The 288,358-nt window shown below is 38.2% G+C and overlaps 3 protein-coding genes across 4 annotated transcripts; 2 read left to right on the top strand and 1 right to left on the bottom strand.

Moving 5' to 3' along the window:
* The first annotated feature begins 140,663 nt into the window (after positions 1 to 140,663).
* Positions 140,664 to 152,527, top strand: LOC150079233 (uncharacterized). The gene is made up of 3 exons (XM_090383613.1): positions 140,664 to 141,186; positions 146,651 to 146,762; positions 151,613 to 152,527. Exons 1-3 carry the CDS (start codon positions 140,920 to 140,922, stop codon positions 152,176 to 152,178), a joined length of 945 nt encoding a protein of 314 aa, XP_090239739.1. The 5' UTR covers positions 140,664 to 140,919; the 3' UTR covers positions 152,179 to 152,527.
* Positions 152,528 to 180,768: 28,241 nt separating this feature from the next.
* Positions 180,769 to 243,485, top strand: LOC150079232 (uncharacterized). Of its 2 annotated transcripts, none has more exons than XM_090382335.1 (6): positions 180,769 to 180,820; positions 191,350 to 191,539; positions 205,731 to 205,773; positions 219,498 to 219,552; positions 229,402 to 229,445; positions 242,787 to 243,485. In XM_090382335.1, exons 2-6 carry the CDS (start codon positions 191,361 to 191,363, stop codon positions 243,234 to 243,236), a joined length of 771 nt encoding a protein of 256 aa, XP_090238461.1. In that variant the 5' UTR covers positions 180,769 to 180,820; positions 191,350 to 191,360; the 3' UTR covers positions 243,237 to 243,485. The 2 variants fall into 2 exon arrangements, with proteins under 2 accessions (XP_090238461.1, XP_090238462.1); XM_090382336.1 differs by having other exon boundaries at positions 242,889 to 243,481.
* Positions 243,486 to 255,223: 11,738 nt separating this feature from the next.
* LOC150079231 (uncharacterized) lies at positions 255,224 to 286,773 on the bottom strand. Its single transcript, XM_090382531.1, has 3 exons — positions 286,669 to 286,773; positions 266,929 to 267,041; positions 255,224 to 255,920 (listed from the first exon to the last, which is right to left on the bottom strand). The coding sequence occupies exons 2-3, from the start codon at positions 267,026 to 267,028 to the stop codon at positions 255,307 to 255,309; spliced, it is 714 nt and encodes a 237-aa protein (XP_090238657.1). The 5' UTR covers positions 267,029 to 267,041; positions 286,669 to 286,773; the 3' UTR covers positions 255,224 to 255,306.
* Between the last annotated feature and the right edge of the window lie 1,585 nt (positions 286,774 to 288,358).

The following is a 288,358-nucleotide window of genomic DNA, read 5'->3' as shown; positions in this document are numbered from 1 at the left end:
CTATCTTTTTTAGTTTGAATGCTCATGACTACCGTTGGTTCTTTATTATGTTGTAATTTATTGTGATTTTGTTTTCAATGTTGTATTTGATTTAGACATGTTGATTGTCTCGGTTAACATTTAAATTTACATTTTGCTTGTTATGTTTATTTATTGTAGAGGGCAGCGGCCATGGCATACGTATGATTTGACTTTAGTTGGTTGGTTAATTTCTTTCTGTGTTCAGATTGGTTAGGAATATCCGTTGATATTTGGCTGGACAGTGGTCAATGACTGAAATATGATCCTTTTTGGAATTCATATGTTAATGTCTTCTTGAAGACGTAGTGATTGTGGTTTCTTGTCTTTTTTCTGTTTTTATTATGAAAGTGGCACACATTCTTTACTAGGTGCAAGGATGCAGCTTCTTGTGCAGAGTCATACATATGCACTCCTTATATTTTTCTTTTTTGATTTCATTTTACTTTGTATATTAGGCTATCTTGCTACTTGGGAAGCAGGTAAAAAACCTTTCCAAGTACAACTCCCAACTGTAGTATTAATTTGCTGAATTGGTTTAATTGTAATTGGTGTTTATTCTCCATAACACTCTTGGAGACAACCACATGTTTTATAATAAAATGTCACTTTATTGTTGAATAATGCCTCCCTCCCACCCCACTAAAGCTGAAAAATTAGATGAAACCCACTTGACTAGAGTAATGGCAATGAATTCTAACACTATTGCCAATCAGCTCTGAAACAGCTAACGTGGACACTGTTTCCATCCCTTTACTGCAAAAACCAAAAGAGAATGGTTTGGCTAGTGCATTTGAATTGAACTGAATTGAACTCAAAAGAGAATGGTTTGCCTAGTGCATTTTGAACCGAAAATTGGTGATTTTCCATCACTACCCAAAACAGTGAATATAAAATAACAAAGGCGCCTCCGTAGCCAGGTGGGAAGGAGCAGCAGTGCGTAGCACACGCTTCTTGATTAGACCGGGGTTTGAGCCTGTCACCACCAAATACGGAGGATGCGGAAAGGTCAGGGAATGACCACCGCATATCCCGGAGCAATATGGCCTTAGTTGCTAATGCTCCTAAAAACCAAATAACAACAACATAAAATAACAAATATTGACTATTTGTCTTCATCATCACTGTTTTCTTCTGTTAAAACTTTAAAAACTTATACTCAAGCTGCATAAAGTTGATTAATCCAGAAAATTAAGACTATAACAAATTAGTGTGCAGCAATTAATTAGAATAGCAAATCAAAACTTCCACACAAACACAGACTACACTGATTAACCCCTAAATCTAGGTTATTTGTATATATGCATAATTAACCACTTTCAAGAAGAGCATTTCAAACAGAGATGCCCAAACTAAAAGGCTGAGAACTAAGTTTCCCAATTACAATTCATGTAGTGTACAGTGTAATTTTGAATATCAAGATATTATCCAATTCTGAAAACTAGCCTGATGGAACTTTCATTGGCCAGTTTGAAAGAAAGAGAAACATTATTCCTCCCTCCCCATTAATAGTTCAAATATATATATATCAGTTGCAGCATGGTAAAGCATAGGAATCTAAACTTAATGCCATCAGTTGTTATTTTTAAAAACTGGCAAAGTCTAGCCAAACAATTAACAAAGCTAACTGATTCTTTGATGTTAAATGATTATGATATATTTTTTAACTGAAACCTGGATGAACCCTTCTGTACTAGATAACAAGTTTCCAGATTATAACTATAATATCTTGCATCGAAACAGGCTAAATAGAGGAGAGGGTGGAGTAGCAATCATTTGGTTCAAGCAATGGCATATTCAATAACATTTGAGGGTTTATTCGTACAAGTTAAAAATGTTCAATAGTAATCACTCTAGCCTACTTGTCTCCACCTATTACAAACAAATCTTTACATTATCTTGACAATACAATTGATCATATTACTCTGACTATGGCACCTCCATAGCCAGGTGGGAAGGAGCAGCAGTGCGTAGCACACACTTCTTGATTAGACTGGGGTTCGAGCCCATCACCACCAAATATGGAGGATGTGGAAAGGTCAGGGAATGACCACCGCATATCCCGGAGCAATATGGCCTTAGTTGCTAATGCTCCTAAAAAACCAAATAACAATACTCTGACTATAAAGATGACTAACACCATTACTATACCAGATATGGACAGTAATGGTGGTATTAGTAAAGAAAATCAATCTGGACAGCCTTCTAACTTTATTAATTTAAATTATGAAGTTATTATCTAACAAATTACAAGCCTCACTCAAAAATAACATTCCAGATTTTTTTTTTATTGTTTTCATATAGATATACAGATGTCAGATAGAATATTTGAAAACTTTAATTTAAGCAATTTTAATTTTATCAGTTAACAAAATAAAAATATATAAAATTAATATCAGTAAAAATTTGTACAAAGCAGATTTTCTACTTTGTCAGAATTTAAGGAAATCATTAATGAAACCTAACTGCATCTAATATGAGATACCCAAATTGGTTCAGTTATGAACTGAAGGGGGACATATCTAAAAGGTAAAGAACATCATGATTTTTAAAGAACAAATGACATATAATTTAAAAATAAGTTTACTGCATTGGGGAAACAAAGAAAAACAGTTATTAACTGTAGTAATCACAGTTATGCAGCACCATTATAGTTAACTGCTTCAAAGAAATATGTCATTCCCAGTAAACCATTATAGGTGTCCCCTGTTTAGCACTCAACTGGGGGAGTAAAAACAGTGTGCTAAGTAAATTGATATTAAGTGAGGGAGATTTATCCATAGGAAATAATTTTAACTGGTTGGTGTGATCATTGGTTTCAGCTGATCTTAAGTCGCCATTTCTTTATATCACAATATTAAATGTAGCAGTGACAATTTAAACCTTTAATTATGAACTTAAAATACATAAATTATGCAATAAAAAATAAATAATCACTCACACAGACACAAAGTGTATATATACAGTAATAATCCAGAACTAACTGAAAACCAAAACTAAATTGAAAGCAGAATTGCTGAGTATTGCTAAAGGCAACTGTATGTCAGGAAATGACAGTTCTTAAAGAGAAGTTTTATAAACAACACTTCAATAAACTTGAAAATCAGAACTCCAGAGAAGGCATTCCCTTTTCCATAACACCACAGGACTGTACAAAGTGTAAGATGAAGTGTAGGATGCATGAAATGCATACTTTTGTAATATGCAAGAAAATACGATGGTAATGGGTTAGAGTTCCATCTAGTAGTTGTGAGATGCCATTTATAGAGGAGGTTAATCATGCCTTTATGAAGCACACATTTTTCCAGCAATTGAACAAGCTATAACACTAAAAGAGACCTGTTTTCCTTTTTTTTTTGCATGGATTCTTAAAGACTAATTTAATCACTGATCTGAGTGTTTCTGGACTGTAAAATGTGCTGAATTTTAAAGAATTCACAATTTCACAGAATTTCCTGAAATAATACTAACCTACGATTCAAATAGGACTATTACAAAATAAGCTGATGAGTTTGGTCTAGGGGCTATGGATGATAAAACACCTTTAATCAAATTCAAACCATCTCAGATAAGCAAAACGTACGGTAGATTTGCCAGAAAAGAAACAAAAAACATCTTATCTGCTAATGCTACTTGCAAATGGCAACAAAAAGGATTGTGGGCAAAAACTGCATATAACTGATGAAAACACTTCATTAATAATTTTCACATTTCACTACATTTAAAAGTTTCTGTATTCTTGGACATCCATCTAAAATGGTCAGGTAAGAGGAGTTCACAATTATTATTATTATTTATTCATTCTATTTTATTTAATTTATTGATTTTTTTGACACTGCAAGGACAGATCATACTGTCATGTTCTGGGAGGATGGATGGGGGGGGGGAAGCAAGGGAGATCTAGTCTTGAGGGAAGGGGATAATAGTGTATGAAAATTGTTCTGTTTGCAGATAAACATGACCACAGAGGAGAAGGAACACCTAAAACAAATACTGTATATAAAAATGTAAAAAAGAATACCTCAAAGGCATCATCACTGAAGAGACTAGCATGGCAGGATCTGGTAAAAAAAAACCAAACAGACAGTAGCAACCCTTGGGACCAAATATATGTTCGTAAGAAACAAAACCTATCCACTTGAAATCTACATTAGTCAGCATAAAGGAAACAGTTACCTGGATGGAAAATACTCAACTCTGTTCTAAACAAACTAATGCATACAAATGACACCATACTGGACCTACCAGAGCATCATAACCTAATATAATTAATACTTTTCTATGAAAATACCCCCATCTACACCTTGGAAGAACTATTGACCACTATAGTTAAATTAGACCTAATAAATGTCTAGGCTTAGGCCAGCTTGAAAAGACATTCATAAAGAAAATTTCTGAAATCAAGCCTCAACTGCTGCTACTATTTTCAAATGTCCTACTGAAGGCACTTTCCCTGCCTTCTGGAAGACAGTCCTCAAAATTGTCCTTAAGTATGATAAGCACCTTACTGATGTCAAGGCCTATTATCCTACTGTCTTCTGGAAAACCTGAGCAAACTGCTGGAATGGCTGATTGCATTTAGGCCTACTAAGATGTTCACCTCTGACAGACAATTGGCTTCCTACCCAGTCAATGCAAGGATTTTCTCATTGAAGTCAAGCAGATTGAATCCTCAGACTACAAGTATGTCCTTGAAGTCTTCATTGATTTTGGGGTGCTTTTGATTCTCTTTGGTGTGAAAGCATCCTCAAAAGGCTTTAAAGTGCTGGATGCTCTAAACAACTATATTATCTTGTACACACTACTTCACTGACAGATTCACAATAGTAAGAGCCAAGCATCAAGCCATTAGAGATCTGTCTTTAGAGGTGTTCAGAAGGAAGGATCTTTACCAGGTCCACTTTTGGGAATTTAGTGTTTGATGGATGGTTACAAAAACAGTTTGATAACATCTACCAAATTACCTTCATGGACTACCTAGCCATCTCAGAGCCCAAGCATAATTAGAAAGAAATGCAAATCATGTTCTGGCAAAGCTTGCCACAAAATAAACTTGCCATCTCCCTCTCCAAGGCTAAATGATGCTCCTTGTAGGCAGACTACATCCAAATAGACTCCACCCATCAAATTAACTAACTCTCCATTTCATTACTTCCAGAAACTAAGCACCTGGACCTCACAATAGACAACAGATTTTTCCTTCTGTATCTAAAAGCAGCTAGAAAGTAAAATAAAAGAGTTCACTGGATTGCTCTTTCCAGTTTTGAGACAAAAATGAGGACTTTAAACCAGAGAACTTTTTAAACCAGAGAACTTTACAGATATTCTACACAACAGTTTTCATACCTGTGCTAATACATAGTCCTGGCACCTGGTTTAACAGAACAGTACTACAAATAATAACATTTCAAAACAAGCTACCTAAAATTCAAAAATCAATGATTCTCACTATCATTTGGATCAACAGAATCATATCTACCACAGCCATGCAAATAATCTCTGTATCCATGCCTTTGGATTTACAACTCAATATATATACAGGCCTATGCTACAATCTCATGAATAGATCTCTGCTATAAATCCTTAACATATTAATTGATGCATTAAGAATTTATACCGGGCAGAACTAAATCATAGAGAGAGTCAGATGCTGAAATGAGTTGATTGTGATCTGGTAGGAACATTGGACAACTTCCGCTAAAGGAATAGTCACCAATGCTTTTATTCCTAAAGATAATTTGGCTAAAGACAAAAATGTAAAACATTGTCTTTTCCTAATATCTTTCAGTTGCACTTCCTTACTGGAAACAGATTGTTAAATGCTAAACTGAAAGATTTTGATTTGTTGGAAACAGCAAACTGTCTCTGTGGAGACTGAAAGGATTAGTCACATGTATTATGCTACTGTGTATGTGTGATCTTTATTGCAATGTTAAGGTCACGGCTGTGGGCCAAGGGCTCACATGACAATGAAAAGAATAGAGTATATACCATTGTACAGTGGTCTGGAACTGGAGTTATGTTTATTTTTACCGACATATTAGGAGTTTAATAGTAAATATGAGTTGCTTATATTTACATTTAAAATAGTGAAATTAAAAAGATACCTAAATAGAGCAAACAATAAAACAAGACTATGCAGAAAAGATATACTAGATACATGCACATTATATAGCCTGCAATACTATGGTGCACTCTAACATTTCTAGCATCCCATTTCAGAAACATTTAGAAGTACGTAAACAGCACGACTTGACTAGTTTGGCTGTGGACACTGCATCGATAACACTTCCTTTCAGTAGTTATTTTCAATCACAAACTTGCTGAGGTCAGCATCAAGATTGTAGATCTGACATTTGAGAGGGGAGGAAACAGTCCTCTGGGTAAAAAATAGTATCCTGGAGTGAATCTTGGGCAGTCCCCAATGCTGGAAGAGGATTGGTTGGTTGGTTGTTGGAGGGTTTTTAGATGCATCAGCAACTTAGGCCATATTGTGCCATATATAATGCCTGTAAATTACATGATCTGTTTGCTGGAAGACAAACATGAGTTTCCAGGAGAAAAAAACCAAGCTACCCTGTCTGAGATAGACTAACTCATCCACATTCTCAAACACCAATAAAAATTCCTCATGTCATGAGGAACTCTCCAGCATATTAATCTCTGCACCATATGGATGGTACAGAAATTAATCCTATAACCATTTTTCACTGCAATGACTACCCTCTAGGAGTCAATAACTTTGGAAAGTTGTGGAAGTCCTATTGCATTTATTAAAACTGCTGTTCTTGTATTGAGGCAATATATTGGATTTCCAACTGGCCCACTCAAGTAACCAATATTCAAATGCTATGAAAGGTTTTTTTTTGTTGTTGATGCAATAGATGCCCATACTTTTGGAACATTCCTCAATAGTAGATAAACACTGGTTCTGATGCATTTTTTGATTCCAGGGTTTTTTTATGTAAGAGATTGTCTTCACAGGCAGCACAGTGGTTAAAACAACTGTTCTCCCTACATTGGGTGGAAAAGGCCCAGGTTTGAATCCCGTCAATGGTGTGGGGATTTTTTGCTGTGGCTGAGTAGTTAGGGCCAGCAAAGTTTTTCTCCCAAAAAAGAAAAAGCTGGAAGAAAGAAACCCAAACAAACCAACCAGAGAACACATGCATTTTACAGACAGAATACACACGGGTAGATAAGGTAATTCTCGGGTGGCCCTAATATGACAAAGCAAAAGAACAGTGATCCTGCAATAATCACTGATATTTTGTTATCTATGCAAACTTAGGGCTTGTGAGGTGAGTTTATTGAACTGACTGCTAAACCGCAGTTTTGGGGCAAATACCACATGCCCAAACCATGTGAAATGCAACTGAGATTTTCATATTAAATGATAGTGTGATCACTGCAGGATCAGGAAAAATATGTCAGTTTGGTCTTCAGGATTCACAATCAAGCCAAACTGCTGAAAAAAAAATGCAACTTTCAATAAACTGTTATTGACATTGCTTGTGGTCAAGAGGGACATGGGGGTAGCTAATAGGAGTTAAAATCTTAAGCTCATCTACGTAGGAGAGGATTTGTTAGTTCTTACGAATTAGTGGTACTATAATACACTGCTTGGAAAAATTATCAGAACACGTAGAAAACATGGTGTAGCTTGTGTTGGATAAAATTTGGTATGGTGGTGTACCATAGAATAATGATGAAATAACAAGACAGTGGGAAACTTCCGACAGGTATAAGGGACATTTATAGGGATTGTATACAAATTAGAAAAACTTTCACATTACAGAAGTCAATACAAGATGCTTGAAAATGTGATCACAAGATATCAGTACGGTGTATGATCCTCTCCAATGGATAAACGGGCCTGACTGTGGTGAATCATGTTCAATATAAGGGTGTCCAAAAGTTTCTGTAGCAACAGATCTCATTCTTCCACTAGCGCAGACTCACCAAGTGACTGAGCAGTTGGGGCTGTTGGCATGCAATGTGGTGCCCAAAGGCATCCCACAGATATTCAATCAGATGTCTGGTGTTCGTGCTGGCAATGGCAGTTGTTAGATATCTTCAGTTTCAAGACGTTCCTCTGCTGCTTGAGCTCTATGTGCAGTGGCATTGTCGTGCATGAAAAGAAAATCTGGGCCAACTGCATCCCTAAAAAAGTTGCACATAGGGTTCAAGGATCTGTTCGGTACCTCTGCGCAGTTACGGTCATCATCATCATCAGCCATTTTCAATCCACTGCAGGATGAAGGCCTCTCCAGCAACTTTCCAGTTCCTTCTGTTTTGTGCAATGGCCATCCATTTACTACCCACAAACTTGTGAATTTCATCTGTCCATCTACGTTGTTGTCTTCCAGGTTTTCTCTTAGCTCCTCTTGGGTACCATTCTGTTATTTTCTTAGTCCATCTGTCATGTCTTCGAGCTATGTGTCCTGCCCAAGACCATTTTAGTTCTTTAGTGTTGATAAGAATGTCCTTTACTTGAGTTTGCTGCCTAATCCATGTGTTTCTCTTCTTGTCTAACAGTCTGATTCCCAATATAATTCGTTCCAATCTTCGCTGTGTAGTTCTCAGCTTCTCTTCCATTCTTTTGGTGAGTGCCCAAGTTTCACTTCCATAAGTCATGGTGGGGAGTATACATTGGTTCATTATTTTACGTTTCAGACAAACTGGGATATTGCTCCTCAGTATGTGACTATATTTTCTGAATGCCATCCATCTAAAATTTATTCTTCTCTTGCCTTCCATCCATTTATCATTATTACAGCTAATGACTTGTCCCAGATAAGTATATGACTCCACCTTCTCAATTACTGCTCCTTAAATCAAATCGTAAATGGTTTAGGTACTCTCCATTCACATTGACTCCTTTCTGCGACCAGTCTAATCTTCTGAAAGCTTCCTCAAGAGCAGCAGTAAACAACTTCGGAGATATTGTGTCTCCTTGTTGAACTCCTTTCTCAATTTTAAATTTATTACTGTCTTTGTTTAGTCTAATAAAGTAGGTGGCATTCTCATATATTTTCTTCAAAATCATAATATATGGGGTATCTATGCCTTGCCTTTCCAGTGTATGGAGTCAAATGCCTTTTCATAATCCAAAAATGCCAGGCATAATGGTGTTTTTTTTTTTTTTATATATATTCATTTGCCTTCTCCATTAGCTGTGACATTACATGAAGGTAATCCATAGTTGAGAATCCTGTCCTAAAACCGGCTTGCTCTTTCAGTTGATTCTCATCAAGTATTCTTTCTAATCTGTTAGTAATGACCCTTGTGAACAACTTGTAGATGTGGGATAACAAGCTAATTGGTCTATAATTTCCAATTTCTGATTTATCTCCTTTCTTATGCAGCAAAATTATGACTGCGTTATTCCACTCCTTAGGTGCCACACCTTTTCTAATGTATTTTGTGAAGAGTCTTGCCAGTTTTTGTGTTATGTCTCTTCCTCCCAATTTTAACAACTACAGTAACTTCATCTTCCCCCAGAGCTTTCTGATTCTTCATTTTTTTCAACGCATGTTCTACCTCATCAGGAAGGATATCAGGTATATTGTATGTGTTACTAATTTGCAATCCATCTTCCCCACTGCTGGCATCATTCCCTCGCTCCTTGTATAACTCTTTATAGTAGTCTTCTGCTATTTGAATTATGCCTTCTCTGCTATTCATAGGTACACTATCGCTGTTCTTCAGTTTCAGTATTATTTGTCTTTCTGTATTACTTCTCATGACTGCTAATTTAAATCCTTTGTTTTCCCTTAATGCTTGTTCTACTTTTCTTGTGTTAAATTTTCTTATGTCCTCTCTGTGTCTCTTTCTAATGGCTTTGCATAACTCAGTATACTCAATTTTCTCCCTGTCAGTGTTTTTCTTGCTCTTCATTTGTCATCTTCAGTTCACCATGACAAGTGTTTCTTGATTGATTTTTTCTTCTTTAAATTTCTTTTTACCTATAGGTTTCTTGGGCTTTATCACTTTCAGAAAGTTGTAATATTCCTCGTCAATATCTTGGTCCTGAGCCATCTGGAAAAGCTCAATCTTGTTCTTAAGTTCCAGCACATACTGCTTTTTCTCCTCTTCTGTTATCTCGAAAAACCTTTGTATTATTTACTTGAGTCAGTTTTTTTCCTTTCTTTTCTTACATCTATATAAAGTGTGCATCTTGCCATTCTGTGATAACATCATTCATGATATATCTTCTGTTAGTGAGGATGAAGTCGATTTCATTAGTTGTTAATCCATTTGGGCTCTTCCATGTCCACTTTCTGCTCATCTACTTAGGAGAGGATTTGTTCACCCTTTTCTTGAAAAAAGTGTTCATTACTGACATTCCTATAGATTCTGCAAATTCCACAAGTCTTTCACCTCTTTCATTTCTTCCACCAATTCCAAAATTTCCTATAGTTCCCCTTTCTGTGCTGTTTTGTCTCTTTCCAACCTTAGCATTGAAGTCCCCCATGATGATGATAGTGTAGTGAGTTTTCCGTTCATCTAGAAGACTCTCAATTTCGGTGTACACTTCTTCAACCTTTTCATCATCATGGCTCGATGTTGGTGCATAAATCGTTATAACCTTTAGCTTATTATACCTCTTAGAAATCCTGAGTAGTAGTCTTGACACCCTTAGTGAAGTACTTTTGAATTCCAAAATATTGTTTTTTATATCTTTATGGACCAGAAAGCCAACTCCACTTTCACTCCTTTCACCGTTTTCATTGGTATACAGCAGATTTCCACTTGATAAACTTATAAGCGATTCATTTCTTCTTCTTGTTTCAGCCAAGCCAATGATATTCTAATTTACATTTTCTAATTCCTTTTCCAGCTCTATGTACAGTGACATTGTCGTGCATGAAAAGAAAATCTGGGCCAACCGCACCCCTAAAAAAGTTGCACATAGGGTTCAAGGACTGTTCGTGCTACCTCTGCACAGTTACGGTACCTCTATCAAAAAAATTAAAAGCGGTGCGATCACTGATCATTATTCCGCCTCACACCAGGCAGATTGTGAAAAATCGTACTGTCCCTTTCTCTGATGATGAGGGGATGCTACAGCATTCCTCGTCTCTAAATGAAATAACATCTAGAATCTGTTTGAAGGCTAAAACGGGACTCTTCACAGAACAGAACTGTACACCTTTGTCAAGGCTCCAAGTCACATGTTCATGGAACCAGTTTTGACGAGCTCTGCAGTGCTTTGGGGTTAATGGGATTCAAAGTATGATTGTAACAATGACAGTAACCAGAGTTCGCCCTATATTGTAGAGCAGATATCATCTTTTAAAGGCACAAAAGGTGATACTTTTGTATACTTTGGCACTGATGATATTAAGATTAGGAGACCCGGTGGAGTTACTTAAGCAATACAGGTCAGTGTTGAAAAAAAGCCGTGAGTTAGGGTTGAATTTGAAAGTGTCTGCAATTCTGCCCAGACACAATAGGAAGGAGTATATGATGAGAGCCTTGTCGATCAATTTGGCCCTGTAGAGATTGTGCAAGGCTCGAGGGGTAGAATTTTTCTCAGCCTGGTCTGTGCTAGTTAATAGGAGAGACTGCTTCTACAGGGATGGGATACACTTAAATAGAAAGGGTGCAAGAATATTTGCTGATGTTATTGAGACAGTGTTAGGTGGATCAAAAAACTGCTAACTTAGGGTGGGATACACGGACTAATAGACTAACAGTAGCCACTGGCAGAGGTGAAAGTGATTCTTGCACTGCTTCTAGTGGAATGAGCAGCAGCCTGGAAAATAAGGTGTGGGGGATTTCAGAGACTGCTGGGAGTCACTGTGGAACAAGTAAATACATGGGCTGTGTTAGGGTAGCTAAGAATAGGAACAGGTGCATGTATAACTCTGTGTACACCAATGTTAGGAGTTTGGCAAATAAATTTGATGAATTTGAGGCGTTGGTCAAAACATCAAAGGCAGATATTGTTGGGATATCAGAGACATGGTGTCACACAGACATAAGCAGTGCAGAATTGGAATTTGGGGAGTACAATGTGTACAGGAAGGATAAACAATAAAGGAAGGGCAGAGGGGTTATACTATTAGTTAAGAAACACATAAAATCCAAGAAAGTACAGCTAGTTGACATGGGTGGAACAGAGCAGTGTTGAGTCAGTTTGGAGTGACATAAGCACTGGGAAAGCAAAATTGAAAGTAGGAGTGTGTTATAGGCCTAATGACTCTAATGAGTATAATAAACAACTGTACAGAGAAATAGAGTGGGCCAGTAAATCAGAGTGCCTTTAATGGGAGATTTTAATTTCCCAGATAGATTGGAATTTGTGAGTTGGTCACTCACACACTAGCAAGGCTTTTGTGGATTTATTGGAGGATTGTTTTCTACAGCAGTATGTTCGGGAGGCAACTAAAGGGAGTAATACTCTTGATATGGTTATCAGTAGTGATTCTTCAATGCATTAAGAATCTGCAGATAAAGAAACCACTAGGTGGCAGCAATCACAGTGTGCTGAAGTGGGATCTACTCAAAGAGGTAACTACCATAAGGGGAAAAAGAAAGGGTAAAGGTGACTATGGTAATCTGAGAAAGTATATAAATTCTATATGGTGGGACCAACTGATGATGTCAAAATGGGAAGTATTCAATGAATTAATCTTGGAAGCTACTAGATTTTCATACCAATTAAGAAATATTGTTCAAGGTTTAGATCTAAATGGATGTCAGATGAACTAATGAGACATGTGGCAGAGAAGAAAAATGCATGGGATACATATAAATTAACAGGTGACACGGAAGCCTATTATAGATATAAGCTGGTCTGTAACCAAGTCACAAAGGAGATTAAGCAGGCAAAGGCAGATTATGAGAAATCTTTGGCAAAGGATGCAAAGAAAAACAGCAAAGGGTTCTTTACTTATGTAAACTCAAGAAGGAAGGGAATGAATCAAATTGGTCCATTTGAGATATCAATGGTTCAACTGATGTAGCTAACAAACTAAATGAGTATTTTACATCTACATTCACACATGGGGAGTTATTCAGGGAGGGGAATGCCAGAGGTGTATTAAACTCTGGAAATGAGGTAGATGATTTTGTAATAACTGAGAGCAAAGTGGAGAAGAAATTGTTGAAGATAAACATAAGAAAGGCATCTAGGGTGCATGGGATCTATCCAATTATATTAAAAGAGGCAGCAAAGGAAGTAAGCAAACCCTTAGCCATAATTATGAGAGCTTCCTTGGACTCAGGGGAGGTACCCATGGACTGGAGATATGAAAATGTGACCCCCATTTGGTGGTCACGGGCTCGAACCCGTGACCACCAAATACGGAGGATGCGGAAAGGTCAGGGAATGACTACTGCATATCCCCGGAGCAATATGGCCTTAGTTGCTAATGCTCCAAATAACAACAACAACAACAACAAATAATATTCAATTACTATCATCAAGGTAATTGAACAAATTGCACAGCATCATACCAGCACTGACAATCGTTTAATTGCACTAAACCCAAGCTCACCACCCTGAGCCCAAGCTTCTGATATCACTTGCCAATAATTCCTGTAGCAAATGAACATAGAACTTGTAACAATAGACCACAATTAGGTTCATCATAAAAATGTTGAGTTCAACCAGATACCCAATGCCCGGCCATCAAGGGAATAAAAACAATTCTCATTGACTATATACAGCTTAAGTAAGATACAACCCAACATTTATACAAATAGTATCTTACAACCAATAATAAACAAATTTTAACCAATATGAGAATCGAAGAATGTTTCCAATTTACCTAGTGAGCTGACGATACAATGTTTCCCTCAAAAAAGAGCTAGTTAACTTTTACATAAAGTTCCGATAGTGTCACTACTGGTCCAGTATAAAGAACAAAATCAAATGTATCGCAGTCAGTAAGAAACTGTGATCAGAGAGAACATTGTAACAAATTATGTAGATGTTACAATACAAGAGCTTAATTGGTCTACAGAATGTTTCGGTTCGTCACAGTTCAGGTAGTGCTTGTAGACTAAAACCATTTACCGTCAACTCGAAAGAACATCAAAGGCTTAAATCGGTTCACTCAAAAGATCTAGCCCAGAAGCAGTTCAAAACATTCACAAAGTGGTAATCCATTTGTAGCTGTTAACATGCACCAAGGTCTTTAAGTTATACAAGTCAGTTTCCTAAAACTGACAAACTGAAACCTTCTGTTGACCAATTATTGTTGGTTGACATATAAGCTCTTGTATTGTAACATCTACATAATTTGTTACAATGTTCTCTCTGATCACAGTTTCTTACTGACTGCGAGTCACTTTCCTAGGTTTAGGCCTAAATGGATGTCAGATGAACTAATGAGACATATGGCAGAGAAGAAAAATGCATGGGATACATATAAATTAACATGTGACACAAGCCTATGATAGATATAAGCTGGTCTGAAACCAAGTTACAAAGGAGGTTAGGCAGACGAAGGCAGATTATGAGAAATCTTTGTCAAAGGATGCAAAGAAAAACAGCAAAGAGTTCTTTACTTATGTAAACTCTAGAAGGAAGGGGATGAATCAGATTGGTCCACTTGATATCGATGGTTCAACCGTTGATGATCCTGCTCAGGTAGCTAACAAACTAAATGAATATTCTGCATCGACATTCACACACGAGGAGTTATTCAGCAAGGGGAAAGCCAGAGGTGCATTCAACTCTGGCAGTAAGATAGATAATCTTGTAATAACTGAGAGTAAAGTGGAGGAGAAATTGTTGAAGATAAACACAAGAAAGGCACCTGGGATGGATGGGATCTATCCAGTTATATTAAAGGAGGCAGCAAAGGAAGTAAACAAACCCTTAGCCATAATTATGAGAGCTTCCTTGGACTCAGGGGAGGTACCCATGAACTGGAGATGTGCAAATGTGACCCCAATTCACAAAGGAGGATCAAAGGCTGACACAAGTAATTATAGACCTGTGAGTTTAACTTCTGTTCCAGGAAAATTAATGGAGGCACTGATTAAAGAAGCAGTGCATGATCATCTAGACAAGACTTCAGTTATAGCTTGGACACAGCATGGTTTTAGCATTAGCATTAGCAATAGTAGAGTCATTTGATGCAAGAAAGCAAGCTTATGCAGCATCAGCCAAAAAAAAAAAAAAAAAAAAAAAACCACTTCCACTTCACCCCTCTGTTCGTTCAAAATATCTGTCCAGCTGAGCCTTAAACTTATTTAGGCTATCAACTTCCACGACAAGGGATGGAAGTCTGTGCCACCAACCAACCACCTGCTGGCTAAAGGCAAATTTCCGCACGTCTATCTTACATCTGTCTTTCCTCAATTTGAATTTATGCCCTCTCAGGTGATTATTCTGAGCGAGAGGAAGATTCCCATCAGCATTGAGCATGCTCAAACCATTCAAGGCTTTATACACCTCTATCAGATCACCTCGCTGGTGCCTAGTCTCCAGACACTGTAATTTGCAAAACTTAAGCCTTTCTTCATAAGAGCACCCCTTTGTTCCATTCACTAATCTTGTTGCCCTTCTCTGTACTCGTTCCAGCAGCTCTACATCCTTCTTGAAATGAGGCCTCCAGACCTGTATACAGTACTCAAGGTGTGGTAGACCATTGTACAAGGGAATTATTATTATTATTATTATTATTAATATCCATATGATGCAAGGAAGCCTGAGGCTTATGCTGCACCAGGAAAAAAAAAAAAAAAAAAAAGTTCCCGAGTAACCCTGAGAGAGAGAGAGAGAGAGACAGAGAGAGAGAGAGAGTAAAAAGTAGAAGGGAATCACCAAGAAAGAGAAGAATGATGATATCCAGCTCAGGACCCTGGGTGTGCCAAGCCCATACTCACCACATGTGAGCCCCCGGGGTTAAATATACAAGGGAATAATCACCTCCTTATCCCTGCTAGAAAAATTCCTGTATATAATTGACAAGACACCATGAGCTACTCCTGCAGCCCGCCAGCACTGCTCAGAGAACTTCATATTTGCCTGCACAACCACCCCCACGTCCCTTTCATTCTCTACCACTGTCAGTGTAGTACCACAGAGTTGATACGTTGCTCTGGGGTTGCTGTTTCCCATGTGTAGGACTTTACATTTGTCAATGTTAAACTTCATTTGCCACCTCTCAGCCCATCTGCTCAACCTTTCCAGATCCTGTTGCAGCAGCATAGTGTCAGTAGTGTCCTTGACAACCCTGCCTACCTTTGTATCGTCTGCAAATTTCGACATTAAGCTTGATATACCCTCATCAATATCATTTATGAATACAGAAAACAATAATGGACCCAACACTGAGCCCTGAGGGACTCCACTAATAACATTAGTCCATGACGAGCAGTGTCCATTGATTACCACTCTCTGTCTTCTCCCCCTCAGCCACCCCTTTATCCACAGCAGCAATTTGCCTCCAATGCCACACTGCTCTAATTTGGGCAGCAGTCTTCCATGTGCAACAGTATCAAAAGCCTTTCCAAGATCCAAGTATATAATATCAAAGTTATTCCCTGCATCCAGTTCCTTTGTGACTGCATCATAGTATCCAATCAAATTGGTCAGGCAAGACTTCCCCTTAACAAAACCATGCTGTGTCCGAGCTATAGCTGAGGTCTTGTCTAAATGATCCTGCAGTGCTTCTTTAACTAGTGCCTCCATTAATTTTCCTGGAACAGAAGTTAAACTCACAGGTCTATAATTACTTGTGTCAGCCTTTGATCCTCCTTTGTGAATTGGGGTGACATTTGCACCTCTCCAGTCTGTGGGTACCTCCCCTGAGTCCAAGGAAGCTCTCATAATTATGGCTAAGGGTTTGCTTACTTCCTTTGCTGCCTCCTTTAATATAACTGGATAGATCCCATCCACCCCGGGTGCCTTTCTTGTGTTTATCTTCAACAATTTCTCCTCCACTTTACTCTCAGTTATTACAAGATTCTCTAGCTTACTGCTAGAGTTGAATACACCTCTGGCTTTCCCCTCGCTAAATAACTCCTCATGTGTGAATGTCGATGCAAAATATTCATTTAGTTTGTTAGCTACCTGAGCAGGATCATCAACAGTTGACCCATCGATATCAAGTGGACCAATCTGATTCATCCCCTTCCTTCTAGAGTTTACATAAGTAAAGAACTCTTTGCTGTTTTTCTTTGCATCCCTTGCCAAAGATTTCTCGTAATCTGCCTTTGCCTGCCTAACCTCCTTTGTAACTTGGTTACAGATCAACTTGTATCTATCATAGGCTTCTGTGTCATGTGTTAATTTGTATGTATCCCATGCATGTTTCTTCTCTGCCATATGCCTCATCAGTTCATCTGACATACATTTAGGCCTAAACCTTGAACAATATTTCTTAGTTGGTATGTATAGCCTAGTAGCTTCCAAGATAAGTTCTTTGAATGCTTCCCATTTTGCATTTGCTGTTGGTAACATCATCAGTTGGCCCCCATCAGTTGGTTAAGTTTTGTTAAGGGAAAGTCTTGCCTCACCAATTTGATTGGATACTATGATGCAGTCACAAAAGAACTGGATGCAGGGAATAACTTTGATATTATATATTTGGATCTTAGAAAAGCTTTTGATACTGTTGCACATGGAAGACTGCTGCACAAATTGGAGCAGTGTGGCACTGGAGGCAAATTGCTGCTATGGATAAAGGGATGGTTAAGTGGGAGAAGACAGAGAGTGGTAATCAATGGACACTGCTCATTGTTGACTAACGTTATTAGTGGAGTCCCTCAAAGTTCAGTGTTGGGTCCATTATTGTTTTCTGTATTTATAAATGATATTAATGATGGTATATCAAGCTTAATGTCCAAGTTTGCAGATGATACAAAGGTTGGCAGGGTAGTTAAGGACACTACTGATGCTATGCTGCTGCAAGAGGATCTGGAAAGGTTGAGCAGATGGGATGAGAGGTGGCAAATGAGGTTTAACATTGACAAATATAAAGTACTACATATGGGAAACAGCAACCCCAGAGCAACGTATCAACTCTGTGGTACTACACTGATAGTGGTAGAGAATGAAAAGGACCTGGGGGTAATTGTGCAGGCAGATATGAAGTTCTCTGGGCAGTGCTGGCGGGCTGCAGGAGTAGCTCATGGTGTCTTGTCAATGATATACAGGAATTTTTCTAGCAGGGATAAGGAGGTGATTATTCCCTTGTATAATTCCCTTGTACAATGGTCTACCACACCTTGAGTACTGTATACAGGTCTGGAGGCCTCATTTCAAGAAGGATGTAGAGCTGCTGAAATGAGTACAGAGAAGGGCAACAAGATTAGTGAATTGAACAAAGGGTTGCTCTTACGAAGAAAGGCTTAAATTGTGCAAATTACAGTGTCTGGAGACTAGGCACCGGCGAGGTGATCTGATAGAGGTGTATAAAGCTTTGAATGGTTTGAGCATGCTCAATGGGATTCTTCCTCTTGCTCAAAATAATTACCTGAGAGGGCATAAATTCAAATTGAGGAAAGGGAGATGTAGGATAGATGTGCGGAAATTTGCCTTTAGCCAGCTTGTAGTTGGTTGGTGGAACAGACTTCCATCCCTTGTTGTGGAAGTTGATAGTCTAAATAAATTTAAAGCTCAGCTGGACAGGTATTTCGAAATGGAAGTGGTTTTTTTTTTTTTTTTTTTTGGCTAATGCTACATAAGCTTGCTTTCTTGCATCATATGCCTATACTAATGCTAAATAACTAAATTAAACTTATACATCAAAGTCAGTTTCCTAAATAACAGGAGTTAATGGGATTCAGACCACTGGCTTCCTTGTGTAGAGTACACTTGAACAGAGTTTTTTTTTAACACAGTACAGTTGGAAATGGTTCACCTGTGACCACAGCATCCTCAAGAGACAGCTGATGGTAGGGCATTGTAGGGTTATGGTCTTGCTGTAGAGCCAGATAGCGGTCTGTTCTGGTTGACATGGCCTGTGGGCAACCTTGGGCAGCTCTTTTTGTAATGTTTCCTGTCTACTGAAACTGCTTTTATAGTGCCAAGACACAGGGCCAGCCCGAAAATTTGTGGGACCCTGTTTAAGAATTACTTGCAGGCCCTGGGATCCTGTGCAAAACTTATATGGGGTGTTTTTGTAATAGTATTTTTTTTTTATTTTTTATTTTTTCAAATTTTACAGTAACTAAGGAAAAAATAATTTTTTATTATAATGAACAAAAAACTTCAAAAAAAATTATCAGTGCACCTACGTAGTATAAAAACAGTTGACTGTGGTAAGGAATAAAAAAATATTACACATTTTACTATTTATAATATCACTTTAGTAAGTGAGACGATGCAATAATAATGACTTGTTATTCTTTATAATGATTTTTATATTTTACAAAACATCTAGTGAACGTTGGGTACTTGTGAACCTAATGGTCATATGCAGAGTATATTTAAACTCAAACCATTATGACAATTTTTGTAAAATAAAATTCTACTTACTTGTTATTTAACTTACCGCCAGAAGTTAAAAACATTGAGAATGAAGTATGAGAATGAAGTTTAATGGATTTGTTAAAGGGAGGTCTTCTCTGACCAATTTGATTGGATACTATGATGTGGTCACAAAGGAACTGAATGCCAAATATAATTTTGATATCATATACTTGGATTTCAGGAAAGCTTTTGATACTGTTGCACATGGAAGACTGCTGTACAAATTGGCAAAGTATGGCATTCAGGTTAAGTTGCTACAATGGATAAAGGGATAGTTGAGTGAGAGACGACAGAGAGAGTGGTGATCAATGGACACTGCTCTTCATGGACAAATGTTATTAGTGGAGTTTCCCAGAGTTCGGTGTTAGGTCCACTGTTGTTTTGTATATTATCGATGATACTGATGAAGGTATATTAGATTTAATGTCCAAGTTTGCAAATGATACAAAGGTTGACAGGGTTGTTAATGACAGTATACTACTCCAACTGAATCTAGATAAGTTGGGCAAATGGGCTGGTGGCAACTGAAGTTTAACATTGACAAATGCAAAGTACTGCATATGGGTAGCAATAATCAAATAGAAACATACCAACTGTGTGGTACTGAACTCAGGGAAGTGGAAAGTGAAAAAGACCTGGGGGTAATTGTGCAGTCAAATACGAAGTTCGCTGAGTAGTGCAGATGGACTGCCAGGGCAGTTCATGGAGTCTTGTCAATGATACATAGGAATTTTGCTAGCAGGCACAGGGAGGTGATTATTGCATTATACAAGGCAATGGTTAGGCCACACCTAGAGTACTGTGTACAAGCCTGGAGGCCTCATTTTAAAAAGGATGTAGAGTTGCTAGAATGAGTACAAAGAAGGGGAACCAAGGGTGCAATTTGCAGAACTTAAGAAATGATTAAGTTCTGCAAATTGCAATGCCTGTAGAGTAGGCACGTGTGAGGTGATCTGATTGAGGTGTATAAGGCCTTGAATGGGTTGAGCAAACTGAATGCTGATGGGATTCTTCCTCAGATTAAGAACCTGAGGGGCATAGTTTCAAATTGAGGAAAGACTGTTATAGAATAGATGTGCGGAAATTTGCCTTTAGCCAGCGGGCAGTTGATTGGTGGAGCAGATTTCCATCTTTTGTTGTGGAAGTTGATAGCCTAAATAATTTTAAGGCTGAGCTGGACAGGCATTTGGAACAAATGGGAGGGTTTTTTTTTTTTGGCTGCTGCTGCATAAGCTTGCTTTCTGGCATTGTTTGCCTCTACTAATGCTAATGTTCTACTAATGTTTGCCTCTACTAATGCTAATGTTCTACTAATGTTTGCCTCTACTAATGCTAATGCAAATGCTAATACGCTCTACCTCTAGCAATTTTCAAGTCATCTCTCTCTCCCGGTGACATGGTGAGGGGCAATCTTTGTATCTTCTTCATTGATGTGGGAATAATACACTCAGAGTAATTACTGAATTTGGATGACCTTGATGGGCAATGTTCACACAGATAACAGTCACTATTCAACTAAGCATTGACATCACTGGATGTCTGAAGACATCCAGAGGGATCTACAGCTATGCTGACTACAAGGCTTCAATAATGACAGAATACATGACAGATGCATGTCCATATGCCTCACTTCCTATTCAAAAACAACCCAGGAGTTCGATTGGACTGAGAGCAGAGAATTTGAAAGCTATTCAAGATAGGTGATAACTTCACTTTATTCTTCAAGCCACTCATGCACAGTGTGGGCCCGATAACATGCCGCATTGTCTTAGAAGATCGGGTTTCTGTCCGGGAAAAAAATCAACATGGCAAGGAGCACGTGGCCTCCTAAGGGCTGCCAGTAACACTAGGGTCACCCAGAATATTAATTCAACTACCTATGTGCATAATACATAGATATTATGCACATAATATCTATGTATTATGTGCATGAACTGAGTATGTTCTCTGGTCGATCTGTCTGTTTTGCTGAACGAAAAACCCAAATTTCTGGGGGGGGGGAGACCTTGCTATCTACACCTGAGACCAACTAACTCAGCCATGCAGTGAAAAAAGCCCATAAAAGTTACTTGTGTCACTGATGAGATTCGAACCTGGACCTTTTCCGCCCATTGTGGGAAGGACGGTGATGATGCCAGTGCTACCCGGCAGACCTCACCAGTGAAACTGTCCATACAAACCAGCAGTCTCCTAGTTCTTGCCAGCAAAACATGCCCCATAGTAAGCAACCAATGCCACCTTCTGGGATAGTGGGCACCGTGCACAATAGGTCCATAAACCCGTGTTGCTTCTGCCACGCACCAAGACGTCCATAAGCGTGTTGCACCAGGTGTCTGGACTTACCTGATCAGCACATTCGTTTCCAGTCGTTCGGTGTCCAACCAGCATATTCTTGACACCACAGCATTCGTCGTTGATGATTTTCAGACACTCTCTCCAACCTAAAGTAGGTTGGAGAGAGTGTGTCTCTTGAGTTGTCTGCTGTGAAACCCCATACGTCTGAGTGTGCAGCACATCGTCATTTGGGATATTACAATGCGATGTCAACTGTCATAGTGACCTGCCTTTCAGCCTGTACAACCTTCTGCACCCTTCGCTCACAACGAACATACACCTTGTGTAATCCATTACAGTCTATTGATTGCAGGTGGTTTAATCCATTCAACACCAATTCTTTGTGCACCATAACCACAATGAGCTGTAAGCAACCCGACAAGACGTGCCATTTCTGAGGCAATATTGCTACGCATACACTGTCTGTAAATTGCGTGTGTTTTGTAGTTGATTTTCTGTTTGCTGGACGAAAAACAAGAATTTCAAAGAGAAAAAACTCTGCTACTCTTGCCTGAGACCAACTAACTCAGCCACGTTGTGAAAAAGACCCATAAAAATTCCTCACGTGATCGATGAAATTCGAACTCATATCTTTTCCATCAGGTGGTGAGGGTGGCGATTCTACCAACTGTACTATCTATGAGGGCTACTTTGACTTGCATGACCATATGCAAAATATTTTTTTATGGGCTTTTTTTCACTCCGTGGATGAGTTAGTCGGTCTCAGGCATAGATAGCAAGATTTTCCCCCAAAAAAACTGGGGGTTTTTTGTCCAGCAAAACAGGCAAATCGACCAGAGAAAACATGCAATTTACAGACATAATACATACACTGTGCTGCCACTTTATTAGGTGCACCAAAAAGGAATGTATTTCTATCCACATTTATATCCACAGTTGTGGATATAAATGCAGCAGAACAACCTTTCTAGTATCAGTTAAGTGTACGAACCATTGCAAAATGGGAAAAAGGAGTGATCTAAACGGACTTTGAACGTGGCATGGTAGTAGGTGCAAGACAATGACAATGATTTTTTTTTGCTGCAGTGGCCCACTCAGTCCCTGGATCTCAATCATATTGAACATCTTTGGGATGAGCTGGAAAGGGCTGTTTGCTGCAGGCCTACACCTCCATCGAATCTCAAGGAACTGCATTGACACACTCATGTCTGCATGGTACTCCATTCCTGCACAACGTTTTCAGCATCTTGTTCAATCCAAGCCTAAACAAATTCAGGCTGTTTTGAAGGCTAAAGAAGGGGCTCAACACGCTACTAGGTAGGTGTACTTAATAAAGTGCCAGCAGGTATATAGGTATATCTTTATCGGCATATATAAATTATGGGTGGTCCTAATATAATAGTTTGAGCAGAGCCGGAAGTAAGGTGTGGCAAGTGGAGCACCAGGTGCAGCATTTTAAGGGCGCATCTGACCAGTTATATATTTTAAAATTGCTTCATTTTTGATTTAATTACAGTCGGTCCTGTGTTTAACGAACTTCTTTATAACAAATTTTTTGAATTCCTTTTTGGTAAATACATTTAAAAAAGTTACTGTACAATGAAGAAAATTTCCATATAACGAACGGATTACGACAGACTTAACTTTGTATGCTTTGTTTCCATCATCGGCCTTTAAGCAATTAGAAAGTGCAAATTAAGGGTTTAAGGGATTACCGTTCCGCAATGTAAGTGGAACGTAAGACGTACACAGCCAACTATCCCACATACCAAGAAGTCAATTGCTTTCTATAGCCAGTCAAAAGATTAAGGGGTATTCCTAACACGAATAATCATAGCTTCTAGTCAACTTGTGTTCTTTGCTTAAAATAAAAATTTTATTAAAAAGAAATACTGCATTATCTTTGTATGTGCTACTTATGATTCCAGAAATGTTTGTGATTTTGTGAGAGTGAAAAAAATTACAAATTCCAGATTTATAATCACTTACGGATTAAAAATATCAGGGAGGAACAGTGTTTTACAAATTTCGAAAATAACAGAAACTCCAATTACAAACTTCTATAAAGTATGGCCCATTTTGTGTCGTCACACCTCTGAGCTTTTTCGTTTGTCCCCCAGTGGTTAGCCCTGGAGGACAATTATTTTAATTGAATTTTTTTGCTTTGAAGGACCTTTCACAAGAAGCTATTGTTACAGGCAGGGTAAGAAAATAGGTTTGTCCTCCAGCGGTTAGCACTGGAGGACAAACAACTTTTCAAATATCTGTTGATATTTCAAAAGATATTTGAAAAATCATGTTTTATCAATTCTAAGAATATAAAAGCTGTAACCCCTTTACAACTTTTCCAATTCGTTCATGAGTATTGTCTAATAGAATCTTATCTAAATATATAAATAACGCTATGAATTTTTCTAAGGCCGCCGTAGCCTATTGGTCAGGCGCGCGGATGCATAAGTACACTTGCCTTGAGTGACCAGGGTTCAAGCACCGTGACTACTAAATACGGTGCTGTTTCTTGTATTCTATCTACCTTGTGAACTACTTTGATCGTCCCAGAGTATACACAGAAAATTTATTATCCTGCCTATAACAATAGCTTCTTGTAAAAGGTCCTTCAAAGCAAGAAAAATTCAATTAAAAATATGCAATCTTCATTGCATATTTTTAATTTATGTTATTATGTTAAAAGTACTATATTTCGCAATATTTTGTTTCTATTATTTTATACTAGATATATAAACATAAACTATCTGGTTTTCTAACTTCTTTGTAGTTATATGTACTTTCTTTGTAGTTTATATAGAATAAATTCTCTGTTGATATAAACGAATATTTGTAAATTTCTTTTTCTTTGATATTTTTGTTTTGTTATACTCATTGTATTATTTAAATTATTTTATTAATAAATATTAGGGGGCTTCGCCCTCTGCTCGCCAACCTCCGGGCACGCTTTTCTACATAAAATGTAGAGGTATGACAGAATAGGTCAAATCTTTTCTGTGTAAAAGACATACCTGTCAAAACGCACCGATCGATATCTAATCAGGAAATGATCTACGTAACTATTTAACTGTGCATTTGTAGTGAAGTAATTGCCCCTCCCACTTGTACCACGTGACCTGCAACCCTCTTCTCCCATTGGCTACCCAACCCCCACCACGCGGCATTTTCAAGGCGAATAATTACCACTATGTAGTTATTTATCAGCGTTTACATAGATCACTTAGGAAAAGGTCTTTTGCTTTGGGTTCCATAATGCATGAGGAATATTGTTGCATCCGAAAGAGCAGGGCAAAAATTTTTACAAACTATACAAATATTTAAAATATTTACAAAATACTAAACTGTTTACAAATATACAAACTATATCGGGTCCATTCATCAGCTGACATTACAATGCAACATCAAATGATGCCGGGGGGGGGGGGGTTCGTGTAGAGTCAGCTCTGCTATAACGCGCATTTTCGCAACGTGAATTTGGTCCAACGCGACTGATACTGTATATTAAGGAACAATGCGAGTATAACGCGATTTTCGTGTTGACTCATGCGCGATTTCATCTGCTAGTAACACCAGGTGAACGCAAAACCTGTCACGAAGTTGAACGTAGCGACCTGCTCAGCAATACATACAAGTTTACGAAGCTTAGTGTCAAATGTGTGACAGCTATATTTCCCATTTTATTATTATTATTATTATTATTATTACTATTATCTGTTTATTCCAGTAAAGGAAACCACTCCTTGACGACAAAGTGCCAGGAGGGTGCTAAGTACATATTAGGGTACGAGATACTACGTGCAGTGGGTTACATATACTGAACACGTAGTCTCGTCCCGAAATATTATATACAAATTTTATGTTTAATATATACAGTATTTACACATTAATGATTCTGTACATACATTATACAAATCATATATTTACAATTCACTAATAATTCCATATATAACTTACATATTTACATAACTGTTAGAGAAGGTATATTTTTCCAGTCAACAGCTTACCAAATTATTATTGTTCTTAAAGCAGAAAGTTTCTCTTTTACTCACAATTCTTTGGTACTTTGCAGCCGATTCATATTTCGGTAAGTCTGTATGAATTCTGAAAGATTTCTTTCCGGTATGCTGCATTCTCAGACAGTTTTTCGGCATCTATAAATAAATAAATAAATAAATAAATTTTCTGTTTATACTCCGGCACGACAACCAAGTCAGTAGAGTTTACAATAAATCGTCAATACAAATATTTATCGTATTTAGTAGTCACGGGCTTGAACCCCGGTCCACTCAAGGAACGCGTGCTAGGCACTCTCGCTCCTGACCACTGGGCTACGTCAGGCCTATGTGTAGTGAGTTAAATATTTTTGTTGCATTTGATGGGAAGAATCTTTGCAGGCTACTAAGATTGTTCAGGACTGGACGCAGTGGATTATTTACTTCTCCGCAACGTCTAGAAGTGGCACGCGGTTTGACTAGAATATTATCCAGGACTGGAGCATCTACTCTGCCTGTGAGCATTTGTGCGAGAGTGTGTATGTTCCTGTTAATTGTCCGCTGCATCCAGGATGTGATGTTAAGGTTTGAGTAGAGAATGGCCCTTGAGATAGTAAAAGGGTGGCCAGGAACTCTGTTAAGCCATCGCAAGAACCAGTACTCGATCCCAACGACGGACTTATAATGTGAATCTGGAGCTGAAGACCAGATTTGCGAGGCATACATTTCAATTGGCAGGACACACATTAAAATGTACTTGGTCGCTAGCTGAGGATCCCTAATTCCTACCAGTTCCTGTCTAGTAGCCCATAAAGCAGCGAATATTTCTGTCTTCATATGGGTGAAGTGTTGAGCAAAGGTGAGTCTGTCATCCCACTTAAGACCCAGGTCCATGTGAGAGTGCACTTTTTCCACACTAGAACCGTTCACAGAGATCGAGATGTCATTTTTATTCTGCTTGTAAGTTATGGTCATTTGGGCAGACTTCTGTGCATTAATACGGAGCCCGATGCAATCCAGGTAGCTCTCAAATTCTCTGCTATTTGCCATCTGGCAAATACCTTCTGCTGATTCATGGTCTTTGGAAGTGATGAAGAATTTTACATCGTCAGCATATGTTATAAAATTGTAGTACCGTGCAAGAAACGGCTCCAGGGCCGCCGCGAAGAGGGTAGCCGAAAGAACTTCCCCCCTGTGGCACTCCTCGCGAGATGGTAAAGCAATATTGCAGCTTTTGGTGCTTAACAGTAAGTTTTCTGTGGTCTAGCATGCTGCTTATTAGTTAATAAATTTCCTCTTACATTAAAATAATTCCTTAAAATCGCAATGAGCGCTGTAATTGAGACGTTGTCGTAGGCTGCGGAGATATACAAAAAAATATCAATTTGTTTTTTCTCATTTAGTGCTTTCTGCACGCGAAAAAGGGTTTCCAGTAAGTTTGTTATTGTTGATCTCCCCGAAATGACTGAGTGCAAATGTGGTGGTCTATGGCTGAAGCAGTGTTGATTGATGGTGGGAAGCAGTGCTTTTTCGAATACCTTCTGTAGGGTGCAACTAATAGAAATTGGTCTGTAATCCTTAGCCAATTTTGGGTTTTTAATTTTTGGTATTGGGGTTACAATGTAATTTTTACAAGCTTGCGGGAAAGCTCCTGACCTGATGATTTCCTGATAGACGTGAAGTAATAGATCTATTATAAATGGACTACTTATTTTAAGGATGAACATTGGAAATTTGTCTGGTCCAACAGTGGCCTTATTGGGCAGATCGTTGATTGCTTTCATTACGCTCTCTTTGGTGATTTGTATTTCATTCAATGGAGGTCTTGTTGGTTCCTCTCTTGTCGAATAGTTTCGCTTGTTTAAATCTTTCAGGAGGTCCAAAATTTTGTTACTATTTTCAGTATTCTCAATTTGATTCAGTCCAGGCAGGTTACCAAAAGTGTTATTAGCCCATTCCTTGAAAATGCATTCGGTCATATTCTCTGTGCTATTTCTATTGCTAGTAATTCTTTTTGCTCGTTTTAGGTTTTTTTTTTTTTTTTTTTTGTAGTTGTATTGGTCGAAGACACACTGTTGACATTCGCTGTATTCACAAGATAACACGTGATATTGTAAGCCAACTCATGTTTTCAGGAGCACATATTTTTCTGTTCGAACAGAAATTTCGTGAGGCGTGAGCACATTTCTGGAGGTCACTACCCTAAAACAATTTGCGGTTTCCGCTTTATTGGGCTTTTCTGTTAGTACAATCTAATTATAAACGGGTAGTAAACTCGATCTTATTGCATTTTCAATAATACCGATAACTGCAATTGTGTGGGGTTTTACGTTATGGTATTATGGTGAAATGTGTTTCCCCTTCACCGAAATCTTCAATCATGTAAAAAACAAATAAATTTTCAGAATTTTCTCTTCATTCCTATTTTTTACGCTTCGTAAACTTGTCTCACTTGTGCGTACCGTGTTCGTCGTTGCTGATTGTTTATCTTTTTTCATGTTTTAATTTCACAACCAAAAAAAAAAAAAAAAAAAAAAAAAGAATATCAGTGAACAGAAATATTAATCAAACTTTATATCTTGATAAGGTAAAAATGCTATATTTACTGTAATATTTATTTATTTGTTAGAAATTTAAGATGTTTAAACCTGTGTTAGCAATTTTATTTGGTTTTAACTTTTTTTTAGTAGTAAGAAATCCTACGCCTGGGGAAAAAGTGTTATAAGTATTATAAGTGTTAAAAGTGTTTTCCTTACCAGACTGAACATTTTTTTGAGTGCTCTGCCCCTATCCCTATATTCCCCATAAAACCCTGTTGTTTTTAACGCGCGAAATACCATAACGCAGAGATTTTTAGAAACACGTGTACCGCTTTATAGCAGAACTGAATGATTAGAGTCATTGCAGCATGTGCACGAGGTTGGTGAACGTTAAGGACGCATCTGTTTTTCAATGGAAGACAATAATGTGATTGTTTACCTGGGCATTGTAGTGATGTAACTTCCCCGCCCTCTTCTCCCATTGGCTCGAATAAATATCACTAGGAGGAAAACTTTTTTTAATGTATTGAGAGATATGCAAATCGCAGACCGTTGCAATAGTAATTTTTATAAATTCATAAAGTTTGCAGAGGCGTAGCAAGGGGTGCAAAGGGGAAATTTCCTCACAGGCGCCGAGCTTCAGGGGTGCAAACTGAAGGAATTATCTATCACAATCAAAAGCGCCAGGAAGACGTGTTGCCCCCGGGCGTCGACGACCCTAGTTACACTACCGAAAGATTATTATTATTAGCCATATGTGCAAGGAAGCCTGGGGCTGTTGTTATTTGGTTTTTAGGAGCATTAGCGACTAAGGCCATATTGCTCCGGGGATATGCGGTGGTCATTCCCTAACCTTTCCGCATCCTCCGTATTTGGTGGTCACGGGATCGAACCCCAGTCTAATCAAGAAGCGTGTGCTACGCACTGCTGCACCTGACTACGGAGGCGCCGAAGCCTGAGGCTTATGCTGCTGCTGCACTAGCCAAAAAAAAAAAAACATTCCCGAGTTACCCTGAGAGAGAGAGAATCAGAAATAGAAAGGAATCACCAAGAAAGAGAAGAATGATTATATCCAGCTCAGAACCCTGTGTGTGCCAAGCCAATACTCACCATATGTGAGCCCTTGGGGCTGCTTTATAACATATTTGCCCCAGGCGTAGGATTGCACCACCTATTGATGAACAATTTTTGACTTTTCCCACTTGGGGCAGAGCAGTACACCATGATTGCCCGACTCCTTGTGAAAGATATGGGAATCAAGAAGCAGCATACAATTGTGGCTACTCCCTGATTGCAAAGTGGCCAGTCATCCCAACACTTAACCACAAACTACATCATATTAGCCTGAATGGCCTAACTCAGCTCTGTATTAACACCGAAAAAAACGCCGGAGTTGAATGCGAATTACGATGCCGTCCTACATAGAACACTTAGACTTCGTGTTCTTGTATAAAATAAGCCCTTAACTGACTCTAATTACTTGAATACCTGTTTGCTTGCCTAAAGGGATTTTCACTGGAAACGGTCAGGGAGAGAAAAGCATAAACTTGAACCGATTACTGGAATCCTAATTAATGCATTCGTTTTAGTAACTGGGTCAGTACAGCGTGGTTCAAGAAATTCGGCTGCCACAGACCTTCACCCACTTCAATAGCGTTCATCAAAACTTTCTTTCTATCACACAGGAAGTGTACTTAACACAAGATACAAAAAATAAGATTTCCATATTGAAAAAAGTACTATAAATAAACTTCCAAGTATTGCATTCCCATGAACCCGGGGGGGGGGGGTAATTTTTATAATAAACAATGAGCAAAACTTTGATTGGAACTTCTCAAAAATTTATTTAACGCAAAATATTTTAGTAAATACCTAAATACTTGTATTATAATATAAGAAGAATCATTAAAAATTTCAAGGGGAGGAATAAACTTGGGGGAGTTACAGCCAACCTTTCTTCCATTTCTCCAGTGACGTCCTGTCTCGTGTTTGAATGAAAAAAATAATTGTAAATGTATCGATTTGAAATATATACAGGGTTGTTAAAATTAAAGTATCCCTATGTAGAGGGCTCTGGAGTGAGTTGTAAGGCTTGTACTGAAGAGAAATTTGGATAACAGGTGCAATAAAGAATGGGTTATAAAGAAAGAAAGGTGATAACAGGTGCAATAAAGAAGCAGCACACGCGTCTTGATTAGACCGGGGTTAGAGCCCGTGACCACCAAATACGGAGGATGCGGAAAGGTCAGGGAATGACCACTGCATATTCCCGGAGCAATATGGCCTTAGTTGCTAATGCTCCTAAAAAAAAACCAAATAACAATAACAATAAAGAATGCGCTCGCCATTTATTGGAAAAAAAATTTAGTTACAAAATTTGTCACTGTATGGCGCGTAACTATCTTAGTTACGATTATGCAAATAACTTAGGTTATTTGCATAATCGTAAATTATTGCCACAGCGCCACTACTCAGCTCTACTGTTAGCTCCAAACTCGCTTTGAACATTCAGTGCGTGACTGTTGGGGTTGGCCATGGTACATACGTAGTTGTGGCCTATCTCCCCGTGGTGTAGACAGACACTGGGCAGGCTTTCCAGGTGATCACCTGCCTGGTGACAAAACGGCCAGAAACAACTAAACAACACACACACACACACACACACACACACACACACACACTGTACGAACATAATATTACACACACTTCTGGCCTGTTACAGTGCTCTTTAACCATCACAGTGTACAAAGGCGGAGTTGAACTTTCGTTCAGGTACCGTCCTACATAAGATACTATACGTCTACTGTACTGTATAAAAGCAAAGCAGTCTCTTCAAATCATACAGTAGATGTTTGCCTGCACTACAACAGCAATGCCAACAACGTTGCAGGAAAAGGCGCTATTACTGAAGCTGTACTATCAGAACAGCAACAATGCAGCTGCGGCTATCAGAGAATTCCGGCGCCAGAAGCGCATAAGACGTGGACCTATGACTGTTTGTGCTGTCCGCAAAATCATTGAGAAATTTGAAGCGACAGGACATCTTGGTGTTCAACCAGGTAAGGGTCGAAAACGAGTGGACTCTTCTACTCGTGTTGAAGATCTGGCTATGGCTGTCGTGGATTTATCAAGTCAATCTCCATGCGGTAGCGCAAGTGTGCCAGCTGTTTCTCGTGAAGTGGACATGCCGTATTCCACTGTAAGGCTAGTAATGGGTCAGGTGTTGCGTTACTATCCTTACAAGATGCCCATGCTAAAGCATGGTGATGCAGATATTCGTTTCACATACGCACTTCAGTTTCTGGCACGAATGACAGTGGATATCACTTGGCCATGGAATATCCTTTGGAGTGATGAAGCCCACTTCTGCTAAAATGGACAAGTGAAAACCCTCGAGTTATCCAAGAGGTCCCTTTGCATTCTCCAAAAGTGACAGTGTGGTGTGGATTTACAGCCACATTCATGATTGGGCCATATTTTTTTGAACAGGTAACACCGACTGGATCCCGCACCTGTTCCGTCACTGGACAGCGATATTATGAAATGTTGGCAAATTTCGCAATAGTAGAGCTGCAACAATGTGGGTGACTTCAGGATACTATAATCATGCAAGATAGTGCGCCACCCCACATATTTAAGCCTGACGTAGCCGAGTGGTCAGGAGCTAGAGTGCATAGCATGCGTTCCTTGAGTGGACCGGGGTTCAAGCCCGTGACTACTAAATACGATAAATATTTGTATTGACGATTTATTGTAAACTCTACTGACTTGGTTGTCGTGCCGGAGTATAAACAGAAAATTTATCCACCGTTGTGTCCAAAGATTGCTAAGGCAACACATTACAGACGAATGTGTCATCAGCCGTTGTTTCGGACATCTTGGCCATCCCGATCACCGAACCTCACCCCATGCGACTTCTGGTTGTGGGGTTTCCTGAAGAACCAGGTGTATCGGGAAGGATGTCAAAGTCTGGCAGAATTGAAGGACAGCATTAGACGTCATGTGCTGGCTATTTCAGCTGACATGTTACGTCTGCTATAGCAAATGCTGTTCTTCGAATGGAAACTGTTGTTGACCAAAATGGAGGACACATTGACAAATTGTAGTGCTGTTCAAGCGCGATATATTGACAAATTTTGTAACTATTTTTTTTTTTCCCAATAAATGGCGAGCGCATTCTTTATTGTACCTGTTGTCCAAATTTCTCTTCCGTACGAGCCTTAGAACTCGCTCCAGAGCCCTCTACATGGGGATATTTTAATTTTAACAACCCTGTACTTGCTTAACTTTTAGCCCAATAAACCAAACCAACCAAAAGTTAATAAGTTTAAAAATTGTATTTCAAACAGTAATGATATCTTTGTACAGAATCCAGTTATCTACCTATATCTTAAAACTGAGATGTGATAGGAAATTTTTATGATTGATTTTAAATTCAATACATAACTTGACAGAAACGGCCATTCATTTGCTGGAAGTAAAAATCATGTTGGGTAGTGTTATGAGTCATTTCTCTTACGTTGCTTAGCCATCTTATTAAGACCATAAAGGTTTGAAGTATTGCAAGAATCTGTACAAATATGTATATCTAAAAGGTCACATGGTATGTGACGTAAGCGTCACACACATATGAAAGCACTAGTTCATTTCATATACCAAAAAAAAAAAAAAAAAAAAAAGCTCTATCCGTTATAAAAAATCACTTCGCAGCTATAGAGAGCTCTCACGAAAATCCAAATAGGAGGCAAATCGGACACAGAACATACAAAATATACAAACACAATTTAGTGGCGTCTTGGGCTCTATTTTCCTTGATGCAAAAAAAAAAAAAAAAAAAATGACAATCACAAAAACCCCGGCCTTTAAGCTTCCTATCATTATCCTATATTCCTATCCCACCTTTTGCAATTAGATAGCTAATTTCATCTCTAGCAACTCTAGTTATCTTTTCAGTGTTTTGTTTTTCTTTCTTTTTTTTAAACAGTGTTGCATGGAACGCCAGTTGAAAAATAGTCTTGTGGACAGGGGTGACTTAATGGAAAGACGGTAACCAACCATCTCAAGGTATCGGCTCTTGTTACTCAGTTTTTACGCCTACTTAGTCGTTTCTTCGATCAGTGTTACCTTTGGTCTTCTACTTCTTCAACACGTTGCCAACCGTTGACTTCGAAATGTTTAATTCCTAAGAAACAGCGTGCACAGAATTCTGTCTATATGAAATCCAACTAACATTCCTCGCTTAACCTGTTAATTCTTTCCGTTAGCTCGTCGTTTGGCTCACATATTTGAAATGAATTTCTGGCTATTCGCTTATCACATTTACAGGTCAAATATCTTTTTTTTTTTTTTTTTTTTTTGCAATTATACACAATTTCTTGCAAGAGGTGCTCCGTAACTTTTGATAAGTTAATGTGTAGAGTCGGTCGTCTTATATAGCGACCGCATTTTTACACCCTTTCATAGATCCAGACGGTCCTGCGGTGGCCACGGGCGCTGACCGTACTCAAGATCGCTGTCTCTTCGTATACAACGGTCGAAGCTGTCTTCATTCAAGGTTGTTGCCCTGACTCTTGAAACTTCCTCGAAAGTATGTGAAGAAGGCCACGATTAACACAGCTGTATAGTTACATTTGTTTGAGCCTCACCCTCAAGTCTTCCAATGGATCGTCATTGTAAGCATTTACACAGGTGGTTCATATCAGATATTCTTAATATGAATGAAACTCTCATGAGATTGGCTGGTCAGCGAACGAGGAAGCGTATTAGTATTGACAAACGATGCAAGGAAGCTAAACTTACAGATTAGCCTTAAAAAAAAAAAAAAACCCTACCCAAGTCACCTGTCCATCAACTTTAATAATATGTCAAATCCTTTATATTTTTTATTGAAACTATCCACTTCACAACACCAAATGGAAGTTTGTTGAAACGATCGGTTACTCTCTGGCTAAAAGAAAATTTTCGCACATTATTTGGCAACTATCCTTTTCTAATTTGAATATGTCGTGTGTGTGTGTGTGTGTGTGTGTGTGTGTGTCAGGCGAGGGCAGCATAGTTTCCCCCTCGAAAAGTCTTGGTTTTTCGTTCAGCAAACCAACCACGGAATACAATACATGATATTTACAGATATATTACATACAGCACAATATGGCAAAAGTTGCTGATACGCCTAAAATCCTACAACAACATCCTTTGTGTTTTCCGAGAAAAAGTAAGGACGCCATTTTCAGCCAATCTTAATTTATCCAGGTCTTGTTGAAGTAGCATATCCTGATTACTATCATTAACTACTGCACCCACTTTTGCATCATCAGCAAACTTAAACATTAAACTTGTCTTCATTAATATCGTTAATAAATATTAAAAACAATAAGGGAGCCACATTGAACCATGAGGGACTCCACTAATAACTGTAGTCCAAGAAGAGTAGTGGCCATTAATTGTGTGGTTGAGTGGCAGGAGAATGTCTCCTGCCACCCAACTATTCCCATAGCAGTAACGTGCCCTTGATGCCAAACTTCCCCAATTTGTACAGTAGTCTTACTTGTGGAACAGTATCAAAAGCCATACTGAAATCTAAGTATATGATGCAAAAATTATTTTTTGTATCCAGTTCCTTTGTTACTGCGTCATAGTAATTAATCATCAGACAGGATCTCCCCTTAACAAATTGTGATTGCCGTATAATTACATTCCTGTCAAAACGATCCTGAATTACTTCTTTAACCAGTGACTGCATTATTTTCCTTGAAACAGAAGTCAAGCTTACATTTTTCTAATTCTTCTCCTTTGTGAATAGGGAGATATTTTCAGGAGAGGTCCCTACGATGACGTCCCTAAACAATTATACGTTGCTGTTGGTAATTATGTATTGTTCTTGATGGGTAGTTTCTGAATAAATTTAAGAAAGAACTGGACAAATTATTAGAGAAGTTGGACAAGTGATGTGAAAAGCTTTTTTAATTTTATTATTATTTATTTTAGGCTGATATGCTGTATAAGCTTGCTTTCTTGCATTATTCGTCACTTGTAATACTAATATTAAACACTAATACATTAGTTGGTCCCACTGAAAAGAAATTAAAAACTGTTTAAGATCACTCACTTTAGTTTCCTTTATGAAAGCAAAATCTCTTCTCTCACCTTTTGCTTTTTGGCAGTTGTTATATATCTTAGAGTAAATCCTACATCATTTTAAAGTAAATCCACATCACTGTAACCACTACCGCCTAACTTTTGGGGTTGTGGTCATAATGATGATAAACAAATATCCAATAAATCTAGATAGCTTCTGTTACTGTGTGACTGACCAACCCACAAGTTCTAGTCAATATTTGTGAAGTTAAAATCACCAATGCTAAGGCATTTTGATTTATTTTCCACTGTATTTGTCTATATAGCTGTTCATTATACTCATGTCAGTCATTTGGTCTCTTACTCTCATTTTTGTTTTCTCAGTACAACTTCACACAAAACTGATTCACCGTTATCCTTTCAGCCCATGACAACTACCTTCGATCCTGTGCTTCTCGACAAAGAGTATGACTCCTCCGCCATTTTGTCCTGTCTGTCTTCTCTATACTCACTATATTCAATTTCTGCATTCCATATGTCAAAGTGGCACCATTTCTCTGAATCCCTGATGATGTCTGCATTTGATAACTTAGCGAATACTTCAAATTCATCGAAAAGGTTGCTTTCCAGCTGGATCTCTTATGAAGTGTCGCTAGTGAACGGGCTACATACTGAAGGATCAGGCCATGTTAACCAGCATGCGGTACTGACATCTGTGCCATCTTTTGGGTATGAATTATTAGTTTATTGTATCTATACAATATGTGGAAATCATGTTACAAAACAAGCGTGTTGCTTAAGTTTTGGAACTCCCAGTGTTTATTGCTACTATTGTTTTCTCTTTATCTAAAAAAAAAAACTTTTTTTTTTTCCTTTTGCTTCCGGCGATATTTTTCTTCTTATGGAATACTGTAAGTGTAGCTAGAAGGGGGATCCAGATTGTTTTTTCTAGGTTTCGATATAACGATAATAAATGAGATCGATAATATTTGAAAAGTAAGCTCGAATTTATCTAGAATTTTTAAAAAGCTTTTACATAATATACATAGAAAACGAACAGTTAAGATACAACTTAATATCAAAGAATACACAGCATTTGTTCCAATTTATTCAGGCTCGGGGATTGGATGATTTTCCCTTCTAAATTCGCCATTGAGTTAACAGCAAACGTTGGTAATCAGCTAAAGACACAATTGGCAGAAACCCACTGGAACGCCGTTCCGCTCTGTCAATTTTTCAAAATCTTATTTTTGAATATTAAATATATACAGGACATTATATACATAATAATCGAAAATTAGATTTTATTAGCGAGCTTTTCGTTTCGTAAAGGTTACTATTTTGACACCTGAGCTAGAAGTCTACTTAATAATTTAATTTCAAGTTATGACTGTGACGAAAATGTTTTTTTTTAATCTTTTTTTAATAAATTACTTCTCTTATTCACTGCAAATAAACAACAATGAGCGCACAACACAAGAAACTGGAGCCAATCTTACTTTGACACAATCTAGCCATCATTCGGTGATTTGTGCAGCAATGTTTCTTCAGTGTTCCAAAGCGCCACTGTGCGCATTGTTTATTTGTTATATGTAAGCAATGTAAACCAGTTTCAGAGTTTCATGTCGTCGTGCTTCGTTTAGGTGACTTACAAATGTCTACATTACATTTAATCATTTAAACATCGGTTATAAATACAAATCAGTAATAAGCAAAATAAATATAAATCAGTAATTTAAAAAAATACAAAAAAGGTATTTACTTTTCAGTGTTACTCTAGCAATGCCATGGCATTTTACAGCCAGCCGACACCGGCAGCTATACATAATAAATTAGAGAGATCTTCTTTTTCCAAAGTTTGTTGCTGTGGCAAGGACCCCAGCAATTAAAGACAGACTCCGATACACATACAAAACCTTTAGAAGGACACAAACATCAACACTGACTCTGTTACAGATGAGAAGGCTAGATGAGTTTCCTTTGATGAACAAAATCTTGTTAACTTAATGCTCCTTGGGCGTCATCAATGGGTATAGAAGGGACACTTCTCCCAGGGTATGAAAATGTTGATCCTATAAAAGCAAGGAGCTGCGCTCTGCCCCACCATCTCAGAGACATAATAAACCCATGAAAAGATCTGCTTTATAGGGGCAGTGCCACTGTAAATGCAGTGCAATGCAATGTTGCCACCGTACTCATGGCCTTAGGGTTGGAAGAAATATGCTAATGTACGGGTTTTTGCCAACCGGAAATTAGCGTAAAGGTGGCACCAAATTACCCACCAGAGTAGCTGGGGAGGGGAATTTGGTAACGTTCAAAACGAAACTGTCACTTTTTTGCTATGGGGAAAGTCTGAGTGATTAGGATTTTTTTTTTTTTTAGAAGGTGCATAGATAATCTACTCCCTCGCATCATTTAGCCACACAAATACTAACCACCTCTCTCTCTCTCTCTCTCTCTCTCTCTCTCTCTCTCTCAAGAAGGCAGGATCATTAAAGCTTTTGAGCTCCACTGTAAAACATCCAGTGGAAACCATGCATTACTGAAGCCCAGATTGTGGGCTTTCGCTTCTCACCGGACATTACTCATGCAGAAAAAGCTGAATACTATGCAGGCATCGTCAACAGTCATAGGGAAAATTAATTATTAGAGTTCAGCAAGACCCCGAAATATACTACTGCCACTATTGCTCTTCGGGACGTCTGCTGTCCTAGTTGCTACAAATTCACCAATCTAGATATCAAAATAATTTCTCTTCGTGCCTTGCAGGGGAAAGTTGTCTGTTGCATAGACTTCCATGACCTCAAAATGCTAGCTATCATACCGCGTTTCTGTGTTTGTTACGTATTTTTTTAATTGTATTTTAATGAGTTAATAAGTGTATTATTACCATAAAAGTCCAAATATTTGGGAAACTCCAGGAAGGTCGAAGTGCGAGGAGTGTGGCTGCAGAGTTCGGTATCGCCCATAGCATCGTCTCACGTGCGTGGGCGGAGGTACAGCTGTTCGAAAGACCAGTAGTGGTCTTTCGAACAGCTAAACAACAAGAAAAACAACACCCAATGATGACCGTTATATACTCCTACGTAGTCCAGTGGTCAGAAGCGGGAGTGCAGTAGCACACGCTCCTTGAGTAGACCGGGGTTCAAGCCCCTGACTGCTAAATACGGTCGATCTGCCAACCCGCACCGGACCAGCGTGGCAGATTATGGTCCATTTCCCTCAACGTGAATTGTTGAGGAGCCTTCCATCCTGCAGTGGGTTGATAATGGCTGCAGTTTACCTTTTAAGGCCTCCGTAGCCGAGTGGGCAGGAGCGGGAGTGCAGTAGCACACGCTCTTTGAGTAGACCGGGGTTCAAGCCCCTGACTGCTGAATACGGTCGATCTGCCAACCCGCACTGGACCAGCGTGGCAGATTATGGTCCATTTCCTTCAGCATGAATTGTTGAGGAGGCTTCCATCCTGCAGTGGGTTGATAATGGCTGCACTTTACTTTTTTTTTTACAAGGCAAGAGGGGACCGACACCAGACAGCAGGATCCATTGCAAACCAACTGCGCAGGAGCACACGACGCGGGATATCGCGGTGGACTGTTTGCCTGACGACCAATACGCTGTGTCCTTTTCACACCCGCCCATCAGAGACACCGTTACAGTGGCGCATCGAACACAAGGACTGGAGAGCAGCGCAGTGGGGTAAGATATTCTACTGATGAGAGTAGATTCAGTCTCAGCAGCGATTCTGGATGTCAGCTAATCTGGGGAGAGGTTGGCACACGATATCATCCCGCAAACATAACTGAAAGGGATCAATATGGCGGTCGAGATGTTCTCGTCTGGGGAGGCGTTATCTTGAATGGACGTACACAACTCCAGATACTGGAAGGCGGTACTGTAACCGGTGCACGCTGCTGTACTGAGGTAAACCTTCGCCATGTGCGTCTGTTCCGAAGTGCCATTGGCCCCGAGTTCGTGTTTATGGATGATAACGCCACACCCCATCGCACTGCAGCTGTTGATATGCTTTTGGAAAGTGAGAACATTGTTCGTATGGACTGGCCTGCTCGTTCCAGCGATCTAAATCCCATCGAACACATATGGGAAGCTCTGGGGAGACGCCTAGCGGCACGTCCACACCCACCAGAAAATGTTAACCAGCTGAAGATGGGCTGATAGAGGAATAGACGATGTTACCGCAAGAACTTATCAACAACATTGTTCTTAGTATGGACAGGCAGTACAAAGCCTGTATCGGCATTAGGGGTGATTAGGTGATGTGTTTTTGTTTTGTTTCGGTTGTTGTGTCGGTGTTGTTTTCTTCATTATTTCTGTACCTCACGAGGTTTCTTTGGTATGCTTTTCCCATATCCAGGCCACTCCTATGAGAAGCTACAAGTGAAAACCTGACTGGTCCTTAAGTTTGGCACACCAGTGTATGAACAGAATTACTCTTAGACAACAGAGAAAACAAAGTAAGTCACATTTATTATGGACTCAGATATTCTCACGCTAAATTGTTTCTTTTAAATAATACATCATCAAAAACATCAAGCATGATAATGACTAATATTACGCTTGTAAGCCAAATCGCGTTTATAGCAGTCAAGGCTATCAAAGGAAATGCTATCTGCATTGATGACGGAGAATAACTTGTACTTTAGGCTGAAGTCTGCAAAGGTTAATGTCGAACCTAAGGTCGAGGGCACAAAAACTTCCTCTATATGATATTATTACGGTTCGGTATTGAAAATCTAACAAAATCCCTTCCTTCAGAAAAAATATCATAACTCCCATTGCAAAAGCTTTCGCGTTGTGCTCTTCGGAATAAGTGAAATTTCAAAATTTACGTTGTTTGTACGGAAACAGAAGGAAAAACATTTACATATAGGAAATGCTAGAATCTAAGATAAAACGGCAACTACGCTGATGCTCAAAAGTTAAGGAACAAACATAACGGAATACATTTTTAAATATACATAAAAGTAGAACCAACTAAATAGCCCTCATTTATGAAACAACGTCTAAGCTGTCTTGTTTTAACTGTGCACAATCTGTAGCAACATTTAAATTGGGCAACCAGATAAAAGAAAGAGCCAATTTGAAACCTCTGTATTTCGCGTTTATCATTTGCACTATGGATTTTCAGATAGGCAGTCTTTGTGAAAGTGTTAAAGACAACGCTCGATGATTCTTTGAGGCGGAGAGTAACAGGGAGAATGGAGACTGGAAAAAGTCATGCCGAAGTGGCCAGGTTGGCTAAACGTGACTAACAGCATTCAAACAGAATGTGGAGCCAGAGTCAAAATGCACCAAACATGAAACTGGAACCAGTTTCAACTATATGAGAGCTTGAATTCAAGCGTACCGCTTATAAAACTTTGCCAGATGGGTTTCATGCAAAATGACTAGTTGTGTTCCCTTGATTCCTATATACGAAAGAGCCATTACAGACTGGTGCTAACAGCATGTCGACTGTACCCAGGAGCAATGGAAAGTGATACTCTTCACTGATGAGTCGAGATACAGTCGTTGATCGGATGCTAAACGATCTGAAGGAAAGGAGAACCAGATTACGGCCCGGTGACATCGCGGAAAGAGACACGTTTGGAGGTGCTGTGAACTAGAACCACTGTCGGTGACTGCACAGATCTCACTCGATTCTTGCGCAGAACAACTTTCATGGCTATAGGGTATTGCGCAGAACTCTCATAGGTGTAAGGAAAGTCTAGACCAATTTCTTCTGACAGAGAAATTGGTCTAAACTTTCTTTTAATTGACAATAATTATGTTTTCAGAGTTCTCCAATTGAGGTAGCACCGTCGGAACGAGAATATAGACCGTATGGAATGGCAAGACAGGTCTCCACACTTCAATCCAACAGAGCAGAGGTTCCCAAAGTTTCTCGGTTCACGGCGCACTTAGTGTCCGAGTAATTTTTTCACGGCGCCATTAGGCCAAAAGAAATACTTAACACAGTAGTTTTTGACCATTTAATAATCTGATTCTGTGTGTGTGTGGGTGTGTTAAAAATATATATGTTATATGATAGTTATTATAATAATATAATTATAAACAAAATTACAATTCATAATGCAAATTATATATACTTATATAAAATTTTATTCTTTATATAGGAGGTACTATGTAAATAAACATCAATTATAGATCACTACAAAATCAAAAACATACGGTACAGTAGATATCGTACACCTTTTTATAATAAAATAAATATATAAATTTAAAAAAAAATAAAAAATAATAAGTTTAAGTAACTTAATCCCAAATTACATGGTACCCCAAGAATGTTGTTGCGGCACCGCGGTTGAAAACCACTGCAAAAGAGCATGCCTCGGATGCTCTGTTGGATCTCTTGCCTAGTCCTACTAATGAGCACTTTGTTACTGCACAATTTTTTCTCATAATTATAGCGCCAAACAGCAGAACCAAAAGTCTTTGAATAAATTTGGGCGAGTCGGGAAATTTTTGATAAAGCACACAGATAGCATTAAAAATAAAATATAATTATGATTATATCATAAAACAGCGGTATATATACACTCAGTGATCGCTAAATTATGACCTAATACCGTGTTGAGCCACCATTTGCACAGATAACAGCCGCTATTCACCTAAGTACTGCCTCCACAAAATGTCTGAAGACGTCTATAGAGATCTGCAGCCATGCTGCCTACAAGACTTTCCACAGTGTTGAAACAGATGGTTGCTGCGTATCATATATATATATATATATCTTTATATATATATATCTTTATTGCAGGCAGTGATTGGTTACATGATTGCCTGATGCAATAATACCCACAACAGCGACAATGCTAGGGGTTTAACATTAAATAACTTATACAAGAAAAATTACTTAAAACATGTATTAGGACATAAAACGTATAATTACATATTTTACATATAAAATTAATATTAACATGTGAAATGAAGACACATGAAAAGACGATGACAGTCACTCGGTTGAAGACGAAAGCTGGTCCCTGATGATGCGTCTTCTGTACGGTTTGTCCTCTATGAACTTTTTTGTAGTCCACATCCATCTCCTGGACATTGTGGAGCACCTCCATGGGCAGGAATCTATCCCCTATTCTGAGCCTCCACGCCACAGCCTGCAGAGAGGGGAGGGCTCTTAAGGGTTTTGGTGTGATCCTCCAATTGCACATCTGCCAGAAATTTGGCGTATTGACTTCACCCGCTATCATTTTAATTGTCACAAGCAAGCGGAGGGCAAATATCCGTTTGGAGACTTTTCTGTAATTTAGAAGTTGGGTGATATCTGAAATATGTATAAGTGGTGGCAGTTTATGCTTGAAGAGGACCCACCGAATAAGCCAGTACTCATCAGATGCGATGGTTTTTAGCGTGGTTTTCGTTGCCGACGCCCAGATTTCTGACCCGTAGGTGATGACTCAGGAAGTGAAGGTCATACGCTTCACTTCCTGTTAGATAGCATAGCAAACAACCCAGAGGTGTTCAGTTGGATTGAAATCAGCCGAATTTGGAGGCCAATTAAGATGGGTGATATCATTCTTCACTGTGTTCCTCGAATCACTCGTGCACAGTGCGTGCCCGATGACACGGCGCATTATCGTCTTGGATTAAGGTTTTTTTGTTATTTGGAGCATTAGCAACTAAGGCCATATTGCTCCGGGGATATGCGATGGTTATTCCATGACCTTTCCGCATCCTCCGTATTTGGTGGTCACGGGCTCGAACCGCGGTCTAATCAAGAAGCGTGTGCTACGCACTGCTCCTCCTGCCCACCTGGCTACGGAGGCGCCTTATCGTCTTGGAAGATCCCGTTTCTGTCCGGGGAAAAAATTCAACATGGCAGGGTGCACATGGTCTCCTAAGAGCGTTAGACCTAACCAGTGAAACGTTGGTCCATACGCACCAGGAGTTCTAGTTCTTGCTAGCAAAACACGCCCCATATTAAGCAACCGTCACCATTTTCCTGGACAGTGGGCACCATGCAACGAACTCGAACTGTCCACGAACTCGTGCTGCTTGCGCCACACGAGTTCGTGGTGTCCGTCGGCGTGTTGCACCAGGTATTTGGATCCATCCGACCAGCACGCTCGTTTCCAGTCCTCCCGTGTCCAATCAGTGTTTTGTTAAAACCACAACATTCGCCGTCGACAATGATCGGCGGTGAGGGGAGAGCGTTTCTTGGGTCGTCCGATGTAGAACCCCCATATGTCTGATTGTGCGGCGAATCGTCATTTGAAGAAGAAGAAGAAGAAATCTTTATTGCGTACAAAATGCATATGCCGTACACAATACCCTTCACGGCTACAAGCCAGGGGTTTACAGTAAAGGTTAATACAAGGTAAAAGTCTAATATAAAGGTTACAAAGGCTAATACCGTGCAATAAACAAGGATGAGATAGGAGAAAAAATAATCTTATTACTAATTATACAAGTGTAATGAAATGAAAGCAAATGGAAAATTTACATATGAACGTATATACACAACAGCATGCTATCATGCTAATTTATCCTTCAGGGAGCAGTCCTCTTACAGTGTTGGAGTCATCTGAGCAGGCGCAGAAAGTTGGAGCAATGTAGTGAGGGATCCATGGGAGTGATGGACAGGTCCTTTGGAGCAGGTTCTAATGCCCTGTGACATGGTCCTGAGAAGGAAGTTGATGGAGTAAGTTCTGCCTGTATTTTTTATCCAATGCGAACTTGTAGAGGTCGCCATCCAAGGAATATACGTACTGCAGCATTTGCACGGGTATGAAGCGATCGGATAACTTTAACCGGTTTGGGGTGGCTTGGAGGACTGGATTGGCCCAAAGGCTTGGAACCGGGATCCTCCAACCGCAGTTGGCCCAGAAGTCTGGGTACGAAATAATGCCAACCATCATTTTTACAGAAAAGACGAGTCTTCTCTCATGGATAATGGCAGGAATAGCCAAAATTCGCCCGCAAAAATCCGTCTTAGATGCGTTGCAGCAGTGGAGGTCCAGACTTCTGCTCCATAAAGAATGACCGGATAGACACACGTCTTAATATACCTGCAACCAACGGCCTGGTCATGGACATGCATAAGTTGTGCTTATGCATCCACCGGAGTCGACAGAATTTTTTTTTGCAGGTGGTCTATGTGTGGTATAAAGGAGAGCTTCTGGTCAAAAATAACGCCCAGGTCGGTGTGTTGCTGCACAGCAGAAATCGGGGATCCTCTTATATTGGGTTGGGTTCCGTTTGAGCGAGAAAGTGAGCTGTTTCGACTTCTCAGGATTGATGTGAAGGCCGAAACCGGAGAGGAAGGCCTCGAGGTTCTGGATTTTATGTTCGATTACGACATTTGTGTAGTCGGCAGTGTCTCCGGGGTTGATAACAGTGAACAGCTTTATATCATCGGCGAAGGTGATAATATCAGTTCGGCCCGTCACGAAAGGCAGAAGAACGACTGAGAACAAAATACCAGAGAGGACCCCACCTTGTGGGACTCCAGTTGTAATATTTCTGGTGTAGCGTCGATTGGCATCGCGAACAATAATCGTCCTATTCTCAATCATTGACTGAATGAACCAGAGCACGTCTCCGCCAATGAAGTAATACTCACGTAATAGCCTTATCAACGCGTGAACGGATACAGAATCAAATGCTGCCTGGACGTCGATATAAGTAACGGTGATTTCCGAACCGTGCTCAAATGCTTCGAGGATCTTGGTAGTGGTACTGACTAGATTTGTAGCGGTGGATCTTGACCGGGTGGCATAGTGGATCTGCGGTGGCTGATGTGGCATTATTTGTGTGGTTAACGTTTTCAGAAGAGATTTCTCAAATAGCTTTAGTAGGCTTGATGCAGAAGAAATAGGACGGAAGTGACTGGGCTGAGAAGCAGAGCGTATTTTTGGCAGCGGTCTTACTAGATAGACATGCCACATAGGAGGGAAGAATTTTTGATGAAGGATTTTGTTGAATAATGACAGAATGGGATCAACAATAAATGTACTCAGGCATTTCAACATAAACTGAGGAATCCCGTCTGCGCCGGATGCGGCCGTAGGTGCTAAACTGTTTATTGCATCAATCAGTTGATATTTGGTAAGTTGAACTGAATTTAAGAGGTCGGTTGAAATCGGATTGATTGGTAATTCCATTGGTGTGATGGATTCTGGCTGAGCCGCAAACCTAGTTATGTGGTCGAGCCAACTGCTCAGATTGAGTGAGTGAATGGCGTCCTCTGATTTGCTTCTATGGAAGGGCTTCCCTTTATTTATGGTAGCCTCTAGGTGAAGTTTTATTGCCTCCCTCTTATTCCTAATGAAAAGAGCCCTGGCTCGGGAGAATGCCGTTCTGTCCGAGGGTGAGCCGGAGTTTTTCCACCGCTTGTGCATGTTCTGTTTGACGTGGAAGCTTTCAGAGACTTTTCGACTCCACCAGGCCCTTGAATGCTCTGTAATGGTTAGCTTCTTTGTTGCAGCATAGTGAGAGACAGTGGCTATCCATCTTGTCATTAGGTCAATTCCGAATTCAGGGTCGCATTCCTCAAGGACATCCCATGGAATTGCCTGGGCTGCATAAACACACCTTTCAGGATCAAGGTATTTGGGCGCTGTAATAGTTTTGGCTGTGACCTTCCTCCTGCCAGAAGTGATGGGTATTTCTGTTTGCACAGAGAGAATGATGGGGTTATGATCAGACTGTAGGTTGCTTGTCGGGTTTTGATTAGCCACACAATTTGCTGACGCGAACGCGAGGTCCAATGTGCTTTCACCCCTCGTGGGTGGTGTTCTCACCAGTTTAAGACCTAATATGTCTAAATGCTGACTCAGTCTTCTCTTGAGGCTCCCCAGGGTATTTGGGCGATTGAAATCCCCACACACGATATGCTTCAGTGATGAATGGAGATGGTTAATCAGCCAATTGAGGAGTTCATCAACTACTTGTGCGTCTGGAACTGGTGGGATATACACTGCGGCAATGTCGAGAGAAACGTTCTGGCTGTTGTTGCTTTTAGGTTTTAGTGTGACTAGAACTGCCTCGAAAGAATCGGACTGGCTCGATACTGAGTGGAGGATAGAAAATACCTGCTCATTGAACAAAATTGCTACTCCTCCTCCCCTGCGGTTTTCTCTAGACGTACACACCATCTGATATCCTGCAGGCCAAGTAGAAGAAAGTGTTTCTTCACTGGGATCAAGCCATGTTTCTGCAAAGCAAACTACATCCATTGAACTGGACAGCAAGAGCTCCTCAACTTCATTCAGTTTGTTCCTCATGGATCGCACATTTTGAATAGGAGTTGGAATGAAGCTGTTCTCCTGACCTTGACGAGGGATGTACACTGTCTGGTCCGTCTGTGACGCCTTGCTAGTTTTCGATGTGTTGAAACCATGACAGGGATCGTAAAATTCAGAGGTAGAGATGACGGAGATTTTGAGTAGTTTTCTATCACCGTTGAGAGTCTCTTTTCCGTAGGTGTGTTAAGGGCGAAATATGGAATTACCTTTTTGCTATGGCCAATCCCATATAGAGCAGCTCGGTTGTTAGTTGGGAATAGAAATACATCGTCTAGTCAGAGTCTGGACTGTTGTGGACGCCTCTCAGGGGTACTTGAGGGTATCGCTTCATTGCTGCTTCGTGTTTCATTTGGGATATTATTGTTGCATTCCCCATATTGTATTTCGAGTCACCTGTCGCACAGTGATCTGCCGTTGAGCCCGTACAACGCGCTGCACCCTTCGCTCACCACGAACGGAACGGCCACTTTGTGCAATCCTTTATAGTTCTGTCAACGGCAGGGGGTTTTACCCGTGTGACACCATTATTTGTGCACCTTAACCACAGCGGGCTGTGAGCAGCCGAAAAGACGTGCTGTTTTCCGATATGGAAGCACCCGACGCACGAACTCCCACAACTATGTCCTTTTGAAACTTTACAATTTCTACCCTCGTATCACTTTGACTTGCACGACTAGATTCAAATTATCACTACTCTAACATATGAAGCTATTCGGCTTTTTACACTACGATCTATGTTTCACAGTCCATTACTGACGGGGTGGTTATAATTCAGTGATCACTGAGTGTATGTGTGCGTATATATATATATATATATATATATATATATATATATATATATATATATATATATATCGGATACGGTAATTTCGGATATAGAACTTGAGTAATAAGTACTTTTTCGTTAATAATTTTATACTTTTAATATGGAAAATTTGGAGAAGCCATGATGAATCCTGCCTGTAAGTGCAACTTCATTTTAGAAGTTGATTGAGCGCAATTTTTTTTATCTTGCAGTTACAATTTAGGTGGGTCGCATTATAAATTATTTATTATATTTACCACAAACACTGCTGTATAAACATTGGGTTCCCTGAGGGCTCGTTGGGTTTTCGTCAGATTTTGTATGAGAGAGAAAGAGAGAATGATTTTAAGAACTTTTTTTGTTTGTTTTGTTTTTTTAATGACGGAGGCATGTAACATAAAATATGATTTGGGGTGAGAATTTTTTGAGAGATACTAACAATAATTTAATCGCCGATGAACTTCTTAATGTTTGCTATGAATTAATTATCCAAGTTTAAGCACTATCTAGAAATATACGCCAAACGATAAGCACACGATGTTTGCATCCAATGTTTCGGGGGGAAGGAATAATAGTTGCATGTCATATGGGAAAAATAACTTTGTTCGCCACTACTCTTCAAAAATTAAACATTCCTAAGTTGATAGTTGGCAACATGCTCAAAAAAGGAAAGTCTGGAAGTGACAGTGGATCTAATAAACGACCAGGCAGACATAACATACTGGCTTCAAGTTACCACATCTCGACATCAGATCCTCCCGCCCCCAGAGAGAATCTGAGTAGGTGCGAGTAATCACAGGCATTGAACTGCTTGCCACGAATTTACATGGAAGAGAGTAGCCTTGATAAAAAGTTCAAAAAAGTGATGCAAGGTACACCGACCCTGGAATGTAAAGCAAAGGAAATCTGTCCTGTGCAACGACAAATCACGGTGCACGCAGTTCAGGTCTCATGGATGTGTTTGAATATCGAGAATGCTTACTATTTCTGTGTGTTATCTCAAAAGTGATGAACGATAGATCAAGTTTCATGGCCTGCTGTTTTTCTGGTATGGACTAGGTCCTAAAAATCGCAGTGTATGGAACATGAGACCATTACTGATTCAGGGAGGATGATCACTTAAACAACAGTTTGGTGGCAAAGCGTTTTTCTGAGGATGCGAAGGTGTTAAAAATTATGTAAGTTGCTGATTACGATTGCAAGTGGTTACATCTTACGTGGGTTTTCGGAATTTCATAAAGCAATGTGACATGTTAATAAATGTTTGGCGATCGTGCGAAAATAAATGTTGTGTTCAGCCTATTTTCCTGCTGCTTCGTTTTCTGTTTTCACTTTGTAACTTACTCAATGATCTCCCTCTCCTCGTGCCTTACAAGGAACAAATCCTATTCCCCTACTGTTTATTGGTCGGTACCCGCAAACGGCACCGAAACTCTCACTTGGAAGGACACCATCAACACTATCTTGGACAATCTGCTTCCTTCTGATCGCCCAGAGGATGACTTGACTACTCATCAACAAATAAGACTGCTCAATAACTCCTACACTACTACTTCTGAATCTCAGCCATTCACGCAGCTGGAGGTGGACACAGCTGTCCTAAAAATTAACAACTCTGGTTGTCCGGGCCTCGACCTTCATGAGGGCATCTTTATCAAACAATTCCACAAGCTACGTCCAACGGTTCTTCCGACTCTATTCAACAAATGTCTGAATGAAAGCACATTCCCTGTTATCTGGAAGACAGCTCTTCTTAAACTAATTCCTAAACCTTCAAACACCCAAAGTGGCAAGTCCTTCCGTCCTATTGCTCTGTTATCGCATTTGGCCAAAACACTTGAAAGGCTGATTGCTATAAGACTCACTTCACTGTTCACGAACACCTCTCTTGTATCAGACGATCAATATGGTTTCCGAACTGGACGAGGAACTGAAGAAGCAGTCGTTGAATTCCTTTCTCGAGTTAGCTCTGCAAATACTAAATACGTTCTTGCTATTTTTGTTGATTTTTCTGCGGCGTTTGATCTGTTATGGTGGTCTAGTTTGTTTGCTCGCTTACGTGCGGCCGATTGTCCTCTTCCTCTCTATAACCTTTTAAAAAGTTATTTTGAAAACCGTACAGTTTCTGTTATTTCTGGATCTAACTCCATCTCCCGCTCTGTCACTAGGGGCTGCCCCCAAGGCTCTGTTCTTGGACCACTTGTCTGGAACATCGTTCTTGACGAATGGCTCCTTAAAACTATTCCTTATACTTCCAAACTGGCTTATGCAGACGATCTCACCCTGCTGATCCAGGGCAATTCCCGTGCCTCCCTTGAAAGTACTGCCAACCTAGTCATGTCAGATCTCTCTCAATGGTCAACCACAAATAAATTATCCATATCCTCCACGAAAACTAAAATGATGCTGGTTAAGGGTTCGCTTAATATTTCACGGCCACCTGTTGTAAAACTTCAAAACAAATCACTTTCCATGGTTTCTTCTCTAAAATTTCTTGGTCTGATCATTGATAGTAAACTTACGTTTACTAAACACTTGGAAGATCTCTCAGAGAAAGTCAAAAAACTTACCTTCTCACTTCTGCGTCTCTCTAAACAATCTTGGGGTCTCAATTCTCGTTCTTTACGATTATATTACAAAGCTGTGTTTCTACCAATTTGTTCCTATGGCGCGGCCGCCTGGTTCTGGCATGTTAAGAAGGTTTCAGTACGGACCAAACTTCACAGCATTCAACGTAAAATGCTTTTGGCAATGTGCAGGGCCTGTAGGACTGTGTCTACTGCTGCTTTGCAGGTCCTTAACGGCTGTCTGCCCCTCGATCTCTTTCTTATGTACAGAGGCCTGTGCTTCTACATTAGGCACGCTATCCCTGTCACCTTTCGTGGCATTACCATCGATGTCACTGTGGATCCCAAGGCAGAGAAAAGACGATGTTGGAATATTTTGATGCAGAGCTGGCAAGACAGATGGTCCGCTACCTCTAAGGGTCTTGTTACTTTAAAATTCATCCCTAACGTCACCTTTGCCGCGTTAGAGTCCACTCAGAAATGGTTTCATCCTGGTCTGTACACTCTCTACTTGCTCTCTGGTCATGGCTCCCTTAATGCGAAACTTGCAACTTTCAACCTTGCTGAATCACCTCTCTGTTCTTGTGGTGACCCAGAAGACTGGGAACATATTTTATACCACTGCCATCAGTACCTAGATCTTCGACAGAACCTTCTTCTCTCCACCAGTATCACTGTCCCTGGAAATGAGCCGGACTTCCTAAGGACCACAGAAAATTTCCAGTCCCTGCAAGAATTTGCTCGTCATGCTTTTGATCGCCGGAGATGCCTTCTCACTCAACTACGGAATACCTCCTAGACTTCCTAGTGGAGAACCCTGCTGGCACTGGCTTCTGGCCAGTGCGGGATCAGATATATATCTATACTTTTTCCCTCTCTTTTTTCTTTTCTCTTTTTATTTTTATTTATTTTTTTTTTTCTTTTCAATTTTATATTTTAATTATTTATTTATTTTTTTTATTAATTAATTTATTTAATTTTTCTACCAAAAATAGTTTTCTAATTTATTTATTTTTTTTATTAATTAATTAATTTAATTTTTTTCTACCAAAAATAGTTTTCTAATTTTTATTTATTTTTTTTCTATTAAAAATAGTTTTCTAATTTTTTAATTATTATTATTATTATTTTTTTTTTTTTTATTTATTTATTTATTTATTTATTTTATTTTATTTTATTTATTTTATTTTATTTATTTATTTTTTTTTTTTTTTTCTCACATTTTATTTGTATTTATTTACTTATTTATTTTTGCTGGTTCGCTGGGTTTGGGCTGCCCGATGGACAGATTTTATTATCTAGTTTTTATTATTTTCTTACATATAAGTACTTTATTATTATTACTTATTATTTTATTTTTTATTATTATTATTTTATTTTTTTATTTTTATTGTTTTTGCCCTGATACTAGGGCAGTAAGAGCTGGTAAACCAGAGCGCTTAGAGGGCGGTCGCAATACATGCGTAGTTGTGGCCTACCTCCCCGTGGTGTAGACGGACACTGGGCAGGCTTTCCAGGTGATCGCCTGCCTGGTGACAAAACGGCCAGAAACAACTAAACAACACACAACACACACACTGCACGAACATAATTTTACACACATTTCTGGCCTTTTACAGTGCTTTCTGTAATCATCACAGTGTACGAAGGCGGAGATGAATTGACGTTCAGGTGCCGTCCTACATAAGATACTATACATGTCTACATGTCTACATGTCCCTCTCCTCGTAAATATTGAAATTTGGGCATCCGCAAAATCTTTGCAGCGAATTTTGGCTTCTGAAGTGTACTTCACATAAACATCAGATCTATATAAAATTACATACAATCATAGCTTGCAACAGCTCTTGACTACCACAGGTTAAATGATAAATTGATAACACCCAATTGGTAGCAACCATTAAAATGCTTCATCAGTGATGCGAATTCTCCCAATGATGAATCACTGAATGGAAAAAAAGTACAACCAGCACTTCGAGCCAGCAAGCATCGATCTTAAACTCCCAAAAAGATTTCTCCACAACAAATGTTATCTTAAGCACAAACTATTGATACTGACTTCCACAGATTCGTAAATTATAAAGTCTAAAGGTGAGAGGTGCTCATACACCGCAACTAGGTACTTTAAAGGAACCATGGAACTTGCCCTTATCCCTGTAAATTAAGCCTTGATTTGTTTATATAACGCCCAGTACTTTTTTTCAACTTGTTTTTCATGTGATGCATGTTGATGATATTACCACTGTATTTTTCCAAGGCCATATATTTCGTTGTTAGCGCCTTTAAGTTTTCGTGTTGTGTCCTTTTATCTTATTCTCTCTACTGTATTTCTCTTTTTTTATTTTATTTTTACCTTTTATTATTTTCTTCTAATTTATGTTGTTGCGTTTCTAAAACTCCTAGCTAGCAGTCATGATGGGATATTGCAATAAAGATTTATTCACCATAACTTCACTGGCTACACAGTAGCATGGATGTGGCGCATGCGCAGTTCAGCTTACTTGAATGATGGCGAAATGTATTGGGAGTTTTGCATCCTGTTTGCATCCTAGGCCTGTATCGCCTGTTTCCAGTGGCGGATCCAGAAAAAAATGACAGTAGGGACACCATTTTTGACGGGGGGGGTCACCATTTTGTGCACTAGAATGGCGATGCCATTAGCATGAGTGTTGTCAACTGTAGTCAGTTGAAAACAGCAGAGCCACAATATAAAAATAGATAAAATCCTATGTTAACAATGAAAAAAAAAAAAAAAAAAAAAAAAGCTTTTTATAGCTTAAGGGAATTTAAACGAGTGGCGTATATTTTCCGAAAAACGACAGTGGGGCACGTGCCTCTACTCTGAATTCGCCACTGCCTGTTTCTACAACCAGCCTCGAAAATAAATACACGCTCCGTCTCGATACCTTTTGTACAGATCTTGTTGTATTTTAAAGGAAAATTTATATTACCGGATGAATTTTGGTAGACAATTCGCAGAAGAGAGAGACAGGGAGCACAGATACAAAATTCTGGGAAGTAATAGAAGGCTGGATCATTGTAATGAATTAACTGCTACCGTTTTCGAGTTGATGGGTTGATTCAGTTCAAAGCGGAATTGGATACGCACTTTTTTGGCGAAGAGAAAAGGCATTAATGATAGCTTTTTTTTTTTTTTTTATCGGATGCAGAAAAAGCCTACTTCCTTGCATCATTTATCCATTATAACACTAAAACTAGTATTATCAAATGCCTAAAAGACGCTAAGCACAAATTTATGGTTGCTCAGACACACCATTTTTTCGCTTAATTTCTTTTAAAGAACCTCTTTTAATGTAGGTGTACATTTTGCTGATTATTGGCTTTAAGTATCTCTGTCGGAATTCAAGGTTCATTTTCCAATAACATAGCTTTGACCTTTGGATTCAGTCTGGAAGCTGACCTCAAACTATAAGAAAATGCAAATCTGTACATTGCACGGAAATTACGAAAAACAATTCACACGTGCTGTTATTTCACGTGTGTGGTTGCAGTTATCTTGGTCTTGGCACTTCATCTTTCAACATCTTTTTGATGTTGCGTTCATCACTGTTTTTCATTAATAAACTGATAAAAGTGTCACTATCGTTTGATTTCCAGTCGGTACTGATACAAATCTGAGACACTGCGTTGGTAATTCATGACAGATTACCACTATAGGGAGATTAACAATCAATTTAAAAATTCTTCCCACAGCAAAAGGTCACGCTATCACTGTGTAGAGAAAAAATGACTTATTGAGTGGAAAGAAATTTTACAAGGAATGGAAGAATTCTTGTTATTTTAACCAAAACAACAAATGTCCTTTCGTTGCCATATACCAGTACATAGCTACACATGGTGTTTCTTAATTTCCTTACACAGTTAAGACAGCCTGGTACTTGGTCGAAGACAAGTTCTACTTATACTGCGGCATGATTATAAAGGTCATAGGAGTTTAAACTAATCATTTTGACAAGAATGAAATAATTATCATATTAAGCAGTTAATCTGTACATGGTTCCAGATGTGATCTACATGGTTCCAGATGTGATCTGGAACCATGGTCAACTCAAACGCGTGTGCTACCACACCCAAAACTGACCACTCGGCTACGTCATGTTCATATGGCCGCAGGTGTTCCCACTTTTCGTTACCTCAGTAACGAAAAGTTAGATGCACGACTATTAAACATAAATGGTAATATGGCATGTAAAAGGTATTTTTAAAAGGTGATTTAAAAAGTATTTTAATTACCTTTAAATCACAACATGTGTTGTAAAAACTATAAACGATTATAAGTAGTAACGTGATCAATAAAGAGTAGTAATAAACGTGGAATGATGTAATCGTTATTCTGAATGTTCTTGCTTCAATATGATTTATCTCATTCCATCAGAGACTGGAGGAATTTATCTCTTTAGTAATGGACGTAGTTAGCCGATCTCAGAAAGAAGGAGGAAAGTTTTTTTTTCATCGCGAACCATTCAGGGCTTTGCAGCCAGTAAAAAATTTAGATCGGCTCGTGAACATACACTTGGCATTATACACAATGCACTATATGAAATGTTACACTACAAACAAAAAAAAAAAAAACATTTAACCAATACTTCGTTTCAACTGTGATATTAGAAATGCATCCTACATCTTGTTGATTATAGAAGGGAAATCAGTAAGTAATGCAAAATTATTCACACACGCGGGTACATAAGGAGAGGGGGGGGATTTATGATGTACACTTTGCTAGTAATTGCTAGTACACTTTTTGTACTAGCAATTACCCATTAGCACATCTAATATCATTTCTCTGGTGTTTTTAGATTTCAAGATGGATGGAAAAGGTAACAGCCGTTTTCGGCAACGGTGTGTCATGGAGTTCTTCAAATCGGGTGATCAGTCGGTCATATCTATCCATCGAAAACTCCTGGCAGTCTATGGGAACCAGACAAATGATCGAAGTAATGTCCAGAGGTGACTCCAACGGTTTAGGGAAGATAATTTCGACGTCAAAGACAAACATCTGTCACAAACAGTGAAAACAAAGAACGCATTGATTAGCTCGTTCGAAATGACAGGGGCATAACCACTAGATAAGTGTGAAGTGATGGACGCTACCAAAATGTCAAAGGGAATTGTTTTGATCATCATCTACAGACTGGGGTATAGAAAAATCTGTTCTCCGTGAGTGCCTAAGTTGCTCACACGAGAGATGATGGCCGAGAGAGATGATGGCCGAGAGAAAAGCGATCTGTGAAGATCTTCTGGACAGATTCGGTGCTGGAGATCCTGGGTGCTTTAATGGGGTCGTCATATGTAGTGAAACATGACTCTTCCATTATGACCCACAAACCAAACGAAATAGGCAAACCCGACAACACCTGTAAAAAAAACCCCCAAAACTTTCCAAATCACGGGCCAAACTTATGGCCACCTTCTTCTGGGATCGAAATGGTGTCATTTTTATTGATTTCTTGGAAAGTGGTAAAATCATTAACGAGGAAAAATACCGCTTGTCCTGGAAAAGCTTAATCGAATTCTGAAAACCAAAAAACCTGAACTGAATCTGCAGGATATCGACTTTCAACAGGATAACGTAAGACTGCACGCAGCACTGATGACACTCTCAAAGATTGCCCAATGGAGTGAAGCATAATGCTTCACTCACCCTATATCCCTGACCTCGCTTCATCAGATTTTTTTTTTTTTTTTTTGGTAGACTGACGGCATGTCTGCGTGGTAAGGTGTTTGAGAGTGATATAGAACTCATTTCTGACATTAAACATTGGCGTAAACGTCAGCCTCCTGATTTTGACCAATGTGCATTCGCTGCCTGGAAAGAACGCTGGAGAAAATGCAGCGAGTGTGTGGGTCGTGGTGGTTCTTCCACTGAGTGATATTTTTATAAAGTTGAAAAAACTGTATTTTATGTATGTGAAGTATGGTCACAATATCTCTGATAATAAAGATGTTACAGCTTATAGTGCGTTACTTACTGACCCGCCCTTTTACGTTTGCTACCATTGCAAACATGCATCGATCGATTATAGATGAAGTTAAAAGAAATTCGATTGCGGTTCAATGGCTTAGGTCGAAAAATATAATAAAAATACCAGTATTTCTTAACCGCAATAGGCGGAAATTAAAGAAGACATTGTCATTCCGCCATCTGAATCGCTGAAGACTACATTATCATCATGATCATACCACAACATAGAAGAGATTATCTTGAAACCGATCCTAAATCTAAAGCTGAAAGGATATCCACTGAGGTTCAGTTAGCATCTGTTTTTGTGTAGAGGATAATCTGTGAATATGTACTGGACTTACCGGCTGTATACTTTACAGGAAGACGACCTATTGTAACAACTACGAGTTTAGTTCTTCCAATAAATTCCTCAGCAATATGCCACAACTCCATCCTTCCCCAGTTGACTGTTGGCAAAACAGCAATCTTCTTTCAAGAAAGGTGAAATTCTATTCCTAAAACCTTCTATTCATTTTCACATGGCCAAAAAAATTGCGTTATTAGGTACTTCGAGAATTTCCGTGTGTTCTCTGGTCGGTTTGTCTGTGTCACTGGACGAAAGACCCGAATTTCCAGGAGGAAAAACCTTGCTGTCCGCGAGCCCGACTAACTAGGTCACGAAGGGAAGAAAGCCCATAAAAAGTTCCTCGTGCCATTGACGGGATTCGAACCCGGGTCTTTTCCAGCCTGTGGTGTGTGTGTGTGTGTGTGTGTGTGTGTGTGTGTGTGTGTGTGTGTGTGTGTGTGTGTGTGTGTGTGTGTGTGTGTGTGTGTGTGTGTAATCGCTGGTGGCTCCTAGGCATTTGCCCATCTCCACCTTGTAGAGCGGGCCCAAAAAGTGTTGGCGCTCGTGTGTCAGCCTAATATTCTAGTTTGGGTCCACTATCACCTGTAGTGCTGAAATGCAAAAAATCCAGCACCCACCGGAGAGAGTGCAATACCGGTGGGCGCCAGCAATCTCGCTCCCAGGTTGCTCAAACATTGGAGCCACCAAAAAAAGAAAAGAAAAAAAGCTCTGTGTAAATTAACCTATTAATTATTATACTCAGAAATATTCTGATTTTTACCTTGCTTAAATTTATCTTTAAGATATTGCAAGGAAATTTAAATGTTAAAACTTTAACTATATACAAAAGCATTTAAAAGGATAGCCGGTGACAAGTAGTCATAATGAGACTACTGCCACAGGAAGCATGTTGATATTCGTCTCTTCTGCTCCAAGATACACAGCAATGAAATAAATCTTTACAATCTTCCACAAGAAGAGGCGTACTAGAAGTAGATGATAAAGTCAGTAGCATCAACAGGGAAACAACAACTGCAATGAGACTGTTTCTCTATAAAGCACTGATTGCCATGCAGTCGAATTCAGGAAAATTTGATCATAATTTAATGGTGATGATATTTTTTATGAACAGCCATAATGAGACTGTTGAAGCCCATTAATATTAGCTGGACCAAAGAGACATTGCTCAACGTGAAATATCAACTGGCAAGAGACCACTGCCACAGAAGAGCATAAATGATCCTTGTCATCCTCCCAATCAAAGGTACTCAACAATTATAAATCTTGCTTTACAATCTTCCACAGAAGATATGTACTGAATAAAGATGACAAAAACCTCAAGCATCAGGAATGAGGTCAACAGCCACAATGAGACTGTGCCTCTACAATACATAGTTTTACAATTCATCGCTTCCCATGCAGTCTAGGAAATCTTTTGTTCAGAAAATTAGGAGTAATGAAAGTTGCTCTGAACAGTCCCAATGAGACTGTCACGGCACGATTTATATTATCTAATCCAAAAGTGGCGTTTTTGAGCATGTAGTTTGAATTTTATATTGAGTTATGTGGTGTTGGATCAGTATGATATCTATTTCCAGAGTCCAGGAAGCAGGAGGTTACAATATTTTCCCCCCCCAAATATTCCAAGAAGGTCTTCCCTCCTAGTATTGATATATTTATTATTTACATTGTTTACTTGATATCTGCCTTATTTACAACAAGTGGTATTCCAACGAAACACAGTAGGCTATTTTGTTCATTAAAATGCAGCTCATGCAATTTGTACACCAATTTGATTTCAATTTAATTAAACAAGCTGATTTATAAGTTCAGTTCTCTTCTGAAAAACTGACTGCGAAGATCTGTAGGGCGGTAAAATTTTGTTCATCTAGAAGGATATGAACATTATCCACCGATAGGTTAGGGACCCTATTTATAAGACGTCGTCTCTGTTCCGAATACAGTGGACACATTAACAGACATGTTCCCAATCCTCGTCTTGACCACAAGTGCAGAACGGATCTGGCTCAAGCCCCATCTCATGGAGCTTAGCCCTGAGAGCATTAGCATTAGTAGAGGCACATGATGCAAGAAAGCAAGCTTATGCAACATCAGCCAAAAAAACTCTCCCATTTCACCCCTCCATTCGTTCCAAATACCTGTCCAGTCCAGCCTTAAATTTATTTAGGCTATCAACTTCCACAACAAAGGATGGAAGTCTGTTCCATCAACCAACTACTCGCTGGCTAAAGGCAAACTTCCGCACATCTATCCTACATCTGTCTTTCCTCAATTTGAATTTATGCCCTCTAAGGTGATTATTCTGAGCAAGAGGAAGAATCCCATCAGCATTGAGCATGCACAAACCATTTGAGGTGTATAAAGTCTTGAATGGTTTGAGCATGCTCAGTGCTGATGGGATTCTTCCTCTTGCTCAAAATAATCACCTGAAAGGGCATAAATTCAAATTGAGGAAAGACAGAACCGTGACCTGTTTGTAGGCCGCCGTAGCCTAGTGGTCAGACGCGCGGGTGCATAAGTACACGTGCCTTGAGTGACCGGGGTTCAAGCCCGTGACTGCTGAATACGGTGCTGTTTCTTGTATTCTGTGTATCTTGTAAACTCCTCTGACCATTTGTCGTCCCGGAGTATAAACAGAAAATTAATTTAATTTATTTATTAGTAAATATGCTGTAGTCATAGATGGTGCGAACCATGAACAGATTCCCGGAGAAGTCACTTGTTGAACTTTTTTGTTGCCAGTCCAGACCCCCCGTGGGGTGTCTGGGCATCCCCCTGGGGGGGGGGGTGATTATAACCACTGTGCTACACGCGAACACTGCCCACGCAAGAGCAGAAGAGATCTACAGGTACGTTTCAAACTTACTATGAGCTGATGGTCTCGTGTCTCCTGACACTAATTACAAGAACCTCACATTTGGTGTTTCTCGGGGCAACATTATTTGAAATTCTTGAAAATTTTCGGTTAGAATTATGCAATCTACTTGATTCGTGAGAGAATCATATATGCATTATGAAGTGGACTGGGGCACCAGCCGACTTTATTGATGTTATCTTCAGGAAAATGGAGCACCTTCATTGTATCTTGATACAATGCTGGTTGCATGCATTTCTCCAGGAATAGTAGTAGGACGTGACGTTTATGGTGTTCGTCTGCAAAAACGCATGACGAAAAATGATCCCATCCTATTCCCAAGCAATAAGCTTTAACATTCCCTGATTCCTCTATTTATTTTATTTTATTATTATTTATTTATTTTCATTATTATTTTTTTATTTTTATTTTTTGGAAGAGCAGAACTCGGCTGGCGCTGTTCGTTTCTTTAGAGTTTGAATTCTCGCTTGCTCAGGTTTAAACTAGCGCAATCCTGACAGCGCCAATCATCTTGCACGACAATGCAAGACGTCATATGGGTGGTACTGTGAAGATGTTCTTACAGCGGTGGCATACGATTTCCTAGCGCACCATTATTATTATTAAAATCCGTTTATTAAAATAGCAAGTGTTTGCTTTCACCCCTTATACATTCCTTTTACGGACATGTCTGTTTGATTTATTTGTTCTACAAGATGTAGAACCCATTCAGATTTCAACGCTTTTGGACAACACAGGACACACTACAAAAAGTAGATCGCTCCCAATCGTCAACAAATCGAGGTTGCTGTTAGCATTAGATGCCTCTCATACGCTTGGGATCGAACTGTACAGCATGCTAGAGATTATGTTGAAGGAATGTGTAACCGTCGAATATTTGTAAATAAAGTTCGTTTGTGATAACCGTATTGCCACTACTTTTAAAGAATTCTCGTATGTCGGCAACACCGGATTGCAATTTGTCTTAGAATACGATCCTTGAATAAAGTGAGTTCATGAAGAACACTGAGAGACATTGATGTTATTGCTCTAATGAAGAAGAAACGGTTTTAAAATTCTTTAGCAATAGGCTGAGGTGCCAATTCTCAGAGATAAAGAAATAAAAGCAGAAAATTTTCATGTTTCATTGAGAGAGAGAGAGGAGAAAAAATTACCACTCGGAACTTTCTACGTTTAGAGGGAGAGAGGAGCGGAATTTTATTGTTTATATTCAGGCGATTAAGAGTCACGACAGAGCTCTGATTTGAGATTCGGTTAGATTCATTGTTGTCTTTGGTTTTTGAATGTGTTGTTCAGTTTTTCCGAATTTTTTCACGTTGCGTTCCTTCAGTTTCTCGAAGGGTCGTATTTCGTGGTTTCTAATTCAGCTGTTCTGGAATGAATCCACGTAACATCTGTTGTCAGAACTGATATGATGTCGTACTGAGTAAACTAAACACTGATATGTGACGAAGGTGAAGGAAACTGCAGGAATTCTTAAAAGCCTCTTCAATCGGGGCTGCAGTTAGCTGATCCCAGACATAGGAATGCAGTTTTCCCCGTGAGTTATTTCGGAGTTTTCCGCCAGAAAATTAGCCTGTGAACACTTGTACAAACATAATAAATGAAAAACTGCAAGAACTCGCTTACTATGACTTGAGAAACCGATGCCTTAAAAATTCTGAAGAAGAAGAAGAAGAAAACAAATTATGCTCATCAAAGAGGATTTGTAAGTCTTCCTCTTTGGTTGGATTTTGATAATAATCTTCTTCGTGTACCAACGGGGGATTTTAATAAGTAACAGACAGAGCTATAGGGCTCAATACGGGGGATTGCATACGTCCATTCGTATACTTTATTGCAGGAGTGGCCAACTTAATTTGTAATGCGATCTACTTTTTTCCTTCAAAATGTGCCGCGATCTACCATCTCAAAAATTTCATTGCACAAATCGAGGGATGACTTTATATTTAAAATTCGTTGTGATCGACCGAAATTAAATCCTCGATCGACTCGTTGGCCACCCCTGCTTTATTGCATTCGATTCTTACGAACTATATTTGATTTCAAGCACTGCGTTGTAATACCCCCCTGCAATCTTATAGTATTTAAAGCAGTGACCACTTCAAATATTTGTTGTAATTTAAAAAGGCAAATAAACAAAAAAATTGCATTTGGTTCTCTGGCGATTTCATTGTATAATGTTTCAATAAATAAAAGCCTCAATTTATTTAGTCTGTCTAAAATTTGGGCACAAAATTACCTGGGTAACGAATGATAAACAGACTCATGTTCGCATGGATATACTGTATTTGTAATCAGCCGAGAAATAGGCGCTTTAATTAACAGTGTAACATAATTATAGAACATCCCCTATACTTTTGTATAAAAAGTGTCATGATTAATTCTATTGGCAGGCGTTAGTTATAATCTCATGAGCGAGAGGGGGAGAGAAATAAATAACGTACAATTACTGGAAATTTGATACTTGATACTGTTAATCAGGACGTATAAGGGAAGCTATCTGATAACTGTTACATAATGTTTGCTGAACGACTGTCTGGCAGATATCAAGAACCTGTTCTGTCCTGTTCTTTCTGATGCTTTGGCCTCTATGTACAGTAAACAGCGTCTACAAATCGCGCATAACTAAGATAGCTAATAAATATACATCTAAAAAATTAGAACAGTGATTTCCAGGCTTTTAGACAAGAGCTGCATTGAAGTTTCAGGTTAGGGAGCCAGCCATAATGAGTCTACAGGGTATGCTGGGATTGCACTGGAAAGGCTTGCCGTAATTCCATGCTGTTTTAATAAAATAAAAGTAATAACAACAATAATTCTCAGGGAAACTCGGATATTTCAGACAGTAAATCAGGAAACAGCAAAGATACGATATTACTGACATTATATGGCTCTTGTTGCTTCGGGGCTGGTTCTAAACAACACCCCCAGCCCCTTCAACAAAGTAAAGCAAGAAGTGTTAATTAAACTACTTTGATAAAGTGTTGTCGGTGACACGACGTAAAAGAACGGAAGTTATTATTATTATTAGCTGTATGGTGCAAGGAAGCTTTTGCTGCACCAGCAAAAAAAAAAAAATTCCCGATTTATCCAGAGAGAGAGTCAGAAGTAGAAGGGAATTACCAAAAAAGAGAAGAATGATGATATCCAGCTTAGGACCCTGGATGTGCCAAGCCCATACTCACCAGATGTGAGCCCCTGGGGTTGAAAGCACATTCCAAAAACCTGTCAAATAGGGAAATGTAGGTGCAGCAAAAATTGGCAGCAGAGAAAGATACTGAACAAATACTGTAATATTCATATACCCTAAGCAGCAGCCCGCCAAACATCTGTGTAATTTGTTCTAGCCACTCAACAAGAATGCTCTGGACCTGGGCTAATAGCGACCCACGGCCACTTCCGGCCCGCCAGGTTGTTTGAACTGGCCCGCTAATTAGTAGCTGAAGAGTATGGAAATTTCGGAAAAAATCCGTACAAGTAATCCGTACTGTAATATGAATTCGTTTCCATGGAAGTTATTTTGAATTTGTCGCCAATCTGAGAACAGCTAAGTTGTAATTACTGATATCACCGCTAGAGTGTAGCACTTCTCTGTCATGATGAAAGTCGCTCCCTGAGAGCTGACTGACATCTACGCAGTTTCAATACGGCTACTGTATTTTATTATTCACCGTAAATGTTTGAAATCCAATCATTTTTCAACACTATGTTGAAAAAATTTCAGTTTTTTTAAAGAGGAGCTCTTTAAAAAAACTGAAATTTTGTTTTAGAATTCCTGAATTTGTGTCATTTACACGGTAGCTGCTTTTAAAAATATTTCTTCATATAAATGAAACAAACGAATTACATCCTTTTTTTTTCTTCATCTTTAACAGATGGTGACACTGTTCTAGCAAGCCGTGACTGAGTTCGCGCGAAATGTAATTATAATTGTTTAATTTACGCACTTTACGCGAAGTGTCCAATTTACATACCTTTTTTATTCTTTTTTTTTTTTTATTGTTTTTATTCAATTTAATCGAAGTCTTTCCTTACACGAAGAAAAGTTGACAGTGAAAACCATCAGTAAAAACAGAACGGACAAATGACTTTTGTTTCATACTACTTAATAATTTAACCACGTGTTTATTCTGTAATGAGGTTCTGTCAGTTATTAAAGTATGTAATCTGAAAAGACACTGAAACCAACGATAACGATTTTCATGTAAAATTTCCTCCTCTACACTCAAAATCCAGATAACCTAAAAGCGTCATACAAGCAGGCCAACGTAAGCTCGCGTAGACTAAACTACATCACAGAAAAAATGTACGGAATCTTCTTTGAGAGTATCGTGGATTCTAGCTAAGAAAATGCTACCTTTCACTCGCACTGAGGGGATGAAACAATGCATATTAGAAACAGTAAAGGTACCAGAGGCGGGGAGAAGAAACAGTTAAAAAGTTTCAAAAGGTTCCTTTATCAAATGATTTGACTATACAGACACTGACGTGAACTCGCAAACAATATAGCTGATCAATTACTTGCTGAACTGTCTGAATTCAAATACTTTTCTTTAGCCATAGATGAAACTTCGGACTGCACAGTACAGCCCGGTTTGCAGTTTTCGCGAGATTCTTTAATGGTAATGTATTTGTTGGGACTAATGGCTCTACATGGGCGGATACTAGGAGAAATAATATGTAATGAAATTTTAAATTATTAAATTCTAAAGAGCTTAGAACTGAAGATACGCTTTCCATTACAACAGGTGGGCTTCAGCCATAATAGGTGAAAGCAGTGGGCTTGTTGGCAGGCTTAAAGAAACAAAACAGTCTATATCCTATCACTGTATTATACATACTGTGACACTGTGTTCAAAATTGAGTGAGAACTTTCACTTTTTCCTGACTGAAATAACCAAATTAGTTAATTTTCTGAAATCAAAATCAGCACTGTCACACAGGCAGCTAAAACAGTTTTTAAAAGATGTTGATGCTGAGTTTCCTGACCTGATTGCTTACAGCAACGTGAGATGGTTAAGTAGGAGAAGAATGCTGAAAAAGATATGGGATTTAAGAAGTGAAAATCTGAGTTTTTGCAGCAGATTGAAGACAGTGATAAAACTAAATATTTGCTGACATTTTCAGAGATATCCACCATCCTATCTAATTCCAATCTAACATTTTGATTGGTATTTTTTCTTATATTAATGATCTAAACATTTGTCTCCAAGGAAAAGGTAAAAACATCAGTGAACTCTATGTCTGTCTTAAGTTTCAAAAAGAAACTTGAACTTTTTATTTAAGATGTAAGAAGTAATAAATTTATTTTCCTCACCACTCTTAAGTATTTTCAAGATGAAGTAACGTTGGATTGCCATAATAGGATGAAGTAATAGGATTTCCGGGAAGCCCTTTACGATTTCAAAATCCATACTGTATACAAACTTAAACGTAGCTCCATGGATACAGATGGTCACCATGCGTAACATCAGCACTCTTGCACAACTTCTGACTGGGAGTTTAGATGCTCCACAAATTGATAATCTTGTGGTCAGGCCACGCCCTGGGACCCGGCTCTACTACCCTCATAGTCTCCGAAGCGCTCTACATCACACGGAGGGATTAAGGCGGATGTTTCCTGCCAATACTCTGGAGCTCTTCAGAGACTTCAAAATCGACCCGAACAGGTACTGCCATGACAAAGCCTACAGGAAGCTGATAGAAGCAGACTTGTATACTACACTACAAATTTAATGAAGAGGAGAGTGTACATTTCTGTGGAATTTGAACTCTTAATCATCTGTAATGAACGATTTTTGGGTCAAGTGACTGTTGTATTTTCTGATTTTCAATGTTGCCATCTAATTTGTTGTAGGATGTCTGTATTAGCCACCCTCCTAGATAATGTCTGTACAGGGGTGTTACATAAATAAACTGATAATAATAATAAAAAAATAATAACAAGTATGTATGAAACTGATATAATATTAGAATTCTTAAATAAACTGAAAAGTGAGTTTGAGCACAGAGTCAAAAATGTGGAAGGCAAACAGTGCGCTACGATTTGCTGCCAACCCTCTATCAGTAGAAATCATATCTGAATGGATGCAGGAAACAAAAGAATGGTTTGAAATAAATTAGGTTCAGGTTAAATTGGAAATGTGTGAATTTACAATAAAATCAAGGGTTACTGAATTATTTAAGTCTATTCAGTAGACAAAATTTTGTATAGTGCTGCACACTAATAACGAATATCCTGAAATCATAACAGTGGCTATAAAAATTATAAGAATGTTTGAATCAAATTGGATTTGGGAAAGTGCTTTTAGCTCATTACATTCAACAAGTCAAGATACAGGAACTCACTTACTGATGAAAATACAGAACACCTGCTGTGAATCGCACACACACAAACTATGAGCCTAACTACAAGGATATGATGAGGGACCGGAAGTGTTACTTTTCCCACTCACTAAAGATTGGCCTGCCAGAGATTCAACAGTCAAGGTTATTGGCCCTTTACTTGAGAAGCCTGGGCCTAGACTCACTACTACAAAGGACTCGACGAAAGTAAAAGACGGCCAGACATCCAATGTCATCAACCTTCCAATTTAACTTTTAACTTCTCTCAAAAGGAGTCAAAGAAAAGCTGCGGTTCCTCTTCAGGAATTATTCATTCATTCAAAAAAGGGGATAGATAGTCCCTTTTTCTGAATGAATGAATTCCGTATCTGAATAAACAGCAACCAGCCACCATTTCAGGAGCTACCTCTGACAACTAAGTATAAATTGAAGTTTGACTTTTCATGATTTAATAGAATCAATGCTGAGAAATATGAGAATGCTGTGAATAAAAAAGCTGAGAAAAATCTCAACATTTAATACGAGAAAATATGATGTTAAATTTGTAGATATGCCATATGTATGAATTGTGCTCAACTCCCTGTCAAATTCCAGGGACTCTGTGTCCCTGGAATTTACTTTCATACACTATGTTTTGAAAAGTAACATATAACAAAAGCTTGTAGTTTTCGTTTGTTGTTTTTTTTTTTTTTTGCTAAAGAAGCTAAACCTAGGTGTGTTGTGTCTGCCAACTGTGTGTATTTATGGTCGGTTTGACTGTTTTTCTGAATGCAAAACAAGGGTTTCCGGGGGGGGGGAATGAAAATTCGCCGAGATCAGATATTAAAAAAAAAAAAAAAAAAAAAAAAACGTCATAAAACTTTCTCCCTTTTTTGATGGGATTCGAACCGAGGCCTTTTCTACACTGAGTGGAAAGACATGATCATTGTTCTAGCCACGAGGATGCAACAAAAGCAACCCTCTACTTGTTTTGTTAGGTTAATTGATCGTAGGGCTTTAGGCGCATTAGCAATTTAGGCCTTATTGCTCAGTATATAATAATGAAAATGATTTGTAGTCGATTTGCTGTTTGCTGGACGAAAAATTCGAGTTTCTTTCCGGGAGAAAAAAAATCGATACTACCATCCCCTGAGACTATCTAACTCAGCGAAAAAAGGCCTTTTTGCGCTGAGTTAGATAAAAGGTCTTTCGCAGAGTTGAGACTATTAACTCTGCGAAAAAAGGCCTTTAAAAATTCCTCGCGTCACTGACGGTATTCGAACTCAAGACTTTTCAACGCGGTGCGGGGAGAACGGCAATTCTACCAAATGTGCTACCCATGAGTGCTGTGTTGTTAGATATGATCGTTAAACCATAAGTAGTTCGCACTTAGTGATTCATTTCGTTTCTTAGTCCCTTTTGGTATACAAATCAGATAACTGCACGCACTTCATCTGTTCATATTTCAAGAAGCGCAGCCTTTTTTTTTTTCAGATAATGTTAACAAAATGAACAGCGAGCTAAAATAAGAAAAGAAATGGGGAAAAAAAAAAAAAAACATTACATATGTGCTTTTATTCGTTCAATATTTCACTATTGTTAGAGATATCTTTCTTCCCAAAAATTAACTGTTACCTTACTTTCCAAATAGCCCTCGTATTACTTGGACTACCACCGATAGCAAGTTCTCAAAATAGTGACAGCGAGACTTTTCACTAACTAATCCAGAATCCCATCCATCATGAGTTACTATTCAGTCCAGTACAGTCGGTTTGCAAGTCCGTTTTAAAACTGTAGTCAAGAAATGTAAGACACTGAATCTTGGCCATGATGTCTATTACAATTTCAAACGTATTCTACTACGTATATATACATATATGATATGTTTTATGGACTAGAATATTGTTTTTGTAAAAAATCCTCGATCAGAAGGATCGAGAGCCAGCACGGGACCCAAGAAAAACAGCCTCACGTGGCAGCCTTTCTTTTCCAGTTTCTTCTTTCTACAACCTATGTTAAATTTCTCCGGAATCCATACATAACTCCGGTCCGAGTCAGTTTCTCCATCTCCATGAAGTCCTGGGTACTACCGTACTTAGGAATTGGCTACTCATCTACTTCGGCCCATCAGCAGTAAGGCTAAGGAAAGGAAGAAAAAGTCCCAAACTGTTTTGAATTATAAACACAGTTTACCCAATTCATTCCTCTATTACCTAAGGGATGCAGCGTGTCGCACAAGCTGGTGAAAATGGTCTACAACCTAATATTGCCTAGCACCACAGATTCATTTTTCTTTGTGGGTTATAGTACCTTTAATACCCTTTGCCAAATCCTGTACTTTTATTAGCTTGGGCCAGATCGACCAGACTTAGCAGAAATTGTGTACATATAGATTACAGGGAGTGATATTTAATATCAAATGCATCGACTCCAGTATCCAAAATCAAATGCAAGTGTTTACAAATAAATTGCAGTTTCCTTACATGAGGTGCAGTACAATTGACATTTAATGAGAAGATCACAATAACTGTTAATATAGGGTAGCATCCTATTTACAAACAAATGTAAACATCAGTTATACTTCTCATTAGAGAAATTTTTATTATTTTTGGCTGATGAAACTCGAAGCGACAGATTCACCCGAAAAATCATTACCACAGTGTGTGTGTGTGTGTGTGTGTGTGTGTGTGTGTGTGTGTGTGTGTGTGTGTGTGTGTGTGTGTGTGTGTGTGTCAGCAAGTCTGAATTCAACACTTCTTTAAAATACAGATAAATAACTTTCGATTCAACTTTCATTTATTTGAATATTACTGCATTATCATTACTCTAATATATACTTCGGGAAAGTGATTATTTTACGAGAGTTTTACCGCTATTGTCAGACTATATCATTTTTATCTGTTTCTCTTGCTTCCTCCTCTTTATCACTGTGAAGGAAGACAAATATGATTGAAGACATCATTAGCTGTGCATCCCATGGAATCGAGTTCACGTCTCAAATAACGTGGAATGAGGAAGTGCCTGGTACTAATAAAGGTAGGGAGAGCATTTTAACTAAGTGACACTAATGCAGAATCGAAGACTATAATGCTTTTTACTCGTTATTTACGAATATTATTGTACGTGCATGTCTGCAATAATATTCATTGCATGTGTAGATGTAAAATTATCCAAGAGACGACAGACAGGTCAACGACTGCGTTCCGCAAACAAGCTTGATATCTAAAAGCAAGAACGAGTGCAGTAGTTATTTGAGGTAAAGGACAATCTGGTAAACAAGTTTTCGACTTTCTGAAGGGTTAATGTTTTGATTGACAGCTGAAATGAAAGAAAAAAAAATTGGAACGAGAACTGGACTGGAAGTTGTACTTTGTAAAATTGTAAGTGAAGTTTCCTCTTCCTAATATTCGAAGCAACAGCATCAAAGCAACAGTCATTTAATTTTTACATTAGTCGTGAAAAATACTTCCAGGTATTTTTCACAAATGAAAGGCATACGGAATACTAATAGAAGGATATTCTTTCCAAATAATTCTATTTGAAAATAATATATCATGAACTGCTGGCAGTTACACCATATTAAAAAGAAAAAAAAAATTTTTTTTTTTTTTTTTTTTCAAAACAGAAGCATGTACCGAGAGTGGATAATACTATCAGCGGCCTTGACGATGACCCTACACGAAAACATATTTTCAGGGAGGTTCAATTTGATTTAAGTTGCGCGCTCCTAAAAGGAGAAACTATTGTAAATGGATAACGAAACTTGAATAATTAAAGAAAGGGAAAAAGACTATAAAGTGTTTAAGGGCAAAGGCATGCTACGAGGTAGAATGACTATCATGTAGGTTAGTGCAAATGCATCATTTTAACTTAACTATCTACCAAAGTAGTTGAATTAATTAATTAAATTAATTAATTACATTGGCATCGTTTTGGTTATATTTCATATTGAGAATGCCTTCACAACGAGTTGCCATGGTATTGTACTACCTCGAATAAATTTAACACTTCACCAGTGGAGAAGACTGTTATTTATTCTCGGCGGATACCACCACCCAGACGGCACCGTTTCAAAGCTTGTTGGCTTCTCTTGGTGGGTGGGCAGGTACCCTGGTGTTGCAATAGTGACAACCCAGTTATGAAGTATAACTTCACAATACTACACTATCACTACACACCATCAGGCATCTCTCATATTGTGAAGTTATACTTCATAACTGGGTTATCACTATTGCAACACCAGAGTACCTGCCCACCCACCGAAGAGAAGCCAACAAGCTTGGAAACGGTGCCGTCTGGGGGCCTGATGGCCACTGAGTTTCCTCGAATAGGTAGCAACAATCTTCTCTACTGGGGAAGCGTTGCCTATTCGAGGAATATATGAGCTTTGTGTGTGAGTCGAAGGAGCTGGGTTTCCTCGAATAAGTAACAACAGTCTTCTCTACTGGGGAAGCGTTGCCTATTCGAAGAATATATGAGCTTTGAGTGTGAGTTGAAGGAGCAACTGTCCCTTTCTTCCTTCTACGGCATTTCCTTCCTCTACCTCTCCTACTATCACCTTCCTACATCTTTATCTCTTTTCTAAGTCTAATAGGGATGGTATGAGGATAACCGAGAACTTTATCCCATACCATATTTCAAAACGGTGACGTCTGGGTGTTGGTATCCGCCGAGAATAAATAACAATAGTCTTCTCCACTGGTGAAGTGTTATTTATTCGAGGTAGTACAATACCATGGCAACTCGTTGTGAAGGCATTCACAATATGAGATATAACCAAAAAGATGCCAATGTAATTAATTAATTTAATTAATTAATTCAACTACTTTGGTAGATAGCTATTTTAAAATGATGCATTTGTACTAACCTAAAAGAAAGGGGAAAGTAATTGGAATTATGAAAGCAGAAGTTCAGTATTTCAATCCATGGTTTATACAATTCGTGGGGTCCTAAGTGAACACGTAAAAAGAAAGGATGTCGATGATGTATAATTCTCTCATAATAATGAGATTAAATACAGTGGGAGAGAAGACTGTCGCGCAGCACACTTGAACCCTCGCAGGTACCCTAGTGGTTATGATCACTGTCTTTCATCCTGTGTGAAAATGGCTTGTATTCGAATCACATCACGACAGGAAGAAATTTTTTAGGGCTTTTGTCACACCACCGCCAATTTAGTCGGTCTTGGTCAAAGATTGCACAGTTCGCCTCGAGCTCTCGTGGGTAGCACAGTTGGTATAATCACCGTCCACCCCACGCCGGGTGGAAAAGACCTGAATTCGAATCTCGTCAATGACGCGAGAAATATTTATGGGTATTTTTACACAACGTGGCTGAGTTAGTCGGTCTCAGGCGAGGACAGCATGATTTTTTTACCCGAAAACTTGGTTGGGTTTTTCGTCCAGCAAACAGCAAATCGACCACAGAACACACGCCATTTACAGACATATTACATAAGCTGCTGATGCGCCTAACACCCTACAACAAAGTTCCCCAAAAAATTCGGATTTTTCATCCAACAAAAAAGGCAAACCGATCTATAAATATGCCATTTACAGACACAACAGCAATTTGTGGCTGGGATTTTAATAATAAAAAAAAAAATAAATAAAAAAAAAATATATATATATATATATACAGGGTGTCTCAAAAATATTGGTACAAACATTTAGGGGAGGTAGGTAACATCTAAAGGAATGTGAATCGCATAGGAACCCATAACCGGAAACGTCACCGTAAGTCGGTACACGGCGCTGTTCACCAGTTCGGGAGAGGGAAAATTCTGATTTACTCATTCAAGCAGTAGTTGCCGCACGAAGAGCATGCATCGATATACGAACTGTGAGCTGGCAGACATGCACCTAGTGTATGGATTAGCAGAGGGCCCACACGATGTGCGCCCCCATGCGGCACAACATCGCTTCGCAATAAATGTGTGGGCAGGTATGGTCGGTGACTGCTTAGTCGGCCCATACCTGTTACCATCCCGCATGAACTCCGCTAAATATCGGATCTTTCTTGAACAAGTTCTATCAGGATTACTTGACGATGATGTTCCAGCAAATGTGAGACGCAACATTTGGTTTCAACATGACGGGGCGCCTGCCCATTACGGAAGGTGTGTTCGTGGCCATTTGAACAGGCGTTTTGGACGTCGATGGATTGCCGGTGGACCCGTTGCCTGGCCCCCACGCTCACCTGATTTATCGAGCCTTGATCGGTTTCTGTGGGGGGGCCCTCAAATCTATCGTGTATGAATCGCCTGTGGAGACGGAAATGGATCTCGTGGCGAGACTCGTCTGCGCTGCTGGTACTGTCAAAGAAACTCCAGGTGTGTTCGACCGTGTCCGCCAATCCATGCTGCGTCGGTGTGACGCATGCATCGCATCTCGTGATGGAACCTTCGAGCATCTGTTGTAACATCATGAAATGCATCCATCTCGTACTCCATTGTTAATATTATGTCAAATAAATGTTTGCCACTAACTGTCTTGTGTCATTTCTGCTTCTTGTGCCTCTGCTACTACTTTCCCGTGACGTTTCCGGTTATGGGTTCCTATGCGATTCACATTCCTTTAGATGTTACCTACCTCCCCTAAACGTTTGTACCAATATTTTTGAGATACCCTGTATATATAAACCGCCATTGTTGACCATATACAGAGAACTCGCAATAAAATGTGCAGAATACTGATCTCGAAAAAAGGAAGTCTCAAGAATGCGATTTGCAGTTGTCGTGGGGTCGCCTTTTCAAGGACACATTCTAAACACTGGGTACATTCCGGAGACAATTTCTAGAGACGTCTGGGAAACTTACTTTATCAGGTCAATCCTGAGGAACCTGATCTCCAGATATGGCAATAGACATTTTGTAAAACTTTCCTCATAGGGACAACCCTCCATTCTCAAGGAATCTACTGCCCCGTTTTTGGACCTTCGCTAGAAGTCCTATATCCTTGTTTATACTTCGGCATGACCACCAGGTCAGAGGAGTTTACAATAAATCATGAACACAATCGTTGTTCGTGTTGCAGTCATAAGCTTGACCAAGGTCCACTCAAAGAGCATGTGTTACTTGCACTGTCGCTCCTGACCATCAGTACGTCTTTTTAAGTGAGGCGTCCAGACCTGAATATAGTATTCCAAATGAGATCTCACCATAGTTTCACATCATACTTAGTTTCACATCATTACACGGTATTATACTGTACAACTCTAAAACTTATATGCTATATTTTGAACACATTAAAAGAATAAGTTTAACAGATATTCAATTATCAAGTGTAAGTGAAACTACTCGTACTGTAAGTTTACTAATGTAAAGTGCATATTTTGAATATATATGCATGGATGGCATGCCAAATTATTCTTTTTAAGAAGTAAGGATAAAAGTCTGACCAGAATTTTCCTTCTTCTTTTTCCTTATAGCATCTCTCTCAGTCCAAGGCTGAAATCGCCACTCCGTTCCATATTTCAGCCATCCCCTTCTGCATATTTCGTAGTCAGTTTCCTGCAATCACAGAGATGGTTCATGACTTTTGGTAGAACAGTGCATATATCTAGGGCACACAACCATTCACGTGGTGTCTAGACTCTGACTTGAACTTTGGCCTCTCGTAATTGGCGTAAATCGAAACAAAAACAGAAAATGCTGCATACAATTTAAAGATAGCTAATTGGATATATTACATCGGTGTATCCCCCCATCTCCAAATTCAGGAAATAACAGAGGAAGAAAAAAATTAATAAATAAAACAGGAGTCTGTCAGGCGCCACCGGAGATACGAAAGATATATTTTTTTTTTTTTTGCGAAATAAGAAATAAAAGCTTGGCACTGCTTTTTTCCCTCCCCAGATCTTTGCACTCGGACTGAAGCCCGTCACTTGCTCATCATTACTTTACGTGGTGCTTCTGACATGTGGAGTGAATATGTGCCTGCGCGCGCGCGGATTTTTGGGTACGATAATCGAAAACGCCTATTGTGACATATTTTTTTTGCCCAAGTTAGCAACTGCATTTAGCATTTCACAAATGTTCTGCGTCATGTGTGATAAATATATTTGGCTTCATGGAATTTTGTATCAAACTGTACAACAGGTACTGTACCTGGATGGTCTTGGAGCACAAAACATTCCCGCAGGGAGCTATATCTAAAGAAATAAAATTCTGTAAAATAAAAACGCCTGTTGATATTTTTATTTTTGGTGGTAATTAAGTAAAGGACTTTTAACCATGTATGCTCGAAGCATGCGTCAGCGGACGGGTCTGAACACCGATCGCTTTAACTCAGCTGATCTGCTCAGCCAGTGTCTCTTTTAGTACACAGCTCCATCTAAAAATGTCCTTGTTTATACTCCGGCACGACCACCAGGTCAATGGAGTTTACAATAAATCATCAATACAAACGTTAATCGTATTTAGCAGTCACTAAGCTGCTGTCGCTATCGAACGGTCGAGCCAGGGGCGCATTCAGGGGTGGGGCAAAGAGGGCGTATGCCCCCTTAACCAAAAATTTGAAATTAAAGAAAAAGAACGCAGGAGGCGTTCTAAAAAAAAAGCCTGGTCGCCATGCCCTCCCCCTTACAATGATACCTGGATCTGGTCGCTATTCCCCCCCCCCCTTAGGATGGTACCTGGTTATGCCACTGGGTAGAGCTACCGTCAAAATTTCCTCTATCCGCGAAGGTACAGGCTTAATATACAGTATTCGGCACTTTCTCTGGGTATTTTTCGAAAATAGGGGTGGGAACTAGCATTCTCTATGATGTTTATGATGCTTCACAATGATGGCACTGCAAGAAGAAGTTTTTTTTTTTGCCTTGACTATATGACTACTAAATACAGTGATGTTCTTTTATATTTCTGATACAGTGATGTTCTTGATGTCTTGCAACTCCCCTGACCTTATTTGGTTGTCCCGGCATATAACGAAAAAAATTATTTATTTATAATAATAATAATAATATTATTATTAATATCAATTTATTTCCAAAGTACGCTATGACTGCATACGAAACTATTAATAACACATTTTCATTCCAATTTATCTTCATGAAAGCAAAAACGAGGCAAAGACTAAAAACATTATGAACTATTTGAATGTTTTATTTGTTTTATGAACTACAGGAAACCCTTGATTAATGCGGTTTTGAACAATGCGGTTTTAATTAGTGCGAAAAATTTTTTTGATACTATCCCCTTAATATATGCGTTATCAAATTTGATTAGTGCGCTGTTTTTTTCTTGCGGTGCTTGGCAACTCACAACGGCGCCTAAAGCGGCAAATACGTGACACGCACTCACCAGGGTCTTCTAACTTAAATGAATGGGAATCGACTCCAAAATGCTCGACAGCAGCACCCCATACCACTCTGAAATTGAAATTTGCTCTGGTAACTCATATTCTTTTATTCTTTTATTATTAATATTAAACTTCTTTAATATTATGATATTAAAGAAGCAGTTGAGAACATACACAAATCGTGGGAAGAAATGACGAACAGCTGCATGAGAGCTGTCTGGCAGAATCTTTTGCCTGAATGCGCAAATGATTTTTGCGGTTTCATTAATCCTGTCAACAAAGTTATTGATGAAATTACTACAATTGGAAAAGACCTCGGCTTTGAGGAAGTAGATTCAGAAAACGTTAGAGAATTATTGGAATCGCATTCAAAAGACTTAAGTAACGACGATCTTGAAATTGAGCATCAACATGCATACGAGGAAGAAGACGAAAATGAAGCAGAAGAAAAGCAATTTGCTCCCAAAGAAATTTCATTCAAAAAACTTGAACTATTTAATACACTTTAAAAAGCAAAAGAACTCATACTAGAGATTGATCCAGATGCAGAGAGAAGCATGAACGTTCGTTGAGGGTTAGATAAGCAAATTGATTGTTATCGCAAAATCATGGAGGAAAGGAAGAAAGCCACCACTGTTCAATTGAAGTTAGATAAGTTTTTTTTGCAAAAAATAAAATTTAAATCATACTATCTTTTTTTTAAATTTATTCCTTAATAATTTAAGAACTATGCAGTGCATTATAGGTACGTATTGAGTAAGAAAAAATATATTTTTACAATTTCATAATTTTCAAGAATTCATTATAATTATTCCCATTGTTTCTTAAGTTTGATTAGTGCGGTTTTAATATGTGCGGTATATTTCAAGGATTCATTAACCGCACTAATCAAGGGTTTCCTGTATTTGAATTAGACTAGTATGGGTAAAATGCCCTTGGTGTTCTATCCGATTTCGCTCTCTCCCTTCTGCAGGTGAATGCTAACGCTTTTGGAGGTGACTTTACAGCCTTGGCAAGCTGCCAGAAATATGACGCACACCTTAAATATGAATAGAATAACTTGCAGTTAAAAATCAAAGTATTTATATCGTAAAACAGGGTACACGTTGGTAAATAAACAGTGTACAGGTTACAGCTTTTATTTCTAAGTTAGTGTACGAGTTCTATGAATAAGGAACTGCAATTCAAATAACTCGTGCATACGAAAACAAGATTATCGGTAACTAAAAACAGAGTATACACTACGAGAGAATCAAGGGGATAAATCCACCTCCTCTCCACCCGGGAATTTGGAAAGATTTTTTTTAAAATTTAATTATTATTATTATTTTTTTTTTTTTTAACATAAAAACCAGCACTAACTATTGTAAGGAAAATTTTTATCGCTTTTGTGCTGCGGAACTTTTGATAAATAGATTACTAGTACTGATGTATTAATTCATTCCTGCATAAATTTCCTAATAGAGTATAGTATTCGTATCTATCCTTGTGACCTTCTCCGCGAATCAAATTTCTGCATGCATGCCTGACTAAATACCTGTTATATATTCCATTATTACTAATGGATAGTGTATGCTAATACACTATCCATTAATAGTTAAGTGGATTTATTCTTTTTCAACCAACCAGGTGGAGCGTATTTGAAAGTAATATAAAGTAAAATACTAGATAAATGTCCACAGTAAGGAATCTAGCTTAAAAGTAGTAACATTTTGTATCTTCCGATTTTTCACAATATTCATTATGAACAATGAAAGACATCTGCATATTTGTGAAGAGTGTATGACAGTTGGAGCTACTCGTAAATTCCAGATATCCTGTATAACAGTATAGTGGTTTATTCACTTGTTTGGAGAGGTCTGGGTTCGACTCCCATAGAAGACTGGAGGAATTCTTTTAAGTCCTCTTTAATCGGAACTGTAGTAATGTTCTTTTCCTCATGCCGGAGTTATTCCAGGTGTTTCACCCCACGCAACTTACAGATTAGCTCGTGAAACACCTATCTGTACGGGTGTAATACACTATAAACCAGGGGATGGCCAAGCATACTGAAAGTGGCCAGTCTCTCGATTTGGGGGGGAGGGACAGGGAAGAAACAATGTAAAAAAACTGATTTTAAAAATCAGAAATGAGGATAGAAATATACAGCTTAAATTCTACTTTTATTGCCAGAAATCATGACAAGGTTTCAACGTGACGGCAACCTCCAGTTCATATTTACAACTTTTAGCATTAGTTCATTGCAAGTAACAAAGACAGTTAATCTGCTCCTTGTGGCATGATTAAGTATGGACGAACACTGGATTTAATTATATTAAATTTATTTTATAAATATAAAAAACTCTTGTTTTTTTTGTTTTTTGTTCTATTACAAGCACATTTAGCATAAAATTCCCTTACTTTGCTATCAAAAAGTGGCGCGGGGCGAGGATCAGTAAAGTATGGAAAGGGATTATTGATTCGATTCATATAACTTCTGGATCTGCCCGTGCAGTCATTTCCAACATAATATGTGGCACACTGCAAAAATATGACCAACCCTGCTATAAACATTATGATGTGAAGTATAATATGAATTGGTGCCCTATAGCTTGAGTATGCGCAAAAAAGAAAAAAAAAAAAAAAATCCAACGAATTTTTGGTCCAAATTCCATATGCCATCAGATGGTACTAGTTTAATTAATATATTGTTGAATAATTTAAATTTATTTCTTTAACTTGAATATTGTCCTTCTTAGCAAATGATCGGCACGATACATCGCCTGCTATTAGTTTGGACAGGTCTGGGTTCGATTCTTGGCTGTGACTGGAGGAATTCTTTAGGTCTCTTCAATTGGGGATGTAGTTAACCAATTTTCAAGCAGGAGGGGTGACTAGATTTTTTCCGGGTTTTTTAGCTCGCACAACACGCAAATCTGTCGGTGAATACACGCACACACTGTAAAGCCAAAGGGTACAGCCAATATTAGTATTAGTTACCCAATACGGGGGAGAGGATGCGAAGTGGGAGATGACTACAAAAGGAAGCGGTACCTGTAACTGCGGTTGTAGTAATCAGGTCATCGAATAACACGTTACATATACGTAGATTTATATGTAGAGCACTTTTTGTATTAGATCTCAAGGAGTGGGGGTAGCTTAGGTTTCCCCTATGCAAAACTTCTCCACAGAGGTACGTAATTGTTCCTCAGTAAAGAAAATGTGGATTCAACACTATCGCCAGTACTTTTCATGCTACGACTACTGCGTAATTAAAATAAACCAGTTTTATTTTTTCCTTTACTGTAAACAAGGCGCAAGTATGCTTCACTGCTGACAGAAAATAAATTCCAGAAATATTTTTGTTGTCAACAAGGGGCATAAATGAGCTTTAAGCGGGCCAGTGACCTGCTAAAATTGAAAATAACATGATCTGTCGAAACGATCTGATTTCTGCATTTCAGTGATGAGTAGACGTATTAACCAGTGTTACAAATCATTATAGCTACTAATTTCCATTTCAAGTAGTAGCATGACAGGTTCCGAAAATATTCAGAGATCTATCAAAGATATCTATCAAACATGCTAGCAAAATGGCGTGGTCTATATTGCAGTATAGGTCTGTTGTTGTTGTTGTTTGTTGGATTTATTGGTGCAAGGGCTACTAAGGCCATAATGCACCTATTTCAGTCTTATTTGGTACATGATTGTTATATTAAATAAAAGGATTCAGATCAGGTGATATTTGTTTATCAATTTGAGGAAGGTAAAAACATCATTAATATCTCGTCGGTCTCCAAGAATCTGTTGTAAGGTAAGTTTATTAGAGTAAGATAGATGTGAAGAGAAAGCTGTTTTTCGTTCTCTCAGATATAATGGGCATTCAATGATCAAGTGGTTTACTGTGAGTTGAGTTTGACAGTTGCTGCATAGTGGAGGGTCTTCCTGAGTGAGTAAATAACTATGAGTTAGGTGAGTATGTCCTATTCGAATTCTAGCAAGTACTACTTCTTCCTTTCTATTGCCCCTTAGGCTTGATAGCCACTTCTTGTGATCCTTTTTGATCTGAAAAAGCTTATTGTTTTTTTCTCCCTGCCAAATGGATAGCCATTTTTTTCTAACATTGGTATGTATGATGCATTTTAAATCTGTGTAAGGTATCTGCATGTCTGATTTTATGTTACTGGCGTTCTTGGCTGCAAGATCCGCTTGTTCGTTTCCTCTGATTCCAGAGTGCCCAGGTATCCAACAGAAAATTAATTTTTGCCTGTTTGCAAGAAGCTGCATTAACTTGGTTTGAATTTGTTGTAGAAACGGATGACTGGATGGAAATTTACACTGAAGAGCAGATACAGCACTTAAGGAATCGGTGTAGATAATAGTTTGCGGATATAATGACTGTTTTACATTGTCTAGCGCCATCAGGATAGCATACAGTTCTGCGGTGTAAATACTGTACTCCAAAGGAAGCTGCTGGGATATTGTAATGTTTGGTAGAACTGCAGCTGCTCCAACTTTACTATCTGTCTTGGAACCATCAGTGTAAATTTGGGTAAAACTAGAGAACTGAAAAGAGTGAGTTGCATGGATCTGCTGAAGACTGAAAGTTGGAAGTGCATTCTTTCCCCATTGTTGGAAGTGTTGGTCAACATTGGCCAAGGGTATTTGCCATGGTGGCATAGCCGTGCTATTAACTAAAGTAATGTCATTCATATTTAGTTCCCAGCACGTAGTTATGCTTTCTAATCTAATTCCACATGGTTTATTCTGCAAAGGTTTATTTTGGTACAAATTATGCCATTTTGGGGTGAATAAATACTGCTTTATTGGATGATGTGGGAAACTTTTGATTTTTGCTGCATAACTTAATAACAGAGCTTGCCGACGAAGAAATAGGGGTGGTTCATGTGCTTCCGTATAGAGACTCTGAACTGGCGATGTACGAAAAGCTCCCAGTGCAATTCGGAGGGCATTGTGATGTACTGGGTCGAGCCATTTTAATACACTTTCTCTAGCTGAGGCATATGCAGGTGACCCATAGTCTAGTTTGGATCTTATGAGCGACCGGTATAAGTGCAGCAGCATGTACCGATCTGCACCCCATGACATAGCGGAAATTGCCCTGAGGAGATTCAGCTTCTTTAGACAGGTTGTACGAATGTGTTTAATATGCTCTAAGAAACTAAGTTTTCTATCCAGAATTAGTCCAAGAAAGCTAATACTCTGATGAAAAGAAATTGGATGAGAATCAAGATGTAAATCGGGATCTGGATGTAAATTCCGTTTACGGCAAAAATGAATTGCTGTTGTTTTTTGTTTTGAAAGTCTGTATCCATTGTTTTTGGCCCACTGAACAAGCTTGTTAATTGTACCTTGAAGCTGCCTTTCAATGAAACGCATGTTTTGTGACTGGCTTGAGATTGCCAGATCGTCGGCATACAGATAAGTTTCAACTGTGTCGGGAATACATTTGGTAATGGAATTAATCCTGAGAGAAAAGAGCGTGGCACTAAGCACAGAACCTTGAGGGACCCCCTCTTCTTGCAGAAACGTTTGTGAGAGAGCAGAGTGAAAACGTACCTGAAAGGTCCTATTGCTCAAAAAGTTCTGAATAAATTTTGGAAGATGACCACGAATACCGGATTCATAGAGATCGTGAAGAATTCCATACCGCCAGGTTGTATCAAAAGCTTTTTCGATGTCAAGACATATCATCACTAGGTGTTCGTTCCTGAGAAATGCATTTCGGATATTTCCTTCAGCTTTGACCATAAGGTCAAGTGTTGATCTAGTTCTTCGAAATCCATATTGATTTTGGCTTAGAATGCATTCAGTCTCTAGGAACCATGTCAATCTGGCATTAATTATTTTTTCTAATGCTTTTCCTATACAACTAGTTAAGGCTATCGGTCTGTAATTTACTGGATCTGAATGGTCCTTTCCTGGTTTTGGGAAAGCTAGTACGATAGAATGACGCCAACTGGTAGGGTAGTAGTCCTCGCCAAAGATTCTATTATACAGTTTTAGCAGAGCAGAAAGGGATTCTTCACTCAAGTGATATAACATGGCATAGTACACTCCATCAGGGCCAGCAGCACTATTTTTGGATCTTGCAAGTGCGCTACGTAACTCTGCCATGGTAAGGGGTGCATTATATGGATGCTGTCGTGAAGTATTGAAATTGAGATTATGTTTTTCTGCTTGTATTTTATGTGCCTGGAAACTTGGCTCAAATGCGGTTACAGCGGAGATTTTTTCAAAGGTTTCACCTAATGTATTAGAAATATCGGGAGGATTGCAGATTTCTTTGCCTTTTAGATATATTATCGGAGTGGTTATAGGTGGATATTTTCCATTAATTCTTCGAACTTTATTCCAAACAGTTCTGATATTTGTGGTCCTGTTTATAGAGGAGGCATATTTAGACCATGTCTCTTTTTTGCTTATTCGTTGTATGTGACGAGATTTAGCTCTTGCTTTCTTGAACTGTATGAGGTTAGCTGTGGTTGGGTATTTACGAAATAAGTTCCAGTATCTATTCTTTTCTTTTTTCGCATTGGTACAGGCTTCATTCCACCATATTTTTGGGTGGGAGCGAGTTTTCATAGATGATCTGGGTATACTGGTTTCTGCAGCTGCTATCATTTGCTGAGTCATGTATGTTACGGCAGAGTCAATGGTGAGGGTCTCGATAGTCTGAATATCTAGATGTGCCAGCTCTTGATATTTCTTCCAGTTAGCTTTGTCGAATTTCCAAACAGTTTTTATCTCAGTTTGAGGAGGAGAGTTAGCCGATAGTGTGCATATTACTGGGAAGTGGTCACTATTTCGCAGGTTATCAGTGACCGTCCAATCAACCAGAGGAAGGAGGTTTGGCGAGCATATTGAAAGATCAATTGCAGAAGTTGACCTTGAGGAAAGATGCACGTACGTATGAGTCCCATTGTTTAATAATGTTAAGTTGTGCCTTTCAAGAAATTTTTCAATTAACTGACCTCTCTTATCAAGGTGCGAGGAACCCCATAGGGGGTGATGCCCATTCCAGTCACCCAAGATACAGAAAGGTGGTGGCAGCTGAGTAACTAAATCATTCAATTCTGCTAGAGAGTATGAACAGTTTGGCGAAAGGTATATAGAAACAACTGTTACTGCTATCTTAACCATAACTCTAGCAGCAATTGCTTCTAAAGTTGTTTGCAGTGGAACTGGTCTGAAAGGAGTTCTGGAGTTTACTAGCAATGCTACACCTCCATGTGCTGTATTAGAGTCATTCCTATCCTTTCTAAGCATTATATGATGTTTTATGCTCATAGTTATTTTAGGGGTCAAGTTTGTTTCCTGTAGACAAAGAACAGCAGGCTTATATTCGGTAATTAAGTCATAGACATCGTCTATGTTAGCTCTGAGTCCGCGACAATTCCATTGAATGATTTTGTGCATTATTGAGGATTATCGGTTGTGTCTGCTTGCTTACGGGATGTGGTCTGTTTGCGCCTGTCTAGTCTTTTTTCCCTTTTTGTGAAATTTGGTCTAGTGACGTCCATGTCCTCCTCTTCCGCATGAAGTTCAAGAAGTGGTTCATCTCGGTGTGAATTGCTATCTATGTCCATGGTATCAGTATTGGTTTTTTGATTATTTCTTTCAGAGCTTGTTTGATTAACTGGCTGCTGTACAGAATTTTTATCTGGCGGTATTGTCAATGGTGTGTTTACCGAATGAGTTGATTGCTGTTGGGTAGGCTGTTCTTTTGGTGTAGAGAGGACTGACCTGGCCCAATCAGAAATTGAGATGCTTGGCGGAACTGAACAATCTGTTTGTACTGTTATGGATCGCTGCTTTTTTACAACTGAAGAATAAGATGGCAATTTATTTGAAATTAAACAATGTCTTTTTGCTTCTTGGTATGGCACCTTGTGTTCTACTTTATACTTTTGTATATTCTTTTCAGTCTGCCACTGGATGCACTCCTTTGAAAATGCTGAATGATTCCCCTTACAGTTTGGGCAGCTTTGTATTTCATTGGGGCAGTCTGTGTGAACATGCTCTTTTGAACCACAGGAGGCACAGGTGGTTACACCCCTGCAGACTGCTTGTGAGTGTCCAAATTTTTGGCATTTAAAACACCGGACTGGGTTTGGAATATAAGGTCGAATTTTGCACCTTAAATATCCAGCTTTAACAGTTGTTGGTAAAATTGGTGTTTTAAATGTAAGAATGACCGTTCGGGTAGGAGTAAGAACCCCATCTTTCTTAATGACTATCCTTTTGGCATTTATTACATTTTGATCACCTAATTCCTGAACTATTTCCTCCTCAGATACGTTAAGGAGATCCCACTCGGCTATTACCCCTTTAGAGGAGTTTAAGGTGGCATGCGGGGTAACCTTTGTGGGAATTCCACCAAAAGTCGATATTTTTAATAGTTTTTCCGAGTGTTTATTCTCGTTCATCTCCACTAGAAGGTCTCCGGATTTTAATCTTCTAACCATTTTTGGTGGGCCCGCCACATTCTCAAGACATTTCTGTATTAAGAATGGGGAGAGCTTACTCAAAGGATTGTCAGTCAAAGAATGCAGTATCAAAAAAAGAGGAGCAGGGCTTTCTGTTCCTTCTTTTTTCTGCCGTTTTGCATTTCCTGCATTTAAGTCTTCTCTGTTTGAGAGATCTGGATCATGAGATCCATAAGTGGCATGTCTATTTATGTCCATCTTTGCTCCTTTTTGCCCCGGGAGAGTGTTTTTCTCCTCCCAGGTTTCCAGCCCCGCCACGTGGAGGCAGGAGCGGTGCCACCAGTGACCAAGCGGTTTAGAGGTTTAGTTAGGTTAGTACGGATTATATATATATATACACAAGGAAAGAAAGGTGTATTTCCTTTCTGGATTCTACTTCAAAGCTTTTAAGTAAAGAATCACTTAAGAAAAACAAGAAGAATAGTGACACTGGAAAATAAATATAACTAATCCGCTGTGAAAGAACGCTATGTATCGCACAAAATATCGCTTGGGCACTATCGCTTGGCACTCGGGGCCAGTATAGGTCTGCTGGCTAAATATAAGAGCTATATCACGTGAGTGCATTCGGATCTTAATAATCGCTAAAATTATCTTAAAAAGGTTAAAAAGGCTGGGCAGTATTAAAAATAGAATACTCACTTTAGTATTAACAACAGCTAGCTGACAAGCATTTGCTAAATCATTTATGATATCGTACTTATTTATTTTTATTTTTTTTTTATCTCAAATAAAAATTACCGAAATTTCATGCTTTCTTGGTTACGGTTTCGATGTACAGGCAAACCAAATTCAGAAAGTAATGTCCAATTAAAATATAACTAACATAAATGTAACTTTTTATGCAAAAGCATGGACTGCGGTGCAGAGTGGTAGAGTGTGTTTAGTGTCAAACGGCACCAGGGGTATCCCCCATCTACGCGTGCTACATTGTGGGTGTGAAACAGAACACTGTCAATGCCAGAGGTTTAAAAGCGTATGGATTTTGTATATGTGTCGTGTATCTTTGTTCCTCTGGTCATTTCGCCGCTGGGCCCCTAATGGGACCCAACATTGCCCCACTCCGCCCCATGGAGGCAGACCAGGTACACCTGTATCATAGTTATTTACTCTGGCAGGTCCTGCCACTCAATTTCCTGAGATTTCAGTGGTAAGGACCTAAAAGAAAAAACAACCCACTATAGATAGGGGTCAGCCAAAACAAAAGGAGTACTAGTTGGGCCATTTGATATTATTAAGTTTTTGGGTGTAGGGCTCAAGCAATTTGGAGTTGATTCGGACGCTAGTTGTAAGTTAGAAGACTGGGGGGGGGGAATTAGAGATACGGGGTCCATAGGGAACATGACCCCAAGTCAGTGGAGCAGGCCCATACCACACCAGAGTGAAAAAGAGGGGCAGCGAGGGGGGGGGGGGGTAGAGACTAGGGGTTACCTCCCTCTCCTGCCCGGGGAGTGGAGGCAAAGGACCACGCAAGGGAGCGTGGCTAGGAAGGCCTAATGGCAGCAGCTGAGCTGTGCTAGTGGTTGTGTCACTCCTGGGACGAACGAACGAAGGAGTTTTTCTCTCTCTCTCTCTCTCTCTCTCTCTCTCTCTCTCTCTCTCTCTCTCTCTCTCTCTCTCTGAGAGGACTGTCATATCCAGGAAGTTTCTTATTTTGATCTTCAATGGGTGGTGTTTGGGTGCCTAACCCATCTAGTACTGAAGACATACTGCGCAAACTCAGTAAAGGCGGCGTAACGCTGCTCGTCCATTATAATGAGGTGCTCACAATGCCGGGGATTATCTTGGATTTTAGTGGTAAACCTTAGCTGGAACGCGTCATATTCATGGCAATCATACATTACGTGATCCCACGTTTCCTCAGCCCCGCAGTGACACAGTGGATCATCTTCAATGCCTAAGGATGTTAGCTTCCCTTTAAAGGGTCCGTGGCCTGTCAAGAGAAATGTAGTATGGAGGCCTGGTGAGTACCAGGGAGGAGGCTTTGGACTGATGAGGTTCACAGAGGGAATGAACTTTTTGGTTATTAATCCTTTGTTGGTGGTGTCCCATGTCTCTTGCCAGGTCCTGTACATAATTTCAGAGATTCTCTACCTTTCCTGTTTGGGGTTGTTATCAAGGTTAAGAGTGATGTCTGCTGTTTCGGTGGGAATACTTTTCTTCAACTGTTGATACAATCCTCTTCTTATTACCTCTAGGTGTAGGGGTATTATGACTTCTCTATAAAGCAAGGGCGTCCTCACAGATTAGTAAGTACGGATAAGTCAGCTTCTACAAAGTGTTTGCAGCGCCTCGCTTGAAAACTTCGCGAAATATTATTATTATTATTATTATTAACTATATGGTGCAAGGAAGCCTGAGGCTTATGTTGCACCAGCCAAAAAAAAAAAAAAAAAAAAAAAATTCCCGAGTTACCCTAAGAGAGAGAGAGAGAGTCAAAAGGGAATCACCAAGAAAGAGAAGAATGATGATATCCAGCTCAGGACTCTGGGTGTGCCAAGTCCATACTCACCAGATGTGAGTATGGGCTTGGCCCCTGGGGTCATCTCTTTTATTATTATTATTATTATTATTATTATTAATATCCACATGATGCAAGGAAGCCTGGGGCTTATGCTGCACCAGGAAAAAAAAAAAAATTTCCCGAGTAACCCTGAGAGAGAGAGAGAGAGAGAGAGAGAGAGAGAGAGAGAGAGAGAGAGAGAGAGAGAGAGAGTCAAAAGTAGAAGGGAATCACCAAGAAAGAGAAGAATGATGATATCCAGCTCAGGACCCTGGGTGTGCCAAGCCCATACTCACCAGAGGGGCAGTCGTATATTTTGCAACTATGAATAAATTACATCGAGTATTTTCGAAAGAAGGGAGTAATATTTCTGGAACAGCTGGCTGACTGATGTGCTAGGAGTGATAGGTCGGATAAGTAGAAGAATAAGAAAAACAAACTACGCCGCGGCAGTCTACAGCAAACAGCCAATGCATCCTACGTGTAGAACGCATTGGCTATTCCACGCTGCTGAAACGTCCGTAGTGCGTTGCGACATCGTTGTTTGTGGCGCGCTGTAGTGGCTAAACGGTGAATTTCTGAATTGCGGGCTTCTTCTTATGAAAATTTCAGTAAGCTAACCTTAATATATTAACACTTGTCTACAGTTAGGTTACGGAAATTGGCTAAAATATGAAATGAAAATCAACTGAACTTGGCTAAATATGTGTAGCTGTCTGCGGCTCATTGCCGATTCATTCACCGTGTAGCCACAGCAAACCGCGCTGCGGCAATGCCCGTGACTACAGTACTAGTCGAAAGATCTATAACAGCCTATTTACTTAGGTAACCGGTGGCAGTGCTGAGATCGTTTCTGTACTACAATGGTCGCCTATTATGGAGTTTATTCTCTGTAGGGGTCCCCAACCTTTTTTGTTGGTTAGGGGTCAAAACGGAAAAAAGAGCTGAAGGTCGAGGGCCACAAGCACAGTTCCTTACCACTAATTACCAATGTTTATCAACTCGTTTTTTTATTTAAAATTTTTATTTTTTACATTTAATTAAAATAGGAAAAGCCAATGACTATTACCTGACACTAATAACATTGTTATTAATAATGATAATAGCGATAATGATACGAGCCAGTTAAGGAACTAGGGCGATGCAGCTGAGAAGTGCCCCAGCGCCCGTACTTTGTAGGAGAACTCGAAAGCAGGCCTGAACTGTGGAAAGATTTTATACTCGTAATAAAGATAATAACATATCTGAAAGTGTATTGCACACTCTTCAAGTAGCTAAATAGTAGCTTCAAGTAGCTGAAAAGAAAACTGACGCGAGCACAGGAACAATAGCGAGTAACAAGTTGATTTAGAGATATGTAATCCTTATACTGATAAGGATTACATATCTCTAAATCAACTTGTTACTCGCTATTGTTCCTGTGCTCGCGTCAGTTTTCTTTTCACAAAACAGATTTCTACACCAAAATACAAAACAGGTTTCTACACCAAACCTAAGAAATATCCTCAACTACTACTGCATCCAGTAATCTGCTATGAAATTAAGGGAAATATTTTTTGTTCCTGAATTTCTCAAAATTTTCTTTTATTTATATATACAGTATTTAATATCACATTTGAGGAGTATTATCGTATTATATTTTGATGTGGTACAAATTACGAATGGTGTTCTGTCTCAAAAGCTCGTTCATTAAGTCGATTGTTCGGAACGCATTTTGCCACAGTTGTCAGTTCCTGAGTAGACTGCAAAAGCCTTTAAAAAAAAAAAAATAAATACAGTGTATTTGTATTACGGTTTGCATATATATTCTAGTAATCTAGGAGGCCTCAAAATTGTGCTCAGACCCGGGTACCGAGTGTTTAAATTGGCTTTGATTTAATCAGCAATATAATTAAAATCAGAACAATTTAAACACAATTTTGATTGTTATTTGGTTTTTAGGAGCATTAGCAACTAAGACCATGCTCCGAGGATATGCGGTGGTCATTCCCTGACCTTTCCACATCCTCCGTATTTGGTGGTTACGGGCTCGAACCCCGGTCTAATCAAGAAGTGTGTACTACGCACTGCTGCTCCTGCCCACCTAGCTACGGAGGCGGCCCACAATTTTGAGGCCTCCTAGATTACTAGAATAAATATTCAAACCGTAATATAAATATTTATTAATTTATTTTATTTTATTTATTTATTTTTATTTTTTATTTATTTATTATTATTTTTATTTTTTTTTCTCTGGCTGAAATATTAACATTTACGACAGAAAACAGTAGAAATCAATGCTATTGCAGTTAACAAAACAAAACAAAGGAAGAAAAAAAAAAGAAAAGAAATATGTGCACTATTATTTTTTACAGAGGTGTTAATTTTCTCGAACGCGGGTAGACATTCCATCTCAGAGTCCTAAAAATTTATAACATGCCTGATTTTGTTAGAAGGCATGTTTATTGCTATTCCGGAACAACATTAACTTTACAAATGGAATTTTCTCACGTCAGACGAACTTTTCGTGTCCCATTGCCCACTGTTCTTGTTCCATCCCTACATAAAGCATCACAAGAAAACAATACAGAGAAACAGAATATTATTAGCAAAAACGGATATTTTCAAAAGTCAATGTGAGAATATAATTTACGACTTGTTAGTTTTGAGCTTGGAAAACGCATAACATTTAATAAAAAAAATTATATAGTCCACTCAGGATTTGTTCCCCATGAACAAATTATCAATCACTTTTTATCCTAAAATTCTGAAACGTTTGAGGTTTTCGAAAAGATTTTTGCGAAAAAGGCGCGAAATTGTAATTTTAGAAGTAAGTCACAACTATGTGCCTGCTCTCACTACGTTATTGGCGTTGCAGTTTCTGAATAAGAGACAAATCCTTCAGATGGAACATCCTCTCCGCTCTTCAGATTTTACATTTTCTCTTCAGGCTCCATCTGGCATTTTTCTTGGATATCTCAGTTTCGTTGAAAGGAATACATTTGGGACTTTTGGGTCATTAGCATCTAAGGCCATATTGCACTGTTTAAATTATATCTGTGAAAGTGTGTGTTCTGTGCTCACGAGTCGATTAGCACGTTGTGCGAGATAAAAAAAAAAACCTATAACAACTCACAGGGGGAACCCTAACTTTCCGCTTAAGATTACTGCAGCCCTAGTTCAAGAGGCCTTTAAGGATTTTTCCAGTTTCCTACTGAATAGATGGATAACAGGTGGCAAACCCACTCTGTCACCTCACGGAGGATGTCTTTGAAGGAAGGCTCACAGCGTATTCGTACTTGTCATTAAAACATCATCAGAAATGTTTTTTCTGCAAAAGTTTGATTTGCATATATAAAAATTGTTGTAGTTACTAATGACCTCTAGTAACTACTAGCAACCACTTACTAGCGTACAGGGAGTGGCAACAGATGAATAAACCAACACAAAAGTCATTCGCTTATTTTCTGTTACTATAAACACATTTCAGGCCAAAGTATAGCCGGACAATTCTTGTTTTATAGTGAGGTTGTCCAACCCGCGTCAGATTCCTTCACGTTAGTGAAGGAAGCTGCTACGTGGCCCGTGGCAGCTTGAAAACGATTAGCAAACTTGAATTTTGATTTGCTCGTCCTTGCTTTTTTTTTTTTTTTTTTTTCTGGTCTTTAAGAATTTCATCTTCTACTGTTTGCTCTTTCGATCATATTGAAATACTTACGTCTCATTTCCTCGTAGTATCTTTGTATCGACATCTCCCCTCCCCACAAGAGTGGCGTTAAAATTTGACGAATATTCTCTTTATATATCCTATTTGTTCTGCTCTCTTTTTGATTAGTCATTCCTCAATCAGTATAAACAAGCCCCCACGCTCTTTCAATATCTTTATAGCTTTCCGCTGTTGCCGGACGGCCAAATCGAAAACCGTTATGAACGATTTTTCTTATCCTTCAGAAAGCGTTCGAGTAGCACAAAACATATTTTGTGCCACTTGAAGACTCGTCCCTTCGATACTGCAGAGTCCCCATAAATTTCTTGTAACAGTTCGCAACTTTCAGTGAGCTTTCCTTAATTCAGGTTCATGTGTTGTTCCATAAATTTTTCAGATTTTTTTTCGTTTTTGAAGCAAAAACCGCTTTAATTATCTTTAATCAAAACCACAATTAACCACCGCAACAACAGATAAAGAAACACGAAACACAATGCAGCGACCGCTTCATTAATGGTCGTGACAGACAGCGCCTTATCGTGGCAATTCCTGGAAGTTTCCACTACAACGCATACATTGAGAACACTAAAAATGATATCAGTAAACGATTTCAGATATTGTTACAATCGTGATAGAAGAGAATGGCTTCATGTAGAGCTGCTCAAAGGAACTTCTTTGAAGTGGGCCAAAAGCAAATAACTGGTAAATTCAAGTTTAATTTACTTATAAAGTCATTCCTAGAATTTTCTAGCGACACCTCATATGATGCTTTTATACACAAACTTTGGCCTGCTTAATAGATACGTGAAAAATGATGCATTTGCACAGCTTGCACCTACAAGTAAAGAACCACTTTTTTTTTCTTATTTATTTTTATTGCTGGCTCACTAGTGTTTTGTCTAGCTGTTAATTAGTACTGTCTATTCGATGGGTTGCGAATAGAGTATTTCGCATTCGAATATTCAAGTCTGCAATACGAGATAAACATGTGATTCACTGTAATAGTGAGTGCTGTTTTTAGCAAATGTAACTAGCAGTAGAAGTTAAAAGGGTATAGCCACATGTGGCCGTGAGTATAAACCGAAGATTTATTTATTTTTAATTTACTCCTCTTTATAGCAGTGCCGAATAAATAACCTCGTCTAAACTTTTCTAGAGAGGCATGAAACGAGAAAATTTGTAAAAATCTGTTTTCATATTTTACAAAATTATGAAATGTCGTCATTCTATGTTTTTGTTATTACACGCATAAAATCGCATTAGCGTCTAGGGTCATATTAAAGTATGTGCTTGTTTGTTTGTTATTTGGCTTTTAGGAGCATTAGCAACTAAGGCCATATTGCTTCGGGGATATGCAGCGGTCATTCCCTGACCTTTCCGCATCCTCCGTATTTGATGGTCACGGGCTCGAACCCCGGTATAATCAAGAAGCGTGTGCTACGCACTGGTGCTCCTGGCTACTGAGGCGCCAAAGTATGTGTATTCATGGGCCAATTTACACGTGATATAGTCTGATAGATCCTAATCCTTCCTCCTGAGAGTTGCTAACTATAGCCCCAATTGAGGGAGGGGGATCTTTAAGAATACCTGTCCAACGGGATTCGGATTCAGACTTCTCCAAACGAATGCAAGTGATGAAACCACCATAGTCACTTTCGGCACACTACTAGAACGGAGGATGAAGACGAAAAGATATTTGTAAAAGGTAAGCACTGCGGATAAGGAAGGTATTCAAACCGAGAAGTTCACTTTCAGTACCGCAGAATTTCCTGACTATGTCCGCTGTGCGACCTTGAATAGACTAATAAATTTATGGTACATTTCTAGCATATTTTCATATTTCTAACCTTTTTTCGCGATGGTATGTTACATTAATGACTAGCATCACAAATAGAAACATAAACAAAAGATATTTACTAATAGTTAAGTCAAAGCTAAGTAATATTTGACAGGGGCTCTCAAAATAGTCCAAAATGAGCATTTGCAACCTTTACAACAGTTTTGGTAAACACGACAATTATGGTTGAAATGTTATCAGTAGCCCTCAATTTGCTTCAGTTTATCATTTTAAATGGAAAACAAAATGAAAAGTTCACCAGGTGCAAACTAATATCTAGCTGACCCGCATCTGGCCCTGATGACAGCAGCACACCGTCGAGAAATTGATCTTGGCAGCACACTGCCAAGATCGATTTCTGAAGATAATCAACTGATAGTTCGTGGTTCCAAACACGAATTATGGCTTCCTGAAGTTTACGAAGAGCCTTTGGTTTCTTTCTGGCAACTGCAGATTCCACACGATGCCAATAGTTCTCTATAGGATTCAGGTCCAGGCTGTTTCCTGCCCAGCTAACAGTTGTAATGGACCGTACTTCCAACCATTTTTTCACCTGTAACAAATGTAAACACATTACTGTTGAAGCTCTAATGCAGAAATGAAGCTAAAGTAACTACAGAAGTGCCTACTTACACTTTTCACCCGATCACAAAGAGCAGAGTCGTCCTGAAAGATGCAGTTACTTGGCAGGTTGAAATGGTCTCTAATGGTTGGAAGCAATTTGCCTTCCAATATAGCCAGGTATCCACTGGCATTTATGGAACCTTTTATAAACTGCAGGTGACCTACTCCGCGATACGAAATGTACCCCCATATGATATGGCTGGTAGGGAACTTCACTGTAGGCACCGTACAGATGGATGGTACTCTTCACCCCGTCTACGGCGAATCGTTTGTCTCCCATCAGAGCCATGCAGGTTGAATTTTTTCTCATCTGAAAAAATAACTGACTTCCACTGCTGCGGGGGTCCATTTGACATGCTCCTTACACCAAATTAATCGGGCCTTTTTCTTTTTTTCTGCGAGGAGGGGCTTCTTCTTAGGATGACGGGTTACAAGTCCATTTTTGAAGAGACATCTTCTGACTGTTACTGCACTTGCTACCACTCCTGTATGTTCTTCCCATTCTCTTTTCAGCTCAGACGAAGAAGCTTTACGGTTCTTAAGGCATATGCGCTTTAAAATGCGGTCCTGTTTTGGCGTAGAGACTCGTTTGCGTCCCGTTCTTTTTTTCCTATCAGCAGAACCAGTATTCTTGGGTTTGGAAAGAAATCTACTCACTGTCGACTGATTACAAGACACTCTATAAGCAATACGACGGGAAGAACATCCTTCCTCACGTACAGCAATAGCACTCTTTCTTCGTGGCGTCAACTGCATGTAACTCGCCATCACTGACACAAGAAAGGAATGACTGCAACTCTTGCAGAGCGTGTTTATACTGTATAGCTGAAAGTAACAGATGATGCAATATTACGTCATCACCTACGCGTGTCAATCTTATCTGATGCAATCTGTAAGAAATATTACCATATAGTTACGTTATTCGGACAACAATTACAATTTTAAGGGGTCATGCACTTTCTTTGAACACCAATGTATATATATATTTTTTTATGAAAACCCCAAACACGAAAAATATTAGAACGTGTAGTATGTACTTGAATGCGTTGAAGGTTAAGAAGATGAAAGAAAATACTAGTTGATATTAGACTTGAATTTCTATACATCGTTATTTTCAGAAAATACGTGTGAAGGGAGACTGTTCCAGAAAACGTGTTCCTGTATGTTCTGTGATTTTGAAGTCTGTCGGTAAAAGGTATGCTGACTGGTTGTGCCACGTGTTCGGACTGGTTTAGAAGAGACAGGGGGAATTATAGAAGCCAATTCAGAACAGTGCCCATGGAAGTATCTAATGAAAAGGAATGCAGCAGAAACAGAGTAGAGAGACTTTGTAAGAGATGGGTCATTAATTAACTCAACTGTCCTCTTTTGAATGGAGTCTAAAAGCCTGCGAGACGTTATGGGGGCACCGCTCCCAGATGTGGGAACAATAATTCATGGTAGGGCGGATTTGAGATCTGTATAGAGTGAGCAAATGTTTAGAAGAAAAATAACACCGAGAGCGAAAGAGAAAACCCAGTGTTTTAGATGCAGAGGAAGCAATATTTGTAATGTGCTTATGCCAAGAGAGAGATTAGAAGTCAGGGTAATTCCTAACAGAGATATGTGATCTTGTCTAGAAATCTGAGTGTCATCGAAGATAATCACAGAAGCAGAAGAATCCATTTTGCGAGATATAAGATAGGACTGAGTTTTAGAATGGTTGAAATCAACTAACTTATCTTTACCCCACTGAAGAATTACCTGGAAATCAGCATTTAACAAATTGGTAGTGGATATTCGAGAAGTTGAAGCTGTTTGTGCAGGGCAAAGTATCTGGAATGGAAGGTGTAATGTAATGTAATGAATGTATCATCAGCAAAAATATATATAGGATTTCCAGTCAATGAAAGGTCATTAACGTTCAAAAGGATCTCCTGAGAAAGCACACCAAGAGGATGTAAGGACAGCGTATGTTCCTGGACTCCCTGACGAAACCACCGAGCAGGGGCGGACTGTGGCCTAGGCAAATAGGCAACTGCCTAGGGCCCGTAATTTTTTGGAGCCCGTAAAACAGTTTTATTATACAATTTTCATTATTTTATTTTAAATAAATTTATAATGTTCCGCTTGTTTCGCGCTGATCAATCAAAGCATCTTTGCACGCCGAGCTATCTGGTGAATCATTGTGTATACCGCGCCTGACGCGGTATACACGGATTCACCAGATAGCGCTAGTCGCACATTGATTAGGTAGATTTAATTACTTAATCAATGCCTCTGCTGCACGTTGGTATGAACTATTTGATTTTAACTATTTGAAGCGGGACAGAATAGGATTAAATGAAGAGACAGCGAGAAACTCCGGACAGGTATAAGGGACGCGGTATACACGGATTCACTAGATAGCGCTAGTCGCACATTGATTAGGTAGATTTAATTACTTAATCAATGCCTCTGCTGCACGTTGGTATGAACTATTTGAAGCGGGACAGAATAGGATTAAATGAAGAGACAACGAGAAACTCCGGACAGGTATAAGGGATATTTATAGGGATTGTATAAGAATTACTAAAAAGGTCACATTACAGAAGTCGATACAAGATGCTCGAAAATATGGTCACATGACATCAGTACGTCCTATAATCTCCTCCAACTGCTAAACAGACCTGACAGCGGTGAACCATAATCAATATAAGGGTGTTTATAAGATTCTGTGGTAACAAATCCAATTCTTCCACCAGCGCAGACCTTAGCTCACCAAATGACTGATGAGTTGGCTGTCGGTGTACAATGCAACGCCCAAGGGCATCCAGAAGATATTCGATTGGATTTAAGTCTGGTATCTGTGCTGGCCACGGCAGCTGTTTGATACCTTCAGTTTCAAGATATTTTCCACCACTTGAGTTCTATGTGTAGTGGCATTATCGTGCACGAAAAGAAAATCTGGGCCAGTAAAACAGTTGCACATAAGGTTCGAGGATCTGTTCTCACCTCTGCACAATTACAATATCCCTATAAATAAAAAACATGAAGAGTGTAGCCGATGATTATTATTCCGCCTTACACAAGAACAGAACACCACTTATACTTTGAGTATCCCTTTCCCTGATGTTGGAGGGATGGTACCACATTCCTTGTTGTCTCTATATGAAATAACTTCTATAATCTGTATGTAGGTTAAGACGGAACTCAACGGAGAACAGAACTATACCACATTTGTCAGAGCTCTAAATCACATGTTCGTGACACCAGTTTCGACAAGGTGTGCGGTGGTTTCAGGTTAATGGGATCAAATCAAATTATTATATTAGGGAAGAAATAATGCTTCCATTATTTCTAATATACCCACATATGTATTTTGTCTGTAAATTGCGTGAAAAAATCAGGCTCCTTCGCCTTTTCTACTCGGTTGGGGGAGGACGGTGACGATACCATTGTGTTATCTGCGCAGACAGGTTAATGGGAACAAACCACTGTGTTTGTTCCTTGCGTAGAGTCCACTAGAATTGAGCCTTCTTAACACAGTCCGGTTGGAGATGTTTTTACCTGTAGCCGCAGATAGGGGGACGGCAAGGGAGGGAGGAAACATAAAACCCCCGTCTCCTCCCCTCCTGCCAGGGTTAGGTAATTAAAAGTGAATAGCGTAAGAGCGCCCTATTCAGATCGCCAAATGGCATTTGGCAGCAGAGTTGCGATCTGTCCGGTTGTCCAAGCCTGATCCTAGCAGGGATCAGACCAATTATAAGGTCATTCATGGAATAAATCTCGTCCATGCGGTCCGGTGTTTGGAGTCCGTCTGTGGTTTGTCAGTCCCGGAGTATCAATCTTGAGCAGGTTCCTTCGCTACCTTGGGTCAGGTCCTGTGAGTCCCTTATTATGCTAGTTCAGTCCCAAAGGAAAGTCTTGTATCTGGGTGAGAGCCAGTTTGGTTGTGTCCAAGGATGGTTAATTTTGTTGCGGTGTCTGTTCTTGATCCCTGTAGATGGCAATCAGTGTCCTACTTCTGGTGAACAGTTCCTGGGCGAATTTTGTCAACTCCTCAGTTTTGTCGTCAGGAGGCAGCAGAGATCCTCATAGTTTTCACAGTTGTACATTATGTGAGACCATGTTTCCACTTCCCCACAGACACAGCAGGGATCGTTCACTAATTTAAAACTGTTTAGTTCGGCATTCATGGCCCCATGACCTGTTAACAGATACATTGTGTACCAGGGTGAAACCATGATGGTACTTTTGGGTATAATCTTCCGACATTAGGCAGAAATTTCCTCGTTATCTCCCCTTTTATGGATTCTGACCACCTGTCCTGCCAGACCTGCTGCAGGTGGTCGGCGAGTTTTGTTTTCTATGTTTTCAAGTTTCCTGTAGGGTCAATGGAGTGGCCCAGGAAGGTGCAGGGAAGCCATTTGCGAGATGCTACATCATGGCACAACACACCACCTCAAAGTCAAGGGGGGGAGTGCTCCCGCCAGAACCTGTAGAGCATGTGTACTCACAGTGCAGCAGGCCCGTGCAATATAGAGGAGTAATGTCCACTGGATGGAGCCTAGCGTTCGTCTATTAACTGCGGTAGTTGCTTTCCGAAACCAGACGGGTTACGCGTAAGTTATGGCCGGTATAAATGTCGCTATGTAATACAGTCCCAAGGTGTGCCTCTTGAGTCCACAATCCCTTTTAGCTATTCTTGCGAAGAGGACAGAATATCTCCTGATTTTCTCCTGGATATGTCTAGAGTGTGGGTTGAAAGATTGGTTCCTGTCCAGTATGACTCCTAAGTATTCTCACTGAATAGTCTGATAGTTGTATTTTCTATTTTAATTTGCGATGGTCTACGGAGATTTAATGTTCCTTTCAGTAGCACTGAGGAGGTTTTTCCCCCAGAAACTGAGGTTTTTCGTCTAGCAAACAGACAAATCGACCATAGAACACATGCAATTAACAGACATAAGACACAGCACGATAGATCAATTTAGTTATTCGGGTGGCCTAAATATAATAGTTTAGTCTTGCAGAATTTGAATTGCTTGATTTGCCCGGGTTTCCATTGAAGTCGGTTGTCTGCGGCAACAGTCAGTATCAGGTCATCTGCGAATGCCTGGGAATGGAGTTCCCCTAGGTCGAAGGCCAGAAACTCATCCAATATCATACTCCAGAGGAAACAAACAGCAAAAATCAACCCCACTCTAGTTTCCACTCTTCCTGAAGAAAACATCCTAGAACAGATTCGTACATTGCGTATGCGTATGGTGGCCAAATCAAATAACAAGATCACCACAGACCTCCGTGGTGAGATTGTCAATACATGGACAAAGATGGAGACTATATTAATGAACACTCGTGAACAAGAAAAGGCCAAAGCTAAACTGAGGCTTTTCTCATGGATAGGACAAACCAAATGCCACAGCGTGCCCAATCCTACACAGACACGCTGAGGAAACCTGCCGATAAATCGGCAACCACTAATAAACAAATGACAACGAGGAAAGAAACCGTACTCCAGCAACCAAATCTTGTCATACTAAAGCCTGCTATAGATGACGCCTCCAAGACAATTAAAACAACTGTGATCACCAAGTTAAATGATGATCTGAAAACCACAAAGATTAAATCAATCCGCAAGACCAGAAACACCGGAGTAATTATAGAAACAGAGACACAGGAAGGGGCAGCCAAAAACCTCAGAAACCCAAGAATTCAGTTGCTGGAGCTAGTGGCTGAAACTCCAAGAAAAAAAGGCCTGTCGATAATCATTTTTGATGTCTTCAAAGAACTGACCCCGAATGAACTTAAAGAGGAGTTATACTATAGAAACTTACAGGAGGACCTTGCGGACGCGGAAATGGATCAACTAATAAATCCGAAATATAAAACAAGATCTAGGAATGGAAATGCCACCAACTGGGTGGTCGAGCTTGCCCCATCAGGATGGCAAAAAAACCAGTAACCAAAACAGAGTTTACATTCAATGGAGAAGCCACCGTTTTAAGGAGCATGTGGCTGTCCCCAAGTGTTTTAAGTGCTGCCGCTTCGGCCATACCACACACACACATGAACCCAGACTGAGCCAACCTGCGGGCACCGTGCCGAAAAAGGGCACAAATACAACAGATGCCCTAATAAATCTGCCGAGCCCGTCTGTGCGACTGCAAGGCACAGAAAATGCAACATGACCACTCAATCATTGATAATAAATGCCCTGTCTACCTAAAATACAAGAGCATACACCAGCCCGAACCGATTATGGGTACGCCGCATAAATGCTATAACATCAAGGAGCATTAAATGTTTACAAGTTAATGCGCAGCGGCTCGAGCGGTAGTAGACCAAATAAGGAAAAAAGCTGACGAAGAAAACATCCTAATACAAGAGCCCTATACGCATAATAAGGAAGTCAGGGGATACTCCCTAACTTACAAGATCGCTCAAGTGGATGGAGAGACCCCATGGGCTGCTGTAGCGGTGCGAAATCTTAATATTACGGTCATGAAAATCGTACGCTTTTGCTCGGTCTGGGTTGCATGTGTGCACCTCATTACACCTCTAGGAGTATTATATGTTGTCTCGCTGTATTGTAGGCCAGAGGAAGACATCTGACCTGCAACCAGATATACGCAGACAGTCCTTGCAGAACTTCCCAACGCAAAAATCGTCATCGGCGCTGATGTTAATTGCCGCTCCCAGCTGTGGCACAATGAGACTGAAGACCGGCGTGGGAATGGCCAGCGGCTGGAGGAATTCTTTGCAAATTCCACTCTCACCGTTATAAATCAACCAAGCAACCTTTTCCAGTACTCTTTGGGAGGCCACAATCGATGTGACTCTTGCAACCAGATCACTGGCACGATATCTCTCAAACTGGACGGTACATGACTCATGGACAACATTCGACCATCGGGCCATTACATTCCTGCTGAAACAGTCCATTGCTCGCTCACCAATAATTAGACAGATAATGCATAGATACGCCCTCGCCAAAGCGGACTGGAATCTCTTCAAGCAGGTGCTGGCCAACAACTCTCACAGGCTTCAAATAAGTGATTTCCAAGCACTAAATCCAAACCAACACACCGACGTGCTGTCACAGAAATTATCAAACTGGCCTGCAACATCTCCATCAAAAGGAAGAACCCCAAACCGGGTGCAGTCTCTTGGTGTGGCCCTGAGCTAGAAGCCCTAAGACGTGAAGTAAATCATAGACGAAAATCTTTCCAGCACGCTCGCAGATCATGGCCAGAGGTTGAGGTAGAAAATGTCAGGCAGCAGTACAGCGAAGTTCGGAACACCTACACTACATTAATTAGGCAGCGTAAACGAAAATCGTGGGAAGACCTTGTTTTTACTTTTGGCAACTCGGATCCCTGGGGGGGTAGTCTTTAAGGTAACCACCAACAAGCTCCCCAGAGGTGAAGTGATTCCATCCACAAAGAAGACCCCTCTTGGAACTATGACCACGAGTTGGCACGCATCGATAAATAACATACTTGATGTAATATTCAAACAGCCAGCTGCCCCGTCCACTCCGCAGCAAATACAACTGTGTGAAGACAACAAAAGTTACACTACGCAACAGAAGGAGCCCCCATTCACAGCCGAAGAACTTGTATCACAGCATCAAGACTGAGAGACAGAAAATCACCGGAACTAGACTTGCTAGAACCGGAAATTGTGAAAAAGGTGGCGGAGTACAATCCAGTACTTTTCCTTAATCTCTTTAACCATTGTCTCCAGCGTGGTTGGTTCCCAACAGACTGGAAAATGGCGAACATCAGATTAACTTTGAAAAATTCCAGCAAACTCCATGACCAACCAGATTCCTATAGACCCATCGCTCTCCTGTCAGAAATAAGCAAGTTGTTTGAGCATCTTCTAAGACAAAGAATAGAAACATATTACAATAATGCCAACTTACTCTTTCCAAATCAATATGGATTCAGAAAGGGTCGTTCCATTGTTGACGCCCTGGAGAACATGATTGAGGGTGCAAAGAGCACAGACAGGAAATATTTCTTAGCCATCTCAGTGGACTTTTCCAGGGCGTTTGACGCACTCTAGTGGCTAAGCGTCCTCGGCAGACTCCGTACAGCAAATCTCCCTAGCAACCTGTACCAATACAAAAAAATTATCTATCACAGCAGAGTATAACCGTCAGGACACTGTATAGCATTGTTATGCGCCAAATCTACAGAGGATGTCCCCAGGGTTCTGTCCTGGGGCCCCCTACTATGGAACATCGTACTTGATGAGTTCCTGAACATAGACCTGCAGAATGTCCAATCTCAAGCATATGCAGACGACTTAGTCCTTACCTTTGCCACTGATACTAGATCCCAACTGGAAGCCACAGCAAATAGAGCACTCGGCACTTTACAGGACTGGGTCTGGCACAACCACCTGGAAATCTCACCAGTAAAGACAAATTTCATCCTGCTTAAAGGCTCCCTGAACGAAGCGAGGCCACCACAAATCAAAATCCAAGGAAGAATTATCCGGTTAACAACTGAGAGGAGATACCTTGGAGTGATCGTGGATAGGAACCTATCTTTCACACCACACCTGAAATATCTACATACCAAGATTCGAAAATATACTGCACTAGTGGCAAGAATCGCACGTCGGGACTGGGAATTGAAGCGACGCGCTCTCACCCTCTTCGATAAGGCTATGTTAATACCCATAATCACCTATGCATCCGGTATCTGGTTTTCAAAGGCCACCACAGCAGTTAACAAGAGGAAGCTTGACTCGATTCAGCGCGTCATCCTGCTAACCATCACCAGGGCCTGCTGCACGGCCAGCACGCATCTGGGTGATCGCGAAAACCCAAAATGCCTCTGTGGTTCCCTCGAAAGTTGGGACCACCTGATGTACGAGTGCGAAATATATGAAGACTCGAGATGCCTCCTCCTGACTAGGATACATTACCTTCCTAAAAACCAAGAACAGCACATCCTCGAAAGAAAAGACTATGTCGCCTTTACGCACTATGCCCAAGACTTATTCGCACGACAGAAGACCCCACCACGGATATAGTCACTATCCGGATCATCATCAAAACCAAGAGAAGACAACCACCTATATTTTAGGAATCAATGCAGAGGCTTACCAGTAAATGAGATTACACCACAACCAAATCTGAGAAGATTCAGTATAGGACAGCCACAGCTGCATTCCTATTTATATCCCTACTGACTTACAGATCACCGGATAGGACTTTTAACTACCAAACTGGACATCATCACTGAAATTGACATCACGGCCGGACCTGAGTGAGAAGAGTAAGATTGTGCCAAATGGTGATCACGCTTGTGCTCCCTTGCACGGCAACTTTTCTCCCACTCCCATCCCCTATTTTCGGCTGATGGATGTATTCCATTGTACCTGGGGGATGCCTTCTTCTTCATCCCCCTTGCTTCTACCTGTTCCTCCATTCCTTGACTAAGCCCACACACTGTAACTTTTTTTTTACATTGGTCTCTGTCAAGAAGCTTAGTCGACCCTGGCACAGACTAGCCAGAGACTAATGGTCAGCCTGGCTACCTCCTAGATGTGTGTGCGGGCAACGTGGGGTTTCCACCAGGGGCCCTGAGACCAAATGCCAGGACACCCAACACAAAACTACGTATTCAACATAGAACACTTTTCTGGCATTTACAGTAGTTCTGTATTTCTTCATATTGTACATATGGCGCAGATGTGGGAAACCACAAGCAGCGCCTGACCCTAATACTATGCACACACTATGCACTCCAGAGGAGAAGTCCAAGTACCGGGCCCTGGGGGCAGCCTTATAAACAAGCCTTGTCAATTTCTTGTACGGAGTCACCTATTTTTCTCTGGGATAAATATGACTTCATTATTTTGTAAACGTTGATGGGTGTTTTTGCTTTCCACAGTTGGATAGCCACATCTCCGGTACTCAGGATGACAGTCATCCTGGAGATGTGGCTATTCCATCCCACTCAGCAAGTCAAATAACACGATTGTAGTGATGTGGTCGCAACACGTGTTTTTATAGGTATGAATTATTTGCATAATGTAGATTGATTTCTATTGGGTACTCGGAATTTGCATGCCAGAATGCCTATTACATCAAATATTCGCTATCCGTGACACTGTTCAAAGTATTCATGAAAAACATTTTGTTGTTTTCTCGAGCAGTGTAGTTGGAGAAGGTCCATACGTTTTCTATGGAATCTAGATTTCTATAATGACCATTCTAATACAATGTGAATAATGAAATAGTTTATTTAGCTATTAACTAAATCACTACACATTAAAGTAACGTTTCGGGAACGTTAACAAAAGCTTTCGCAAGTGGCCAGAATGCTCGACTACTGTTTGGACCAGAAGAAATTTTCTACACTTCGCCTGTTTAAATCTGGTTTGGACTGTTTAATGACTTGCTTCATAATTGTTGCGAGCTTTGGTGGAGGCAGAAAATGAAACTGGAGATTTGTATGCATGCCAATTGCGATATAAAACATTCTTACCATGTAAGTCTTAGCACATTTATTGGAAAACCAAAGTTTAGATACAGGACGACATTTTAAGGTGAAGTGTGGAATAAAGGGCTCCATCCCTATAAGAATAATCTCACTGACATGATTTAAGCAAACATTCACACCAGAAGATTTAGAAGAGTAATCCAATGAAAAGAAAGAAGAATATATAAAAGTCGCAGAACGTTGTGCATTCTTGTAATGTCAAACAAAGCAAGGTACAGAATGGCTAAGAGATGGCTCCATTGGAAAAAGAGTCTATCACCAAGTTGTTGTTATAAGGGTTTTTGTAGGCACATTAGCAACTTAGGCCATAAATATAAATTTTCTGTTTATACTCTGGGACGAAAATACAGTCAGAGGAATTCACAAGATCGGGAAAATACAAGAAACAGCATCGTATTTAGCAGTCAGGGGCTGGAACCCCGGTCACTCAAAGCACGTGTACTTATGTACCCTCGCGTCTGACCACACGACCAATATGCAACGACTACGGCGGCCGTTGTATATTGAGCCGTATGTCATATGTCTGTAATAGCGTGTGTTTTCTGGAGGAAAAGACCGTTTCCAGGAGGAAATAACCATGCTAGCTTCGTCCGAGGCAGACTAAATCAGCTACGTTGTGAAAAAGGTCCATAAAAATTCCTCATGGCATTGACGGGATTCGAACTCAGGTCTTTCTACCTGGTGTGAGGAGGACGGTGATCATACCAACTGTGCTACCCAGGAGGGCATGAAGTTGTGATCTGAGGTGCCTAGAAGTCCACTCACCTCGACTAATACTTGAAATGGTTGTTGGTGAGAAGAAGATCAAGGGTGTTGGCTCTGTAGTTGGGACTGTCTATGTATTCTGGTAGGTAAATGAACAATCTATGTGAGGTCATTGGTAATTGCAAAAGCCTCAGCATCACGACCAGATGGGTCTGTGTGACTAGAAAACTGAAGCCAGCTGGAGTTGTGAACATTAAAATCACCAAGGAAAATTATCTGACTGTTAGAAAAGTTGGATGGACTGGGAAAAAGTAGACCTTCAAAGACAGGAAGTAAAAGATTTCCAAGTGATTACTTGAACTGGGAAATCTATAGAGGCAATAGATGAATTTGACAGAATGAGGTAGAGAGATTTTACCAGAGAAAATCGAAAACAGGAGATTCCAAATTACAAAGTCTCTGACAGGGAATATCAGAGCGGACGTATGCCTTTGAAAAGAAAAGAATTGTACAGCGAATAATAAGTACAACTGAGATAAGCAGTGACTGAATCAACCTATATTTGGGATTCTGTCAGAAAACTCAAGTAGTGCTTGGCAGACTGTAGGCAGAAATGCACATCGTTGAGATTGGAAATGAGACCAGGTACATTTGTGAAATGTTTGTGAGGTTTGCATCTTTTCGCAGATAAGTTTGTTCTATTAGTTTGTCTAAATTCTATAAGTTCTATAAACTGTTCTATAAGTTTGTCAGTTTACTACTAAATACATTTATGATGTATTCAGTAGTAAAGAAGTTGTGGAGGCATGTTCTTTGAAGTAATGAAATTTTTGGATATGGCGTACACACAGCATAATGCGGCCTCCATAATGCCCCCTGAATACACTAGGTGATATCGATGACTCCTAGAGAGTTGCCAATAGGTTCGCTTCGGTGGACTATCTACCGTCCGACCTGCGAACATCGTTTTAGAGCTATATCCTCAAAATGTAAGGAAGATTGGGTCTTGCCATGATGGTTTACCCGTGGGCGATTCACCTCCAGTATACTAGGTGCCGTATTTCGGGACTTGCACAAGAGGCTATACCCAAGGGTGCTAACATATATTTACATACAGCATTTATTTATTTAGAAATTTATATATTTAATATAAATTTATAAATATAAATACATGTATAATATAAAATGTATTCAAAGAATTTTCGATAAGTATGCTAGGTAAAGGTAAACTGCAGCCATTATCAATCTACTGCAGGATGGAAGCCTCCTCAACAATCCATGGTGAGGGAAATGGACCATAATCTGCCACGCTGGTCCATTTTCTGGCAGATCGACCGTATTTAGCAGTCAGGGGCTTGAACCCCGGTCTACTCAAAGCGTGTGTTATTTCACTCCGCCCCTGACCACTCGGGTACGGATTATGCTAAGAGTTACTGATAATTACTGTAAACCATCACTAGATCGGTGTTTTTCTGCTATGAAAGCAGTATCGGGATCTTTTCTTAATGTTTTCTTAAATAATCATGACCTTAACTCGTGGAATGACAGCATACTTTTAGAAAAGTTGACATCTACGCTATCTATTAAAGAAAATGACCCGCATGTTTATTTATTCATTTATTTATTTTTGTCGTAAACTTAAACTTTGTGCATGGGCTGCTACCTCAACCTCTGAAAGCGAACAACAACAACAACAACTCGCCATATATAATCAATGGTTGTAGAACGTTTATCTGAAATATGGGCACGGTGCCAAAAGCAGTTTGGTAAATGGTGGTCACGCCTGTTGCACGTGCGTGCAGCATGTTCCAGTAGATGTAAGAGTTCGATTCAAGTAGGACAAATACATATGCATAATAATAACATATATGATAAAAAGGAACCAATCTCCAGCGTGAAAAAATTAGAAAAAAAGAAAAAGAGGGTGAGGAAAGCAACGCAACCATCAGTGCATGGATGTTTAAATTTCCTCTTACTTCTGCCCTATTGACTTCTTTGCTACTTAGTGTGAGCAGATTACAACTATTTCTGAATTCGAACATCTGTCTGACTTTATACAGTATTCTCTTGTTTTCACATCTTGGCGCCGTCTGGCTGTGGGCGCAATCATATGAACTTTCTAAACGGTATTAAAAGCAGTACTGGAAGAGAACATTCCCCTCCTTGGAGCAAGCATATTTTTTAAAACTTTAATTCTGTTCATGACTATACGGCGCATGTTCCCACTTATGATTACTCAAGAATTAATGTTGCTTAAAATAATCACACTTTTTCTATTATTTATTTGAACCCAGATCCTTTTCCTGTATTACAACAGGCATCCACTAATGCGCTTCCTTCTGTTCGTGAGATGCACATTTTGGGCAGGTTGCCAAGAATGACTTTTGTCCACTTTTGTAAGCTTATTAATAAGTTTTTGAATCCTCTCCCACCATGTTTCACAGAATATAAATGTCAGAAACGTACGATTTAGCTGGAATAATGAAAAATACATTAAATAGCAATAACGGTAAAATAATTGGTGTAATTTTATTTTATTTGTTATTATATTTTAAGGAGTATTAGCATACATTTTTCGTAATTCAATGCAAAAAACATGCACCTTACAACAAAAAAAAAAAGGCTTCCCAAGTCCTGACGGAGTTCAGTAAACCAGGGTATTAATTTTTTTAATTAAAGAAATTTGATGCCAGTTACGCCAGCTGATGTAACGGTTAGGCTGATATAACGGCTAGACGTTCCCAAACTTTCTCGGTTCACGGCGCCCTTAGTGTCCCAGTAATTTTTTCACGGCACCCCTAGGCCAAAAGAAATACCTAACACAGTGGTTTTTCGACCTTTTAATATATACCTATATAATAATTTTATTCTTTATATAGAGGTACTAAATAAAGATCAATTATAAATCACCACAAAATTAAAAAGATACGGCACAATGTATACCGTATACCTTTTTATAATGAAATAAATACATAAATTTCAAAATAATAATAATAATAATAATAACTTTAAGTAACTTAAATCGAAATGACACGGCACCCCAAGAATGTTGTTGCGGCACGCCGGTTGAAAACCACTGGGTTAGGCATTTTAGCAAAATGGCTTTGGATGCAGAATGCCAAAACTTTTATCGTTAGCATTAGCAGAGGCATAAAAAAAAAAAAAAAAACTCCATTTCACATAACCATTCGCTCTAAAAGTTTGTCCAGTTCTTCCTTGAATTTATTTAAGCTATCAATGTCCACAATGACAGATGGAAGTTTTTAATGAACTTCAGTAGAAGTTGCTAAAATGGTGAAATTCAGAACATAATGGACGAGAGAGAGAGCAAAGAGAAAGAGAAAGATATTATAAAAAAAAATTGGGAAATAAAACTACTGAATCCTTCTTGGAAAAGAAAAGAAAATAAAAGCGTAAAAGGGCTAAAATGCAGTATGTGCAATACAGAACAAAGAAAAAATCTCTGAAAGACGCCGGAAAACAAATAAATAAATAAATTTTCTGTTTATACTCCGGCACGACAACCAAGTCAGTAGAGTTTACAATAAATCGTCAATACAAATATTTATCGTATTTAGTAGTCACGGGCTTGAACCCCGGTCCACTCAAGGAGGAAGGCGGAAAATGTATTGACGTTGATGTTTTTTTATTTGGTTTTTAGGAGCATTAGCAACTAAGGCCATATTGCTCCGGTGCGGTAGTCATTCCCTGACCTTTCCGCATCCGGTGGTGACAGGCTCGATGCCCCGGTCTAATCAAGAAGCGTATGCTACGCACTGCTGCTGCTCCTTCCCACCTGGCTACGGAGGCGCCATTGACGTTGAGTTAACTAAGATAATCAAAGATTATAAAGGCGAAGTAAAAACTTAATAGAAGGATGTTTTAGAAGTATGGGTAAAATACCAAAATGCAGGGAATCTCAACCCGTGGGGGACGACACTCCCATCCCCAGGAAGCGCGGGCAGTTTAGAGTTTTGTGGAAGTATTTTTGCGTCAAATTTTAAATTTTAACTTTTTTTTTTTAATTTCCAGTGAAAAAATTTTGTTTTGTAAAGTTTCTATCATTATTATTTATAACGACCTACCCTTGTTTTATTTATGTAATATGTAGATTAAAAATTATAAAAAGCGTGATATGTAATAGCCGTACAGCAAAGGTTAAAAACCCCTGCCTTAATGTATTGATAAACGAAAACATTAATTAAGAAGACTTAAAAGATTAAGATGAAGGAAGGATGGATACTGTCTCTATTAATGAAGTAGAAAACATTCTGGAAGATATCAAGCATAGAACATTGCGGATGTAGATGAAATTACGCCTGAAGTGCTAACAGTTGGAGGAAAAATAGCATCACAATGGTTACATCTAATTTTCAAAAAAATCATTTTCCGAATAACAAATTCCGAAAGAAGCAAGAGGCATTAATTGCATCAACACAGAAATTAAAATAACGTTCAATGCAGCAATCGCATAAGAATATCTCTCCGTGGTATAACTAGGGAAAATAAATGCACGCATCTTAGAAAAGAAGATTAGACATATTGTTGAATATAACCTTGGGGAAAACAGTCAAGTTTTAGATCAAACAAAAGTGTGAGGATCACAGGCGAGTCCACGTATAAAACTCCCCCCCAGAACACTGTTTTATTATTATAATTGTACTGTCGCGTGTTGACGCTTAAAAGCCATCAATGTGGAAGTACTAGCCCCTCAGACAAAATTTCTGGGTGCGCCAATGGGCAGATTCAAATATTTGCACTAAAAGAAATACAGTACTGTCTTTTTGTCATAGAAACAAAACAAAAATCTGTACTTTGGTAATGATAATGTTGATAATGTTAAAAAAGCAAAAAAAAATCTTGTCCTTTCAACTAGCTAATAATAAATACAGTAAGCCTCCATTTAAATGAATAAATAAACTTTCTGTTTATATTCCTGGACGACCCTATAAGGTCGGAAAGTTCACAAGATAGAGAGAATACAAGGGCATTATCGTAATGGACTAAATTCGGGTAAGGCCTGTCCATTAAATCCGACTGTCGGTTAAATTCAAATGGAAGCTATAGCCACTGAATTTGCCAGAACGTTATGACAAGGGCTGTACTACAAAATGAAAAATATTAATCGTTATTGTTATGTGTGTGTGTGTGTGTGTGTGTGTGTGTGTGTGTGTGTGTGCGCGCGCGTTAAGCACCAAAGCAACTAAGGCTATACACGTCAGATATTGTCAGTGACGTGTATTCTTCGGTCGGTTTGCTGTTTGTTGGACTAAAACCCCGAAGTTTCAAGAGGGTTCCAAACCCATGCTACCTCGCATCGCTGACCAGATTGGTCAGCGATGCGAGGCCGACTAACTCGGCTACGTTGTGTGAAAAGCTTATAAAAATTCCTTGCGTCATTGAGGGAATTCGAACGGAGGCCTTCATCACTCAGAAAAGGCCTAATTTAATGTCCTATGATATTTGCGAGAGCATTAAATGTTGCAATATTGTATTTTACTGCACTTATTATGTGGGATAGAGGAGTTTAAAATTTTGATGTTTCGTATACTAGCAGTGGCAGCTCTAAATAATGCTTATTTGGAGTATGTAAAACTGTGACGTATCCACGCAGAGAGTACACATGATTACTGGCGAAGTTTGAAGGGTGGAGAGGCAAATCTTCGCTACCTAGAATTCTGCTTTATTGTGAAAGTTGGCAAACACCATCAGACTGAAGCTGTTACGTCACGGGTCCTGGACGATAAGCCAGGTTCAATGGACGCTGTTCGTTATTTCCGAAGCCCATTAAAGCGAAAGTTTTCTGTACAATGCACGCTACAGTTTCATTACATGAATCCTGTACTCAATTATCTGAAACCATCTATTTTCCGGCTGTTCTTAGTTAAATTGGCACTCGGAAGTAAAACGGTGGTTATAAAGACCGCCCTTCCACACGTATAAAGGTCTGGCTTCCAATCTGGTCAGCGATGTGAGGAATTTTTTATCAGTTTTTTTTTTTTTTTTTTCTTTTTCACAAAGTGGTCAAGTTGGTCAGTCTCGGGCGAAGCTTGCATGGTTTTTTCTCCCGAAAATTCAGTTTTTCCGTGCAGCATGTAGGATAGTTAGTAAAACTCATTTGGGGAAAATGAGAAATTAGTCAAGGGACAGAAAACAGATTTTTATAACACTGTTTTTAGCCTTATTTTAATGCTATGAGTCTACAAGATGGATAACAAAAAAAAAATGATAAAAAAAAAAAAAAAAAAAATTGAATTCTTAGAAAATGTATATTTTCATGAGAAATTGTAAGATGTAAAATCTTACAAATGAATTGAAATAAAGATATTTGTTTTGTTTTCTCAAAGTAAGATTAAAATAGAACTTTAGATTTAGTGATGGGATAATTTAAGCGTGAGAATTAGGAATGGCAGCAAAGGGGTAAACTATCAATTCCCCTAGTACAAAAGAGCAAACAGGGACAGTAGGACTGGGTAAAGGGGCGCCATTTGAGAATAGGCGTGAAAAGGGTTGCTTGAGAACGAACAATAGGACGGGAGACGGGATTAGACGAAGCGTCTCCTTTGATCTACAACACCGTTAGACCAAATCAGGAAGGGAGTGCTCGTCCAGTGTTCGTTTCAAATTAAAACCGGTGTCAGGCTGACTGATATTGAGTTTTCTGATACTTTTAGAAAGAAAGGTGCGATAATAAAATGAGTGTTTGTGAAGGTTGCTGGTGAACATCAAAGGGTCATGCTGCCGATGAGGAAAAAATAAGAGGTTCCAAAAGGAGGTTGGTTTACGCGCTAGGTAGACAGCTTGGGAGAAAGGTATTAGCGAATGAAACGGAACGCAGATTTAAACAGTAAGGGGGAGGATTGGTTGGAGTCCTTGGAGGAGGCGTGCCAGGCTTGAGGGGAAGTGTAGAGTTCGGGGAACAAAAAGAGAGACCGCGCGGAAAAAAGGAATTTATCGGAAAGAAAAAGAGAATGAGTTGAGTGAACTATAGTGAGGAAATAGTCAACGGAAAATGTCGAAGTGAGGTTATCGGGAATGTAAGGGAGTGAGAACAAAAGGGGTGAACGTTTAAGGGGTAGTTAAAGGGAGTTCGGTAAACAGTGAGAATGAGAGCAGAAGATTCACACAGATGACCAAGTCCACCGAGGAAGGCGATAATACCCTGAAATAGCCTTGAAAGGCAAAGTAGCAGCCCTGGAACAGAAGGTAGCGGTCCTGACAGGCAAAGTAGCAGATCCCGAAAGCTGAGTAGCAGTCCTGAATGCCGTACGATATTCCCCTGGAGGCCGTAAGATATTGCTCTGGATAGCAGCCCTGAATGAGGAAAGGATAGAAGGCCCTAATGGAGACATCCGGCCAGAAATTTGAAGTAAGTACCAAGTTAACATAAGCACTCTTTAAATTATAAGCAGGACTATAGAGAATAATAAGAGAATTAGAGGGGAAGGTCATATGGGAAATTATACACTAAGATATATGTATGTACATATAGATGAGTATAGTTGTGATGTTAGAACATAGTAATGAACGGAGAATATATGGAGATGGTCAAATCACATATGAATGAATATGATCCAGTTGTACCATGGTGGCCAAGTCAGAAAGTTTTTTGTTTAGTGCTGGTATGAACCAGATAATTAAGATAAAAGTTAGTTAATAGGATGGTTTCAGTTTTATCATGGTAATTTAGCCAGAGGAGTTTTGTGATTAGTATTGCTATATAAGAAGGAAGGATTGTATAAGAAAGTTGAATGTGGAAACTGAGTGTGATCCTAAAGAAAAATTGATGATAAATTAGAGAAGTTGTCATAATGGAAATTCATGAAAGTGTTAATATCCTTGTGCTAGATAAGGGATGTACATGAATATAAATTTACATAACCAATTAGTTCATACAATGTGTCATATATGTGGTTTTTTATCATGATATATATTCTTATCATGTTATATATGTGCATAATTATTCTTAATTTTTTGTCGTGTATATATGTGTAATAAAGATTTGTATATAGCCTTAATGAAGTTGTGACTAGTCATTTTGAACACACAGCCCAATCCGAAGGAGGAATATACTTAATATAGCCATTCCCAAGAACCTGATTTCTTCTGTGAGATATACGAATCAGATGCGAAAGGTGGGGTAAGGAAAAGAGAATAAAGTAAAGGTTCAAATAGAATATTGGCATTCATATAAAGATTAAAATATCTCCCCCCACAAAATATAGTTATATATCTTCGTGGCAAATAAACAGAACTACGAGATGGAAGCAATGCTAAGATCATTTACAAATGAGGACATAAAAAAATACATATTGCAGTAAATAACGCCCTCGTGGGTAGCCCAGTTGGTATAATCCCTGTTTTTCCAATATTGTCTGGAAAAGATCTACGTTAAAATTCCGTCAAAGACCCAAGGAATTTTTATGGACCTTTTTCACAACGTGGCTTAGTTTCGCAATATTGCCTAAGTTGCTAATGTGCATAAAACCATATAACAACATAGAAAATAAAATCCAGTCTAAGGTAAGGAAAGTAATCTTGGGGCGGTATAGACATACACTAAGATTAAAGAGGAAAATTACTTAAACAAATATTGAAAGCAATACTGAATGGTAAGAGACACACCAAGATCGATGGTTCTAAGCAAACACTGGAGGAAAGATAGTTAATAAGGCTAGGACTAAAGATCTAACAAGAATCAAGACAGAGGAAAATAATGAATGGAAGTCTGCCGGTTCAGAAGAATTCATTTTTACTCTCATAGTGACCTATACACTCACCGGATATAACAGGTTGTTTTATCAGGTGAGTGTATAGGTTACTATGAGAGGAAGTTTTTATATAGTATATATTCATTTTGTCTACGATTGCATTTAAAAAATTGTTTTAAAAAGTAACATTGAAAATAAATAAATAATAATAATTTTAATTAAATGTATTATATTAAACAATAATAACTAACGAAGATTATAAACCTGTACTGACGTACAGGTTTATAGTCTTCTCCATTGGTGAAGCGTTACTTATTCTGGGTAGTGATAACACATCTGATATATTTGCACACCATCAGACATCTCTCATATTGTGGAGTTCTACTTCATAACTGGGTTGTCATCATTGCAACACCAGGGTACCTGCCCACCCCTGAAGAGAGGCCAACAAGCCTCGAAACGACATCAGGGTACCTATCTGCCCACCGATGATAGGTCAAGAAGCCTTAAAACGGTGCCGTCTGTAGGGGTGCTGCTCGGAGTTTCTGAGAATAGGTAACAACAGTCTTCCCTACTGGGGAAGCGTTGCCTATTCGAGGAGTTTATGAGTGGTGTGAGTTGAATGAGTTACTTTCCCTTTCATTTTTCTACGCCATTTCTTTTCTTCTTCCGATCTTACTATTACTTTCCTCTACTTTTTTGCTTTGGCAAATGGATAATAGAGCTATTATCCCACACATATACAAACAAGCTTCGAAACGGTACCGTCAGAGGGAACTTGATGCTGCCCGAATTACCGAGAACAGGTAACAACAGTCTTCCCCAATGGGGACTTTTAACTGCCCCCTTCCTCTTTCGACGGCATTTCTTCTTCTTTCTCTCCTACTATCACTTTTCTTTTCGTTTTTGCTTTCCTAAGTCTAATAGGGATAGATGTGGATAACACAGTCTTCATCCCATATCTTTTTGTAAACGGTGCCGTCTGCGGCAATTTGATGCTGTCCGAGTTACCAAGAATGGGTAACAATAGTTTTCCCTGATGGGAAAGCGTTGTTTATTAGAGGGATTTATGACTGATCTAGCTGAGTGAGTGTGAGGAGTAACTGCCCTTTCCTCTTTCGACGGCATTTCTTCTTCTTCCTCTCCTCTACCTTTTTGCTTTCCTAAGTCTAATAGGGATAGAGATGTGGATGACACAGTTTTATCCATTACCCTTTTGCAAACGGTGCAGTCTGAATAAGTAACAATAGTCTTCTCCATTGGTGAAGCGTTACTTATTCGAGGTAGTGCAATATCATGGCGACTTATTGTGAAGGTATTCACAATATGAGATATACTAAAACGATGTCAATTTTAGCTACTTTAGTAGTTTGCTAAGTACTAAAATGATGCACTTGCTCTAACCTGTACATCAGTAAACTTCTACGCAGCACGAGGCCTTGGCCCTAAAATTGCTTTAGTCTTCTTAGTCATATAACTTCGAGTTCTTTTAACGATTACCAAATCAATTACTACCTGTAAAGCATTATTAGAGACCATTTTTTTGGAGACCCTTCCATAATCATTTTTTACATAACTTTGTAACTACTACAGAAAATAAAGCAATAATAAAATAAAGCAAAGAGAAGTATAAGACTTTGGGTCATATACTTCTTTATCTTTTCCTTTCAACAGCGATTTAATACAGGCAGTTTTCCATTTCTTTGGAAAACATCCCTCTCTCAAACAAGAGATATACATTAATAAGATTACTTAACCTCAGGAGGCACTCCATGGCAGACACTACTATGACCACCAACCAGACTACATAGATAAGAGAGGGCTTGAAACGCATGTCTTAAGAGTGGGAGGCTCTTTCCAGAAACCAAAGGATTCATATCCAGAATTTAAAACAAATACACCAACCGTTTAACTATAGTGGTTTAATACTGAAAACTATAAAATGTACCAAACGATACTACACTGTAAAATAATATGCAAACTGATTTACAAAATAAAATATACGATAAAAATTTTAAAATATACAATAAAATATAAATAAAATATTTAAAATATAATAAAATACAATAAAATTAAAAGCGATAAAATATTGACTGAAGCTTTCGGGGGTTTCCGCCTCCTTTCTCAACAACAATGATGTTTAAGCAACACATCCTTAAGTAACAGGCTCACAGCTCACCTTTTTGAAGACAAAGGATTCATGTTCACCATTCAAGACCAGGTAATCAAAACCAGGAACTACATCCAGTACCACACCGCAGAATGACAAATGCCATTTACTTACCTTTAAAGAACTTAAAAAAATCTTTTATTTTACCCCACATATAATGAAATAATTAACAGGGTAACCCACATACGGACTAACAATTACATTACCCAGTCAAAACATTAGGACCACTTACTTAGTAGTGGATATGTCCTCCTTTTTCCAAAACTACCACCGCATGGCGAGCATGGACACTATAAGACCTCCGAGCGTTGCATGAGGTATGTTGCACCATGTCGCCAGGATTACGCCCGCAGTTATGAGGATCCAAACGCCGATCTATAGATCCACGTAATCCCGGATATGTTCTTTGGGATTCATACCCGAAGAATTCGTCGGCCAAGGTAGCACCTGGAAGTAACCTCGTGTTTGGCGGACCACTCTCGAACTATACCGGCAACATAGCAGGGCACATTATCCTACTAGAAAACACCTGTGCCATCTGGGAAGCCAGTCACCATAAAGGAGTGTACCTGATCAGCCACAGTGGATAGGCAATTTTTAGCATTCAGAGTGGGTTTTACGAATATGAGGTCTCCAAGGAAAACATCCCCATACCAAAACACTGCCACCACCACCTGCCTGTTTCTGTTGGACCAAGACATCCGAGCGATTCCACTCGGCAGTTTGCAGCTGTGGCCTACATCTTGTAAGATATAAAATCTTACAAGTAAAATATTTTATGCACAGGAGAGATTAATTAAAAATAAAGCTTCTGGTATAACAATATGGGGCAGCGAAACCTTACCAGTCACAAATATTATTTAAGATAATGGGTCACTTGCTAGGGATTAAATTAGACAAGGTTACAAGAAGGGAGGGGTAAACAAAGAAAAGACTAGTAGTAGATGGGGTGCACTTCAGCTCTGAGCACACGGGAATAAACAAAAACAACGGGAACAGGTAGCAGGGGCAGTTGGTATATAGGTGTGAAAATAATAGCTCTGGAAAACAATGTGCGGAAGGCTGAGTTTGTCGGAACATTCCTTTGATCTGTAACATCTGGAGACGAGAAGGGAAGTGGATACTTGACAAATGCTCGGATTAGAATTAAAACTGGCGTCTGGCTGTCGGTGATGGCAAGTTTTGTAGAGCTTATGAAGAAAAGGTGCTAAGTAACCAGAGGTAGTGGCGGAAATGGCGGTGGACTGCCTGGGAGAATTTACAAATTTATTAAAATGAGAGGTTGGACCGAGCACGAAAGGAATCTAAAAACGGGCGAATAGGACAGAGTGACAGGTTGGATAAATTGAGAAGATTGGTTAAGACCCGGAACTAAGACGGCCTAACATATGGAGGCGGTACGGGATTGAGATGAACAAAAAGAGAGAACCGGAGTGAGAGAGCGCGCTGTGAAATATTTTTGTGAATGAGCTTTTAATGAAAAAGTGGAGCGGAGAAGTGGGAGAGAGAGAGAGAGAGAGAGAGAGAGAGAGAGAGAGAGAGAGAGAGAGAGAGAGAGAGAGAGAGAGAGAGAAAAGTAATGGAGAAAGTAAAGGAATGGAATGATAGAAATCAGCGAAGGCAAAAGTGCCTGGAAACGGAAGAAGCCCCTTTCGATGAAGACATCGAGTTCCGATGTCCCAGACGGTATGAAGCAGCCCCTGTATCGAAACTAACAGGCGGTGAAGGCAAAATGCCAGCCTAGAGCGGACGGAGCAAAGCAGAAGGAAAGATAGCAGTCCCCGTAACGACGGAGTATGATCGTACAACAAAGTACCAGCCCAGCCCAGATGGAACAGGGAGTTTAAGCAAAGTAGCAGAATCGTGATCCGCACGAAAATCATCTGGAAGTCCTGAGATGAATGCCCTTGGCAAACGATGATGCCAGTCCCAAACAAGGAGCTGAAGGCTCCAAAACGGAGAAGTCCGATTCGTAAAATTAAGTAAGTGACTAGTTATATAGTATTCTCACTTACCCCTAAAGGACTGTAGAAACCCTAATAGCAGGTTAGTAGAAATTTAGAAAGATGTTAAGGGAAGGATGTACAAAATTATATAGAGAATTATTGAATTATCTATATACATTAATATAGAGATAATTCAAATGATGATAGTTATGGGTTTTGATTAATGTATAATTAGACATATGTAGAAAGGCAAAAGAGAGAAATTTGATATTTGTTATTAGTTATTGTCTAACATATATGTATGATATATTTTGGAAGGGAAGGGAAGGGTAGAGAAATACAGAGTAAGAAATAGCCTTCTGAATGTAGCTAACCCTTGGGACAAGCATTAGTCCAGAAATTGATGTCAAATGTACTATCTGTCTTGATTAGAGAAAGTTTGTGAAATTATATTCCCCAAGACAAAATGGGGCGGCACTAATTAAATCAGAAGTTAAGAGTGAAATTCCTAAATCAATTTATAAGGTAAGAATTTGATTTACATAGGAGAAAGGGTGTTAACTAATCCTCTTAAGTATTTATTGTTCATGTGTGAAGAAAGAAGAAACGATAGCAGTTTTTGTAAGGATATTAAGTTTGTTGTGTAGAAAGAAATAACCCTTCTAGTGTGAACCCAATATATTAAATTGCATATATATCCGATGCTACATAGGCAAATTTGAATAATATTAGTATGTGCTTGAGTTTTGATCACTTTATCATGTTGTATATATATATGTAAATAAACTGTGTTATGTTATAAATTAATGTGTGTTTTTGTCATTCTTGAACACTCAGCCTTTCTGAAGGGAATTATACGTAATTGAGAAGTTCCCTTGAATCTGGAATTCTCCTGTGAATCCATAGCCAGATGTGTAAGTGGGGGATATAGACAAGGGGTCTATATATCTAATAGGGAACTAAATAAAGAATATTTAATATTAAATAAAATCACAAACAAAAATAAGAAGTAAAGACCCTTCCCTTTTTTCACCCACAATCTACCGCCAACACGGCATAGTAAGAAACATGATTCTCAGAAAAGGCAACTGTTTTACAGTCGTCAATGATCCAATGACGGCGTTCACTTGCGAACGTTAGGTCTACGGTCAACTGTTCCACCGTTTTCTGCCTATTGGCTCACACAAGGTGGGACAACCTACGTTCATCATGACCAATCGATGAGGTCAGGGCGCCCAAGGGATCGCTGCTCTGTCCACTATCCGTCCACTCTTCAAATACCCTAACTACAGCACTACGCAAAAAGCCCGCAAGATTCGCAGTTTTCGAAATATCGCCACCCTTCAACCAGTACCAGACAATCATTCCTTTTTCGAAGTTCGTTCCTTGTCCACATAGATCAAGTACTTCGCAGGGACCGCATACCGGGAATCTGTCGCGGTTCTCACCGCGACACGTCTGCCCCCAGGCGGGGAGAAACTGTCGATTGCTAAAATACTGAGATGGTCAAAATGTTTTGACTGGCGGGTTTATATTTACATGCAATTGCTGTACTCACCGGTATAGCACTTCCTCCAGTGGGTGCGCGGTTTCTATGTTTTAGCACAGTAAGATAAGATACAATTTCAGGCTTTTTCCTTTTTCTTTTTTCTGGAGGTTTTATCCAAATACAATACAGGTAGAGAAGGCGAGAGCCTGGCAGCCACCCATGATACGGACACATAAGCAATGGCTCCTTTCTTTCAAAATCATGTTAATGACATATCACAAGCATACAAAAAAAAGTTAGGATTTTTTTTAGGATTTTAGAGATTAGAAATGTAGGATTAAATAATTCTGAATAAACGAAAATTTTATTCTATTACCTTATCCTTTTACATTAGAATTTGCTTTCGCAGTGTCGAATCTACACTTCACGGCTAAAAAATAAATAAATAAAAATAAAAATTTAACATTAAAGGGCATTGAAAAAATTGGAAAAAAATTAAAGATCTTTACTGAAAAAAAACCTCATTGCAATAACCCATCACATCCGTAGGCTAGGGGTTCTACAGAGTACGTTGTTAAATTAATAACACAAATAAAAGGAAATGATAAAATGAAAGTAAAATAAGTGAGAAAGTGAACTTAAAATTAAATTATGAGAAAACAAAAGCCAAAATAATAAAAAATACACTAATTAAATTAAAATTTAAAACTACCGTTCCAAGCCAAAATTTTTATAAAAAATACAAACCGGAGTAGTAAAATATACTGTATGTTGAAACAGTATATCATCATTACCTAGAGAGGCAGTTTATATTTAACATATTTAAATAAATATCACCTCAAATTACTATCAATCAAAGGGCAAACCTAAAGGTAAATTAACCATTCTTGTCTTGACCTCTTTGTCGGCTTTACTTCTTTTCTAATCAGGTAAACGCTACTGTATTTATTTATTTATGAAAAACCTAAACATGAAAGGTATCAAAACCTACAGTACTTAGTACCGTGAATGGGTTGAAGGAAATGGAGAGTGAGGAGATTTCGGAAAACTTTTCTCTGGAGACTAAACATGGATTTCACCACTTCAAGTTTCTAATAAGCAAAGTGGTGGTATTCCATCGGTTGATGAGCGTTATCTAGCGTCTAGTGTTAGTATCAGCAAGATTAGTATTATATTATATGTAGTAGTTGTTGATAGAATCACCATTATCCCCACACCCAGTGGAAAAGACTTGAGTTCGAATCCTGTCAATGACGCGAGGAATTTATTAAGAGCCATTTTTCACAACGTAGCTGAGTTAGTCGGTCTGATCAGGCGAAGGTAACATGGTTTTTTCCTCCGGGAAACTCTAGTTATTATTATTAGCTACATGTTGCAAGGAGGCCTGAGGCTTATGCTGCACCAAGTGTGCCAAGCCCATACTCACTAGATGTGAGTCCCTGGGTGTGCCAAGCCCATACTCACCAGATGTGAACCCTTGTGTTCAAACAGCAAAACCACAGAACACGCAATTTACAGATTATTATATACGGAGCAATATAGCCTAAAGTTTTGATGTGCCTTAAACGCCATAAGAACAAAAAAGGTGGAAATGGACAGAAAGAAAACATTAAATTCAAACAACATAAAATACTTTAATTTGACTGTCCACTATTTATTCGAGAAAGTCATCAATAAAAATGAAACCGTCATGTGTTTCTGGAAAGAATATCTCTCTATACATTAAAAAAGTTTTCCTCCTAGTGATATTTATTCGAGCCAATGGGAGAAGAGGGCGAGGGAATTACTTCACTACAAATGCAATTAATTATTGATAACTGCTTCTATAACGTTCACAAACCTCGTGCCGTGATTCACTGTCTCATATTTGATATTCCATCGTAACGTTTTTATACATGAATGAATATGGTATATTTGTAAATAAATACGTACAGTAATTTAGTATTTTGCAAATATTTTAAATATTTGTATACTTTGTAAATATTTCAGTTAAATATTTTAGCCCTGCTCTTTGGGATGGAACAATATTCCTCATGCGTTATAGAACCGAAGCAAAAGGCCTTTTCCTAAGTGACCTATGTAAACGCAGGTAAATAATTACATAGTGATATTTATTCAACCTTGAAAATGCCGCGCACTACAAATGCACAGGTAAACAATTACATAGGTCATTGCCTGATTAGATATCGATCACAATAACATAGTGTTTTTTTTGTCTGGCGGCACCGGGGATCTCCCCCAATTCCGCGTTTTCAGTGTAGAATACAATACTCTGCATAAGGCCAGGGTGTGTGTTTTGCGAAGTATTAGTGTGGGTTGTGTTGTTCCTTTGGCCACTTAGCCTGGGGGTGGCTGTGCAGAGCCACCAACAACCCCAGTTTCCGTCACCGCCACGGGGAGGCAGGCCAGGGCACATTAGGAGAGAAGAAAGCTCTGGCGGGGTGAACCCTGGGGGTGAACCATCAGTCTGTCCAGTGAAGAGGCTAAGATAGAACATGCAATTAATAATAACTTTCATTCACTCAACGTTCACACAATTTTACTTTTACTTTTAATTTTACCCTGGGGTAACCTAAGCATCCAAGGATAGCCCAAAAAAAAAAAAAAAAAAAATTATTGGGAAGGAGATAATGGGGAGATAGGAAGAGTGGAATAAAAGGGGTAGAGAACAGAGGGGTTAGTGTTGAGGCACTCGCCTTATTTAAAATGGGGGGACTGTAAGGGAACCCCTGGTACAGGACACCCATCCTGGTCCAGAGGGTGGGAGTTGAAATTGGGTGGTGGGGTGAGCCACCAGGGGCAACACAGGGTGGGGGAAGGAGACTCAACTACCCCAATGGTAGGAATAAAAGAACATAGGGAAAGAGATTCCTATGGTGGAGCGTGTTTTTTGCAGCTCCGTCTCACACTGGCCTGGGGGTTACCCTAATGGCCAGTCAGTATCCCACACCATGCCAGCTAGGAAAAGCTACAGCATGGTGTCAGCTTGGATAATTATGAGGCCCCTGAGGGACAGACTGATGGTTATGCAGGCCCCTGAGGGGCCTGCATAACCATCAGTCTGTCCAGTGAAGAGGCTAAGATAGAACATGCAATTAATAATAACTTTCATTCACTCAACGTTCACACAATTTTGCTTTTTATAGTTTTTTCTTACACTCTCTATTTTCTTTTATATATTAGATTAGATATCGACCAGTGCATTTCGACAGGTATGTCTTTTACGTAGAAAAGATTTGACTTACTCCGTCATACCTCTACATATTACGTAGAAAAGCGTGCGCGGGGGTTGGCGAGCAAAGCGAGCAGGGGGCGAGCAGGGGGGACGATTTTCTCTTATCTTATCTCTTAAACGAACTTCTCTTATTCTTTTACAAATTTACTAATACATTCCATGTATTAGTAAATTTGTAAAATTTTTATGAAAACGTATACTAATACATTCCATGTATTAGTATACGTTTTCATAAAAGTGATAATTAGAGGAATGATAACATCATCCCTGATCAATAAGTGGAGTGCACTGTATATTCAGCTAAATTAAATAATAAAAAAAAGTTTTAGACATAAAATATGAACATGAATTTATTAGTTTGTTCAATTTTCTAGTTTAAAACCATTAAGCCATAATGCGACTCCAGATTGATCTCATAGATTGTTGCTGCCAAAGGGGGGGGGGTGGAGAAGCCGCGGGTTCGATTGCATCTCTCTGGTATGGGTTTTGCGATTGTCCAATATTTCTTTATATGTACTGTAATATTATTTCAACAATCGAATCGTGTTACACTTGTACATGTACCAAGTACAGTATTATACTATGAACTAATAGTAAGTATCTCGCAAAATGAATGATTTTATGTTTCAAATGCATAGCAAAATGGCGTATAGTCTAGGAAACATATAAAACAGATTTTTTTTTAATTATTATTATATTTTTTTAAGTCCGACCAGCCGATTTTCCCTTTGCTCTTGTACGGTCGACTATCCCAACAAAAATATTCAAAAAATTATGGATTTTTGAATACCAGATTGATGAGATTCTAGTGTACTATTTATAACTACACACACAAAAAGTTTATTTGCTTAATTATAGCCACATTCTATTTAAGTTTGTTTCATATGGAAGTTTGCCACTGCAGTTTGACGGAAACAATTTTGTAGAAATGGATACATTAAATTATCTATTTAAATACCATTGATAAACAAACCACATATTCAGTACAATAAAACAAACATAACTTACTGATAATTTTCAAGCATTAATAAGTCGATTTTTGTTTTTAATAATATTTGACTTGTGACTCCATAAAAAGTATTTTTAATGTAAAGGATTATTTAAAAACATAGAAGCATAATATATTGATGCTTTCCTCTTTAGTAAGTTAATTTAAATAACGTGTTTCAGGATGTAGTGCAAGGTTCATATCTAATCTATATTACCGTTGTATTCTTAATCTTAATTATTATTTATTAGTGTATACTGTAAAAATATTACATATTGTAATTGGGTTGATCCTGCAACTAAATGTGTAAATATATAAATTAGTAAATACGTAAATAATTAAATTATAAATACGTAAAAAAAAATAAATTAATTAGTAAATACGTAAAAAAAATTAGTAAATACGTAAAAAAAATTAGTAAATACGTAAAAATTAAATAAATAAATTAGCTCTACATATTGAATACCTTACATTTTCGGCCAGAGGTGCATCTGCTCATGGATGTTTTACAGTGTTTTTCCATTCAAAAAAGAATTTAGATGACACTAGTCTTTATTCATCCAGCAATCTTCTCTGCTGTATCACCTGATAAAAGCTCACTAACAGTCTCTTTGGAAGTCCCTGAGATCCCGTTCGTTCCTCATTGCTAGCGAAATGATCCCTAATTGGGCCCTAATTTAGTAGTAGTAGTCTGTTTACACCTTTCTAGGGCTTTCCTGCAATGCCACACACGCCATGCGACCTTTTCGATTTAAATATTTATGCAAAGATTTTTGCGTATAACAACATATTCTAACCTAATTAATTCGACACACGAACATAATCATGATCTAATCAGATCCTGACTGGTTATTCCTTTTTTTTTTGTCGCCTTGTTTTTTTTCCTTATCTCTATTTTCTTCCTGTCTCCCTCCTTCCTTTTTTTTTTTTAATCTCTTTATATTTCCTTTTTTTTTTTTTCAGGTTAAACATGCTTTTTCCTGTACGTTATCTGATTCGTAATTTTTCCGTCTTCATTACATGTTTCATTTGAATGGATAAGGCGCTTCACCTTAAGAGTTACTTTGTGCTTTACACTGTTCCTTGTTTGTAGCAAGCATAATTATATGAAGTATATCATCATTTTGATAAAAGTATTGTATCAATATACATCAAACGTGTACGTAATAATAATATTTTTCTATTCGTCGGACACATTTAACACATAAACAAGTACAATACAGTTTCAGTAAAGAAATTTTAAACAAAATTTTACTGAAAAAAAAACTCGCTCAAACATAAAAAAATAAATAAATATATAAAAATAAAAAAAATTAGCCAAATGAAAACAATTATATAAACAAATGTTTTCACTGGTTTGCAATGGATTTCAAATCATATTTAAAAACAAATCGAAACAATCAGGTAGCAATCAGATCTTTCTTCCTTCGATGCCATGAAATGGTAAAGTATTAGGCCTATATTGCCTACGTGAAAAACAAGCTTACATTAGCTATAAAATGAATAATTAATACTTTATAATATACATTATATGTAATTAAATGAAATTAAGGTTAAACGTAATCAAATAAAAATATTTAGAAATGTAATTCTCTCATTTTTAGCAAAAGAATATTTTTTAATACTCACTAACGATCTTTTCACGACTGGGTGTGAATGTCCATCTTGAAGGGTAAATGAATTTTCAAAAGATATTAGCGCCTTCTGATGGATTAAAAAATTTTTAGGGAAAAATAAATTTAAATTAGGAAAGTTTTAAGAGAGAAATAAATTTAGATGTCTTACTATCAGTTACAAGAATTAAGGTTTAGTATTAAAAATATTGTTATATTAATATCACGTTGTTTTTATTATTCATATTTTAAATTGAATCCGCTAGGTGACCCCAACACATCATGGAAAGGAAGCATGCAAATATCGAACGGATTCGATTCTCTAATAAATTGGCAAAGCTAAGATTTGTCTAGAGAAGTTAGAATGTCGACTTGAGAACCACGCAAGTGTGATTACGATCTGAGGATTACAAAATTAAAATAAAATTGAGTTTTGGTATCTTTTTCACTTTCTCTTTTCAAATTAAATGCATAATTATGGTGCTAAGAGTTTTTTTTTTTTTTTTTTTTTTTTTACGTTATTTGCAACAGCCGAGTGGTCCGGGTAAAGTAAGAGGATGTCCAATTGCATATTCAAATCACAGTGATACCAAGAAATACGGTAATACCCTGTAAACATCTTGTAAACTCCTCTCTCCCTATGTGATAGTCTAGGGATATACGGCCTGTCGTTGGAGTATGAGCTTATACAAGCGTATGAGCTTGTATAAGCGTAATCTCATTAGTTCATCAGCCAAAAAAATAATAATTTCACACATCCATTCCCTCTAAAAGTTTGTCCAGTTCCTCCTTGAATTTATTTAAGCTATCAACTTCCACAACGACAGATGTAAGTTTATTCCAGCAATTAACCACCCGCTGGCTAAAGGCAAATTCCCGCACATCGATTTTACAACTGTCTTTTATCAATTTGAATTTATGCCCCCTCAGGTTCGTAATCTGAGCATACAGTTCTCGATTTGATACACCTCAATCAGATCACCTCGCAGGTGCCTGTTCTCCAGCAGGTGCAATTTGCAAAATTTAAGCCTTTCTTGGTAAGAGGATCCCTTCGTTTCCCTCACCAATCTTGTTGCCCTTCTCTGTACACGCTCAAGCAACTCTACATCCTTGAGACCTTCAGACCTGTACGCAGTACTCAAGGCTTGGCCTGATGATTGCCTTATACAAAGGGATAATCGCTTCCTTTTCCCTACTAGCAAAATTCCTGCATACATTGACAATACCCCATGACCTGCTCTGGCAACCTGTCTATATTGCTCAGAAAACTTCATATCTGACTGCACCATTACTCCCAGATCTTTTTCACTTTCTACCACCTTAAGGTTTCACTTTTCACTTTCTACCACACAGTTGGTACGTTTCTCTGGGGTTACTTCTACCCATATGCAGTACTTTGCATTTGTCAAGGTTAAACTTCAGTTGCCACTTCTTAGACCATCTGCCCAAATTATCTAGATCCTGTAGCAGTAGCACACTGCCATTACTGTCATTAACAACCGTGCCAAGCTTTGTATTATCTGTAAACTTCGACATTAAGCCTGATATACCTTCATCAATATCATTGGTAAATATACAAAACAACAATCGGCCCAACACCGAACCCTGAGGGACTCCACTAACAACATCAGTCCACGAAGAGCAGCGTCCATTGATTACCACTCTCTGTCTTCTCCCACTCAACCACCCTTTTATCCATTGTAGCAACTTACCCTTAATACCATTCTGCTCCAATTTGTACAATAGTCTTCCATGCGCAACAGTGTCAAAAGCTTTCCTGGAATCGAAATATATGATATCAAAATTACTTTTTTGCATCCAGTTCCTTTATAACCACATCATAGTATCCAATCAAATTTATCAGACAAGACTTTCCCTGAACAAACCCATGTTGTGTCTGAATTATTACTGCAGTCTTGTGTAGATGATCCTGCAATGCATCTTGAACAAGTGACTCCATTATTTTCCCCGAAACAGAAGTTAAACTAACTAGTCTGTAATTACTCGTGTCACCCTTAGATCCCCCTTTGTGAATTTGGTATACATCTGCACACCTCCAGTCCGTGGGAACTTCTCCTGAGTCCAAGGATGCTCTCATAATTATGGCTAAGGGTTTGCTTACTTCCTTTGCTCTCCTTTAATATAGCTGGATAGATCCCATGCACTCCAGGTTCCTTTCTTATGTTTAACTTCAACAATTTCTCCTCCACTTTGCTCTCAGTTATTACAAAATTATTAAACACCCTGTTACAGTTTGATAAACTTCTGGCATTTTCTTCCCTTAATAACTCCTCATGTGTGAATGTAAATGAAAAATACTCATTCAGATTATCATCTATTGAGCAGGATCATCAATGGTCGAACCATCAATATCAAGTGGACCAATCAGATTCATCCCCTTCCTTCTAGAGTTTATATAAGTAAAGAAGTCCTTCCTGTTTTTCTTAGCATCGTTTGCCAAAGATTTCTCGTAATCTGCCTTCGCTTACCTAATCTCCTTGTGACTTGATTACAGACTAGCTTATATCTGCCATAGGCTTCTGTGTAATTTTATAATTTATATGCATCCCATCCATTTTTCTTCTCTGCCGCAAGTCTCATTAGTTCATCTGACATCCATTTAGGCCTAAATCTTGAACAATATTTCTTAATCGGTATGAAAAGTCTACTAGCTTCCTCGATTAGTTCCTTGATGCCCTTTTCTCTGCTGAAAAGGGCGCTAAAACCAGAAGTTTTCCCACTCTCGGTCCGAGCAAGGACGAAAAGGTAGATCCAACATTAATTCTTGCACATGTGTTCTCTGAATTCTAGTACCGACCCTGCTGAGCATAGACCAGGTGGGAATCGAAAAGATTTGAGAAAACGGAACTAATATTTGGGAAATTATGATTAGTTGGTTGTTGTGGGGATTTAATTGCGCATAAGCTACTTTGGCTATAATGCGGCTAGGGAAATTATGAAGCTTACCGACTATTCGGATGGACCTTCTCGAAGTGGTCTCCTTAGAACTGTGTACATAAATACCAACGCTTCTGCACCATCTAGTATTGCTGATAGATTTCTATTGGAATTACTAATGGTTCCTGTCGTGTTCTTAACAAATTCATCAGTCGTTGCCAATTTGTTGTGACTTTCGAAGGAGCGTTGAGCTTACGAAACAGCCACAAAACAAACCAACTAGCAGCTAAATCTGTAAGTATGGGGAAAAATGGGGGCAAAATAATGGAGTGCTTCTCAAGGAATTATTGAATGAAAAGCGCCAAGTGTTGAGGAGTGTGGTCATGATGTCAGCACCAATTTCTAGAAGCCCACTTTTCGGGCCTTCTTTTTACCCGAATAACAGCAGCCATAGAACTGTTTTATAGTAGTCATAATTCACTGTTTGGGCATGCGGGACAAATTCATAAAGAAAAATGCCATGTGAGTTAAAAAAAAAAAAAAAAAACACGATAAGCATGAGCTTTACATTTGATGAAGATTGTCTCGCTCTTTTTAGGTATTGGAAAAAACGCAGTCTTCTATTGAGAAGACTAGGCCTTCTTTTAACCTTATCCCCACGACTCCTCACCACTAATGATTAAAAAAAAAAAAAAAAACGCGTGGGCAAAAAACAAACGAAGATGGCGTGCAAGAATTCGCCACTCTTTATAATCATCAGTGCGGATGCGAGTCACAACCTTCGCTGAAAGATGTCGCATTCCCAAATTTTGGGCTAAAATTGATTGAATGTTCCATAACAAATAGCAATTTCACAAGCATCTTCGCAAATAGTTAAGTTTCTATCACTCCCGTTCAAATCACGAACATGAGTGATTGAATCATTGGTTTTTGAAGTTGAAGAGAAGCCAGAACTAGGATAATCTTTGAAGAACAATCGCCACCTAGGAGAAGGGATAGTGCCATTCCACGTCAGCCTTAGATATCGGAACTATTTTCTACTTTTTTACCATGTATTGTTAACGATTAAAAATACTTTTGAAATAGATAAATTAAAACCGGTCTTGATATTCTTTGTACACCGTCTTCCCTTCTACACCCCCACCTTGTATTGTAAATGCCATGCTTCCTCGAAATAAAACTTTTGATATTATCTTGAGAAGTGTACGTGACTGTTATCTTGAGACGTATACTCTAGTGTACGTGATTTTTCCCGCATTCAAGGAAAGTGGTTCTTTTTAATAGCAATAAATAATTTTCTATTTATACTTCTGGGCGGCTACATGGGGTCACAGGAATTTACAAGATAAGGACCATAAGAATTCGGACACGCAGCACGTCCGAATGTTACGAAAATTCAGCGAAGTCAATGATATAAAAAGAATCTTCCAGAAGTTTTACGAACTGAACGGGTTCTCACTCTACTAGATTGACAAAAACCACTAAAGCTGTTGTTTCTCGTTGACCTCCTTGAGTGTGCATCTTGTTAAAGTGTAGGTTGTCATTTAAGTCCAATTCATTTAGCAAGTGCTATCTATGTACTATGAATTAATAAATGGATAATGAAATAAATGAACAAAATTAGCATATTGGTAGCCACTGAATAAACATTTTTCAGAAAAATCTGCGAGTGGCAGCGGTGATAATGGAATGAATCCTACCAAGAAATTATTTCTTTTAAAAATTCTGCTACATATTACAAATGTTCCAGTGCCTCATTTTCTCTATACATGTACTCTTTCTTTTCGTCACATTTCTGAAGGGTTCAGTCATGCTTCTGACAAGAATGAGATCGGAATGCATATAGTACTACGTCGTAAAATTCTAACCTCCCTCTCACATCAGTGTTACCTAAAATAGAAACTGGTCGATTACTATCAAAGTTCTAAGGACGTCAGAGTTTGCTGCGCATTGCAGAGGTCTGGAATGCTGGGAATTGTCCGCAAAACACAAGGAGCAAAGTCAAGGTCAGGGTTAATCGATGGACGGCGCCAGCCTTGAATCACTAAATGCCAACCACTCTTGTAGTCGACAGCAGTAGTTTTGAATATGGATAATAACTACTGGTAACACATTTACTAATACAGTAGTAAATGTTCCTGTAAATCTCTCTCTCTCTCTCTCTTTCTTTCGAGAGAGAGAGAGAGTTATAACACAAAGTGTCTACGAGAGAGATCTCCTAGACACGTTTCGTTACAGATGCCATAATTAAGTGTTTTTGTCTCACTGATATCATTGGACAATTTCTAGCAGAGAGAAAAAATATATAACCTTAAAGTAAATTACTTGCTTAATTATTTTGCCAGAGGGTTGAATATCCATCATCAGTAACTAATTCCATTCCAAAGTGGAACTAGTTGTTAATGGCCAATATCCCTTTGATTTTAAATATATTTTTCAGAAGGTATTTCTTATTGTAAATATATTTTTTTATTTTGCCATCCCACTAAAAATGAAAAGTTAACACCCATAACTAATGCCAGTGGCGTATCCAGCTATCATCGTAATGGGTGGGGCATGGTGACCAGGTTTTTGAGTTTTATTTTAGAACGCCTCCTGCGTTCTTTTTCTTTAATTTGAAAATTTTGGCTAAGGGGACATACGCTCCTTCTGCCCGCCCCTGACTAATGTCAGATATCCAGCCTACTTGGGCTGGATCCTGGCGCACATATTTTTAAGAGACTAAAATAAGGTCTCAGGGAAACCTGTACCCACAGTAATTGTGTTGTTCCAGGGACATTGGAGACTCGAAGACTGCGTCATTGCAACTCCGTAAATCCAACCTTGCTTGTGGTATGCAAAACAAGCAAATCGGTTTGTGAATTCACCCTTCCACAGCTATCACAGACGATAAAGACTATAAGCACTAGCACACTCCAAAACCAGTACACGAATTTGAAAATATTAAAAACCGAAATGTTAATATTTAGAGACAGAAACAAAATTACATACACCTACGAAAAGTGTGCTGACATCACGTTTGAAAAATATAAATACAAGTTTTAATAAACAATTTAATAATGTACAGGCCCCCAATAGCATCGATCTATAGTGAAACACTTTCTTCCCGTTTCATATAAGCATGTAGCAGAAATTTGTGCCCATTTCTCCTTCACTTCAGAGTTCAGTCGCCAGTTCAACTGTACAAAAGTAACATTTCTGGCACTTCACTTCATCCCAGAGTTGTTCGATTGGGAATAGAGCATTATCGTGCTGGAACAGAAAGAGCCCATACCCATAGAAATGCCGGAGTGTAGGCACCTCGCAACTGTGCAACATGTACGACTCGGCATTGGTGGTTTTTGGCACTACACTAACGGTTCGAGCCCAAGCCACAAGAAGCAGCCAACACTACGATTCCGCTTTCTCTGGTAATTTGTACTGCGGTAGATGACATTCTCCAAACTCACAATTGATCGTCTGATCCGGAGACCATGTCACGTGACTCTGACGAAACGGTGACGGAAGAGCTAAAACTGCGAGAGCGCGGATACCAGGGAATTGTACAAGATATCAGTGTGCGATAAGAGCTAGATGCAGATGCAATGAAGTGTGATGCACTGGGGGTAGAAATTAGCTTCAAGAATTGTGATTGAAATCTGCTTATCCTTCCTTTTAATTTCTTTATAAAGTTCTTTATAAGGCAATACAATAAACTGCTTCATGTTCTTCATCCTTCTCAACATGTAAACAGGCTTGTGAACGCGCAATTAAATAGATAATATATGATAAACCATGTGAACGCGCAATTAAATAGATAATATATGATAAACCATGTGAACGCCCTACGACTAATACAGCCGATATTACAAAACACCCCAAAACAAGAACAGATGTAATAAATTTATATAATTTAAACAGATACCAGTGTCTAAATAACGAAACCCAACCCTGATACTTAGATGAACCATTACGCGAATCGTAATTTGATACCGAAATAATTCATTCAAGAATAGCAATTAAGAGCTGCACTTTGGACGGAATATAAGATGAACGCATGTTTGAAAACAAAATTTCTGGTTACTGATGATACAGTTCCAACAGTGCAGTAGCTTTAATCCTATGCAGTCATACGTTAATCTGTGATAGATGTGCTCCAAATAAGGTGTTCTCTGGAAAGAGTGTGCTTCATGCCAGGATACTTGTAAATCTCTTCAGTAGTCGACGCGCACCACGACTTTCCCCTCACGTTTATGTACCTTAGCAAGAAAACCGACTAACCCGATATGCAACTCAAGACCATAACCGACTAGTTTGTCCAAGTAAAAAAACCTACAAAAGTGCTTCAAGGAAGAAAGAACAATGATCGTAACCACTGTACTAACCTCGAGGGGATCTAAGCTTCAAAAGGCTGTGTTCATAACTTGAATTCAAAATTTATCAGAAACTTCTGAGACAGGGCACCGATGATAAATTAATTGTTTGTACAGGAATTTTCCTTATCCACTGTCAATTTCTCACCGGACAGTGACAAGAGATCAGGAAATAGAGAGATTCGGGAGGATCTCTAATCAGGAGATACCAGAGATTTCTATTATAATATAATACTACCCTCAAAAAGTATTCGGACGCCCCCGTTTTCATGATCTATTGGAATTCCCGGATAAATGTTACTCAGACCAGTATATAAGGAAGGTGTGTAACTCATACAAGGCCTGACGTAGCAGAGTAGTTAAGAGTGAGAGTACAGTAGTATGCTCTTTTTGGATGAATTGTACAAGCCCGTAACTCATTGGTTTTCAACCGGGGTGCCGCAACAACATTCAAGGGGTACCATGTAATTTGGATTAAGTTACTTAAGGTTTTTTTTTTTTAATTTATATATTAATTTCATTATAAAAAGGTGTACGGTATCGTATCTTTTTAATTTTGAAGTGATCTATAATTGATTTATGTTGTACCTCTATATAAAGAATAAAATATTATATATAATTTGTATTATAAATTGTAATTTTGTTTATAATTATATTATTATAATAATTATCATATAACATATATATTTTTTAATGTTATATATATACACAGAGAGACTCGGATTATTAAAAGGTCGAAACCCACTGTGTTAGGTATTTCTTTTGGCCCAGGGGCGCCATGAACCAAGAAAGTTTGGGAACCTCTGCCGTAACTACTAAATATGATTAGCGGTTGTATTCACTTTTTATTGTAAACTACTCGCATCTGGTGGTCCTTCCAGAGTAAACAAGAATTTTTTTTTTTTTTTTTTATTGTTTTCGTTATGGCAAGTAGAGCCCGGGCGTCTGATTTAGAGAGGAGTGTTATTGTCGGATGCACAATGATGGATTGGGCATCCGACAATACACCATCCAAAATCAAATGTACATAAGTGATATTAGTATGAACCACTCGTTTGGAAAGGATTGCAGTATAGTACAGAGTGTGAGATATCCCTAGGAGTACACTTAGATTTTTGGGGAGGCGTGTGTTGTTTTGTAAAGCACTTTTTAAATGAAATATGAACAAACCATCCATACCAGATATGAAGCGTGTTTTATTTCAATTTTTGAGAATAACGTATTGAAGTATATATTAATTTGTAAAAATAAATATACTCATAGTTAAGTTTTAAGTCACATCTGTTCTGGAAGATGAGAAAGCATGAATTTTATGAAATATTTTAAGGTTGCGAAAGGTATAAAAGTTGGGGAATCTCTGCTATAGTGATTTTGCCACTTGTCACTCGTTTGGAGAGGCATGCATTCGTGTCCTGCCGAGAACTGGAGGAATTCTAAAGGGCCTCTTCAATTGAGGATATAGTTAGCCGGTCTCAGACGTAAGAAGTAGAGCTGGTCCTACTTGAGTTATTCTGGAGTTTCAGCCCGCGCAACGTGCAAATCGGCATGTGAACACACACTCGTACACATATAATACACAATGGCGCATGTTGTAAGTTGCTCATACGTCTAAAATCCAACAATAACAAAAAGACAATGGAAGTTCACTCCGTGACCAGAGGGTGTAGTTAATACTACAGTTTAATCAAAAGTCCCTGCAAAACATCAACCAAGAGTTTAAGGCGACAACAGAGATTCTGGCCTGTACGAACAGACAACGAGTACGGGGCTCCAAACCCTGGATTTTCATGGGAGAGAAGTGGCGCATAAGCTAAATATCAGTAACCACATTCAGCAACCTTGCGGCAGTGAAAATTGGTTCCGTAGCGTGACAATTCTCACCATACCTATTCCAACCAGATCCTGGAGGAGTTGATTGCCACAAAAAATCTTAACATCTGTAACACACCTGGCCACCCACCTACTTTCTCCTCCGCCTCAGGAACCTCTCACATCGACATAACACTGTCAACCTCATCCATAGCAGACTGCATAAAAGAATGGAAGCTACATCCCTCATGGACGTCGAGTGACCACTCGGTTATAGCCTTCTCCTTCTGCCCACTCATACACCATGCACTCAGGAGGAAATCCTATGATCTTCCCAGATACAAAATAAGGAACTCAGACTGGGAAAAATTTGACAACCTGGCCAAAACTGCATTCCTTAACAATGACAAAGACCTGGCAAACCTGCCACCTCCTGACCTACTCTTGACAGACTTCATGACGCAGTGCACCGCAATCTGCGACTCCTCCTTTCGGAAGAAGTCCCGCAAACCAAACTACGTGCCCTGGTGGACAATGGAACTCACGGACCTTCGGAAAGCCCTGAGGAAGGCACGGAAGCAACTTAGCCGTGCAAGAAGGACCCAGAGATCGCCAGCTGAAATAGACAGACTAAATGAAAACTACCGCAGTGCACGGAAGCTCTATTTTAATGGAATTTACAAGGAAAAACACAAAGCGTGGGGAAAACTTGTTGAACAATCCATGAGTACAGACCCTTGGGGTTCTGTACTCATGGATTTACAGGCTCATTTTTGATAAGATCCACCAGGGGAGATCATTCAATCCACCCTGAATCAAAACAATCAGGAGTCACTTACATGGGAAGATTCAATCAACAACCTGCTCGATGGAATCATACAGCAAGACTGTCCCACCGCGGAGGGTACCACCCAAACAACGCTTCGGCTGGACCATCTAACCTACTCGGCCACAAGCTATGAGGACCCCTTCTCCCACATAGATATAGACCATGCAGTCAGCACGCTAAAATCAGGAAAATGCCCTGGACTGGATCTCCTGGAGGTCACAGTAGTCAAACGAATTTGGTCCATCTCCCCAAACACCCTGATACAGTTGTTCAATTCTTGTCTAAACCACGGTTCCTTCCCCAAGGCGTGGAAGCAGGCAAACTTGAAATTACTGCTGAAAGGACCGGACAAACCATCCAACCAAGCGTCATCATACCGCCCAATAGCCCTTCTCCCCGTCCTGGGAAAGGTGCTAGAAAAACTACTTGCAGCTAGAATACGCACATTATACAACTCAAAGAGCCTCAATTCCAATTCCCAGTTTGGCTTCACTGCAGGCAAATCAGCGGTTGATGCTATAAACCATGTCCTGGAGTCTATCTCATCCTCGGAATATACCTACGTCCTCGGTCTCTTCGTGGACTTCAAAGGGGCCTTTGACACCGTTTGGTGGCAAAGTGTCCTGGAGAGGTTGCGGAGGGCCGGGGTCTCCGCCCCAATCTACCGATTAATGTCCGACTATTTCACAGACCGTAGCCTCGTGGTCTACAACGGATCCTGCTCAGTAACCAGACTGGTCACTCGAGGCTGCCCCCAGGGATCAGTTCTTGGCCCCCTTTGCTGGAGCTTGGTCCTTGACGGGTGGCTCGCCACCGGTCAACCACAAATCACAAAGGTAGCCTTTGCAGACGACCTAATCTTGCTTATAAACGGAAACTCCAGGCGGGAATTGGAAACACTAGCCACGGATGTCCTGGAAGATCTGGACCAGTGGTGCATAACCCATAAGCTAACAATCTCAACAGAGAAAACTTGCCAGATGCTCTTAAAGGGCCACCTTGACCCACGTAGGCCACCAAAGATCAAACTTAGGAACACAACAATCAAACTGGTTGATTCATACAAATACTTGGGGGTAATGCTGGATAACAAGCTCAGTTTCATTCCTCATGCTAAGCACTTGCTAAGGAAAACCAAAATCTTAACAGGAAACCTAATGAAAATAACCAGGAAATCATGGAAGATAAAGCCATCAACGCTAAGACTATATTATAATACCCTCTTCCTCCCCACTGTTTGCTACGCTGCAGGAGCTTGGGCACCGAGCCTGAGCAGAGGACAAGTCTGCAAAATACTTCTGCGAGCCCAACGCTTCTTCCTCCTGGCCACCTCCAGGGCTTGCCGGACCATCTCCACCGCTGCCCTAAGTGTCATCTGTGGGAAACGTCCAGTAATATACGATGTGATTGACACCTTCCTGCAATACCAAAGAAAACAGCCCATTCCCAAGAGCATAGCACAATACAGCATAGATGCTGCCCTACCAACTAGAGAAGATAACAACCGGCTCAGACAATTGTACTTAGCTGACTGGCAAAGGGACTGGACCGATTCTCCCCTTGGCAGAATAACATTTACATACTTGCCAGAAGTTATAGAAATCAATAAAACAAGCAAGCCCTGGATCAACCCGGGACTCTATACAATGTTTCTACTAACAGGACATGGCAGCATAAATGCCAAGCTCTTCACTTTCAACCTGGTTGAATCCCCCAACTGTGCTTGCGGGGAGCTTGAGACGGTGTCCCATATCATCTTTGACTGCAATTACTATGTGGACCTTAGAACACAACTCCAAATTGTAACAAACGTTTACAACCCCAATGACCTGCCAATGCTACTCGACAGCCCCGAGTCCTTCTCAGCGCTGGCCACCTTCGCGGAAAAGGTATTCTCCCGTAGAAAGAGAATACAAGCCACAGGAAACTAGGAACACAAGAATAAACACTGCTACAGACTGTATTGGAATCAATGTAAATCAACGAAATCAACGTATTGATTGAGTGCGCTTCAACTCCAGGTCAGGATTGGGCCCTGCGGGAATTGGGCGCACTCCAAACCATGTTACTTCAGTAATTCCAACCCAAAAATTTAAGGGTGTGGTCGTTCCAGGACAGGTTTGGGCCCTGCGGGAACTGGGCACACTCCAAACCATGTAGAGCCAATGTTGAATTTAAAATACTATGGGTGTGTCCCGTGATCTAGGTCAGGATTGGGCCCTGCGGATCCGGGTGCACAACTATATAGATTGAAGCTGAGTTAACACAAAATGTGTTATTGATAACTGATTCTAAACAAGATAGTAGAACCTGGCTGCCTCCTCGCGGCTAGGGACGGGAGCGGGGGTTGAGGCTCTACTTGCCTTCAGCCCCCTGCTGCTAAATGCCAGATGCCAGCCACAACAACATATACAACACTCCACACACACTAAAATGAACATCAAAGATCTAAGTGCTATCAGCATTAAGAATCCTAAACTAAATTAGTCTAATACGCCATACTACTCTATCTCGCGCCTTCCAAACTTCCAAAACTTAAACTAGCGATAAACTTAATTCTTCCCTAGTGCATTCATGTCACCCTATACTAAACTAACGCTAAACTTAAACTCCTCGCACGCGCGGGTGTAAATAGTAATCCCAAAGCAAAACGCGGCTAAACCTAAATTAAACTCAAAATAGTCACTGATGTCGTATCAAAATTCAAAATTCAAGTCGTTCACTTTAGATGAATCATTACAATTCTGCTGGCAATAACTACCGCTTAATAGACGGCGGACATAGGGGGAACCCTGGAAACCGCCAGTAACCTACATAAATACATACATACACCTGGATGATGGAAATGTATATATAATTGTATAAACCTATATAAGTTTTGTATATATATGAAATGAATGTATGTAAATTGTGTGTATTAATAAAAGTGTAAAGTGTAAAGTCATAAGTGATAGATAACATTAAAGAAGCCGATTTTTTTTTGCCATCCAGTTGGACGAGTCAACTGACATCACTGGAAAAGCTCAACTGCTAGCATTCAGCAGGTTTGTTTGTAATGGAGACATCATTGAACAATTTTTATTTTGCAAACCACTTCCAGAAACAACAAAAGGCCAAGACATCCTTGATATTGTCCACAGTTTCAGTTCTCACGATTTGTCATGGAAATCATGCATCAGCATCTGCACCGATGGTGCTCCCTCTATGTCGGGAAGCCTGAAAGGATTCGACGCACTGGCCAAGCAAAAGAACCCTGGCATTGTTTTTACACATTGTTCCCTGAACAGTGAGATCCTCATTTCAAAATCAGTAGCACCTGAGCTCCAAAAAGTACTGGATGAGACAATCAAAATGGTTAGCTACATCAAGAGTAGACCATTAAAATCGAGGTTATTTTCAGTACTGTGTTCTGTCATGGAAGTTGCTCACACACAACTCCTACCACACGCGGAAGTGAGGTGGCTATCTCAAGGGTGGGTACTTTCAAGGTTCTATGAACTGAGGGGAAGAGCTTATAATTTTTTTTTTACGTCTGAACAGTCTGAGCTGACTGACCTGCTTAATGCAATAAAGTTGCTTTCCTAGCTGACATTTCCCAAGCCTTGAACACTCTTAACAAGGGTATGCAGGGAAAGAATGAAAATATTCTTACTTGTACTGACAAAATGAACTCCTTTAAGGAAAAATTAACATTGTGGGGAACCAGAATCAAAAAAGAGAACAAAGTTGAAATGTTTGAGCTGACAAAAAGTTGCAGACCGGACAAAAACATTGTCGATGCAATTCTACAAAGTTTGGCACTGCTGAGTAAAAACATCGAAAAGTATTTTCCGTCACTTGATGTATCTTCTCTGGACTGGGTAAGAGATCCGTTTATGTTAAGTGCGTTGGAATAAGCAGAATTAACTGTTGTAGAAGAAGATTAGCTGACGGAAATAAGAAACGACAGAGTACTGAAACTAAAGCACTCATCAAGAGATTTGCCCTCATTATCACAAAGAAGGCAATTGAAGCACTCCTTCCTTTATCTACATCGTATCTGTGTGAGGCTGGCTTTTTTGCTATGAACACGATGAAGAGCAAGAACAGGTCGCGGCTTCGAACATTGGAGGAGGACTTGGGGGTATGCTTATCAACCATCCGACCTCGGACAAGAGACACCACCAAGCACAGGTTTCCCACTGATATTTTTATATAAATGATATTTTTTTTTATACATGTAAATAGCATCTTTTTCAATGATATCTTATTTCAGTAATTGGAATAATAACAAATATGAACATAAATTTTAAAAATAAATCTTTTGAAATCCAGATCAATATTATTTTAAGAAATAACACAATGATTAGAATTTTAGCTATTGAACTTTTAAACACAATCTTAATACCCGTTTTTTTTTAATAATAAAATCTCTCCTTAAAAAAACTGATGGTGTGCCTTTGACAATTTTACCACCTTGCTCAGTGTGCCGTGAGTTGAAAATCGCTGATCTACCCACTTCCAATGAGAATTTTATTATTATTATTTTATTTTTTTTCAATAATCAAACAAGCCTACCGTTTTTGACGTAATTGAGGCAAAAGCACGAAACCGAAAATTGCGAATACTGTATATGCCTGCTGTCCGGTCTTTCTGAGGTCACCTGGAAACCTAATGTGTGCATGCCTACATAGCTGGTTGGACAACAACAGATTTTAATCCGCTACAAAGTAATGCTTGTTTGGTCATAACTAGAAAAATTTCTTCGAGATCTCCCCGCAGTGAAGAACCTAGCGGTATGGTAGTTTACCACTGGGTGGGGAAGCATAGTAAAAGTATGGTGATTTCTGCATTATCTGTTTGTAAATATAAATATATTTTCTGTTTATACTCTGGGAGGACTACATAAGGTGAAAGGAGTTCACAATAACATTCTAATGTATTTAGTAGTTACGCGGCTTGAACCACGGTCACTCAAAACTCACGCACTTTTGTGTCCACACACTATAGAGCCAGAGCATACTTTTGAAATAATCTTGGGGAAGTGTAATTGCAGACAAGATCCATTTAGTCCTGTACCAATATCTCACTCATAATGAGACAGGAGACTATTCATGTTTCCCTTGTTTATGATCACATTAGTAATAGCGGAGGCGTATGATTCAAGCAAGCAAACAAGCGAATGCAGCATCAGACAGAAAAAAAAAAAAAAAAAAAACATTCCATTTCACCCATCCATTCGATTCAAAAGTTAGTCCACTTCTTTGAATTTATTTAAGCTATCAACTTCCACAACGTCAGATGGAAGTTTGTTCCAGCAATCAACGACTCGCTCGCTAAAGGCAAATTTCCGCACATCTATTCTACAACTGTCTTTCCTCAATATCCGAGTTTATGCCCCCACAGGTTTGTAATCTGAGCAAGAGGAAGAATCCCATCAGCATTTAGCCTGCTCACACCATTCAAGGCCTTATACATCTCAATAAGATCACCATGCAGGTGCCTATTCCCCCCAGATGCTGCAATTTGCAGAACTTAAGGCTTTCTTCATAAGAGCACTCCTTTATTCCCCTCACCAGTCTTGTTGTCCTTCTCTGTACTCGTTCTAGCAACTCCACATCCTTCCTAAAATGAGGTCTCCAGACCTCTACGCAGCATTCAAGGTGTGACCTGGCCATTGCCTTATACAAGGGGATAATCACCTCCTTATCCCTTGCTAACAAAATTCTGTATATACAACAAGACTACAATGATCTGCTTTTGCAGCCTCTCTGCACTGCTCAGAAAACATCATATCTGACTGCACAATTACCTCCCCCCCCCCCAGTCTTTTTCGTTCTCCACTACCCTGAGTGTAGTACCACACAGTTGGTACATTTCTCTGGGGTTACTGCTACCCATATGCAGTACTTTGCATTTGTCAGTGTTAAACTTCACTTTCCACCTCTCAGCCCAACTTTTCCAGATCCTGTTGCAGTAACTGTCATTAACAACCCTGCCAAGCTTTGTATCATCTAAAAACTTGGACATTAAGCATGGTATATCTTCATCAATATCATTGATAAATGTAAAAAACAACAATGGGCCCAACACTGAACCCTGTGGGACTCCACTAATAACATTAGTCCACGAAGAGCAGTCCATTAATTACCATTCGCCCTTCTTAAAGCTTGTGTTTCTAACTGCATGTATTTTTTGAAAAATCCATCCAAGAAACACCAAGAGTGTATAAAGACGCTAGTATCCACTCTATTATCCTGTTGCGAAATTTCGCAACAGGTACTGCCAGTGTTAATTTAATTATTATTTTTATTATTTATTATGATTAGCCATATGGTGCAAGGAAGCCTGAGGCTTATGTTGCACCAGCCAAAAAAAAAAAAAAAAAAAAAAAAATTGAGTTACCCTGAGAGAGAGAGAGTTGTTTGTTATCCCTAAATTAATCAAGGAAGGAATCCGGAGTAAGTTTCGTAACTTATTATCTCTAACAATAAATAATTTTAAATAAATTTTCATTAGTCTACAACGTAGTGTAGTTTATTTCTCAAAAAAAGAGAGAAAAAAATAATAAATAAATAAAAAAAAAAAAATATATATATATATATATATATATAAAATCGATATATTTTGAGAGCGGAAGGAAACGACACTGTTCATGAAGTTCGCCAATGGGAAAAAGTACCAGTGATTGAGGTCGGGGTCAAATAATTCGGTAAGAGAGCTACAGTTTCAGTTATTTAGGACGTCTGTGAAATACTTGCTTGTTTGCACAATTTAGTCACAGTTTTAACAGATATATCACACTCATGTTAATATAATTTGAGACCACTTTCAACGCGAGAGTATAAAAACGAAAAACAAACCTACTAAGTTAAAAAAAAAAAATATATATATATATATATATATATAAACTATTGAATCAATGTACTGTATGTGGTTTCACGTGTTGGAAGTATACTTATCAGAAGGCTGCATGAATAATAAAAACAAATGTATATGCAGTGTTTAGAGATGTCTGGTGCGGAGAGAGAGAGAGAGAGAGAGAGAGAGAGAGAGAGAGAGAGCGAACATGTGGAAACTGCCGGTTTTAAACACTTGAACGTAAATCGTGATGTATTTTTTGAAAGTTCAAATAGGACAACTGGGCAGTTTTCAGTATTTCCAATATTACACGACAGGCATTACAACGTATATAAAAATTTAAACTACTGATTGGATGAAAACATTGTGTCTTAGCATGGATGGCATACTACAGTTTTCTCCCAGAATGCATTGTGCATTAAATTATCGTATACAGTACTATAAACATAAAACAGGTTCGGTATCGTAACAGTAACCCGCATGTAACGCTATCACGTGATGTCGGAAAAATGATAACTTCCAGCGCCCACGAGGTGTTCACGTGCACTGGTTTGGCGCGAACCAATCAGAACAACCGCATGCGTTCATTCACGAGCCTATAAAGTAGAGAGTGACAAGCCACCTCATCCATTCTTTCGGCGCCACTTTTACCTTTTAGTTTTGGCGTGTTACTTGCGTAGAAGTTCGGTGCTATTACTGACCTCCATACAAACATTTCACACAGAGCTGTACGTGCTGTAGTGACGATAAGCGACCAACACCCAGTTTTCAGAACTACCGCAGCTACTTCTAGAACAAACGACCCCGATCGGCGAACGCAAAGGAACACCCAATTACTAATATAGGAAGACGAAAGCATTGCATGGATCCCGGCTCTACTGAACCTATCACCATCCCGATTTACCATGGAGATCAACATATTATAACATATCAGGACTGTGGTGGTCGTTGTAGGTCTGTTACCGATGGAAGCTGGCTTGAGTTAGAGGAGTTTTGGGGAGCCGAAAAACATCGTGTTCAGCACGAGGAACAACTTCAAACCCTTGCTAGCAGTCTTGAGAAGCATCTGCTCTTTGATGACTGCCTGAAGAAGCCTGCTGAACCATTTGAATCCGAAACTAAAGTTAAGGTAAGAGTTAATATTTGTTTGTGGGTTAAAATATTTAGGAGAAAAAATCACTGCTCAATACTTAATTTTCGTCTGTAAATACAAGCTGATTAATATCATAAGGTCTTGCAGTCGATAATGTAATGGCATATTTATCGACTATTTCAATAAACATCTTAAAAAATACGTGGTGTAAAACTATTTGTTTAACTTCTAATAATTAACCACATAGGCCCCCTTTTAGACAAAAACAAACAAATAGTGTGTAGATGGTTCATAATGCCAAATTGGTGATGGTCCATTCACCAAACTCTTGTTTCTGACGCGCCATGTTTCCTGTTTGTTCTGAGTTATTTTATTTTTTTTTTTATGTGCAAAACATTTGCCTCTTTGGAATTAAATGTTCCTTCAATGCAGATCAATCAATTCTTAATTAAAACATTACTCATCCACACAGGTAATGGATTAAAAAATGAAAGAAAAATAGAATATATAAATAAAAATGGAACCGGGGCCGATTTAAATGTTTATACTGCTCTTGAATGTTATTTTCTGATACTTATAATAAAAATAACTTTCATTAGTACATGGTCCATGAAGTATTTCAGGAAAAACGTGTCCGCGGTAGACAAAATAAAAAACCCTACCTTATTCAGATTTGCTAATTCCTTTCTTAGCATTGCTATATTAAAAGTATTAGGAAATCAGGAACATAGAGTATTTTACACATTTATTAATATTTATAAATTATCGTTAATAGCATGGAAGGTTTAGCGTCAAACAACATTAACTACAAAATCATTTTGTAGGTTTTTTTATAATTAACCAAAAAAAAAGTCATTTAACATTTTTTTTTTTTTTTTTTTTGGTTTGCTGGAAAGAAATGTCTTGCAGCCTAAGTAAGCTTGTAAAGTACTAGGGAGATACAGTTCTATGACACGATATGCATTGTTATTTGTATAAAGTTATTTTTTTTTAATGCAATTTTGTAGTTAACATTGTTTTACACTAAACCCTTGGTATATACCTGTACTAAAAAGGGCTTAGGACTGAAAGCCTCGTACCGCCAATGACTCAGACCTGATGTGACATTTGAGTCAACTATGAGTCACGAAGAGGCCAACAACCTTCGAAACGGTGCCGTTTGGGTGGTGGTATCTGTCGAGAATAAGTAACATTAGTCTTCTGTACTGGGGAGCGTTGCTTATTCCAGGTAGTGCAATAACAGGCAACTCGTTGTGACAGCGTTCACACTATGAGATGTTACAAAAACAAATACCATCTTCGGTGATTTACTACGAATTAAAGTGATGCTTTGCGCTAACTTGTTCGTCTTGTATATACCTGTTAAAGAATCTCCCGCGTGGCTGCTAAATACAGTAATGATCGAATTTTCGCCGAAAACAATTAGGTGTAAACCCTCTTGTGTGGTTGTGCCGTTGTGTAAGAAAATTTTTATCTGAATACCGAAAGCTGTCGTAATAGCACGGAAGCAACATAAAAGGCTAATCCTCCAGTATAGCATTATGGTTACTGTTACCTCGGAAGTCACCATCAGCTCCAACCTTGAACAGTTCCGACTTGTCACCGAACTTGTAATTGTGACGGGAGCATGCGCGGCGTTCGTTGAATTAAAAATAATGAAAAATAAAATCTTTCAGTAATTTTTTTATATATTTTTAATCTGTTTTCAGAAAGAATTTGATAATTTTCTACAATTTTCAGTAATTGTTGAATACTTTTAATGCGCTCCGACTTGACTGAGCATGCAGCGACTGTCTGTATCTGCCGGTCTGTGCTGGGAATTGTCATGGAGCATGTGCGATGCTCACTATATCTTACAGTCCACAGAGTAATAAGATATCTTACTACTGTACTCGTGTGTACCGGTCTATATGCTAGCAATATACTACGTACTCGCAGTAATATATTTTTTCCCCTCTCTTATCTGTATTGTGGGAAAATAGCTATTTCAACGCGTTTTCAGAAAAAATAAAAAACAATTTCCTGACTATATAAGAATATGATTATAAAAGTAGGTAATTATAAAAACAACAATAAGGTGCAATAGCAGGGCCTTCCAAATGCTTCTCCGTCAGGAAGCTCAGGCTATTTTCCCAAGAATCTAGATAAGAGGGGAAAAAAAAAAAAAAAAAAATATATATATATATATATATATATAGTGAGCGTCGCGCATGCTCAATTAAGTCGGAGCTGATAGTAACTTGCGATCTGGCCGTGATGCGTTAAAAGCATACAATTACCGAAAATGTAGAAAATTGCCAAATTCTTTATGAAAATATTATATAAAAAAAAAAATACTGAAAGGTCTTATTTTTTAATTCAGCGAGCACCGCGCATGCTCCGTCACAATTACAGGTTCGGTGACAAGTCGGAACTGTTCATCAGAATACGATTGACGACACGTTGGAGCTAACGGTGACGCGATCACCGTAACCATGACGCCATACTGGATGATTACAGTTGGTGCTAATACTGTGACTTCCCTAAAAGCATTAAGAATGAAGTTGTGAACTCCCATTTTTATCAAAAGTATTCGAGCAAAAATAAACTATCTTCATATTATTTGTTATATCGTAGGTTTGCACTTAATTAACTACACTGGTGTTCAAAGTAAGTGCATCACCTAGAAATTACACATTTCTAACCCATTTTTGCGATGGTATGTTACATTAATGACTAGCATCACAAACAGAAATATAAACAAAATATATTTATTAATAGTTAAGGCAAAACTAAGTAATATTTGACAGTGCTCTCAAAATATTCCAAAATGGCCATTTGCAACCTTTATACAACTGTTTTGGTAAACACAACAATTATGGCTGAAATATTATCAGAAGCCTTCAGTTTATCATTTTAAATGGAAAACAAAATAAATTCACCAGATGCAAACTAATATTTAGTTGAACTGCCTCTGGCCCTGATGACAGCAGCACACCATCGAGGCATTGATAAGATCAATTTCTGAAGATAATCAACTGATAGTTTGTGGTTCCAAACACATATGATGACTTCCTGAAGTTCCCGAAGAGCCTTTGGTTTCTTTCTGGCAACTGCAGATTCCACACGATGCCAATAGTTCTCTATAGGATTCAGGTCCGGGCTGTTTCCTGGCCAGCTAACAGTTGTAATGGACTGTTCTTCCAACCATTTTTTCTGACAGTTTTCTGTAGCGTGATTGATAACATATTTTATTGTGAGTGAACTTATCACTTGGTAGAATTTGTTAAAATAAATCAGTTATATTTTAAAGAATATAAATACAACAGGGATATTCAGATATGCATATCTCTTGATTTCATAAAGGCTAGATTGGTTTGCATAGAAGTCAGGTTAGCTCACGATGTAAGAAAGTAGTGGTTTTGCAACTTGAATTTTGATACTTTATAGTTTCAGCAAGCATTACCTATAACAATTACAGGTAATGTATTTAAAATTAAATGACATTTGTAATTTAATTTTAAATTCTTGTTTAGAAAAGCATATACTAAGTTGAAGACAACCTTGTAACTCAACTGAATTGTGTATGGCTCCAATAACATATACTTGGTTTGTGGAAATACTGCTTAATGTGGTCTCCACACTCAGTTGCTGACTGCCTGTAACCACCTAAATGAATAATGCAGAATTACATTTTGCACTGTTGTCATATTTATGAGTAAGATTAGATTAAATAATAATTTACAGTATTTTATAAATACATACTAACTCATATGATTTAAAAAAAAAAACAAGTTGGGCAAACTAGTAACTTGGCACAAAGCCACCCAGTGGAAGAATTCGGATAAGTACACCCGCAAAACAGAAAAGACAAAAGTAAAAATGTAACTTGTCTAAACAATGCATCTATTTACAAAGGATTAGCAAAATGAATTGCGATTAAAATAACAGTTGTGGTAACCCCAATATGTATCACAAAGTACACTAGCTAATTTGACTAGTTTTTATACTTCAATGTATCTACCAGGAGGATAAACTTCTATACCTGTCTTGTCCATGTGATGCAGAAGAAAACTTAACTTGGTTAATTTCTATTATTATTGATGAGCACTTGTAGTGATATATACTAGTGACCATTTTATGTGGCATGAATAATGGAAGCAGTTTCTGCTACCCAAAATTCCAGTAGAAACAAATGTGTTTTTTGTTACTACTAGATGTTTAAGAAACTTAATTAATAGTTAGTTCAAGGAAATCAGTTGGTCAGTAGATAGGCCAGTTCATATGCAAAAAAAAAAAAAAAATCCCTCTTTTTGTTCAAAAGAGGGCTTCCATGTCATTCATTTGCACAATAACTGCTTTGTTACAGCTGAGATTCAGTTAAAGGCACCAGGAATCATTTTGTTTTATTTGGGTTGAAATTTTTGAATTGTTAAAATTGGACTAATATTACTGTTTAGATTTTATGATTTCTATAAATTTAAATTAAATTTTTCTTTATCTGCTTATTTCATCAATGATCAAGTTGTTCTCCCCCTTAAGTATAGTTTAAAAACTTCATTGGTGCACATTCTGAAATGAATGTAAACAGATCTCATTTGAAGGAAAATATAACACTAATGACTGTAATATGAAGAGATGTGATGCCCTGTCTTTGTAGCAGCTCTTCTACACATTGGAATGTGCAACTTGAACAGCAAACAATATCCTGTAGAACAGTTTTTTTTTTTTTTTTTTCTCCCTTCAAATTTTCAACTAAACTGGGAAAAGGGAGTGACTTTGCCATTGAGAAAAAAATTGCTATTGGTAAAAAATTAGGTAAACTTTTATTTAAAAGTTCTAAATGGTAATACATGATCAAATTTTTACAGGAAATTCAAAAATTTCATCCCAAACACAGGAACGGTCTGGACAACAAATTGCTTTAAACCTAAAAATTAGCAAGATAGATTCCATTACCTGTGAAACTTTTGACTGGTTCAATCAAAAGTTTCACAGGTAATGGAATCTATCTTTGGCCACCTGGCCCATTAACCATTTTATGAGGATGCATGTATAAGATACATTTTTATGTGTGGGCCAAAAGTAGTATGAATATGTTTTCAGCATGGCATCAGGAAGTTATCTGTATGTGTGCAGATTGTCTTTAAATTCTACAGGGAACTGCTGCCATCTATTAATTGTGTTTATAAGTAATAATAACTGTTTTTATATTTATGATAAGTTTCAAATATCTATATAGGAGAGCACAATCTTTTAAAAAGATTCAAAACTGTTGGCTTACACAAGGCAAAATTCAGATTCAGGAGATGATGCAACTTAATCAAATAATACATAAGGGTGAAGTTGAAGTTGTTTATCAAATTTTTTCTTCCAAAGGTACATTTTCATACAAATCTGTATCCTGAAAATGCTTCTTCAACCCTACCCTAATAGTGGAACTCTGGTAATTGGTGTATTCTAAGAATTTAATGAAAAAGCTGACTTTAAGAGGCTAATATTGAATTATGCTTATTTCTAGGGAACAACTACTAGTACTAAACCTGGATGTGTAATTAGAGGAGAAGATATTAATGACATTCCAACTTCGTATCTCATCCGTGGACTTAAAGATCACGAATTTCCAGTGATAGGTATTGCCAAATCCTTTTTAAACAAACAAAAATATATTTTAAATATATATTTTTTTTCTTTTAAAATAGAATTCAGTTGAGCATACAGCTATTAATATTTTAAGTTTAGGCAGTTTAACAATGAACTGTTATTCAACAGTACAAAGGAAACATACAGGCTTATGATATTTACACTTAATAAAAATTAAAATTTGCTGTAATTATATTAAAATATTAATTAACAAGACAATCAGGTGAAGGATTTTTTTTTTTCCCCCTCCATGGTATATAAATGCTTCTACACCACTTTTCTTGAATAGTTCAGTCCTCAGGTTTTCTTAAAATCAAGCAAGCTAGGTAATGTATGCATTGCATTACATTTTAGACTCATCACACATTAACTGTTTTAAAACCCCTTAATTAATTTTTTCTTAAATATTTTTATGTATCATTCCAGTAGGTGCATTAGGAAATGTAACATAAGCCTGTTGAATGTAATCCAGGATATGTTTAAGAAATGCTAATATATTAATAGAATAAACAAATACTACTAATAATTTATAATAATATATTTATATGCTTAGTGAATTAATTTGACTAAGCAACAACTCAATCTCATGTTTGCTATTGCACTTCATTTAAGACTGCCATTGTTGTGTAGTGTAGTAGCGACTCCACTAACATCTTTTAAATAGATTCAAAACACACAATGTAATTACAGGTAACCCTCGTATAACACCGTTATTAGGTTCCTGTAACATGTGTTGTGTGAAACAATTATACGGGACCAAGAAAAAGAACAAAGGGTGGGGGGGGGTTATGTTCCAAAGCTAACAAAAATACACCATTCTATATTTTGTGTATCTTCTGCTCTCTTTAAAAAATCAGTAATCTGGGGTTGTTTGCTTTTGCTCGATAAATCTTTGTGAATTTCATTGTATGGAACTAAGCATTTTTGAAGCTCCGTTTTGAATTTGGGCTCTCTGCATTCAAAAAATAAGATTCTAATTGCTCAGTTAACTTTATGCATTCCCCTATGCTTTTTACTGTAAAATTTGGAAGTTTAGAATTTTCATCTGAATTGATTTGATTTTACCTCCGATGCCATTTACACCAATTCCACTACGCTAACTTTTTCTACCAGTAATTCTTGAACGTCTTGAGTAATGATCTTTTTTTATTTTTTTAGGAGCATCAGTGAATAAGGCCATGTTACTCTGTGTATATTGTCTATAAATTGCATGTGTCCTGAGGTTGATTTTCTGTTTTGCTGGGCAAAAAACCAGAGTTCCTGGGAGGAAAAAACCACGCTACCCTTGCCCGATCCCGATTAACTCAGGCGCGTTGTGAAAAAGACACACACATTCCTCCCTTCACCGATGGGATTCGAACTCTGGTCTTTTCCAGCCAGTGTGGGAAGGAAAGCGATTCTGTCAACTATGCTACCCACAAGGGCTTCAATAGTCATATCATTAAAACCTTCTCCTCCTACTGACGTAGCAAATTCTACTATCGCACTGATTCTGTTTTCTGCCCATTTGATCATATTTCCTGAATGAACTGACTCTGGCTATACATATTTCCACACGCATTTAACGTTGATGGTTTTACTTTTTTCAGCGATAAAGCTATGATTCTGATACAGTCCACAATTGAGAAATGTTTCCATTGCTCCATTACTTCAATAGATTCGGAATCAATTTTTTCCAAAATCCATTGTAACGATTTTCTGATGGAATGAGTTTTAAATGTGGATACAATGCCATGATCTAATGGCTGAATGAAAAAAGTTGTATTAACCCAGTACAACTGTGGCGGTAGGAACATAACTTCAATGTTTCAACAAAATAAAATACAGGGATTTCTCAAATTCTTTTTTTTTTTTACTAGCAGGGATTCAAAAAGAGTGGAAATGTCGAAAAATTACATCCAACATAATGGCAGGGTTTCCCCCACACAAAAGCTCAAAAATACCTTGTTATGTGAGGTTTACTGAAATTCTCTCTAACCGTGTTGTGCGAGGACTACCACAATTTATCAGTCGTGTTAGAGCGAGACTGTATTGTAGAAGTACCATGTTATATGGAGGTTGCCTGTACAAGCATGTCATAATCTGTATTATATGCAGTATCTTTCATAATGTTACAGACTGCATAAAACTTCTTATTCGATAACCACATTTAATGTATGTAGTTGTGGATACCTCATGTGATACAATACACATGAAGTAAAGGGCTTACCACATTTGACCTAAGTTGCACAGTTTGCTATAATCCAGTCCTCTAGTACTTGCAGCATCGGGGCATATGTATGTTGTCTTGAATGAAACCACAGTAAGGTAGAGTTGAATCTGATGCACTTTACCTGGGTTGCTGTTTTGATATTCTGTTGACACTAGAACCATGCACACCCAAATACAATCTCAGGTTCACAAAAAAAAAAAAAAAAAAGTTTTGAAATTATATGTGCGTTTCTATTTTAAAATTAAATGTGAATTATTGCACTTTGAATCTGTCGCCTACAATATTATGGAAGGAAACTATACATAAGAAGCAACCAGCTCTTGGAATTTAATATTGTTTTAAAATTTCAAATTCAACATGTTGTAAAGAATATTTGTAAATGTGTAGTACATGTGCCAAAACCAAGAAATTTTCCACCCTTTTCTATGTTTCTGCTATTTTGTCTATTATTTTTCAATCATTGCACTAAAACTGAATTCCAGCACTTCAGCTAATTATATATAAATAACCAGAAATATATGTATTTTAAAACCCTACAGATTTACTTTTTGTCCAGTTTAATTCCTGTGGTGGTATGCCTGGAAAGGTTAGGTGATTTTCTGTATATCTCAACTAGTGTAAAGAGCAGGTAACATATGTTTAGAGACATTTCTTTATGTTAAAGCATTTTAAAGTAGTTTTTATCATTTCTGGAAGATGATACAACACAAAATGAATTGTTAAATTAGTTTAATTTTTTTCCATTATTATGTGTTTTTATTATGATGTAGTAGTACAGAAAAATGTACTACTAACATGGAGCAAATATATGACTAGAGGTTGAAAATGAATTGCATAATGATATCAGGTTTTTTGTTTTTTCCCCCCTTCCCCTCCATGTTTGTGGAAAGTAAATTTGAATGTCATTTTAGCAGCATGGATGGGCAAGGTTTGGCATGAAGGTAATTTTGTTTGTGAAGCTCAAAACAAGTTATGCCTTTTGATTTATGTTCTCTTCTATATGTAAAACAGCTCAGATTTGAAATTAGAAAGTCACGTACTGCTTGGAAATTTTTAAACAGTGTACAATAGACAATAGAGGAATAAAAGTCAAAGGCTAGGTATCCTATTTATGCTGTTAATAAAAAAAAAAAAAAAAAAAAAAAAAGCTAAATATGTGAAACAGTTAACTTGATATGGCATTTTAAAATAAGAAGTATTGACTGTTCTGCTGACAAAAGTGATAATTCTCACTCTCATTGTTCAACCTCAAGCAAGATGTAATCACTTTGTTCAGACTTTTGTAATACAAAGTTTTATATTGCTTATTGGAAGGCACCTTAACATTAAAATTTGCATTTTGTAACTTTAGAAAACATAAATCTTAATGTATGTTAATTATTTTGCATGTTCTAATTTCTCTTGATAAGATATTTTGCCTATGGTCCCAGCTTTTCTGGATAAGGGGTCTGTCTGTTACTGTAAGTTTAGAAATTTTTATATACTAAAACAACTTAAAAAACAAAACATCACATTAGGCACATAAAGTGAATTTTTAAACAAAGTGATTTATGGAATTTGAGATGGTTTTACAAGTTCTTTTAAAAGAGTCAAATCTAAAACTTCATGAAATTAGATTCACTGTGAATCAAGTTGTTACATATAGACATACATACATGTTGAAGCTAATAGGTGTCCAGCACATTTGAAAACTACCTTTAACCTTATATTCTGTGATATTAAGGATGAAAATTTAACTTAACCCATCTCAGTTTCCATAATTGACTTTAACATTATGTTAAACTGTATCATTTCATAGCTAACATAGTCAGTTTTTATGAATAGTTGTACTGATGAAGCAATGGAATTCACTTGTCAAACTTACCTATTGCTATTCTGATAAACACATGACTTACATGTGTAGACTGCATGCCAGACCAACCCTGAGCCCCTGAAACCATTTTGGATAATTTTTGATGAATAATATATTTTATGTAGTTGCCACCTACATCAATGCATTATTAAAAGGGTTTACAATCTTTATATTGTGTGCCCTCTAAAACACTTTTTCTGATGTTACTTGAGTAGGCAGTATCATAGTATTTCACAGAAAAGTGTGATCATTTGAGATGAGTTTCTGTCTAGTGAAGGGAGAAAGCATTAAACACAGCTTTATATATGTCTGGAAGAGACCATAGTGTGTGGTGTGTGTGTAAATGAATAGTAGTTCTGAATGTAATACTACAGCTGCATTAGTATGCGGTTTTTGATTATTCAAGACTTGTGAAAATAAGACCTGTATATAGTTTTATTTTGTTTTTCTCTATAAATAATACTCAACTGATCCAAAAAGTACAGAAAGATGTTGATTGTCTCAACACCTTTAGAACTGATAATTGACTTTAGGTTATAAATTATATTTGAGTAAAGCATGTTTATCATTGTTAGTGTGTAACAATTCAAGTGTTTCCCCATTTGTCCATTCCTTCCAGTGTGTGTGTGTGTGTGTGTGTGTGTGTGTGTGTGTGTGTATATATATATATATATATATATTTTTTTTTTTTTTTTTTTTTTCCTCAATTCTTTAAGTATATTGTACTTATTGCCTTAATGTATATTCATATTTTTATTTTTTTTTTCCTTCTCTAGGTACATATGTTGATAAACGAGTTATTCCAGGGTTTAAGTACAAGGTACGCTTCAATGGAACTAACAAATATTGTTTTGGTGGTCAAGCCCTTCATCTTGAGAAGATTGGTATGGGCTATGGAAAACGCCTGACCTTCGAAAATGAGAAATTAAACAACAACGAAAACTATTTTTGGTCTGATAGCTTTCCAAACGGTTATGGATTTTCACTTGAGGCTATAAAGAAGGGAGAATTTTTCCAAATTAAAGATACAAAGACTGGCTATAGTTTGGGAAGGGTAGTTGTAACAAGATGCAACAAGGAACACATTGAGCAGTCCACGACTGTCCTTGATAATGGTGTTATCGAGAAAATTGTTAGAGTTGGCTTTTGGTATAAAATACTAGCCCAACAGTCTGTGACATCTTGGGATTTAGTGTCTGCAGAGACATTTGTTGTTGGACTAGCACATCTAGTCAAGCAGAAGAATTCACTTGCTAAGTTGGAAAGGGTAGTTCTGGAAGACTTTGCCCTTCCTGATTGTGAGTTGTTTCCAATAAGCAAGCCTGCTGTAGTACCAAAATAAATGGCTTTTGCAGTACTTGCATCACTAGCTACTCTTACCATGTGGAGCTGTAATCTAGTTTTGTGCCAACATAGGTCATTATTTCATAGCCTTATGGTTATTTTGTACATTTTCTTAAATATTGGTATATCATGCATATCAGGATTTTATACCCAGGTTATATTATGTATTTTTCAGTGGGACCTATTGTCTCAGATTTTTAATTTTGAAATACAATATCATTATGTATTTAATTCCTATAAATTAGAACTATTTTATAAAGTTATGTTTCTTAAATGGGAAACCAGGTTAATATTTCTGTATGTTGTCAAAAGTCAGGGGCTACCAATAAAAATATTTTTTAGCTGCAGCTTTGGTGTTTTTTTTTTTTTTTTTTTTGTCTTTGTTTTATCAGAATTCGTAAGTTTTTATATATAATATCATCTTTTTCAGAATAAATATTAAGTTAGATTCTGCAGGAGAAAAATTATTTCAGTTATATATGGGTGAAATTCCTTTTCCTTCTTGCAAAAGGAATAAGGATAAGTTAGATAATTATAGAAAAATTACTCATAAATATGGGTGGTTAATTTTTCTCTTGTATAAAACACCTGCATGACTTAGAGTATAGGCTGAAAGTTTACTTAGAATCAAAGAACTACCTTTTTGATTTGAATCACAAGCAAAAAGTTTTTTGAAATTAAATTATTCTTGAGAATTATGCAATGTTACTTTTAAAAATACCAAAGTAATGAGTGTTGTAAGGCCATTATGTTTAGAAGCAAAGAGAAAAGTAATAGCACTTAAGAGTGGATTTTTAAAGCAGTTCTCATAATTGCAGAATACTATTATGTACTTCATAATTGATTAGTATTGACCAGTGTTATTTATTTATTATTGGATGTAGAACATCTGGCCTTGAGGCTTTACCTCAGTTTTGGTTTTTAGATGGGCACTATTATCATTGTCACTTATTTTATTTTATCTTACAAAAGGCTTATTGAATTTGCTTTTGGCTCCTTTGCATGCATATAAGAGTATTTTTTTTTTTTCTCTCTCTCATTCTTAACCAGTGAATATTTTTAACCTGTTAAATAGTTTTATTACATATCTGTTTATAGTTTTGTGTGAAGCAGTGTTACACCTTAGCCTTAGTAACTGTGCCATGCTTTTTCTTTTTCTCAGTTGTATTTCAGTTTTCTTGTCATGCATCTTGCTTTTGTGATTCTTACCAACTGGAATAAATGCGTAATCCCAAGAACAAATCCTGTAATTTTTCCCATAATGCATTGGTATAAAATGACATATAGTAATAATTCCATTGAATAGAGCCCAGCAAATATTTGAATCTACCATAGTCCCTCTTCCTGTATTTATTCTCTTAGCATATTTTTTAAGAGACAAAACAATCATAGGCTTAATGGAAAAAACATGTTAAGAGATATGGTTTTTTTTTTTTTTTTTTTCCAAAATTAAATTTGAGTTTAAAAAAAAAAATTCAGTCCAATAGTTAATTTAATGCATGTTGTTACTGGTTTTGAATGATATTTTGAGGAAAATATATGAGAGTGCTACCTCCTTTATTAGACTAGACAAAGACAGTAGGAAATTTAAAATCGAGAAAGGAGTTCGACAAGGAGACACAATATCTCCGAACCTGTTTACTGCTGCCCTTGAGGAAGCTTTCAGAAGATTGACTCCTTTCTGCGACCAGTCTAATGTGAACGGAGAGTACCTCAACCATTTAAGATTTGCAGACTACATTGTGGTCATAAGCCACGATCCCAAAGAATTAGAGGAAAATCTTAATCAGTTATGCACAGTTAGTAAGGATTTTGGACTAAAGATGAATATGGCTAAAACAAAAGTAATGATGAACAAGTATGCCATGGAAAGGGAAATAATGATTGAAGGAGCAGTAATTGAAAAGGTGGAGTCATACTTATCTGGGACAAGTTATTAGTGGTAATAATGATAAATGGCTGGAAGTCAAGAGAAGAATAAATTTTGGATGGATAGCATTCAGGAAATATAGTCGCATACTGAAGAGCAATATCCCAGTTTGTCTGAAACGTAAAATAATGAACCAATGTATACTCCCCACTATGACTTATGGAAGTGAAACTTGGGCACTCACCAAAAGAATGGAAGAGAAGCTGAGAACTACACGGCGAAGAATGGAACAAGTTATATTGGGAATCAGACTGTTAGATAAGAAGAGAAACACATGGATTAGACAGCAAACTCAAGTAAAGGACATTCTTATCAAAACTAAAGAACTAAAATGGTCTTGGGCAGGACGCATAGCTCGAAGATATGATGACAGATGGACTAAGAAAATAACAGAATGGTACCCAAGAGGAGCTAGAAGAAAACCTGGAAGACAAAGGCGGAGATGGATAGATGAAATTCATGGGTTTTTGGGTAGTAAATGGATGGCCAGTGCTCAAAACAGAAGGAACTGGAAAGTTGCTGGAGAGGCCTTCATCCTGCAGTGGATTGAAAATGGATGATGATGATGATGATGATTACTGGTTTTAGCAAAAGTACAGTTAAGACAATACATTTTTCACAAATTAAAACTTTTAATGATGGCCTCTGTTAAAATAGGCAAGATTAAACTTAAAATGAAGAGCTTAAAGTACACATTTTCTAAATAGCAGAGATTAAAAGTTGCATGTGCTACCTCATTACTTCAAATGAGCAGTTAGTTTTTTTTTGTCAGTGGTGCCATGCTCGTATGCAACTTGGTACCTTCTTGAGTTAGCATTATCATTAGTAAAGGCACATGATGCAAGAAAGCAAGCTAGTATCAGCCGGGGGGGGGGACTTCTCATTTCACCCATCCACTTGCTCCAAATGTTATCATTAGTAGAGGCATATGATGCAAGAAAGCAAGCTTATTCAGCATCAGCCAAAAAAAAACAAAAAAAACACACCACTCCCATTTCACCCCTCCGTTTGTTCGAAATACCTGTCCAGTTGAGCCTTAAATTTGTTTAGGCTATCAACTTCAACAACAAATGATGGAAGTCGGTTCCACCAACCAACCACCCGCTGGCCAAAGGCAAATTTCCGCACATCTGTCCTTCCTCAATTTGAATTTATGCCCTCTGAGGTGATTATTCTGAGCAAGAGGAAGAATCCCATTGGCATTGAGCATGCTCAAACCATTCAAAGCCTTATACACCTCTATCAGATCACCTCGCCGGTGCCTAGTCTCCAGACTCTGTAATTTGCAAAACTTAAGCCTTTCTTCGTAAGAGCAACCCTTTGTTCCATTTACTAATCTTGTTGCCCTTCTTTGTACCCGTTCCAGCAGCTCTACATCCTTCTTGAAATGAGGCTTCCAGACCTGTATACAGTACTCAAGATGTGGCCTAACCATTGCCTTTATACAAGGGAATAATCACCTCCTTATCCCTGCTAGAAAAATTCCTGTATATCATTGACAAGACACCATGAGCTACTCTTGCAGCTCGTCTGCACTGCTAAGAGAACTTCATATCTGCCTGCACAATTACCCCCAGGTCCTTTTCATTCTCCACCACTGTCAGTGTAGTACCGCAGAGTTGATACGTTGCTGTACTACACTGACAGTGGTGGAGAATGAAAAGGACCTGGGGGTAATTGTGCAGGCAGTTCTGCTTGTTTGTCCAGTTCTGCCTTGAATCTATTTAAGCTATCAACTTCTGCAACGACAGTTGGAAGTTTGTTCCAGCAATCAACCACCTGCTAGCTAAAGGCAAACTTCCACACATTTATCCTACAACTGTCTTTCCTCAATTTGAATTTGTCCTGTCAGGTGCTTAGCAAGAGGAAAAATCCCATCAGCATTGAGCATGCTGAAACCATTCAAGGCTTTATACACCTCTATCAGATCACCTCGCCAGGAGTCTAGTCTCCACACACTGTAATTTGCAAAACTTAAGCCTTTCTTCATAAGAGCAACCCTTTGTTCCATTCACTAAAATAAAAATAAATTTTCTGTTTATACTCCGGGACGACCAAATGGTCAGAGGAGTTTTACAAGATACACAGAATACAAGAAACAGCACCGTATTCAGCAGTCACGAGCTTGAACCCCCGGTCACTCGAGACACGTGTACTTATGCACCCACGCACCTGACCACTAGGCTACGGTGGCCTTCTCTGTACTCATTCCAGCAGCTCTACAACCTTCTTAAAATGAGGCCTCGAGACGTGTTTATAATTAATAGTTAACAGAGCAGCAGTGTATACTATATATATTTGATATATATAGTATACATTATTACTATAATGTATACTATTAGTACTATATTAATACAAATTATTCTTTGCATCCAGTTTCTTTGTGACCACATCATAGTATCCAATCAAATTGGTGAGACAAGACTTCCCCTTAACAAACCCATTCTGTGTCCGAGCTATAACTGAAGTCTTGTCTAGATGATCCTGCAGTGCTTCTTTAACCAGTGCCTCCATTAATTTCCCTGGAACAGAAGTTAACAGGTCTGTTATTACTTGTCACCCTTTGATTCCTCCTTTGTGATTTGGAGTCACATTTGCACATCTCCAGTCCACATGTAACTCCCCTCAGTCCAAGAAAACACTCATAATTATGGCTAAGTGTTTGCTTACTTCCTTTGCTGCCTCCTTTAATATAACTGGATAGATCCCATCTTCAACAATTTCTCCTCCACTTTGCTCTCAATTATTACAAAATCATTTAGCTCACTGCCAGAGTTTAATTCACTTCTGGCATTCCCCTCCCTGAATAACTCCTCATGTTTGAATGTCGATGCAAAATACTCATTCAGTTTGTTAGCTTTCTGAGCAGGATCATCAATATCAAGTGGACCAATCTGATTCATCCTCTTCTAGAGTTTACATAAGTAAAGAACTCTTTGCTGTTTTTCTTGGCACCTTTGCCAAAGATTTCTCATAGTCTGCCTAACCTCCTTTGTGGCTTGGTTACAGACCAGTTTATATCTGTCATAAGCTTCTGTGTCACCTGTTAATTTATATGTATCCTGTGCATTTTTCTTCTCTGCCACATGTCTCATTAGTTCATCTGACATCCATTTAGGCCTAAACCTTACAATATTTCTTATTGTTCAAGGTTTAGAGTTGCCATGGTGTCATGTTACTTCAAACCCTACCTATCTCAATAAGAGAATATGGTTTGAAATAGTGTGGCATTGAGGTAACTTGAAAGTGGAGAGAACCTTCTGCCTCTATTCTTTTCACATATGTCTAAATCATCACATGTTTAGAAACCATATAAACCATATAGCATTCTAAATTCTGGCGTACTCTGCAATAAAAAAAAAAAAAAAATAGCTGTCACATCTCTACGACAATGAGGCTGCAACCGTCCTAATGTTATACATTTTGACCATGAGAGAATAAAATTCCCTTTATATATATTAAACCAGTGATATTTTTTTTTTTTTTTTTTTTTTTTTTTTGTAAGCTCTTACACCATATTTTTATTTTTGCAGATTCAGCATTAAAGGCATTCTAAAAAGTTAGTTATACATGCAACATAATGTAACTCTCTGAAGAAAGTTTCAATAGAGTATTAAAATCTGCAGCGAGCCTTGCCGCACATAGTAGATGTGTACCAATTCTGCTTTCCTGCATAAGTGTAATTTAAGCACTTATTATCATCAGTTTTAAATGTTTGGAATTAGCATCTTAAAATTTATACACCTACACTTTACCCAATCATAAATCACTATGGAATGGAAATGGTCAATGCTCGTGCCAAACTACTTTTTGGCTTTCTATAAAGCATTTAATGAGCTAGTTACAAGTTAAATCTGTTATTATATATTTTTACAGAACTATAGGTAGAGATATGCATATTCTGTTATGAGTTACTGATACAATGAATGTGTTCACTGCTTATATGTGAGCCAGACTCTGGTCTTATAATAGAAAAACTATATATAATTATATATTTCCTTTAACTACTAGTGGTGAGCATGCTGGTAAAGCAAAACTTATTCTCAAAAGCTGTGCAGAGCCTCATGTTAGTTAATCCAAAAGGCATTCAGCATCTAGTTCCTGCAAGTGTTAAGAATTGCAAATGTGAATTCTGACTTGACTTGTAGAATTTTTTTCAGTTTGGTCTTAAATATTTATTCAACAAATCAGTTTGTGTACACTTAATTGAATGACAGTAAGTAATAATACTCTTTATTTCTTTTCTCCTGATTAAAATCTGACAATGTGTTGGTAACATCATTTGTGCTCCCAATAGAAACACTTGTGGTTTAGTCCATTTATCCTTTTTACAAAAAATGTTGCTTGTTTTCCTGGCAATGAATTTTTCCCAATAAAACAATCATTTTTAACCTGAGTATGCACTTGACTATTTTGTTCTGGAGTCTGAATCAGGGGTGCATCCCCTGACAGTTCACTAGATACTTGAGCCCCCTGATAGGTTTGTCACATTTTAAAATTCCAAGAAATGGACAACACCATTTTTCAGAATGAAATGGATTTTGAGTATATAACATAATCATAAAAAAAAAAAAAAGTTAAAAAAAAAAATAATTGTATATTGAAAAACAGGTATATATTGTACTTGGCGAGTTTCTTTTGTTTTTATTGTCATATTTTTCTTTTATTGTGACAGTTTGATACTTCAATATCAAATTTTTACAATAAACAATGCGCATAATCTTGATGATTCTCAGTGAAATGCTGATCACTTGAGCATTTTTAATGTGGATAAACTATACTAAAACTAAGTGTAATGCTTTAAATAGTATGTAAAGCTTAGTACCTGTTGAAACATTGACTAAAGTTGTTGATAGTACTGACTGCTGTGCAGTATGATTTGCACAAAAACAAAGAATACATATACTGTTTGCTATTAGTAAATTAATAAGAGGAGTTTACCTCAATATAGTACGTGGAACACTTCCGTATGATACCCTCCAGAAATTAAAACGGAAAAAACGAAAAAATCGACAACTTACCGGTACATTAAAGTAAAATATAAATAATTAAAGTAAAATATAAATAATTAAATAATCAATCTAACACAATTCAAAATCAATTCAAAACAATTAAAATTCAAATTAACGCAATTAAAAGAATCTAACGAAAATATTCAAAACGATCGTTTTGATTATTTATTGTTTATTTATTTATATTGATTATTTAATTATTTATATTTTACTTTAATTATTTATATTTTACTTTAATGTACCGGTAAGTTGTCGATTTTTTCGTTTTTTCCGTTTTAATTTCTGGAGGGTATCATACGGAAGTGTTCCACGTACTATATTGAGGTAAACTCCTCTTATTAATTTACTAATATTATTATAAACGTAGAACATATTGAGTATTACAGCTCTGATTCATACTATATACTGTTTGCACAAACATTGATTAGTAGTGTGTAGTCTAAAAAAATTGGGTGAGGACTAAAATAAACACTCAGAATGTTCTGCCTTCAAGGCATATGACAAGTTTGCTGTAAACATTTGCTTGCTCGATTTTGTATTTTTTTATTAAGTTGGAAAGCTAGATATGTGGTAATGATAGCCCCTAAGGAACCCCCAATTTACTTTGGGCATCCACCCACTTCTGACAGGGAACATAACCATTGACTCAATTTTGTCTAGTAATGCATAAAACTAGTATTCATAATGGCCAAAGGAGCAAGGAAGCCAAAGGCTTATGCTGCACCAGCCAAAACAAAAAAAATTGACATTGGTATACACTAGTGGGAACAAAGAAAAAGAATAGTCATTTCAGATAAGATTGTCTTTAGATTAACCTTGGAATACAGGCTCTATAAGCAAACTCGTGCCTAATATGAATTGCAAATTGGACGAACACTACACTACTGCCTACATCCATTCTGACTCCCAATACAGGTCTTGTTCTGGAAACTCCACTGGGGATGCCCTCCAACATCTCATCACCACAGCTAGTGCTGCTGTCACAAAATACATTATTGTCATAGCCATTGATTTTGCCAGCATGTTCGATACGCTCTGGTGGCCAAGCATCCTTAACTGGCTTTGGCAAATTCAGCTTCTGCTAAAGCATTCAAAGTTACCTATCAGACAAGAAACACTATCATCTCCCTACTTGAATATTACATGCTCCATATACAGAATGCTGTATTGGGCTCATTCCTATGGAATACCTGGACTGCCTGCCCAGGCCTATGAGGTTTTCCAAGATTGGGTTAACCAGCATAATCTTATTTCTTCAACCATAACAATCCATCCTTCTGGAAGGCTCACTCCATCCATCAAGACCACCACACATCAAGGTTGATGGATCTAATCCATTAAGTTCAGAATCCAACTCAAATATCTGGGTGTTATTATAGATTTAAAATTAAAATATAATTTTCCCCACAGCTGCAATATCTACAGACAAAAGAAAGAAAATACACTGCCCTTAGTGTCGGTGTGACTGGGGCCTCAAATAGTGCACCCAAAGAAGCATCCTAATGATCACCTGTGCCTGCTGTACAGTGATCACCTCAGCCTTCCAGGTTCTTGTGGAAGTGAAGACCATGACAAATACCTTGCAGGTTATTTGTCATGGTCTTCACTTCTGTATCTCCAGGGGCTTCCCTGCCATCTCTTTAGGCTTCACTATTGATCCCAAGCTTGAGAAAAAGCACCTTGCTGCAATTCTGCTTCAGACTTGGCAGACTGGATGGACTGACTCACTTAAGGGTCCTATTACGAAAAGGTTGATCACTAACATTGCTCAAGTCTTTCCTAAGCCTCCTACCTGGTTTTCTCCTGGCCTACATACCACCTTTCTTCTGATGGGGCTTGGCTCCAACAATAAACTGTTCTCTCAGAGGATCCACGCTGTCACTGCAGATGCATTGAGGATTGGGACCATATCATCTATGAATGTCACTCATGAGAGATATTCTTTATAACATCATTCAGGACATTTCCAACAGGCAGGAACACCTCTTCTTAAACGACTAGTACCACAAAGCCTCATGATTTTCTCAGGATTTGTTCGTATGAAGATCACATCCCACGTCATGGGTTACTAGAAGCCTATGATGCTTAGTTCAAAGGATCCCTCTGCTGACCTTTCCTGGGCATTCTCATTGACAACCCAATCTAGACCTCTGTTACTTCCTGTCCTGAACTGGAACAGACTCATGTTAGTTAATCCAAAATCAATTTAATAATACCTCTTGCACCTTACTACTTCCTGGACTTGTCCAACAATGGACAACCCTGACTAGCCCACTCAACCTAAACCTGACTGTAACTGGCCTGAGCAGAAACACACATCACCTGCTATCTTTCCATGAGGGTAAGATCACAATCTAACCTACAGTGGGTTAAGATTATCAACTGAACAAGCTAATCCTGGGTCTTCCAGGGGTAAGATTGCAAACCCTGACACCTGTCAGAGGAGGAACTGCCAATCCTGCATACACTGGATAAGAAGATCTTGCTAACCCAGCCAGACTAGGTAGGATTCAGTGGCCTAAAACCACTCCTATGTCGATTGGCGACTCCAGGCAAAGAGGGCAAGGAGAACCCAAAGTTGTTGCCCTCTTTGCATGGTGGAACTTATGTTCCCCTGATAACCAGGGGGATGCCTTCACGTCACTCTTACTCTCACCCCTGCTTTCTTGTGTAAATCCTGTACTTTCCGCGCACACTACCTTTTTTTTTATATATATATCTTCCTGGACGTATATATATACGTCCAGGAAGCTCAGCCGACCCTAGCAGAGATCAGCCAGAGAATAATGGCATTCTGGCTACCTAGCGGTGTGTGTGCGGGCAACTTAAGGTCCCCTGCGGCCAGAACGCACCACCACAAACACAAAATACTTCTGGCTTCTACAGTAGCAGTAGTATTGTATTTCTTCACAAGAGTATTTATGGTGCAGATGTGGGAAACCACTGGTGGTGCCCAACCCAAACACTATACACACTAATATAAATTGACCAAGGCAATTTTTGTCTGAGTCATGATATCCCTAAAGGATATCTTGACAACGAGATGTTCGAAGTACCTCTTGTAGCAACCATTATTAAGATGAGAATTAACTTCCGAAATATCACAAATAATGTGTGCAAATTTGTTACAAAATAACTATGAATTTTGGATTAGATTTTAAAAAAATACAAATTAAATTTATAAAATTTCAGAAATTAAAAATTGTCGACTTAAAAAGCAAACTCTCCTATTGCCTTGTGGGTAGCAGAATCATGCTCTAATGGTCAATCCCAGATTAAAGCAACTAGAGGCCTTGGGCTAGAAGACCTTGGGAGGCCCAAAATTAATAGCATCTGATCATGAGAAACAAAACTCTTAGTTATATTTTTTATCTACTCAATGAAAGTAGAACATTGCTGAAAATTTTAGCATTGATAAAAAGATTGTTTATAAAATTTTAATAAGTTTACAAAAGTATGGAATTAATGAAGACGTTCACACATAGCATCCCTTGATGGAATCATAGCTATGCTATTACATTACCCTATATACAAAGTCAGAACACTTTCTTTCGAGGGTTTTTGGATGCAAACTTATCAATCATAATCATGAACTTGGTCCGGCTTAGGTCTTTTAAGACCTGTTCCATTGTAACTCTTGGAGGTAGTCTTGATCTCGCCATCGTTGTCTTGGTCGACCAACTGTAGGTTTATAATTAAAGGCTAATTTTGGGATCCGGTCTGGGTTCATTCTTTCTATGTGGCTGATCGGATTTTCCTGATACCGTTTTATGTCATTTACTATGTTATCTACTTTTAATTTCTCGCGGATATTTAAATTTCTTTGGTGGTCTAGTCTTGTAAAGCCTAATAATGGTCTTAAAAATCTCATTTGTGTTGCTTCTAGTTTGTATGCATCTTTCTTATTTATGACCCAAGTCTCACAGCTGTAGAAGAGGGCTGGTTTTGAAGTGATGTTATGCAGTCGTAATTTTGTTTCAGTTTTTTTTTTGTTTTCAAGTGGCGTTTAATCGTTGCATTCATTTTATTATATTTTTGTAGTTTAGTGTGGATGTCTTTCCCTTCATTTGATATTAAATTTCCCAAATAGGTGAAGTCAGATATTTGTTCTTTTATTTTATCATCAATAACAATTTCGACTCTTTGTATGTTTTTTCCACATAATCCTTTTGATTTTGAGGTGGAGATTTTCATCTGTACTTTTTACATATTTTATTAAGTTCATTTGCTGCAATCTGTAGTTCATCTTCGGATTTTGCAATTATTACTTGATCATCAGCATATAATATAGTTTGGATTTTATTCCTATTGTTCAACTGTATTCCGTTGTTAATTGTTTGTTTCCCTTCTTTAAGAATTTTATTGCTGTAGATAGTATGAATCAGAGCTGTAATACTCAATATGTTCTACGTTGATAATAATATTAGTAAAATAATAAGAGGAGTATACCTCAATATAATACGTAGAACACTTCCGTATGATACCCTCCAGAAATTAAAACGGAAAAACCGAAAAAATCGACAACTTACCGGTACATTAGAGTAAAATATAAATAATTAAATAATCAATTTAAAACAATTAAAAATCAAATTAACGCAATTAAAAGAATCTAACGAAAATATTCAAAACGATTTCCCTTCCTAACCTTTCGGTTTTTTTTCGGTCGAAAACCGTTTTTTTTTTTTTTTGGTTTTTCCGTTTTAATTTCTGGAGGGTATCACACGGAAGTGTTCTACGTACTATATTGAGGGAAACTCCTCTTATTATTTTACTGATATAGATATTAAATAAATTTGGTGATATTCCACATCCTTGTTTGACTCCTTTATTGGTATTAATTGGGTTTGATAGTTGGCCATTAGAATATTTTATACAGACTTTTGAGTTTTTATATAGGTTTTGGATCGCTTTCCGGAATTGGGTTGGGATATTTTCTTCACGTAGAATCTGCCAAAGTTTTTCCCGGTTTACATTGTCATATGCTTTTTCATAATCAATAAACAGCAGAAATGTTGATAGATTGAATTCTCTTCTTTTCTCCAAAATTTGTTGTAGTGAGAAAATGGCATCTATTGTGCTTCTCCCTTTTCTGAATCCACATTGTTCTTCTAATAGTAGTAATAATTGTTCACTGTATTTATTAAGTTTATTCTTTAGTATATTAGAGTATAGCTTTGCAGCAGTTGACAGCAGTGTTATCCCTCTGTAGTTGTTAGGGTTATTTCTGGAGCCTTTTTTGTGTAAATTGATTACTATTCCTGTTTCCCAATCTTTGGGTATCTGTTGTTAAATAATTTTAGTAGTGCGTTTTTTAGTAAGGTGCCCCCATATTTTAAATAGTTCTACATTCAAATTGTCTATGCCTTGGGCTTTTTCGGTTTTTTGATTTTTGTAATATTAACTCTAGTTCTTCCATTGTTATCACTTATCAATTATATCATTAAAATCGGTAAGTCGCAGTTTATCATTTTCTATGCAGAGAATGCTTAGATCCGACAACCGATCTTCGGACATTGTTGACCGTTGATCATTCGTTATCCTTCTTAGTCTAGAAAATGATCTTTCACCAGTACAGTTAGTAACCATCTACAGGAACAATCTGAAAATTGTTTCCACATTTGGAAAAGCTGTCCGAATTTTCTCCTGGAATATTATTTTATACATATCTTGGTGGCTGAAATTTTCTTTTTCAGGCTGAGCTTGTTTGACGTACAGGTGGAAGTGCAAGAGTTCGTCGACTAGACTAAGGTCAACATCCTTTAGATACTCTTGCATCAATATCTCTACACCATTGTGAATCTGTTCGATGGTTGCTTGCAGATTCATCAAAAATGAAAAATTGCCAGCTAGACACTGTTGCACTTCTGTCCAGGTTGGCTTCAAGAGCATCCATGACAGGAATAAATTACGGTAATTTACCCTAAACTTGTCTCTTGGGGAAAGTTCGTCTAAGACTTCGGGTGTTGTCCCAGCATTGTTTTGTTTTGTTTTTTTTTTCATACTCTCTGCCTTCTTTTGATGAACTTGCAGTAGTGAGCTGTAAATATTTGCACATGTGCTCAATGAAATTTACGAACTTTGGAGTGCCTTGTTAACTTTATGAAATTGATCTAGCAAATATGTCAAAAGGTGAAGCATGAAAATTAATTCAAATTCTTTCATTTTTCTGCAGATTTCCAGCCTGTCATCTAGTATCTCCTTTTTCAGTTTCATCACCGTAAATAAGACTGAGGGCTTCAACAATGTTAGCATAACTTTCGCTAATAGTTGTAGTAGCTTTGGCATGAGCCTCCCATCTTGTGTCTGATAAATGTTTAGGAACTTTTGACTCAGGAGGCAAGAAATTTTTTAGCACTGCCCATCTTTTTGTAGAAGCTGAGAAAAAACAAAGCTCATTTATTGTTTTGAATGGCGAGTGCATTCTTTATTGTACCTGTTGTCCAAATTTCTCTTCAGTACGAGCATTAGAATTCGCTCCAGAGCCCTTTACATAGGGATACTTTAATTTTAACAACCCTGTATTTACACGTATCTATGCTGGGAATTAAGGATGCACATTCAGTAGAGTCAAAAAGAATTCAAAAGGTTTTTTTTTTCATATTTTTGACGTTTTTATTTTTCATTGCTATTTGCCTATCTCTATGCTGATGCTGGATATTTAAACTTGCTATTCGGAGCTTCGGCTTGGAATCCCCCCCACCCCTCATGTGTCTATGAGATTTGTTGTATTTTCAGTAAAAAATAATTAAAACGTAGGTTCTTTCCCAAAAAACTACAGAAGTAATAGTTTCATATCATGCAATACACACAACAATCAGAGGTGACACCTGTGGATGTGTATATGTACCGGAAGTCCTTGCTGTTCGTCGTTTCGTTAATTCGTTGCTATTTATCTGTCACGTGCACACCATAGTCCTTTGTTGTTGTTACTGAAGATTTTGGCACAAGAGCTACAGTGGCCATATTGTGTCTTTCAAATTATTAATATAATAATGAAGTTTTTTTATGCATGGGTAATGCATAGACATCATTTCTACTACCAAGGTAGCTTTAATCATATCTCATATTGTGAATACCTTCACAACGAGTTGCCATGGTATTGCCCTATTGTGAATAAGTAACACTTTACCTATGGAGAAGGCTATTGTTACTTATTCTCGTGGCATACGACCACCTAGACGACACCGTTTCGAAGCTTATTGGTTTCTCATCGGTGGGTGGGCAGGTACCTTGTGGTTGCAATAGTGACAACCCAGTTATAAAGTATAACTCCACAATATGAGAGATGCCAATCAGGCATAGCTCATAAGCAATGGTTCAAATTTGCTTTACATAAGCTAGGAAGTTAAGTTTTTTGTCTAGTGTTAATCCAGTGAAGTGCATAACACTAGTGAATGGGATGATATGGTCCTGTAAATATAATCGAGGATCTGGATGTAGATTTTGTTTTTTACAGAAATGTATGGCTACTGTCTTTTGTTTTGACAGATAATAGCCATTTCAGTTTGCCTATGCAGTGGTTCCATTGATGGTCTACTGCAGTTGTCTTTTTATTTATGCCATACCTTGAAAGTGACATGATACTGATAAGTCTCCTGCAAAAAGTTATATTTGCACTGAATTCGGAAGGTCATTATTTCTCACTGAATTCGGAAAGTCATTCTCTCAGAAATGCCAGACAAGCTGTACTTGCTACCTGGGCGTCTAAAACGCTGATGGAACTGATATTCGGGTGACACTCAAATCAAGTGGACCCAATTTCGGCGAAGTCCGGACGGTCTGTGACAGCCAAATCCTCTGCTTGCATCTTCACGATGGTGGGACTGTTAGTAATCCTAGGTATAACCTCCATGCACAAGTACATGGTGGGTGACCCCCCCAGGTGTGGCGCCCACACCACATGGAGGAATGCCGCCCCTCTATGTTACCAAGCAGTACTAGGTGGTAGATGACTCTCATCAACCGGTGAAATACCACCACTTTGCTTATTGAGGCTTGAAGTGGTGGAACCCATGTTTAGTCTCTAGAGCTAAGTTCCGGTTAACCCTTCCCTATCTCTTCCATCATGCAGTATGATTGATGACCTTTGAGGTTATGATGAACATCGTGGCGAGATCCAACATTCCTTACATTTCGAGGGTACAGCTCTAAAACGGTGTTCGCAGGCCGGCCGCTAGTTAGTACACCGGACCGAACCTATTGGTAACTCTCTACGAGGCTTCCGGATCAGCTAGTGTATAATCTTGCTACCTCTACTCTGCCAGACAGTGGCTGGAGGGAGTCCGAGTAGTGTGTATGCGGGGAGCATTGTCGCGGCCACGTTATGTCAAGGATCTGGGTATATTCTTACTATATGTACACCATATCCGAAAATTTCATTACTTCATACAGCATGTCCCATCCACTTTTTCTTACTGTTGAATAAACCATGAATTGTCAAACTAATAGAGCAAGCTTATCTGCGAAAAGATCTAAACCTCCCAAGTACTTCCTAATTCATTTCACAAATATACGTGGTCTCAATTCTAATCTCAACGATGTCCATTTCCATTTGCAGTCTGCCAAACCCCATGTACTTTTTCTGACAGAATCTCGGTTATCGGTTGATTCAACTACTGCTCATCTTAGATGCCAAAATTATTCGCTGTATGATTCCTTTCGCCTCAAAGGTGGTACTTGTGCATATGTCCGTTCTGATATTCCCTGTCAGAGACTTGGCAATTTGGAATCTCCTCTCTTTGATCTTCTCTGGCTTAAAATCTCTCTACCTCATTGTGTCAAATTCATCTGTTGTCTCTACCGTTCTCCCAATTCCACTAATCACTTGGAGCTCTTTGACTTCCTCTCTTTGCAACTTGACTTTCTCCAGTCCAACTTTCCTAACAGTGAGGTAATTTTCCTTGGTGATTTTAATGTTCACAACTCCAGCTGGCTTCCGTTTTCTAGTCACACGGACCAGCTGGTCGAGATGCTGAGGCTTTTGCAATTACAAATGCCTTGCACAGATTGTTCATTTACCTACCAGAATACCGGACAATCGTAACCATACAGCCAACATGCTTGATCTTTTTCTCACAAACAACCCTTCTAAGTACATGGTCGAAGTGAGAGGTCCATTAGGCACTTCAGATCACAACTTGGTGATTGTCTCTTCTCCAATGGAACCTTAATCTCATGGCTATTCCCAACCTCGTATTGTTTGGCATTACAAGAATGCAAAATGGGATGACCTGCGAGACTTCTTTTCCTTGGTCGGATTACTGTTTCAAAACTTCTGATGTCAACGTTTGCTCAGATCGTGTCAATGAAATTATTCTTGCAGGAATGGAATTCTCTATCCCACACTCCACTTTAAAATCTCGTACTTTATCTAAACCTTGGTTTTCTAATAAATGTGCTAAGGCTGTTCAAGAGAAGAATGTTGCATATCGTAATTGGTTTGTTTCTAATTCTCCAGTTTCATTTTCTGCCTACACCAAAGCTCGCAACAAGTGTAAAGCAGTTATAAATCAATCCAAACTAGAGTTTGAACAGGCTAAGAGTAGAAAACTTGCTTCTTGCCCTAATGGCAGCCGAGCATTCTGGTCTCTTGCCAAAACTATTGGCCGCAGCTTTTGCCCACCTCTGTCCAAACCTGATGTTTCAGTGCCAACAGAACCTGATGGTTCTGTTGTCACTTCAGCCAAGATTAAACTGATCTGCTAGCATCCCAATTTTCTTCCAGCTCATGTATTAATGATCTTTGAAAAACACCTCCCACCATTCCCAACATGCTCCATTCAATGCCTCCTGTGGTCTTCCATCAAAAGAATATCAGAAGGATTTTGAAGAATCTCGATGCTAAGAAAGCTCCAGGTCCTGATGGTATTTCTCCACTTGTTCTCAAAACCTGTGCTCCTGAACTTACTCCTATTCTTTGCCGCCTTTTTTCACTTTCTTATTCCAAACGTGTGTTGTTCCTTCTGCTTGGAAATTTGCTCATATCCAGCCAGTTCCTAGAAAAGGTTACAAATCCCTCCAATCCAATTATCGTCCCATTGCAATTACTTCTACTCTTTCTAAAGTAATGGATAAATCAATTAACCGCCAACTCTTAAACTACCTAGAAACCTTTCGTTGGATCAATGATCGCCAGTATGGATTCCGTCAGTGTCGATCCACTGGTGATATTCTGGCTTATTGTACCGATTTATGGACTAATTCAATGGAAAGGTTCGGGGAAACACAAGTAGTTGCTCTTGACATCTCAAAGGCTTTTAATCGTGTTTGGCATAAAGGTCTTCTAAACAAGCTTCCATCTTATGGTTTGCCAACTGTTTTTAGCAATTGGTTATCCAGTTTTCTCTCTGATCGCTCACTGAGGGTGATGGTAGATGGCTCTCTGTCTTCTAACTTCTCCACTAATGCTAGTGTACCCCAAACTTCAGTCTTTCTCCCACTCTTTTCCTCTTGTATATTAATGACCTTCTTCCATTGACTGGAAATCCTATCCATAGTTTTGCTGATGATAGCACATTGCATTCCACTTTCCATTTTGGGAAACCTTGTCTCCTCAATCAGCTTAAATTTCTCGAAAATATGCTACCAATTCCTTAAATGCCGATGTTCAGGTAATTTCTCCACTGGGGCAAAGACAACTTAGTTGATTTCAACCCTTCTAAAACTCAGTCTTGTCTTATATCTCGCAAAAAGGATTCTTTTGCTCCTATGCTTATCTTTAGTGACACTCCGATTTCTAGGCAAAATGATATATCTCTTTTGGGGATTACCCTGACTTCTAATCTCTCTTGGCACAAGCACATTACAAATATTGCTTCCTCTGCATCTAAAAAACTTGGTTTTCTCTTTCGCTCTCGGCGTTACTTTTCTTCCAAACAGCTGTATAAATCGTAAATTTGCCCTTCTCACTCTGTATAAATCGTAAATTTGCCCTGCCATGGAACATTGTTCCCACATCTGTGGTGGTGCCCCCAAAACCTCTTTCAGGCTTCTTGATTCCATTCAGAAGAGGGCAGTTAGGTTAATTAATGATTCATCTCTAACAGTCTCTCTCCACTCGCTCTCTCATAGACGTACTGTTTCTGCATGCCTCTTCTACAGATACTCCCATGGACACTATTCTTCTCTTAAATTGGCTTCTTTAATTCCCGCTCTCTATTTCAAAACAGTCCCGCTCTCTATTTCAAAACAGAACACGTGCCGCCACCAGCCAACAACCATTTACTGTCGAACTTCAAACTCACAGAACCAACTTTTCATCTTCCTCGTTTATTCATTCAACTGCCGTTTTCTGGAACAACCTTCCTTCATACGTATTTCCTGAAAATTACAGTCTACAGAAGTTCAAGTCCAATGTCAACAAATATCTTCTTTCGTCTTCTCAACCTCCAACCCAAGCACGGCACTTAGTACTATAGGTTCTAATACCTCTCGTGTTTGGGGTTTATATAAAAAAAAAAAAAAAAAAAAAAAAGTTAAGTCTGAGAGCAAAAAGGACTTAGTACCAATTCCCGGTTGTTGTTATTGGGTTTTAGGAACATTGGTGACTAAGGCCATGTTGCTCTGTTAAAAAATTGTCTGTAAATTGCGTGTAGCCGATTTCATGTTTGCTGGAAGGAAAACCCAAGTTTCCGACAGAAAAAAATCATGCTGTCCTCGCCTGAAACCGACTAACTCAGCCACGTTGTGAAAAATACCCATAAAAATTCCTCCCCTCATTGACGGGATTTGAATTCAGGTCTCTTCCACCCAGTGTGGAGAGGATGGCGATCCTACCAACTGTACTACCCACGAGGGCCTCGATCCCTGGGTATTCCTTCTTGTGTATAATGCTTGGAAAGAGTATTTTGATTTTTAGTTGGAAGGATTGATGTAGAAAGTTTTAAATAAAGAGGGAAAGGTTGCCGCGAAGTCTTAGTTTATAGAGATCCTGCAGGATTCCATAACACCAAGTAGTCTCAAGTGCTTTTTCTGTATACAGACTCACCATAGCCCTGTAGTATTTTTTAATGAATGCATTGCTAATATTAGATTCTATTTTGATCATATAAGGAGGAAACTGTGCTTGCGAAAGCCAAATTGATTAGCATTTAGCAAATGTTGGGTTTCTAATAGCCAAGTTAAGCGGTTATGAATCATTCTTTGAAGAGTTTTCGCAAGACATCTGGAAAGCGATATCGGGCGATAAATCAGAGGATTTGAAAAATCTAAAATTATTGTATGACACCAAGACCTCGGATAAATATTTTATAGAAACATGCGGTTGTAGTAGTTTAGTTTAGTAGTTCAGGCCCTCTGTGTCTGCTTCATTCAAGTGTCGTAGCATTGAGTTGAAAATTCTGCCTTCACCAGCTGCACAATCTCGAGGTTTGACTATGGACTGTTTCAGTTGTGACAACCCAAATTGCTGGTTATAAGGAAAAGAGATATTTGTGTGGAAATTTATTTTGAATTGCTCAGCTTGAGATTTAATTTTCTTAAAGGTTGAACTGTATGTTGCCATTGCTGATACACGAGCAAATGTTTCCACTAGGATGTTCACGATATCTTGTGGAGATTTCTATTCCAGTAGATTATTAGCGAATGAACTTGTAGAAATTTGTTATTGGGCAGTATGATCTTTTACCAAATTAGTCTGATGTTGATGTACAACCTCGGGGCTCACATCTGGTGAGTATGGGCTTGGCACACCCAGGGTCCTGAGCTGGATATCATCATTCTTCTCTTTCTTGGTGATTCCCTTCTACTTTTGACTCTCTCTCTCTCAGGGTTACTCGGGAATTTTTTTTTCCCCTGGTGCAGCATAAGCCTCAGGCTTCCTTGCATCATATGGATATTAATAATAATAATAATAATAATAATATTTGTTAACTGATGAAGCGAATCTGATCCGGGAAATTTTCTTTACTTTTCCAAAACTTTTCGATCTTTTCCATTAAATTGTTAATTGCTCAGGAAGTTGACGGTAGGAGAATGTTTTGCGGAATCGGTTCCATGCTTTGTTTTTCTCCTTCTCAGCTTTTCTACATTCTTGATTTCACCAGTGATTAGTCCTTTTTCGGCATTATGATACTTGTGGAACGGAGGCGCTTGCTGCCTCTGTTATGTGTTTTGTTATTGTTGTTATTTGGTTTTTAGGAGCATTAGCAACTAAGGCCATATTGCTCGGGGATATGCGGTGGTCATTTCCTGACCTTTCCGCATCCTCCGTATTTGGTGGTCACGGGCTCGAACCCCGGTCTAATCAAGAAAGCGTGTGCTACGCACTGCTGCTCCTTCCCACCTGGCTACGGAGGCGCCGTGTTTTGTTATGTAATCATTTACTGCGTCCATCCGTCGGAACTGAATAAAATTCGGATCTAGTTTCATATGAGAACTAAAGGTTGACCAGTTTGCTTTTGTCAACTTCCACTTCCTGCAAGGTTCATTGTTTGAGCGTTTTGCTATTAGTAACCTGCAAATTATTGGGAAATGGTCGCTGTTTATTGGATCCTGGCAGATTGACAGGTAAATTGCAGGATTTCCCACTAGGTAGTACGCACATGTACATGCTGCTGCAGCCTGTATTTAGGAAGGTGAGATGGTGGACATCTAATAACCTTTCAATTAATCGACTTCCTCCTTCAATTTCAGAAGAACCCCACAAAGGGTAGTGGTGGCCATTAAAGTCTCCTTATAGGCAAATTGGGTGTGAAAATTTCCTCAGAAAATCAAAGTTTTCTATGCAGAAAGGTATTAGGCGGAAGGTAAAATGAAACCAAATTTAGTGTTATTCCAACGATAACACGTACTGCAACTTCTTTCAACGAGGTATGTGTAAAAATTGCTTTAAATGAAAGCTGGAATTGATCAGCAGCTTGTGAATCGTTTCTGTCTCTTCTGTATTAGGTATAGTCCACCACCACCACCACCATCTTCCACAGAGAGCGTCTTAGACTCCCTCTTGGATGAAACCTCACCGACAATGTTCCTTTAGCCGAGGAAACTGCCAGTCAGTGAAATAGCTCTTGATCTTCAGCATGCTGCCTCAGAAATACTCCTTAGAAGTCTATCTATTCACGATTAGGCACTTTTACTCTCTCTCTCTCTCTCTCTCTCTCTCTCTCTCTCTCTCTCTCTCTCTCTCTCTCTCTCTCTCTCTCTCTCTCTCTCTCTCTCTCTCTCTCTCTCTCTTATCCCTCCCACACCCTTCTTTAGGGCACCCCATCCACTACTGGTTTTCCTAGCTCCTACTCGCCTCAAGGACGTCTCTCATCGTGTCCCTCTCATTTTCACCTTTGATTTTCGCGTCTTTCACTGTGTCCATTTTTCTCTTCATTTTGGGCTTCCCCTGGCTCTGCTGGGACCAGCCTCATCAGACGTGTCCTTGGCAAACAAACCAGGACACTTTGCCACTTTCAGCTCAACAAATGGGCAGTCTAACATAGACCTCTTGAAAACAACGCATAACTTACGGTTCCTAACATAATTCACACTCATCTAGCTTTGCAGGGCCTTGCATCTTTACGGTGCCACTAAGAGCGGTTTTATGGGAACCACTGGTACCGTCTAACAAAGTCACTATGTCCACAATGTCCACTGGAGACAGAACCACTATTCAAATTACAACAGTAGCTATTTACACTGTTCACAAGACAAGGATCAACTTATTCATCGGCAATCCTCGAACGTGCAGTTTCTAGAGCCCTCTTGTGAACAAGACAGTTATTGTTTCTATCGGAATGGTGATAATCTCGTTTCCCTCTTTTACAATTAATACATAGAGAATCTTCAGTTTTGTTCGGGCATTCATTGAACACATGTCCGCTGCATTCGCAATGTGCATAGGAGGAAGGCTCGTGTGTGTGTGTGTGTGTGTGTGTGTGTGTGTGTGTGTGTGTGTGTGTGTGTGTGTGTGTGTGTGTGTGTGTGTGTGTGTGTGTGTGTGTGTGTGTGTGTGTGTGTGTGTGCAGAACTGGGCGGTATGTCTGTGTTCCAAGCACAGAAAACATTTTTTTACCACTGTGTATGGCCTAGGCCTATGGGAACTCCAGCCTAGATATATTCTTTCCAGGGCATGATACACTTATATATCCTAAGAGTAATCCTGACAACCCAGTTTACAGAAGAGCCAGCTTTGGCTTTAGTTGAGAATCGGAAAAATATTTCATTTTTGATCTCCTCTACGTTGAAACCAAAATCACTCAAGTTTTTAATATGTAAATTCTCCAGAATTTCCTTCTTAGTTAACTCTTTTGGCATGTCAAAAATTAAGACCGAGGGGTTACCCTTTCGCCAAACTTCAGAACTAGTTCCCTCAGACGAAAAAGACTCCTACGAGGAGAGGCACTCCAAATCAGACTTAGTTGCTGCCTCTATGAGAACGCCCTTATTGCAAACGAAACGTAGTAAAGATTTGATCTTGAGGTTTTTGAGTCCCTTTGAAGAGTTTTGGTAACAATGTTTTTAACACCAGAACTAGACTTGCATGTACTTCCTTCCATAGCCCTGATGATACGTACATTATCAAGTTTTGGTTTTACTCTCTCCCAGAAGGATCAAGCGACGTCAGCCGATGTCTTTATTATTTGTATTGTTGGAGAAGCAACCTGGGTCCCTATCACAATAGAGAAACGCCGTACAGTTACATTGTTCACATCCTATTCATCAATACAGTGATTCTGGACTAATTTAGAGCTATTAAATAAAACATTGGAGGTGTCTAAAACTCTTGCTAATAATTCAGCTCGGGTGTATCTCACAGTTTACTGCCTTTAATTTTTCATTCTCAATAAGACTAGACATGGTAACTGATTCTAAATTTAGCCACTTGTCCATGAGAGCATTTCCCGATTGCTTAGTGACTTTATTACCCTCGTATGAAAGGAAACTAGAAAGATCCTTTCGCATCTTGGTTGTTTTTTCAGAGATGAAGAGAACATTTTGGCTAGCATCAATTATTTGGATATTCTTGTCCGCAGAAGCAGCATTAATGTAATCATTAGTTTCCAGTTTTTCACTACCAATTTTTGAAGAGTATCACTTGAAACTTTCTGAGATGGTGTGACCTCAGCAATTTTGTCATACAATCTAGTCAAAAAAACTTGGTGTCAAAGACATTATTTCTTCTACAGTAGGGATCAGTGCGGGAAATTCCTCCTTTGTCGAATGTTATTTTCATCCATAATGTTTAAGTAACTCTATCGGTCATTAAACCTTAAAACTAAAGGAATGAGACAATACAGAGAAAAAGAGTTTATTTAGATCCTCTTCAACTTCTTATGGAGTCAAATCTGGCCAATCACCACATCCTCAGTTTCTAAAGGTGATACAGAACAGTTACTTGACTGTGTCTAAATCTGAAATGCAAACAAAAAATACACCAGCTACACAGGGCCGCTGCGACCCTGTGGGCCACCAGTCAGAGAAATCCAATATGCCGCACCAAAATATTTCGATTAAAAAATAAAATAATTATTATTAATTTATTGAAAATGAAAACAATTACAACTTATCTCACATATAATATAATGAAACAAGAAACAAAAATAACAAAACCATTCAGAAATTCTGGAAAAAAACTTTAAATTCTAAATCACAGTAATCGTAATCTATCAGAATAATAAAATAAAAGGAAAATTATAATGTTAAAGAAAAATAATTACAGATAAATTTTAAGTTTATACACCGGCACGACAACCAAGTCAGTAGAGTTTACAATAAATCGTCAATACAAATATTTATCGTATTTAGTAGTCACGGGCTTGAACACCGGTCTACTCAGGGAACGCGTGCTATGCACTCTCGCTCCTGACCACTGGGCTATCTATGTTTCCTTGCTTTAAGAAATGCGAATTTATTGATTATTTCATTTATGTTTATTTGTTCCAAATGATCATTTTCCATTGAAATTATTGCCAAATTTAGAGAGTCGTTGTTGTCAGTTTGTTGATTGTAAATAATTTTTCATTAATTTTAATTTTGAAAAACTCCGTTCACCTGAGCCAACTGAAACTGGAAAAATTGTCAGAAAAATTGGTATTAGCAGTGGCATATGATGTAGTAGTAGTAGTAGTAGTAGCAGTGGCATATGATGTAGTAGTAGTGGCATTTGATGCAAGAAAGCAAGTGTATGAGCTTATGCAGCATCAGCCAAAAAAAAAAAAAAAAAAAATCACACCATTCCCTCCAAATGCCTGTCCAGTTCCTCCTTAATACAGCATCAGCAAAAAAAAAAAAAAAAAAAAAAGGGAAAAAACCACCCATTTCCCATTCACCTTCCAATCTGCTCTAAAGGTTTGTCAAGTTTTTGCTTGAATTTATTTAAGCTATCAACTTCCACTACAAAAGATGGAAGTTTGTTCCACATTCAACCGCTCACTGGCTAAATGCAAATTTCCGAACAACTGTCTTTCTTCAATTTGAATTTATGATCTCGCAAGTGCGTAATCTGAGCAAGAGGAAAAATCCCATCAACATTTGAGCCTGCTGAACCCATTCAAGGCTTTGTACACCTCAATCAGATCACCTCGCAGGAGCCTAGTCTCCAGAAGCTGCAATTAGCAGAACTTTAGCTCTTTCTTAGTAAGAGCAGCTTTGTTCCACTCATTTGCATAAATTTTTAATGCAACTGCTACATTTGAAAAAAGTATCTGTAAAATCGTTTTTAAAAATATATTGTAACCCTTCAAATGGAGTAACATTGTCTTTAATATAAATTTGAAGTACTGTACTCTAAGTTCTTCAAATAATGCTAAACCATCAATATCAGACTCGTAATGATCAATGTCACTCGATTTATTACGTAAATCTTTCCAAACATTTAAGAAATAGTTATATTACCATTTTTTTTTTAAATTCAGAAATATTATAAAATATTTCTACATGTTTCATATTTCTAAACCTTTCAGTAAACGAGAAAATTGTGTCCATAATTTGAAAGAAAAAATTAATTTTGAAATTTTGTTGCAGATTCTGAATTGCTTCCTCTACGTTCAAATCTAAATGACGTCTTTTCAATCTTTTCCTTACAGAAACGAAGCGGTAATGCCAGTTATAGCAGCCATAATTATTAATTTTTTCGAATGCTTCCTCTGTTCAATTTACTTGAAGATATTCCGTGATTTCCCAATGGTAAGGGGTGTAAGGCAAGGATGTTCCATGTCCCCCGTACTATTTGATTTATACGCAGAAGCACTGATGAAAGAGTTCAAAGAAGAGCAGAAAGGAGGTGTAAAAGTAGGAAGGGGGAAGATAAAGACAATAAGATTTGCAGATGGGTAGACAGATTGCTAATATTGAAATTACAGAGCTCCTTGGACATCTTGAACAGCACAATAAAGGAGTAAAATATGAAGGTTAACAGCAATAAAACCAAGGTAATGCTAATTTTAAAGTGGCCGGGAAGAAGAATCAATACAACATTAGATGGAATAATATTGGAACAGGTCGACAGATGGGAAGCATAATAATAGAAATTGGGAAAAGCCTGGAAGAAATGAAAACAAGAATTACAATGGGAAGGAAGCATTTAGTAATAGAAAAGAGCTATTGAGAAGAAATTTCAAAGAGGAATTAAGGAAGCAAATGATGAAAACATTAATATGGCTCCGAGACATGGACACTGGGAAAGAGGAAATTAGACGCCTAGAAGCTTTCGAGATGTGGGTGTGGAAGAGAATGGAAAGGGTGAAATGGGTGAACAGAGTGAGAATGAGATTTTGCGGAAAGTAGAAGAGAGAGAGAACGTTTTTAAAGAACTAAGGAGACAAAATAATTTTATAGGACATGTATTGAGAAGAGAAGCATGCTGAGAAAAGAGTTGAGGGGTAGATGTGTAGAGGGGAAGAGAACTATTGGGAGAAGGAGAATTGGAATGATGGATTGGACAGTAAGAGGAAATTATACAGGAATTAAAAGTATAGCACATGATAGAGAAGCATGCGTCAATGAAGCCCTGAACCTGCCTGAGGGCAGAGACTTGAAGAAAAAGATTTTATAACTGCAAAATATAAATATGAAACACAGATCCGGATAAGCAAATTAATGTGCCTGCAATTTCATGTACTGTATTGATTTCAAATGAATTATTTGCTTGTCATGTTTAATTCCTGTCGTGTAAACGATGGAAGTCGGCTGAGTGTATAAAACCAATCAGATGACCAGTGCGACTTCTGGGTATGTGGGACAAGCGGTTGAATAGGTTTTAAGAGTAACACTAAGTTGCATAATCCCTTTGGTTCTTAATTCGTGCTTAGCAGCAGCACTAATTGACTCAATAGCCTCAATTAACTCAATAGGTGCGAACAATGTGTTGTACAAGTGTAAGGGCCACTTCTATAAAACTGCCACGGTGTAGGGCATAGAACTAGCCAGGATGCAATACTGATTGTTCCAAACTGCCATCAATGGATATATTCCATGTGGACATGTGTTTTTGTAAAGGAATTAAAAGTAGCACAAGATAGAGAAGCATGGGTGCACCTAGGACGTCTGTTCAACTCCGCCTTGTATCTCTGTGAAGAATCACTATAAATGGGCCAGATATGTGTGTGTGTGAGGTAGGTTTGTGTGTATTATATGTGTGTTCTGTTGTTGTGTCTTCTGGCTGCTTGGCTACCCAGAAGCATCGATCATCTGGAGAGATGATTCTGGATACTTGTCTTGTCCACACCACGGGAAGGTGGGCCAGTCCCAGTAATGCACGTACTGTCTCAAAAGAGACACTGACCCACCTGATGTTGCCAGCAGGTGGGCCAGGATCATTTGGGGGGGAGGGGGAATTCCAGAGAGAGACAAAATAGAGAAAAAAAACCACCCGCAGTGCAGGTTATGGAGAAAAAAAAATAATAATAAAATAAAAAAATAATAATAAAATAAAAAAAATAATAAAAAAATAAAAAATAATAATAAAAAATAATAATAAAAAATGAAAAAATAATAATAAAAAATGAAAAAATAAAATTTAAAAAATGAAAAAAAAAATATATATATATATATATAATAATAAAAAATGAAAAAAAAATTTTAAATGAACAAAATAAATAAACTAAAAATAAGTCTGGAGTGGCAGACTCCAAACAGAACACAAGGGAAAAAAATAAATAAAAAAATTTAAAAAAAATTTACCAGAGAGAGAGAGAGAGAGAGAGAGAGAGAGAGTTAATATTGGCATGGGTACACTAGAGAGAAAGAGAGAGAAACGGAAAAATAAAATAAATAAATAAATATGAAGGAAAAATATATATACAAAATAACATAACATAACTACACTTAAGGAAAAAAAATAAAATAATAAAAATAAAGGAAGAAGCAGAGAAAAAAAAACTTTATCTAATCCACTTCAGGCCCAATGCCAGGGATGTTGACCACTCTATATGATCTTCTCCTTTGAGCAAAGACCTCCATAGCAAAGTTGTGAAGAGCAGATAAACGTTCAGGGGTTAGAAGTAACTGGTCTAATTGATTTTCAGATATTGTGTTCACTAAACCTTGCCTCAAATCTTCGTACAGAATACAGTCAAAAAGTAGGTACCTCCAGTTTTCTTTGGCTCCGCAGTAGCACACGTGCAAAGGCCTAGTTGGTGCAGTTTTTCATTAAGAGGACCGCCGACCGGGCTAGCCGGGTGGGTACTGCAAAAACCTTGGGAGGTGCATTATGGCCACAGAAGCCGATGCGCCAACAACTACTATAAAAAAAAAAAAAAAAAAAAAAAATTAAGAGAACCATGTCCTGTAACCAGGAAGGAAGTCTCCATGGTGAGGGAAAGTCAGGATTGGACAGAATTAGAGGACGTAAAGGTGACACCAGGAAGGAATCTTCTAGTAACCACCCCAACCTGGGATGTATCCCAGCGGGTCTGCCAGAGGTTCACTGACTAGTTGTAGCATCTGGCTTTCTCAGCTTTTGGGTCGGTGTCAAGGAACTTAGTGGGGATATTGTTTTTAATTCTAAATACTAGTTCTCTATACGCAGCATACAGATCCAGAGGAAGAGTTCCAGCTATGACCTGGATGGCTGCTGTAGATACTGTTCTGCAAACTCTAATGGTAGCCAGTAGCATTGTACGTTGGATGGAACTTAATCCGTCTCTTATCTTGACCAAGCCAACTCGGTGAAACCTGGCACCGGCAGCATATGTGACGATCGGCACGAAGACTGCTTTATAGTAAAGACGAAGCGTCCTTTTGGAAACGCCTCGGTCATTTCTGGAGATACGAATAATGGAACCAGAGAGCTTCTTGACTTTTGATCTGAAATGGGTGAGGTGTGGCGGGAAGCTACTCCATAACACGAGAAACACCTGTCATAATCCGTCTGTTATATGGAAATTTTCTTCGTTCTGCTGAAACTATTATAAATGTAATTACCCGCGGGAATTAAAAAAAATCGCAAATATCAAGTTTCTCTATAAAGAAGTTCGTTAAACAGAGGTTCGACTTGTATATGTCAAAATATTTTGGCGCCCACCTGAATTGCCGCCCGTAAGCGATGCGTACCTCGCCTACCCACTTGCGGCGGCCCTGCAGCTACAATAATGATATATACTGTGGTTGTTCCGTTTTTACTGTGGTAAACAGAAAACTTTTTCCGTTTACTGTATCAGGTTTTCTGTTGACCTATACTTACCTTTATCAACTGAGTTATCAGTATTTATTTGGCTTTTGTGTTGGGGGCTGGTTACTGTTGGAGTTTGGCATTTGTTGTTGAAGCTGTTCCAGTAAGTAATCTTTTGAAATATAGATAGAAATTGTATAGCATTCGAGAATAATAGTGGATAGGAATAGTCATTAGAATACTGATTGGGGTTCTTAAAACATTGACAATCTCACGTACATACCTGTTAATAAAAATATATAATTTTATTAATGTGTGTTCTGTATTGTGAAAATTCCTATTCCTTAGAATTATACGATATAATTACGTTGCATTAACATTGTAGGAAGTGTTTATAAAGCCATGGTAATCTTTGAATTTGTGATGTGTATGAAAATGAAAACCTTAAATTTGATTTGTAACGCATCAAAGCATTTCTTTCCAATCCTGTGTGTATACTGTTGGGGAAAATCATTAAATAAGTGTATTCTGTTTTATACCTCCGGACTGCATGGTCAGAGCAGTGCGCAAGATAGAATACAAGAAATGGAATTGTATTTGTCAGTCATGCTGTCTTGAACCACCCCTTCTCAAAACTCGTACTTAAGTGCCATTCGGCTATGGTGACCTTGTTTGATTTGCTTAATTCTTTACTTTTTTTTTTTTTTTTTTTTTTAACTTTAGTTTCCATTATTTATATGCATTAGTTATGTCCCTCCATTAGTATGGCATACTAATGGATGGACTTCAGTTTCCATTAACTTGAATCTTGCCATTGCTACAGGCATTACTACCTCTCCCCTTAAGGTAGGATCATCCGAAGTTTAAAGTTTTCTATATTGATAATAGCGAATTGTTTCTGGTTCTAATAAAAGTTGATGCGGTGAGGGAGGGAAGGAGATTTAACGTAACATCAAAAACCTCGGCACCTTTTTATTTTTTAAATATTTCTGTTAAGACTTAGTTTGTACCGCTATATTTAATTTGGTACTTGATTAGTTTAAAATATTCCATTTTAAAACAGCTTGCCTCATTGTTTTTTATAATTATTTCATTTCGAACAAACGCTGTACTGCACTGAATAACAATTGCCATATTTCTTAAACGTGTTTACAATTCCCTGATCTCCCCGTTTTCGGGATTGCCTGAATATTCGAGGGTAAATGTATTTCTACTGTCACATGCTTTCGTCTTTTTTCCACCACTCTTCGAAGTGGCATTTTAAACTGCTTTTATAAGTAAGTCTTCCCATTTGGTTCTTGTTCTATAGACACGTCTCTCAGAAAGCTTTAAAGTATCATAAGTGATGATAGTTTTAAGGAACCTTGAAATACTGTAGTCTTAAGGAACAATTTCTGTTGATGTTCAGTTGGTAGGAGTTTAACATTGAGCTATGGTTTTTTTATTGTGCGGAATGCGTCAAAATAGTGTGCTCGAGTTCACACTTAAGTATTCTCTTTCCGAACTATAAATAATTTTGTGAATTGGCTTTAATCCCCCCCCCCCCCCCAAATTCCAACTGGGCCCGTTTTCCTTCTCAGGTCGGCAGTGCAGTAGATTCCAAAATTTCGTCACAGCTTCAGTTAAACTACATTCGCGGCACACCTTTAGGGTAATTATCATTTGAATCCAATGTTTTTTCCAACTTCGCGGTACACCAAAGTGCCATGTTATACAGTTTGGGAACCACTAATCTGGTGGTTCCCAAATAAAAGAAGCTAATTTGGCTACTGCAGTTCCTCATAGCTATGAGGAACAAATTGTCACTGGGTTGGATGAGGCAACTAAAGTTCTTGCGGATGGCAGTGGTTAAAAATTACCGTACTCCGTTGTCATTTGGGAAATGCCGGAGACCTAATACAGATTTTCATTCTGTGGCCTAGTTACTCTCGGGTGAGCCTAGCCAAGCTTTCCGGCGGAAAATCGAGTTTTTCGTACTGCAGCTGAGACCACTCCCAACTTAGACATAAAAGATGGGGATTTGAATGAGCTATTTGTTCGAGTAACCCAAAATAAAATTACTTTTTTTGGCCTCTTTCGCAAAAGGGCCCTGAGCCTTTTATGTTTAAATATAAATAATATTAGGAAGCAATATTCATTTTGTCTCATGCTGCACAAAGTCGAGGATCTGCTTTTACAGAATTTCAGTATCTTGTGAGTGAATCAACTTTTAACACTGGAAATATTTAGTCATTACTTGATCTTATTGCATCCTATCCACCAATAAATTTAAATAGAATTTAAACTTGGGATAATTTATTTTTTGAAACTATTTTTCAAGTTCAGGATGGATGACAAAGTTAATTCTTTGAACCTTCCAGTTCAGGTCTTGGGATGGAGCAGAATGCATTGAAATGCCGTTCGGTTCGTATCGCTAATGTCATGCATACTTTTGATTATTAAAGAAGTTCATTAAGGACAGTTTCGTAAAATTTCGATCATTGTTCTAATTTAAGCTGACATAAAGAACTAACGAATGATATCAACTCTTATCACGTTGCGAATTAAGATGACTAACAATTAAAATGGACAATTTCATCACATACCTAAAATTGACGAGGACTTTTGGTGACATTCTTTTTCTGTCCTACTTTCCAAAGCTTCAGACAAGATTGGGATGAACTTCAAGCTTAGCCAGTATTTAATTTTTAAATATTGAATTATGTTAATTCCAAATTGTTCATTTTATCGAATTTTACAATGATGAATAGACTTAAAACATCCAGGAAGTTGGACTACCATGAGTTTGTGGTCAGGCTCGCAGGTGCATATGTACACGTGCCTTGAGTGACCGGGGTTCAAGCCCGTGACTGCCGAATACGGTACTGTTTCTTGTATTCTGTCTGTTGTGAACTCCTCTGATCATTTGGTCGTCCCGGAGTATAAACAGAATTTATTTTCAGAAACGAAAATTTTCAGAATGGAGTAGTTTCATCTGATACAATAGTACAGGGGTCGGCAACCCGAGGCTGGCGAACCGCATGCGGTTCTTTGAGCATGTAACTGCAGGTCTAACTTTTAGCCCACATGAAGCATAATTTGAAATGGAGTCGGAAGATTTTAAAAATCAAGGACATGAGTGCTTGTAGAGTCAAGGAAATGTAAAGTGCAATTTAATATTTTAAAATGTTTTTTTTATAAAACACCTTTCCACTATTCCATTTCTTAAAACTCCAGCTTGAGCTGAAGTGCGGTTCTTCGGATTTTTTTTTAATTAGATCAATAAGGGCTCTTCGCTCAAAGGTTGCCAACCCCTGCTTGAATAGTAAATGCAAATTGCGCAAACTAAACCGCCGTAGTCTTGAGCGGTGATATTGTAGTTTATGGCGCTATGCCGATTTGTCTGTGTGTGTTGACCTATAACGTGCACTATAATCATTCAGGATTAAGGGTGTCTTGTCTTGAACTTGTGTGTGTTCAGCCTAAAGACTTTAAGTAACGTCAAGGGCCATTCGACAGATCACGTGACCTTAGTCGATAATGAAAACATGATTTGCCAGTCAGGCATATTCATGAGCTGAAACGTGGACGTCTCCACAAGTAGAAGCATCCCACGATCTAGGAGTGATATCACCGATCCATTGGCATAGAATTTAGGGTTAGGCACCACCAGTGGTTTGTAATCTAGGCCGTATGTACTCTGATGGAATGCAGAACTACTGCAAAAGCCAGGAAAATATTGTCTGGTTTATAGTATTGTTTTGCTCTGTTGTCCCTGGCTGCTTTGCTGCAGGGCCCCTAATGGTACCCTATGTTTCCCACCACCACTGGGAGGTGAGCCAGGCGCCCTATCACACCCTGGCTGGTCTCCATCCAGAGTTTTCTGGATGGTGACCAAGTAAAGAACTTGTTAGAAAAGTGCACAGAATAGAGGGTCAGAATGAGAGGATAAACAGGTGGGCCATAGAGTAGAGCCCACCAAATAATAAGTAAAGGGAGAGGGTTGGAAAGTCGCAGGTGTCCGTGTGTGAGCATCATTGGCATGCTCTGTAATCCAGCAGCGATGCAATTCTCTGAGAATCCTGCGCTCAGCAAGTGCCTTCAGTATTCCTACTCTGAAGGCGTTGTGGCAGCTTATCAGATGGTTTTGATCCTGCATTCTGTGGAGTGTTAGGAATTATCCTACCCATGTTGGGGTTAGCTTGGGCGATTTCCTAGTGTGGGACTTCCCACAGCACTGTTAGTTGGTAGGAATTTTTTCCGTGGTCAAAGGTGAGGTCACTATTACTTGGTGTTCCTGTCTATGCTGATGTTGATTCTATGCTTCTGCCGGGTCGAATTGGAAAAAGCAGAATAAGCATTTTCATCCAGAAGCAAGATATGTTCTTGATGACAAGGGCTACCTTGTATTTCTGTGTGATCTTCGTACGTGCGGTAGGAATACATTGTGTTCTCATAGTCCATCTCCTCAGTGGCATAGAGGATCTTGTTCAATGCCCATAGTACTGATCTTATGTTTGAAGGGCTCATGCCTAGTCGGGAGAAAAGTAGTCTGCAGTCCAGGTGAGTACCACTGAGGAGGTCTGGGGCAGATATGTCTGACTGATGGGAGGAACTTCTTGGTGAGGGAACCCTTCTCAGTAGAGCTCCAATCAGTTTGCCATTCGTTTAGCAGAGTGATTCGTTTCCTTTCCTGCTGTTGGCTATTCGCTAGGTCTAAACGAAGTTTCATGATAGTGGTAGGATACCTTTTTCAAGCGCTGGAACATCCCGCGTCGAATGACTTCAGAGTGGAGTGGTAGATATCCTGTAAAAACACGAAAGGCAGGGATTGTAATTGTATGGCACGCCTTGGTTACTGAGAGGGGCATGAATCGCTGGATTGAGTCTAGTTTCTGCTTGTTGCATTCTAGTGATGCTTTGGTGCACCAAATCAAAGCATAGCAGACAATGGGCACAACGATAGCTTTCTAAATTAGAGGTGTTTCAGGCCCCAGCCAACCCTGCTAATGCACCTAATCATTGCAGAAAATTTCTGTATTGGTGGCTAGATACTTCAGGTGGGGGTGGAAGGTGAGCTTGGTATCCAGGTATCTCACCTCTTCATAAAGGCAGATGGATGTGTTGCTGATTTTCATAACAGGTTGTTTGTAGCTGTCTGCTTCCCATTGAGCAGAATAGATTTTTTTTCGATGTAAATGGTGAGGCAATAGACAGAGGCTCAGTTCTGCAATTTAGTCAGTCCGTGGTTGGCTTTCTCTTCTAATGAAGCTCTGGTTGTTGGACTGAACGATAAGTACCAGGTTATGTGCAGGTTATGTGCAAATCTATGGTTCGTTGTTACCCTAGTTGGTGCCATCTGAATGGGAATAGTGAATCAAAGATATTATAGAGCGATTCATCCCAAGAGTATGTTTAGGTCCATCTGGCTTTTCTGTGGTGGTTAGAATTTCTTCCCTGGCGAGTTTGTTCGTAATTATCCTGAACCCAACACCCCAGGAATTGTTTCTGGAGGAGGCAACTAAAGGCACAATTCCACTGAGGCAACACTGAACGACAAGAGGCATGCTACATGTTTCCTAGTGGTGCCTGTTTCTAGGTGTGCGACTGTGTGCCACAATGTCGCATGCGGAATTTGACTCCACGTGTCGCATGCGCTATGTCGTCTATGCTTTGAAGCATGCGTCTCAACGACTCCATGGAGGCAACTTCAGTTTGGTGCATCATGTCTTTACAAACAGTCGCGGCGGCTGCATATTTGGTAACAGCTTTGAATCGTAGAAAAACTGAACTGAAAAAATGAACCACTCTTCTTTGATTGTAGTTTTTTTCGCCCACGATGGAAAGCTGAACGCAAATTCTTTATTTTCTTTTTCACATCAGTCACACTACAATCGTATTTACTCGCTAACTGCTTCAGCTTATTATTTACTCTGTCTTTATAATCAATTTTATTATTTCATAACTCCGGTGAATTATGATAATCTTCAATAAAAAAAATTCCACTCCATGTCGCATGATACAAGCCGCACCGATCCGCCGACTGTTGGATAACGACGACATTGTGCGACAAGTGAAAACTTGTCGAGAGGTGACGCATGCGCCCCGGCAACAACAATCAGCATGCCGCAAAGATGCTTGCCGCTTCGTCTTCCTTCGATTGAAAGACTGTAGCATGCGTCAATGTCGCATGCTACATGTTGTCCAAGTTCAATTCCACCCTAACGCCTGCCAGGTGGCTTTCTTACACCAGTGGATTTCTTGTGTATAGCTATTTCTAAGTGCATGGTACATCTGGCAGCTTCTATTTCTGGAGTAGGTAGGCGTGCACGTTGTTAAGGCCTTGCGGCCCTGGTGGGCTCTCGTTCTGAGATCCCTTAGGTTGGTGTTCCATGGTACAGCATGGTTAAAAGCCGTCTTGGAATCGCAACGTCGCAGACACGTGTGATGGCATTGGTGGTGACTCATACATGTAAGGTGATGGGGAAGTGGGACATCCTCTTGGAGGCTGTTAGTTCAACTTGAAAGGTGCGACAGTTGGCCTTGGTGTTGTGGTAGACAATATCATTGAGTGGTGTGCGTTCCACAGTGCAAGCAAGGGAGAGCATGATTGCCCTATGGTCTGAAGTTGTCAGCCTCATGGATGGTCCCACCTGTAAGTTTATTAGCAATGTTTGGGGTGGCCATTGTGATGTCAATGGTACTTTCGTGAAGTGTGCTGAAGGTTGATAATGACAGCTGGTTGAGGGTGCGAAGCCCAGTTGTGAAGATGAAGTCCAGCTTTTTGATATTCCTGGAGGATGTCCAATCTAGTGTAATGATGTACCAGAAGGGGTCGGCAGTTTGCATCCAGCCCATTCAAGGTTCCATCTGGGAGTAGATTGAGGGCAGCTTATATTACTGGGAGTACAGTTGCAATGTCTTCACCTGGATGGGTATAGTGACAGAAGGTAGTTCAGAGTGGTGTCAATATCCAGTAGTTACGAGTAGGTGTAAATTATTTTATACCTGGTGTCACTTAATTTTGATAAATTGTGCTACTAGTTTTATTCAAGTATGGATTGATCATATTTGATTACTGGGCATTGTTCCTTAAATTAAGTTGCATCGACTTGGTTTATTGGAGGATCTTTACTGTGTTTGTGGAAGATTGAAAACATGGGATATCTTGTATGAGGAATTTAGATTAGACTTATTTTATCAGGGGTTCTGAATTTGGCTCTCTAATGAAAGGAATTGTTGAATTTCAACGGTTTTGCAGGTTGACCTTTAATAAAGAGGGAATACCTGTGGTTACTATTAAGTAAACATCTGTACTCTTTTCTTCTCTGGATGGATAGGCATACTGATGGGGAGCAACTTTTTTTTTTTTTGCAGGCTTCGTGAATGACCATGAGGCAGGATTGTTGCACTCGTTAGTCAAGAGTATTCTTGCCGTTTGCCATTCCACTCCAGTGACTCTGTTGCTGATCTGACTTCTGTCTGGGATACTTGAGACTCCTAGTGCCAGGAATGGGCACCAAGTGGTATTTGCTCAATGGACTATTACCTGGTGGCAGAGTAGCCTGTTTCACTTTACAACACATTACACACACTTACTCTAAAAGGCCATTTATGAGAACATGCTGTTATACCTACATGCTAAATTGGTGGAGATGGATGTCTGGGTGCCACTTTTCAACAGTTAAATACATATATTGGCATTATTTCGGTCTTACCAAGTTATCTTCATGGTGACCATATATCCAGATGGCATCCCCTTGCTGCCAAATTCTCCTGACACCACTTCCATCTAACGTTTCTGGGAGGCAGTTTGCCATTCCACTCCAGTGACTCACTGTTTGAACTGACTTCCTTCTGTCCAGAATACTTGAGGACACCTTCCTTGGTCTCTTATTGCCATGCCAGATGCAAGCGATTCTCTACAAAAGGCAGTCCAACACGTTATTAGGTTAGGTGGCCATAATGTTTTGGATCATGACTATAGTTTCGACAAGTAATCACAGCTTCAGTGGGATTGATTAGACAATTGTCATACTTGTTTGTCCAAAGTAGCAAATTCACTTACTGCTTTCAGTGTAGCAGTAATTGCGTCACTTTCCGAGGGATGTACTCATGTAATACTCTGTATGAAGTGGAATGATTAACAAGTTAGTACATATTTTGAGGGTGTATATACACTTCTGCAACTTGAACCACTCGAGCTTAAGTAGCTGTTATCTTATTTTGACTTTATGTTCTAATCTCCTTTGAACTTTACCCTTGTTTGTTTCTAGTTTTTGAAGACTTCTTTGGATTGTACTAAATGACTATCCAGTAGTTAATTTCAGCTACAACAATAATTAAAACGAAACTCAATTTCATGCCCTGCGCACTTCAGTCATGAGTGCTCATTTCGCGAAAATTAAGTTGCAAGATTTATTGCAACATGAACTCGATTAATATATATCTGTAAACATCTTATGAATCTCGGCTTGGAATCAAGTACTTTGAAACTTTTATAACTCATTCCGCATTATCAGAAACGTATCTCATTGCTTTGCAAAGTTCAACACCAAGAGATATCGCAATCAATCTCTTCAAGTTTCTGTATTGCTTTAACTGGATTAAAATTAAATGGGGTCAAAAGACAATCCCTACTTTATAGTTTAGCACAATACTATTGCAAAAGATCCTCTCACCTAAAACGAGAATTAGGTTAGGTGTATGTCTTAAACAATTAAGGCTACAAGACAATTTTCTGTAATTGCATGTGACTTCCAGTCTGTTTGCTGGAGGAAAACACCAGAATACGGAAACACTTCAAGTTTTTTGATGGAATGCAATACTTCTCATGAAAAATCAAATCAGAAGTTTATTTTCTATGAAATAACTTAATGCTACTAGGAAATAAACTAAACATGAAACTAACAGTTTTCCGTATTCAATTTTTGTTACAATCGCTCCAGTTAAATGATTTTAAACACTTGCGTGTATAATGCATTAGGGCTTATTCCCCAGGCTGCGAGAAAGTTAGACTATGTACAATTAGTGCAAATGCATCATGTTAGTACACAAAGAAGGGCCAAATAGCCCTGAAACGGTGCGTGTGGGTGGCGGTATCCACTGAGAATAAGTAACAATAGTCTCCTTTAAGTGAAGCGTTACGTATTCGAAGTAGTGCAATGTCATGGCAACTCGTCGTGATGGTATTCACAATGAGATGACTTAAACGATGCCGCTTTAACAAATAATTTGCTAATCTAGAATTGAATGTACTAACATGATGTATTTGCACTATTTTGTACACTTGAGTGTTTAAAATCATTTAACAAGAGCGATTGCAACAAAAATGACAGCATGTACGTTGTGGACAAATCGGTTTTCAAAGGTAAACACCAGTAATAGTTTGATGCGATCACAAATGCTCTACTTAAATTTGCTCTTCTAAACGTCGCAAACCTAGTGGCAGATGTATGGCGCAGAGTATTTAAAGAAGTCACTTTTTACATATTTAATTCAAACACATTGGGCAATAGATTTCTTTCAAAATCTAGTCAGCTACTTCGTATTTTCATAATATTCTGGTTTATACTTATACACATTACTATTGCAAAATTATGCGACGAAGAAAAAGCGAATTTGGCATCAGCCAAAAGCGTGGGATATATCCACTTGTCACATGTCCACTCCTTAATTTATTCAACTACCCACTTAACAATACTACGTTTTTCGTACAGGCACTGTCTGAAAGAATTTCATGTTTTAAATTTATCCCCTTGTCTCAGTAACTATTACAAACATTTAGTTTAACCCTTTCTTAACATGTCATTAAGATCACCATACCTAGTTTCTAAACACTGCAGTTTACGGAATCTGTCTTGTAAGAACACCCTTCTGGGCTATCAGCTAATGTTGCCTTTTTTTCCATTTTTGGCTTTCCAAAAATGTGGTTTCCATGCAGCATTCTAAATGCGGTGTATCGATTGCTTTATACAAATAAATTCCTGTATGCGAAGTCCAGCTCTTCTAGCATCTTGTTTGCACTTCTAATTTCATGTAGGATTTTAAACTTTTCATTTTAAAGTTAAAGATTAACTTAAATTGAAGTTCAAAGGAATCTAGTTGTAATTAGTTCTGTGATCACTAATTACCTTCTGTTTCTAAGTTCTATTTAATTTTAAATTCTGATTTCTTTTTTCATGACTAAAGAAATTAATGGATATGGAATTCAATTTTATTTATTGAAGCATTCAATATTTCTAAGTCCATGGCAGAAAAATCCACTGGTTCGCAATACAGTTTTGGCTGTAGTGTGAAGTGGCACAGCCAGTAAGCATGCATTTAAGTGCATAGTACTTTTGTACTGTCCACTTTGACGCAGTGTAATATTGATAACTAAAGAATCTAGTTTCCACCTCTTAAAATTTTCAAGTTCAATTGTGAATTTATTCTTAAGTCACTTATAGCTGGCGATTCTGACTTTCTTGGATGTTAAGCATTGCTAGCAAAATAATTACGAGCAGTGGCAACTAAGTGAAACAACACTGTAAACCTTAATTGATCTAATTTAATCAAGCTATGTAAAGATATTGAGGGCAAATTCACACTGTCTTTCCTTTAATGAAAAGGATAAAATTATATTACAGAACCAAATTAATGTGATGAAAAAATCAACCTGACACATGCAACTTCTAAACTTAATCTGAATCTGTTTTATATTTTCATTTGAAGGTATTTTCAAAATGAGGAAAGCAGTACTGCTGGCTTTTTTAGTAGTAGTGTTTCTAGTTGTGCTCCAAGCATGCTCTGCTAAAAAACATGAAGGAAAAAATCGTGAAAGCAATGAAGAAGTCAAATACAAAAAGGATAGTAAAGGTAAAAGCAAGGATCAGAAGCAGGATAAGAAAGATAAAGAACGTGGGTAAGTAACAAGTTTCTCTACTTTACAGCCTGATCGATAATTGTGTAAAGAATACTATGTGATGGCTACCATCGCTTGTACGAATTATTCATTCGACCAGCTGGGCACTGCAGCCACTATCAGTGCATCCAGACTTCTCATCTCTGAAGAATGCAGATGCTAACAGTTGCTTTTTACCAGGTCTGTTGGTAAAAACAATTTCAAACTGCAATTGTGAAATGTTAGCCATTAGTAATGGCACATGATGGAAAAGCAAGATTTTTGGCATCACCCAAAAAACCATTCCCATTTCATCTATCCATTAGCTCCAAAAGTTGTCGACTTTCTTGAATCCTATTTAAGAAATGGGACAAACTGAGACAATTATCCCATTGTACAGTGGTGGACAAAATGCATTGCTTCTGAATTTTGTAAATGTTTTTTGCACTGCATTGTGGGTTGTGCAGAAATGTTCGAAATGCATTTGTTAAATGGGATATCTATGAATGAAATCCAATAAAAAGACCACCTGATATAACTTAATTACCATAAATATCTTCCCAAAGGGTGAAATATGAGAAATCATGCAAATGCATTCATGACAACCAAACATTTTATTGCATTTACATGTACAAACAAATGACAAGTTAATGTAATAGTATTATGTACAGTAATACCCTGAAGTTACGTGATAGGTGGGTTCGGCGGAAATCGCGTAAGTCGGGGTAAGACTTTGCATATAAATACAATTGTTTAATTGGGACCAAGGACTAACAAAAACACTTATTTAGAAGAAATATTTAATAAAATTGCAGTTATTTGTACATATTAAAAAATGAGTACGTAAAAAAAAAATTGTCGATGGCTTCATAAAATCTAACAAATTCGTCTGACGACACAGCGCTTTTTTTTTTCACGCAGAATTTCTTTGTAGCAAGTTAATTTTTTATTCCTTGCTTTGTAGCTATAACGCATTTGTTGGAGTCTTGTGTTCTAAAATTGTTAAGCCCTTTTCAATTGAGCTGAGGCCTTGTGTCAAACTTGCAATTGTCATACTTTTCTGGTGGAACTGGGTCTGAAGTGTGGATACTTCAGTGACGTTTTGCTCACACATCTCAGCTCATTCATTGTCAGCTCCTGACTATGAATCCAACAGCTCGTTGACATCACCATTGGCTTCCAAATCTAATTGCCTGGCAAGATTAAAACTTCTAACACATGAGCAACATGATCAGTTTCTGGCATTGTTTTCGTCTCGTTTTTGAGAAAAAATGAACATGGTTTCTTCCAGAGACCATTCAATGTTTTTTTTTGTGTGAATTTCATCCCAAGATTCTTCAATGATTCTTACGGCATCTAAAACATTAAATTGTTTCCAAAAGTCTAAGATATCTCACTATTTTGTCTCATAGCTTCATTCAGTCGTCCAAACGAACGCCTTGTGTAGTAAGCCTCAAATGTTTTGATGACTGAAACAAGCTGGTTGTGGAGGCCAAAACAACTTTCACACGTGGGTCGAAATTAATTAGGGTGGCAGGAGGGTGACCAGGTGCATTGTCCATAAGAAGCATTACTTTAAATGGAATCTGTTTAGACTTGCAATAACGTTTGACTTCGGGTATGAAGTGGTGACCAAACCAGTCCTCAAAAACGGAAGCTGTCACCCAAGCTTTGATTTGAACTCCAAATCAGTGGTAAGCTAATTTTGGTTATATACCAAACGAAAAAATCAATAACCGCATAACTCAGAGTTCGTAAGTCGGTATTACTGTACTGTAAATCAGCAAAATTTTGTTCCTCCTCTAATTGCCATTACAGCATTGCAACAATCTGGCATATAGTTAATCGACTGCTGGTTATATGGTTGCCCTATTTTGTGGTACCACATCTTTGCAATGCTCTCCTGCAGCTGAATCTTACTCGTTGGCTTCTGAGCAATTTTGTACATCATGTACCAGGGTTCAAATCTGCACTGTTGCCAGGCCATTCAACACTCTCAGCATTTGAGGTATGACTGTACTTTAAAGGGGAACATTGTATGTTTTAAGCCTTGAGACAAGACAAACTCATTAAATCTATAGCATAACTTACCAACTTTGCTGCATGGTAAGGTGTGGAGTCCTGTTGAACAATTCAGTTTTGGACGTCTGTGTGGTGATCCTTAACAGGTTTCAGGCACTCCAAGATAGTGTAGGTTTCTCCATTCACTGTTTGGTTAATAAACTTAATTTGCCCCATACCTTTGCTTGTTATGTCCCCAACTGGGATGCATAACAAGCAAACCACAGACTGTAAAGGTCTGGTGGGGAACTTCACAATCCATGGTATGCCTCTGAATTTTGTCTTCTGATATATCGCTTCCCATTTGAGCCATGCAGGTTGAATTTTGATTTGTCAGCAAAGATGACAATGTCCCACTACTCTTTTCCATGAAACATGCATTTTAGCCCAAGCAAGTCTTCCTTATTTGTTGAATCAACAAAGGCTTCTTGGGCCAATTGGTATGCAGACCACATTCCAAAAGCCAGCTTTGGATAGTTGGTGCACTTGTTTCAACACCAGAGGCCATCTCAGTCCAGTTTTAGATCAGGACACTCATAGCGATTACGAAGTAATAGCCGTTTCAAATATTGATTTTGGAAAGGAGTAGTCGCTCTCTTGAGGCCTGATCCAGGCCTTCTCTTCACATCACCTGTTTCATGCTTTAATTTCAGCACCTGAGGTAATGTTGACTGGAAGCCTATTTTATCAGTGATAGCATGCATAGAAAGCCCTTCCTGGAACAGGGCAACAGCTACTTTTTTTCCCTTAGTGTTAACTGAACATATTGAGCCAAGTTTTGCACCTCTGCAAAACAGGATACTAATGAGCTTGTATAACCTTCCAACACCATATTTATAGGAACAGCTGATGCAATACCTTGCAATTACTGTGATGCAATAGAAGTGTTGTCTGATGCAATACATTTGCTTTGCAACAAACAGACTAATCAAACAATCTTGTTTCACCAAAATGTTACCTTTTTTAAGGTGATGCAGTTTTTTTTTTTTTTCTGCCACTAAGCCAGAGGTTTGGCCACATCTTGAATACTAAATAGTCTAAATTTCTGTTTAGAAAGGATGTAGATAACTTCAAACAGGAAAAGAACAATGAAATTGGTGAGGTGAACAAAATTGTGCTCTAAACAAGATTAGTTCTGCTATAAGGCTATGAATGGATTGAGAAAGCTAACTGATGGCATTATTACAGCACAGTGGGGTGAATATAAATCAATTTTTGAAGGATAGATTGCGGGATAAGGGTAGATATGATGGAAATTTCTTTTAGGCAGCGAGCAGTTGATTATTGGGACAAACTTTCTGGTGTTATGGAAGCAGGTTGTTTGATTAAATTTAAGGAAGAAAAATTCAAGAATGAACAGGTGATGTGGTAGTAATTGATGCATGAAAGCAAGCACATGAGCTTATGTAGGATCAACCAAAAAAAATAAATTTCATGCATCCATTCCCCCTAAAAGTATGTCCAGTACCTCCTTGAATTTAAGACATCAATGTTAAAATAACAGCTGGAAGCTTGTTCCAGCAATTAACCAGCTGCTGGCTAAAAGCAAATTTCCACACATCTATTCTACAACTTTCGTCAATTTGAATTTGTCCCTCAGGTTTGTAATCTGAACAAGGAGAAGAATCTCACTGGGCTCAACCCATCCAAGGTCTCATACCTCAGTCAGATCACCTTGCAGGTGATTAGTCTCCAGTCACTGCAATTTGTAGAACTTAAGCATTTCATGGTAAGAGGACCCTTTGTTCTCATCACCAATCTTGTTGCTCTTCTCTGTACATGCTCCAGTAACTCTACATCCTTCGTAAATTGAAGCTTCCAGACCTATATGCAGTACTCAAGACAAGGCCTGACCATTGCATTATACAAAAGATAACCTTTTCTCTAACAAAATTCCTGTATATCATTGACAATACCCCATGACCTGCTTTGATAGCTGTCTGCATTGCTCAAAACTTCATATCTAACTGCACAGTATGTCTACCACCCCAAGGGTAGTACCACACAGTTGGTACATTCCTCTGAAGTTACTTCTACCTGTATGCAGTACTTTGCATTTGTCACTCTTAAACTTCAGTTGCCACTTCTCAGCCCATCTGCCTAAATTTTTCAAGATTCTGTTGTGGTAGCATACTACCATTACTGTCATTAACTATGCCAAATTTAGTAACATCTGGAAACTGACATTAAGCCTGATATACCTTCATCAACATTGATAAATATACAAAACAGTGGGCCCAATATCAGTCCATGAAGAGTCAACTAATAACATCAGTCCACATACATTGATTACCACTGCTTCTCCCACTAAACCACCCTTTTATCCATTGTAGCAACTTGCCATTAATACCACACTGAGACAATTTGTACAGCAGTCTTCCATGCACAAGTGTTAAAAGCTTTCCTGAAATCCAAGTATATATCAAAATTATTTTTTGCATCCAGTTCCTTTTGTAACCACATCAAATTTGTCAGACAAGACTTTCCTTTAACAAACCTATGCTGTCTGAATTAGCATTAGAGGCATATGATGCAAGAAAGCAAGCTTATACAGGATCAGCCAAAAAACTTCCACTTCTCTGTTTGTTTGAAATAGCTGTCCAGCTGAGCCTTAAACTTATTTAGGCTATCAACTTCCACAACAAGGGATGGAAGTCTGTTCCAGCAATCAACCACCTGCTGGCTAAAGCAAACTTCCACACATCTATCCTACAACTGTCTTTCCTCAATTTGAAACTATGCCCTCTCAGGTGATTATTCTGAGCAAGAGGAAGAATCCAATCAGCATCGAGCATGCTCAAACCATTCAAGTCTTTATACACCTCAATCAGATCACTACGCAGGTGCCTAGTCTCCAGACACTAATTTGCAAAACTTAAGCCTTTCTTCTTAAGAGCAACCCTTTGTTCCATTCACTAATCTTGTTGCCCTTCTCTGTACTTGTTCCAACAGCTCTACATCCTTCTTAAAATGAGGCCTCCAGACCTGTATACAGTAATCAAGGTGTGGCCTGACCATTGCCTTATACAAGGTGATGATAATCACCTTATCTCTACTAGAAAAATTGCTGTATATCACTGACAAGACACCATGAGCTACTCTTGCAGACTGTCTGCACCACTCAGAAAACTTCATATCTGCCTGCACAATTACCCCCAGGTCCTTTTCATTCTCTCACACAGTCAGTGTGATACCACAGTTGATGTGTTACTCTGGGATTACTGCTTCCCATATGTAGTACATTGTTTGTCAATGTTAAACTTCATTTGCTACCTCTCAACCCATCTGCTCAACATTTCCAGATCCTGTTGCAGCAGCAGCATAGCATCAGTAGTGTCCTTAACAACCCTGCCAACCTTCATATCATCAGCAAACTTGGACATTAAGCTTGATATACCATCAATATTATTTATAAATACAGAAAACAATAGTGAACCAAACACTGAACCCTGAGGGACTCCACTAATGTTAGTCTATGATGAGCAGTGTCCATTGATTACCACTGTCTTCTCCCCCTCAACCACCCCTTTATCCATAGCAGTAATTTGCCTCCAATGCTACACTTCTCCAATTTGTGCAACAGTATCAAAGCCTTTCTAAGATCCAAGTATATAATATCAAAGTTATTCTCTGCATCCAGTTTTGTGGCACCTCCATAGCCAGGTGGGAAGGAGCAGCAGTGCCGTAGCACATGCTTCTTGATTAGACCGGCGTTCGAGCCCATCACATCCAAATATGGATGATACAGAAAGGTCAGGGAATGACCACCACATATTCCCAAAGCAATATGGCCTTAGTTGCTAATGCTCCTAAAAACCAAATAAAAACAGTTCTTTTGTGACTGCATAAGTATCCAATCAAATTGGTCAGGCAAGACTTCTCCTTAACAAAACCATGCTGTGTCTGAGCTATAAATGAAATCTTGTCTAGATGATCCTGCAGTGCTTCTTTAACCAGTGCCTCCATTAATTTTCCTGGAACAGAAGTTTCACTCGCAGGTCAATAATTACTTGTGTCAGCCTTTGATCTCCTTTGTGAATTGGGGTCACATTTGCACATCTCCAGTCTATGGGTACCTCCCGTGAGTCCAAGGAAGCTCATAATTATGGCTAAGGGTTTGCTTACTTCCTTTGCTGCCTCCTTTAATATATCTGGATAGATCCCATCCACCCCAGGTGCCTTGTGTTTATTTTCAATTTCTTCTCCACTTAGTTATTACAAGATTATCTAGCTTACTGCCAGAGTTCAATACACCTCTGGCATTCCCCTTGCTGAATAATTCCTCATGTATGAATGTTGAAACTCAATATTCATTTAGTTTGTTAGCCACCTGAGTAGGATCATCAACACTTGAACCATCAATATAAGCTTCTGTCACATTAATTTATGTATCCCTTGCATTTTTCTTCTCTGCCATATATCTCATTAGTTCATCTGACATCCATTTAGGCCTAATCCTTGAACAATTTCTTAGTTGGTATGTAAAGCCTAATAGCCTTCCAAGATAAGTTCTTTGAATGCTTCCCATTTTGAATTTGCTGTTGGTAAAATCAGTTTGTCCCACTGTATAGAACTTTTAAATAGTCTCAGACCATTGTAATTGCCTTTATGAAAGCAATAACCCTTCTCTTTACCCCTGATGGTAGTTACCTCTTTGAGTAAATCCCACTTCAGCACACTGTGATCACTGCCATCTAGTGGTTCCTTTATCTGCAGATTGTGTTAGTGCATGAAGAATCACTACTGATAATCAAATCAAAAGTATTACTCCCTCTAGTTGCCTCCCAAACATTCTGATATAGAAAACAATCATCCAATAAATCCACAAAAGCCTTGCTAGTGTGAGTGACCAACCCAAATTCCAGTCAATATCTGGGAAATTAAAATCCCCCATTATGACTCTGATTTACTGGCCTATTTCCCTGTACAGTTTCTTATTATACTCATTAGGCCTACAGCACACTCCTAGTCAATTTTGATCTCCCAATGCTTATGTCACAGCAAACTGACTTGACACTGTACTGTCCAACGATGTCAACTGGCTTTACTTCCTTGGATTTTGTTTCTTACCTTATAGCATAACCCCTCCTCCCTTCCTATCTTGTCTATCCTTTCTGTAGATGTGCTCCCCAAATTCCAGTTCTGCATTCCTTATATCTGTGACACCATCTCTGATATCCCAACAATATCTGACTTTGATGCTTTGAGAATACCTGAAATTCATCAAATTTATTTACCCAATTCCTAGCATTGGTGTACACAAGTATACATGCACCTGTTTCTATTCTTAAAATATATCTCAACCTAACACAACCCATGTGTTTACTTGTACTGCAATGACTCCCAGCAGTCTCTGAAATATTCTGTATCTTGTTTTTCAGGCTTCTGCTCATTCCTATAGAAGCAGTGCAAGAATCACTTTCACCTCTGCCAGTGGCTACTGTTAATCTTTTAGTCCTTGTATCCTCCCCAAGCTAGCTGTTTTCTGACCCACCTAACACTGCCTTGATAGCATCAGCAAATATTCTTGCACCCTTTCTATTGAAGTGTATCCAATCCCTGTAGAAGTAGGCTTTCCTGTTAAAATGTACAGACCAGGCTGAAAAATTCTACACCTTGAGCCTTGCATTATCTTTCCAGGGCCAAATTGATTGACAAGGCTCATCATATACTCCCTCCTATAGTGTCTGGGCAGAATTGCAGACACTTTCAAATTCAACCCTAATTCACAGGTTTTTCCAACAGTCACCTGTACTTAATAATTCTGCAGTCTCCTACTCTTAATATCATTAGTGCCAATGTGTACAACTATATCACCTTTTGTGCCTTTAAAAGATGATATCCACTCTACATCAACCTTTGCCCCTGGCAGACATACCCTGGTCCTGTTCCACCTATCCTTTATACAAAGTGTGTTCCCTGTTTCCCTGGCAATAGTCACCAACAACTACTAGTTCCTGTGGGACCAGTGCTTTCTGCCTTGAGGGTTGCCACTGTGTTGTGTGACAACCAAGTGCAAGCTCTGGTGTTGATGTGGCCAGCTGAGGCCTCTCATAATAGGCCTATAACAATGCTGAGTTGCCTGATTTCCTTACATTGCACACACAAAGACATCCCCCATGGCAATATCATGTTCTGTTCCAAAGTTCAGCAACCATTTCACAAGTTGCACTTTTTTTTAGGCTGTGATGGATTAGAGAATTTTCCCCCCTCAGTTCTCTCCTGAGTCAGCACTCCTGCCACTTTGTGCCAGTTGCCTTGCTGCTCTAGTTTGGGGCATGATATTTTAAATATCATGTTTCCAGTTATGGGTTCCTATGCACTTAACATTCCTTTAGATGTTACCTACCTCCCCTAAACATTTGTACCAATATTTTTGAGACACCCTGTATAAAGGGTTCCATTTGTTCCTGTTCCCCCAGGATCCTAACCACAACATAAATCAAACACTACCTGTATATTTATTTTATTTATATTGAAATGCATTAAGGGCTTTAGCCTCAGGCTGTGAGATTTAGACAACGAACGTTAGTTCAAATGCATCATTAGTACACAGCTAAACTATTAGCAAAAATATGCAAAGGTGGCATTGTTTAAGTTATCTCTGGTGGTATCTGCTGAGAATAAGTCTTCTCCTTTGAAGCATTACTTATAGTGCAATATGGAAACTCGTGAAGGTATTCACAATGAGATGTAACTTAAACAATGCTGCCTTTGCATATTTTTGCTAATTCAGAGTTTAGCTGCATATTAATGTGTTTGCACGAACTTGTACATTTTATTAATATTTTTTCACTCTATAAACTATTGTAAGACTTTTCTCTTCTACTTCATTGGAGGTCTATCTCTTCTTTCCAACCCCCCATATTTAATTCCATCCCCACTTCCTTTCCCTAAACACCTTGTGGCTCCCAGGCTTGCCTGATATTCTCCACTAGAAAGTGGACCCTGCTGTGCCTCATGGCCAAGGTTGGAAGTAAGGGACCAGGTGTTCTCTGCCTGCAAAGTTGCCAGGTGCCGGCACTCAACATAAGACAACTTACACGCATATGTACACCTGCCAGTCTTTGCCTTTTCAGATGCTACAGTGGCATATAGGGGAACCTTGGAGACTGCAATTGAAACACACCATGACCTTGTTTTTTTATTCATTTTTAAGTAATTTTAATTGGAAAATGAACTTTCTACCTGCCAAGTCAATAAAATTTTACTTTTAAGATTAATTTGACAATTCCATTTTTCAAAAATGGTTTTGCTAATTTTGTTAATTTTTATATTTAGTTCTGTCAATTTTTTTTTTGTTAACATAATTAAATGTTCTTCATTGGTTTTTTCTTTAGATGGGCCCCCATTTTCCATTTTGCCTTGGGGCCCCATGAAGGTATAATGCACCACTGCTTTTCAGTCAACTTTTTGACTAATAATGTACTGGCTACTTCACTTAATGAAGTTTTAAAATCTATCAACAGTACAGAATTCATTAGAATTTCTGCCAATGCAAGCAACCATAAATCAGAAGTCATTTCCATTATTACATTAGTTCAGAGAAAAATGGTATGCAAGTTAAACTTCTTAAAATGAATTGTTTACTTGATGAGACATCAAACTATTGCCAACTATATTCCTTTTCCAAAGGAAAATAATATCCCCCAAAGAAATGTGTATTGCATTTGGAGCTGACAATACAAATGTTAATTTTGGAGGGATCAACAGAGGCCAATGCAACATTTTTCTTAATTCCACTATCAAAGATGTCGGATGTATAGTGTGCATTTCATAATTCTGCTCAATTGGGAGTAGGAATACTAGCAGTTTGTTGAATTGGTAGTTATAAAAACATTTCTTTCACACTTATACTGTTTGAACAGTAAGTGTGAAAGGAATTTTGTGCTACTGTTGATGTAGAGTATAAAAAATGACTCTCTCCCTGGTTGTCATTATTTCCTGTAAGTGAATGCATTTTAAATTTTCAAAGGGTTAAAATCATTTTTAACCAAAGAAAAGCCCCCCTTTGATTTTTAATCATCCATTGGGAGAAGCATATTTGTAGACTGCCCACAGCTTTGTTTCTTCAATAGGCAGATACTAAATTGAAAAACAACTATTTTAGAGGTTAAAATAATTGTTGAAAAAAACAATTAAGATAATAGAATGCCTGGTCAATTTCTGCAATTTAAGGCTACAAAAATTCAGTGATATAGAAAACCAAAAAGTTCATAAGTTTAAAAACAATTGGATATTTATTTGGCAGCTAAAAATTAAAATTGGTTAACCCCTGGAACAATTCCAGCATCTTAAACTGGATGCTAATGAAAAACATTCAGAAATGGGAGGATATCAAAGTCTATGGAATCATTTTTTCAAAAAAAATGAAAGTAACTTTCAAAATTTATTATACAATCAGTTTGGGGCTTAAAAAGCCATAATCAAAAATAAATGGACTATGCTAAGTTGTGTTAAAAAATAAACAAGATTACTTTAAAAAAAATAGAATACCTTGAACAAAAGTGAATTTATTAGATGTTCATATTTATTTGCAATTCCAAGCCACAACACTGGCTAAAAGCAAATTTTTTTCCTTTAATAAAAAATAGTTTTCATATTTATTGCATAAATTGTCATTCAAAGGTAAGAATTGTATTCTTATTAATTCTACATCTTAAATAGTTTTTTAAAAAAATTCTGCATATTTTTCCTCAAGAGATGAGACTCCACTGATAACAATGCCATAAGTGTCCTGGTTTTATATTCTTCCAATATGGATGCCATAGGATAATAAGTACTGTACAGTAATTATTTTACATGTGAATTGGGATCTAAATAAGCAGATGAGAAAATGACAATTTACAACAACATTCAAATTGAATTTTTATTATTGTTGGTAACCTGTTTGAATGCAATGATATTTTAAGTGTTATAAAATTCTGGATTATATTTGTACATAATTTGAATGTAAATATTTGAGGAGTTTGATTAGCCAACTACAATCTCCCAGGTGGCTTTTCAGAGAGCACATTGTTTCTAACATGTGTTTAGGGCAACCTAACTTTTTCAGATAGGATTAATTTCAAACCCAGAAATAACTCTTGGGTTAAAGTTAAAGGGCATAATAGGGAAAAGGTTGCCAAATATACTGCATTGTTTTTACTATTGATGAAAGATTCAGAAATCAGAATCAGACACTTACTCACAAAAAAACATGGTAGCTGGAAAGTCTCTACAGTGCTCTGAGAGAAAACTATGCTAATTGGCTCTGGCCTATATTTTGAATAGGCAGTGATCTTCATAAGATGATGGGACTGGATGGGCTTAGTTTGATTGGCTGGCTAGCTTGCTCCAGAGATACTTGGATTCTTTGGAACTAAACCTTGTTGCTATCAGATTAACTATGGCCATGAGGAGTGGAGGGTAATCAAGTGGTGGTCAAAGGTACCATACAGTGTTGGTATCTGGGAATCCAGGAGGTGGGGGGAGATAAAGGGTATCAGATTAAGTGCTGATGCTAGCACCTTGGCTGTTGTATGGAAGGACTTTTTTCCAGGTAAAAGTATGTAAGAATTTGAAAATTTTTGTATTTGAGGTTAAGGATATGACATCTTTGGCAGATGCTCTTAAGTGTCATGTTGCTTCCATATCCTCTGTGGGTAGTTAAAGCATGTTCAAGAATCTGGCTGCACCTATATTCTTGAACATGTGCCTGATAGTGCACTTGCTGTGCTGGCAGACTCATTTGTGAACCTGTTGTGTGGTGGAGTTGCTGTCTCTGGAAAGCTTAGTTGCCTATAAAATATTTTGTGCTGTTTTGATAGTCCCCTGCTCTTGGGTGGTCAGGGGATGATCTTTGTAGTTGCTCTGTTATGGGGATCTAAAATGTTGGATGCATTGTCTTGATGCAGTTAATGAATGCTGAGGGATAATTTTGATCTGGTGAAGTTCAGTGGCTAAGTATTGATAACTATAGAGGCTCATAACCCTCAGGATCAGGCTCTTAACTAATCTGGCCTTCTCTTAGAGGTTGAAAAAATTCAGGTATGGTCTGGATTGTGAAAACAGCAAAATAGTGTAACAAAGATAATATTTTACAGGCAACTATGGCTCTGTTGGATACTGAGATTGGGTATTTGCATATCTGAATCAGTTGTTGGTAACTTGGGAGTGATGGTATTTGATAGCATCTGAACTATGCTTTTTAACCATGAGTCCTAAGATACTCCAGCTCTTCCACAATTGTTCCTGGAGAGCTTTCTTTGAAGCCTAGACCATCAAACAACCCTAGCACTAGCATCAAACAGACATGGTGAAATTCATCATTCCTTCCACTCCTAAGGATTCCTCTTTCTTGACCTCCAATGCCATCTGAGGCTTGTATGGTATTTGAGAAACATGTTTGTGGACTCCTGTATCCCTTTAGTGCAATATGTACAGTTTTTTAAAAAGCTTCAGATCAGCCTACAATAAATTATAAACATGGTATAATATACCAAACTAAATGAGATTGGCAACTATGGACAAGATATTGACTCAACTTGTGCTGATAAAGTGCAAGATTACCAAAATAGTCTATAGCTGCAAGGCCTAGATAATGAGCAGACAAATTTGAACCATTCAGTTTTTTTGTCATGATTTCCTTTAACTTTGCTTAACTCAAGTTAATAACAATTTAATGCAGTGGGTTTTAACAAACTGTTCTTGGAATAAGTATAATTATTTACCAATAAATAGTATAACCAGGGGTATCAAACTAAAGTGTTCAAGGCTGCACAAGTTCTTGGAAGGGTTGTATTGGTATGCATATAGCACACCAGTGGGATTAATGAAATTTGCAGAAGTTTTGCCTTCCACAAAATGTGATCATGTCTAAAGAAAGGTTAATGTTATGAATTTAAAATTTTATTAGTATATCTCCTTTTAAGTGTTGCTGTCATTTTCATATGTGTTTTACACCATTAACCTATAAAGGTTAACATTTAAACCTGTGAGTGCTGAGTTGCCAATTTGACATGCCTGCTATAAACTTTTTTTTACACATGAAAGATTGTCCAAAACATACCTTAGTAATGACCAATCACTAAATCTGTTTTAATCTAATTATTTCAATACAATGAAAACCCCCTTAGATTTATGGGCAATTCATATTCACAGAAATATGAGAAAATGGCTAGAATATTTCTAGAATGCCTGGCTAACTGAATACAATGGTGCAGTAAAATAAGGTCATTTTTATAGCCATTTTGTTTTGTGAAGTTTATCTTGGATAGGTGTTAAAACAGCAAGTTTTTTCTTAATATTCTTAACATTAAAATTAAGTTTTCAGCTATTTAAATTTTTTACTCTCATCTAAACCACTCAACACCATCTTGAAATCATCTTTTTGGAAGGCAGCTTGCAACTGTTATGTAATAACAGTTGCATGATTTCTTATGTTGCCAGAAGGTTTCAGACTAACATTTTAGTCAGGTAAAATTAAAACTTAACCTGGGAGCACCCACAGTAACAATTAATCTTTGAATCTTAAAGCACAACTTCAAAACATGGACATGGCCTTCTCCATTCTTTGGTACCTTTTTTCAAGAGCATGTTCATTTGTAACATAATGGGGGTGGGGTTCTTGAGCTACCCTGAGAACTTTTATGTAAACATTTTTAGTGTCTGGCTGAAAACCCCATATGTGTCAACATTTTTTCTTTTTTAATTAAGAAAGCAAAACAGATGGTGTTTGAAAATGAATTGCAAAGAGCATTGCTTTTAGTTTTTGGAGATAATGTATTTAATTTTTATCAAATTGTTTGGCAGGCAATGCTTATTACATGTACTCATTTTCTAAACTCTACGTTTGCTTTTCTTTTATTAATGCTTGCCCCATATTGATTTACAGCTTCCTAATCACATGGTAAATGCACTTGCACAAAGGGATGATTTTTACCCCGAGTATGTGCCACAGGGAGGCTTATGCGTATTTTATGGATTGTTCAATGGAGTCCCTTATTGAGATTCATCATAGTACAAAAACTTCAATCATTAATGAATTTAATCCAATATAAATTTTTTTTAAAACTACAACTAAGACCCATAATTAAAGATAATGTCATGAATTGGTTTATGACTCATTTGTATTATACCCAACTTTGCCTAAACATCAAATCTTTTGTAGGAAAGGGGATGAAAAGTACAAAGTAAAGCAGGACCAGAATGAGGTAAATTTTTTAAAACTACAGAATTCCTTGCATGCTCAGTTGTTAGTATATTTTAATAGGATTACCATTTGCAGAATTCATAAAATTGAAACAACTTTACAGCAACTCTATTGGTATGCTGCTATAAAGTTACCAGGTTTTAAAAATTGTGTAGGTATGCCTGGATGGCCTACCTTTTGTAGGCCATCCAGGCATACCTACACAATTATCTAAAGATTTAAACACTTCAATCAAGTTTCCTTGAATTTGCTTAGTTGGCAAATCTGTCAAACCAAACTTTTGCATTAGCCTTTGTAAAAGTTCTTGAGTAAATCTGGTTGCTCTTAAAATGAGGTTTCCAGATCTGTATGCAGTTCTCAAGGTGTCTTAACCAATACATTATACAGAACAATGGTATAATTATTTCTTTGTACTTGCTGGAAAAGTTATCATTAACAGAAAACTAAGCTGTTCTAACAGTGCTGTCTGCACTGTTATGAGCTCAATGTTGGATGGGACAGCTACCATTATGTTGTCTTTAGTTCTCCACCTTGAGTGTGGTGCCACTTAATTATGTTATACTTAATTATTGCTTCCCATATGCAGTAACTTGAATTTACCAAACTTCCACTTCAGCTTATTTTATTTATCTATATATAGATAGAGGTCTTGCTATAGTAGTATGCTTGATTCCTATCATTAACCACTCTGCCAACCTTTGTATCATCTCTAAACTTTGACAATAGGCCTTCATTAGCATTTTTAATAAATTCTATAAATAGTAATGAGTGCAACATGTGTAACCTCAAGGACTCCAAGAGCAGTGTCTACGTATAACCAAACTATCTTCTGCCACTCCTCCCTTCATCTATAGTAAACTCCCCTAACACCACACACTGCTCCAATGTCTACAGCAATCTTGTGTAGAACTGTCAAGCTTATGAAGATCTCACTATGTCAATTATTTGCCTCTATTTCCTTTGTTAGTGTCTCATAATAGCTATTCATCAGATTTGTTAGACAGAATCCCTCCCCTTAACAAGCCCATGCTGTGATCTGTGTATAATTCCATTCCTGTTACAATGATCCTGCAATACTTTAACCATTAACTCTGTTCTGTTCTCTGGAACAGAAGTCAAGCTTATAGAATATACAGTTGCTCTTTTATCACCCTTTGTGAATTAGGGATAAGTTTGCCCATATGGACCTGCCCTGAATCAAAGGATGCACTCATAATTATGGCCAAAGGTTTGCCTAGCTTCATTAACCCAGCTTTATTTTTAGCCTTCTCTCAGTTATCAAAGTATTTGGCTTCCAGTTATAACTTTGTGTTTCCATCCCTAAACTTCAGATACAAAATATTTTTCAGCAACCTGAACAGGATGATTGATAGTTATGCCATTCATATCTAGTGGGCCAATGTTGTTCATCTTTCCTTAGTGTTAACAAAATTCTTTGCATTCTTAGCCAGTGACTTATCTGCCTTAGCTTATCTAAGGCAGATTGATTGTCCCTTAATGACCTGATTGGTAGACTAGTTCCTACTTCCAGCAGGATTCCATGTCCCCTACTGATTTATAATCATCCTGTGCACTTTTCTTCTGTAACTAGTCAACTTGTGATATCCATTTAGGTCTAAACCTTGAATTTTAGCTTTGTTAGTATCTAATATTCTGCTATAGAAACTAAAAAGTTAGCAAGTTAACACTAGGAAAGCTGAAATTACTTTAAAGGGTGTCAGGGTAGTAACTATACAACAAGTCTTAACTGTTCTTGTATAGTTCTTTAATATAACTGGGATCAATCTAGTTCTATTAAAGGTGGAAAAAGGAAGTAAACAAACCCTTAGCCATAATTATGAGAACATCCTTGCTTGGGAGGTCCCCACAGAGTGGAGACGAACAAATGTGTTCACAAAGGGTGACACAAGTAATTAGACCACTTAGTTTAACCCTTTTTTTCCAGGTAAAATAATGGAGTCACTGGTTAAAGATGCATTGCAGGGTCTAGACAAGATTGCAGTAATAATTTACACAGCATGGGTTTAAGGGAAAGTCTTGTCTGACAAATTTGATTGGTGAGGTGGTTACAAAGTAACTGGATGAAAAAAATAATTTTGATATCATATACTTAGATTTCAGGAAAGATTTTGATACTGTTGCACATGGAAGACTATTATACAAATTGGAGCAGAATGGTATTAAGGGTATTTTATAATGGATAAAAGGATGGTTGAGTGGGAGAAGACAGAGGGTGGTAATCAATGGGTGCTGCTCTTTGTGGACTAATGTTATTAGTGGAGTCCCACAGGGTTTGGTGTTGGGTCCACTGTCATTGTATATTTATCAATGATATTGATGAAGGTATATCAAGCTTAGTATCAAAGTTTGTAGATGATCCTAAGGTTGGCAGGGTTGTTATTGACAGTAATGGCAGTGTTACTGCAACAGGATCTAGAAAATTTGGGCAGATAGGCTGAGAAGTGGCAACTGAAGTTTAACATTGAAAAATGCAAAGTACTGCATATGGGTAGAAGTTACCCCAGAGAAATGTACCAAGTCTGGTACTACACTTAAGGTGGTAGAAAATGAAAAAGACCTGCAAGTAATTGTGCAGTCAGATATAGTTTTCTGAGCAATGCTGCCAGGCCAGGTCATAGGGTATTAACCCCAGGAGCTCCCATCTGGTGAGTATGGGATTAGCATACCCAGGGTCCTGAGTTGGATATCATCATTCTTTCTTGGTGATTCCCTTTTGATTTCTCCTCCCCTTTTTCTTCTCTCTCTCTCTCTCTCTCTCTCTCTCTCTCAGGGTAATTCAGAATTTTTTTTTTAGCTGGTGTAGCATAAGCCTCTGGCTTCCTTACACCATATGCTAATAATATTGTCAATGATATACAGGAATTTTGTTAGCAGGGAGAAGGTGATTGTCCCTCTGTATAAGGCAATGGTCAGGCCATGCCTTGAGTACAGCATGCAGGTATGGAGGCCTCATTTTAGGAAGGATGTAGATTTGCTTGAGTGTACAGAGAAGGGCAACAAGATTGGTGAGGGGAATGAAGGGATCCTCTTAAGAGGAGAGGCTTAAATTCTGCAAATTACAGCAGCTGGAGACTAGGCACCTGCAAGGTGATCTGATTGAGGTGTATAATGCTTTGAATGGGTTGAGCATGCTGAATTCTGATGGGATTCTTCCACTTGTTCAGATTATGAACTTAAAGGGGCATCAATTGAAATTGAGGAAGGACAGATATAGAATAGATGTGCAGAAATTTGTGTCCATCTGTCATTGTGGAAGTTGATGGGTTAAATAAACTTAAGGTGGAACTGGACAAATATTTAGAGGAGATTGTTTTGTAATTGTTTTTTTGGCTGATGCTGCATAAGCTCATACACTTGTTTTCTTACATCACATGCCACTACTGTATCTACAGTAATGTAGAGTCATAAAATGAGTGAATTTGTTAAACTGATTGCCTAAGGCTGACAAATGTTAGTCTATGATGTCAGCATTAGCAAATCAGATGTATCAGACAATAATACATAATGTATGGTCAAGCTCATCCACTATTTCCAGGTGTCCTACCAGGGGATAGGGATCAGTGACTATGGTATATACAGTGTATTTAGGGAGATAGGTGTAATGATGCCATGCTTTTTAGCAAAAGCAGCTACAGTGCAACTGAAGCTTTCCAGATTCAGGTATTTAATGCATATGCCAGTGAAGAGTTGGTCTGGAGTGAGATAGTTGGAAGCAACTGTATGAGTGGGAATGATCTACAGACCAGATCACTGAGCATTATGATAAGTTTTTACATGCAGGTGGTATGGAGCTAGTAAGCATGAGTCTTACAGAAGATTTCAATTTGGCTTTGATTGGAGGAAGACCTGCTATGAAAACTAAATTTTAGTGTAAACTAAATTTTTTGGGAGGGATAACTCATGGAATCAACAATGCAAATGATTTGCATTGGCATGTTAGGGAAACTACTAGAGGCAAGAGTATTCAACTGATCACCCATGAATCAAATGATGTTGCAGACAATCTATGTAAACTGTCAATTAAGCTAAATTTGACTTATCAGGTGGGTTCATATTCATGATTTTATGGATTGTGAGACTTTATCTGATACAATAAGCAAGGCAGATGGGAAGAGAGCAATGTTCATCTGCAAGGAACAGTTGAAACAAAACAATTTTGGTTCTTTCCAAATTGTACAGTTCAAAGTATATATTGAACTATAATTGAAATCAACTAAGTATCTTTGCCCCCTTGGAGATCAATACTTAAGGAATTGGTAGTGGATATTCAAGAAGTTGAAGCCATTTGAGCAGGGCAAGGTTTCTCAAACTGGAAGGCAGGATGCAATATGCTATCAGCAATATTATATAGGATTTTCTGGTCAATGGAAGAATGTCATTGATATATAAGACAGTGGGAAAAAAGACAACCTTGGGTAACACCAGCATTAGTGGAGAAGTTAGAGGACAGAACCATCAGCTGCAATGAGCAGTTAGAAAATTGGACACCCAATGCCAAAATTGGCAAACCATAAGATGGAAGCTTATTTAGAAAACCTTTATGCTAAACAAGAGCAACTGCTCTGGTTTAACCAGACTCTTCCATTGAATTTGTCCATAGATAGGTGATATAAGCAAGAATATCACCAGTGGGTTGACACTGATGGAATCCATACTGGCAATTGTTGATCAGATAGGTTTCTAGATAGTTTAAGAGTTGGCAGTTAATTGATTTCTCTATCTCTTTAGAAAGAGTAGAAATAAGTGCAATGGGGTAATTGGATGGGAGAGATTGTTACCCTTTTTAGGAACTGGCTAGATATGAGCAAATTTCCAAGCAGAAGGGAAAACCTTTGGAATAAAGTGAAAAGGTGATGCAGAACAGGTTTTACAAACAAGTGGAGAAATACTATTGGGATCTGGAGATTCCTTATCAAGACTGTTCAAAATCCTTTTGATGGAACACCACAGGAGGCATTGAATGGAGTACTGAGAATAGTCAGCTGGTTTACCAAGATAATCAATACAAGAACTGGAAGAAAAATAGGATGCTAGCAGGTCAACTTTATCTCAGGCTGAAATGACAAAAGTGGGAACAGATGGGCAAAAGTTGTAGGCAATAGCTTTATAAGAGACCAGAATGTATAACACCATTGGACAAGCAAATTTTCTAGAAAACTTGCTTTTATTTCAGAGAATGGTCCAAATTTAGTTTGGACTGATCAATAACTGCTTTGCAATTTTTGCAAGCTTTGGTGTAGGCAGAGCTGGTTGTGATATGACATTCTTATCTTGAACAGCCTTGACAGCTATATTGGAAAACAAAGCTTTAGATAAAGGACAAGGTTTTAAGGTGGAGTAGAATTATTCATCTATGTGAATAATTTCACCAACATGATGTGAGCAAATCTTCACATCAGATTTGAAGCAGTAATCTGACCACAGAAAAGAAATCCATATCCCATTTTGGCATTCTTGTAATGCCAAATATAAGGTTGAGAATGGCTCAATTCCAGAAGAAACCATTCCAAGGTGTCTAGAGCAGTGGTTCTCAACCTTTTTTGCTCTCAGTCCACTTCTGAGTTTCATTCACCTCTTTGGCCCCCACCCTCATTGTTTAATTGTAATATTTATAATAAATGTACTTTATCAACTGCACTTTTTTTTTTATAATATAAGGACTTATTATAATAAAAAGTAGTTTATTAACTACAATCTTTATTTATAATCCTTGCAGTCTAATTTTTTTCATATTAGTAATTATTTTAGAACTTTCCATGGTCCCCAGTTTTGCAATTTTTGCCCATGGCTCCTCAGAAATGGCATGGCCCCTGTTGAGGACCACTCACCTCAACCATGTGCTTAAGAAGGGTTTGTAAGAAAAAGGTGGTGTTTGGCTGCTTGGTTAGTGTTCTGGTATGTAAATGAACAATCTGTGCAAGGTCATTAGTAATTGCAAAAGCTTCAGCATCTTGACCAGCTAGGTCTATGTGACCAGAAAACCAGAGTTTTGAACATTAAAATCATCAAGGAAAATTTCTCCAGCTGAACTGGAGAAAGTTGTTTGAAAGAGGAAGTAAGTTTCAAGTGATTAGTGGAGTTGGGAGAATAATTGAGGCAACAGATGAATTTGACAATGTGGTAGAGATTTTATGCCAGAGAAGATCAAAATGGGAAGTTCCAAATTAAATCTGACAGGGAATATCAGAATGGACATACACAAGTACCATCCTTAAAGAGATAGGAATTGTACAGCAAATAATAAGAGGTAAGCAATAGTTGAATCAACCAATATTTTGGGATTCTGTCTGAAAAAGCCAATGCCACTTGGCAGACTAAGTGGAAATGGACATAATTGAGATTAGACCTGAGACCATGTATATTTGTGAAATATTTGGGAGGCTTATCTTTTCAGACAAGTTTATTCTATTATTTTGATAATTCATACTATATTCAGAAATAAGAAAACACAGCATAGTTATGCTGTATTAAGTAATAATTTTTGGATATGGTATACACATTGTATGAATATATCCAGCTCCTTGACAATGCTTCCCCACATACACACTACTCAGACTACCTTCAGTCACTATCTGGCAGAGTAGAAACAGCAAGATTATACACTAGCTGATCTGGAAGTCTCCTAGAGTTACCAATAGTTTGTCTGGTAGACTATCTAGCAGCCAGCCTACAGTTTTTGAACTGTACCCTCAATGTAAGGAAGATTGGATCTTACCATGATGTCCACTATAACTTTAAGACCTCCATCATATTACATGATGGAAGAGATGTTGGTTACCAGAGCTTTGCTCTTGTAACAATCTCTTCCATCATGCAGTTGGTTAACAGAGCTTTGCTCTAGTAACCTCTAGTATGCTAGCATACTAGAGGTGCCATATTTCAGACCTTACACATGGGAGTTATACCCAGGGTTACTAACAGTCCCACCATTGAAGGTGCAAGCAGAGGATTTAGCTATCAGGCTAACTGGACTTTGCTGGAATTAGGCCACTTGAATGTCACCCAAATCAGTTCCATCAGCATTTTACTCTTGTAGCAAGATGGCTTGGTACAGCTGAGAGAATGAGTCTCAAGAACTGTACTTTCCATAGTATGGAAGACTAACAGTTGCTAATGTGTAAATCCTCTAGGATTAGGTGGCCACCATTTTAACTTCTCTTAAAATAATCTCTTTTTGCCATTTTGCAAGTGTACTTACACAAGTAATTCCTGAAAATAATAGGATCAGTCTTAGATGAATCCTGTTTGGTTTTCCTAATTCTTTAGATTTAAAATAGATTGGTTGAGTTTTTTTCTTAGGTTGTCCACCAGTGACAGCTGGTACATCTTGAATGACAAAGCTGAGTAAAAAAGCACCATAACTTTATAGCTTTATGGAAGAGAAATCTGCAACATGTTTCTTTAATATCCTGTCAATGTTAAGTTAAACTTCAGTACAAAGTAATTCTTACTGGCAAAGCTGAATTGGCACTTTAAACCTATAATCCATGCATTCCATTCTTTATTTTATTCATTACCTCACTTATGTTTCTCTGGAATATTATGTCCCATATGCTCTGAGGCATCAGCAGTGCCAAAACAAAAGTTGGCTGTATAATTAGCAAATGTGGGTGAACTACTGAAGCTTATATTCAGTAGGCTAAATAAGAGTAGCCATTTTATTGTAATGCAATGATTTTCTATAAAAGAAAATAGATATCAAAATACATTATTAAAAAATGTTTCATTAAGGCATTTGTTTTATTATCAAAACAAAATTAAGTTACAACTTTAATAGACAACTTAGAAAATTCTTCTAAACTAAATTTCTCCATTTTATGTTATGTAAAGTTCCTTTTTATAAAGTTCTTTGAGGAGAAATGATCTTCATTTTGAACAAAATGAAAGTTAACTGTCTTTCTTCATAGGGCTGATAGTATAGGAACTTAGCAGGGAATGACCATAGTTCTGTTGGTTGATTGAGGAGTGATAGCCTATTTTAAAGGCAGAGGAACAGGCCTTAATTTCAGGAAGTTATAGCTCAAGGTGCCATAGCTTCTATGAGCTAGGGAGATAGCTCCAGAGCATGAATACATTAAATTATGGTATGCCTTTTTAAAGCTGCAGTTGCAGAAGCTTTGAAATTTGTGCTGTTAAAGGTATTCACTAACAGTACATTGCATAACACCCTAATATTAATATAATTTCATAAAACTATAGAAACAGAACCAATTTCTGGTTCAGATAAATTGACTGTAAGAACAAATTTTAATCCAGGTACAATTTTCATTTTATTTAAGAAAACATAAATCTAAATTAAAACATTTAGCATAGATGTCAAATAATCCTATTTATCATTATTAGTTTTGTTAGATGGTATTTTGTTTAATGTTTTATAATGAAGTAAAAATTCAAACAGATTGGTAGTCTGTTGCTTACTGTATTGCTCCCAGTGTAAATTAGATTTATATTTTCTACCTAATGTTCAAAAAATGTCCATGTTGGTATGATAAAATTGGAGGGGGATGGCTCTCTAAATATGAAGTCTTTCATTCAGCAAGCACAACTAAAGACTACACTTGAATCTGTAATAGTATATTGAAGAGTATACACTATAACAGACCCAATATACTGACATTTCATGGCTTAGTTGCTTTAGCATTTTTAATATGCACCAATCACCTTTTTATTTTGATTTTTAAAGAATAGTATGCCTTCAAAACTTTTTGTTTTTCCCTTGGAAACACTAAAAATGAGTAAGCAAAAGGACTTGGTATTACTGTTTTGGCATACCCTGTTAAAATAAACTGGTTTGAATCTGAAGTAAAGGAGATATATTTTATGTTACCATGGAAGACTACATCCAGGCATCTGCTCCCTGGATCAGCATAAGTTTCAGAGCCCTTTTCACATGAGCAGCATCATTTGCTATTTGAATCAATGTTATGCAATGGCTTGCTCATCAGACTAATGTTATTAGTGGAGTCCCTCAGGGTTCAGTGTTGGGTCCATTGTTTTCTGTATTTATAAATGATATTGATGGTATATCAAGCTTAATGTCCAAGTTTGCAGACAATGATGGTTGACAGGGACACTAATGAAAGTATGCTGCTGCAACAGAATCTGGAAACATTGAGCAGATGGGCTGAGAGGTGGCAAATGAAGTTTAACATTGACAAAGGTAAAGTACTATATATGGGAAGCAGTTGCCCCAGAGTAACAAATCAATTCTGGTACTACACTGACAGTGGTAGAGAATGAAAAGGACCTAGGGGTAATTGTGCAGGCAGATATGAAGTTTTCTGAGCAGTGCAGATGGGTCTACAAGAGTAGCTCATGGTGTCTTGCCAATGATATACAGGGATAGGGAGGTGATTATCCCCTTGTATAAGGCAAAGGTCTGAGTACTGTTACAGGTCTGGAGGCCTCCTTTTAACAAGGATGTAGAGCTGTTGGAATGAGTACAGAGAAGGGCAACACTTTTGGTGAATGGAAAGAAGGGTTGCTCTTATGAAGAAAGACTTAAGTTTTGCAAATTACTGTCTGAAGACTAAGCACCTGTGAGGTGATCTGATTGAGCATGCTCAAACCAGTCTTGAATGGTTTGAGCATGCATCAATGCTGATGGGATTCTTCCTCTTGCTCAGAATAATCACCTGAGGGCATAAATTCAAATTGAGGAAAGATAGATATGTGGAAGTTTTCCTTTAGCCAGTGGGTAGTTGGTTGGTGGAACAGACTTCCATCCTTTGTGGAAGCTGATGGCCTAAATAAACTTAAGGCTGAGCTGGACAGGTATTTGGAATGGAGGGATGAAATAGGGGGCTTTTTTTGGCTGATGCTGCATAAGCCTGCTTTCTTGCATTATATGCTAATGCAATCCACCTTCCAAGAAATCTTACATTAAGAACATTAACAATTGGTGAGAAGTGTGGTGCCCTATCTTGCTATAAAATTGTTAGAGGCTTTTTTCTGACAGAGGGAAAAGAATCTTCTAGTATGTCCAGGTAAATTCCTCCATTAATTTTTCTTTTCCTCAAAGAAAGGGCCCAAAGATATAATACTAATCCATACCAAACATTCACCTTGGAGCTCTCATCAATATTTTCTTTAACCACATGATTTTCTGCTTATATAGACAAGACTACAATAATAATTCAGACACAGCATGGGTTTAAGGGAAAGTCTCTTGTCTGACAAATTTGATTGGATATTGTGGTTACAAAGGAACTGGATGAAAAATTGATATCACATACTTGGCTTTCAGGAAAGCTTTTGACATTCTTCTGCATGGAAGACTATTGTACAAATTGGAGCAGTGTGGTATTAAGGGAGAGTTTCTACAGTGGATAGAGGAGTGGTTGAATGGGAGAAGACAGATTAGCAATTGATGGATGCTGCTCTTAGTGGATTAATGTTATTAGTAGAGTCCCCCAAGGTTTGGTGTTGGGCCCCACTGTTTTGTATACTTAATGTTTAAGTTTGCAGATGATAGAAAGCTTGGCAAGGTTGGTAATGGCAGTGTGCTACTGCAAAAGATCTAGAAAATTTGGGCAGATGGGCTAAGTGGCAACTCAAGTTTTGCATTGACAAATGCAAAGTACTACATGAGTAGAAGTAACTGCAGAGAAACCTGCTACACTTAGGATGGTAGAAAATGAAAAACATCTGGGAGTAATTGTGCAGTCAGATAGCAAGTTTTCTGAGCAATGCAGACATGCTGCCAGAGCAGGTCATGAAGTTATTGTCAATGATATACAGGAATTTTGCTTGTAGGGAAAAGGTGATTATCTCTTTGTATAAGGCAATGGTTAGGCCATGTCTTGAGTACTGCCTTCAGGTCTTGGAGGCCTTGAGCATGTACAGAGAAGGCAACAAGACTAGTGAGGAGAATGAAGGGGGTCCTCTTACCAAGAAAGGCTAAAGTTCTATAAATTGCAGTGACTGGAGATTAGGCACCTCCAAGGTGATCTGATTGAAGTGGATAAGGCATTGAATGTGTTGAGCATGATGAATTCTGATGGGATTCTTCCACTTGTTCAGATTACAAACCTGAGGGGCCTCAATTTAAATTGAGGAAAGACAGTTGTGAAATAGATGTGCCAAAATTTGCCTTTAGCTAGTGACTGGAGAATTGCTGGAACAAACTTCATCTGTTATTGTGGAAGTTGATAGCTTAAATAAAAGGATTGAACATTCTTTTAGAGGGCATGAATATATAAATTTTTTTGGCTGACTATATAAGCTCATGTGCTTGCTTTCTTGCATCATATGCCTCCATTACTACTACTGCTATATATGATAGTTATGATTTATGCATCCACTGAAACATGGCCATCATTGCTGAACAGATGGGTATTTAAGAAATTTGGTTCATCAATATGAATTTGCATATTGAACATGCTGTGGTGTGTCAATGTTGAATGTGGTGCAAAAGTTTGATTTTGTATGCATGTAGTCTGTCATTTATGTAAAACATATGTTGATTTCTGTAATTGTAAACTGCAATGATGGACTGATTTTCCTGGGCTGCAAATTGAATGATATCTAATGCTTTCTGTAACTTTCCAATATTCTTGAATGAAGATGATACTACCTGTGTTTGAAGACTACCTGTCTTCAAACTAACAATAACATCTGTTATTCTCATGGGAGGATATTTTTAAATTCATGTCTAGACATATTGCATAGTAAAAATTGAGCACTTGGCCAGTAAGAAAACACAATGTGCCTTTTTCTTTTGGAGTTTAACATGGCTGATTATAATTAGCTGACTGTGGAAAATTTGATTGAATGTGGTAACACCTTAGCTTTAGCAGAGGCATATGATGCAAGAAAGCAAGCCTATACAGCATCAGCCAAAAGACCCCTTTCCATTTCACCCACCCATTCACTCAATGTTTGTATAGTTCTGCCTTGAATGTATTTAAGCTGTCAACTTCCACAATGACAGATGGAAGTTGATTCCCACAATCAACTGCCCAGTGGCTAAAGGCAAATTTCTGCATATCTACATTGCAACTGTCTTTCCTCAATTTGAATTTGTCCCCTCAGGTGATTAATCTGGGCAAGAGAAGAAACCCATCAGCATGGAGCTTGTTTAAACCATTCAAAGCCTTATACTCCTCAACCTCAATCAGATTACCTTGCATGTGCCTAATCTCCAGATGCTACTTATTCCAGCAGCTCCTCATTTCCCAAAATTGAGGCCTTCAGACCTATATGCAGTATTCTAAGTGTGGCCTAAACATTGCCTCAAAAAATAATCAACTCATTCCTATATCTTATTTACAAGACACCATGAGCTACTCTTGCAGTGCTCAGAAAATGTAATATCTGATTGCACAATTACCCCAAGTTGTTCATTCTCCACTACCCTAGTGTAGTACCACACAGTTGTTACTCTTGGGATACTGCTACCCATATACAGTACTTTACATTTGCCCATGTTAAACTTCAGTTGCCACCTCAGCCCATTTGCTTAATTTTCTAGATCTTGTTGCAGTAGGGTACTGTCAGTGTCATCAACAACCCTGCCAACCTTTGTATAGTCTCTAAACTTAGATGTTAAGCCTGATAAATATCATTAATAAATATAGAAAACAGTGGGCCCAACACAATCTTGGCACTCCCCTAATAACATTAGTCCACAAAAAGTGTCCATTTACCACTGTCTTCTCCCACTCAATTATGCTTTTATCTGTAGCAGCAATTTACCTTTAATGCCATACTGCTCCAGTTTGTATGGTTGTCTTCCATGTGCAACAGTATCAAAAGCTTTCCTAAAATCCAAGTATATGAATGTAAAAATTATTTTTTGCATTCAGTTCCTTTGTGATCATACATACCTTGATGCCATCATCAGAACTGAGTGTGGAATGAAACATTCAAATTGTCTTTCTTAGATACAGCTTACCAAAATCTTGCCAATCTTTTTTGAACACTGTATCTTATTTCATAATAGACAAGATATTTCTAGTTTATTTCTTTAATTATTTTTCCTTAAAATACATTTTGCTGAATAGAGAAAAAACATTTGCTCTTTTATCAATAACTATAAAAGGCTTTTGCTTGCTGCTTTATTTAATTACTAATTGTTTTGACCATTATTATTAGGGTTGAAACAACAGCATTAATTACCACATATGAAGTGGCCCCTACTGTTTATACTGATACTTTGTTACAATGTCTTCACACAGAATGTTTGATATAAAATGAGTTGCTGTTTATTAGTCATAATTTTTCTCAATTTGAGAATTATTTTTTCAGAAACCTGAAAATGGGAAACATGCCTAAATTTATTTAGGTATACTAGGACATTATGCTCAAAAACCAGGATATTTGGTTACTCTAGTTTAATTTCATGTCAAATTTATGTATAGTTAGTGGCCACTATTAACAAGTTATATGTAGTTCTTATATAAGGTTTCTTCTTCAATTAAATTATTAAAATCAAATATAAATATTATTCTAGTAAATGAATACTCATTGTGCATTTAATGAGTTGTCCCATTTTATAGATAGGTAGCTTCAATTCTACCTGAAATGGCAATTCAAGCATTCTGTTAGTATGGTGCAGCTTTGAACAAGTTTATCTGGGAGCATCATATATCCAAATTATTTCTATAATACAAACTATTTAAAACTAGGTTATTTTAATTGCTTAAACCTCAATTATAAAGTCTTATGACACCTTTTTGTTTAACTAATTGATTTCTTTTCTAGGGTAAACTTGAAGATACTAAACAGATAAAAGAACAGAAATATAAAGATAAAACAGGTAGTTAATGATAACATTTAACAGCCATTTTCTAATGAAAATTGCTCTTAAATCAGCTTGTATTATAGGCAAAGGATATTAGGGTTTGTAAGTAGTGCAGCTGCAATTGAGTGCAACTTTGCCACTTTAATTTTGTAATAATGAAAATATTCCACTCTTTCATTATATTAAAGACTAGAGGAATATGTAGATTAAATATAATGGAACATGATATTCTACTTGATTATGTTAAATCAAATATTTATATAAATTCAAGATTACTATGAATAACTTTAGGAGTCTACTATGTGTACTTAACAAAATTAATCAGTTAACAGAGCCATTCTTTTCAGATATCTGAAAGTCTACCTACAGGGTAGGTAGGATATTATGATATACCACATGTCTATTAAAGACTACAGCTGCAGCCATTACACAAAGCACTACTTGTGAAACAAAGGCATTATAGCTGACTTAAACTTTCCCTAGTTGTCTGCCAAGGGATTGTTGCAACACATTTGTTTTGCAGTGAGACAGGTTTTCATTACCTTATGTTTTTGCAGTTTGCTATTAAATTTATTCAAAAGAATTTAACAAATCAACCTCAAATTTTAACAAACTAAAAATGCCAACTTCTAGTTATGTTGAGTTTATGGGGAAGATGTCATGTCAAGAGATTGTTTGAATGGCATAAGATTTTTAGAAGGAAGAATGTGGAAGATTAACAAGGCCATGAAACCTGAATGTGGACTAAGTAAAAGGACAGATTACAAGTGATTGTTTAAGCATTAGAATGGTTATATCCTAATGCTTAAACAGGCTTATGTCCTAGTTTGCAGACTATACAAAGGTTGGTGGGGTTGTTAAGGATACTAATGACAGTATGCTACTGCAACAGGATCTAGAAAACTTCAGCAGATGGGCTGAGAAGTGGCAAATGAAGTTTAACATTGACAAATGTAAAGTGCTATATATGGGAAGCAGTAATCCCAGTGTAATGTATGAACTCTGTGGCAGAGAATGAAAAGGACCTGGGGTAACTGTGCAGGCAGATAGTTTTCTGAGCAGTGCAGATGGTCTGCAAGAGTAGCTCATGGTGTCCTTGTCAATGATATACAGGAACTTTTCTAGCAGGGATAAGGAGGTGATTATCCCCTTGTATAAGGCAATGGTCAGGCCACACCTTGAGTACTGTATACAGGTCTGGAGGCTTCATTTTAAGGATGTAGAGCTGTTGGAACAAGTACAGAGAAGGGCAACAAGATTAGTGAATGGAATGAAGGGTTGCTCTTACAAAGCAAGGCTTAAGTTTTGCAAATTAGTGTCTGGAGACTAGGCACCTGCAAGGGGATCTGATTGAGCATGCTCAATGCTGATGAGATTCTTCCTCTTGGTTCAGAATAATCACCTGAGAGGGCATAAATTCAAATTGAGGAAAGACAGTTGTAAGATATGTGTAAGTTTGCCTTTAGCCAGTGGGTAGTTGATTGGTGGAACACCATCTTTTGTTGTGGAAGTTGATAACCTAAATTTAAGGCTGAGCTGGACAAGTATTTGGAACAGAGGGAGCAGTTTTTTGGCTGATGCTGCATAAGCTTGCTTTCTTGCATTGTATGCCTCTGCTAATGCTAACATCAATTAAATATGGACAAAAACTAAATTAATTGAAAACTATGGGGGCTTTGATTGCCAATACCTACACATACATTTTCTATGTAAAATGTAGAGCTATGACAGAAAGTCAAATCCTTTCTACATAAAAGATGCTGTCACAGTGTCCTGATTGATACCTAATCAGGAAATGACATAGGCAATTATTTACCTGTGCATTTGTAGTGAATTTCCCCACCCACATGACCTGCATCCCTCTTCTCCCATTGGCTACCCCACCATGTGGCATTCTCAAGGTCAAATAAATATCACTAGGTAATTATTTACCTGCATTTACATAGGTCACTTAGGAAAAGGCCTTTTGTTTTGAGTTCCAAAATGCATGATTATTGTTGCATCTGAAAAGAATAAAAAAATTACACCATTTTTATAACTATTGGAAACTTAATTTTTATAGTAATAACTTATAAATATTTTTATAATAGTAATCAAACAAACATCTTATCTTAAACTCTAAACTGATACTTATGTCAGATAATATACATTTAATTTTCTTCACTGATGCTAAGCACAATCTCTTCTGCAGCATCAAGATTGTACCTACTCTAAGTCACAAACTGCACTGAGTATCTGAAAATTTGTTTTTATGATTGAATATTTCATGGAAGGGGAAATGCTTTTCACTAATGTGAAAACCCATAGAATTCCAGCTGTCAGTACAATAGCAAATGCAAGAAGAGTTTACTACATGCTTATAATTGATTACACTAACAAACACCCAATAAACCAGAAGTTTATTGGACATTTGTAAAATATCAGTATAATTAGTCAACAGCAGGGATTCACAAAAAGAATGGAAACATTTAAAATTACATCTAACATAATAGCTTTTCCCAGCACAAAAGCTCAAAAATAGTGTTATGCAAGATTTCCAGCAATTCTGTGTTCAAGAAAAACCATGTTGTAGAAGTTTTTTAAGGATTGCTGCAATTGCTCAATCATGTTAGAGCAAAAGTGTTGAAGTAGTGTTATATGAGGGTTGCTTATATACAAACTATCAGGACAATGGGTTCCTTCATCAGCTGTGATATTAATATACAAAAAGTTGCAATGAACACAAATGATGCTAGGCACAGTCATCTGTTAGTCAGTGAAGCATGTGTGAGGTTAGTGAATGTTATGGAGGTAGCTGTCTTGCAATGCAACAAATGTGCATACATCCCACATATGCACTTGACATTGTCAACAGCAAGTGATTCTGCCCAGTAACTCATTTCCATTCCTTCCATTTAATGTTTACCAACCTCGTGCACATGCTTCACTGTCTAATGAATGACCATGCCCAGCATTTAATGTTCCTTTACAACTTTTTTGTATATTGGCAGCTAATGAAGGACCCATTATCCTGATAGTACAGGTATGATTGGAAATAGTTTGCTATTATTATACAAATATTTATACTATACTATTATACTAACATAATCCACTGATCAAAATCTAATCAGGAAATGACCTATATAATTATTTACCTGGACATTTGTAGTGACATTGTCCTGCCTTCTTCTCCCATTGGCTTGAATAAATATCACTAGGTGGAAAACTAATGTATAGATGATTTGGTCATGAGAAAGTGCAAAGATGCTGTCAATATTTTAATCAAGAACTTCAAGTTGAAGAATTCTCCTTTTCAAAAAAAAAAATCCAGACTGAGTACTATAACTGCTTGCAATGAGAGTTGGTTGTTCCAGTATGAACCAGAAACTAAAGAGTCAATGCAGTGGGATCACCCAGACCAAAAAAGCAAGAATGTCAATCAAATGAAAATCATGGTTTTTTTCAATATTAAAGGAATTATGGCTGAATGTCCTACCAAATCATTGTCAATCAAACATACTACCTTAAAGTTCTGACAAAAGCTGCATGAAAAAATTTCAAGGATGAGACCTGAATTGTGGAAGGATGGTTAGATGCTCCATCAAGACAATGGCCAAGCAAAGTATGCTCTGTTTGCTAGTTTCTGGCCAAAAAACAAATCCCTCTGTGTGAACATACATCCTATTTGCCAGACCTAGCCTTTGACTTTTTCTCTTCCCTAAACTGAAGGAATACATCTTCAGTCATTTAGGAAAAAATGTTAAGGCAATACAGAAGAAATGAAGACTTGCATTTTGCTTATGCAACACTTACAAGTTACAAGTCTAATTATATTTAATATTTTTTATGAAAACCCCAAACAAGAGGTATTAGAACCTTTAGTATAGTGCTTCAGTTGGAGGTTGAGAAGACAAAAGAAGATATTTGTTGACTTTACACTTGAACTTCTGTAGACTGTCTTTCAGGAAAGACATATGAAGGTTTTTCCAGAACACCAGTTGAATGAATAAACAAGGAAGATGAAAAATTGGTTCTGTGAGTTTGAAGTTGGACAGTAAATGGATGTTGCAAGTGTTCGGAATGTTTTGAAAGGGCAGGAATTATAGAAGCCAATGCCCATGGAAGTATCTGTAGAAAAGCATGCAGCAGACTCTGTCTAAGACAGTGAGTGGAGACTGTTAGAGAAGTAGTTAATCAACTTAACTGCTCTCACGATTCTAAGTCTTAGACATCAAGAGCAACTGCTTGTATTTCGCCAAACCTATTCCATGAATTTGTTCATAAATAGGCAACATATTCCAGTGGATTGACACTGGAATCTATATTGGCAATCATTGATCAGATGGAAAGCTTCTAGGTATTTTAAGAGTTGGCAGTTAATTGATTTCTCCTTTACTTTAGAAAGAGTAAAGTAATTGCAATGGGATGATAATTGGATGGGAGGGATTTGTCACCCTTTTTAGGAACTGGCTGGATATGAACAAATTTCCAAGCAGAAGGAAAAATGCCTTTGGAATAAGAAAGTGAAAAAAGCAGAAAAAACAGTAAGTTCAGGAGCACAGGTTTTTAGAACAAGTGGAGAGATACCATCAGGACCTGGGAATCTTTCTTAGCATTAAGATTGGTCAAAATCCTGACGTCCTTTTTGACAGAAGACAACAGGAGGCACTGAATGGAGTGTGTTGGGAATGGTGTGAGGTGTTTTACCAAGATTATTAATACAGGAGTTGGAAGAAAACTGGGATGCTAGCAAGTTAGCTTTATCCTTGGCCAAAGTGATAACTGATGGGCAAAAGTTGCAGCCAATAGCTTTGGCAAGAGACCAGAATGCTCAGCTACTATTAGGGCAAGAAGAAAGTTTTACTCTTAGCATGTTCAAAATCTAGTTTGGACTGATTAATAATTACTCTACAATTGTTGAAATCTTTAGTGTAGGAAGAAAATGAAACTGAAGAATTGGAATCAAGCCAATATGCAACATTCATTCACCTGAATGGCTTCGAAACATTTATTGGAAAACCAAGGTTTAGATAAAGTATGAGATTTTAAAGTGGAGTATGGGATAAAGGATTCCATTCCTACAAGAATTTTTTGCTGACACAATCTGAGCAAACATTGATATCAATGTTTTGAAACGATAGTCAGACCAAGGAAAAGAAATCTCGCAGGTCATCCCATTTGGCATTCTTGTAATGCCAAACAAGAGTTTGGGAATAGCCATGAGATAAAGGCTCCATTGGAGAAGAGACTATCACCAAGTTGATCTGAGGTGCCTAAAGGACCACTCACTTCAACAGTGTGCTTACAAGGGTTTTCTGAGAAAAAGATCAAGTGTGTTGGCTGTATGTTTGGGGTTGTCCAGTATTCTTATAGGTAAATGAACAATCTGTGCAAGGTCATTAGTAATTGCAAAAGTCATCTTGACCAGCTGGGTTGGTGTGACTAGAAAACAAAAGCCAGCTGCAGTTGTGAACATTAAAATCACCAGGGAAAATTCTCACTATTAGGAAAGTTTGACTGGAGAAAAGTCAAGTTGCAAAGAGCTCCAAGTGGAGTTGGGAGAATGGTAGAGTCAACAGATGAATTTGACACAATGAGGTAGAGATTTTAAGCCAGAGAAGATTCCATATTACCAAGTCTGACAGGGAATATTGGAATGGACATACAAGTTCCACCTTTGAGGTGAAAGGAATCCTACAGCAAATGAGACGAGTAGTTGAATCAACTGATAACTGAGATTGTCAGAAAAAGTACATGGGGGTTTGGCAGACTGCAAGTGGAAATGGACATTGAGATTAATACCTTGGCTTCACTAGAACATATTTCTATAAATATTCTAGTGAATGAGGTATGCTATTCTTTTAGTCACCTATAGTACAATATTAAGATCATAGACTGCAGACATCTATAATAGCTGAAGTATGTTAAGTCTTTCAGTGTTGTCTTTTGATAGCATGTTTGAACAATATACAGTAAAATTCAAATTTAGGGTATTCTGACTTTTTCTGGTCTCAACAGAAGCCTATTGTAAATAGTGCATTCTCTAATATTTAGTGACTTCTTTACTAAGAATTCCATAAATATAGAGACAGAAGCTGTAGAAATTGTTAGCATCCACTTGTGTAAGCAGAAAATAAACTGCCTTCTGCAAAGATAATTGCATCCTTTACATTGTAGTGAATTAGAAATCTTGGCATTTTCTTATTGTTGGTTGTAGCAAATGTTTATTACAAATTGTTTTTATTTTAGTTAGTTTATCTTAACTTTTTTCAATTTATCTAGATGTAGAAAATTTATAGTTTAATGAAGCTGACATATTGCACAATGATCTTCATTAATGTTCAACTAAACTTCAATTTGGTTTAAAAAATCAATTGGATAAATGCAAAGTAACCAAAAGCATGTAAATCATAACTGGTACAGATTTCAGTTAAAATGAAAATTACGTTGGTTGTAAATCCAATCAGTCAGTATACACTAGTGTTGAATTGAGCCAAATCATTACAAGCTTCTTAGATAGCATAGTGTTGGTCAGGTACCTGTGGTTTCCCACATGTGCCATATATTAAGAAATAGTACTGCAAATACCAGGAAAGTGAGGTCCACTAAGGTGGAATACCTGGGCAATGCAATGCTCTCACCATGTGCTAGTGGATGAACCCACTGCTTGGTAAGTATATAGGTACACTGCATCACTTATTCATGTAGACTGTAATCTGATTTCAGTATTTGAAAGAGGAATGATAGTGGATGCATGGGTCAATATCAGAGGTGGCACAAATTGCACTATCCTTGTTTGACAGTATAGTGTATTAGGAATAACTTCTCATTGTGGACAGCACAGTGGGAGGAGAAAGGTGGTGGATGAATGTGGCCATCAAAGTCTGTCTTGAATTATTTCAGCCAACCAGAAAGACAGTGGCACAAATTGCTGCAGACTTCAAAGAGGGAGGTGCCAAAAACATCCCCACAAAGACCATTAGGCAATTATAAGCTGCAATAGATTATGGGAGCCCCTAACTCTCCAGAGTCCCATTCACAACACAGGGCTACACCTCAACTAGCCAAAAGAACATTGGCACTGGACCTTGGATGATTGGAGGTCTCCTGTTCTAATGAGTCCCATTTCCAGTTATTTTGAGCAGAGAGGGAGGGTGCATATCTGGAAACCACTTGAAGCTAATTCAAGGAACTGTTTCAGCAGGTGGCTGGTTGGTAATGGCACACATTGGAACCTCTGGTACATCTGGATGCATCTCTGAATGGTCCAGATTACATCTACATCCTTGTAGACCATCTGCATCTTTTCATAGTCATGCACCCACAGGATAATGAACTCTTCCAGCAGGCAATGTGCCTCCCCACAGCTGTGGTGACTAGAACATGCTTAAAGTATTCTGCAGATTTTGACCATGTAATTGCCTCTGTTCACTGGACATGAACCCTGTGGAGCATCTTTGGGAGGAAAGCTCTGTTCGAGTTTTGGATCCTCCACCCAGGAATGCAACGAAATTAAATTATGTACAGCAAGCATGGGTGGAAATACCTGTGGAATGCATTTCATGGACTAAATGCCTTTCCATGTGACTGCCTTTATCTGGACAAAAGATGGGCCTATCCACAGCTGTGGTGACTAGGTAGATATACCATAATTTCTGTTCACTCAGTGTATTATGTTGGGTTCTGTCTTGTCCTGGCATTTGGCTGCAGGTTCCTGGACAGACAAAAGGGAAAGTCTAGAGGGAGGGAAAGTAAGTGTTAGGGATGTGCAGGAAGGCATCCTCAAAGGTGAAGACTACAGATGCATATAGGGGTTATAGAAGATGCCCCTAGGAAAGTGGGTGGGAAGGGAAGTTGGGAGAAAAAAGCAATGGGCAAGGGAGCCCAACATAATTTCTGTTATTTGGTGGCAGATAACTCTGCAGTTGTCTCCTTCTGTTGGTGTTAGTCCTCTTTGTAGTGAGGGTTGTCTGTTAGTTTGTCCTGTTCAGGTAGTTATCACATCAGTTTTGCATGTTCTGGTGGCATCTTGTTTTGGGAGAAGTCTGTTTTTGTTGGGCTATGAGGGCTTTTCACTTCTGAGATTTTCTGCACCAAGTGAGAAAAGGCACTATTCATCTATGGTATCCAGGAGGTGATGTATCCAATCTTTGCAATGGATATGTTCTGGAGATCCTCAAGGGTGGCAGTTGTAACTTCATACCATATTGTAAACAATATGGTATGAAGTTAAGTCCTCCACATGTGCATGTTGGATCTTCTAGAGCAGAGTTTGGCATTTATTGAACTAGATCTGGTAAGCAAGCATGTTGCATAAAGTCCTGGTGAGATCTACCATGGGGGGGGGGGGTTGGATGCACTCTGTCAATATTGGTGGGATTGGTAAAGACAGTATGTTATTGCAACAGGATCTAGATAAGTTGGGCAAATGGGCTCAGAAGAGTTTAACATTGACAAATGTAAAGTACACTATATCTATAGTAACCCAAGAGAAACAACTGCGCTCCTACACTCAGGGAAGTGGAAAAGACCTGGGGGTAATTGTGCAATCAAATATGAAATTTGCTGAGCAGTGCAGATGGGCTCTCAGAGCAGGTCATGGAGTCTTGTCAATGGTATATAGGAATTTTGCTAGCAGGGACAAGGTGATTATCCTGTTGTAAAAGGCAATTGTCAGGCCACACCTTGAGTATTGTGTACAGGTCTGGAAGTCTCATTTTAGAAAGGATCTAAAGTTGCTAGAAAGTGTACAAAGAAGGGCAACAAGATTGGTGAGGGTAACAAAGGGGTGCTCTTACCAAAAAAGGCTTAAGTTCTACAAATTGCAGTGCCTGGAGACTATGCACTTGCATGCTCTGATTGAGGTGCATAAGGGCTTGAACAGGTTGAGCAAGCTCAATGCTAATGGATTCTTGCTCAGATTATGAACATGAGGGCACAGATTCAAATTGAGGAAAGACTGTTCTAGAATAGGTGTAGAAACTTGCCTTTAGCTAGTGAATAGTTTATTGCTGTTCAATTAACTACCTACTAGATAAAGGCAAGTTTCCACACATCTATTATACAACTTTCCTTAATTTTAATCTATGCCCCTCAGAGATAGCAAGACATTGAGCATAAATTATATGAATTTATCTAACAATAGATAATTAGCAGTGGTGTCCAACCTACAGCTCACAGGCTGGATATAGCCCAAGAATAATTTTTATACAGACAATGAGGAAAGTGAACTAAACAGAATTTTAAATTTGGTAAATTATCAACAGATTTTCTCATTAAATAAGTTTTTTGTTCAGTAAATGTTATTGTGTATTGTACTTAGTTTTAAAATATTTTCAATTTTAAGTATCATTTATTCACCTTAACATTGAAGAGCAGTGATCTTTTCATGTAAATTTTCTAAAGTGAGCATTTAAAATGCAGAAGTTTTTAAAAAACAAATTAAATGAGTCATAATAATTTTAATGAAATCTGAAAAATAATCAGACAGATTTGTTGCACATAAAGGTGTTTGGAATTTATATTTTTTATATATAGCCTTAAAAAATAACTAACATAAATACAAACTGTCTTTTACATGTAACAAGACAAGGAAAATGTACAAGACAAAAAATTTTTCTTGAATAACTCAGGGTGGCCCCAGAAACAATTCTTGCTTTGAATATGGCCCATATACAGGAAAAGGTTGGACACCACTGGATAATAGGAACAACCTCAGCTTCTCTGCCATGCGCTGTTTAATTCTTTAGCATACCATAGCATACTTTAGAAAATGCTGCTGTATGGTATTCCATTAACTTTCCATACTGAAGTTTGAACATGGGTGTGTGCCCACTAATTTAATATAAAATTGAGAATTATCTGTTACAAATTCTTTTTTATTAGGAAAGAAGAGGAAAGATGAACAGAAATACAAGGAGCAAGTAACTGTAAGTAATCTTTGACATGGAAAACAGTCTTGTGGTAGGAGATATTATAATCAGTTACATAAAATAATTTTAAATTCCTAAAAGATTTAAAGCTTAATGTTTTATTTTTAATCTTGAATTGTGTGCATTAACTACTTGATCAAGTGTACATTTCTTATGATACTCCAGTTCATTCTGTTTTAAATGTTAGGTTTTGCATAATTCTAGATGCAAAGGTATGCAGGATGGTTAATTAGTAATAAAGGTATACTATTGCAAGATGTAGAAAAATTAAGCAGATGGATAAGAAAAGCAAGTGAAGTTTGACAAATGTGAGCTACTTCATCTGGGTAGCAGTAATCTCAGATTAACATACCAGCTGAGTAATGTAAAAGATCACAGTAATTCTGCAGTTGGATATAAAGTTTTGAGCAGTGGACAGGTTTGCTAGAGCAGCTCATGGGGTTGTCAATGATTTACAAATTTTGCTATCAGGGGTTTGCTGTTTTTTTCCCTATACTATAAAGAAATGGTGATCTTTATCAGTATAACACAAAATGAGGCCTCTAGACTTGTACTGTAGGCAGGTTTAGAGGTCTCCTTTTTAGAAAGGATATGGATCTGCTGGAATGCATATAGAGGACAAAGGACTGAGGAGACCAAAAAGGTGCTCTAAGCAAGAAAGGCTGCAAATTGCAGAATCAGGAGATGAGGCACTTGCAAGGCAATCTGATTGATACTTTTGGCTTTGAATGGCTTGAGCAGGCTTGGTGCTGATAGCATTCTTTCTCTGACTACACATGAGGGCATAAATTAAACTAGAAGATGGATTGCTTCAGCCAGCAGGTTCATTGAACTGAAATTGCATCTTTTGTGGAAGTAATAGTGTGAATAATTTCAAGGAAGAAATAGTAAAAACTATTGGAGGGAGATGGATAGGTGATGTGGGAACTGTTTTGGCTGATGCTATATAACCTTGCTTTCTTACATTTTACACTGTTCATACTCAAAATTCACTTTTTTGAGTATCTTAAACTTTAATCCTTTCATGAGTGGGTTTTCAGATAGTATGCAGATGACCTAATAACTTTTATAATTAAGCTTGCAAAAATTGCAACTATATATATATATATATATAATTGCTTAAAGATTTTTTGTTTTGGGAACAGTCATCCAAAAAAGCAGTTTGCCATTTTATTTACCTAATTGTTATTTTATATTGAACTTTAAGTAGCCATAGTTCTAGATACACCAGTTATTTTTAATTTAGATAGTTTTTGTAGATTACTACTTAATATATGTAAAACCATTGTTTTTTTTTCAAATCTTGCAGCCATTGTTTTTGTATAGAGTGGTAGGAACACAAATTTAATTGTGGTAACTAGGTAGCTCTAATAAAATTATATAGCATAATTTGCATCCCTGCATTTACTATTCTATTAGATAGTATAGTATTGACAATTAAATTTATTGATCTTATTAATTTAAAATATCCTGCCCCAGACTAGAGCAGAAAAGCAACAGGCACAAAGTGGCAGGAGTGCTTTGACTCAGAACTGAGGGGGCAATTCTCCAATGCATCACAGCCTGAAAAATGTGCAACTTGCAAAATGTTTGCCAAAAACTCTCTGGAACAGAACATGACATAGCCAAGGAGGATGTCTGTGTGCCAGGTGCAGTCTAGAAATTAGGCATCAGCTCATCATTCTGATGGGTGTCTGAGAGCTTGAGGTGTAGGGTAGATGCCCTCAAAGAAATTGAGGGACCCATCAAGCTCTCAGCTGCCCAACTCAATGCCAGCACTCACTCCTGGGCATCAGGCAACACTGCAGAAATCTCCAAGGCAGAATGTGCTGGTCCCACTGGAGTTAATTATCATTGGTAACTATTGTCAGGGAGATGGGGAATTTTTTGTGTAAAAAGGATAGATGGAATAGGACCAGGGTATGTCTGCCAGGGGCAAAAGTGGATGATGTAAAGCATATATCATCTTTTAAGGGCACAAAGGGTGATTGTACACATTGGCACCAATGACATTAAGAGTAGGAGACCTGCAGATTTACTTAAGTACAGGTCAGTGTTGCAAAAAAGTCATGAATTAGGGTTAAATTTGAAAGTGTCTGCAATTTATCCCAAACATGATAGGAGGGAGTACATGAGAGCCTTGTCAATTAATTTGGCCCTGGAGGAAATGTGCAAGGCTCAAGGGGTGAAAATTTTTCAGCCTGGTCTGCTTGTTAGCAGGAGACTGCTTCTACAGGGATGGGATACCCTTAAATAGAAAGGGTGCAAGAATATTTGCTGATGCTATCAAGGCAGTGTTAGGTGGGTTGGAAAACTGCTAGCTTGGGGATTCAGACTAAAAGGTTAAAAGTAGATGCAGGCAGAGGTGAAGGTGATTCTTGCACTGCTTCTTTTAGAATAAGCAGCACTGTGGAGCAAGGGGTGTTGGGGGTTTCAGGGACTGATGGCAGTCATTGTGAAACAGGTGGGTATGGGATGCATTAGGGTAACTAAGAATAGGTATATGTATACCAATGCTAGAAGTATAGTAAATGAATTTGAAGTGTTGGTCAAGACATCAAAGGCAGATATTGTTGGGATAGCAGAGACATGGTGTCACACAGATATATAAGGAATGCAGAACTGGAATTTGGAGAGTACAATGTGATGTGTACAGATAGAAAGGGAGGTGTTATGCTTTTAATTAAGAAAAACTATCAAAAGTGCATCCAGTTGATAGATGAACAGTGCACTGTTGAGTCAGTTTGGTGTGACATAAGCACTGCAAAAGCAACAATAAGAGTAGGAGTGTTATACTCCTATTATGACTCAAATGAGTACAATGGCCTAATGACTCAAATGAGTACAATAGTGGGCTAGTAAATCAATGTCTTATAGTGGGGATTTTAACTTCCCAGATAAAGACTAGAACTTATGGATTAGTCACTTGCACACTAGTAAGACTCTTGTGGATTTATTGGATGATTTTTCTGCAGCAGCATGTTTGAGAGGCAACCAGAGGGTAATAATCTTGATCTGGTTATCAGCATATAGTTTATTTGTTGATATAGATTTACTTATAAACATATTTACTTTACTTATATAGATTTGTGTATTAAGAATTTTCAGGTAAAGGAACCACTAGGTGGCAGTGATCAGTGTACTGCTGTGGGATTTAAAGATATATAATTACCATCAGGGGCAAAGGAAGGGGTTTTTGCTTATATAAAGATGACTACAGTGGTCTCAGTTTAAATTCTGTACAGTGGGACCAACTGATAAGAACAGCAAATTCAGGTGGGAAGCATTCAAAGAATTAATAGTGGAAGCTACTAAACATTTCATACCTAATTAAGAAACATTATTCAAGGTGTAGGCCTAAATGGTTGTCAAATCAACTAATGAGCCTCAGAGCAGAGAACAAAAATGCATGGGATGCATATAAATTATCAGTAGACACAGCCTATTTTTTTTATATATATAAGCTAGTCTGAAATCAAAGGTTAGGCAGGTGAAGGCAGATTACAAAAAATCTTTGGCAAAGGATTTCTTTACTTATATAAACTCTAACAGGAAGGGTATAAATCTGATTGGTCCACTTGATAACAATGGTTCAAATGTTGATGATCCTGCTGAGATAACTAACAAACTGAATGAGTATCTTGCATCTACACACATGAGTTTAGGTTTGTAAATGCCACAAGGTTATCAAATTGTAACAGGGTGCTTAATGATTTTGTAATAACTGAGAAAGTAATTGTTTTTTAAACAAAGGCACCTAGGGTGGATGGGATCTATCCAGTTATATTAGAGGTGGCAAAGGAAGTAAGCAAACCCTTAGCCATAATTATGAGAGCATCCTGGGACTAGATAGGTCCCCACAGACTGGATGTGCAAATGTGTCCCCAATTCACAAAGGGGATTGAAGGGTTAAGAGTAATTACAGTAATACCCCGAAGTTACGCGATAGGCGGGCCCGGCGAAAATCGCGTAAGTCGGGGTACAACTTTGCATATAAATTTTGCTTAATTGGGACCAAGGACTAACAAAAACACTAGTTCAGAAGAAAAATATTAATAAAATTGCAGTTCTTTATACATTAATACAAAATATGTATTAAAAAAACAAATGACTTACGTTAAAATTATGTCGATGGCTTCATAAAATCTAACAAATTCGTCTGACGACACAGCACGTTCTTTTTTTCACGCAGAATTTCTTCGTAGCAAGCTAATTTTTTTTATTCCTTGCTTTGTAGCTATAACGCGTTCTTCGTTGGAGTCTGTTTTCTAAAAATTGAGCCCTTTTCAATTTTCAACCTGTCGAGTTTGCAATTGTCATGTGCTTTTCGCCGTTGCTTCATTTAGGCCTGTAGCACGTGCAATATCACATGGTCTTTCATTTCGCTCAAAGCGTTTCACAATTTCATATTTTTTCTCTATCGACAGAGGCGGCTGGCCATAAGCCTTACCGGGGAAACCCCGGTGGGCCAGTGTGATTTTGGCCATAAACCATAGTATGAGGCCACTAAATTTTCCCGGGTAAGAATTTTTGACCCAGTCCGCCTCTGTTTATCGATAATTGCTTTTCTTTTTCTCGCAGAATCTGCAGTCTTCACCAGGACGCTTCCTTTTCACACCTTTTAATTAAGTATTTTACTCATTTTTAGGGAATAAAGCACAATTACAAAACGAGGAGGCACGCTTGATACGCATAAACAAAGCTGCGCGCATGTAGCAACTGAATAAACAACACCATAAAGGCAGAGATACGCTATTAACACCTCACATTTCTAGGGGTTACTACCATAAAACAAAAATCCAGTTGCGTTTCTGCTAGTGAAATCTGTTATAAACTGGTAGTAAACTCGATCTAATTGCATTTGCGATTATACCGATAGCTGGAATTGTGTTGGTTTTTACGTTATTATGGTGAAATGTGTTTCCCCTTCACTGATATAAAAAATGTAAAAGCAGCAAAGTTCAATTTTGTTCACCTTTCGCTCTCATTCTCCGCCTTCGCACCGTATATCGATAACATATGAAAAACGACCTTGAAGATAGTGGGCGGCAGCGTTGCCAAACAAAAAAATCAAGAACCGCGTAAGTCGGGGTATTACTGTATATACCAGTTAGTGGAACTTCTGTTCCAGGTAAAATAAAGAAGTCACTGGTTAAAGATGCATTGCAGGATCATAGACAAGACTGCAGCAATAATTCAGAAACAGCATGGGTTTAAGGGAAAGTCTTTGACAAATTTGATTAGTTATTATGATGTGGTTACAAAGGAACTGGATGCAATAAATAACTGATATCATATACTTGGATTTCAGGAAAGCTTTTGACCCTATTGCACATACAAGACAATTGTACAAATTGGAGCAGAATGGTATTAAGGGTAAGTTGCTGCAATGGATAAAAGGATGAGTGGAGGAAGACAGAAGGTGGTAATCAATGGTTGCTGCTCTTTGTGGAGTCCCACAGGGTTCAGTGTTGGATCCACTCATATTTATCAATGATATTGATGAAGGTATATCAGGCTTAGTATCTAAGTTTGCAGATGATACAAAGGCAAATAAATTGAGAGTAATGGCAGTGTTACTGCAACAGGATCTGGAAAATTTGGGCTGAGAAGTGGCAACTGAAGTTTAACATTGAAAAATGCAAAGTACTGCATATGGGTAGAAGTAACCCAGAGAAATGTACAACTGTGTGGTATTCTACTTAAGGTGGCAGAGAATGAAAGACCTGGGAGTAATTGTGCAGTCAGATGAAGTTTTCTAAGTAATGCAGACAAGCTGCCAGGGCAGTTTATGGGTTTTGTCAATGATATATAGGAATTTTGCTAGCAGGGAAAAGGTGATTGTCCCTCTAAAGCAATGGTCAGGCTACACCTTGCATACTGTGTGCAGGTCTGGAGGCTTCATTTTAGGAAGGATGTAGATTTGCTTGAGTGTGTACAGAGAAGGGCAACAAGATTGGTGAGGGAATGATGGATCCCCTTACCTGGAGAGGCTTAAGTTCTGCAAATTGCAGCAGCTGGAGACTAGGCATCTGAGGTGAACTGATTAAGGTATATAAAGCCTTAAATGGGTTGAGCACACTGAATTCTAATGGAATTCTTCTAATTGTTCAGATTACAAACCTAAGGGGCATAAATTGAGGAAGGTCAGAGGTAGATGTGCAGAAATTTGTCTTTAGCCAGTAGGTGGTTAATTGCTGGAACAAACTTCCATCTGTTGTGGATAAATTGCTTGGTACTTTTTTCTTTTGTGCTATTCTATTAATATGACAATCAAATAAATTTATCTAAATTTTATAAAAATGGCTACTATTACTTATAAATACATTGACAAATGGAAGATCTGTGTAGCTTGAAGAGAATCTGCACAAATTTATACTCCTTTGGGCCTTCATATGAAAAATGTACATGTGGATTAGTTTCCAGTGAGTGTATGTGTGTATATATATACACACACACACACACTCAAGCATAGCCAGAAAGTAAAGATCCAACATTTTGACTAAGATTTGTTCAGTAACCCCTGAACAAGTAAGGTGTCATGTTGAGGTGCTGCTACATGTAGCATTTAGATAATTATCTAGCTAGGATCCAAACAAAACTAAATGTTTCCTAATTTATAATTAACCAAACATTATTCATCTGAAGTATCCCTGTATTTGGAAGGTAGTACTATACAAATCAGTCATCTTTTATATGTAATACAATAATTGATATAACAATTTATAAAAAAACTGAAGCCTATATCTATATTAGTAGTATATATAAATCAGTTTAAAGATAGGCAAGATGTCACTCAACTTGCTCCTTCCAAGCATATAATAACCAAGCTTAATTTCAAAGAACAACATTAGCATACATAAATTATAATAGTTAGACCAACTAAAGCAAATAAATTGTTCATTAGTCTTATCTTTAGGAGTAAAGTCTACATAAGATGTAAAATATGCACCAATAAGACCCTTCACATAATTGGCAATGATGAACTTCAAATTCTAATCTCAGACTTCCTTGCATTCACCCAGAACAAGAATGGCTTGCCTCCTTAGCTTTTAAAGAAAACTAAATTGTAGATTTACAAATGTAAATAAACCTTTATTCATCCTCTTAAACAAGAAGAGTAAAGGAGTTTACTGCAATTTATATTGCACTTACCAGTGACTTCAATATATAAGCTCTAAAATATTCCATTAGTAAAATGGAACACTTAAGTTCTGCTGCTGGAAGAACAAGGTGTATAAGCAAAAAACTTGCAAATGGTGAAATTTTCCAAGCTATAAAAATACCATAAAAGCAACTCTTCCCAAAGTTATTTTTATGCTCAATTTATTTTGCAGTAAATTAAAATACTATATAATTTTGCTTTCCTTAACTTATATTCCTTACATATTGTAACTTTCTAATTACTGATGTCTTTAGACAGTCTCCCTAATTACATAGGGAAACTGATGTTCAGTGATGTATGGTTTACATGCTCATGATAATTACAATCAATTTGTGATTATGAGCAAAACTGGATTACTGTTCTTTTAGTTATCAATTTAGCTACCTAAGAAAACATAAAATTGTTCATACTATTTAAATAAATTTGTTTAACTTCTACATGTTTAGAGAAAAGTAACTTGCTTTTTAGTATATTTAGGCCTAACATTATGTACAAAGTTGAATTTCAAAGGCTTTTGAAATTTCTGAATTAAGCATTCCTCTAAATTTTAATCAATTAGCATTTGAAAGCTTAATTTAACCACTATATAGAAATTTACACATTGGTTTATTTGTTGTGAAGTTATTGTTCCTCAGTACAAATAAACAAGGATTTGAGATTGTTCTGTTATCAGATTTTTAAATGGGAATGTTAGGCATATTGATATTCCTCAGCAGTTAGACAGTGTTATGAGTTGTTGGCAAGTAGTAAGGGCATTTGAAGGGAGGACTTTTCTATGATGAAAAGAGTAGGTTATTCAATGACTTATTTCAGAATTAAAGAACTCAGGCATGTAGGGCAAACTTTAGTATTTTTAATTTTCCTCATTACCTCAAGGTAATTGCTTTTTGAAATGAAACTGCATTTGAACTGGCACAAACTATACCTAAGTACTGAACATACCTTCAAAGTGAAATAAGGGGCAAGTGAATGTTTCTGTAGCCTTTCACAAAGGGCAGTTCATTGTTAAAGGTGACAATGCCTGAGTTTAGACATTGTCCCAGAGTAATGCTAGTTGCTACAATGGAAGCATATAGGATTCCCTTGAATAAAGATATTCAAAGAACTTTGACAAGAAAAACTGACTACATCTGTCAGGGACAAACTTGTTTTGTTGGTTGAATTTATGGTGTTAGGAATAATCACACTGCAACTTGCAGAAACTGGCAAGCCATTCAGAACAAAAGGCTTAGATTAATCTAAGGGCATTAATCTTTTTCACACAATAGTGGACAACTTCACTATGGTACATTTGTTCAAGAGCAAAATTCAATTTTGCTGAGAAATCTTTATCCATCATCTGTTTAGCTCAGATTTACAAACTGATTATTACCTCTTTTTGTATTTGAAGCAGAGGGCAAGGAAAAAAATGTATGCATATTTTAGCACTTAATTGCTTTTTATAATAAAAGCAATGACTTGGGCATAAACCAATTGTTTCTGCCACATTGTCCATTTATTCCTTCAACCAATGTATGGTGATAACCATCTGGAGTCAGTTACAGTATATGATATCAGTAGCCTTTTGATATGTATAAAAAACTAATTGCTGATTTCTGTAGGTCCAATTAATGTTATGTGGAATGGCCTGGAAAAATGTAAAATTTCATAAATCCATCCACAGGGAGTAATTGTTCCAAACAGATGGATATTTGGAAGGAAATAAGTGCATTATGTATTGTGCTAATGCACAAATAAAAAATTTGACAAATTAAATTGGTCCTAGATTGGTTAAGTGTTGACAGATTTGTCAACTTATAGCACTTATTGAGACTCATTGTAACAGTAGCTTATAGGCCATTAGTCAACTCTTCCCATATCACTTATTATCCAGCTCCCTCTAATAATTCACTTAATTCAAATTTATTCAACCTTTACTCCCACAAGATAAGTTGGTTCTAACAATCAACTAGCCTCTGAAAGCAAATTTCTGTACACCTATTCTGAACTCATTAATTTAATTATTTAAATTAATGCCACCTCATCTAAGCAAGAATAAGGATGCCATCATTTCTTCTCTTCCCCATGTGCCTTGCCCAGTCCCCTGGATGTTGGCAGTTACTAAAGAAAGGCTGTCTTCTGCTAATCCAAATATTTTGTCAGTCTGTTATTGGATATTGTAGCCAAGATGTTTGTCTTCAATCTTACCTTTTATTATCAATTGAGGTAGATATTTTCCTTCCTGTAGAATGTGGCCAAGATATATTTTCTTCTTGATAGCTATTGTTCTGCAGAGGACATCATTGTTTATTAAGTCTATCCAGGGTATTTGCAACATCCCGTAATGTATTCACATTTGAAATGCCTTTAGTCAGTTCCAGTAACTTGCCTTGAAGGTCCATGTTTTAGTGCCATATAAAAGTAAACTAAATGCCATCATTTAGCTCACTTAATCCATTCCAAGGCTTAAATACCTTGTATCTTCTTGTAGGCTAGTTTCCAAACATTGAAATTTGCAGAAATGAACTCTTTTGATACACCTTTGTTCCTGTTGCTAATCTCATTACTCTTCTCTGCATGTATTCCAAAGGATCTATATCCTTCTAAAATTAGGCCTTCAGACCTGTATATAGTACTCAAGGTCTGTGGCCTAACCATTGCCTTATACAACAGGATAATTAACTCCTTATCCCTTCTGGCAAAATTGCTGTATAGCATGAGCTGTTCTAGCAGTCTCTGCATTACTCAGTACTTCATGTTTGACTGAGGGAATCAAAAAATTACTTCACCTAGAAGTAGTTTTGATAGGTTCAAACAAATGCCATGTATTACATTTTTGCCACCTCTCAATACACTTCTGTAGTCTAGTTTTATAGACACCCTGAAGTCCTTCAAACCATGACTTGGCAGCAGAAATCACATCAACAGCAGCCAAGTGTTTCATGAAGAAAGGACTTCAGACAGGAAAGAGGATGCAAAGTTGGAAATAAGCAGGATGTGGCAATATTTGTTTATCCTGGCACATGCACATTTCATGTGCACATTGTGCCCTTTCCTTCTGGTAAAGGATTAAATCTGGGAATCCATCTAGCAGACACTTTACTTATATGCAACTGATGGATGATGTTCTTCAGACCCTCCAACAATTTGGAGCTCTGCAGCTAGTTTTTTATACTAATAAGATTTTCCTGGATTACTACAATTTTTGACTCTGTTATAGCAGTTGCTGAGCATCCTGGGATTTCATCATGCACTGAAATTTTTCCACATTTAAATTATATCAGTGTACCTGTAATCTGGACATGCTCTCCTTACACAGAAATTTCTTTGTCGATTGTTTTAAGCTTTCTCCTTGCAGAAAGAGGAACCAGAACAGATCTGTATTCCACTTTATCCATTGTGATATTTCACTTCATTTGGCAAAGGAAAAAAAAATTGAATTGAAACTAAAATTTGTATGGTTGCTCTTATTTTTAAGGTATCAGTTGGCTACTCCTGGGTGAATACAAATTTTTTTTAATCCCCCTCCATACAATTAATCCTAGAATGTTATTCTGGGATTGCTTTTCTTATGTGCAGTAATTTGCATTTGCAAATATTAAATTTCAGTTACCACATCTCAGCTCATCTGCCCAATTTGTTTAGATGTTATAGTAGTTGTTATAGTAGCATATCTAATTAACCATCATGCCAACCTTTTCTATAATCTTAGACATGATTAATAAATATTGCAAAAAGTGGGCTCAGCACCAAACCCTAGGACTCCACTAATAACATTTTAGTCCAGGAAGAGAAGTGCTGATTCAGTTTTCTTACTCAACTATCCCTTTATCCATGGCAGTGACTTGCTCCTAAAGCCACACTGTTCCAATTTGTATAGCAATCTTTGTGGAATGGTATCAAATGCTTTAATGAAATGTAAATGTCTACTTCTGCATCCAGTTCCTTTGTCACTTATGATATATAGTCAGAATGGCCAGACAAGATTTCTCCTTTACACTAGAATGGCCATCTAGCAAAAATACATGAAACAATCTTTGTTAATTTTGGTTGCTAGGCATAAAATACATTTATTATAAGCATTGATATAAAGGAACTGGCAAAGTAAATAGTATTGTGCTCATGGTAATGCACAAGTGATATTTCTGATATCAAATTTGGAGTTTTTTTTGGGAAATAAACTGAAGTTTAAAAATTGTCAATAAACAATCTTGTTTCAACAGTTCCTATACACTTTCTGCATACATACTACTTGGACATTTCTGTAGTTTTCTTTCATTGATGGCTGAGAATTAATACTGCCATTTTGACATGGCTGCTATTGTTACTGATTTGATCTGATGCTTTCTATGAATCTATTTTTTGTTCAGATAGTTTAATATAAAATCTCAATTTTCCCTGTCACTTTATAAATTCAAACTTGCTTACTGCAAGATCAAATATATTATAAAAGATGTAAACCAGCCATTTACATGAACCTGCTTTTGTTCAGCATTTTTTTAGCCATTTGGTCTAAAACAAAAACTGCACTTGTGTTTTATTGTAATATAATATTGTCAGGCTTCTTTGTACCATTACTTATTGCAACACTTTTTTGATGTGTAGTCAAGATTGACACTCTTATTTGCTTTGGATAATTCACCTGCATGATAAAGTTTGAAAACAAGTATAATTCATCCTTTATGGATGTTGCAACTTCTCTGGGCAAAATTTACAGTTCCCACTATAGTAGGTTTTGAGTAATTTCTTTGCTGATTCAAAATTGTTAAAGAAATTATCAGCAGTTATATTTCTACCTCAATTCAAAAATAGTTCCATTAGTTTTAAGACCACATTATCAGAAAGTGGTTGATAGCTAGGTATATATATGATCTTCCCCAAATAGTGAAAGCCATTATCAAGATATTTTGAAGGTGTCAGCTGCCAATCAAAACTTTATACAAGTTGATCAGTTTTTTGGCCATATACTAGGTGAATTGGCATTTAGCTTTACTAATAGTAATGGCAAATCTTTCAAGAAAGCAAGCTTATATTAGCATCAGCCAAAATAATAAAAAAACTAGTTCACCCATCTGTACCCACCTAGAATGTCTAGTTCCTTGAATTTATTCAACCCATCCACTTCTACAACAACAGATGGAAGCCTGTTCCAAAATGTAGCAGGGAGGTGATTATCCCATTATACAAGGCAATGGTCAGGCCACACCTATAGTACTGTGTACAGGTCTGGAGGCCTCATTTTAGGAAGGATGTAGATTTGCTAGAAGTACAAAGGGCAACAAGGTTGGAGGGAACAAAGGAGTGCTCTTACCAAGAAAACCTAAGTTCTGCAAATTGCAGTGCCTGGAGAGTAGGCACCTGTGAGGTAATCTGATTGAGGTGTATAAGGCCTTGCATGGGTTGAGCAAGCTGAATGCTGATGGGATTCTTTCTCTTGCTCAGATTAAGAACCTGAGGGGGACATTTAAATTGAGGCAAGACAGTTGTAGAATAGATGTGTGGAAATTTGCCTTTAACCAGTGGGGTAGTTGATTGTTGGAACAGACTTCCATCTTTTGTTGTGGAAGTTGATAGCCTAAATAAATTTAAGGCTGAGCTGGACAAGCATTTGGAACAAATGGAAGGGTGAAATAGGGTTTTTCTTTTGGCTGATGCTGCATAAGCTTGCTTTCTTGCATCATATGCTAATACATAGATGTGGCCTGCAGAGCTAGGAAACTATTCCTTTGGATAGGGGAAATGATTTGAAGTGTAAAAGGCTGAGGGATTAGTAAAATAAATGAGAAGGAATATTCTCCTGGAAAGAATATTCAGACATTGGTGAGTGAGAAGAACCACTAATAAAGCTTGTCATAAGCTACAACTTGCAAAGGTTAACTTCTGGCTGAGTGTGGAACATGGGAATAAGTTGTCTGCAAGGATGCCTGAGGGAGAAAATGATAAAATTCAAGGAATTGGGATTAGCACTTGATGAGAATGAGTTTTGTCAGATAAATTAGTTTTCTTTCTTGCATTATTATACCACTTATTAAATTTTTTTAGTACTATATAACCTTCAGTTTAAAATTAAGTGGAAAAGGCTTCAGTTCTTTGAGATCATGCTTAAGTTAATGGAATAAATAGGTATGCAAAATATAAATTCACATCAGTAATACACAAGATTCCCAATTGACTTTAATTCTTTTTTCTTTCAGAAACAAGAAAACGTAGAGCCCAAGCAAGAACAAAAGCATAAGCAAAAATCGAAACAAGAAAACGTAGAGCCCAAGCAAGAACAAAAGCATAAGCAAAAATCGAAACAAGAAAACGTAGAGCACAAGCAAGAACAAAAGCATAAGCAAAAATCGAAACAAGAAAACGTAGAGCACAAGCAAGAACAAAAGCATAAGCAAAAATCGAAACAAGAAAATGTAGAGCACAAGCAAGAACAAAAGCATAAGCAAAAATCGAAACAAGAAAACGTAGAGCACAAGCAAGAACAAAAGCATAAGCAAAAATCGAAACAAGAAAACGTAGAGCACAAGCAAGAACAAGTTTGCAGTAAAGATCAAGGCTGTCCTCAGAATACTCCCCAACCAGTGGAAGATGGTAATATAGATGAAAAGCCTATGAATGTAAAATCTGAAGAAATCACAACTGAATAATTGGAAAAATATTTCCCATGTATATAACAGTTTAATAAAGCATTAATGGTTAACTTGTAATACAATCTTTATCAATATTGTAAACTCAAATTGTATTTGAGATAGGTAAAAAGTTAATTACTAGTGAATCATAACTTATTTCACTGAAGAAACCAGTATCCTTTTTTTGTTAAACTGCCACACTACTTATAGAATTGACTCCCAGTTTTATTAGTTCATTTATAAAACACCACAAAGTTCTGTTAACCCCTTCCAGGAACACTTTTTTTCCCCTCTGAAAATGTGGCATAACTTTTTTTTTTTACAGATTAAAAGTATGCATCATGAATACTCACTATAGTTTTATTTATTAATATTTTTGTAGAAAATATAGGAGTAATTAACCCATTTTGTGACTACCTGAGTTAACTAGTGTATGTAAGTGTGCAAATAATTTTTAATAAATTAGCACTTGAGCTAAAAGAAAGGCAGTCTTTATTATATAAATAAATTTAAAATCAAGTGGAATGCATAAGCAGTAATCCTAAACTACATTCTGACACACACCTGCCACAAGTGGACAGGCAAAGTGTTGCTTACAGGTGGCACTTCAAGAGGGTGCTGAAATATTTTTCAATATTGTTTTTGTGAATTATTTTCATGGGTTCAATATTCTGCATTTAGGACAATTTTGCTTACTGGCAGTACAGGAACAAGTGCTACTGTTCTGACACTGCTTTACAATATAAGTAAAACAAAAGCCAGTTGTTTACTGCCAGGTGTGAGAACTCTATTTACCTGCCTAATGCAAAATTAGCCAGAGAAAATAAATTTAAATCCTAAATTTAGAGGTATTATTGTATCCCAAGATATTTCATGTAGTTCCAAACATTTAAAACTAAAAATGAGATCTCAGGATAATCCATGAAGGGGTTAAACTATTTAATCTTAATCCTTTTTTTCCTAAAGGTTAGAATGTAACATCTAGAAATGACAATCTATACTAAATTGCTATCCCTGCTACTGATGCTAGCTGTGGATCAGTAACATCAATAATCAAGCAGAAAGTGCTAAAATATTATTGGCAAATGTGAGGAACCAAAACAGTCAGCATTAAATTATTTACAACTTATTTGCTCATTCCTTCCCATAATTGCCCAAGATAGATATCTTAACCGGCTTATATTTGAACTGCAAGCTCATTTTCTGGTTTTTCTAATAACTTTTGACCTGGGATTGAAACATGTTGGATTGAGAATCTAGTGGAAAAGCAGAAACATTTTTTGCTTTCTCACAATGACTGAATTTAGTAGCCTCTGGTGACTGTTGCTTGACAACTTTCTAGTGTTTCTGTCAAATTGGAAGAAAATTATAAAGGTAAGTTGGCTCCCCCTACAAGTGGATTTGCATTCAGGAAGGAGTGAATATGTTAATCCAAACTGTTTTGAACAGGCTAAGAGTATAAAAATTATGCAAATGTCAAGCATGCTAATCTTTTGCTAAAGTTGTCTGCAACTTCTGGCTGGCTTTACACCTGCTTCTGTTACAACCTGACAGTTCTGTATCCTCATCTAAAGAATGCCAACTTACTGATATTCTACTTTTCTAACTCTTGTATCAATGAACTTGGTAAACTACCTACAATATCCAGTACTAGTCTCCTGCAGCCTTCTTTAAAGAATGTTTAGAATTCTGAACTGTCACCAAGAAAACAGTCCTAATGACATCTCTCCTTTTTCTGAGACCCATTTCCCTTTATTCTTGGAAATTAGCTTATATCCAGCTAGTTCCTAAAAGGGTGACATAACCTGTCTAATTATCATTGTTGCACTTCCTCTACTCCTAAAGATTGGGAGATGGCTCAATAACTGAGCTATCTCTATTTGATCAGTGATTTCCAATAGATTGTCAATCCACTAATGATATATTGGCTTATGTTACTTCATCAGCCATTTTAATCCACTGCAGGATGGACTCTCCAGTTTGTTTTGTGCAATGGCTGTCCATTTACTACCTACAAACTCATGAATTTCATTGTCTTCCAGGTTTTCTTTTAGCTCCTGTTGGGTAACATTCTGTTGTTTTCTTAGTCCATCTGTTGTCTTTGAGCTGTGTGTACTGCACAAAACCATTTTAGTTTAGTTTTGATGAGAATGTCCTTTACTTGAGTTTGCTGCCTAATCAGTATTTCTCTTATCTAACAGTGATTCCCAATATAATTCATTCCATTTGCTGTAGTTCTCAGCTCTTCCATTCTTTCGATGAGTGCCCAAGTTTGACTTCTGTAAGTCATGGTGGGAGTATATATTGGTTCATTATTTTAAGTTTGTTTCAGACAAATTTGGATATTGCTCTTCAGTATATGACTTTCCCCAAATGCTATCCATCCAAAATTTATTCTTCTCTTGTCTTCCGGCCATTTATCATTCTTACAGTTAATGACTTGTCCCAGATAAGTATGACTACCTTTTCAATTACTGCTCCTACAATCATTATCCCTTTCTATAGCATACTTGTTCATCATTACTTTTGTTTTAGCCATATTCACCTTTATTCCAAAATCCTTACTCTGCATAACTGACCCCCTATAATTCTTTGGGATTATGGCTTATGACCAAATGTCATCTGTAAATGGTTTAGGTACTCTCCATTCACATTCTGAAACCAGATTCTCCATCCTTTCTGAGACCAGTCTAATCTTCTGACAATTAAGGGCAGCAGTAAACAACTTAGGAGATAGTCTCCTTGTCAAACTCCTTTCTCACTTTTATATTTGCTACTGTCTTTGTCTAGTCTAATAAAGGAGCATTCTGATTTTCTTCAAAATCATAATATAGGGTATCTATGCCTTGTCTTTCCAGTGCCTAAAACATTGCATTATGCTGTATGGAGTCAAGTGCCCTTTCATAATCTGGCAATGCCAGGCATAATGGTGTTTTATATTCATTAGCTTTCTCCATTAGCTGTTGATATGTGGAGGTGATCCATAGTTGAGAATCTTGTCCTAAAGCCAGCTTGCCCTTTTGGTTGATTCCCAAGTATTCTTTCTAATCTGTTAGTAATGACCCTTGTGAACAACTTGTAGATGTGGGATAAGCTAATTGGTCTATAATTCCCAATTTCTGATTAATCTTTCTTATGCAGAAAAACTGATTGCATTATTCCACTACTTAGGCATCACACCTTTTCTAATGTAATTTGTGAAGTCTTGCTAGTTTGTCATGTCTCTTCCTCCCAATTTTAACAACTCTATAGTAACTGATCTTCCCCCAAGACTTTCTAATTTCATTTTCAAAGCATGTTCTTCCTGATGAGGTAGAACATGCATGTTCTACCTCATCAGGAAGGATATCGGGTATGTCTAATTTTCAACCCATCTTTTCCACTGCTGGCATCATTCCCTCACTCCTTGTATAATTCTCTATAGTAGTCACTTGTCTTTGGTTCATGACAAGAGTTTCTTGACTAATTTTTTCTTCTTTGGATTTATTTTTACCTATAGGTTTCTTGGGCTTTACAACTTTTCAGAAAGTTGTAATATTCTTTGTCCTGAGCAGTCTGCAGAAGCTCAGACTTGTTAAGTTCCAGTACATGTGCAGAAATTTGTCTTTAGCCAGCTGCTGGTTAATTGCTGGAACAAACTTCCATCTGTTGTAGAAGTTGATAGGTTAAATTTAAGGAGGAACTGGACAAACATTTAGAGGAAATTGTTTTGCAAAATTTTTTTTTTTGGCTGATGGTGCATAAGCATATACAGTCCATTCCGGTTAATTGGGACACATCGGGACTAGTGGATTTTGGCCCGATTAAGCAGCTGCCCCAATTATCCGAAGTTTCTCGTAAATAGTTAAAAATACAATGTACTCCCCCCCCTTTACAATTGGTTCACTGTCCAATCAAATCACGTTATGATGTAGTCACCATTGTAAAGTACTGTTCACTATACGATGTATAATAAGCGCCAGTCATTGTGATCATGTTTGTGAATTGAATTTTAATTCTATTAAACAGCGATTCTAATTAGCAAAAATAGGAGGAATATTATCCAGAGGCTATAGTAAAGATATATTAAGTACAAATTTACCCTTTATTACCTTACCAATTAAAAAATTAAATGATATGTGAAATTCAGAAGAATATACGATATAATCGGAAGAATTAATACGTACTGTAATATGTACATACTAATTAAACTAGTTGACATTTCTGTTCACTGTCATTTGTGGGTGGGGGTTAAATTTTAAAACAGTAAAAAGATAAGCAATCAATAACAAAGAACACGGCACACACAAATTGCAAGTAACACGATACACGCAAGTGAGAACGGAGTAACAAATTACGAAGCTTTAAAAATAGGAATGAAGAGAAGATTATGAAAATTATTTTTTTATATGATTGAAGATTTCATGGAAGTGTAAACACATTTTACCATAATAACCCACAGAATTTCAGCTGTCGGTATTATCGCAAATTCAATAAGATAGTTTACTATCAGTTTATGACAGATTTCACTAACATAAAAGCCCAATAAACAGGTGACTGCTAATTGTTTTATGGTTGTGACCTCCAGAAATCCGACCGAACTACGTGGTACGGTCGAAGACAATCGTAGACGAATCTAGAAAATCGAAGACGGTCGAAGGTAATCTCCAGTGCTGTAGTCTCCTGCCCTGATTAAACGGCATTTTTCCCAATTAAGCGAAGTAAACCCTGGCTATTTTCTCGATTGGTTTCTGTTTTTTAAGATTTGCCCCAATTAACCGGTGGCCCAAATAACCGGAATCCACTGTACTTGCTTTCTTGCATCATATACTACTATTACATACTGCTTTTTCTCCTCTTTTGTTATCTCAAAGACTATTATTTACTTGTCAGTTTTCCTTTTCTTACATCTATATCAAGTGTGCATCTTACCATTCTGTGTTTTTTTTTTTTAGGAGCATTAGCAACTAAGGCCATATTGCTCCAGGAATATGCGGTGGTCATTTCCTAACCTTTCCGCATCCACCGTATTTGGTGGTGATGGCTCGAACCCCGGTCTAATCAAGAAGCGTGTGCTACGCACTGCTGTTCCTTCCCACCTGGCTACGGAGGTGCCTTTACCATTCTGTGATCACTTCCAACATTTATGTTGTTCAGGATGATAACATCATTCACGATATATCTTCTGTTAGTGAGGATGAAGTAGATTTCATTAGTTAATCCATTTGGGCTCTTCCATGTTCTGTTCACCCTTTTTCTTAATAAAGTGTTGATTACTGACATTTCTCAATTCTGCAAATTCCAGTCTTTCACCTCTCCTTTCTTTTGCCAATTCCAAAATTTCCAATAGTTCCCCTTTCTGCATTGTTTTCTCTTTCCAACCTTAGCAGTGAAGTCCCCCAATAATGATAGTGATGTGGGTTTTCTATTTATCTAGAAGACTCAATTTTGGTGTAGGTTTCAACCTCTTAATAATGGCTCTGTTGGTGCATAAATCATTAACCTTTAGTTGGTACCTCTTAAATCCTGAGTAGTGGTCTTAACACCCTTGGAGATGTACTTTTGAAATCCAAAATTTTTTTTTATCTTTATGGATCAGAAAGCCAACTACACCTTTGTGCCTTTCACTGTTTCCATTGGTGTACAGCAGATTTTCACTTGATAAACTTAAGTGATTCATTTCTTGTTTCAGCCAAACAGATATTCCAATTCACATTTTCAAATTCCTTTTCCAGCTCTAGTATCCTGTCTTCACCAATGAGCAATGTTATGTTGTAACAGGCCAATTTCAGTTTCTGTACATGGCAGTCTGGTCATACCCAGAGATTCTTAGCACCCTCTGCTTCCACTCTGATCCTCTTGCTGCCATAAGAGGGGGAGAGTGAAAGCTGCTGAGGGCCATTTGTTTTGTCATGTGCTGGAGGGTTTGGTCTTTTCCTCTTCAAGTTGACCAGGCAGCTTGAAGAGAACCACTACACGTTCATTGTCACAAGTGATGTAACAGGGCTTGCCATCGAAGTGTGCACGAGTGCATTTTAGAGAGGCAGGCCGACCGGACTTATATCTTCTGAAATAAAGATATTGGATCCATGTGTTTTGGACTGATAGCACAATGCCTGTTCCCCTCTAAGACGGCTGCAGAAGCTCAGACTTATGTTCCAGTACATAGATGTGCAGAAATTTGCCTTTAGCCAATGGGGTGGTTAATTGCTGGAACAAAATTCCATCTGTCATAGAAGTCGATAGGTTAAATCAAATTTTCCCAACTTTTTGGAAAAGATGAAAAAGTAGTTGCTCTTGACCTTCCCAAGGCTTTAATTCTCTTAAGGTCTTAACAAGCTCACCTCATGGATTGCTTACTATTTTTTGCAATTTGGTATCCAGTTTTTTGTTTACTGTAAGTAAGATTAGATAGCTTCTAACTTGAACTAGTGCTTGTGTTCCCCAAGTTCAGTTCAAACCCTCTTCTTATTACTAGCTACAAATCCTATCCATAGTTTTGGTGATGATAGCACACTACATTCCAGTTTGAGAAACCTCTTTGCACAAATACTCATCATCAATTCCTTACATACCAGTTTCCAAGTAATGCACCAAAGAAACTTATCTTTAATCCTTCTAAAATTTAGCCCTTTTTTCTTACAAAAAATCTAGTGCTATGTTCATATTGATCTTTCTAGACAAAATAACATTTCTATTAGAATTCATTCTTGAATTCTAATCTCGTGGCATAAGTACATCAAATATTACTTCCTTTGCATCTAAACTTTTTTTTTTCCCTCATCAGTTTTTTAAAAATATATTTGTACAAATCTTGAATCCATCCTACCAGTGATTCCACATCTGGAATCAATGGTAAGATGGATTAGGGACTCATCTCTCAGTTTCTGTCTCAAATATTCAGTATCCTTTTCTATAGATACTTTTATGGCTACTGTTCTGGATTGACATCTAGATCAGCATCCATTCATGGTCCAACTCCATACTCACAAGCAACTTCCTCTTCTTTTATTTCTGGTTTCAAGAGCAACCTTTATTTTCCAAAATTACACTGACTTAAATTTAAGTCTAATGTTAACAAGTATCTTCTCAGCCTATGTATAATAGCAGGTACTATAGGTTCTAATATCTTTGTTTGGAGTTTTCAAAAGAAAAAATTGTTTAATCCTTAATATATTCAAATAGTCTTTCTGCAATGCTAGGTGGAAGTTATTCCAGCAATCAGTTACTCTGGCTGAAGGTAAATTTCCACAATGTATTTTGTACCCTTTTCAATGTAAATTTGTTTCCCTGGACATCATTTCAAGATGGGTAGAGAGGATGCCAACATAGTTTGCTTAACTCTCTTATAGCTTTAAACACTTCAAATAGGTCACCATGCAGCTGACTAGTTTCTAGATGTAGCAGTTTATAGAACTGCAGTCTTTATTGGTAGGAATATTGTTTAGTCCCCAAAATCCTGTTGCACTTTCTCCACTCTCAAATAGTTGCTTTGTAAACAAGTTTTATCCTTTGCATCCAGTTCCTTCATGACCTTTAGTAGTTAATCTAGATGACAGACACTATTTACCTTTGGCAAATCCATTCTGTGATCGTCAAAAGAAATTGTCCAGATAGATAATCTTGTCTATCTGTGATTGTCCAGATAGATAACCTTGCATTTAACTACTAGCTCCATTATTTTTCTTGGTGAAGTCAAATTTCTGGGTCTGTAGTTACCACATGGTAACTACAGACCCAGAATGGAGGAATTAACAAAACTAAGACAATTTAATGAAGAATAATATTCTGATTAATTTTATTAGGTTCCATATAAACACAGCCATCCAAGCCTATATAAACAGACATCACACAGCATCAACCCAAATAGGCTCACAGAGCAACTATTTGGGCCCTATTAAACCCCCAGGTTTATTTTGCTCAGACAAGGCTTGTCTGTCTGCAACCTGGATGTCCAAATTCAAAACCCCCCAAAAAGATAATATAGTTAACAGCTTCTGACCCTGACTATCCCATAGAAAATTAAACTAGATATAATACATCACACAGCCTACAGATGACAATCAAAATAAATTCCTTGGCACCATAAGGATATCACCACAGTGGGAAAATGTAAATATGTATATAGTTAGCCTGCTGGGCATAAGTTGGCTGTTATGCTGTAGAAAGGTTATACCAGTCCTTGCCCAGCTGATAACATAGAAAATAAAAAAATTTAATGTGTTATTAAACAAGTCCCTATATGCATTTACCCCCAACCTTAGCATCTTTTACATATAATTATTTAATACCAGCAAACAATTAGATTGATTAATTAAAGTAAAATTGTTTAATGACAAACATACTAAATTAGACAAGATGGTGTGCACAACCTTCTATATAATCAATGTTGGCGGCCTTAAGACTTTTTGTACCTACTAGCGGTTACAGGTAAATGCATATAGTATTTTATATTGATGCATACCTGTTGGGCTTTGGGTCCCAATCAGTTTACTGTTAACACTAAATTTGGATTTCAGAAATTAAAAATACTTATAATCTGGTACACCTAAAACAAAGATCCAGTAAAACTTATTGGGACAGAAACAGGTATGCATGAGACATTCTTTTAATATTAGCTATCTGTGTGCTCAAAGCCCCTGAGGAAGTAATGGAGAGATGGCCATGGGAAAGAATGTAATTTTGTTCCCTAATTTTTCCTTAAATTACCTTAATTTCTCCCAACTTTACTTTATTATTTCCCCTAACCTGTTATTGTCTTGTGATAATTCTTTTAGCAATTTAAATTCTACATGTAACAATAGGCTAACCAACCACTGCTAGCACACCAATTGTTAAGCAGACAGTTGGGCCTTAATGACTGAAATGCAGCCTGCCCTAAATAAAAACCATAAATAAAATTTATGCATTATATATATGATAATATCTTCCAAAGTAATCAAATGTCAGTGTTTTGAAATTAAAGCATGCATATTTCAATACCATATACTTAGAAAATATTTTATATCTAGTGGGTAGACTGGATATATTTCTTTAACACAAAAAAAAAAAAAAAAAAACAATTGAAATCAGTTATATTATGTCAGTGTGAATTTTAGTATTCCTCTAATATGACATTCTTCTCAAGTTGCTCCATGGATGTTCCCATACAATATGCTCAATATCTTTAGTCAACTGTAAACAAGTTAAGGATAAAACATACTGCACAACAAGCCCATCTGCTGGTACTTGGCCCACTGTGGATTTTGAGTGTAATCTTTGACAGGGATAAGGACTACAAGCAGTGTTAAAAAGACCAAACAGGCACCAACCAGGTTCCCTGCAAAAGTGTGACCCTGTTGGACACAGCAAAACTATAGTTTCATATATATATTACCAGAAAAACCTGTCTGTTCATTTTAATTAAACTACTATAATTATAAACTATTTTCATAGTTTGTTATTTTGGTTTTTAGGAGCATTAGCAACTAAGGCCATATTGCTCCAGGGAGGTCATTCCCTGACCTTTCCGCATCCTCCATAGTTGGTGGTCAAGGGCTCAAACCCCGGTCTATTCAAGAAGCATGTGCTACGCACTGCTGCTCCTGCCCATGGAGGTGTCACCCTATTTTTATCATTAATATTAGATATTATTGTTACTATGTATACATCTCTTGTAAACAAGTATGCTCCTCAGCATACCTTAATATATTTTGTTATCTGCCCCCTGGCATATCTTGCCATTTGGAGATGTGTAGACTTCAGTTTGATGTATACCAAAACAACAGAATTCATGGGGTTCCTAGGCAACGTGATGCTGTCACCCCTCTCTCTAGTGGACAAACCCACTGCTTGGCAGATATACAGGTAGGTGATTCACTACCAGCGCGACAAACTTGCAGGAGGTGTAGGGGGCACAAAGACGAATCGGAATCACATAGCATTGCAGGGTCCGAAATGCCTTCATCATGTGGTAGAGGACGTTGAATGGGAGGTCGTGTGAACAGCGATCCCGCTGGAAGTCAGCATTTGCAACCCGGTTCCCGAGGCAGTAGGATGGACAAGTATTCGAACGTTGAACTGGTCAACTTGCACCTCGCGTATGGAGCTGCGAACTGTAACGAGTGCGCCGCTCTGCACTTGTACCAGGAACGTTTCACGCACAGGCGTGCTCCTCATCATATGATTTTCGCACGTGTGCACAGAAGGTTACGTGAGACTGGTTGTTTCATGAGAGGTACCATGAATTGAGAGGGAACGACGAGAACGACAGACAATGGGGAGAATGTCCTACGTCTTGCAGAAGGCAATCAGAGTACTCGAGCGATAGGCCAACGATTGGGTATTTCCCAATCCACTGTATGGAGGATACGGTCAACAAACCAAATGAGTTCATACCATCTGCAATTGGAGCCTGCGGATTATCCACTCCGGAGGACTTTTTGCTACTTGGTTTCTTCAACAGAAATGGTTCGCAAATGCTGACTTCCAGCAGGATCGCTGTTCACGCGACCTCCCGTTCAACGTCCTCTACCGCATGACGAAGGCATTTCGGACCCTGCAATGCTATGTGATTCCGGTTCGTCTTTGTACCCCCTACACCTCCTGCAAGTTTGTCGCACTGGTAGTGAATCACCCTGTATAGGTACACGGGAATTCAATGTCAGTATGGATAAACATGAGTTAACCAACTTTGAAAGAGGGATGAAGTGGATGCCCCACACATGGAGGTAGTACAGAAATTGCACTATCCCTATCTGACTCTATCAAGAGCATATTGAGAATAAGCCATTTCTGGAATAACATATCATGGACAGAGCTGTGGGCAGGAAAGGTGGTGGATGAATGTCGATGTCTGTCTGGCATTGTTTCAGCCAACCAGAGAGCAACAGTGGCACAAATCACTTCCGAGGGAGGTGCCAGAAACGTCCCCACCAAGATCATCAAGGGATCATTAGCTGCAATGGGTTATGGGAGCCACTGACCATAGGACGCTATGCCTCAACTGGGCAAAAGAACATCGGCACTGGACATTCGATGATTGGAGACTGGTCCGATGAGTCCTGTTTCCAGTTATATCAAGTGGATGGGAGAGTTATATATCTGGCAGAAACCAAACGAAGATACGCACCCGTCACGTCAACAAGGAGTTGTTCAGGCAGGTGGACGGTAGGTAATGGCCTGGGGCAAGTTCAACTGGAACACGTTGGGAATTCTGGTACATCTAGATGCATTTCTGAACAACCCAGGTTACATGTACTCTTTCAGACCATCTGCATCCCTGCATGCTCATCACGCACCCACAGAGCAATGGACTCTTCTAGCGAACCATGTTATAGCCACCACAGGGCCGTGGTGGCTATAACATGGTTCGAAGAGCATTCCACAAATTTTATCACCGTGGAATGGCCTCTCCGTTCACTGGACATGAACCTTGTGGAGCATCTTTGGGATGCTGTGGAAAGGTCCATTCGAGCTTTGGATCCTCGACCCAGGAATGCGACGGAATTATGGACAGTGGTGCAGCAAGCATGGATGGAAATACCTGTGGAATGCTTTCATGAACTAGTGGACTCAATGCCTCACCGTGTGACTGCCCTTATCTGGGCAAAAAATGAGCCTACCTGTTACTAGATAGGTATGCCATGATTTCTGTCCACTCAGTGTAAATAAATAATTCACCTTTTCTCTACATTACTGGTTATTTTTTAATTGAAGTACATCCATAAAAACTTATGGCTCTGTGTTTGTACATTGCACCATGTGTCTGCTTCTGTGTTGACTTTCTGTAGAGTTCTGGTTTCAGCTTTGATTTCTCTCACTATGCATTGCAAGTGATGTAACTAGGAAAAAATTTTATTTTAATAACAAGATTTGTTACTGAAGATTAATTTTCTCATCAAATATTGAATTAAAATGATAAAGTGCACTATTTTAAACTTTCGTGCTTGTTTTTCTAGACATACTGAATATATCTGCTTTTTGTTTAAAAATATACCTTGGCATGTCTGCTAGAATGTAATGCTGAATTCTAGCTGTGCAGTGAATCAAAACAATACAGATATTTATTTTTGCTGTAGTATTAATTCAGAATTCAACTAGATCTAAGCAACTATCTATTTCTGTAATTTTAATCATCAAACTTTGGTTTAATAAATGTCACATGGGAACGATACTTCCTAATCAAGTCTTTAATCCTCTCATGGCGTTCTTCTAGAGTTTCTATATGTGGTTTTTCTCTAATTCTACGCAGTACATCATCAACATATTTTTCTGCATCAAATGCCTCTGCCATTTTTACCTGTGCCAAGAGTTCTGCTTGAAACAACTTTTCCTTTCTGGTTTCCCTCCTGAACCTTAATTTTACTCGTAAAAAATGCATCTTTTTTCGTACTTTTCTTAACTGATGTTTTTTCATCTTTTTTCTTCGAATAATCCTAATATTGAGTGCTAATTTTTTAGCATGTGGATAAAAAGGAAATTCAGTAATTTCATTTCTTTTTACAAGTGGATCAAGCTTCTCCACTTCTAGAAAAGATAGCAGTCCATACTGATTACTGACTTTTGATTGATGAAATGGTGGTAAAGAAATGTAATTGTTATTTGCTGCTGGCAAAATTGAGGAAATATTTTTCATGCCAGAAGAAAGATACCAACAATGCACATATTCTGATAAGCAGACACTGGGAATGATATTGCTACCTGCTAGTGAATTTTCAGGGAACTGGGAGTTCATGTGATGACCTGAAATGAGAAAATTAACTACTATTAAGGAGAGCATTATTTTGTAAATAATTTGTAAGAGAATAAATCAATTTCAAAAGAGGTTCAGGTTTATGATGTACAAAAGTCATTCTGAGTTTTGCCCCACAGTTTTTTAAAAACAAATACAGTTGGACCTCTCTTTAATGAACTTCCATATAGTGAATTTTTCTATTTAGCAAATTTTTCTGATTTCCCCTTGGTCATTACATTGAAAATAGTTTCCACATAACAAAGAATTTCCATATATAACGAACTGATTGAGAGATCTGGGTACGCATTGTTTGCACCTCTGGTCTTTATGCGATAGAGCTAATGCTGTAGAAAGCAAGAATTAAGAGCCAAAATACTCCACAATACAGTGGTGCCTGTAAAACCTATACAACTGCCTCTACTGTACCGAGGAGTTGCACTGGTCAACTACTATCTATGTCCACAGTCATTGGCAAAGATTAAGGCATAACCCCCCCCCGCAGACATTGGCTCTGGTCAACCTGTTTTCTACTGTAAGCATCCTATTAGAGAATCAGGAGAGTGACTTTCCTTTATCCCGGAAATTCATCTGTTGTTTTGTAGAAACAACAGATGAATGAAACAGAAAACCTGTCTGTTTACATGGTATGTACAAGTGGTCCCTAAATCAGTTTTGTTTTAGTTGCTGTGCAAGTAACCTTGCAATGTCTAAGAGGAAATCCTTGAGCATCCACTAGTGGAAAAAGTGGAAGATCTTAATAGTGTAGGTCGGGGCATTAAAAAAAAAAAAAAAAAAAAAAAAAAACGCTTTAAAATTTGGTATCCCTGCCAGTAGTGCACCAACCATTCTGAAAAACCGTGTTTCGATTCTCAAAATGTTTGAGGAAACGGGACCCAGTTGGAAGTGTGCATAATTATGCTTCTATGGAGATGTAGGTGAAGCAGTTTAAGTGGTGAAGTTGATTTGAGACCAAAACATGTCGATATCAGGGCCATTAATAAAAGAAAAGGCTATGGAGTACACATCTTTTCTGGGCATAAAACATTCCAAGCCAGTTCTGGTTTGCTGGACAAGTTTAAAAAGCACCATGGCTTACTCGAAAAAGTTATTTCGGGTGAAAGTGGAATTGCAAATGAAGAAGGCTGTACCCATTGGAAAGAAGCAGTTTTGAAAAAAAATTATGAAAGACTACAAGCCCTCCATAATTGATGAAACAGGTCTATTTTTTAAATGTTTGCCGAACAAAACACTGACTTTTAAAGGTGATAAATGTTTAGGTCATTAAAATAGTAAGGAGAAAATTAGTCTTGATTGGTGGAAATATGGCTGGTAATGAAAAACTGAAGCTTTTGGTAATAGGCAAAAGTAAATTACACCGATGTTTCAGAGGAGTAAAGTTGTTAGAGTTGGACAACTACAACAAAAAAGCTTGGGTGATGTAAAATTTTTGAACAGTGGATTTTAAATTTCCATAGAAAAATGATGAAAAAAAAACACAGAAATATCACATTGACTGTCAACAACTGTACTGACCGCTTTCACTCGGTAATTTTGAAACTTACAAGTGCGAAGCTTGTTTTCTTCCCTTCGAATACTTTGTCTAAAATGCAGCTAATGGACAAAGGCATCGTTAAGAATTTGAAAATGCACTACAGAAGGCACATTTTGAAAAAAAATTATACCGAGAATAGAAACCAATCAACCAACCTATAGGTTTGCAGATATGCATATCAGAGTTGGTGAAAGTGTGGAGTCAAGATGTGACGGAAACAACAGTTAAGAATTGTGTCACAAAAGCAGGTTTTTGGTAAAATGGAAATTAACAGCGATCAGAGGAATGAACTACTACAAGACATTGAGTAACCTTGGGAAGAACTCCAAGCGAGAGGTTTCATAGTAGAGAAATTGTTCTTGATGTATTTTTAGGAGTTGATAATGATGTCATAATAGCTGAATATCCAAGTGACTCCAAAATTTTGGAGAGCATTCAAAGAACTAGTGACAATATTTGAAACTGTGTCGAAAATGTGCCACAAAATATATTTGAATGTTTAAACAAATGTGAACATTTTTAAAAAATAATTCTTACAAAAGTGTACTAATATATTGTGCACATCATGTAAGTAGTCATTTCTTAATATGTATGTATTAATAAATTAATTGGGTGAACAAAAGTAAAGAAAGCCAACACGAGAACCACAGGAAACTTACCAGGCAAAATCATTTCCCGCTATCACAGTTTCTCCCTGCATTCGGTAAGCAGACGGTGCGTGTTATCGGTAATGGCAGTAGAAGTCAATAACGAAGTATTGATTAGTTTTTTCTCATTATTAAATGCAGCTTATTGGAGTTCACGAGTGTAATGCCTTCGCAGCTGAAATTTACTTAGCATTAGCATTAGTAGAGGCATTTGATGCAAGAAAGCAAGCTTATGCAGCATCAGCCAAAAAAAAAAAAAAACCCACTTCCACTTCACCCCTCTGTTCGTTCAAAATACCTGTCCAGCTGAGCCTTAAACTTATTTAGGCTATCAACCTCCACCACAAGGGATGGCAGTCTGTTCCACCAACCAACCACCCGCTGGCTAAAGGCAAATTTCCGCACGTCTATCCTACATCTGTCTTTCCTCAATTTGAATTTATGCCCTCTCAGGTGATTTTTCTGAGCTAGAGGAAGAATCCCATCAGCATTGAGCATACTTAAACCATTCAAGGCTTTATACACCTCTATCAGATCACCTCGCTGGTGCCTAGTCTCCAGACACTGTAATTTGCAAAACTTAAGCCTTTCTTCGTAAGAGCACCCCTTTGTTCCATTCACTAATCTTGTTGCCCTTCTCTGTACTCGTTCCAGCAGCTCTACATCCTTCTTGAAATGAGGCCTCCAGACCTGTATACAGTACTCTAGGTGTGGCCTGACCATTGCCTTATACAATGGAATAATCACCTCCTTATCCCTGCTGGAAAAATTCCTGTATATCATTGACAATACTCCATGAGCTACTCTTGCAGCCCGTCTGCACTGCTCAGAGAACTTCATATCTGCCTGCACAATCACCCCCAAGTCCCTTTCATTCTCTACCACTGTCAGTGTAGTACCACAGAGTTGATACGTTGCTCTGGGGTTGCTTTTTCCCATGTGTAGTACTTTACATTTGTCAATGTTAAACTTCATTTGCCACCTCTCAGCCCATCTGCTCAACCTTTCCAGATCCTGTTGCAGCAGCATAGTGTCAGTAGTGTCCTTGACAGCCCTGCCAACCTTTGTATCATCTGCAAACTTGGACATTAAGCTTGATATACCATCATCAATATCATTTATAAATACAGAAAACAATAATGGACCCAACACTGAGCCCTGAGGGACTCCACTAATAACATTAGTCCACGATGAGCAGTGTCCACTGATTACCACTCTCTGTCTTCTCCCCCTCAACCACCCCTTTATCCATAGCAGCAATTTGCCTCCAATGTCACACTGCTCCAATTTGTGCAGCAGTCTTCCATGTGCAACAGTATCAAAAGCCTTTCTAAGATCCAAGTATATAATATCAAAGTTATTCCCTGCATCCAGTTCTTTTGTGACTGCATCATAGTATCAAATCAAGTTGGTCAGGCAAGACTTCCCCTTAACAAAACCATGCTGTGTCTGAGCTATAACTGAAGTCTTGTCTAAATGATCCTGCAGTGCTTCTTTAACCAGTGCCTCCATTAATTTTCCTGGAACAGAAGTTAAGCTCACAGGTCTATAATTACTTGTGTCAGCCTTTGATCCTCCTTTGTGCATTGGGGTCACATTTGCACATTTCCAGTCTATGGGTACCTCCCCTGAGTCCAAGGAAGCTCTCATAATTATGGCTAAGGGTTTGCTTACTTCCTTTGCTGCCTCCTTTAATATAACTGGATTGATCCCATCCACTCCGGGTGCCTTTCTTGTGTTTATCTTCAACAGTTTCTCCTCCACTTTACTCCCAGTTATTTCAAGATTCTGTAGCTTACTGCTAGAGTTGAATACATCTCTGGCATTCCCCTTGCTGAATAACTCCTCATGTGTGAATGTCGATGCAAAATATTCATTTAGTTTGTTAGCTACCTGAGCAGGATCATCAACAGTTGACCCATCAATATCAAGTGGACCAATCTGATTCATCCCCTTCCTTCTAGAGTTTACATAAGTAAAGAACTCTTTGCTGTTTTTCTTTGCATCCCTTGCCAAGGATTTCTCGTAATCTGCCTTCGCCTGCCTAACCTCCTTTGTAACTTGGTTGCATATCAACTTGTATCTATCATAGGCTTCTGTGTCATGTGTTAATTTGTAAGTATCCCATGCATTTTTCTTCTCTGCCATATGCCTCATTAGTTCATCTGACATCCATTTTGGCCTAAACCTTGAACAATATTTCTTAGTTGGTATGTAAAGCCTAGTAGCTTCCAAGATAAGTTCTTTGAATGCTTCCCATTTTGAATTTGCTGTTGGTAACGTCATCAGTTGGTCCCACTGTATAGAATTTAAATACTGTCTCAGTCCATCGTAGTCGCCTTTATGGAAGCAATAACCCTTCCCTTTACCCCTAATGGTAGTTACCTCTTTCAGTAAATCCCACGTCAGCACACTGTGATCACTGCCACCTAGTGGTTCATTTATCTGCAAATTCTTAATGCATGAAGAATCACTGCTGATAATCAAATCAAGAGTATTACTCCCTCTAGTTGCCTCCCGAACATGCTGATGTAGAAAACAATCATCCAATAAATCCACAAAAGCCCTGCTAGTGTGTGAGTAACCAGCCCCCAAATTCCAGTCAATATCTGGGAAATTAAAATCTCCCATTATAAGACTCTCTGATTTACTGGCCCACTCTATTTCCCTGTACAGTTCCTTATTATACTCATCAGAGTCATTAGGCCTATAGCACACTCCTACTCTCAATTTTGATCTCCCAATGCTTATGTCACACCAAACTGACTCAACACTGCACTGTCCAGCGATGTCGACTGGCTTCACTTCCTTGGTTTTTATGTGTTTCTTAACTAATAGCATAACCCCTCCCCCCTTCCTATCCTGTCTATCCTTTCTGTAGACGTTGTACTCCCCAAATTGCATTTCTGCATCCCTTATATCTGTGTGACACCACGTCTCTGATATCCCAACAATATCTGCCTTTGATGTTTTGAGCAATACCTCAAATTCATCAAATTTATTTACTAAACTCCTAGCATTGGTGTACACGCAAGTATACCTGCACCTGTTTCTATTCTTAGCTACTTACGGGTACATCCTCCAGACTGCCTCAGTCTTGTTGTGTTTAACCCCCTTCCCCATGTTTTAACTCAATAGCAAAACTACTACTACTGCCACTACTGATAACAAGCACTATCTGTAGAAGTCATTTTTATATCAGGTTAAAACAGCAGGAAGGGGGGATAAACACCCTAAGACTGAGGCAGCCTGGAGAGTGTATGCGTAAGTAAATTTCAGCCGAGAAGGCATTACACTCATGAACTCCAATATTCTGCTTTTAATAATGAGAAAAAACTAATCAATACATTGTTATCGACTTCTACTGCCACTATCGATAACACACACCATCTGTTTACCAAGAATGCAGGGAGAAACTGCGGTAGCGGGAAATGATTTTGCCCAGTAAGTTTTCTCAAAGTTTCATGTAGTGGCTTTCTTTATCTTAGCCATTAATTGTTTTAAAATGTTAGAAAATTTATCCATTCCCACTTTCTGATTTATTTTACATTTTTTTTTACTATATTTCTGAATGTTGAATTACAGTATTTTTCATTGTCAAAAAGGTCATATTCTTTATAATGAAATTTTTGTTTAACACATTTTTTCAAGAGAACTATCGATTTCGTTATATAGAGGTCCGACTGTATTTAATTTACAAAGCTAATTTTCGAAAATTTGCTTACAGTACTTAATTTTTTCCCTTTGGTACTATAAAATTTCAAACAAGTCTGAAAAATGCAGTGAAGTAAGTTATAAACAAAAATGATAATTTTTAACAACAGAGAAGTGCAGAAGAGTCACAAACATCTGTAAGGATGACATTATCAATAACAGCTGAAAGAAAAGTGTGGGAGACAAAACTTTATAAGTGATCCTTATAAAGAGAGAACTATTGGGGGGGGGGTATCGCAAGTTTTTGTTATAGCCAAATTTTAGGAGGTTAAAAAAATATATAACTGAAGAAAATACAAATTGAGAAAATCTGTTGCATATTCACTTTCAATCTCCAACCATTATTATAACTGCATACTGCAATCACACAAGAGCATAATGTAATACTATTAATGAAGTGTCTTGCACATGAATGCTACACGTGTGTTTCTGCACAGATTCAGCACTTTACAATTATTTCCTCTTTCCTGGAACATTGTCACGGAGTAAAGCATCTCTAATTTTATCCTTAAGGACAAGAAACAAGATGCATGTTCGCACTGTTTCTGAGTAATTATTGCACTATCCAACGTGATTTCTAGAGTTTCTCATTTTTGCCATTGTACGAAATGCTTGACAACAAAATGTGAGTTGACTGAATAATATTCAGTAATCTACATATTAATGCTATATTAATTCTTGTAATTAAACTAAAATTTACTCCTAAATGTTTTGAGAAGTTTATTCTCCATTTTAAAAGTTTAATAGGCAAACTACAGTTCAATTTACTGTAATTATCAAGTAACTGAAGGTAGCCAAGAAACAAAACAATTAAAGAGAAAAATAAATTTTGTTTTAAAATAAATTATTTTTTTAAACATTAAATGTCAAAGATAATTTTTATACCTTACATGCATTTCTGACCAACTGTTATGTTCCAAAAATGTTACTTAGTGTCAGTAAATAAGTTAGTATACTTGCCAAATATACTAGCTTATTTACTAATATATTATTATTCTATTTATTCAAAGTAGAATAATTTTAACCATTACTTTTTTGCTAAAGTTGAAGCCAAATGTAATTAAGTATACAGCTTGTTAAACTTAATAATCAAAACCCTTGCCAGTGTGAACTGTTAATCCCAAGCTTGGAAGTTTAATTAGTTCACTGTAAGAAATACTTTTGACATGTAGCTTTGTCTGGTCAGTTTATTTAAATATCTTCCACTCTAATGTTCACAGTGAAATACAGCATTTTAAACCTGTGGTAAATTGTAAACTTCGGTTGGACACAATTTCAAGAAGCATGTGCAAGTCAATAAATTTTTGCAATACTTTCAATTCTGTTTGATTCACTCTGCTAAAGAACAAATTTTACTGTTATCATACCATGAATATGTACATTAATTTTAATATATCTGAATGGATTTCATTGTTGCTTGGCTTAGCTGAATGAAAACGTCTCTCACTAAAGAGTATGTAATGTGAGATATACAGAAAATGGAGACTTGTAAAATAATAAGAGAAGCATATCTCAATATAATATGTAGAACACTTCCGTATGATACTCTCCAGCAATTAAAACGAAAAAATTGAAAATCTTACATAATGCTAAAAAATAATTAAAAATCTTACATAACAGTAAAAATAATTAAAAATCAATTGAACACACAATTTAAAATTTAAATAGATTAATTAAATGAAATTTAACAAAAAAAATGCAAAACGGTTTTCCTTCCTGAAGCTGACAACGCTTTTTGACCGTATGTCGTGAACACAGGAACGAAAATTACCGAATAGGAGTGAGCATGACCGCCAAAAAAGCCCACGAATCAGAGATTATAAATGGCCGGTGAACATTAACAGAATTCTCATGTAATTTAATCTTGACAGTTTCTGCAATTAATAGTCTGGTACAATTACGTTTGACACTATGTATTTTGGCCTCGTTAAATAAAAAAGGTTAAAAAAGTATGTTTTTCATTTAACAGCGTGAATGGCTAATTCTGATGCTGTTGAACAAGAAGCACGAACTGAGATAGCGTGCTGATTAACACGAAAATTCAGAGGAAAACGCGTAGAACCTTGGTACGACGAAAGGACCGAGCGATTTTTCAGTATAGTATGTAGTTTCCGTATTGGCATGGCTACAATTTTAAATTCGGTATCTTTAAAGATACCTGTTAAGCTGTTTGCCACTGTTCAACATATGGGACAGAGATAAAGTATTTTTTAATATTATGATTGTTGGTTGAAGTAGTATTTTGTATCCTATCCTTAGCTTGTACCCTAATTCGGTTTATTATAGCAAGGGGATAACCCTGTTTAAGAATCTGCTGGTTGATATTTGTGTTTCTGAGCCCAAAGCAGATTCTGTCATTGAATATTTATAGACATTTAGAAATGGATTAAATATAATAGATCTCTTGTAGAACGAGTGATAGTTGTTATAATATAGAAGCATGCTGGTGTTTGTAGGTTTACGATGGATGTTAAATTGGATTTTATTTGAGTCCCGAGTAAGTGTGAAATTTAGAAAATTTAATCACTTTGTATCCGTACCCTCTCTTTCCAATGTAAATTTAAGTCTAGAGTGAATATTATTAAACGAATGTAAAATGTCTTGGATAGTACTACTATCAGTAATAACTAGAACATCGTCTAAATACCTCCCACAGTATGTGATACGTGGTAGAAAAGGCATCAAATGTACACACTCAATCGTTGAGAGATATACCTGATATTAAGCTGCTCAAGCTCAATCTCATCAGCTAACCAAAAATTTGTTTGTATACTTTGTCTCGAAAGGTGATATAGTTGGTCTCAACTAAGAGTTTAAATAGGTGAAAAATTTCTTTAATAGGAAGCTTCGTATAATTAATTGGTATAGAATTATTATTTAACATATCCCAAATACAGTCCATTCCGGTTATTTGGGACACATTGGGACTAGTGCATTTTGGCCCGATTAAGCGGCTGCCCCAATTATTCGAAGTTTCATGTAAATAGTTAAAAATACAATGTACCCCCCCCCCTTAAAATTGGTTCACTGTACAATCAAATCACATTATGATGGAGTCACCACAGTAAAGTAGCGTTCACTATACGATGTGCAGTAAGCGCCGGTCATTGTGATCACATTTGTGAATTGAATTTTAATTCCATTAAACAGCGATTCTAATTAGCAAAAATAGGAGGAATATTATCCACAGGCTATAAAAGCAAAGATATATTAAGCACAAATTTATTACCTTACCAATTAAAAAACTAAATGATACGTGAAAATCCGAAGAATATACGTGATAATCGGAATAATTAATATGTACTGTAATATGTACGTACAAACTAGTTTCTATTCACTGACATTTGTGGGTGGGGGTTAAAATTTAAAACAGTAAAAAAGATAAGCAATCAATAACAAAGAACACGGCACACACAAATTGCAAGTAACACAATATGTGCAAGTGAGAACGGAGTAATGAGTTACAAAGTTTTAAAAATAGGAACAAAGAGAAGATCTGAAAATTAATTTTTTTATATGATTGAAGATTTCATGGAAGTGTAAACACATTTCTCCATAATAGCCCACAGAATTCCAGCTGTTGGTATTATCGCAAATTCAGTAAGATCGAGTTTACTGTCCATTTATGATAGATTTCACTAACAGAAAAGCCCAATAAACAGGTGACTGCTAATTGTTTTTATTGTTTTATGGTTGTGACCTCCAGAATTTCGACTGAACCAAGTGGTACCGCCGGAGACAATCGTAGGGTAGGTTCCAGTGCTGTGGTCTCCTGCCGTGATTAAACGGCATGCTGTCCCAATTAAGCGAAGTTTTCTCGATTGGTTTCTGTTTTTTTAAGATTTGCCCCAAATAAACGGCTGCCCCGATTAACTGGTGCCCAAATAACTGGAATTCACTGTAATATCTAATGTGTATTCAACGTTTACATTCGTATATAATGAGGTAATATCTAGCGAGTAAAAATTAACATTATCGCCAAGTCTAGTCCTTAAGGTTATTAAATAATGTATCATAGTTCTTAATCCCAAATTGTATCGCCTGTGTAAAGGGTTTATAATGCTATATACATGTGTGGCCAAGGATGAAAATGCCAAGTTTCTGTAGGAAACAATAGGTTGAATAGGAAATCCGGTCGTGTGCAATTTTACCTGACCGAAAAGTGCAGGAATATTGTATGTTCTGGTCTTCGATTCCTTTAACTGAGCCATAGTAATGTAGTCATTTTTTCGATATGTTGTTAACGTTTTATTGTATTGATTGACCAAATTGGTAAATAGTGCCGGATCTACTTCAAGATAAATGGAGGTATCTTAAATAACTGAATCTAACTTATTAATATAATCATGTTCATTGAGTATTATTACAACTGTATCTTCTATATCTGCTCTCTGTATAATAATGAATTTCTGAGGGCCTCTGAAGAGGCCCTCAGAAATTCAAAGACTACAATGGGAATTGAATCTAGACTTCTCCATAAGAGTGCTAGAAAGTGATGCATCTTGCAGTACCACTTGTTTCTGGGTTCTAAGCTACCACAAAGAATGTTAACATCTTCAATAGACATTCATCTTCAAATTTTGAAATGCATCTGAAATATCTCAATCCTTTGCAAACAGTCATGGTCCCATATTAATGATAAGCCACTACTTTGAAGCACTCCAGTTTGGTGTTGAAATTGCTGTACTAATCAATTTTTATTGCTTTTACAAATATTAATTGAATAATACACATTTTCTGTTTGCTTTTCACACTCAAATAATGAAAGCTGAACTATAATTAATTGTAGACCTGTTATTCTTTATTCATACATGACAGCTCTTTCAACCAATAAAATCATGTTATAACAGAGTACTGTCAATGGTTTAGCATCCATAATGGTCTGAAGTTAATCATTATCAGAAAGTGAGCAACTGCAATTACAAAGTGCAAGTTTCAAAATGTTTTATATGTGAAGATTAAAAACTAAACATTATCATAGAAAATATTCTGTGCTATGGTACCAGAGATTTATTATGCTCAACCCCTTAAATATACATAAGGGGTTGGGTAAATTAAATACTTATTTTTGAGCTTTTACTAATTACAAAATCAATTACTTACCTAAAATTAAGTTACGTCTATGGAAAGATCTAAGTGGGAAAAAATTATCCAATGATGTTATACATTTCCATCCTTTTGATAATGCCTTACTGAGAAACATACTGATGGTGGACCTATTAAATAAAAGACTTTCCTCATTAAGCTGCAATCAACAAATGAAAATAATAAACAAGTATTTCAAGAAATACTGCTCATGGAGAAGGAGCAAAAGGATTAAATGTAAAGTAATCAATTGTTGGTAAGAAGAAACATGATATATTCTCAAGAAGATTTTAATAACAACCCCAACTTTCTATTTGATTAGCTTTTTCATAAGGCATGCTGTATGGCTCTGGGTAGTTGGTCCCTGCTTACATGTCTTTATACTGTCCCTCGTATATTTTTTAATAGCCTTGGCATTTTACATCAAAGCAAGGGATGGAAAAGCATCTAAGATACACCGAACAGTGATAATAACTAATAGATTAACAGAAGCCTGGAGAGAAAGATGTTGGAGATTACAAGGCCTCCTGGGCATACTCCTTCAAATGCAAACATTGTAGATATCAGAAACATGGTGCCACTCAAACATAAGGGATGCAGATAGGAGAAACAGGACAGAAGGGGGTTATTATGCTCAGGGGTAAGCAGTGCATTCAGTTGACATCGGTGGCCAAATGCAATGTTGAGTTAGTTTGGCGTGACATGTTAGAAAGCAGAAATGAGAGTAGGAGTGTTTTATAGGACTACGATGGGTATAACAAACAACTAGACACACAGAGTGGGATAGTAAATCAGAATGTCATAATGGGGGATTTTAATTTTCCAAATACTGACTGTATCTTGAGTTGGTCATTCACAACAGTAGCAGAAATTTTCTGGATTTATTGGTTGTTGTGGGATTTTCTGACGCAAGGGCTACATAGGCCACATTGCTCCAGATTTATTGGATGAATACTTTCTAATAGCCTTGGCATGAGAGCATCACTGGACAGGAGAGATTCCATTGGATTGGTGTAAAGTGGAACATAAAGGCGGTTCTAGGAGTGTAACAGGAAATTACCGACCGGCCAGTCTAACTTCAGTAGTAGGGAAAATCACGAAGGCAATGATCAAGGGTGGAATTCAGGATCATTTAGATGTAAATGGAATTCTGTAGGACACACAGCATGGTTTTGAAAAGGGAAAATCATGTTTACCAAATCTGGTTAGCCATTTTGACAGGTCACTCGTGAGCTGGATTTAGGGAATAATTTCAACATTGTTTATTTGGATTTCAGCAAAGCATTTGACTCAGTCCCATATGAGTGGTTACTTTATAAGTTGGAGCAGGCTGGAATCATAGAGAAAATCCTTAGATGGAGAGCATGATGGCTTGAGGGCACTAGGCAGAGGGTTGTGATAAATGGTTATTCCTCAGATCGGGTTAATGTAAGTAGTGGGGTTCCCCAAGGATCAGTATTGGGACCACGGTTGTTTTTGATTATCTTAAATGACATCTATGAACAGATGGAGTGCACGAGGTCTAAACTTGCAGATGATGTAAAGATCAGTAGAGTAGTTAATGATTGCCGCCAAGCAGAGTTTTTCAGAGTGACCTAGATAGACTTCCAGGATGGTCAGAAAAGTAGCAGCTATGCTTTAATTCAGCAAAATGCAAGGTCTTAACACCTGGCGAACAGCAACCAAAATAACTTATACACTTGGTGGAGTTGAACTAAAGCCAACAGTGGAGGAACGGGACTTGGGAGTTACGATACGGTCAGACATGAAGTTGTCCGAGAATTGTGGACAGGTTGCAATGTTGCATGGTGTCCTATCGATGATTTATCGAACATTTCCTAGTAGAGATAACGACGTCGTAATCACATAAAGGCGATTTTATAACCTTTATGTGATTAAATTATAAACAATTATGTTTTTAAATTAGTACTGAAAAACCAGCCTTTTTTGTATCAATATGGGAAAAAAATGCCCGGGATTAGCATTAGCAGAGGCATATGATGCAAGAAAGCAAGCTTATTCAGCATCAGCCAAAAAAAAAAAAAAAAAAAACCCACTCCCATTTCACCCCTCCGTTCGTTCGAAATACCTGTCCAGTTGAGCTTTAAATTTGTTTAGGCTATCAACTTCAACAACAAGTGATGGAAGTCGGTTCCACCAACCAACCACCCGCTGGCCAAAGGCAAATTTCCGCACATCTATCCGACATCCGTCCTTCCTCAATTTGAATTTATGCCCTCTGAGGTGATTATTCTGAGAAAGATGAAGAATCCCATTGGCATTGAGCATGCTCAAACCATTCAAAGCCTTATACACCTCTATCAGATCACCTCACCGGTGCCTAGTCTCCAAACTCTGTAATTTGCAAAACTTAAGCCTTTCTTTGTAAGAGCAACCCTTAGTTCCATTTACTAATCTTGTTGCCCTTCTCTGTACCCGTTCCAGCAGCTCTACATCCTTCTTGAAATGAGGCCTCCAGACCTGTATACAGTACTCAAGATGTGGCCTTACCATTGCCTTATACAAGGGAATAATCACCTCCTTATCCCTGCTAGAAAAATTCCTGTATATCATTGACAAGACACCATGAGCTACTCTTGCAGCTCGTCTGCACTGCTCAGAGAACTTCATATCTGCCTGCACAATTACCCCCAGGTCCTTTTCATTCTCCACCACTGTCAGTGTAGTACCGCAGAGTTGATACGTTGCTCTGGGGTTACTGTTTCCCATATGCAGCACTTTACATTTGTCGATGTTAAACCTCATTTGCCACCTCTCAGCCCATCTGTTCAACCTTTCCAGATCCTGTTGCAGCAGCATAGCGTCAGTATTGTCCTTAACGACCCTGCCAACCTTTGTATCATCTGCAAACTTGGACATTAAGCTTGATATACCATCATCAATATCATTTATAAATACAGAAAACAATAATGGACCCAACACTGAGCCCTGAGGGACTCCACTAATAACATTAGTCCACGATGAGCAGTGTCCACTGATTACCACTCTCTGTCTTCTCCCCCTCAACCACCCCTTTATCCATAGCAGCAATTTGCCTCCAATGTCACACTGCTCCAATTTGTGCAGCAGTCTTCCATGTGCAACAGTATCAAAAGCCTTTCTAAGATCCAAGTATATAATATCAAAGTTATTCCCTGCATCCAGTTCTTTTGTGACTGCATCATAGTATCCAATCAAGTTGGTCAGGCAAGACTTCCCCTTAACAAAACCATGCTGTGTCTGAGCTATAACTGAAGTCTTGTCTAAATGATCCTGCAGTGCTTCTTTAACCAGTGCCTCCATTAATTTTCCTGGAACAGAAGTTAAGCTCACAGGTCTATAATTACTTGTGTCAGCCTTTGATCCTCCTTTGTGAATTGGGGTTACATTTGCACATCTCCAGTCTATGGGTACCTCCCCTGTGTCCAAAGAAGCTCTCATAATTATGGCTAGGGGTTTGCATACTTCCTTTGCTGCCTCCTTTAATATAACTGGATAGATCCCATCCACCCCAGGTGCCTTTTTTATGTTTATCCTCAACAATCTCTCCTCCACTTTCCTCTCAGTTATTACAAAATCATCCAGCTCACTGCCAATGTTTACTTTACCTACATCATTCTCCTTCCTGAATAACTCCTCATGGGTGAATGTAGATGCAAAATACTCGTTTAGATTGTTAGCCACCTGAGCAGGATCCTCAACTGTTGAACCATCAATATCCAGTGGACCAATCTGATTCATCCCTTTCCTTTTCGAGTTCAAGTATGTAAAGAACTCTTTTCTGTTTTTCTTTGCATCCTTTGCCAAGGATTTTTCATAGTCTGCCTTTGCCTGCCTAATCTCCTTTGTGACTTGGTTACAGACCAACTTATATCTATCATAGGCTTCCATGTCACCCATTAATTTGTATGTATCCCATGCATTTTTCTTCTCTGCCACATGTCTCATTAGTTCATCTGACAACCATTTAGGCCTAAACCTTGAACAATATTTCTTAGTTGGTATGTAAAGCCTGGTAGCCTCCAAGATTAGTTCCTTGAATGCTTCCCATTTTGAGTTTTCTGTTGGTAACATCATCAGTTGGTCCCACTGTATAGAATTTAAATACTGTCTCAGACCATCATAGTCGCCTTTACGAAAACAAAAACCCTTCCCTTTACCTCTGATGGTAGTTACCTCCTTGAGTAAATCCCACTTCAACACACTGTGATCACTGCCACCTAGTGGTTCATTTATCTGCAGGTTCTTAATGCATGAAGAATCACTACTGATAATCAGATCAAGAGTATTGCTCCCTCTTGTTGCCTCACGAACATGCTGATGTAGAAAACAATCATCCAATAAATCCACAAAAGCCTTGCTAGTGTGCGAGTGACCAACCCACAAATTCCAGTCAATATCTGGGAAATTAAAGTCCCCCATTATAAGACTCTCTGATTTACTGGCCCACTCTATTTCCCTGTACAATATCTTATTATACTCATCAGAGTCATTAGGCCTATAGCACACTCCTACTCTCAATTTTGATTTCCCTATGCTTATGTCACACCAAACTGACTCGACACTGCCCTGTCCATCGATGTCGACTGGCTTCACTTCCTTGGACTTTATGTGTTTCTTAATAGCATAACCCCTCCTCCCCTCCTGTCCTGTCTATCCTTTCTATACACATTGTATTCCCCAAATTCCAGTTCCGCATTACTTATATCTGTGTGACACCACGTCTCTGATATCCCAACAATATCTGCCTTTGATGTTTTGAGCAATACCTCAAATTCATCAAATTTATTTACCAAACTCCTAGCATTGGTGTACACACAGGTATACATGCACCTGTTTCTATTCTTAGCTACCCTAACACAACCCATGTGTTTACTTGTACCGCAATGACTACCAGCAGTCTCTGAAATATCCTGCATCTTGTTTTTCAGACTTCTGCTCTTTTCAATAGAAGCAGTGCAAGAATCACTTCCACCTCTGCCACTGGCTACTGTTAATCTATTAGTCCTTGTATCCCCCCCAACTAGCAGTTTTCCGACCCACCTAACACTGCCTCGACAGCATCAACAAAAATTCTTGCACCCTTTCTATTTAAGTGTATCCCATCCCTGTAGAAGCAATCTCTCCTGTTAACAAGTACAGTCCAGGCTGAAAAAAATTCTACCCCTTGAGCCTTGCACAATCCCTCCAGGGCCGAATTGATCGACAAGGCTCTCATCATATACTCCCTCCTATTGTGTCTGGGCAGAATTGCAGACACTTTCAAGTTCAACCCTAATTCACGGCTTTTTTTGAACAGTGACCTGTACTTGCTAAGTAATTCCGCCGGTCTCCTACTCTTAATATCATTAGTGCCAACGTGTACAACTATATCACCTTTTGTGCCCTTAAAAGATGATATCCGCTCTACAACGTCATCAACCTTTGCCCCTGGCAGACATACCCTGGTCCTATTCCACCTATCCTTTTTACAAAGTATGTTCCCCGTTTCCCTGACAATAGAGTCACCAACAACTACTAGTTCCTGTGGGACCAGCGCATTCTGCCTAGGGGGCTGCTTCTGTGTTGCCTGATGACCAAGTGCAAGCTCTGGCGTTGATGTGGGCAGCTGAGAGCTTGATGGGCCCCTCAATTTATTTCCTTCGAGGGCATCCACCCTGTCCTTCAAGCTCTCATAAAGGCCCATAACAACGCTGAGTTGTCGCCTGATTTCCTTGCACTCCTTACATCGTGCACACACAAAGACATCCCCCTTGGCAGTATCATGTCCCGTACCCGACTGCTCCGCAAACATCAAGCAAACAGTGCATTTTAATAGACTGTGATTCAGAGGGCAACTGCCCCCCTGAGTTCTCCCCTGAACCACAGCACTCCCATTAGCTTGAGCCTTTTGCTTTGCTGCTCTGGTCAGAGTCATGATTCCGATTTAATTCAATAAAATTCAAAACAAAAATTAAATCCTTAAGTTATATCCCAAAACAGTTATGTTATATATATATTTTTTTTTCGGTATCTAGTGTTTTCTACGAGTTCCCTTTATACAACTTCCGTATCACGTGTACCACTATAGTTATGTATTAATTATTTGTTACGATTAAGTCGTTATATATATATATATATATATATATATAGAGTTAAAAGTACAATTTAATTGACAATAAAGTTTATCAAGATTAATAGATTTACTGATTAATTGACAATATTATATTATGCACTATACGACACTAAGCTTATGCTATCGTGTAAAAATGGCGGGAATTCACGAACGGTATTTCTACGGACTCGTAAGTATTGATTAGCTTCCAAATCTCGCTATCTCAATTTAGAATAAACTAAGGATCCTGACTAGGTCTATAATCTACTTATAGAAGATAATTTGATATAACAGTTGGTTAATAAATCGACTAAATTTGGTTAAAAAAAATTTTGGTTTGTGACACGTGGATTTGATACCGTTACCGATACTAAGTAATATCTACAAAATCTCTGTCTAAGTTAAACTTTAAACTAAGTATCGTAACTAGGAATATAAAGCTACTCTAGAAAATAAGTTAATATGACAATTTAAACTAATAAAGCAGAAAATAAATCAGGAAAAACTTCTCTGTTTGAAGAGCTTTAAGGAGCAATGTCCGCACAGGCTAACCTCGCACCCAGACTTTTACTTCCAAATCCGGCTAGGGCTTACAATACCGGATCCCAGTATTGTAAGCCCTAGCCGAGAGGTGACAACTGATGTTTAACATGGACAAATGCAAAGTACTGCATATGGGTATCATTAACCTCAGAATAACAAACCAACTGTGTGGTAGTATACTCAGGGTAGTGGATGATGAAAAAGACTTGGGGATAATTGTGCAGTCAGGTGTGATGTTTTCTGAGCAGTGGAGACAGGTAGCCAGGCCAGCTCATGGGTTTTTGTCAATGATATGCAGGAATTTTGCTAGCAAGGATAAGGAGGTGATTATCCCTTTGTATAAGGTAATGGTCAGTCCACTCCTTGACTGCTGCATTCAGGTCTGGAGGCCTCATTTTAGGCAGGATGGAGAGCTGGAGGAACCATGGCAGCAAAAGGTCTCATTAAATAATCATTTGAAATTTCAACATCATTAATTACATTTTTTTCAATTTCACTTCCATAATATCTCATTGACACAAAGGGTTTTTTTTTATGTAAATATCGATGCAAAGTAACTGTTGAGTTCATCTGCAACTTCAACTATGTTATCTAATACTATCCCACATCCATTACATAAGGGTCCAATACAAACTTTTGGAGTGAATGGACAGGTGAAATGAGATTTTTTTTTTTTTTTGTTGATGCCCTGAGGACAAAGGATTAATGCTCACCAACCAAGACCAAGTAATGAACAGCAAAACTACAGGAAATACACGGACCCTGGAGTGAAAGACGACATCTGTTGACGATGCTACCTGTCCCCAAAAACAATCCAGCACATCAGGATGATGGGTTATCACCTAGAAAAAGGACACTCACAGACATGCTCAGGTCGCCAGGATAATACATCAGAAAGTAGCACAAACACACCATTTGCATTTTTGCAGTAGCTCTCTGATTTGTGGTCTGTTGAAAGCAGCAGTACAGAGTAGAGAATAATTTATTTCATGAAATTTTGAAACAATATGCCTCAAAACGGCTTCCCTATTTCTCTATTTCCTTATCAAATTGTTACACTATTCTCAGCTTAATATATACTGGTGGCAGATGCACTTTGTTTGAAAAAGAAACAAATGGCTCATTTTATGATTATTTACAATCATACCTGTACTATATTGGGCAGGACCGTACTTACACTTCTCAGGCCCCAAGGCGCTAAGCTCTTGCGGAGCCACCTTTAAAAATACCAGAATCAAAAAAAAACAATTATTTTTACCACTCAATTTAAACACAAACATTGCAATACTGCGAAATATAAAGAACTGTACTGAACTAAACTCTGTGTCGCATCAGCTCATGAGGGTATGATGACCAGGACAATGATGTGCCATACAGCTTTGGTGGGTCATCACATGGCCAGTGAATTGACTTCTATCGTGGTGTTTCTGGCTTTCATGACCAGTGTCTGCTGCCCTTTCACAAGTAGCTCCACATTTCACATCATGATGCTGGGTGAACATCATAAATTTGGGGCCCCATCAGAAACGAACTTGGGTCGCCTGCACCGAAGACATGAGCGTTAGCACTGAGCTACAGGTGAGCCCAACAACAATAAAGCGTAATACACAAATAAGTAGACAAATTAGTGTAATTACTAATTTTGCTTTAAAAAATTGAGATTATGGAGGCCATGTGAGGCCCCCCCCCTAAGGTTATGATGAGACCCAAGGCTAGCACCTCATGTGCCTGTTTATAAGTACAGTCCTGATAGTGGGACTGTACTTATAAACAGGTAGGTCCCTTAAAGGGAAGGAACATAAATGGGTTACTAGGCAGAATCAGACACTTGATGCTGACAATACAGAGCACGTACGTGGGATGCATGCCAACGTTTGTCACATTGCAAGACAACTGCCTCCATAACGTTCACCAACCTTGTGCACGTGCTTCACTGTCTAAAACCTGACCACGTCCGACATCATCTGATGTTCCATTGTAACATTTTTTACATATTAATGTCAGCTGATGAAGAGACCCATCGTTCCGATATAGTTTGTATATTTGTAAATATTTTAGTCCTGCTCTTTCGTATGCAACAATATTCCTCGGGCATTATGGAACACGAAGCAAAAGGCCTTTTCCTAAGTGCTATGTAGATGCGGGTAAATAATTACATAGTAATAGTTATTTGACCTCGAGAATGCCACGTGGTGGGATAGCCAATGGGAGAAGAGGGATACAGGTCACGTGGTACAAATGGGCTGGGCAATTACATCACTACCAATGCACAGGTAAATAATTACATAGGTAATTTACTGATTAGATATCGATCAGTGCATTTTGACAGGTATGTCTTGGTGAAACCCATGTTTAGTCTCTAGAGCAGTTTCCGGCATCCCCCTCCCCCCATGCTTCTCCTTCAACCCATTTTAACCCAAGCATGGTACTAAGTACTATAGGTTCTAATACCTCTCGTGTTTGGGGTTCACATAAAAAAAAAAAAAATTTAGAAAAGGTTTGGCTTACTATGTCATACCACATTTTACAGCGGCCTCCATAGCCAGGATCGGGAGTGCAGTAGCACACGCTCTTTGAGTAGACCGGGGTTCAGGCCTGACTGCTGAATACGGTTGACCTGCCAACCCGCACTGGACCAGCGTGGCAGATTATGGTCCATTTCCCTCAGCATGAATTGTTGAGGAGGCTTCCATCCTGCAGTGGGTTGATAATGGCTGCACTTTACGTTTTACCACATTTTACATAGAAAAGTTTTGTTGGCGAGCAAAGCGAGAAGGGAGGCGGAGTTCTCTAGTGCAGTGTTTCCCAAACTGGGGTCTGTGGACCACTGCGGATCTGTAAACCAGTTCCAGAGGGTTCACGAAACATACAGAAGGGGTATTAAGTAATGTGTTTATATGTAGGGGTCCGCAAACTTTTTTTTTTTGATTTTTGAAGGGGTCCATAGATCTCAGTTTGGGAGCCACTGCTCTAAAAAGTGCAGCCATTATCAACCCACTGCAGGATGGAAGCCTCCTCAACAATTCATGCTGAGGGAAATGGACCATAATCTGCCACGCTGGTCCAATGCGGGTTGGCAGATCGACCGTATTCAGCAGTCAGGGGCTTGAACCCCGGTCTACTCAAAGAGCGTGTGCTACTGCACTCCCGCTCCTGCCCACTCGGCTACGGTAGCCACTGCTCTAGTGTATATTAAAATACTTTGCAAGCCTGTGAAGAGTATTTAATGTACACCAGTGCCCTAGGTAATCTACAACAGTCCCTGCAGATATACATACAAATAATACATTTCAAATGAAATATAAACACTGTTATATAATAAAATGAAAAATGTTAGTTCTCCTGGTTATTTGTACATCAAACATCCAAATAAATTAATCCATAAAAGGCATTACAAATGGCACATACACATGTATATCAGTTGACATTTATAAACCATTAACAAACTTTGTTCACAAGTGAGTATTAAAATTCCAATGTAAAGTTCTATAATGAGCAGGAAAACCAAGAATAGATCACTAAATTAAGAAAACTGCTATTTTCTTTATTACAATGTGAAATCAAAACATACCAACATAAGGGAACTCATATTGCTGATAAGCCAAAAATGAAATCCAAAGATTTTTTAAATGAATATGATGAATGATTTGTGACAAAATGGATGAAAACCGAAAAATAAGTACTCATTGTGACATTTTAGCAAAAACCATAAGATTTTTTATAAAATATAATTATAATAAGTAGCTAGAATAGAACTAAATCAATAAGAAGAACAGGCCTCAAAGCTACATTTCAGAAATTTTAAAGTTCCGGAAAAAAAATTTTATGGATGAAAGTAAATTTAAATGAACTTTGACTGCCTCTATTTAATAAATTTGATTGCACAAATTTATAGGAAAATTTTTAAAGTGGTTTGAATTTTAATTATTTTCAATAATATAATATTATTTCAAAAGTATAAGGCAAGAGAAGAAAGGAAAGTATTTTCTCCAAACACAATCTCAGAAAAGGTGGTTGCTGGTTTTCGTCATAAGCTGGACATACTAAGGATTCCGCATTAGGCAGCCATGCTCTAAAGGATTTGATATGCTCTGAAATATTAATTCCATAGAAAATTTGTGGTGGCACCAAATGGATACCCATAAACATCATGAACAAAAATGAATTGAAAACAGAACAAGATAACACTGAGCCTGAATTTTGTGAGTTAGCAAAATAAATGATAGGCAATTATCCCCTCCCAAAGCTCAGGCCCCAGCTCAGCTGCATTGCTTGCACCACAGAATCAGCACTACGTATTTTGTCTAGGGTAGAAATTTAATGCAAACGTGAAGTATCAGTTCCGCTGTTGAAACGGTTAACCAACAGTCAGAAATGTTACTATTATCCAGTTTCATTGTCACTATTATCCAGTTGTTTGTTGTGTTGTAACAGTGTGTAGACAAGTATTTTATTCGCAAACAGATTTTATTTAAAAAAACTTAACATAGTCTGTTATTATGTTTACCCCAGAGGCTCACATCTGGTGAGTATGGGCTTGGAAAATGCAGGGTACTAAGCTGGATATCATCATTCTTCTCTTCCTTGGTGATTCCTCTCTCTCAGGGTAACTCGGGAATTTTTTTTGGCTGGTGCAACATAAGCCTCAGGCTTCCTTGCATCATATGGCTATTAATAATAATAATAATAATAATAATAATAATAAAAATAATGTGTGGTGCAAAATCTAAATATTGTTGCATCACTGACATTAGGATTTGGGTGGCCTAGTAGAAGATAGATAAAAAATTTTCTTCAAAAGAATTCTTATCTTTGAAATAATTATCCTTTAAAATCAATTGTGTGTAACAGTGCATTGTGGTGACTGCCAAATAAATCTGGAAACCTTCACAGGTCTCTTAACCCATGTTTATGGCCAACTGCAAAAACCAGACATTACCTGGGATTATAACTATTACAAAACAAGCTACTATGCCTCATACTTGACCAATGAAACATTACGTGCTGTCTCAACAATTGGCTATACACACAGGTGAAGAGATCAGCGAAGCTTTCCAGATTTATTTGATAGTGCCTGCAATGCAACTGCTTATGATAGTCAATTCAAGGTTGCAAAAATTCTTTTGAAGAAAACTATCTTTCTATTGCGACATCCAAACCCCACTGTCAGTGACACTGGAGCATTTTGATTTTTGTACCATTTGCTTTTATTTGCATTTTTTTCACCTTTTAAATAAAATATTTTATAATAAATCCTGCAGTCTTTTGCATGAATGCACATACATAAAAAATTAACAATACTGGCAGCAATTTCACACCGTGCTTTTATTTATATATTTCAGTAAGCATGCAGTTGATCTTTTGACGGGCCTTGTTTGTCTAAAACTAACAACACAAAACAAATAACTCAATGGGCCAATGAAAATGTAAAACAACAATCAGTCCAATGGAGGGGGGGGGGGAGCAATTGCCGGTTAAAGCAGTGAAAGCGATACTTCGTGCTTACCAAAATTAAATACCACCCAGGAAAGTATTATGTATCAGCCCAACAGAAGCGCAAATAGGAATTTTGAAACCCGCATCCAACTTTCAAAAATGCACCTTTGTTTCCATAAATGTAATTAAATTTTAATTATATTAATTGAATTTTAAAAATTATTATCTGTAAGATTCCACTTTTCTTTATAAAAGTAACTTCAACTGAAATTCAGTTACGGGTGCACCCTCCAGAGTGTCGGGGGAGAGGCAGCGATTGACCAGTGGAGACTCAGCCCACTCACTGCTTTCCCAATCTTCTCACTAATAGGTGAAGGGAAGGGTCAATGAACAAAAAAGATAAGGCTGATCTCCCCATATGGGAAATGTGAAATTATCGTGCTGTTGTTTAGTGGTCATTGTGCTGCTCGGTTATTGTGTGTTATTGTTACCCACTGTTCACGGTTTGCAAAAAGACGGTTGTAAGATTGTAATTAAATGGTGTACGAGTGTGAATTTGAGAATTTGATAGCTTCGGAATACAAGTTTTTGTGTACCAGCTGGCATGCGAAAATCTGTGTACTCACCAGTATGTGAAGACTGGTGAGGTGAGTTTTTTTTTTTTTTTTAGTCTCAGGTTCTCTTTATAGTAGCAGGGTTGTGGGGGCAGCAGTACCCACAAAAGCGAAAGTAATTTCTGTTGATGTGCATGAGCAGTTCTCATTTTTAATTCTTGTGAAATTGTCTGGTAATAAAAAAAAAAGGTAAAGGGCAGCCATTATCAACCCACTGCAGGATGGAAGCCTCCTCAACAATTCATGCTGAGGGAAACCATAATCTGCCACGCTGGTCCAGTGTGGGTTGGCAGATCAACCGTATTCAGCAGTCAGGGGCTTGAACCCCGGTCTACTCAAAGAGCGCGTGCTACTGCACTCCTGCTCCTGACGACTCGGCTACGGAGGCCTCTAATAATGTGCTGATAATCATCTGGTAATGTGCGACCACAAATCCAGTGTCCGGGAACACAAAAAACACATTTCTGTTAAAGTGCATGAACATTCTCATTGTGAACTGACGTCAACTCTCGAACCTACGAGCATGGGTGAGGGGATTTAGTAGTAGTAGTGGCATGTGATGCAAGTAAGCAAGTGTATAAGCTTATGCAGTATCAGCCAAAAAAAAAAAAAAAATTCACACAACCATTCCCTCTAAATGCTTGTCCAGTTCCTCCTTAAATTTATTTAACCTATCAACTTCCACAACAACAGATGGAAGTTTGTTCCAGCAATTAACCACCCACTGGCTAAAGTCAAATTTCCGCACATCTATTCTACATCTGTCTTTGCTTAATTTGAATTTATGCCCCCTTAGGTTCGTAACCTGAACAAGTGGAAGAATCCCTTCAGAATTCAGCGTGCACAACCCATTCAAGGCCTTATACACCTCAATCAGATCACCGCACAGGTGCCTAGTCTCCAGCCATTGCAATTTGCAGAACTTAAGCCTCTCTTGGTAAGAGAGGCTTAAGTTCTGCCCTTCATTCCCCTCATCAATCTTGTTGCCCTTCTCTGTACATGCTCAAGCAAATCTACATCCTTCCTAAAATGAGGCCTCCAGCCTGTACACAGTACTCAAGGCATGGCCTGACCATTGCCTTATATAGAGGGCCAATCACCTCCTTTTCCTTGCTAGCAAAATTCCTATATATCATTGACAAAACCCAAATGAAGAAGAAAAGCAGATCTCTGATGCCATCCTGGAATGTGCCAAGCCCCTATGTCCACCTGCCCGACGTCGAACGCAACCATGGATATCAGACGAGTGCCTCGACCTCGTGGACAAACGGAAACAGGCAAAGTTGGTCGACTTTGAATGGTACCGGCAGCTAAACCGAGAAGTCCGACAAAGAATGACAGCAGAAAGAGAAGCGTACTGGAACCAAGTGGCAGACGATCTTGAAGTGGCGGCATCCAAGAACGAGTACCGCACTCTCTACCGCACCCTCAGATGTCTGAGTGGAAAGACCAAATTGACTAGTGACAACATCAAGAATGCTGATGGGACCTTCGTGCGATCACCATCCGAACACCTGCAACGGTGGAGTGAATTCTTCAAAGCTTTGTATAATCACGACCTACCTCAGGGACCGCCAGCAACAGCACTCTTGATCGACCCCCCTGAGGTCTCCATGGTCGATGTTGAGCCTACAGTAGAAAAAGTGAAAGCAGCCATACAATCCCTGAAGAATGGCAGGGCACCAGGAGTGGACCAAGTCACCACAGAAGCGATCAAAGCCGGGGGAGATGTGCTGCTTCGCCGACTACACTCGCTCCTCAAAACCATCTGGTGCACTGAACAAATTCCGCTAACATGGAGGAAAGCCATTATCGTACCGATCCACAAGAAAGGTGATAACCGGGACTGCAAGAACTACCGTGGCATCAGCCTCCTTTCCATCATCGGAAAGGTCTTTATGAAGATCATCCAGTCAAGACTGCAAAAACATCGCGAGCAAACCAGTCGAGAAGAACAGGCAGGATTTAGACCCGGGCGAGGATGCTGTGATCAAATCTTTGCCATTCGTCAGCTGATGGAGGAGAGGATCCGGTGTGGACAGCGAACCGTCATTGTTTTCATTGACTTTAAGTCTGCTTTCGACTGTGTCCACCGGCCTGCCTTATGGAAACTACTAGAGGTTGAACATGTACCTCGAAAAGTCATCACACTCCTCCAAACTGCATACAACGGTTTAACCAGCCAGGTGCGCATCCAGAACGATTTATCTGAGGAATTTACCATCCAAACTGGAGTCCGCCAAGGGGATGTAGCCTCCCCGTTGCTTTTCAACATCGTGGTCGACGCCATTATGAGGCAAGCATTCAGAAACAGACAGGGCATACAATATGACAAGGGTCACTATGTGACTGACCTGATGTTTGCTGATGATAGTGCTATCCTTGCCAGTAACGACGCTGAAGCCACGGACATCCTCTACGACATTGCCCGCATTGCCCGGCCATACGGTTTGAAGATCAATGCTGGTAAGACAAAGGCCCTGACAACAGATGGGTCGCAAGCCACCATCTATCTCGAAGGCGTCCAGATCGAGCAAGTGCAGGACTTTAAATACCTTGGGTCGCTGGTCCAGGAGAAGAAAGTTGCATCCACCATGGAAATCCACAGCAGAATTGGACAGGCGGCCACTGCGTTCGCCTCGCTCAAATGGTGTCTGTGGAAGAGGACCAACATTTCCACAAAGACTAAAATCCGACTCTTCCGGACTTTGATCCTGCCCATTCTTCTTTACGGATCGGAAACATGGATTTGTCTCAAGTTAGATTTGAACAAACTTGAGGTATTCCAAATGCGATGCCTGCGGCAGATCTTGGGCATCTCTCTTCGCGACCGCATCACTAATGATACCATCCGCGCCAGATGCCAACAGCAACCAACCATTGCCGACCAAATCCAGAAGCGAAGGCTTAGATGGTTTGGCCACGTATGTAGAATGGGCACGAACAGAATACCATCCAGACTCCTTTGGAGACAACGACCCACCCAATGGAGCATCCAACGGACCGCGCCTAGGAAAACGTGGGCCAAGCAAGTGGAAAATGACTTGAAGAGCCGACGTCTCGACCTTAACCAGGCCAGGACTGACGCCATTGATCGTAAGGTATGGAAGAACATCACAGAGCAAATCCGAAACCCTGCGGCACCTACAGCAGCATACTGGTTGCGTGGCCAACCGCCTCCCCCAGCTGCCAGCTAAGGACCAAAGAAGAAGAAGAAGACAAAACCCAATGACCTGACCTGACCTGGCAGCCTGTGTGCATTGTCAGAAAACTTCATATCTGAATGCACAATTACTCCCAGGTCTTTTTCATTTTCTACCACCTGGTACGTTTCTCTGGGGTTACTTCTACCCATATTGCAGTACATTGTATTTGTCAAGGTTAAACTTCAGTTGCCACTTCTCAGCCCAACTACCCAAATTTTCTAGATCCTGTTGCAGTAGCACACTGCCATTACTGTTATTAACAACCCTGCCAACCTTTGTATCATCTGCAAACTTCGACACTAAGCCATTTTACCTTCATCAATATCATTGATAAATGTACAAAACAAAAGTGGACCCAACACCGAAACCTGTGGAACTCCACTAATAACATTAGTCCACGAAGAGCAGCACCCATTGATTACCACCCTCTGTCTTCTCCCACTCAACCATCCTTTTATCCATTGTAGCAACTTACCCTTAATACCATTCTGATCCAATTTGTACAGTAGTCTTTCATGCGTAACAGTGTCAAAAGCTTTCCTGAAATGCAAGTATATGATATCAAAATTATTTTTTGCATCCAGTGCCTTTGTAACAACATCATAATATCCTATCAAATTTGTCAGACAAGACTTTCTCTTAACAAACCCATGCTGTGTCTGAATTATTGCTGCAGTCTTTTCTAGATGATCCTGCAATGCATCTTTAACCAGTGACTCTATTATTTTAACCGGAACAGAAGTTAAACTAACTGGTTTGTAAATACATGTGTCACCCTTCGACCCCCCCCCTTTGTGACCTGGGGATACATTTCCACATCTCCAGTCCATTTTTTTTTTTTTTTGGTAGTTGTTAGCACATAGGCTTCTGTGGCCATAATGCACCTCCCAAGGTTTTGCAGTACATTGATCCAAGCCCGAGGCGAAAATCGAACCCGCGACCTTTGGGTTGCCAGGCAGGCACTTTACCCACCCAGCTAGCCCTCCAGTCCGTGGGACCTCCCCTGAGTCCAAGGATACTCTCATAATTATGGCTAAGGGTTTGCTTACTTCCGTTGCCGCCTCCTTTAATATAACTGGATAGATCCCATCCACTCCAAGTGCCTTTCTTAGGTTTAACTTCAACAATTTCTTCTCCACTTTTCTCTCAGTTATACAAAATGGAATTAATTAATGGAGGCACTGGTTAAAGAAGCACCGCAGGATCATCTAGACAAGACTTGTTATAGCTCAGACACAGCATGGTTTTGTTAAGGGGAAGTCTTGCCTGACCAATTTGATTGGATACTATGATGCAGGGAATAACTTTGATATTATATACTTGGATCTTAGAAAGGCTTTTGATACTGTTGCACATGGAAAACTGCTGCACAAATTGGAGCAGTGTGGCATTGGAGGCAAATTGCTGCTATGGATAAAGGGGTGGTTGAGGGGGGGGGGGGAAGACAGAGACTAGTAATCAATGGACACTGCTCATCGTGGACTAATGTTATTAGTAGAGTCCCCCAGGGTTCAGTATTGGGTCCATTATTGTTTTCTGTATTTATAAATGATATTGATGATGGTATATCAAGCTTAATGTCCAAGTTTGCAGACGATATGAAGGTTGGCAGGGTTGTCAAGGACACTACTGACACTATGCTACTGCAACAGGATCTGGAAAGGTTGAGCAGATGGGCTGAGGGGTGGCAAATGAAGTTTAACATTGACAAATGTAAAGTACTACATATGGGAAACAGCAAGCCAAGAGCAACGTATCAACTCTGTGGTACTACACTGACAGTGGAAGAGAATGAAAGGGACCTGGGGGTGGTTGTGCAGGCAGATATGAAGTTTTCTGAGCAGTGCAGATGGGCTGCAAGAGTAGCTCATGGTGTATTGTCGATGATATATAGGAATTTTTCTAGCAGGGATAAGGTGATTATTCCCTTGTATAAGGCAATGGTCAGGCCACACCTAGAGTACTGTATACAGGTCTGGAGGCCTCATTTCAAGAAGCATGTAGAGATGCTGGAACGAGTACAGAGAAGGGCAACAAGATTAGTGAATGGAACACAGGGGTGCTCTTACGAAGAAAGGCTTAAGTTTTGCAAATTACAGTGTCTGGGGACGACTAGGCACCAGCGAGGTGATCTGATAGAGGTGTATAAAGCCTTGAATAGTTTGAGCATGCTCAATGCTGATGGGATTCTTCCTTTTGCTCAGAATAATCACCTGAGAGGGCATAAATTCAAATTGAGAAAAGACAGATGTAGGATAGACGTGAGGAAATTTGCCTTTAACCAGCGGGTGGTTGGTTGGTGGAATAGACTCCCATCGCTTGTTGTTGAAGTTGATAGCCTAAACAAATGTAAGGCTCAGCTGGACAGGTATTTCGAACGAACGGAGGGGTGAAATGGGAGTAGTGGTTGGTTTTTCTTTTTTTTTTTTTTTTGGCTGATGCTGAATAAGCTTGCTTTCTTGCATCATATGCCTCTACTAATGCTAATGCTAAGTTTAAGGCTCAGCTGCACAGGTATTTTGAACGAACAGAGGGGTGAAGTGGAAGTGGTTAATTTTTATTTATTTATTTTTTTTGGCTGATGCTGCATAAGCTTGCTTTCTTGCATCAAACGCCTTTGCTAATGCTAAAATCATTAAGCACCCTGCTACAATTTGATAACCATCTGGCATTTTCAAACCTTAATAACGCCTCATGTGTAAATGCAGATGCAAAATACTCATTCAGTTTTTTTGCTATCTGAGGAGATTTAGATTTATAATCCATATAATTCATATACCATCCGTAGATTTATAAAATTTAGAGTTTTAGATTTAGAGTTTTATAAATAAAGAAATCCTTGCTGTTTTACTTGGCATCTTTTGCCAAAGATTTCTTGTAATCTGCCTTCGCCTGCCTAACCCCTTTGTGACCTGATTATAGACTAGCTTATATCTGGCATAGGCTTCTGTGTCGCCTGATAATTTATATGCATTCCATGCATTTTTCTTCTCTGTCACGAGTCTCATTAGTTCATTTGATAACCATTTAGGGCTAAACTTTGAACAATATTTCTTAATAGGTATGAAACTTTTATTAGCTTCCATGATTAATTCCTTGAATGCTTCCAACTTTAAGTAAATACCACATCAGTACACTGTGGTCACTGCCACCTAGTGGTTCCTTTATCTGCAAATTCTTAATACACGAATGATCACTGCTGATTACCAGATCAAGAGCAGAAAACAATCATCCAATAAATCCACAAAAGCCTTACTAGTGTGAGAGTGATCAACCCACAAGTTCCAGTCAGTGAAAACTCAAGGGGGGAGTCCCCACGGAATGGAGATGTGCAAATGTATCCCCAATTCACATAGGGGGGATCGAAGGGTGACACGAGTAATTACAGACCAGTTAGTTTAACTTCTGTTCCGGGTAAAATAATGGAGTCACTGGTTAAAGATGCATTGCAGGATCATCTAGACAAGACTGCAGCAATAATTCAGACACAGCATGGGTTTGTTAAGGGAAAGTCTTGTCTGACGAATTTGATAGGGGATTACGATGTGGTTACAAAGGAACTGGATGCAAAAAATAATTTTGATATCATATATTTGGATTTCAGGAAAGCTTTTGACAGTGTTGCGGATGGAAGACTACTGTACAAATTGGAGTTGGGCCAATAACAATTATCATATTTTTAAAATAAATTATAAATTTAGTTATTGTCTTTACTCAGCGTATAAGCTTAATAACAAAAACCGGCACACCCAAGTTAAGTATGTTAGCCAAGCTGTAATGATTTTAAAAACTGTTAAATTTCTTCACATTAAACAAGAATTCTAACGAACAATCAACTTAACCTAATAAGCCATGCAGTACATACTTAAATAATAATATTTCAATGTATAGAGTCAAAAGCCATCAACCATTCCAATATGAAACTTATACAACCACCATTCTGTATACCCACAAAAAAGTAAGAAAACTTACTACTCTGTGCTGTATACAACGCCACTACCGGAATGGATTTCGTGTAGCATTATAATTGAAAATGCTCCGATAGAGGAGAAAAACAAGGTTAAAGTTGTAAAATACAAATTATTATTTTTAAGCATAAAAGCAACTACACTGGTGTGCAAAACTTAAGGACCAGTCAGATTTTCACCTGAAGCTTCTCATACGAATGTCTGGATAAGGGAAAAGCATACCAAAGGAACCTCATGAGGTACAGAAATGAAGAAGGAAACAACATCAACATAACAACGGAAACAAAACGGTACACGGGGACTTTATTCAAAAATGGCAACATAGCACTGGCTGCTATGTTACAGATGCATCTCTGCCAAAGATGGAACAAAGGGAAGAGGTGGTCCTCAGTAGAAGATATGACCACCCCTAATGTCGATGCAGGCTTTGCACCGCCTGTCCATACTTAGAACAATATTGTTGATCTATCCCAGGGGCTCATATCTGGTGAGTATGGGCTTGGAACACCCAGGGTCCTAAGCTGGATATCATCATTCTTCTCTCTCTCTCTCTCTCTCTCTCTCTCTCTCTCTCTCTCTCTCTCTCTCTCTCAGGGTAACTTGGGATTTTTTTTTCGCTGGTGCAGCATAAGCCTTAGTCTTCCTTGCACCATACGGCTGATAATAATAATAATAAGTTCTTGCGGTAACATCGTCCATTCCTCTGTCAGCGCCATCTTCAACTGGTGAATATTTTCTGGTGAGTGTGGACATGTGGCTAGGCTTCTCCATAGAACGTCCTAAATGTGTTCGAAGGGATTTAGATCGGTGGAATGGGCAAGCCATTGGATACGAACAATGTCCTTACTTTTCAAAAGCATGTCAACAGCTGCAGTGCGATGGGGTGTGACGTTATCATCCATAAACACGGGGCCAATGGAACGTCGGAACAGAGGTATACGGGGAAGGATTACCTCAGTACAGTAGCGTGCACCGGTTACAGTACTGCCTCCCAGTATCTGGAGTTGTGTACGTCTATCCCAGATAACGCCTCCCCAGACGAGGCCACACCGCCCGCCATATCGATCCCTTTCGGTGATGTTTGAGGGGTGATACCGTGTGCGAACATCTCGCCAGATTAGCTGACGTTCAGAATCGCTGCTGAGACTGAATCTACTCTCATCAGTAAAGAGTACCTTAATCCATTGCGCTACTGTCTAGTCCTTGTCCTCGATGCACCACTGTAAACGATGTCTCCGATAGGCAGGTGTTAAAGGGACACAGCGTACTGGCGGTCGGGCAAACAGTCCACCTTTGTGGAGTCGCCTGGCCACAGTAAACCGCGATATCCTGCGTCCTGTGCAGCTGGTTTGCAATGGGTCTCGCTGTTTGGTTTCGGTCCCTCTTGGCCTGTAGGAGTATATAGCGGTCATCATTGGGCGTAGTTTTTCGTGGACGATCACCATTGTCTTTCGAACAGCTGTACCTGTCGTTCTGAATGCCGAGGACGCACGTGAGATGATGCTATGGTCGATACCGAATTCTGCAGCCACACTCGTAGCCCATCGACCTTCCTGGAGCTTCCCAATAATTTGACCCTCGGTAAAG

Source organism: Mastigoproctus giganteus, chromosome 10 (genome assembly GCF_048544385.1).
Source record: "Mastigoproctus giganteus isolate SK-2022 chromosome 10, ASM4854438v1, whole genome shotgun sequence".
NCBI lineage: Eukaryota > Metazoa > Arthropoda > Arachnida > Uropygi > Thelyphonidae > Mastigoproctus > Mastigoproctus giganteus.
This window is presented reverse-complemented; position numbering and strand designations above follow the sequence as displayed.

Coding starts and splice junctions, on each gene's coding strand:
- LOC150079233 (XM_090383613.1), top strand. CDS start 140,920: ATGGATCCCGGCTCTACTGAACCTATCACCATCCCGATTTACCATGGA. Junction 141,187..146,650: donor AATCCGAAACTAAAGTTAAG/GTAAGAGTTAAT, acceptor GCTTATTTCTAG/GGAACAACTACTAGTACTAA. Junction 146,763..151,612: donor TCACGAATTTCCAGTGATAG/GTATTGCCAAAT, acceptor TTCCTTCTCTAG/GTACATATGTTGATAAACGA.
- LOC150079231 (XM_090382531.1), bottom strand. CDS start 267,028: ATGTTTCTCAGTAAGGCATTATCAAAAGGATGGAAATGTATAACATCA. Junction 255,921..266,928: donor TAGACGTAACTTAATTTTAG/GTAAGTAATTGA, acceptor TTCTCATTTCAG/GTCATCACATGAACTCCCAG.
- LOC150079232 (XM_090382335.1), top strand. CDS start 191,361: ATGAGGAAAGCAGTACTGCTGGCTTTTTTAGTAGTAGTGTTTCTAGTT. Junction 191,540..205,730: donor AAGAAAGATAAAGAACGTGG/GTAAGTAACAAG, acceptor AATCTTTTGTAG/GAAAGGGGATGAAAAGTACA. Junction 205,774..219,497: donor TAAAGCAGGACCAGAATGAG/GTAAATTTTTTA, acceptor TTTCTTTTCTAG/GGTAAACTTGAAGATACTAA.